The 282661-nt window shown below is 40.8% G+C and overlaps 23 protein-coding genes, 2 long non-coding RNA genes and 1 other non-coding gene across 41 annotated transcripts in view; 6 read left to right on the top strand and 20 right to left on the bottom strand.

Annotated features, from left to right (window-relative positions):
- Positions 1–2763, top strand: part of trib1 (tribbles pseudokinase 1) — a 7218-nt gene extending 4455 nt beyond the window's left edge. Inside the window, exon 3 of the mRNA XM_086280355.1 lies at positions 162–2763. Within this exon, the coding sequence (XP_086136481.1) occupies positions 162–636 (475 nt within the window). The 3' untranslated portion in view covers positions 637–2763. The remainder of the gene's footprint in view (positions 1–161) is intronic.
- A 34193-nt stretch (positions 2764–36956) lies between these two features.
- On the bottom strand, positions 36957–38914 carry lratd2a (LRAT domain containing 2a). The gene has a single exon (XM_086280031.1). It carries the CDS (start codon positions 38453–38455, stop codon positions 37631–37633), a length of 825 nt encoding a protein of 274 aa, XP_086136157.1. The 5' UTR covers positions 38456–38914; the 3' UTR covers positions 36957–37630.
- Positions 38915–41248: 2334 nt separating this feature from the next.
- fam91a1 (family with sequence similarity 91 member A1) lies at positions 41249–68300 on the bottom strand. Of its 2 annotated transcripts, none has more exons than XM_086280476.1 (24): positions 68003–68300; positions 66818–66902; positions 65846–65997; positions 64432–64489; positions 62197–62264; positions 61783–61896; positions 61133–61223; positions 60617–60679; positions 59201–59307; positions 59020–59058; positions 56769–56881; positions 56328–56437; positions 55760–55869; positions 55262–55348; positions 54936–55065; positions 51282–51430; positions 50494–50628; positions 48252–48365; positions 47960–48032; positions 46323–46469; positions 45719–45820; positions 45388–45511; positions 45208–45277; positions 41249–43650 (listed from the first exon to the last, which is right to left on the bottom strand). In XM_086280476.1, exons 1-24 carry the CDS (start codon positions 68072–68074, stop codon positions 43465–43467), a joined length of 2499 nt encoding a protein of 832 aa, XP_086136602.1. In that variant the 5' UTR covers positions 68075–68300; the 3' UTR covers positions 41249–43464. The 2 variants fall into 2 exon arrangements, with proteins under 2 accessions (XP_086136602.1, XP_086136601.1); XM_086280475.1 differs by having other exon boundaries at positions 55760–55872; positions 68003–68299.
- Positions 68301–72209: 3909 nt separating this feature from the next.
- On the top strand, positions 72210–77962 carry klhl38a (kelch-like family member 38a). Its single transcript, XM_086280055.1, has 4 exons — positions 72210–72330; positions 74732–76088; positions 76190–76295; positions 76491–77962. Exons 2-4 carry the CDS (start codon positions 74733–74735, stop codon positions 76778–76780), a joined length of 1752 nt encoding a protein of 583 aa, XP_086136181.1. The 5' UTR covers positions 72210–72330; position 74732; the 3' UTR covers positions 76781–77962.
- Positions 77963–81599: 3637 nt separating this feature from the next.
- spire1a (spire-type actin nucleation factor 1a) lies at positions 81600–112754 on the bottom strand. Of its 7 annotated transcripts, XM_086279722.1 has the most exons (20): positions 112204–112754; positions 107863–107894; positions 95779–96045; positions 93958–94083; positions 91217–91291; positions 90882–91046; positions 90660–90746; positions 89375–89504; positions 88530–88571; positions 87130–87177; positions 86661–86815; positions 86152–86233; positions 85922–86061; positions 84881–84904; positions 83856–83885; positions 83074–83211; positions 82891–82961; positions 82408–82435; positions 82146–82297; positions 81600–82056 (listed from the first exon to the last, which is right to left on the bottom strand). In XM_086279722.1, exons 1-20 carry the CDS (start codon positions 112547–112549, stop codon positions 81795–81797), a joined length of 2400 nt encoding a protein of 799 aa, XP_086135848.1. In that variant the 5' UTR covers positions 112550–112754; the 3' UTR covers positions 81600–81794. The 7 variants fall into 7 exon arrangements, with proteins under 7 accessions (XP_086135848.1, XP_086135849.1, XP_086135844.1 ...); XM_086279723.1 differs by lacking the exon at positions 84881–84904; XM_086279718.1 differs by lacking the exon at positions 83856–83885 and having other exon boundaries at positions 112204–112701.
- Positions 112755–114161: 1407 nt separating this feature from the next.
- Positions 114162–117857, bottom strand: LOC147304048 (uncharacterized). 2 transcript variants are annotated; one of them, XM_086280218.1, is made up of 4 exons: positions 117577–117857; positions 117220–117344; positions 115479–115632; positions 114162–115386 (listed from the first exon to the last, which is right to left on the bottom strand). In XM_086280218.1, exons 1-3 carry the CDS (start codon positions 117713–117715, stop codon positions 115507–115509), a joined length of 390 nt encoding a protein of 129 aa, XP_086136344.1. In that variant the 5' UTR covers positions 117716–117857; the 3' UTR covers positions 114162–115386; positions 115479–115506. The 2 variants fall into 2 exon arrangements, with proteins under 2 accessions (XP_086136344.1, XP_086136343.1); XM_086280217.1 differs by having other exon boundaries at positions 114162–115632.
- A 947-nt stretch (positions 117858–118804) lies between these two features.
- atp6v1c1b (ATPase H+ transporting V1 subunit C1b) lies at positions 118805–128773 on the bottom strand. The gene is made up of 13 exons (XM_086280559.1): positions 128615–128773; positions 125915–126095; positions 125724–125791; positions 125455–125540; positions 125234–125328; positions 124949–125040; positions 124198–124296; positions 122514–122582; positions 121363–121455; positions 120998–121091; positions 120667–120764; positions 120446–120569; positions 118805–119712 (listed from the first exon to the last, which is right to left on the bottom strand). Exons 2-13 carry the CDS (start codon positions 126044–126046, stop codon positions 119614–119616), a joined length of 1149 nt encoding a protein of 382 aa, XP_086136685.1. The 5' UTR covers positions 126047–126095; positions 128615–128773; the 3' UTR covers positions 118805–119613.
- A 1011-nt stretch (positions 128774–129784) lies between these two features.
- On the top strand, positions 129785–130744 carry LOC147304046 (uncharacterized). The gene is made up of 5 exons (XR_015127022.1): positions 129785–130035; positions 130157–130228; positions 130314–130434; positions 130540–130600; positions 130708–130744. It is a non-coding gene; the product is annotated as an uncharacterized LOC147304046 (long non-coding RNA).
- Positions 129953–135444, bottom strand: LOC147304045 (uncharacterized). The gene is made up of 3 exons (XR_015127023.1): positions 135207–135444; positions 131004–131171; positions 129953–130394 (listed from the first exon to the last, which is right to left on the bottom strand). It is a non-coding gene; the product is annotated as an uncharacterized LOC147304045 (long non-coding RNA).
- Positions 135207–140635, top strand: azin1b (antizyme inhibitor 1b). 2 transcript variants are annotated; one of them, XM_086281340.1, is made up of 11 exons: positions 135207–135414; positions 136203–136325; positions 136547–136744; positions 136890–137063; positions 137318–137490; positions 137594–137807; positions 137935–138009; positions 138193–138358; positions 138478–138587; positions 138700–138917; positions 138999–140635. In XM_086281340.1, the coding sequence occupies exons 3-11, from the start codon at positions 136643–136645 to the stop codon at positions 139072–139074; spliced, it is 1308 nt and encodes a 435-aa protein (XP_086137466.1). In that variant the 5' UTR covers positions 135207–135414; positions 136203–136325; positions 136547–136642; the 3' UTR covers positions 139075–140635. The 2 variants fall into 2 exon arrangements, with proteins under 2 accessions (XP_086137466.1, XP_086137465.1); XM_086281339.1 differs by having other exon boundaries at positions 136182–136325.
- Positions 140636–144324: 3689 nt separating this feature from the next.
- On the top strand, positions 144325–157003 carry adnp2b (ADNP homeobox 2b). The gene is made up of 4 exons (XM_086281338.1): positions 144325–144746; positions 145555–145677; positions 152755–152859; positions 152973–157003. Exons 2-4 carry the CDS (start codon positions 145570–145572, stop codon positions 155742–155744), a joined length of 2985 nt encoding a protein of 994 aa, XP_086137464.1. The 5' UTR covers positions 144325–144746; positions 145555–145569; the 3' UTR covers positions 155745–157003.
- ggcta (gamma-glutamylcyclotransferase a) lies at positions 156847–161057 on the bottom strand. Of its 2 annotated transcripts, XM_086281342.1 has the most exons (5): positions 160829–161057; positions 158887–159032; positions 158653–158785; positions 157437–157606; positions 156847–157340 (listed from the first exon to the last, which is right to left on the bottom strand). In XM_086281342.1, the coding sequence occupies exons 1-4, from the start codon at positions 160946–160948 to the stop codon at positions 157451–157453; spliced, it is 555 nt and encodes a 184-aa protein (XP_086137468.1). In that variant the 5' UTR covers positions 160949–161057; the 3' UTR covers positions 156847–157340; positions 157437–157450. The 2 variants fall into 2 exon arrangements, with proteins under 2 accessions (XP_086137468.1, XP_086137467.1); XM_086281341.1 differs by having other exon boundaries at positions 156855–157606.
- Positions 161058–167101: 6044 nt separating this feature from the next.
- snrpd1 (small nuclear ribonucleoprotein D1 polypeptide) lies at positions 167102–172022 on the bottom strand. The gene is made up of 4 exons (XM_086280458.1): positions 171886–172022; positions 171251–171327; positions 169146–169337; positions 167102–167340 (listed from the first exon to the last, which is right to left on the bottom strand). Exons 1-4 carry the CDS (start codon positions 171897–171899, stop codon positions 167264–167266), a joined length of 360 nt encoding a protein of 119 aa, XP_086136584.1. The 5' UTR covers positions 171900–172022; the 3' UTR covers positions 167102–167263.
- Positions 172023–175070: 3048 nt separating this feature from the next.
- On the bottom strand, positions 175071–195019 carry LOC147304040 (ankyrin repeat and IBR domain-containing protein 1-like). Of its 4 annotated transcripts, none has more exons than XM_086280153.1 (21): positions 194835–195019; positions 190993–191322; positions 186762–186933; positions 186509–186640; positions 185470–185661; positions 183560–183677; positions 183230–183450; positions 182544–182632; positions 182303–182447; positions 181997–182157; positions 181429–181517; positions 181053–181183; positions 180784–180918; positions 179633–179719; positions 179413–179479; positions 179036–179181; positions 178432–178610; positions 178178–178229; positions 177933–177986; positions 177646–177769; positions 175071–177415 (listed from the first exon to the last, which is right to left on the bottom strand). In XM_086280153.1, the coding sequence occupies exons 2-21, from the start codon at positions 191178–191180 to the stop codon at positions 175872–175874; spliced, it is 4026 nt and encodes a 1341-aa protein (XP_086136279.1). In that variant the 5' UTR covers positions 191181–191322; positions 194835–195019; the 3' UTR covers positions 175071–175871. The 4 variants fall into 4 exon arrangements, with proteins under 4 accessions (XP_086136279.1, XP_086136281.1, XP_086136280.1 ...); XM_086280155.1 differs by having other exon boundaries at positions 175071–177313; XM_086280154.1 differs by lacking the exon at positions 177933–177986.
- Positions 195020–196251: 1232 nt separating this feature from the next.
- LOC147304039 (receptor-transporting protein 3-like) lies at positions 196252–198681 on the bottom strand. Its single transcript, XM_086280022.1, has 3 exons — positions 198595–198681; positions 198230–198401; positions 196252–197751 (listed from the first exon to the last, which is right to left on the bottom strand). Exons 1-3 carry the CDS (start codon positions 198668–198670, stop codon positions 197403–197405), a joined length of 597 nt encoding a protein of 198 aa, XP_086136148.1. The 5' UTR covers positions 198671–198681; the 3' UTR covers positions 196252–197402.
- Positions 198682–200157: 1476 nt separating this feature from the next.
- Positions 200158–202210, bottom strand: LOC147304038 (receptor-transporting protein 4-like). The gene is made up of 3 exons (XM_086280125.1): positions 202067–202210; positions 201704–201875; positions 200158–201223 (listed from the first exon to the last, which is right to left on the bottom strand). Exons 1-3 carry the CDS (start codon positions 202080–202082, stop codon positions 200863–200865), a joined length of 549 nt encoding a protein of 182 aa, XP_086136251.1. The 5' UTR covers positions 202083–202210; the 3' UTR covers positions 200158–200862.
- Positions 202211–202728: 518 nt separating this feature from the next.
- On the bottom strand, positions 202729–203722 carry LOC147304037 (receptor-transporting protein 4-like). Its single transcript, XM_086280124.1, has 3 exons — positions 203597–203722; positions 203304–203475; positions 202729–203112 (listed from the first exon to the last, which is right to left on the bottom strand). The coding sequence occupies exons 1-3, from the start codon at positions 203604–203606 to the stop codon at positions 202758–202760; spliced, it is 537 nt and encodes a 178-aa protein (XP_086136250.1). The 5' UTR covers positions 203607–203722; the 3' UTR covers positions 202729–202757.
- A 3269-nt stretch (positions 203723–206991) lies between these two features.
- On the bottom strand, positions 206992–211448 carry LOC147304036 (receptor-transporting protein 3-like). The gene is made up of 3 exons (XM_086280574.1): positions 208900–211448; positions 208404–208575; positions 206992–207611 (listed from the first exon to the last, which is right to left on the bottom strand). The coding sequence occupies exons 1-3, from the start codon at positions 208913–208915 to the stop codon at positions 207269–207271; spliced, it is 531 nt and encodes a 176-aa protein (XP_086136700.1). The 5' UTR covers positions 208916–211448; the 3' UTR covers positions 206992–207268.
- A 5836-nt stretch (positions 211449–217284) lies between these two features.
- Positions 217285–230363, top strand: sack1hb (scaffolding CK1 anchoring protein Hb). Of its 2 annotated transcripts, XM_086280569.1 has the most exons (8): positions 217286–217586; positions 223224–223415; positions 223497–223823; positions 224692–224856; positions 224992–225116; positions 225200–225757; positions 225891–228216; positions 228694–230363. In XM_086280569.1, exons 2-8 carry the CDS (start codon positions 223293–223295, stop codon positions 228712–228714), a joined length of 3645 nt encoding a protein of 1214 aa, XP_086136695.1. In that variant the 5' UTR covers positions 217286–217586; positions 223224–223292; the 3' UTR covers positions 228715–230363. The 2 variants fall into 2 exon arrangements, with proteins under 2 accessions (XP_086136694.1, XP_086136695.1); XM_086280568.1 differs by having other exon boundaries at positions 217285–217586; positions 225891–230363.
- LOC147304032 (synaptonemal complex central element protein 1) lies at positions 230223–237371 on the bottom strand. The gene is made up of 9 exons (XM_086280573.1): positions 237214–237371; positions 236587–236751; positions 232196–232270; positions 232074–232121; positions 231907–231961; positions 231339–231428; positions 231192–231255; positions 231035–231101; positions 230223–230924 (listed from the first exon to the last, which is right to left on the bottom strand). The coding sequence occupies exons 1-9, from the start codon at positions 237227–237229 to the stop codon at positions 230824–230826; spliced, it is 681 nt and encodes a 226-aa protein (XP_086136699.1). The 5' UTR covers positions 237230–237371; the 3' UTR covers positions 230223–230823.
- On the bottom strand, positions 232391–232523 carry LOC147304034 (U8 small nucleolar RNA). Its single transcript, XR_015127047.1, has one exon. It is a non-coding gene; the product is annotated as a U8 small nucleolar RNA (small nucleolar RNA).
- Positions 233609–236493, bottom strand: LOC147304033 (uncharacterized). The gene is made up of 2 exons (XM_086280571.1): positions 234751–236493; positions 233609–234569 (listed from the first exon to the last, which is right to left on the bottom strand). The coding sequence occupies exons 1-2, from the start codon at positions 235030–235032 to the stop codon at positions 233925–233927; spliced, it is 927 nt and encodes a 308-aa protein (XP_086136697.1). The 5' UTR covers positions 235033–236493; the 3' UTR covers positions 233609–233924.
- A 904-nt stretch (positions 237372–238275) lies between the features above and the next one.
- Positions 238276–251936, bottom strand: grinaa (glutamate receptor, ionotropic, N-methyl D-aspartate-associated protein 1a (glutamate binding)). Its single transcript, XM_086280570.1, has 7 exons — positions 251783–251936; positions 242908–243246; positions 242576–242694; positions 242264–242464; positions 241741–241869; positions 241338–241481; positions 238276–240041 (listed from the first exon to the last, which is right to left on the bottom strand). Exons 2-7 carry the CDS (start codon positions 243209–243211, stop codon positions 239892–239894), a joined length of 1047 nt encoding a protein of 348 aa, XP_086136696.1. The 5' UTR covers positions 243212–243246; positions 251783–251936; the 3' UTR covers positions 238276–239891.
- A 1293-nt stretch (positions 251937–253229) lies between these two features.
- On the bottom strand, positions 253230–261828 carry mapk15 (mitogen-activated protein kinase 15). Its single transcript, XM_086279775.1, has 15 exons — positions 261566–261828; positions 261301–261452; positions 259658–259756; positions 258989–259018; positions 258403–258493; positions 257863–257993; positions 257331–257494; positions 257080–257219; positions 256933–256990; positions 256394–256531; positions 256079–256184; positions 254382–254709; positions 254073–254203; positions 253804–253956; positions 253230–253603 (listed from the first exon to the last, which is right to left on the bottom strand). Exons 2-15 carry the CDS (start codon positions 261397–261399, stop codon positions 253409–253411), a joined length of 1863 nt encoding a protein of 620 aa, XP_086135901.1. The 5' UTR covers positions 261400–261452; positions 261566–261828; the 3' UTR covers positions 253230–253408.
- A 2220-nt stretch (positions 261829–264048) lies between these two features.
- On the bottom strand, positions 264049–265926 carry LOC147304029 (uncharacterized). 2 transcript variants are annotated; one of them, XM_086279817.1, is made up of 5 exons: positions 265607–265926; positions 265240–265416; positions 265047–265106; positions 264883–264951; positions 264049–264767 (listed from the first exon to the last, which is right to left on the bottom strand). In XM_086279817.1, the coding sequence occupies exons 1-5, from the start codon at positions 265683–265685 to the stop codon at positions 264664–264666; spliced, it is 489 nt and encodes a 162-aa protein (XP_086135943.1). In that variant the 5' UTR covers positions 265686–265926; the 3' UTR covers positions 264049–264663. The 2 variants fall into 2 exon arrangements, with proteins under 2 accessions (XP_086135943.1, XP_086135942.1); XM_086279816.1 differs by having other exon boundaries at positions 264056–264767; positions 265240–265419; positions 265607–265907.
- A 12415-nt stretch (positions 265927–278341) lies between these two features.
- LOC147304028 (uncharacterized) overlaps positions 278342–282661 on the bottom strand; it is a 9338-nt gene continuing 5018 nt past the window's right edge. Inside the window, exons 4-7 of the mRNA XM_086280356.1 lie at positions 281630–282631; positions 280097–280255; positions 279554–279649; positions 278342–279475 (exon numbers count right to left, since the gene is read on the bottom strand). Coding sequence (XP_086136482.1) covers positions 279155–279475; positions 279554–279649; positions 280097–280255; positions 281630–282631 — 1578 coding nt within the window. The 3' untranslated portion in view covers positions 278342–279154. The remainder of the gene's footprint in view (positions 279476–279553; positions 279650–280096; positions 280256–281629; positions 282632–282661) is intronic.

Here is a 282661-nt window from a genome sequence, read left to right as displayed (position 1 = left end):
GGAAACACACTGTACTTATGCTGCTTTACAGTAAAATTAAAGCCCTCTCTTGTGGTTATTTTTGTGCAATAGCGGTTTGGCTCAAACATACATATATTGACATTTTGTGCTATTGAAGTCCATTCCAGATATCTTGACCTTTGGTTTTACTTGCTTTACAGGACGCAGGTGAGACTAGAAAGCCTTGAGGACTGCCGCGTCCTGGAGGACCCCAAGGATGACTCTATGTCAGACACCCACGGCTGCCCTGCCTACGTCAGCCCAGAGATCCTCAGCGGTTCCACGCCTTATTCCGGCAAGATGGCCGACATGTGGAGCCTCGGGGTCATGCTGTACACCATGCTGGTCGGCCGCTACCCCTTCCACGACCCGGACCCGGCCACACTTTTTTCCAAAATTCGCAGAGGCCAGTGCTGTTTGCCTGAAGGTTTGTCTCCCAAGGCCAAGTGTCTGCTCCAGAGCCTGCTGAGGAAAGAACCCTCTGAGAGACTCACAGCAACTGAGCTGCTCGCTCACCCGTGGTTCCACGTGCCGCCATCGTCCCGGGAAGCGGCGCTGGGTGACCAGGAAGTAAGCTCGGCCGAACAAACGGTGCCATCCTTTGATGCGGAAGAGGACGACGACCTCTTCTGCTGACGGATTCGATTTGAGTCTGACTGAGGGACCAAAACAAACTATGAGGGATTCATTGTTGTTTTGTTTTTGTTGTTTTGTTGGTTTTTTTTTACATTGGCACTTTTTAGAAACCCATTTGTGTACTGTTGTGTGTACATACACCCTCAAGCTTTCTACAAAATCTTACTGTACTGTATTTTGTTGTCGTATACATGTTACTCGCTAAGGGCATTGTTCACAATGATCACTCATTGTGTTTCTGTATGTGTGATTTGGAAATTATTTGGTGCTAGAAGAATTAACCATGACAGAAATAAGCCAGATCGTGTATTTAAAAAAAAAAAAAAAATCTCCACAGGCTTCTCCGAGAGTGTCACGGGAATTTAATAACCAGTCGGAGAGAAGTCATTGATGTTTGTTCTCAGCGTGAACTCATGAGACTTCATAAAGCATTAGCTGAATCTTGAGCGGGAGGCGAGGAGACCAGGATGTTGTTCCTCTCACTCTCTAACCAGACTGCAGGCTTCACCAGCTGACTCACCGATCAGCTCGAGGACCGCCAAGCACGAGCTTGACGTCTTGAAGCAGACAGTGACATAAAGTGAGAAAGATGGATAGCAGAGGACTGATGTGTCATCCTCAGCGGGACACTACAAAGGTGTCTCACTGCCAATCTGGCACTGTCTCCGCGAATGGAGCGCATTTACAAATTTCACACCACGCACAGAAGGTTGAGACAGGCAGGGTGTTACTGGTGTAAGACTGGCAGAAAAATGGTAAGAGCTCGACACACACACACGATGCTGACACAAGTCCTTGTTAATGGCTAACAGAGAAAAGTACATCTCGGTCATTTTATCATTTAGAACTGTTAAGACTGTTTAACATTTATGGCACAAGCTCAAAGCTGAATATCTTGCCTAAAGGTTGAATCCGAACACAAATATGAGCATCAGTCCATCCAGCATGTCTGAAATCCTGCATATGTGCAATTGCCATCAGCTAAAACCCAACACTAATGCTTCTGGTTTAACTACCTAAATGCTGGGAGCAACCCTGGTTTTAAACACTTGGCCACATGAATCAGCAGCATCAGAGATTACTGAATAATTCCTGAACCCGATGGCATCAGGTTCAATCAATCAAAGAAAAAAAAGGGAAAACAAGCACCGATGCAATCAAAAAAAATCTGCATTTGTTCATGAAATGTGCCAAATATGCACTTAAATTGGAAACCGACGCATTGCAGAAAAATGAAGACTTTCCCAGCTGAGCAGTCGAGCCTGTTTTGTTCATTTCTGTCGGAACATTATGTGAACCTGTTTTGCTTTAACAAAAGCCGAGCTGTGTGCTGAGTGTTGTGCCCGTATCACTGTGTTTCATAAACTGAATGACTCTGAATCAGTCGCAGTCAGGCGATATTTGATGTTGGTTGTCTGTTGATGACTCAACACTTGGGCGTGTCTGCAGAGAATGGTGATGACCTTGGCTGGAAGAATCTGTTCAGACTGTTTCACCTCTTTAGTGGTACTTTTTATTTTTTATTTTTAAACTCCCCCCTTTCCTTTTTTCTTGTTTTGAAAGCTACGGATCCATGGAGACTAGTCTTCATAGTTGGTGACATTTTGTACCACGCTCTAAGATACACTGTTCGTTTGTGAAAAGCAAATAGAGAGTTTCAGCCACATTCAAGCTATTATAGCCAGCTGTTTTGCTCTGGTACAATTTATTGACAATGGTACTAAATCTGGCACATCAGAGAAGTGTTGCGCATTAATTTTTCTTTCTTTTTAGTCACGCAGTAGGCTAATAGAGCATCTCGCGGTTCTTTCTTTCTTTCATCTGCTCGAGAAGACCAGATGGAAGGAGACTCGTGACAATCGCAATTGTCCTTCACAGCGAAATTAATTTAAGAGGTTAACGATGTTGTTTCTGTTTCATACATGTAGAGTGAGTCACGCCTTCATGTGACATGTAAACTGACACGGGTGCACAATCTTCATAATGCACTGTGAATTATGTATTTGTGACACAACCTAGAGGCTATTTTTAGTCCGGATAGGTTACACACAAGAGTTATATTCATTGTATAAAATATGTAAATATGTATATTTGAAATATGTGTGGAGTTGTTGAATAAAGATCACATTTTTCATATTCTCACAGCATGTTATTATTTATCACTGCCACTTGTCTTTCGCACACACAGCCATACTAACGCCTGCCCGGCTCTGACGCACGCCTCAGAGGTTTTCCTGGAAGAATTCTCTCAGCGCCGCTCTTCATCACAGTGAGGGAGAACAATGCGATTTCCCTCAGCGCTTTCAATTTCATTTTTGCAAGAGAAAGGAACCGAGGAAAAGAAAACTGCCTCTCCCGCTTTCTCCATCTCTGCCTCTAGCCGTTTACTCTTCTCTGACCTTTGTGTAATGTAACATTTAACTCCTCAAACACACAAATGTCAATAGTGGGTCAGTGTTTCTTTCCTGGAACACACAAGGGGGAGCATAAGCGCTGCTCTCGTTCTCTTTTTCTCCAGCTTCAGCAGTAACCAGGGGAACTCGAGGTCATCCCATCAAACAGTGAACAACAGCACTATTTGAAGTCAAATACTTACATGCTTTCATATCCAATCCTTGTTTGCCTGTGAATCATTTGACCTATAAGAGCTTGGCATATCTCCACCCTCTGTGTGTTATGACTACCTTAGGCATGGCTGGCCGGGGCTTGCGTAAGCGTTGTTCGTGTGTGCGTGTTCATGTGCATACCTGCCTGCATGTGTGTGTGTGTGTGTGTGTGTGTCAACAGGGTAACTGGAGTGTCTCAGCTGCTGGGAAGCTGCCAAACGATTGCTTAACACATCAGAGCCGGGCTCCTCCAGGAATGACAACAGGGCCCCTGAAAAGTAGGCTAGTCGAAGGTCAAGTAATGAATATCTGGAGATGTGTGTTGGGGGACTGTGTGTTTGAGAGGAAATTTGATTGTGTGTAGCAAGCGACAACCTCTGGGGCTTAAAAATGAAGCCAACGCGGAAGTGCCGAGTGCACTTCCTGCAAAGGCCACCTCAGGTTAGCTCCAAAAGAGAGTACATCCCTGTAGACTGCCATGCTACAACATCCCTTTTACAGCATTAAAAGGCATGTTTATGGTCTGGAGCAAACACAGACGGTACAAAAGATGAACGTAGCTACCATGATGTCATCCTCTGCTGTCTAAACTTCCATTTTGAAGCCTTGACGTAAGCGTTTCTTTTGCATAGCCATTTGCAAAAAACAGACGTGACTGACAAGTAAACTAAACAATGAGTGTTTAGTTTACAGGTAATCCTTCAAGTATGACCAAGATGTACTAAATAGACTTAATTTTTTTGATTCAGTGTGACCTAAAACAGGTGTCTGAGCCCAAAAACCCATCAGCAAAGTGTTTACAGAGGTTAAAACTGAAAGCTGTTTTCCCTTAGACTTCTATGAAAGTGGAAGTCTTTTTGGAGCCACGGCTTTTGTTATCTGTTGGCCTTAAGATAGAATGCAGGTTTGAGGGAGTTCTAACTTAATTGTAATGACCCGTAAGATTCATTCTTGTTTTCTTCTGTCTATGAGTACAAAGGATTGCATACCGGTAAGGCTTAGAGCAATGCTGATTGACAGCTAGGGTTGAATGGCAGGATGTGCCAACATAGGGAGATGTAGCCAGTGGCTACAATGTCAATGTCAAGCATTGTCAAGAACATGTCAAAGTAACAAGTGACGATATAACCCCGATTATATAAAATATTGCTTAATCAGAAGCTCACATAGTCTGACGTCTAAAAGGAAAATAAAGGCATATGCCTTATAATGCATAACAAAAATCTTTGTTTTCTGTATGCACTTCCATACAAAGACAATGAATTTCTGAAAATCTCCACCCTGGAAAGAGTTTTAGAAAAGGTCAATTTTCAGTGACCTAACAAGCCGTTTGCATGTTGCCAAAACACTAAAATGCATAGAAAAAGCTACGTTTACCAAAATACCCATACAGGTGTGGACAGAGCTTGGATTTTCCTAAGGTTAAAAGTTAGGGTCATGGCTACTTTGACAGATGTGGCAATTGTCTGCAGGTCATCAGCGCCATTGATTCAAACTCCAGAACTGGATTGGTAACTCCAGTTCGGTTGTCAGTGTCTTTTGGAGCACTTTAATAGATTTCTCTGTTTAATATAGCTTCAATTATGGTGGGTGGAATTTTTATATTTTATTAGCATATTGTCTAATTAACAGCATCTGTGGCTGAACAACAGCGATTTCTCATGTCATGTTACGTGACCATCACGTGAGAGTTGTCCACTATATTGAAAGGGATACAACTAACAGTTGCCAGCGAAAAATTGGTTTTTCCTGACTGGTTACTAGAAGAAACTAGTGTCAATGAGAGTGTTCCACCAAAAACGACTTCTTTGGTTGCTAGCAGCCCGAAGCTGTTACTGGTAGTTTGTATGGAAGACACATCTTGTCTTCAAATGCTCGCTACTAGCTCCGAGCCGCGCGGTTCGAAATGTACAATGTTCACCTTCAAAATGAAAGTTGTGCCTCAACGCAGCAACCACCACATTTCAAAACATGTAACTTTGTGTTACACTTTTCATAAACTATACATAGTTTGTTCTGGTTGCTTGTTCTGGTTGCTAGTTCTGGTTGCTAGCTCTGGTTGCTAGCTCTGGTTGCTAGCTCTGATTACTAGCGAGCTGCTAGCAAACTATTTTAAAGCCAAGAATGTCATAACCACCTGTACCAGTCTCAGCAAAAAGCTCAGACTGTAAATTATTGGTGTATGTTAACTGTTCGGTTGGGACCCTGCTTATCTTACCCTAGTACCTTCGTGTCAGACAATCATTAGTTTCACTTTTAACAATGATTGTCTGATCTAAGAAGGCTATTTAGTGCATTTATTGAAATTAAAGTCATGGTTAACAAAAGTTTTTGTGGTAAATATTAACTTAAGGTGAGGTGTTTTGAAACGGACTAAGGCACACTGTGTGTCTGTGTGAGATCATCCTGCCACAAGTGTAAACTTTATCCTTCCTTTTATCCGGGATCATTAAAGTTTCCCAACCACCTAAATGTAAACAGCAGACTTCACAAACTTCCCCAAAGCATTACAGCTGTCCTTGTTGGATATTACACTCACCAGGGCATTATCAGATACTTCCTTGATTATCTATGATGTCATTTCATAAAATAAAAATGACAACAGGGTAATTTATAGTATTTCAGTGGATTTTTAGAAATGATTTTAAGGTTTGTAAAATACATAAATGACAGAATAGTCTTTTCCAACATTATCTTTCATTTAAAAACTATATGCTTTGTTTTTCCACGTAGCTCAAACGGGAAAAGGTGTAATTTAGGAGTCATTCTGATCTCCTTATTACCAAAATGCCACAGGAGGAAGTGAAACGGCATATCTGAAATATAACAGTAAAGCACCTGCTCTGATGATAAAAGTGTTATGCCTCTTCCTGGAACTTGTTGGCTCGGTTGACCACTCCGGTGATGCAATTGAAAATAGCCTCCTCTGTTTAAATGACATGTTGACCTGATTTATTTCATAATACGAATCCCCAGAGGAATGCGGGGCATTGTGTTGACGTCGTTCGGGAAGGAATGCTTTTAATAAGGCTGGTATTTTCGCCTTTTCATCTTAGATCACAAAGGCATACCTGCAATTTATGTGACAAGACAAAGCAGTGATCTCTGCTGCGATCTTGTGGAGAAACTGTAAACTGCAGCTTTGCGTCAGATCATCTCTGCTCAGTAGCCAGCTGAGTATTTCCTGCATTTTATGACACTGTTGGGCACAGAGGTATGTACTTACACAAAAACAATTGTATGCTAATTGTATGTGTTCCTGATTCGTGTTGTTACTTAGCAGACATACACATCTAAGGTTAATATTAATAATATTAATACAAATTAACATAATAAATAATAATGAATAATATTACTAAAAGATTAGTATTGATCATTTATTTATTTAAGGACACCTCGGATTATGTAAATCTTGCCTTTTAAATACAGAACTGACAAAAATGAATAAGAACTCTGTTCATAATAAGTATATTTTAAAGCATTAAACCCAATCATTCTCATTCGTTGTCTGCTTTTCTCTTGTTTATATTATAAGTGCATCGAAGCTGAAGGACCAAAAGTCTCAACCACAACAAGGCATCAATTTGTCCACAATTCACAACAATCACTACTCCCTCTACAGTGTTGCTTACAGTTAATAAATGAATAAATACATGAATAAATACAATTTACACCCAAAATGTTAACTTTAAGTAGCTTGATTACATGGAAATTTTCCATGTCATTTAGTTACAAAATGCAAAACACTACATTTAATGGAATCTGGTCAAATGACATTTACTGGATTGGTATACATTCAGTTTATACCAAGCATTTTTCCATAATGATTAATTGTTTAGATAAATAAACCTCTGATTTTATATATTTCTGTTGCATTTTATTCAAAATTATTGCTTCATATGTATTTTATCAGAGCAAAAGAACTGTTTTGGTGCAAAATCTAATTCAAATTCATTAAACACAGTGATCACCTAATGGGTCTTCTCTGTAAAATAATGGAAAGGTCAAGGGCACATTTAACATTGTTCTGAGCTAGGTTAGGGCCAGCCAAGATCTAGGGCCAAACCTTTGTTAGATTAAGATTCTTCATGTTGATTCCAACCTGTCTCCATATTTATCATGCACAGTATGAGAATTTTACCAAGTGATGTGATGGTTTAAAATGTCCCTTTGCTGCACAACTTGCACATGTTAGTTGCGTTACTGGAGGGAGTGGTCATATTAGCTGGTTCCCACATTAGGAGGGTATGTTTGGGGCCTTCCCGTCACCATTGCGCTAACATTACAGTCACTGCTATGGCATGCTGATGTGTTTCATGCTTTTTATGGACTTTGTTTACAACTGACCATGTACTCATAAAACTCCTGAACTCAAACACTTGTATTTGGTGTTGCAGGAGATTAATTTGTCCTTGATTTGATTGTGGTTTTCTGACAAGAAAACTTTCTTTCTGTGCCTTACACATTACAGTAACCTGTGTACTGTGATGGATCATGAGCTGAATGGGCTACTAAATCATTGATGTTGTGGTTTTATTGCTTTGTTTGAGCAAAACGAGACACTGTAAATCATCAAAACTGAAACTTGGGACTGTTTTCTGACCAGACCATAAATTTATAGATCCAATTTATGTTTATTGTTCATGTTTCTAGCATTGTTTTTCCCATCCTATGCATCTTATGCACTCTTCCTTGTACATATAAGCATGTTTACTTTACATGAATCTTATTTATTCCCGTTATTGGGGCATTGCTGTCTCATCCATGCATGCTACCATCACGAATGGTAAGAAATCAGCTGCAGAAATGTGGTTGTCACAAACAAAATGGCAACCACCTCTTAAAAACACTGCTCCATAGCTGCTGGTGGTCAAAAGTACAGCAGGGTAATCACAAGAATAATCAGCAAATTAATCAACAGCGACAAAACTCGTTATCCTTGGAAGTAAATTCATTTTTACAAGAAAACATGGAAAAGTGTAATTATCTTTTTCTGACAGCATGAATCTCCACTGGAGGTAAATGGAAGTGTTTGGGTGTTGTAAAACATGGAGGAGCAGGATCAGGGAACATCTTTCTGATGAGGTTATGCCCCCTGGAAGTGTGTGTTATGATCATGATTGTTTTCTATTCAGAATGAGACACATAAAAACATTATTAGGACATTAAAATATGCTGATGACATGGCAGTAGGAGGTCCGGTTTACACGATTGTTTTTATCGCGGCTGATCTACAAAAATAAATCAGTTCAAGTATCATGAATCTATCTCTCCTACTGATCAACAAGCTTGTTGTGAACTGTGTGAACCTGTTCTACTTTTCCTCATTATCTGTCATATATGCACTCCAGTGGCACATGCTCCTACTGAACATGGCCAAAGTTCAAAAAATGAAATCAGTGTATCTGCAAATAATAATAAAAGTTCAGGCTTCAGACAGCCAATCAGAAAAAAGTTGGCTTAAAGGGAGGGTGAGTTACAGTGTGCTGTTTGCACCAATTTCCAATATAAGACTTATATGCACCAAAATGAGTTTGATGTTAGTATGAAGTCATACAAAGTCAAACAAAAAAAGTTCTGATTCAGTGACGGGCAAGGTTAGGTGTTCCTGAACTGCCTGCAAATTAACATGATACATACACTCATCAGACTCATCATTAGGTACACTTGTTCAACTTCTTCCAGCTGCTCTCCTCCTGAGATTATTGCCTCTTTCTGGCAGCAAATTAGGAAATTTTAAGTGTTAAGCAAATATATAAACTGCAACACTATGGAGCCACTAACTGTTCAACTCCTCATTACGACAAATATATAATCAGCCAATCACATGGCAGCAGCTCAGCGCATTTAGGCATGTAGACCTGGTCAAGACAATCTAGCGAAGCTCAAACTGAGCATCAAAATGAAGAAGAAAGGTGATTTAAGTGACTTTGAACATGGCGCAGTTGTTGATGCCAGACAGGTTGGTCGGAGTATTTCAGAAACTGTTGCTCTGCTTGGATTTTCCTACACAAACATCTCTAGAATTCATAGAGATTGGTCAGAAAAAGAGAAAATATCCAGTGAGCTGCAGTACTCTGGACAAAAATACCTTCCCAGATAGATCGACTTTGGCATGTGGTGGAAAATGATAGATGTCCTGCCAACAAATCTGTGTGGTGCTCAGTACCTCTAAGATATCAATATTTGAGATATTTATATATAAAACATTATTGAATCTGAATAATTCAGGCAGTTTTGAAGGGAAAAGGTGTCCAACCCAATACTAATGAAATATAACTAATGAAGTGGCCGATGAGTACTACATATCAGGAGTCAGGTGTAAAGACAGATAAGAATGAAACTTGTTTTCATTGTAATCTTTTATTTCTATACAATGTTACAAATTATCTGCAGGTTAAGTGAGTATGGACTTTGGCTTAGCTGATATTGGGGTTATGTTGTTACTCGGAATGAAGCACTACACACTATGCAGTGCAAACAAACGTCAAGAATTTACAACGCAGATAACAGATTGAGCTTGATGATAACAGATCGTTCCACTGGGAACAATAGTTAATTACATTTTTCTTTATCTCCCTGTAGTTTGCATTCTTCAAAACCACAGTTTAGATAAACTGTTGATTGTTGTAGCACTAAGACCCTATATATGGGGAGTTGTTATTTAGCAGCAGAAAGTTTTAAAGAGATTATTAAGTTGTAGGTCTTGAGGCAGAAATATGTGTTTTAAAAAAAGAAAGAATGAAAGAACAAAAAGGAAAAGAAAAGAAAAAAGAGGGAGAGAGACATTTATTAACCAAAAATAACGAGAGCAATGAAAATTGCCCTAGGAAGCAAAACTAAATACAAGGAAACTTAAACAAAACTTCAGGGAAGCCTAGTCTCACTGCTCTCTCAGTGTCTATATGCATGCCCTAGATGTAAGAATATATATATATGCACTGTGCATCCATATGTTTGCAGAATGTCACATGGTTATGTGCACTTGCTCACTGCTCTGAACCAAATCATGGGGTTTTCCCATGATGCACTGAGTGTTTCTTCCTTTTTCATTCACCTCTTTTCACTCTCTGTGTTTATACACTGTGATTTAGTTATTATTAACCTCTGGCTCTCTTCCAGTGTTTCTTTTGTCTCTCCCACTCCTTTGTGGCAGATGGCTGCCCCTCCCTGAGTGTGGTTCTGCCAGAGGTTTCTTCTTGTGAAAAGGGAGTTTTTCCTTCCCACTGTTGCCAAGTGCTTGCTCATAGAGGGTAATTTGATTGTTGGGGGGGTCAGCATTTTTGTAGGCTCTTTACCTTACACTATAAAACACCTCGTGGTGACTGTTTACCTTGATGCTTTAGAAATAACATTTAATTGAAGTTATTTGAATTAATTAACAGCTGATATTCAGAATCACAGGTGATCCACAAATAACGGACAGAAGTTAAAATATTGAGCACAGTTTAATTAACAGATAAGCTCATACATCAGAATAACTATAAAAAGTCATTAAGTGCCCAGCGATCACTCACTCCACTGATAATATTTGGAAACAACATGTTGTGAGAAGAGGACAGTCAAAATCCTTTTATAATCTTAAAAACCAAATGTGAAACATTATTCACATTAATGCTGTGTCATTACAGTGAAAAGGCAAACATAACCTTAATGTTACATTAAGCATAGTTTACTAGGGATTAGAACCGGTTGGAACATTTCATATGTCAATTACAGTCAAATTCCAGAAGAGGGTGGTGTTTTCATGTATCTGCCACATTGTCCCCTTTGGCTGGAGGAGTGTCAGGTTAGGATTAAGGTAAACAGCAATGTTAATGTTATAAAGAAAAACATTTCATTATGAATGAACATGTAAGTGTGCTGAAATCTACCAAACAGATGCATTTCTAATTTCCCACCACGATCATGAAACATCATGAAACAAGATCCGATCTGTGTTTTAGGGGGTCTTAATGCACAGCAGACCAGAACTGTTTGGTTGCTAAAGTGATCAAGTCTGAATCAGTAACGTTCAATGTGTCATCACATTAGTCATAAGGATGAAAAAACTCTTAAATTATGTACAGTGGCACCTTAAAGGCTTCTTCTCCTGCAGTTTCATTAGCATTTGTTCCTCTTAGCCATAAAGAAGATTACTAAGTGTCACATGAACCCAATTTATGCTGCAAATACTGGCAGTGTGTGATGAGTTCTTTCCAATAATCTTCTTTGAGTTCACGCCAGAGAAGTGTGCTTGAATTAAAATGGTGGGCAGAGGGTTCAACTTCTAACAGCTGTGGAGTCATTTGGAGTCAGTTTCCATGTTTCATATAAAAGCGCAGCATTCTTTAGGTTCATACAGGCATATATGCTCTCATCCAAGAGGCTGTGAGGCAGTGCCCTTGGAGGTGGTCCTGACTCACATTTATCGTTTGAGTCATCATAAGCCAGGCCACGACAAGGTGTTAAATAGGCATGCCATAGCTGGGGTCAACGAGAGCTATTGAGGTCACCTGAGGCAAGGGCTGTATCCCAATTCAGGGTCTGCAGCCTTAAAGGCCGCATTTCAAGGCCGATTATGTCACAGCGGCGCGCCGAAGGCTGTCCCAATTCAAAGGCTGCTCGAAATGTGGCCCTGAAATGCGTCCTTCATTTCCCTGAATTTTAAGGCTGTGGCAGTGTAGACTTCGTGGCCCAACATATCCCAGAATGCATAGCGCGGCAATGGGTGTGGATAAATTTGCAGAAAAAAACGGCGGATGAGGGGCGGCCGAAGAGTAAACTTTAAGTACTGAATATTATGTCACTTATTTATGAGCAAATGTTTAATAACGAAGAAGATTAAACATTACTGTTGGCCACATGTCGGCAAAGTTATGTGACATTAGTGACGTTTGTACTAACTTGGTTTTAAAGCCTTTACTTTAAAATACACGCCGTTCAATAGCTGAGCTTAATCTTACAGAGAATGATCAAAGCTCATGTGGAAACAAACAAACAAATGAACAAAAGGTTTTCTCCTTAATTTCTGTCAAACAAAGCTGTATGACACGTTTCCAGTGGTTAGTATCATGGTTGCTAGGCAACCTGGGCAGCGCAACGGAGGCTAGACCGTCCCATTTCACAAGCCTCGCACTTCCGGCCTTAGCGGTCTTTGAGTACGCGGCCCTTGAGGATCGTTGAGGCTGCGTACTTTAAGGCTGCAGACCCTGAATTGGTATACAGCCAAGGTGTCAGTAGGGACTGCAACACCTGGGAAGGTCAGACTGCATTATATAGCTGGTGTCATAAGCCACCGCCTCTCTTCAGCTGTGGTCATTCACAGTGGATGTTGTTGCCTCATTTACTCCTCTCTCAAACCATCAGTCTTCTTAGGAGAAACCAAACAGTGGCCCCAGTGACAGTAATGACCCACGCCTCATGTAAAGACTGATTAATAATGGGACGAAGACCTTAAAGAACACCTCCAAGGCTCCCACTGTGGGTTTAAATACCTGGAACTCTGAGATTGGTTTTAGAACTACAGAAGAAACTTCTTCACAAACCCAAACAAGTCCAACTGCCTTCTTTCTAAGAACTCAAAAATAGCTGGTGTTGTTTGCCTTAATTAAAGCAACATTCTTCATCTACTGCTATTTTCCTCCAGTTGTGCTGCTCTTTGTCTTTCTTACATCGTGAGACACTGGTGAACCTCCCTTTTCCATTAGACCACATGTGTCTCTTGCAGTGCAGAAAACAGAAAGAAAGAAAGGTTTAATTCAAGCTGGCAAGCATACAGTGCATGTTCTACATCCCACAAACACTCATCATTGTATCCATTTATCTCTAAAAGCTGCAGCACAATAGGAAATAGGCTCTATGTCATTTCAGGCATGGAATCCACTGTATGTTTCCCGTGCAGTTTCCTAGAAATGTGTTATTCCACCGCCAGCTCTGTGCACTCAGGCTGTGGTGTTGACACTAACTCATGCCTGCTGCTAATGGAGACAACAAGGTGCACCTGAGCATTCGTGTCATTCATGAAACCCTGCTGACACAAAGCTCTGAATAATTGTTTGTTTTTAATGCTGACATGCTGGACTTACATTTACAATCCTGATTATTTCTGGTCAAAGTCACGATGGCCTCGGGTTCCCCCAGCGTGTACTGAGTTGAAGACTATTGTTATTTTATGCGCTCTAAAAGACGTTGGAGAAACACAGGTGCAAAACAAAAATCAAAGTGTGGAAAGCAAATTGTCCCTTTATTCTCTGACTCCCTTCGAGATGCATCGCGTTTTTCAAGAGTGACAGGAACTTCAGCAAGAGGCCTCGAAACCTCTACAAATAACAGACAGAAAAGAACAAAACAACAAAGTGAAACAAGATGTTCAGCTACCTCTTTACTCCTCGAGTACAGTGGTGTCTTTGTCTTGTTGGAGATACTGAAATGAAGGGGTGCGCCGCTGTCATCCTGCAGAGTGTTTTTACTCAGAATCGCCCTCTCATGCATGTCACTCATGCTTCAAAGGGCACGTGGTATCTTGTGCTTTCAGGGCTGCCTTGTTCAGAAGCCACAGTGTCGACCACCCAATACATGACTTTTTGTTTTCCCCCTGCAGAGCCGAGAGCTTGAACACGATCACCACCATAGACCCGCATCTGTGAGGAGAATAGAAATTAATCAACTTTGTGTTTTTCATCATTCATGGCATAAAATGTAATCTGGAAGGAGTCGATTATTTCTTATTGAAAGGCACAAAACAGCTTCCAAAATGTGAAAGAATATAAATGAGAAATTAAACACTGAACAGTAAGAAACTTCTCGAGGATTAAAATATGTCCATTAAAATACGTAAGCAGTTCTCCTTGAAGCCCTGATATGTTTTTTTGTGTGTTGCATGACGTTGGGTGTTGGACAAGCTGCTTCATTCCCACCCCCATGTAAAAAGAAAAATCGATAAATCAGCAGTTTCCCAACTAATGTGAGAGGAAAAAACATTGCACCGACCAAAGGAATTAGCTCAAAATGAAACAAAGAGCACAGTGTAGGGGGATTGGCCCGGGCCACACGGCCCCGTGTTAGCTGAATGAGTATACTGTGGCTGTAGCTGCAGCCTTTCAAGTCACTGGGCTTTGTAATAACTCTTGTTCTCTAAAAATGCCCATTAGCCAACTTGCTGCTCATTTCATTTCCAGGATTAGAAGTGGAGCACATAGGTCCCTTTGTACTTTGGAGGAAAAACACAGATCAGCTGTACACAGCAGCGGCATTAACCTCTCCCCTGCTCCTGTACTTACACCCTAAACTGCACGCTTGAGAGGACAGTAGCGAAATAAGAGGTCGGAAGTACATTTAGAGGAACTGGAGTATCTATCAACTTTATACTATTACACTAATAAGCAGCTACATTTCAGAGGATTGCACTGCTGTAATTCCAGAAATATAGAGTTAAATTACCTCTGTGTTGCCATATGGCTAATTGGAATCCAATTTAAATGTAAATGTAAATGTTAATGGGATGATGATCATCAGTTAAAAGAAAAATCCAGTAATAAAATAAATATATTTGTAATTTTTTTAAAAGAGAAAGGGATTCCGAGCATACTACTTTTTTTATAGAAAGTATAAATTACTTATATTTGCACACAATGACAGAATTATTTCAGAAATAAGTTTCAATATTATTAGCCCCATTTTATTGAGCCATAGCACAACCACTGCTGTGCAATGATACATTTTAACTTTGTGATGCCTTGTAAAACAAGTTAAAACGAAGGGTTATCTACCAGTTTACACACAGTATAAAACTTCAGCGAGGGTTTGAGCTGTCACTCAAGAAAGCATCGTGCCGAAAACAAAAGAAGTCAGTTTAGACTTAAGAAAAAGAATTATTGATGCACACAAAGCAGGAGATGGATATACAAAGTTATCGCTGCATTCCCAAGCGTCAACTGGAGTGAGGAGTATCATCAGAGAATACCACACAATAAACTGGTTAGAGATCCCAGAGACCCCAGAACCACTGCCAAGAATCTACTGGATAACTTGATAGCATCACTGGATCACTGAACAGGATTGGACTGCGAGGTTGCAGACTGAGGAAAACTGCTTCAATCTAGATGGATGTATGGTAAGGACAACCTGGAGAAAGTTTATGTATACTGTAACTGTTTCTGTTGCCTTTTGCTGTAATCTTGTGTGAAGCACTTTGATGGACACTGTCAAAGAAAACTTCAACCAGCCAGTTGAAAAACTGGGTCTGAGTCATCTCTTTGTCTTCCAGCACGACAGCGATCCAAAACATACGTCACTCCTGGTGAAAAACTACTTCCAGAAAACCAAAGTGAGCGTGAGTTCACATGACATGAGTGGGCTGCATAAGGCCCTGACATGAATACCAATTCAAACCTGTGGGATGAATGAAAACAAAGCTAAATGTCAGATGACCATCAAATCTGGAGAAGCTTGAGAGATCATCAAAGAAGAATAGACGGGGATCAGGAGACGTGTGTAAACGACTTGCATCAATAAATCTACCATGCCTAGAAAAGCTGAGCTAAAAATTCATTTGTCATATCCTTTTTGCGTTATTATGGCAAACAATTGCTTTTTCAATCAGCAGACACATAGCATTTATCATTTACTTGGATATCGATCAAATATTTACTCTCCTTTAGCTTTTTGTGTTTACCAAACCATGCACAACAATGCAGAAAATCTCTCTTCAGATGCTTCGCCAGCTTGTGGCCAGCTGTCTGCCTGTCGTTTGGTGCCAAACAGGTAAGGAACTGCAGGTTTTTAACACTTTTTTTGACTTTTTCACTGAAAACACGCTTCTTGCTGCGTATAAAAGCCGCAAGAGTCATGAAGGAAGTTGAACTGAGACTTGAGCAACTAAGAATGAAACTTGCAACACTTGAATTTACTGTGCAGAAATGTGGGGCATAAAATCGACCCTTAAAAACAATAATAATAATAAAAAAACAGTCAGCCATACAAGGATTGTGAAATTAAAAAAGGAGTGATATTTTGTTACACCATGAGTAGCTTTAGGGTTATTAAGCAGGAACTGAAAGCTTGTTGTATAGCAGTTGTAGGCTTTAGTGGTGTGTGAGTGGTGAAGATTACGTTTTTAAGCAGTATGTTAAATGTGAAAAACTGTGGAAAGCTGCATGATAACAGAGTTGTATTAAAAAAAAAGAAGGCATGCACTTTTTACTTCTAATGTTATTATTAATTTAACAAAAATGCAGAAGTGTGTAGCAGTAAGTGCACCTCGTGATTCAGCAGCTTGCAAAACCACCATTAGCAGCAATAACTTTAAGTAATCCTTTTCTGAATAACTTTATCAGTCTTTCAGAACATTGTGAAGAAATTCCTTCAAGCTCAGCTTTCTTAAGGTCCCGCTACAGCATTTCAATCAGGTTGAGGTCTGGACTTTGACTGGCTCGTTGCAATATTTTGAATCTTTTGTTTTTCAGTCATTCTGTAGTACGTTTTCTGCTGCGCTTGGGATTGTTTTTCTGTTTGGGCCAAGCTTTAGCTGTCAAAGAGATGTTATACAGAGGAGTTCTCTCAGTGATTCTAAGACTCTCAGGCCCTGCGTTTACACAGCAAGCCCAAGTATGCTGTGTTTAATTTTCACTAAACGTGGTGCTGTACATTATTACCAGACATATCCACTTTGGTCTTTCTGGCCTAAGGACATTATTCCAGAAGTCATGTGGTTTGTTCTGATGCTGTTCTGCCATTTTCTTCTGAAGACGCTGTCTCTTGGCAACCCTTCAGTCCTTTTTGCAGTTTCTCTGATGCACAGTCTGACTTTAGGGTAAATTTCCTGGGGCATTCAGTCCTGGAAAGAATGGAAACTATTTTCAGTGTTTTCCAATTGCGAATAATCGTTCTCACTGCAGAGTAATGGACTTCTAATTGTTTGGAAAAGGCAATATAACCCTTCCCAAACTTGATAGGCAGCAGCAATTACTTCATTTTACTAAAATCACTGCTGACGTCTTTCCTCCTTGGCATTGTGTTAACACACATTTGAATGCTCCAAACCAGCAAACTGGCAAAACTTCAAGATCCAAGTCTTGCCACTTGGCAGCCATCATGGCAACACTAATGTTTTTTTGGCTGAACCCCCCCCCCCCCCCTTTTTTTTTTTTTTTGTTGACTTTTCTCAGCATCATTAAGTATATTGGTTTGCCAACAGCACAAACAGGCCCAACAATACCGTAGCATGGGCATGCACTGCAGTAATGATTTGGTATGCCTGCCAGCACACAGCTGAAAGTGTTATCAGCCTCAAAGGTTCAATGCGCTTCATGTTTCCAGGTTTCAGTGTTGATGGGTAGAGCGGGGCAGGTGCTATCAAAAGCATTTAGGAATTCTCCTTTATTTTTCTGCTTGGCATTCTTTGAGTGCCACGGCTCTCTCATATAATTTGCCTGATGGGAATTTATTGGAAGGTTAAAATACACACATTTCTTGACCTTTATTCAGGATTGTCCTTTAATCCAGTAGTTGTTCCATAATCAGTGGGTGGATAGCTTGGAGAAAGTGAAAACATTTAATTGAGTAATAATATTATTCACATTCTGTGATTAGTTCCATTGCCGGGGGAGACTGCAGGCCACATACGGTGCCTGAACTGTGCCAAAAAAGGGGGGAGAAGGAGAAGGGATTAACCAATCCACATACTTGCTCGATGGCCTACATCTCCGTTTCTCCATTTATTCTGAGCTCCTCATCGGTGAGCCAGGGGGCTATGAACGGGGGAGCAGTACGCGAGGTAATCTTTCACTCCTTTGCATAGCACAAAGACTTAGCTGGAGATAAGCTGCACGCCACAGCATGAAAATAATATGAAACACTGCGTGCTTGACAAAAAAGTTTGAGAGATTTTAGAAGATGTAGAAGAGCTTATACACATTCAGGTATGCAGGATCGAACATAAAGAGAAAATATGTATGCATACATTACTTTTAAATGTAGCAGCACTACGACTTAGGCTGTAAAATAAAAGCTTAGGGTAAATTCAGCGTTGGAACATGTGGGTGGTACATGGTTGATGGGATCCTGTGGTTCATTTACTCACTTCTTTTTGCACATAACAGGTAGCTGCTACATTCATGAATCAGCAGGTGATGGATGGAGAGGCACTTTAAAGCACTCAAAGGAATGATGGACACATGAAGAGAAAAGCGAGACAGGAGTCGAGAGGAAGACGGCAGAGCGTTAGGAGGGAGACAAAGGGAAGGAATGGAGCGGCGGGATGTGAGAGAAAATAAAGCAAGACTGAAGATGGAAAAGGAGAGGGAGAATAATAGAACAGCAAGAAGTCAAGAAGGGGTGTTGCAGCAAGCTGGGAGCGCAGTTTGCATGGCTCCACTCTATGGGGGACTTTAATTACTTTTCAGCGTCACTGCTTCTCCTGGTCATGAGCTACATGCTCCGATCACCAGCCTCTGATTATCAAGCCTTTGTGAGGGCCTCCACCCGCTGTCAGGCTGTAATTACGTTTGCGCTGGAGAGCGTCTCAGCATGTCAGAAAGCTTACAAAGCCATTATCCAAGTGCTCTCTTTTTCTGCAGGCGTGAACTCCTCTGTGCCGAGGAACTCAAAGGTGAAGGCCTTTACATACATCGAGTGTGTTAAATGTTATTTGCAGATTTTTCTTTTTTTTTAAGGGGAATTACTTCAGTTTCCATTTGTTAGCACAGTGTTGAGGTTAAAGAAAGTACGTTTTCAAGGCTAACTTTGAAAGAGTAGAGTAAAAATGGGAACTGATTGCGAGAATAAGTGAGATGATTCATAATGAGACTGCATCGTTGTGAAACTCTTAACTATGCTCAGTCACTCTTCTAAAAAAAGGGAATTGCTGCCTCACACAACCACCTTTCTTCACTGTGTAGTTTAAAAAATGCCTTAAATATAAGCATAAAGTCATTTCAAACACACCTGTCCCCGTGGTCACGATGTGTGGATCCATTTGCAGAAGGCCTTGATCGGTCCAACACACTACACTGTGATTCACCAACTTTCCTCTCTTATCACCATTTACACATTTTTTAACTTTATTTTTATTTGCGCTCTTAGACTTTTCTCGTTTCTGTCCTCATTCAAGCATGCTGTTTTTCATCCTCCAGCTATACTCAATGAAGTGTAACACCTACTGCACTTAGTAGTGTCTTTAGAGTTTGAAAAAAGCTGTTTTCATTTTGTTGCACCTCTGCAATGCATTTAAAAAAGTCAGCCTTCCTCTACTCCAGGATCATCTGAAACATAAAGTGAGAATTCAGGAAGCGTTTTATGTTTCAATCAGTGAGTTAATGGCATTGTTTTGTTATGTGGCATACCCCAAGTATCAGCAGCAGGTCCTATTTAATTTGCTGTGAAAAGGCATCTAATGCACTGTGATATATTTTAGAACATGCATCTGTAATCTACACTGAAAACGCACAACTATGTTTCTCCTTAAACTGGGGCAGCACATAAACCTCTCTTTTCTTCTCTTTCGTGACCTCATTACTCAAATTGGGGTGTAACCACAGACTGTATATAAAAGATGGATGGGCTTCGGGCCACATCACCTCTTGCTTTGTGGACTCCTCAAACTGAAGTCTCAATGGTAGCGTTAAGGCCACCTAGATGTTGACTTTTTGTAGCCAAATTTTGCCATATTTGAATGTGAAAGTGTTACGTTGAGGTACGGTGAAAAACAAAGCACACGCCTCTTCAGGTCTAAGGTTTTTATATATCAGGACATAATAAAACAATGCATAGCAGGCCTGAAAATTGGGTAAATGCAACCTCAGATAAACAGCAGCATGACATATTATACCATGAAATCATTTTTTAAACAGCAATTAAGGTAAAACGCAGGGGAAGTAACAGCCAGGTGCTGAAACTCAAACCCACTTGGTTAATACATCATCACCAAGTGTGAGCACTTCTATAAAAACAGAAGTTTTGATCATTTGTTGGCCCGGAGCATTCAGGCATGTTAACACAAAGCCAATGAGAAAAGTCATCCACAGTGATCTTAGAGAATCATCTGGGAAAAAGGTCAGTTTAAATTCACTGTGTATCCCTGTCATTTAAACAAACACCATCCAGATGTATGAATATAAAAAACTAAATCCACCCACACACATCCATTTTCTTGACTGATTATCCAATGCAGAGTCATGGGGGTGGCACTGGAGCTGCTCCAGTGGTCACTGGGCTAGTGCTGTGGTAGACCCTGGACAGGTCACCACTCTACAGTAGACATAATATACTCCAATATAAGTTAGAGGTCCTAACTTATTTTGTACCAAGCTGCCTTGAAATGCTATGAAGTTGGGCGAATTCACATGCAAGTCTACTGAGTCTGACTCACTTAAGTAGCGACTGGAGGAACTGCAGGAGGTTTCATTTTTCAACCTAAGAGGTTGATACTTGACTGTAACCCATGGGCCTTCTTCTAATTTCCGACAAAGAGATAAACCTTGCTCGACACCTCACAAGTGTGCTGTTACCTGCACTTGTCTGAAGGGCACACCTCTCAGCCATGTCATAAATCTGCACAGGGTCTCTGAGCCCCGTCCTTACCTTACAGTCCAGGGTCTGCATGCAGAGGAAAATTAAAAGTGCCGGACACTGCGCTCCATCCCACCAGAGTCAAAACGTTTAAGCTTGTTGCTCTTCTCAAGATTAGACAGATATGCATTATTTAAAGTAAAGTTACATCACGTGACTCACTGAACTTACTGTGAAAGGAAAGCACAATGCCACAGTTCACTTTTAATACTTTTATGCCAGTTGTATTCACTTGAGGTCAGATTAAACCAGTTCAGAAACTGATAGACAAATGATGACAGCATCTACATTTAATTCTAAAGGCCGAAAGCCCTTCCTATGTGACAAAGTTGTGACATACCTTTAATTAAACAAGTTATGACACTGGCATGGTTTAGGACAGCGTGTCTTTTAAGGTCAGTCACTGGCACATTATAAATCCCAAATGCCAGTCTCTTTACAGGAGATTTAACGTGGAGAAATGAACTTAAGTCTCACAGCGGACCTTGAGGTAATTTTACCACTGAGCACACACTGCTGTGAGGATTAAAAGGTGCAGGTCTGAGAGCCATACAAGCTAGGCTGTATGCGGAGAACAAAACCTGGCAACCCAGACAAAAACTGTGTCAGTGTTCAAGACGAAACAAAACAATGCAGTAAAACAGCCCACGTCACAAAACTGCAAAACACATTATGACCCTAGAGAATTATTTTAAATAAAATATTTATTTGACGCGTTAGAAATGTCACAGTTGTAGTTACGGCATCCTGCGATGGGGATTACAGCACAGGGTGGGTTCACATTGTTAAGCTGCACATTTTTTATGGATTACATGTGGAAAAAGAAATTAAAGAATTTCTGCAGCAGGTGCTTTGTTTCCGCAATTGCATATTTGAACAGCGATTCACTAAAACAGACCAGTCTGTAACACATTACATGATGATATTCATCTGAGATTATGTCTACCTAATTTTAATACCTCCTAAGGGCTTGATGATTTTTATTAGGTCCTGACACCTTAGAATTGATAACACGTTGGATACTGACAGAACCTTACTCAGACATTAGACATGGATCTATGCTCTCGCACAGTACACTGACATTAAACTTCTCACATTTGCTTCTTGCCTTATGGTTGGTGAGCTGTATTATCTGCACTTAACAGTTTTTAACCCAGTAACATGTGCGGTGCCTCACCGACAAAGCTTAGTCTGCTTTGCTGACTCACTGTTTTGTTCAAAACGAGCATACAAAATAATACAAATAAGGAAATGACGAAAAACTTCTCTTGTTACCAAGTGTTTCACCATCACTGTCATATTAGACCAAGACCATAATCTAAAAGTTCCTAAAATGCTTAGTAAAAATTAAATAAAGAGGTAGTAGGGGTTACAATTTTCTCTCATTTTGAACCAAGAGATAAAGTAACTGTCTTCGTTAATGCCAGTGTCATCGCCAAGTTTCAGCTCACCACTTATCAAATCTCCTTTGGCCAGTAGTCCAACTTTCAGCTGAGTGTCACTGTCTTCTAAAATATCCTGCTAATCGTGAAGGAAACAGACAAAGGGGGCAGGAACATAGCTTCCTTGGCACAGTTAACACAGGAGATTTAGAAGGAAGACGGTTAACTAGCTCCCTGATTTCCACTACTTGGCTCAGCTGTCTGTTCGTAAAGCCTGACTGGAACTACTGCTTATGTGAAGCTCTGTATCCTGGCAACCATAGAAATGGCCAGGAGATGTGATTGGGACTTATCTCTGGCCTGAAGCTAAAACATCTCCGGGGGTGATTTCTAAGGCACAAATATGTCACATTTCAAACCACCTCTTCGGTCAAACACTTCCATTGTTAAGAGCAGTAAAACTCCAGGCCTGGAGTTCCTTTAAATACGCTTCATTACACCCACAATTTACATAGATAGTAATATCTTCTCTGGGTGGCAGATATACTAAAGACTCCTCGTATGAACTGTTTTCTGGTTTGTTTTTTCTTTTTCCATCAAGAGCGAAGTGTTTCAGCCACCTTTGGTTGCTCTCATGCGTGATAGTGGCCACGTGCCTCTTTGTCGCGTTCAGCTTGTGTGCTTGCGTCTCAGCAAAGGCAACCATCAGAGGAGGCTGCGCTCCCCGATCAAACCTCCCTGACACATGGCAAGATTTTTGTCAAGCTTCTCTTATAAGGCGGCAATGCTACCAATTACCTTCGTCCAGCCAGCCAGCCAGCCAGCCAGCCAGCCATCTCGACAGTCTGACAGATGACTTTGACCTCAGCAAACACAGAAGGCTTCTTGTGGTTGACACATGCAGAGGTTGATGGGTTGCAGCGCGGTTATGGAGGACGTGAAACTTATTCTCACACCGAATCCAGTACAGTACAAGCCTCCAGGCAGGCAGGCAAGGACAGGTGACTTACCTTGATGCCGGTTCCGTTCGACCCCCTAGAACAAATGCACCCCCTATGTAGTCTTTTCACAAACACGCACAAATACACACACAGTGACATATTCCCTCTAATGATAGGGTTCATAACCTTCTTCCTGCTGAGACTTGAGAGCTCAGCCATACTGTTACAGAGCCGTGAGCCATGAAGTCTCCTGTGGGAACAAGTGTTGAATGTGACGACTGCCTCGAGGTAGAAATGTCAATGTGAGGGCAATATTAAAAAAGTTCATTCATAGAGCTACCCTTAGCAAAAACACACTGCAAACCACCTCACATAAAGCTGAAATAAAAACCAAATTGCATCAATAAAATGCTCAGCACCAACAAAGAAAACAATAGCAGGACGTTTCCTTCTGACGGACCCAAATCCTGACTCCAAACATTGTTATTAACACTTCCTCCCATGGCACATGCTGTTAAAACACCCTCGTGTTAATCAGAATAAGGCTCTCCAGCGTTACGCTCCCCATGCAAAGACTTTATCCTTTGTTTTTTGTTGCTGATGTTATTATCATAATCAACCCTCTTGCAGCAGTGGAATTTCCTCTCCTTTGGCTGACCCACCACCGGGCAGAGTGATGAAAATGCACCTCATGAGGGTGAGCTCATTATTCTGAGCTTTAACCACATTGTGAATACAAAAACAGAGTGAACTTACCTGGGTAGGAAACTCAATAAATGCTCAATAAAAAACAAAAGAGAATTATTTATGAAGAGGAGGGGTGGTTTGGTTTTGTTCTAGCTCTTTCCAGTTAATGACTATGTGTTCACTGCCACACTTCTTAAAATCTGCATCAGACTGGATGCTTAAACATCTAAAATTAGCTAAATATTTTCCTTCAGCAATTAGCAGGATTACTATGTGTTAAATATTTGGCTCTAATTTTCTTTTTTCTTGAGCTGCACAGATTAATAAAGAAAACAATGAAGTCATCGCTCACTAACATTTTACAATGATTGTCTTTAAATACTTCTCACTTGAAGTTGTAGCTCATAAAATATTTTCATAAAATATGTTATATCAGCAGGGACCTGTGGATATCAATTAAAGCCTGATGCTCACTAGTGTTCTCCATCATGCCGGCCTTGGGTTAGTATTGTGTTTCAAGGTTAGAATTTGAAAGTGGCTCTTGCATTTGCCTGGCAACACCTGCAGCACAGGAGGTGGACCACATGGTGAGTACCTGACACACACCTTTTCACTAATATGCTTCAGGAGGCAGAGCAGGTCAGCCATAAATTGGAAGGTCAGCGGTTCAATTCTGCCTCCTCCAGTCAGCATCTCAACGTGTTTTGGGGCAAAATACTGGAGTCCGAAAAGGGATTAAAGTGGTCAAAGAGATACAAAAGCATGCTGTAAATTTTCATTTACCATCTCTTGACTCAGTTTAGATTAGGTTAGGGAAAGTATATACATATTATATTTTGGTGTTTTCCCTGCCGTAGGTTATCGTAAACCTCATGTTTTTAGTTTTTGTGTGCACATTGCTCTCACAGAGCTAGCCGCCATATTTAACGTGATACAACCTCCTCTGAAACTGGATTAAAAGAAAGCACTGCACCAAAAGCAAAAGTCTCCTTCTGCTTTGCCTATAGTTTTTCATGTTTGTCTACAAATACTGGCCAAGCGGTGGCACAACTTGCGACGCAAACAGGAAATGAAGAGAGTTCACTTTCAAAGTTAAAGTTGTGTCTCAGAACTGCAGCCAACGTGTTTCGAAAAGTGAAGCTTTTGTTTTGAAAGCAAATCCCACTTTAACCCTTCAGAGCCAGGCGTATCGTACATGATACATGTTTTTGTGAGTTTTTGAGACGTCTACATCATCGGCGTGACTTTTTTACCCTCAAAAAAATGATATAAATTGCATTTTTAATGACTAAATTGCAAAAATATGGCAAATGTAGAAAATGTGATACAAATTAAAACTCATATATGCAGATTAAAATTTGATATATTTTTTATATATTTTGTCTAAAGGTTCAACAAACACTCCATTGTCAAAAAAATGGCAGTCATGTTAATGACATATGGTTTGTGGTCATGTGTCCGCAAAACGTCAGTAGTGTTTACTTGCATTTCTGTATGCAGCAATAAACAGTTTTCACTTGAGCTCATTCAAGCTCATTCAAGCAAATTCAACATACCAGGATATTTTTGCTTTGCCTGCAATCCAGCTGAGCTGTTACACAGAGGCAGTTATTATCTCAATAAGTGATACAAAGGTTTTCCAACATAACACTAAGTGTGTTCACATGAAAGGGGTCACATTGGTCCATATGGCTAATCACAAAGTTGTACAGACCCACTGGCAACAGAAAAGCTGATTTTGTAATAATAAAACTGTTTTACTAGGAAAACATGAAGAGGGTTAAACAGAAAACCCAGACTGAATGCAACACAGCTGCTGCAGACACATCAGTATAAATATGATCACCCTATAAAAAAAACACTGAATTATTTAAAAATTGCTTGCAGCCTGGAAAAAGCAGGAACAAAGTTGCTTATAATAATTTACATTTGGCACCAAATTATGCTGTTTAGTGGAAGACATAAACTTTAGACCCTCTAAAACTTTAGCTCATCCTATTTCCATGTATTGAGGTCTAGAGATCTTCCAGGAGAGCTGACACTCTGCTCAAGAGTATTGATTAGTTGGTGATTGGTTTCATACATGTTGAGCTCTAAACTTGAATATAGTCTGTTCTAATGAAAGGATTTTACCTTATAATATAAAGTGCCTTCAAGTGATTGTTGTTGTGGCACAATATAAATAAATTGAACTGAACTGAATTGTTAAATGTTTAACATAAGTTACAGTGATGATGTATCTCAGTTAGAATCCAACCACCTTCGTAATACTGTAAAGTGTAGAAGTGAATTCATATGTCATTTGATAAATAGAGATGTGTTATGATGTAATCATATGTACATTTCTATTTATATTTACATCAGGGGTCTCCAACTCCAGGCCTCGACGATCACACCTGATCCAAAGTAAAAAAAAATGGTTCTAGAGACCCAGAATGTAACAACGGACAATAACACAAACTGAACTGTAGTGATTCTTAAAGCCCTTTGATAGAGTTATTATCAACAATAATCTTGATTCAGAGAGCTGATGTAGCTCTGTGGTTTTCAAACAAGAACAACAACTAATTTTGAAGCAACTTTTATAACAGCAGAGGTCAGCTGTGGGTTTGACAGCCTGTTGTTAAAAAAAAAAAAATTCAACATTCAAAACATATTAGTAGGTTATGGCCTGGAAATGGAATACGTACAATTATTTAGACTTACATGATTTGCCACCTGCCAGTTATCCAGATTGTTTTTGCTGATGGAGATTAAAAAAAAAAAAAAAAAGGAAACACTGAAGCACCCTTCTTTAGTATTTAGAGAATCTGACCAGCTCTTATTACGGTCGCTTCACTCAGTTAGGAAGCTTTCTAAACAAATCTGACGACACTAACACAGCCTTACTCCAGTCGTGTTATTCACCTGTTTGCAGATGAAACTAATTAGTTGTGAGCTGTTCCAACAGGTGTTTATTATTTATTTTTATTCATTTATTTGCCCTTGTTGTGCTTTTCTGAAATATTTAGTTGGAGTTAAAATCCATATAAACATATTTCAGTTGTTGTCCTTTAATAATTCATTTTTCTTTCCTTTTTTTTCATACCACTGTATCCTGTATTTATTTCCACTTTACATGCTGTCACAAGATTGTAATTTGAAGTATATAAATAAAGTAATAAATATATCCACCTGAAGTAAAATTACTTTCCAAAGTGACATTTCTGAAAAGAGTGACGCAGAATTAGAGCCATGATAAAGGTCAGAGTTCACCCTCACATGTTGGGGAGGTGACTCAGCCAGCTGTTATCCTTGCATTTGACACTCTTGGCATCTGGAAGCTACAAATTTATGCAAATGAGCAGCAATTAGTTTGTGGATGCTCATTTGGCCTAACGTACTCCCCAGACACGACTAGAGATCAAAGACGAGATAGCCGAGGGGTTTCCAGGATAGGCTAAAATTTCATGAATACTGATATGTCGTGTAACATCCTGGCTGACCTCCCTGCAGTCAGAATTCTGCAGAATTATGTACCATACCAGAGGAGTCAATTTTCTCTTTTGGCAAAGCTGTTAGTGACAGCACCTCAACCGCGTGTGGAATCATTAGCAGAGGAAGCTCACCATACTGACACTATCTGAACAAATAGCCTCTCAGAAGAGACAGGTAAGCCAAAGCCTCAGACCCTGTGGAGAGAAATGTGAGTGGCTACCTCCTGAATACTGATTAAGTCACAGGGGAGGGCATCCAAGTCCCAGCTGAATATCAACGATAAAATTAAAATGTCCCTACTTTCTTCAGTTTTCTCCTCGGTTTCCCTGAACCCCTGCCCTCAGCTGTTGAAGTGAAAAATGAACAACAACCTAAGATCAGATTCTGAGAGTGATCGATTGCTATTCCGCTCCCATTTCACAATGAAAATGATAATGACACGCACTTGGAGCAACACCTTGGTCCCCAGATCTCCAGACAGATGGCATGTGGCAGTTAGAGCATGTCCTCAGCTGCGTGCAGCTGCCCAGCAGAGAGAGGCTGTCGCTCAACCATCTACTCGTCCCCTACACTCCGTCGGCCATCAAAATTATATGACCAATATGCTCCCTTTCAGCGGAGGCTCAGGAGAACATGCCATTATGGCCCGTTTACATGATGTGCTCCATCCAATATAACAAAGTGTGAATGTTTTGAGTTTATTTAGGCCATAAACCTTAAAAAAAACACCAGATCGAAGTGGAACAGACTCATTAAGAGCGTGTATTTTCCTTCATATTCATAATTTAATCCTTTCATGCAAACTTGCATCTCTGAGAAGGGCCGAAAATCAGCTGATGGAACCGAAAAGATTGAGCAAAGTCGGAAAATTACTTTTTTTTTTCTTTTTGCTTGAAAATAAGTGCAAGCAGATGACAGTCAAGACGCCCATACATTCATAATTAATGTGAAAATTGGCATTTTGGTGCAGTGCAATTTTCTGTGCTTTCAAGAGCATCGCACTTTGAACAAGTAATTACTCAGCCAGCTTCGTGAAAGTTGCTGTTAATTTGTTTGTTGAGCGAAAGCTGCAGACACACGAGGAGGAAAGACAGAATTCAAACCAGTTTTGGAGTACCGCTTTACTGCCTTCTTGTGCTTTAAACAGCCTCTCAAGACTTTAAAACAGACTAATTATTTTAGACAGTGGCACTCCTGTGGCCTGGAGGGATCCAGCCCGATGCGGTCTGCATGGAGACTGTCACATAATGAGGGCGCAAATGTCGGGATGCAGGCAGGGGAGCAGACCTGTTAGACACATGCACACCGATGGCAACACAATCTTTTCAGTGTTTGCAGAGCACTTCATGATAACACCTAATCTTTGATTCTATGTAACGTGCTCATCTTTGTTTAGCATTTGTTGAAAATGCATTAGACCCTTACATTAGTTTATCTAATGTTGTGTTTCTCTTGTTTTGCTGGTGCTGGGGGAGCGTCTGTCAACTGCTGAAGTTTCATCATTTCATGGTGTGATGACAGGAAATATTTACTCTGAATTTGAGTTGTTATTTCAGTTTGATTCATTTGATTTGAGTTATTTTGGATGGTGTGACAGCTCAGACAGGCTCCATCCCTCCAACAACCCTGAGCTGGGTGGTTGGATGATGTTAAGTTCAAGCAAGTGTTAAATAAAATGCTTTGTTTCTGCATAGTTAGTTATTTTGTCTGTTTGCTGGTCCCGTGTTCCAGTTCCTCTTTGTGCTCTGTTTGTTTATTCCATTTTCTGGCACTTTAATTTGGTCTTGTTTAAAGATTTGCTGTGTTGCGTTTGTGCGTTACTTTATCATCCAGCGTGATGCAGCTTCTGTTTATTTCACGTCTTATAATCTGCCATTTTTGTACAGTGCCTGTCTTCCTCGCGCCTGATCAGCACACATTCCATGTTCGTATTAGATCTTTGATAAATATAGTCCACTCTCTGGGCTGTTTAAAGCAATGTGGAGTTTGAATCTTCTCTTCATGCTTCCTCCAGTTTCTTTCCACATGCATGCATGTTAGCTGTTTGGTTATCTGCCTTGTTAGCCCTGTGATGGATCAATGATCTGCCCCGTGTCCACTGGGATAGGCTCCAGTACCCACTACTCCCACAGCCCCATTTGGATAGTTGGAAAAAGCAAGACGGAAAATGAATACATGTTTAACTATGAAAAAAAAAACTGCTAGCTAATGGCAGAATTATTTTTAATGACTTGATTTTTCTAGTTAATGGATACTGAATGGTGACAACAGCAACTGCAAAGCAGTTAAACCTTAAATATGGAACTAGTGCCAGATTAAATAAAGTTAGCATCCAGATGTTTAGATATGCCTTCTAATTAAACTTTGTCATCATTCGTAGATGAAATAAAAGCATAAAGTATTCATTTGTGTAATTTGTTGAGGTATGTTTGTTCCTCCCTTTGAAAGCTGCCTGTATATGCAGCTGTTTAAACAGATAAAGGAGCAATAAAGAAGAAATGTTAGGCTACCACGTCCTTTGACTCACAGAGCCCGCCCTTGTGTCCTCCAATTTAGCGGCTTAATGGTGCGTTAACACCACAGAGAAAGGACTGTTTGGTTACAGTGTGCAAATTTGCGTTTGGATTTCCAAACCTCACATCTCACAGTGAAGTGACTTTGAGAACAAAGTATTGTTCTGCAAGGTGAGCTAGTCTTCTGGTGTACAGTAAACTGTAGTGAGACACGACATGCGACACGTCAGGCTGTTAAACACCACGGATCGTTTTACTCAAAGGAGTCAAGCTTTAACGAACCTGTTCGCTGAAAGCTTTCTGTGAACAAGAGTTTAATAATTGTGTTTACTTAGCTGATGCAAATTGTCCTGGCTCCAGTTGGGGGACATTAAAAACAACACAATTAATTTGACTTCAGTACCCCCAGTAAACACAAGGCCCTCTCCTCCCAAAATGACCAGTTCAAAGAGCCACTGCCAGCAAGCGTTGCCATGGGAAAGACCAGTATAACGGCGGCTATAAACAAAGCACACACAGACAATGAAGCCACCTGTCTCTTCTGCATCTTAGCCCGCTCGGCTGAGCCTCTCATGTGTGGATCTCAAGCAAAAGACTTCCGCTTCAGGCAACGCTTTGGGAGAAATGCTCTGGCAGCCTTCCCGGTAAAGGGATGCGTGCAAACTTAGTGAGATAAGCACAAAGTGAGTCCAACAAAGCGTATTCTGTCATGCCATGATTGCAAGACTTTAAATTTTAAACAGAACAATTCTTGGAATGAAATCATGATCCATGAAAAATACAGAACTCTGTGTAGTTTTGCTGCTTCTACGTGACTTTCTTGGTCTCATCCGACCATAAACTGTCTAGATAACAGACGCTGTCATTGTTATGTCATGTGCTGATTAGTTTGCTTAGCCCTCTAGAAGTCTCACGACTCAGCAGTAATCTTGAAAGGCCAGTAGGAAATTATTGTGGCTGGGTGGTTAAGGCTAGAAAAGTTAGCTGACTTTAGCAGTTACACTTGCTGTTGTGAAAATTTCCCATAAATTCCACTTTAAGGTGATGTGAGAGCCAGCCTCTGTTTTATGCCCCCTGTCAGTCATTGCAGACAGGCAGCTGTCTGCTAATTAGTCTGGCCATGCCCTAAATAATGCATAATTTGCAATTAAGTTCTGGAAAAATGGACCTAAATGTTTTTTATACCATTCTATAAGCATATTTCTTTCTTCTTTGCTGTGAAAATTGGTATTTTAACAACTGGAAAGAGCCCCATCCCATGGCAGACTGAGTCTACTCTGCCTCTCGCCACGCGACAGAAACAGTCCAACGGATCTTTTGGGAAAACAAGAAAAACCACATGATAGTGGTTCAAAGACAGCCTAGCAATGGGCAGGCACAAAACAGGAGACTTCAAATCTGATTGGCTAACGGGAACAGGTATAACAGTTTAAACACAGGTGATACTAATAAGTGCAGGGCAGACGTTTAAAAGCAGACAGGTGGACAGGAATAAGGAACAAATTAAAACAGGAAAGTAAGCAAAAAGTATCCTAAAACCCTTTCAAAATAAAATACACCAAATATCGCTGATAAATAGGAACGCATCAGGCTAGACAACACAACAAGTCAAACCACTGATGCTCACCCTGCTTTCTTCTACATTTATGCTACTGTCACTCTCTATGTTAGCTTTTGCTATTATCCACTAATTGCTGCTCCATATTGGCTGCTCTTCAGCAAAGGTCACACAGTCTTGCTTTCAAATGAACGTTGGATCCATCTCAGAATGACCGCCTCATAAAATCCTCATTATTCAACACACCAGTAATCAGTCATTGTGATTTGCTGCATTGCGTTCTAGTTGATTTTACCCTGATTAGTCATTTCTCATTTCGGCCGTCTTTCAACTATGACATCACGGTGTAATCCTTGTCCTGGAGGCACTGGGAAATTTTCCTGGAATGACTCAAAAGACACAGAGAGTGGTGGCTGCGTTGCACCCGTGGCTGTGTTATTCACTATCAAAAAAAGGGCAGGCGTAATGAACAAAAGCCTTTCCCAGCATCCCCTCCCGTTTGTCTAGACAGGTCACGCCACAAAAACAACAGGGCTCGAATATTAAAACGTTCACATTCCTTTAGTGCTCACAAACTTTTTAATCAACTTTTTGGGGGGGAAATGAAACCGTGGCGGCCCTCAGTGTGGGGGCAGTTTGTTGATCTTTTTAGTTTATTTTCTCATTTCTAGTAAAAGCTGTGTGTTCGTGCGCCCTTGTAAATCTGTATGTTGCTGTCCTGAAGTGGATTAAACAAGGTTGTTTATTTGAGGGCACTGATCTGCAGATATTTTCACTGCTGTAAAAAGATAAATTTTAATGGAATCAAGTGGACTTGTTACTTTTTTGTTGCTTGATATGAACAAAAAAACACAGGAATTCAAAAAGCTATTATGTGCTGTAGATTATAATTTTGTTATTGTACTCTAGTGTTATCATCATAGAAGTAGTTGAGCGTCACTTTCTTATAAAGACTTGGATGAAAAGATTCTTACTTATGCTACATTAAGCTACATTAAAAAAAGACACGGGGGTGTGGATGGGGGGTTAGATTGGTTCTTCCCAGACCCCAGATGTCAGTCTACTCCTTTAAATGAGATGTTTTGCCTGAAAACAGTGAGCGTAATGAATATTTGCCCTCGGGCCTTTGGTTATAGACTTTAAAGGAGTACATTGCAGTGCCTCATAATCCAAAACCAAGGACAATGATCTTACCAGCCATAACATTAAACAAGTGCTGCGAGTGTCTAACATCGCCATAAAAGTAACGAGCAGCAGTTGCATTGCAAAATGAGATATTTTTTGTGGGAAATGTGAAATATTTTACGATGAGCATTTTACTGATAGATGCTTTTTCAGTATCCAGGTGGTAATTCATGCTTTCCGAAGCATATATGTTGTTGCACAGTGGTCATCCTTGAGTTCAAAGCTTTCTTGGTCTATTTATGAGGAAAATAATCTTGTTAGTAACTCTTTAAGTGTCTTTAAATCAAAGTTAACCATCCCCTGTGACTCATGCAAAGCAACTCTAAAAGAGTTCAAGAATAACATATGGAGCTGGGAATAAGTATAAGATTTGTCTTTTGGGCTGTTAACGTGTTTATGTGAGTTCAACTAATCTCGACAACTCATCAGCATCCTGTGGAAACAAAGCCTACACAGCAGTGGAAGCAGGCAGAGCTGCTAGCGCTGACAGTTCTAATTGGGTTGCCTTGGCAATATCCGAACTTTCACATCCCATCAGGTGAAAGGACGGAGGAGACCGTTAACTCTGGATGACTTCTGCCTCCCAGTAAGAGCAGTCAGACTGTCCTTTCATCTACCATAAGAAGAAGAAGCCAGATGAAAATAACGCACACTTGGTGATAAAAGTAAAGGTTCCACATTGGCTACCAGGAACATCACAGGAACACCGGAGTAACTAGTTTACAATATACTGGCTCACATGTTGCTTAAGAACAGAATTTTTTGAAAATGGAATCTTTATATAACTTTTTGACAATTTTTTTATTAATTAGATATTCATTTGCATATCTGAGTTTGTGTTCTGCTATTTATTTAGGTTTTTCAGGATTTTTCGTGTCCACAGTGAGGCCACAATCTAGGAATTTTCTCCTTTTCAGGGGTCACGAGCTAAAAACCTCAGCCGACTCTAAACGAACCATCTTCAAACCTCAGTGAGGAAACAAGCTAAAAGTACAGATAGATAAAAACAGGGTCTCAACTGTCTCTCAGTCATTTTTGAGTTCATGCCCTGTAATATTGACCTAATCTGTCTGCAGTGCCACTCACATGGAGGCTGTTCCATCATTTTCACATGAGAGGATATTAGCTCTTTGCAGCCACGGCAGTAACATCTGCGCAGATGCACTCCTGTCTTTTTAAACGACTCCTGGCTCACTACAAAAGTGTCTAATATACTCTGGAAAGACTGAGCTCAACGAGACTCCAAGGATGGTTTACCGTGTCATAATTTGATTAGAGTGCTGCAAAGAATGTGAAAGCAACCTCTGGGAAAAGGAAACACAAAGTAGCTTTAAGAGCCCAGATATCTCTCACAGTGGTGAACCACGTGAACCAAACTATTTTAGCATGTTAGTTCCTCTGATAGGTTTGACAGGATGTCACATTTAAGTACAAGTTAAAAACATCAGAAAGCCGTGGTTTCAGTTTTACTGTATACTTGACATGTCAATGCAACCTGCAGTCATTTTGCATTTCAGTTGAAATAAATGAAATGTGAAGGACATGAGGTGTAGGTATTTGTTAGAAGTCCCCCAGTATTCTTAATTTTTGTGGGTGAAGTAAAAATCTATTTATGCGACGCCTTTCTTTTTAGTGCTCAGATTGCAACCTATATATAAGACACTCTGATGAATATTTGCCTTGCAGCAACATCTGAGTTCTTTCACGAATAATAAACTGCACAAATAAATTAATATGTTCAAAATAGTTTGGAGTAATTGTTTGTTATGCACGGGCTTCAAGAGAAAACTGCACAATGCAGACTACTAAAATTCTAACTACTTACGCTTATCACTGCCATCAGTGAGGAACAATGTGCAGTCTTTCTGCCGATGTAAAGCTGTATCATCCCACTGGGGCCTTTAAAAACTCAATAACCATGTTCCATCGTGTTCTTAAGAGCTTCAGTGGAAACGGTTTACTGTCTGGAACACTGCAAAACTGAAAAGTGGGTTTATATGCAAAAACCAATGCAGCTTTTTGTATGATGGTCCTTTTGCCACCTGCTATTTGTTTGGAGTGCTAGTTAAATAGCAAAGTGGACAGATGGTCTAAAAAACACTGTAAACACTCGTTGTAGTTTGAGGAGGAGGGATTCTTCATTCTGTGAGAAGTTTTTCATCCAAACTTTCTCCAGTTTGTTCACTGGGCCAAATCTTCACCTTATGACCTGTTGCTTCTGGCTGAATACAGTGCATATCTCACTTCTGCAAGCAGGAACACGGGCATGACGTTAGGGTCCCCAGAACAAATATTGCTTAAGGCGCTTTTTGTTAATTATTAATTCTGATCTACTTCCGGCTCCCTTTCTCTGGCTCCTGGAATCATCTCAGATTGTGGCTCTGTGTTTTTTCAGAGTTCATTAATGCAGGCATTTTACTTTCTGATAGTCTAAACCAGGAGAGAGCAGATTATCCAAGCAGCTTAGGTTACTATGGTGACAGCTCTAATAAAGGTGAGCCCAGATGAAATGCAAAGCTACCTCATAATAACCGGTAAATCATGCACATTTCCACTAAAGAGCACAGATTTCAGCTTGTGCCTTTAAAACCGTGTGGTCAAATCAAAGTTGGAACTTCATGTTGTACTGAATGCCACTTTAAACCAGCAATTTGACCTATAAACCCATCAGGGAACTGTTTCCCAAAATCACAAATCAAGTAGGCAGTACATTTGTTTTCCCCTTCGACTTCTATATAGCTGGGTTTATTTTTACAGTCAGACCATAGACCATCAGTGTAAAAGATGAACATAGCATCCAGGTCTGAAAAATGAAGCCAAAAGTGCCAAAAACCTTCATCAATTTTAGTCAACAGGGATGTTTCATCTGTTTTTTTGTTTGTTTTTTTAAAAAACTTCTGTTCCTGTAGGAAAACGTTGTCCGGCTGAGCCCTCCTGCAATTGAGTCACTCATTTTGAGACATACAAAATAGAACTTTGAGTCCATTAATGGGTTGCAAGATATGTTTTTTACTGGCCAAAACCCAACCTGGTCACTGGTGGTGTGACAGTGATATTGGACAAAAAGGCCTGGCTTACAGTCTCTGGTCTAATTCATCCCAAAGGTGTTCTGTGGGGTTGAGGTCAGGACTCTGTGCAGGCCAGACAGGTTCTTCTATATCAAATTCAATCATCCATGTCTTTATGGACATTGCTTTGTGCACTGGGGTACAGTTATGCTGGAACAGGAACCCCACACCAACAGGATGCCCCCTCCACCAAACTTTACACTTGGCAGAATGCCATCAGACAAATATCGTTCTCATGGCAACTGTCAAACTCAGACTGGTCCATCAGATTGCCAGGAGGAGAAGCATGATTCATCACTCCAGAGAACACGTCTCCACCGCTCTAGAGTCCAGTAGCAATGTGCTTTATACCACTGCACTGGCTTTGCGTCACGCTTGGTAACGTAAGGCTTGGATGCAGCGGCTCGGTCATAGAAACACATTCCATGAAGCTCTCTACACACTGTTGTTGAGCTAATCTGAAAACCACATGGATTTTGGAGGCCTGTAGTAAATGATTCTGCAGAAGGTTGGTGACCTCTGCCCGCTATGCACCTTAGCATCCACTGACCCCAGTCTGTAATTTTACATTAACTACCACTTGTGGCTGAGTTGCTGTCGTTTCCAATTGCTTCGCCTTTGTTGTAATACCACTTATTGTAGTAGCAAGTGTGTAGTTAAAACTGCACTTGTTGCACAGGTGGTATCCTGTTATATTTTTGTCATGCAGCACTAATAAAAGTAATCAACTTCATTTTAAACATATATTTCCACTCTGTGTGCTAGATCACTAGATTGATGTGGCTTTAGTTTCCTGTATTTTTTGCAGCAGTGTTGCATTCCCCTTTTTATGTGATCACAGCGTCACAGCCTGAAACCGAAAGCCTAACTTAAGAGAGAAAGTTAAGAACCACAGATTTTGTCAAACCAGCTAAGGTAAAGAAAGCCTGGCTGTGTACAACTTCCTTTATCTTATACCTCTGGTGATTCTGAGAACAAGAAGAGAGGATTAGCCAGAATATGCTCATTGGTTAATGACTTGTAATTGACAAGTGATTAGCCAGTAAGTGTTCATACTCAGACCTGTCCCTCGCTCTTAACATCAACCTTCAGAACACAAAAGGTGTTGATGACAAAACTCTTCTCCAATGCTTCACAGCAGGACCTCATTAACCAGTGAAGTCCTTCTGGGGTATGTGCATCCATGTTTGTTTTTTAATACTGTCTATGAGCCAGAGTAATCACCCCCTGCTGGCCTTTTTTTTTTTTTTTTTTTAAAAACCCACAAGTTTCAGGCACTTCTACGTGGACTTTACTTTTGAGACCCAGCATCTACATCCATCTTTTATGGACAGTCAACAATTAAGAAAATGTATCATATGCAATGATGCACTGAATCCATATTGTGTTTTTCTTACTCTAATAATCAAACATAAGAGCACAGACAACAAGACTCATTTCAAAAAGAGACAAAGATTCATGGTTTACTTAAACTTCAGGTACAGATAACAAAGACGAAACACTGCTTGTATTCAGCGAGCAGCTCTGACACTGCTGTCTGGGTGAAATGAGATGAAGTTGAACCACACAAGGATCGAGTAACAAGACACGCTATAAATAGAGAAAAAAAAATCTGCTCTACTTACAGAGTCATGACAGTTTAAGTCAGATGTGTAAAGCTTTTTATAAAACTATACATTCTGTGATTGGAGAGGCTTTTGGGAGGGGATGAAAATCAGGCTATTCAATTTATCTTAGATAGCTGAATTCATGTTTGCTAAGGCCATATGGCAACAGAGGATGTTGAAGATTGTGGCGTTAAGGCAGTAGCGTCGATGTAACTAATAAAAACATGATGGACCAAAAATCCACAGCTGGACTGACAATATTCAGGTAGGAATTATGACATCTGTGCTTAACAGAAAACAAAGATATGGATGTTTGCTACAGGCTGGAGGAGGACAGTGTAACAGATTGTGTTCGGTAAAGGCTACTCTACACTTAAGTTGCAACGCAATTAGCCTATTTTGAAGAGCACGAAAAAGCGGACATCATTCAGCTCCCGGCTCGCTTTTGATCTCCTCCATCCTGCTGTAATGAGCGGCCAGCTCCCGAAGCACGGCTGTCCTGCCCAGGTGATCGTTCCTCCTCTTCTCCATGATCATGTCCTCCAAACTCTGAAACTCCAGCACGTGCGGCTGTTTGCCCGTCATGAATATTTTCAACCTGTAGGGCTGCTTGCCTATGCGTATCTCCCCACCCATTTTGAACTCCCTCTTGCCGAACCTGCACCAGGCTGCAAAACACTCAGAGTTTCTCCAGCTCAGCTCCCGGTCCTTTAATCCCACCTGCTCCATCGCGTTCTGCACCACCATGTCCTGACCCAGAGCTTTGAATTTGTACAGCTCGTTAACAATCCGACACCTCCTCCCTTGACTCGCATCGGTCAGAAAGCGGTTCTTTACCTCGGCTCTGTGCAGGTGCACCACCTGGAAGTCTCCCACATACACCGCCCAGTGCGGGTACTGACCCGTAGCCACAAACTCCACCAGATCACCTGGTTTGCATTTGTTTAGCAGATTCTCTGGGGAGTAAACTTCCAGGTTCACCGACTTTGCGCTCTTCTCGTAAATGCATTCGTCTCTGTTGTAGACGGCGCATTCCACCTCGTCGCGCTGGTCGTACTGTTTCTCTTCCTGATTCGGGTCTTTATCGGAGCCGTCTACCGCGCAGCCGTCCTCCAGCTCGTCGTCGTCGTTGGAAAATATGTAAGAGACGCCGATCCGCGGACCGTCCTCGGCGTCCACGCCGTTGGGGTCCACTGTGGGAACTTCTGCGTAACTTAAATGCGACAGCCTGTCCATCTGGTTCCCCATGCCGCTGCTCACCTGGTAGCAGCTTGTGTAATGTGATCTGATGCCGAAGGCTGTTACCGGTCGCCAAACATCCCAACCATCTGCCACAAAAAGGCTAAAAAAACTTCCTTCGCCCTGCCCTCAGACAGGGTTTTGTCCAAATTACGCATAAGAGTAACTCCGTTTACCGAATGCGCCGATAACCACTCGGTGCCCCATCAACAAGTGGAGTTGGGAGGAAAAGACAAACTGCTTACAGATTCGGCGAGGACAAATATCCCTCAGGTGTAGCCTCACCTCCTGTTTCCCTGCGTAAAGTTACGTCCGCCCTCTGTCGGAAAAGAAACGATGAAAGCAAAATCCTCCACAGACACAACGACAGAGCGACGTGTTTGCCTACATACGCAGATATAAGCAGCTCAGGAACTGAGCAGCGTGCCACACCGGGTGACTCGGCATCAGCAGGGACTCTCTCCAGCCACACGCAGCGCCGCTTTTAAAGCGGAAGTGCGCGTAATTTTCTCCACCGCATCTTTAATATCCGCTCCTGCTCTCTAATGAGCCGTTTCGTTCACTCGGATTCTCAGTTCATGCTCAGACTGACTCATTAAACTGTAAAACAATATACACAAACATTTTATTGTGTTAGTTGTTTGCAGTCAGATGGATCTACTTTGAGTCTGTTGGTTATTTTAATTGTAAATATAGTTTTGGAACTGAGGATATATGTATATTTGTGAGAACAAACAGACTAATTTTATGATTACTTTTTAGTGCTCTGGTAATTACTGCAGGCACACTGTCATGGTCTTAACATGTATGTAAGTGTTTGTGATGTTCTTTGATTTGTGGTGTGTATTGGAAAGAAAATCAGTTAGTCAATCAAACTAGATCCTGGAATGATGAATCTATAGATAAGTGACTGATGCCTTGGTACAAATTACCACTGTCCTATAAGGGGACAGTGGAGTGGGGTGTGGGGGCGGGGTTCTAACATCTGGAGATATTTTTACAGTTTTGACCACCTCTCTGTCCTTGAATGAGCTGAAGCTGCCAAGTACTTTGCCTGCTATCTCCTGGAGGGACCATAATATTTCCATTATGTTTGTACTGGCTCGTAGAATGCCTGGAGGTGCTCGGTTATGGACTATTTTCTCACCACTGTATCCCTCCGTCAAAGGGAATATGCTCCCCGAAATGGCACACACTGCTACTGCTGCTGCAGCAACCTCTGTGTGACAGCACCTGTATGTGAAACGGCTTGAGGAACAGGACAGGTGCTGAGGGCTCCGAGCAAACTTGCAGTTTAAAGGAAACAAATGTTACATTATGAAGACGAGAGAGAGAGACAAACTTTGCAGGGTGAATGACCCTGAGTGTGACCTCAGTATAGTTTCAGTGTCATTCTGTCCTTGGTGAAATGCAGAGTCACCTATTACAGATTTCTGCAGTTTAAGCAGGTAGAAAGGTCTCATTTAAGAACTCAACAGATTAGGAAGGAGACCTTTTGGCAGCACTCCTCCAGACTGACCTGTCGTAGAGCTGCAGAGGATCACATTAAGTTATTTCCCCATAACCCCCGAGTAGTCCAGGATGAATGTTTTTCCAGGTTAGTAAGACTGTGGCAGGGTCACAAAGTGCATCTGTAATGCAGATTTCCAGGTCACAACAGTGCCACTGAGCGTTAGCACTCCAGATATGGATACAGCACTGTATGTAACTGTAATTCCACTTTTAGAGTTACATCAGCACATTTTTTCCTAGTTGAACGAATGTAATTAATCTAATCAGGCACAAGAGTTTGTAGACTTGTGACATTTGTGGCCCCCAGATGCTCTACTGGAGTATGAGGGTGTGCATGTGTGTCATTGTTTGACCCGATACTGATGCAGCTTCATTCAAAGATCATCTACTTCTGATTTCTCTTGAAATGACATAAAAATGACAAAGCAGCAGACTGTGTGTAAGAGGCTGGTGTAATTTCACCATTCACAAGCGTTTCATCCACTTCGGCTCAAGTTTGTGCTCATTGTGTGAATAAGCACAATTTTTTTCTGTGTGCTGTGTGCGCGCGTGTTTTACTTTCCTCTTATTTCACTCTGATGCCCTGCAGCAGCCTCAGTCTGACGCTGCATATGATAGGAGTCAAAAATAACATGCAGAATGAATTCAGCAGATGTATTACACCTTTAGAGGATGAGGTTTTATATCAACGCAGGCTGAAGGTGTTGGGAAAGAAATAGACTGTTAGAGTGGTGACATGCAGCCTATTTGACCGCTTCTTGGTGCTTCTTATCCTCCGGTGGCATGACCCAGTTTACGCCCCCGGTGCCCCCTGGTAACACTCTGTAATTTGTGGTGCTGGGAAATTACTGGAGCAGGGAGGCCTGGGAGACACACTCAATTAGACAGGGCTCCACCTGTCCGATGGGGACACAGCCAGCCTCAGACTGACACCTTAATCTCCCCCCACCCCCCATCCCAAAATTGCAGGCTTTTCATAGCTTTTTCAAAGGCTGCACAAGCAGGTATTCAACAATGCGTTTTTCAGCTCAGTGTCCGTTAAAATCTATGAGGATAGTTGAATATGTGTATACTTGAGGCAGATGGACAGAGCATCCGGACCGCTGCGTCTTGCACACCATCTGTTCCACCTGGCTTGGAAAACATCTAATGGCCTACTATGGTGTAATGTGATTGGCCACAAGTCAGAGGCTGTGGGCGGTGGAATCAGTGATTCAAAACCTTCAAAAGTGTACAAGAAATAAAATACACCACTGCAGGATATTATAATGGAGAGGGGGGAGGAGAGAGTTTGATCTTATTACATATTTATTTATATTTTCATATACTTTTTACATATTTATCTGTAATAGTATGTAACCGGAGACGAGGCAAGATGGAGAAAAGGATAAAGGAAGGGCATGGTGAAAGAATGTCACTTTCTTCTTCTTTTTTTGTAACCAATGTAATTACAAGATCATGTTTAAATCTGTCAAATATCCACAGTCCCATTAAACAAGCTACAACAAAGAGTTCCTAAAATACCTGCTGACATATAAAACTAGCATTTTAAACACTGCGGTGGATGTATATCTAGGGGAGGAAGGGGGTAGGGGGGTGTATCTGGGACGACTGAGTAACTGCAAGTAGATAACAAACAGGCAGGACTGGGAGGAGACTCTTACTGTGAAAGGTAGGCGTGTATTAAAACACACCCGTGACGTGTACAATACTCACGCAACATACTCACAATGGTTTCTACAGTCATCATGCTTCAAAAGGTCCTTGTGACAGTTGTTTTTTCCCCTATTTTAGCATCACGTATCAGAAACTACCACAAGTGGGTCAAAAACAGAATGTAGATTCCTTTAAAAAAAAAAAAAAAATGGAGAGAGAGCTCAACAAACTGGGTTTCCATTTAAACGCAATAAAAAAAAAGTACTCTATATTCTCAGAGCAACACTGAAAAAATTCACGATAGGCTTCAGACACTTTTTGGGCCATCACATCTCTGAGATGCTGGGCAAAGCATTAGCATTTCCATCCCCTGGGTCTGCAACAGCCTTCACAACAAAGTTGCCTTCTCTCTAGACTACTAACCCCCTTATTTCTTTTCAAAACATGGTGTAAACAGAATCCCCTGGAGAGTGAGCAAGGCTGGCCAAGAGTGCACCGCACAAAAGCTGATCCACAGAGAGGCAGAGAGAGATAGCTGGCAAGCGACAGTGGCAACAGCCCTGGGTCAAACACGCAGAGCTAACTGTTCCCATTCTTTTCAGTTTGGTTCAGTTTGATTCATTTTGTCAAATTCTTGATAATGGCTGGCAGGTTTTTTGATCCGACGTTGGTAATTTTTATTAGTTAGACACACTACATCGAATGCATATTAACAATTTTAAGAAAAGAAAGAAACTTGTGAGATTTAAAAAAAACAACCCCCCAAAAAAGGAAATAAAAAAAATCAGGAGATATGATCCCAGACCTGGTAGTTTTTGATTGGCTGAAAATAATAAGGCAACACCAAAATAAAAGAACAGAGAAAGGAGTAAAAAGAAAATAAATCATTATAAAGAAATAAGGTCTTTGGTGTTCTCTAATGGATTAAAAAAAAAAAAAAAAACGCAGTTTCTCAGATGCCTCGTATGACACTTTCCTTTTGGTGAGCTCTAAAATCACGTGCACACTACAAATGAGCCAACATTTTAAAAAAAAAATAATAATTACATGATGTTACTTCATCCACAGGGTTGAAGAAATCCTGCACAGTGCAAATAATAAATGCCCCAAATATTGATTACAAGTAAAGAGGAAAGATTTTTTTGTGCAATAGTATCATGCATTAGATCACTTAACATGAGACAATACAGGGAGGCAGCGGGGTCTTATCAACCTGGTTAAAGTCCAAAGAATTGGTCCTAGAATATGCATATTGTCAAATGATTCCTGAAGAAGTCTGTTCAACACTTTAATGTTTATTTTATAGGTCTTTTTTTCTTTTTTTTTTTAGAACATCTATGCAATATTAACCATTTTACACTCTGCTCTCAAGGGTCACAAAACATCCATCGACTGAAGGGGTGGGGGTGGGGTGAAGTCAGTGGGAAAACAGCGCATTTGTTTCCAGTTAGATGGTCTTCCAGGTTAAATGATGTTTACCTGCATCGCTGTGATATAGTGTGATAATAGCACCACTCCAACAGATAACACTGCCTTGCTACGAATACGAGGAATCACAGAGGGGAGGGAAGGAGGACAGCAAAGAGGGTTGGTACTAGTGTCGATGATTCCTCATACAGTAGGTGAATGACAAAGTTCTGATGGGGCCAATTATCCTATGACTGGATACTGATGGACAAGAAGGCGGGGCTTACGAATAAGGGAGTTTCCTTGTGACTGGATTTAAAGATGCAGGGCTGGAACCACGAACAGGAATTTCCACAGTGAGACGTGACGCTGCGAAAAGACATTAGCCCCCTTTGTTGGGACGCTGCTTCCTCGTTCCTAAATCTGGAAGTTTTGCTGATGCTTTATGTCAGTTGGTCTTTCTGCAGGGCTGAGATGTCTAGAGGAGGAGGGGCGCGCCCGCTCCATTCCTTCAGCTGCCCGTCCTTGAAGAGGAGGTTGAGGGCGGGCAGGGGGACACCGGACTCTGGCGGGGGCTGGCTGAGAGGGTTGGACACGCCGCTGTCCAGGTCAGAGGGCTGGCTGCCATCCTGCCAACACGGGGTCAAAGGTGACAGATCAGAACACCAGGCAGCGATATGAAGGGCAGGGATATATTTTTATAGGAGGAAAAGCCAGCAGAAGGGTTCCTGTGTGATTCATGAAACAGCCCACCATTTCAACCAGTAAATACTGCTGCCACGTCCTTTCGCTTAATCATGTTACCTTCGTGCTGCAACACCCTGATTCAGCTCTGATTACTTCACTTATTTTTTCCTTTGTCTCCAATTTCTGTCTTTTCTTTCTTTCTTGCACTAAATGTTCACCCAGCTCCACTTCCTGTTTTGCATTGTAATGTTCATGTCTTTAATTGATCACTAAAATTAAATAAACACCAACTTAAAGTGGACCCATTATGCAGTTCCTTATTTTCTGTCACATATGTACTATTACGATGTTGGATGCTCCTATTACACTTGGCAAAAGCTTCAACTAATGAGGTCAGCGCATGTGTAAGTAATCGCAGAAGGCTGAAAGCCGAGCTTAGAGACTGCTTAAAACACTCTGATTGAGACCATTTTTTTCTACTTTTGTCTCTTTATGATTACAAAGAGAACAGATGCCATTAATATAGTCATCCAAGGGCAACCAATCAGAAGAAAGATGCCTTAATGAGACTAAGGGGCCATATCAAGGCCAAATAGAAATAAATAGAGATTGCTATTAAAATGTGAATGAAAATCAGCACAACAGGTCTGTTTGAAGGTTTTTCCCTAAACTAGCTGTGGGTCACAACAGTGTTCATGAAGAGTGTGAACGTGTGTTTAAAGTGGTGAATAAGAATCACTTTAAAGCACTGAGGTTAAAAGTAATAACAGTTGTTAATTATGCATAAAACTGAACCCTTCCTTAGTTGCACTGCAATCAGTCTGCATTCAGTTTCTTCTTCACTCCCTGTGCATTTGGATGCCATTTTTATATGTCATTAACTTTTATCTCCTCTTTTATCGTGTTTGTTTTGTCCTCCTCTCTAAGCTCTGTTCTTTCTCTTTTCTTTCCCCTCTGACCCTCCAACCAATCACAGAAGATGATTGCCACTCCCGGAGCTTGGTTATGCTGGAGGTCTCTTCCTGTTAAAGAGAGTACTTCCTTTCTACTGCTGCCAAGTGCTGCCCATCACCTGATTGTTTGGGGTTTAATGTTGTAGGGTCTTACCACACAATTTAAAGCAACTTGAGGAGGCTGTTCTGAATTGACGATATATAAATAAATTGAAAATGAACAATGCTTAAATAGTAACATTAATTATGCTAAAACAACATATTTATATTTTTACCACATTGTACTTTCCTGTTATTACTATGATATTTCTTTCTGTCTCATAAGGCCCACGTGGCTCGTGTCTTGACTGGACATTTGAATGGATTATCAGTCTGGGACGCTTTTTAGATACAAATTGTGGCGATCTGAATTAGTTTAAACAGTTTATCAAAATAAATGGATAAATTATTGTCAACCTGACATTTGCTCTTTTCACTGGCCAAGACTTTTACTTTTGAGCAGGATTTCTTAAGCGGACACCTGAAGAAACTGCAAAGTGATTTTACCTGGAATGACTGAACGAAGCTCAACACCTTGAGTGACAGTTTTCGGCTCGAGTGGAGTAGCTCTTGAAGGCTGAAACAACAACAAATCTTTAGTCAAGCATCAACACACGTCAAAGCTCCTGTCACAGTTTTTATGTAAAAGTTAAGCTTTAGAGGATGCTGCCTGATTTTGGTTTTTACCTCTCGTTGCTGCAGAGCTTGTGTGAAGCAATCTTTCGACACACTTTGCGGTTGAGCTCAGAGCTGAAGAGGGGCATGCCAAAGCACAGTTCAAGAGGGACCCACTCGTTTTCAGATGAAAGGGCTGAGGGGGGGGAAAGAGATTGGCAAGGGAAAGATGGACACAAATTACAACATAAGACACTGACAAGAGCATTTTGGTGTTGAATTTAGCATGGAGCCTCTGTCACACTTTAGCTTTAGCTCTTAGATTCTTCCCAAACACTTTCAACTAACAAACATCTGATTAAATACTACTGGAGATATCCTAATTAAATTAACACACACTTACTGTCTGTCTTTCCTTTGCCTTCACCGTTGTTCTCCTCTGTCACAAGCTCAAAGGACTCAGTGCTGCCATTAGTGTCCAAGCCTCCACCTAGATGGGTGTCTCCTGGAAGAGAAGTGACAAAATCTAAGTCACAGTTAAGGCTTTTGAGTGTTGTTTGTGGGTAAATGGTGAGAGCTAGAATAAAGCCTATAAGACCTTCAACTGAGAAGCTTTTTTAAAATAATTTCTTGCCATTTGCGGGATTTACATTGGAAATTCATCTGTTAAAAATCAGACCTGCAGTGTTGTATCTTTCACTTGGCGCGTTAAATGAGATTTGTGATCATTTACATCAAGATTCAATCAGCTGATCTGAAGGTAAAGGCTAAAAGTGTTCGATCCGTATGCATTAGCAAAGGCAATCACAATAAAAGAAACTATTCTGCAGACAAACGGCATAATTAAATTGGACTGTGAGCGATATTTATCCAATCTGCACCATTAGTGCTATTATGGCCATCGCAGGTAAATGCACCACTGCTAGTTCAACCCGGCATGCTTTCCATCCAGCACCCTCACATGCACAGCCGTAAAAAAAAAAAGTGCACGTGCGAGCTCTTGTTACCTCTGCACTCAGTGCTGTCGCTGGGCCTGCGGCGGTGCCTGTTGTTGGAGTTGAGCATGGTGATGTAGCCACACTGGTGCTCCAGATCCACATGCTCCTTCAGCTTCTGCAGTGCCTTGTGCACGCACATGTTGGAGTAGGAGAACTCTGCACAGGAGGCACACAACACACACAGTGGGATCATGTTAAACACCAAACGGGGCAAAGCTAACACTCAAAATGACACGATGCAAAGATATAGCCACAATTTATCTGCTGCATGAGGCTGTTATGGACTGTGTTTATTCATTTGGCCTGTTACATTTGTTCAGTAAGCACATTAGGAAGATGAGACTTAAATGGTACTTTTAAGCAAATGCACAAAGAGAGGGATTTTACAGGATTCAAAATCTAACAGTGTTTGATGAGTTAAAACCCTCAAAGCTGAAAACAGTGAATGTTTGAGTCAGCAGAGAAAAGATCACAGTTTGAAGGTATGCTTGTAATTTATGCACACCCTGCCAGTGAAAGTATACCAATGCTGATATATCATTAGTGTATAATACAGTATAACAGTATTATCAGTTAGCAATTTAAGGCTGTAAATCAAGGACACATTGCTACACTTTACCTAATCTCTCTGTAATGTTAGGAAGTACGAACATGCAAATAGAAAGACGTGAATCCGTTTTATTTTTATATAATAATTTAATGTTCATTGACAGCCCTTTTAAGCTACATTCAGAGTCACCTTTAAAGAGGACATCAGTAGTAGAGAGACCATCCTTTACATTTAAGAGTAGCCTTTCAGGGTTGTTCTGATATCTGATTCAGATTCCCTCTATGCATCTTACACCACAGGTTTTCTGGCTATGATTCACCGAGTCCACCAAAAGCAAACTGAAGACTTTGTACATTTCCTCTTCCTTTGGAACACATGAACCCAAGGTCAGATTAGGAGCACGAAAAATGAGCAGATGGAAAAAGCCATATTTCACAACATCAATAAAAACTTAAAATGGCCTGATATCTGAGGTTTTTATTGTGTTAAAATCTATTTTTGAAATGTTTATATCTTATTGAAATATGCTGAATTGTAGGACGGGGTTCTATTCTGCACCATGAATAGCCATAGGAAATCAAATAAAGAGTCTGCGAGGCCTCCTAATCTCCAATCTGTGGGTTTGAGTTTTCCGTTTCTGGAGAGAACAGTAGCGTGTCAAGAATACTATTGTGAAGCAAATTCATGGTTTCATATTTTCTTATGAGAAAAACCCCTTTCTCCTGTTATTTCACTATCACCTCTCATTCTTTGACAGCCACAGCTTTCTCTGCATAGGTACACTTATGGTTCGCCGATGTTTAGCAGTGTTTTTAAAACAGTTTGATTTATTCAAAAACTTTAAATCTTTAAATCAAAAATAGAAAAGAAAATGCTTTGATTTCTGTAAAATAAGACAACACAGATTCAGCATGTGAGACAGTCGCGCCTCTGTGCAAAGTCAGTCTCCAAAGGTCCATTTTGAGCCAAGAAAATGTCATTTTTTAACATTTTGTCTGACTCAGTAAAACAGGACTCTTCATTATGGTTAAATGCAGGTTGGCTATTTGAAAGCTGCTATATCAAAACAATAGTTTATGCACAGACAGGTTCTTACCTCCCTTCAGATCCTCCTCATCAAAAGGGAATGGGATGTGCACCGTTTCTCCATGCCCATGCATACCATGACCCTGTGGATTACATGCACATGTAGTTTAAATTACAATCAGTGCACATTTATACACAAACACAGCAAGAGTTGGTAGAAAACGTACAAAAATGTCATCAGACAGCATTAAATTAATATTACGTTAAATAATCTGGTATTAAAGGCAATATTTTATCCTCTCAACTTAAATGAGGTTTAAGACAATGACATAGAAAAATCAGCCTCATCTGAGTGAGTTTACCTGGATGAGAACAGCAGAGTGTGTAAGGGCATCGTTAAGCATTGTCAGCACGTTGGATGTAGGGACCACTCCAGGGTCGTGACCCCAGGAAGTTATCAATAACCTGTCATAGACCTGAAGAGAGAGAATAGGTTCAAGGGATTCAGAAATGAATAACTTCACTCATCATCAGATCTTTCCAAAGCAGCTTTCAACAAACTGGACAAAAAATAATAATATGAAGAAAAACACATTTTATTTAACATAAAGCTTTATAAATCATAATAAATTCTAATAAATGATAGTAGATGTGTAAAAGTGGAGATAGGTTTGCAATTTTACACTTCTTTTTGCCCCAAAATAGCTTTATTGTTTATGTAAATGTAAATACAGGTTTCTACATGTAGGACAGCATCTCAGTTGAACCATCTACCAGTTTTTGTTTAATTTAGAAGATCGAAAAACAAAAAAGAATAAGAGGAAACACGATTTTCTTCTAGTTCAACTGTCATGCCATCTTGTCAACCTCCCACTAGGTCAATATTAGCCGGTTAAATTAATCAAGGTTCCACCCTGCTGCTGATTTCACATGCCAAGGATTTTGTTTGGCTCTCTCAAACTGAGAGAGAGCTTTTAGATTAAATTAAGGTGTTATTCTCATGTCTCTGGTTAATTATTTTCAGTCCATAAGTGACTTATGGACAGGAAGTTACACATTTAAAATTGTTTAAATGTGTAACTTCCTGCACTGCCATGAGAAGGCAGAGCAAACAACCAACCAACTCAGTTCCTCCACCCTTCGCTCTTCAGTGACAATCTCAAGCTGGCCCAGTCTCTCCTTTGATCAACAGACTCACACACAGGGCTCAACACCAAACGGCACTTCAGACTTTGCAGTCTGTGTCACTTCATCAGCTTCTCTTTTCATTACGGAGGAATTTTGCCCGACTCTTCTTTACAACGTTGTTTCAGTTCATTGAGATTTATGGATATTTATTTATGCACAGCTCTTTTAAGGTCCTAAATTTCAATCAGCTTGAGGTCTGGACTTTGACTGGGTCATTGCAGCACATTGGTTATTTTCTTTTTCAGTCATTTTGTTGTAGATTTCCTGCTGCGCTTTGGAACATTGTCCTGTTACATGACCCAATTTCAGCCAAGCTTTAGCTGTCAGACAGATAGTCTCGCATCTGACTCTGGAATAGTTTGCTACAGAGGAGTTTAAATACTGTACTCTCCCCGAAGGGCTGTGGCACTGGAGGATTCAGGTTAACGCACTCCAGAATGCTTCAGACCAGCAAGCTGCCAAAACTTCAGCTTTTATGAATACACTCACACTTGCTGATGATCAGTTAATCAAGTGCATTTGATTAGAAGCACCTGGCTACAACTTACACTCTTATCACCTGTGAAAGCAGTAAGAGTGTACTCAGTTTTTAACAGGACTGTGAGATCGTTTTAAGGCAAAAATCCCTTAAAAAGTTTTCTTATTTACCCCCGCAAGCCTCTACTCCATATGTTATCCCAGCGTGAGATAACCTGGTTCTCCTATGGAAACTCTCTGTCCTTCCACAGTCAATTTGAAATTCCCAAAAAATCAAAAATTGCTTTCACATGATTCTTACTACATGTTAAGTGTTAGCCCTGCAACAGACTGTCAACCTGCTGGCTGGCTGGCTGGCTGGATGGATGAAGCTGCAGCATTTCTACTTTCTTACCTTTCCTAGTTAGCATTTGCCTTAAAACTAGGTCATTAGTGTTACAATGACCCATTAAAAATATTTTGCATGTTTTCTGAACCTATTGAAACACCAACAAAGTAAGAGACATGTAGATAAAAGGTGCAAAAATACATGCATGCAAGCTATGGTCTAATAGGTCCATTTGCATGACATTACACATCTTCCCCTGAGAATCTACTGTATCAAGTCATCATTAGGTCCTTGTCTCACAATCCCAGAGCTATTAAAACAAATCCCACAACCAGTAGGAAGCCTTTGAAGAGAAAAATGCAGGTTTACAGTGAGATATGACCAAGGTCCACGAGAGCCTTTGTTTAGAAAAGAGCTAGCCAGCGCTCTGATTACCCGTCCTTCCGACTCACTGAAGGTCAAAGATTTGAGAGGGTAGGTTTTAAAAGATGAGTGAAAATGTGACTCAGCCAACTGCTGGTCCAACACAGTACTGCTGTTTTTTAATCTGACTAGACCGTGTCTCTACGCCTCTGACTTACACAGCTGATTAATCATTAGTTTGGACAAACCTGGAAAATGTCCGGCAGCTTGCGGAGCCTGGAGCCTTTGGAGAGCAGCAAAGACGGCGGGCCTTGGCCAGTCACATGATACAGGTACAGCTTGAACCAGATGGAGCTCACCTCAGGGATGGCTGGGCCAATGTGCTACAAGGAGAAACAAAAACACACACGCAATCATACATAAGTTTACAGAAGCAGAACTAACGCATGCACACTGGGCAGTTTTCCCATCTCATTCCTTGTATAAACTCACACTTCACATCAACCTAAAAAAATAACACAGGCGCATGACAATAATTGCGTCCGTGTTGTTCTTCTGTCTGAGGGGAAACTGAAGCTGCTATTAGAGACATGAGAAGAAAACAAAGACAAGAATTTGGTAAATTCCACTTCACTGAGTCGCAGCAGTGTTAGAATAAGCAGCAGCGTGAACGGCACAACAAGAGTTTAACTTCTTTCCCTCTGTCTCTCTGAGCTCAGCTAGAAAGCTGGAGTGTGGCCAGGCAGAGGAATTACTGGTGAGCCTCGCCTCCTTTCCTTCCCTTTTCTCTATGTGTAGCCTTGTTGTTGGGGCAACTGCAGGCTGAGCACTCGGAGCACACACACAATCACAAATCAATCCCGAGCGCATGAGTGTGTACACTACAAGAGAAGGCAAACACAACCAAACGGACAAACTCATTAACTGTCAGCTAGAACACAAACACACACACACATAAACGCACTCGACATGTACCCAAACATCCCAGCATGCCAAATAGCAGCCCTTCTGCTCTCCTTCCTTCCAGGCATCATACCTGAGGGGTGCAGCTGCTGATGGGTCTGATCTCGTTGCTGAGCGGTGCCATCGAGACCAGCAGCTTGTAGTTCTTGTTGAGGACGCGGCTGCAGGTGGCCTGGTCTAGACCCAGCAGGCTCTCACAGCGCAACATGTCCAAGGGGAAACCTAGTGAGAGGAAAAACATGAGAAAATCCTGACTTACTTCCTAAACAGGCTAATGCAAATGTTTATGCGCATTAAATTTGTAGTGTTGTCTCAGGATAGAGAGACTTAACGCCACAGCAAAAAATTTGCACTCCACCGGACTGTTATGATGAACTGGGAGCTTTGTTCCAACCATGCTCTGTCATCATGCACTGTGGGTAGTGACTAAAATAATGGGATTACAGATATAAATGAGCAAAATAAGAGTTGGCCTTGTAGGGTAGCTGGGCTCAGCTGTATAGATAGGGTGATGAGCTTGGAAAGCATGGAGCAGAGGCCATCTGATTAGGATGCCTCCTGACTGTTCTTCTTTGGAGATTTTCCAGGTGCATCCAGCTGGGCTGAGATCTGGAGTTTTTCAGAACTTCCTCGAGGGATTATATCTCTCATCTGGCCCAGGAATACCTTAGAAACCATAGGCTGAAGGATCTTTTTAGCTAATCTTCAGTGAAAAAACTGGTAATCATGTGTCCTAAAATGTTAACTATTCCTTTGAAAAAAAAAAAAAAAAGGGCTTGAATAGTTATTTCTAAGTGTGGATGCTTTAGGCAATAATGTGATGATTGAACAGAGCAAAGTTTTTTTTCTTGCTTAAGTTTTCAAAGGATATTTTTGGCATCCTTGGATTTAAAATCCTTGTATCTTGCAGTGGAACCTATTGAATCTAAGAGATGTCTATGATATTAAAGGGTGAAAGACAGGAGGGCTGGTTTAGCTGACTAGGTGAGCAGACGATCCATGTGCCATAAGACCAATGCACAAGCCCAGGTTTGCATCCGTCCAAACACCATTTACTGCCGTGCCTTCCCCCTGGTCTTTATCCAAGCTTTACTGCATTCTCTCTACTGTCTGATCAAAAAAAAAGGCTAGAAATCCCCCAAAATAGATTTTAAAAAGGGGTGAAAGATAAATAATTTCAAAGATACATAAAGTGACTTATATTTAATTGACAAAACGGGGATTAATAATCTACAAGATTTGCAAATGTTCGTTCTGACAGTATCAATTGTTTCTGAGTGTTTTGTTGTAAAAAGTGATTTACCGCCATAATAACTCATCATTAACTACACCTGTAACATGGAAAATGGCACGCACACTTCAACTTTCTATTCTCTTCATTCTAATACAGTTATGAATGGCTGGTCCAATAATTAAAAAAAAAAAAAAATCTCCTCTGACTTTACCAAATGTGTTTTTTTTCTTTGCTTGACAAATTTCCTTCACTTCCCAAATTAACAATGATCATTAGACTCTTTGGGGGATTAGTTTAGCTTCAGCCAGCAGGCTCTTACTGCTCTCACTCCTCAGCTGAGCAGCAGCAGCATGAGGAGCACACAAAGATAAGACAATCAGAAAGGAGGCACACGGCCAAACCAAACAAACAGCATCTGGTGGCGCAATGGAAGCTACGCAGAAACTCAGAGGCTTGCTTTGTCGATGCTGGAGGACATACTCTCTTCTGCTCCCTCTAGAGACACAAGCTGAACAATAAAGGTTTACTCTGTGTACATAGTATGCCGTTGTCTTCAGTATTTTCTGTGAGCATATTTAAGAGACAGCAGTGAGGGCCAAAAGAGACAATAGTGAGAGATGCCAGCCAAAAGCAGCACAACCAGCAAAAAAGTAATCATGTATTGATTTCCTGAGATCACAGAACAAGTTGCTGAATGGAAGACATTTACCATTTTCTATAACTGCAGTCAGAGCAGCTCAGAGTACTTTCTTAGGTAACAGAGTCAGGATAAAAACATGAACTCCTGATCAGCTGAAAACAGACCACCAGAACCACTGATGCACTTCAAAGTTACACTGTGTCACATTAAAAGGGAGCTTATTACTTCAAGCTCAGTGCTTTTGTTTTTAGACCCTATTATGACAGCGTAACTTTAATATTTGATATTAAAAATAATCATTGTTTATTTTATAACCGACTTCGGTGCAGCTCAGCTCATTTTATCTGAAAAAAGCTGCTTAGCTCTTCTTCCTGTAAACCATCTTTGTGGCTGACACTTGTAAACAGAAGGTTTGAGAGGATTAGCCAATTACAGCCAGAGCTGTGAGACCTGATCCCTGAGATGACCACATTAGGGCCATCTCGCCCTTCTATCCCATTATTATGATTTAAGAGTAAAGAAAAAAACAAAAGCTGTGTGAAACCAAATATTTAAAGCAGGCTGAATCCTGAGATTCTGGCTCACAATGATAATGAGCATCCACCACTATAATTATAACAGTAATTATATGGATGTAACTGTAGCTGTAGATAAGGTCATCTAATAATCAGAGTTTTGGTGTTTCAGTTCATGCATGCCAAAAGCAAAGATACTGAACAGGTTTCTCTCCATGATACTGAAACAACAAAATCAATATATTACAGTAGGGCTGGGCCATATCATACCGCTCACGGTAATACCGGTGTAATGTTGGGCAATGAGGAGAGCGAAAGTGGATCGTTGAATGAAACGGATGGACCAGAACTGGTTTGTAAAAATGCTGCAACTTCAGTGGTGTGGAACTGGTTTGGCTTTCGTCCGTCAGATACACAACAAAGCACTATTTTTGGTAGAGCATGCTAGCGGGCCGTCGTTACTACCGTGTTTTTTGGAAAATACGGCACACTTAAAATCAATCCTTTGATTTTTCTGAAAATCGGCAGTGCCCCTTATAATCCCGTGTGCCTTATGTATGAATTGTGGTTGTGTTTACTGACCTCGAAACGACTTTATGTGGTACACGGCGCTCGAAAATCTGTCAAATGTATCAGTACGACTTTGCTAAGCTACGAAGCCGCACCGCTTGATGGATTGTCGGAGCTTTACAGCTATCGTAGGCAGGAGTCTCGCGGAGTGATACGTACTGTGCTTCAACATAATATTACCGTATTGTGTGTGTATAACCTCTTTTTAAGTTTTGTGGATATTATACATGGTTATGCTGAGGATATGTCGGCCAATTTCCACTGGAAATGCCTTTTGGTTAAACTGTCAGCGAGGAGTCAGTTAATTTTTTATATAACTTTAATGCACTTAAAAAACAGCAGCTTGTTTAAGTGAAAATACATTGATGGGGTTTTTTGCACTAATAAAGTTGAGGAGTTGTAAAGTAAAGCGTCAATTATATCGTCAGTTATATCGTTATCGCAAATTTTCAAATGTATATCGTGATAAATATTTTTGGTCATATCGCCCTGCTCTATATTATAGATAGTAACTCATTTAGCTCACAATCGACCACAGTTCATAGGTAATTGTCCTTAAAATAACAAAAGTGACCTTGCCTTTGAGCACACTTCTGGATGAAGACCCATTGGATGATCACTGTATACAATTTTTACTAAAATCTGACCAACACTGTAAGAAGGGTAGCCAGTCTTGTAAACTGGGGATGGACGGGTGACTGGTAACAGACCCCGTGTCCTCGTCAAAGTGCTCATTTGAAAATAAAGGCGGTGTAACTGCATAATTACCTATGTTTGGAATATCAGGTCCCTGGTCCTGAGTGAGTTCTTTGTTGTAGCGCAAGAAGAGAATGGTGTTTTTCAGGGTCAGAGCGTGGTCAAAGTAACGCTGAGCCTCGCCCTCTGCTGTGCTCTCCACCTGAGAGAAACAGAAACGAGTGGAGAAGTTCCAACTCAGAGTTTGTGTGACTGTATTCAGATGTCTGCATGTAGTGTTTGATGTCTGTACATACATGTGTATTTGTTGCACCTAGTTAGCATCCTCTCAATTTAAGCTAAGCTTTTGATGAGAGATTTTCTGCAAACAAGAAAGAAATTCTGATTTCTGGTCTCACCTTCTCCAGCTCAGCCAGGAAGCTGTCGAGAGTCTCATCCGACAGTTTGCCCACTTCAAACATGGTCACAGCATGACTCTTCAGGTTCTGATAGCATGACAACAGAAAACAATTAGATCAACAGTAAACATCCAATTTTTTACAAGATAAGTTTTGTTTTTTGTGTTTTTATATGATTAACAGCAGTGATAATGATACAAACATAGTTTGAGGTACCTAATTGCTCCAGATTTTGCTACTCAGAAATTTAGACACAGAGATTTTACTTTTCCAAAATAAAAAAAAAAGTACACTCATATTATAGTTCAGACTGAGGCAAACATCCCTCTGCACCATTCAGCGAGCAGCAGAACTCACATGCATGAGCAACACTGCATTGATGAATATTTTCCCTCTGAGAGATCACAGCACAGCCACTATCTTTATCTTATGCTTGTTACCCCACCCTACCCCACTTTCACTGACGCGAAGCCTTCACGTCCACACTCTTTCACTTACCGGCGATAAGTTGCCCATCATCAGGAAGGCTGTAAGGGTCGAGTCAAAAAGGAAGGCGATCCTCTTGGTGGGTGCAGCTGGGATGCTCAGGCTGCTAACGCTACCTGTGTCTGCTACAGAGACATAAAAATATGCTGTACCACTCATGCATACTGCAGCAAGTCTAACAGCACAGCTACATGCGAGTTATTCTTTTAAAACTAGTGTTTTTATGATTAACTGCATTTAGAAGACGAAAACTAAAGCCTCTCTCTATCAAACAGGCCTGATTTACATGGAGATGTGATTGATCAACAGTCACTTATATGACAATATCCACTAACGCAAATTTAACAGTGCCACCTTAACATGTAAAACAAAGTTAAACTCAGTTTAAATATGAGAATGTTTTAGAGAAACACCTATTAATGTGAGAATGAGTTTCAGAAACATGACTGAGCTTTCTTAGGGATTAATTAACACTGCTGCTTCAAACTCAAATCATAAAGTGCTCCATGTGCGCACATCAGCATTTGCATACATTGCAGAATATGCCTGTGTGTGTGTGCATGTGTGTGTGTATACAGACCTTGGTCTTCCAGGCTAGTGGTGTCTGTATCTGTGGCTGAGGAGCCTCCTTCCATTACAGGACTGCCCTGCTCCCAGGACAGCAGCATCTTCTGGGGGTCCATAGTGCTCCTACAACAGTACATAACAGTACACAGTACATAAAGGACACTGTCACCACATCACACACTGTCACCACATCACACACTGTCACCACACCCTAGTAGTTCATCATGTCCTAAAGCTGGGGAAATTAAAACTCATTAAACATTGATGGCATGGAATTTTTATAAGAATAACGTTGGTGTGTGGCGGTTTCTGGAGTCTCAAACGCTCGAAGCTTCCATTAAAATGTTGGTTTTTTGTGTGCTCAACTGTGTAAATGTAAAAATGTATTTCAACAAATTGCACTACACTGAGGTTTCAGATGGTGTTTCGCTGACTGACCGATGACAACACATACTTGAGCCTGTTAACAGATGGGGCGTTCTTCCAGGTGGGGTGGAGCTGGTCTGAGCTGAACACCTGACCTTTCTTCACGGCGAAGCCGAGGCGACAGTACATGGACACTGCGTTCTGATAAAACACAGGAGAAGCACACGCAAATGATGCTTGATCCCACAAATAACATATCTGAAACCATATGTACACTTATCAGCCACTTTATTAGGTACACCTGTTTAACTGCTCCCAGTCACATGGCAGACACGTAACGCATGTATGGAAAAACGTTTCCTGGTTTAATGAGCCTCGATTTCTGCTGTGACATTCAGATGGTAGGGTGAGAATTTGGTGTAAACAACATGAAAGCATGGATCCATCCTGCTTTGTAAGGGTTCAGGCTGGTGGCGATGATGTAATTGTGTAGGGGAGACTTTGTGGCTTACTTTGGATGCTTTAGACCCACTAAGCCTTATTTAAACACCACACATCTGATTATTGCTGCTAACCATGCAAAACCCTTTACTGCCATTAAGGCTGTTCTGAAAGCAAAAGAAGTCCAACCAAGTGCTGGGAAAGTGTATCTAAAGAAGTGGTTGTTGAGTGTGATAGTGATACAACAGAGAGATGCAATAATAAGGTAAGGAAAGAAGAAAAGTGGGTTACAGATTTTGCTCTAAAATGTCTTGAGACCGTCACCAGAAAATTTGGTATTTTTATCTCTCTCTTCTGGGAAACATTTCTTCCCGCATTGTGCGATGGTGCAATCTCTGATGACAACATCGCCCTTAGCTTTACCGCTGACATTTTTCTGACTAAATTTTCTTTTCTAGTACAGAAATCCACCCTGCAGTAGTAAGAGTAACTCAAAACTACGCTGTCTAGGTTCAGGCAGTTATATCCATACAAATTACAAACTTTTAAAGAGTTTATTAGCAAGATATTTTAATTCAGACCTCATTTAACATTTTAATCTAAATATCAACAGTAAATTAAAAATCCTGAAAAAAACAAATGTATTGTCAAAAAAAGTCAACCGTTTCAGTGCAAAGATGGACAAATGTCATACAAACGTGTAGCCCAAGAAAACCAACCCCCTCAGTTTGAATGGCTTTAAGAGGATTTGAAATTACATTGTCAAATTATACTGTAAACAGAGATACCTTGTGAGAGTCTCAAAGTGACTAAAAGCAATCTGAATAGTCTTTTGGATGATGCTCTTAGGGAGAAAAGAAAGCAATTACTGGCTGCTGACTCAACTGGTCTCAAAAACTGGAGAAAAAAGAAAGGTAGTACAGCTGTACTGTACAGCTGTCTGGCCTTTTCATTATTTCCTCCACTTCTACAGTCATCAACTCGCCATGCTGTTAAGTCTTTTACTCAGACATGAACACAGTGAGCTTGATTGCTTTTCACACCTTTACACCCGAGAGGTGCAGGCTGAGGTCAACTAGTCATCCTCTTATCATATCAAAAGGGGCCCTGGGAGGAAGTTTCTTTCAAATGACTTAGGCCATGAAGTGGTTATTGCACAGGAGGAAAGTTCAAACTCAAGTCAGGATGGGAAAAGTTTCTGCACAATGGAGACCTCTCAGACATCTCAATCATCTCAGAAGCTACAGGCCTTCTGCTGGAGACTCGCTTTAAATCGCTGCCTTCAACCACTTCTCCTAAGTGCTGCTTTTCAGTTGCACCAATGAGATGGGACCAAGTGATGATGGAGTGCATCTGGAGCAGCAATTCAACAGGAATGATGCCGCTCAGCCCCTCTGGTGGAGTTATGGGTCATGATGGATCTAATCGTGGTACTCAGATACACGTCTGCGTGAGGGTGTATCCAAACCGAAACGGCCAAATTGTGCTGAAATGTCTCCTCACTTGGCTACATATTATCAAAAGCTTTTCCCCCCCTCAGAGTTAGTCTCTGAAATTCCAAGACAACAAAGATCCGATGTGATAGCTGCTTATCAGACAAAATGCCACAACGTCACATCCTTGAAAAGCAAATTCCTATTCCTATGCAGCAAAACATATTTTTCAAAACAAGCTGCTCCCTTTCTTTCATTTAATCTAAACGCTGCTCTGCCATGTGTCTTTGCAGACAAAGAGAAGCAAGAAGTACGTTTAACAAATCTCTTCTAAAGCAACAGTGGAAGCGCAGAAAATCACTTCTGTATTTTTCTGTGAAAATTTTGGAAGACATATTTCTCAGATCTACCATTTCCCTTCTGAAAAACTGCACTTCAGTTACAGTAGGATGAACAGATGCCTACCTTCACTAAGTCCAAGTCGATCTCCAACACATTTGCCAGCTGGGAAGCACAGAGGGAGGCAGGATCAGGAGACACAAAAAAAGTGTTTGGTTGAAATGTTGATCGATAAACAAACACACACACTCTCTCTTACTATGATTGCAGCAGCCAGAGGATAATGAAACACATTTCTAAAGCCTACCTCTGCTACGTTTGTTTGCTCATCGATGGACACAAAGATTTTGTACAGAAGTGTTTCAAAGTAATCACCCTGGACCCGGTTCATGACAAACCCTTCCAGTGGGGGCACTGAAAGACACAAACAGTAACCAACAACTGTTCAGCAACTCTTCAAACACAGAACTGTTTCCGTTCCCTTCTTTTTAAATACACTACAGTACTGTGCAAACGTGTGGACTGACCTCTTCATTTCCCACATTGATCCCACACTGCTTCAACAATGTTGAGATCCGAGCTCTGGGGAGGCCAATCCATGCCTGATTGTGTTTCCCAATGTGTGTTTTTCTATGCAGCTATGAATTTACTTGACTGACAGTGTGTTTGGGGTCACTGTCATACTGAAAAATGAAGCTTTTGTCAATCAGATGTTTTCTAGATGGAATTGCGTGGTGGATCAAAATCTGATTTATAATTCCATCAATTTACCACGACAGAGCCTCCACCGTGTTTTAAGCCCTCGCTGATTTGAGCATCACAGACCTGTTGCCACTGATTTTCAGTCCAGTTCTTGTGTAATTTGGCAAACCTCAGCCTTTCCTCCTATTTGACAGCTATCCTTCCACTGAGACCATTTCTGATGAGGCTTCAGTGAGCAGTAGATTTATCAACTGAAATGCCAACTATCAGGTCCTGTGTCAGGTCTTTGCTGGATTTTTGCTATTTCTTAAAGACATGGCTTGAAGATATTGTTCGTCTCATGCTGGGATATGCCAGGTTTTCAGCTAATAGTTGTTTGGGAATCATCTTGTTGGTGCAAAAACACTATTATGTCTGTCAAACTGTGTCATGTTTGACATTTTTCATTTTTCGACTATAGAAATGGGAACAAAAGAAGTGTTTTTGAGACAGGCTGACAGTAGCAAAATAACAAAAGATACAATTTAAAATTAGCTCTTCGCTCAGCAGCCTGGTACGTGTAGACACATATTTCAGTAAGATGCTTTTTTTGTGCTTGAATGATTCACAGATCAGGTGTTAAGTGGCTTAACAAACAAATGCATTCTGCTGAAAATGGTCAGTTACAAGGACTGGAGTAAAAATAAGTGAAAAAGCTGCCAATGTCCAAAAGAAAAACTTTTGCCAGAGAGCCTCGAGAATTGTTTCTTAAAAATCACTTGAAAAATTATAAGAAAATCTGGTTTCTTTAAGAAAAACATAAAGAAACTCAGGTTAGCTTGAAACGTTTGCACACTACTGTGTCTGTAATACTCTTATAACACGTGATTTCAGATCAGTGCAAATTCATTCCCATAATACTTTTTTAGCTTTTAGCATTTCATTTATGTTCAATATTTCAACAGCAAACTTTCTTAGCCAAAAAAAATAGAATAGGGATGTTTAAACACACACACACACATACACACGCACACACACGTACCTGAGATGCAGCTGTCATCAGATATGGGAACATCTAAGTAGATGAATCCCCGGTTGTACAAGCCTACAGCAGAGAAAAAACAGTATAAAATACTCTCTTTGTATATTTGCTGTTGCTATTTCCATGTGGAAACTAATATTATGACAGAACCTGTGCAGTTACTGCTTCATCAGAGTAGAATAATAGTATGCTGGAAAAACCTCAACCCAATAAAAATCTCATCAGAATATCTACACATATTCAGATTGCAAAGCGTCTCAGTGCATTTTATTCTATTTGTTGCCACTCAGTTACCAGCACTCCTGTGTAGAGGTTCATCACACTCAAACTGATCTCTAATTAACATCTAAGTTGCAAGAACACAACCTTCATCCCTGTGTTTCACCTCCGAAAATCAGTCCAACACACTGAGGTAAGACTGAATCTGTTCTTACTATAAACAACTAACAAGATTTAAATATTTGCCACCTAATTTATGGTTGAGCACGAGCAAATAGAACTGAGTATTTTGCTCACTTAAGACCACGTTGTACTCCATGGATCCTGCCAGCTGAGGACCAGAATCTATCATCTTATCAATGGCTTTCTTCTCAGCGGGAGAACAGATCTGCAAGTTGATCCAGTAAACAGATGACATTAGCACACACCTGTACCACAGAAATATGCTTCAAAAAAGGGTTTTAAAAAAAAGGACCCGTGATAATCCAACTTTATATTATGTGTTGCTTTCTGTTTCTTTATTTTTCTTGTGGAAAAAAAGAATAGTTAGAAGAATTTGCTCATTTATGTTTTAGGTTGAAAACAAAAACATTACACCAGTAATTCTTCACCGTCTTCACTACACTCATTTCATGTTGTTCCTTCTTCTCTTCATGTGTATGTTATCCTTCCTATGGCACATAAACATCTAAACAGACAGAATTACGCTAAACTTCCAACATGAGGATCCAAGCTTTCTCATCCTCCCTACCTATGTTCACCCAGGTTTCTTTGGCCTGTCTGTACCTTAAACCACATCGCTGTATGTATTCTGTACGGCTGTAAAGAGCTTGAGACAAATATGTGATTTTTGACACTGAGCTTTCTATAAAAAAAATGACAGGGTCTTATTGTACATTATTTAACTGAAACAAATCAAGAAGAAAAGAGTCAAATTTCTGTCGCACCCTTATGTCATCCTCGGTGATGTAGCCTGTCTGTGCCACCCACCACGGCTCAACGGAGATCTCGACTGGTTTGGCCGGCAGTAGGTCCCGTGCTGTTTTCCTGCGGAAAAATTTCTAAAGGTGGAGACAAAGATTATTAAAGAGGGCTCAGCAATTAGCAGGTGAAGTGAGAAAAGTTAAAGATATTAATATTCTAACTACAAAGATGGACAAACTAATGGACAAGCAATCAAAGTAAATAAAGGAGAATTTACTTTAATTCAAGTTGCTAGTCCGTACTGACTTTACTAACCATCTATGGTACACTGTTGGGCCCCAGATTGCAAAGTATACCTGGCTTCGTTCAGCTTAAACAGACTAAAAAGAGCACAGGTGTAATAAAACAGATTAAAATACATATTAATGACATCTTACTTTGGAGGACCTGCACTGGTTCATCAGGTCGATGTACTGGTTTCTCCCAATGCCAAGTAGCCTTAGACCTGTGGGATGGTTGGAAACATGAGCCAGTCAACTTATCACAGGTGTATAAAATCAAGTCTGCCTTTACCAAAAATTATGAAGGAATGAGTTTCCCAAAAGAGTTCACTAAATTTAAATGTGGTACTTTTATTATTGGATTTGCAACAAGTCACTTTCTGAAATTTATTCCCCCCTAAATGTTCAACAGTCAGTTATAAGTGGTATTATTGCAACGTGGACGTTTTTAGGAACAAGAGTGCAGAGGCACATGGTGCATAAAAGTCACCAACGCTCTCCTGAATCAGTAACTGCAGTTTTAAACCTCCTCTGACATTAAAATCAGCACAATAACCGTGCACCAGGAGCTTCCTGGCATGGATCTCCATGGCTGAGCAGCTCCTGTCAGTGTAATGTGTAGGAGGCTCAGTACTTTTGTCCAGTCTAACCTGGCTGCAATGATCCTGCAATATTCAGTCTGGCTTCTTGTAATTACAGACGTAAGACCTAAGACGTTCGTCAAGAAGGAAAGTTTGAGAATCAGTTCCTTTTTAGTGTTTTTCCAACTTCTTTCAATAAAAGTTATTTCAGTAAAAAACCCTCATGAGGTTTGTTCAAAGTTTGTGCAAGTCCAAACAAATCCCAAACAAGTCCCACACACCTTCTCCAATACAATTGCCTGACACACACACACACAAACACACACACAGGCACACACACACACACACACAATCCATCCCCCAACCGGCAGACAGAGATAACAAGAGTAAGCGTGTGCATGCATATTTATTTCTAATCAAACGAACACATTTTTTCTGAATCTGAGGAAATTCTGGGCCATGTAGCAAAAAGTTTCATGTTACACTAAAATATTCAAATTTGTCTAAAACTCCCACCTCGTCCCCTCCCCTGTGCTGCGCTGGGTTGCAGGGGGGCAGAGTAAAACGTGCTGGGACAGGTGCCAACGCAAACAGGAACGAGTAAGATCGCAGAATCCTACACTTGCACCCTGCTGCTACACTGAGACACAGACACAACACACAAACATCCACCCACGTAAAACTCTCTCTCACACACTCTCACTGCCTCTCCATCCTCCCACTTCTGCATGACACACTTCCAGACTTCCTCCAGAGAGATTAGTGGAGTGAGGCCCCTCCGAGTACGGCTACGATCGCCTGCTGGCGGCCTTCTGCTTCCACGGCATGAAGGTCCTGCACTGCCAGGACTCAGCCACTCACTAGTCAACACCAAAGCCCATTTCAGCTGACAACTAAAAATCAAAGATCACAACCAGTGCCCGTGACTTTTAACTAATTTTAATCAGGCTCCACAGTCATTTCCCAGAAACGCGGGTCCTCAGAAATGAGGCCATTTTTTAGGGGGAAAAGCAATTTTCATTATAATTAAATGGCATTTACACCAGCCAATTAAAACCCATGGCAATGCTCTGGTTTGGTTATGGAAACACAAAGCAATTATTTAGGTTTGTTATTGAATTTAATAAGCCGGTTACAAAAGCATTCCTGTAATAAAATAACAAAACCACAGCAGGGTTTGGGCTTTGAGAGAACTAACAGCAGTTTTACTAAGAAGCCTTAAACCTCCAATATTCAAGAACCAAAAAACACTAAAACCACTTAGAAAAATGACTCGAGAAAACTGTACAGAGACAAACAACATGTGCTACTCATGCCTAAAAGCCAGGGTGCCAATCTTCATCTTTATCATCAGCTTTTCAAAAGCCAGATTTTCTGAGAAACATTTTTGACACGTTGCTTTAATTTATCTTTCAAATCTGATGTGTTACACAAGCTGTCTCCCCTAAATAGAAAAAAAGAAGTAGAAATTAAGTAAAATAAACTGCCAATTATTTCTCTTGATTAACTGCTTGGTGTGAAAAATGATAGAAAATAAAAATGTATTCAGTTTTTAATTAATAAAAATGGGGGGGGGGGGATCAGGACATGCTGAAATGCCGAAACAAATGAATGTTTGCCAGAAGAAATTACTTAGGGCTCCTGACTCTTGTTCTCACACCTAATCTTCCTAAACTCTGGATCCTTTAACCATTCAATAACAAAAATAAACGATCAGGAAGAAAAAAAATTAAACAAGAACTGGGATAGTTGGGGAGCCAGAGACAGTCAAGCCATTTTATAAGCGTAGAAGAGAAGAAAAATAACTCACAGTCAGCTGCAGTGAAGTTGGGCAAAGAGTCGTAACTCTTCTCACTGTTCATAATATCCTGGAGGTGGAAAGAAAAAAAGAGGAGAAAGGAGAAAAAAGAAGAATTAAACTAATTTTGTTCTCCCCTTTCTATGTCCCCTGTCTCTGATTAATAACAGGATTAGCAGATCTGAGCAGCCGTGCTAATTTCGACTCCAAGTTTTCATTAAGTGCTTAAGACGGATTATCAGAATATGACATAGCCTTTGGCAATTTAGTGGTCACAATTAAAGCTCAGTCAAGTTTGGTTTAGCGTGCAGCAGAAAGTGGGTGAAACCCCTCTCAGTGAGCTGAAAAATAAATGCTGTTCCTTTATGTGTATTTATAGGTTAGGTAAAAGAACATTAGCCACATCTGTCCTATGAAATGGGAAGTACACTAAATGTGGAACAATCGAATGTGACAGTTGGTATCTGCACACAGAGTTGTGGTAATGGAAATACATCTGAGAGCAGGCTGTATAAAGGAATTACACCAACTATGTAGTCAGCCACAAAATTGAAGTAATTCAATTACAAATGCATTATTTTCCATCTCCAGTCCCGTGAACACAAGAGCTCAGTCTTTGCAATCTAAATGAAAATGCCAAAAGTCAAGGAGAACCCTTCTCCCTGACAGACCGGTTCTCTCTGCTTTATCAGTGAGTTTGAGCTGTCGTGCAGGCAAAGCTCAGACTGACTGCAGAGCAAACAGCAAAGATTTTTCCCGGGTGTGTTTGCCCTGAGCTGGTAGATGAGGCTTTACTAGACGCTGACTGACACCTAGTGCCTGACTGATGACAGATCTGGGGAACATAGGAAACATAGCATATTCCTCCCTAAAGCTACACAATGTCTTATGACGTCCTTAATCTTACCTTTTAGGTTAAAAATGAACCAACACACAATCATTCTAACCAATGACAATACACCCATTTATCCTTTATGCAGGGTGACCATAATAATCCAGCACATCTACTCAGGTGTACCAAACAATGCCGTATACTCGTACTATTCATGCAACAAAAGCACACTGAACTAAACAGCTGGGAGCTGTGAAAAGCTCAGATCCCTCTACTTGTATTGGTCTTTTGGAGTCCTTGTTTTGTCCCTGCAGTTCCTGCATTCATTCCCAGGGATGCCAAAAACTGAAGACATTGTTCATTTTAAATGAACAGACTGCATGTTTCCAGTCAATTAGAAAACCTTTGCCGTTGAACAATAAGTATGTCTGCTCTGTTCCTCTGGGTTTACCTGCCCCATCGTTCTAAAACCAACGGGAACTGACAGAACGACAGATGTTCAGGTATACGAGAGGCTGTTCACAGAGATTATGATAATGGGAGCAAAGTTAATGCTCTGGTATTGCACTCTTCAACGCAGCATGAGTTGCTTACCTCCATGATTCCTATGTAATACGAGAACGGGGTGACTCGTAGCCCTTTGACCATGATGTCAGACAGGTGGTAGGGGTACAGCATCAGGTGGTCCCGGCTGTACTTCAGAAGCTCCTCATAATATTTGCGCTCATCCTTCCTCACGTGGCGCACTGCTCAGAAAACAAACAGTAGTCAGAGTGTACATACAGAAACGATCTCTCTACATCAACATCACATCTAAAGTGATTCGATGTAATACATAATGCACTTTATTATACAGGTACATACACATGTTTAGCCACTGTATGATTATTAACAGTACAAGTATTTTCAGTTGTATATTACCTTTTCGGGTCAAATATGAAGGATAATCCTATGATCAACACCAAAAGCAGAACAAAACATGGACAGAGCTAATAAGACATCACCCACAGGTGAGTGGAGTCCCATTTTTAACCCGTGTGCTTCCTGTTTTTGCTGTAACTTTTTTGAAACCTGACATAATGAGTGAAAGTTAGTTCTAAATGGGAACCAGAGGACACAGCATTCTCACTCGCTAACTGACAAGCAGGATCCAATAGCCGTGTCCTGGTTTATCCTCCTAATTATCACCATAATTTACAAAATAAACTTTGTGTTTTGCTGAATTTGCTTTGAAAGCAGAGAGTGGGATTACAGTTCCATCAGAGAAGTGTTTACTGAGGTCACAGAGCCATGAACCTTAGTGCTGTTTTCCCATAGACTTTTATAAAATCAGAAGTCTTACTGCAATGATAAAATAGCACTGGGGTATGTTTCTCTGCAAGGTGATATAGTGAGAAAGTTTTTGCCCATCATCAAGCACTCTCTGGTGGGGTTATATTTATCCTGCTACAAACCACTGTCTGTCTATTAATCTAACACTCAAACATCATGTAGCTCACCCTGTATGTTTACCCCTGCTGTGTGTGTGTGTGTGTGGGGGGGGGGGGGGGGGATAATATTGCTCACCTAGGTTATTGCGGAATCGCAGCTGGTTGCGGATGCTGTACAGGAGCACTTGCTTCTCATACTCGCGCTGAGAGTTCCCCAAACTCTGCAGAGAAAGGAAGATGCCCAGGTCAACCACATTAATGTGTCAGGGGATGAAACCAAACAGGGCCTCTTTTAAACCTCCTGTTCTCCAGCTGTCTGTGAAATATTTTTCCATACTGGAATATTTCCTGCTATTAGATGTGATGTCATATGTGTTGAGAAACGTGTGAAACCATATTAACTGCAAAGATGCAATGAGGGATTTGAATTTGACACAGGCTAAGAGGTAGGTAATAAAGCAAGAAGCATCGTCTTGTGCTTGATTTTGGTAGCACATACCTACAGCATACTTCTAGTTACTTACAAGGCCAATACACCAGTTGGTATTGGACCAATAATGACCTTAAGCAGATCAGATATCAGCAATGACCTGTCTGATCCTCAATGGACAGTTTATGTGTCATGATGTAATCCACAGGTTTTAGAGCCACAGTAGCCCCTGGATTCATGATAACTCACACAAAAAATGAGAAGAGATATTTTAAATTAAAGGAAAATTAACAATGGAATTGGGGCATAAGCTTAATATTGTATCTAAAGCTGTTTTGAGCGAGAGAAAACTTGTTATATTGTGCACATCAGGCCAGATGTGTACACCAGGGGCCCCTGGAGTCTCACTGTTTCTGATGAGTAATCCAACTTTTCAGAGGGTGTATGAGGATGCAGCAGCTCAAACTGCTCATCCACCCACCTCCTCTTCACCGAGACATGTTGGCGTAGTGGCACAAGAAGAGAAGGGGGGATCGTGCATTTGACTGACTAACTGTAACAGCACATTTCAATAGCATTAAATGCACCAGGCACAAATACGTAAAAGCCGTATCTGCAGGTGACATACACGCTCTAAAATCATGTGGTGCCCCCACCCCCACCCAATCAAACAAACTGTCATGTGATGCCAGTGTGGCTTCAGTAGCTGGAGTGTAATGATGGTCAGTTATGGCTCCGGCTGGATGGTGAAGCCCTGCAGAGGACGGGGAGCGAGCAGTGCGACACTGACAGCTGCCAGTATGACAGAGAGCAGCCCCGGTGACATTGACAGGTTCCCCTTGCGGTGTCCCCCCTCTCTCCGTGCCCACAGGAAACGTTAAAAGTCGGTACCTGTTTGACGTTAGCTGGGAGCTTGTTCCACGGGTAATTCTGCCTGATGTGAAATTCCACGTCCGTGTTCATCGCTAGCTAGCTAGCTGGCTACAAGTAGAATTCCTCGAGATGATCGGAAACGGGCTCTCGGGAAAGTCCACGGTGACCTCGCCCCCCCCGGACACCCAGCAACCGAGCGAAGGGACCCCCGGTTTGAGGAGAATTTTTTTCTCCAGCGGTTATTTTCCTTCACAATAAACCGTAACTTCCTTGTTGTATTTTCGAAAGAGCCGTTCGTCACGCTCGTGGCTACTTTCGTCACTTCCTGTTGAGGAGTGACCGTGGACCTGAATGGAGCAGGAGAGAGCGGAGTTTCAAATGAGAGATGATGTTAGCGCCGTCCAAATCAATGGTTTATCTTAAAGTGCGATTATTACTGCATTATTTTTAGTATTTTTAGCACATGTGGAGCATTTTCCACCCCCACGGCAGCCTGTTTTAATCCTAATGAAGACGTGAAGCCAGAAAGTCAGGGCCGGTCTGACTGACTGGATGGGCCACTTTGACTGGGGGGGGCATCCCAATGACATTTTGGGATGGGCCTCCATCTCCCAAAGCCTGTCCATATCACTGATGATGCAGAAAAGATATTCTTTTGTTTGAGGGAAAAGTCTAAGGAATAGTCTAAACCTGCAGGGCTCTGCATGTTTTTGGAATCCTGCTCAAACTGGAGTAAATATTATATATGTCTGTAGGCTATGAGCATATTTTTCACACTCATACTGTGAGTATTTGCATTTAGTGTGGGTCAAAATATTGATACAGCAGTATCTTATTATTGCTTCCACTTTATTAGCTGGGGGGGGGGGGGGGGTCAAAGGAGGTTATTATTTAACTGAGACATTACTGAAATATAAAATTTATGATAATACACACAAACTTAGATATTTTGATGTAGCATATAATGATACTATTGGTGTTGATAAGTGGTCCAGTACATGTATGTTTATATTATTTCTAACCAATTTCAGTACTCATAACACTTTTTTCTACAAGTCTCCCCTGTGTATCTAACATTCAGATTCACAAACCGTCGGCAAAATGTTGTCATAGTATCATTGTCCCACTTATGAGCAACTCTAGCTTCACAGAAAGACAATACAATAAAACACAGTGCAATACTTGCAGATAAATTTGGTTAAAAACATAAATTATCGCCTCTAATCTCTTGTTCTACATGATTGTCAGGTTTGCATCTGCACAACTCTGGATTGATGTGGATTTAACTACACAGTCATTTTTAACACAGGGCATTATAATTAGCTTAAGTAGCTGGAAATGCTGCCATCGTTTTCCTGTCAGACATAAAAGTGCAAAGCCAAAGTGATCTGTTAAAACACTTCTATCACCTGAGATAATTTTTGGAAAAGAAATTCCTTCATTATTTAGGTCCCCCAATCTGTCTTTCTCTCATTTTCACACCATAAAAAAATCCTTTAGTGTGATAATATATCTTCTGTCCCAGTAGGTCTGTTATCATGTCTTTATTCTGGTCAGAAAATATATACAGTATATTTTAATATTTCAGTGAGTGGTTAATGTGATCATTGTTCAGCAGTGGAAACAAAAGCAAAATTCAAGTTTGAAGCCGGTATGATTAACTAAAAATAGAAAATCATAAATCTGTCCCTGCACCCTGACCTGGAGCTTTTATGAGTTGTTTTTTGTTTGATTTGCAGTTTTGTTCTTACAGGAATCCGACGTGTAAGCATGAAACTATCACTTAGTGACTGGTGACTCAGTGTAAGATTTCACTGCAACACCAAAGTGGCTTCTGCTCTTGGGTCATGATATCTGGCTTGCTGACAGCTCACTTTCTTGCAGCTATGTCATTCAATCTGCCTGCATGTAACTTCAGTTCCCTGTCATATGCCGCTAAGCAAACATGACAGTAATTCATCTGCCTGGCAGACAACCGGCATAACTCCATGGAGTGCAGAAAGGGGCTGCAGATTGAGAATCCTCATGACATTATAGCTCACAGATAATATAAGGAAAAGAAGGTTTAAATGTCTCTGTAAAGTCACACAAGACTGATTTGAAAAAATATCACAAGAGGCTCAATCTGATCTCTGAAGGAAAGGAAATCTTTGCACCCTATTTCTGTAACAGTGTTCCCCAGCCTTCTCTGGCGTGTGATCTCTTAAAATAAAGCGTTGTCTACTTGTGAAACACCTCATCTAAGGCTACAGTATGATATAAAAGCTGTGAAAACACACATTGTTTCTAAACTAGAAGCATAGAGGTGGAAGAATAGTGTTTCTTTTTTTGAATTAAATATACATTTTTTAAAATATACTATTAAAGTTCTTCATAGTCTCAAGGCTTTAATGTGCAGGGGCTAAAGTGGGATTTAACAGCAAGGGGAAGCCTAAGTATGATCTGCTGTAGCCATGCAACAGCAAACAATGACTCACCTTAAAATAAATACCAAACCTGATTACTACTGTGAGCTGCAGAGGACATTTTTGCTTTGTGAACAGCGATCAGACCTTCTGTAACCCTGAGCTTTTCTCCTCTGCTTGTGTTTAATGTAAATAATAAAAAGGAAAGGAAACAAACTGTCAACTTTATTTACATTTCAAACCATCTCACATGATGTCTTCTCACAGCAGCAGCAGCTTGTTTTATTAAGTAATGTCTAATAATCAATTTTTTAAAATTTCTTACAACAGCTATTCTTTATGTACTGATCATGTAATTCCTCTAGAGACAGTACTTATTATTGTAAGACTCATTCACACTCTGAGTACACACAGGGGAGTCACAAAAAGTGATTAACTAATAAACTGCTTGTAATTTTATGAGCCTCACAGTTAACTCTCCACCTGCTAATGCACTGAGGTCCAGGCCTCAACTTTCAGAGTCACCGATCGCTATCAACAAAACATTTCTCTGTAATGTATTCTGTGCTTTTAAATTTGCATGTATTTTTGAAACTAGTACATGCTCATGCTAGTAGGTTTTGGTCCGTTTGTGTTGTTTTTAAAGTGATGTACTTAATCACAAAGAGAGAAGTTTTTTTTAAAAATAGACTGGCAGATGTTTATGTACTAAAAATGAGTGACTGTAGCCCGTTGCTAGGTGATTGCCAGGCATGTAGTTTAGCTTTTGTGGATGTAAGTGATGTACTGTCGTGAAATAAAAAAGAAAAAAGAATGGTTTCATAAGGTGCTACAGGTGCACAAATGCTACAAAACAGGTAGCCTGCATTTTGTATGCATCATTTTATACATAATTAAACTTTGGGAATAGAAATTAGATGTTACTGATGCAAAATAAAAAATTATATGACACTTTTATAAGCTCTTAGAGATGCATAACTGCTAATAATAGGTCATTTTGGCCAGTTGCTATGTGGTTGTCAGGCAACATAATGACATCATTACACATAATTCAGCCTTTTTGGATAGAAATTAGATGTTACTGATGCAAAATAAAAATTATATGACACTTTTATAAGGTGTTATAGGTGCATAAATGCCAGTAATGGGTCATTTTAGCCATCATGTTGCCAAGCTAAGTGGTTGCTTGGCAACATGATGACCTCATGATATCTGATATAAATGTGGACCTCCACGTTTGGTTGCTCAACTCTTAAAGGTATGGCAAATACTTCTTGATGATTTGACACACACAGTGCAACGAGTTAACTGTCAAACGGGTGATTAATAGCAACAGTGGTCACGTCCAGTTGTGCACGTTCATGGACACTAACAGAAACACCACCACACCTTGAAAACTGAGCCCAGTTCTTACAGCTGTTTCTCCTGATCAAAGTGGCCCATCAGCACCGTTCTATATTTGACTACATCCTGGGTTACACACATGAGGAAGGGGGAAGAGGAGGAGGAGGGATGAACTTGGACGGCACTAGAAGACAGACAAGGGTTAGCAGCTCGGGGACACTTTGATGAAAGACCAGCCTGGGTGGGAACAATGCCTGAGTCAGGACCCTGTGATGGTTCCCCTTCCTGCGGCTATTGTAAACACTCCCTCCACTGGACCCTGGCTGAGTTGTTAAGCTGGCAGCTGGGTACCAAACAGCGCTGTGTCACATGAGAGGCCCGGCTGGAGTCACAGTGGCCCAGGATACTATTCTTAGCTGTAGGAATGTACACAGTGGCCTCATGGCAATCTCCACAGCGCCTAACTGGAAACCCTTCCCTGAGTCACTACCCATTTTCTCTCTGAGTAATGCTTAAACTGTCTTTCATTTGGAATTAATCCTTTTTTTCTGTCAAGACTGACGACTTTGGATAATATTGGTCCTCCGAGGACAGGAGGTAAGGGCTGAGCTAACCACAGATACTGCTGATGAACTGGAATCATCTTGTTCACACAGATGTTTGTCTCAAACTCCTCAGTTTAACTCCAGTTTTATTATTAAATCTTCAAATGTGAAATTTCTTTTGTATTAGCATAACTCTTAGTTAAGAATCTATATTTTCTGGTTAAAACGTTTCCTCTTGTTTATTGGGCATTTAAAGGAGTGAGTCATTGCATTTTATGACATTTCTTTATTTAGACTGGAAATGTTTCTCAAAAATATGATGCCATGCTATAAACTGTCTGTTAAAAGTGTAATAATTTAAGCTGCGTACATGATCAATTCATCACCATCACCACTGTTGACTAAGTGATTAAGGTGCAGATGGATTATTTTTAAATTCAGATGCAGTTTATCATGAGAGGTTCTGCAGCTCCACCAGCAGCTCTTGTTTGAAGTCTGAGTTAAAACTCCCAGTCGTGAAATGCCACTCACAGCTATTGGCATTTAATAATATACAATAATGATTAGTGGTCTAAATATATCAGACAGGCTGGACCATGTAAGTGGGAGTAAATCGGTAGCTGGCACGGAGATGATTTGAAGACTTAATGTTGCTAATAGCCCAATGAAATTCATGCTCTTTAAACAATAGGATCACCACAAACCCTCCAGCCAGAGAGAGACACACTGGGACTAAGAGAGAAAACATGACATATAGAAAAAAATAACAAGAGAGACTGTGAGGCCAGTCCAGAGAGAGATGGGTTGCAGAGACAAACACAGATGGTCCGCTGATACAGTTCTGTTTATGTTAGTGATGATGGGCAGCTTGATTACTGAAATAAGCCCTAATGGCACACGAATCCTGTGAGATCATTTAGACAGGATTTGGAACAGAAATCTGTGTCAGTCATTCACATTAAAGACAGCTGCTACGTGGGAGGTTTAAGAGTTTGAGAGGAGACGAATAAGTGAAAGGCTTTGTTATGAACCAGATCACACGGTTTTCGAAGCATGCATGATTAAGTTGTTGCAAATACAAATTTATTAAAATCACACTTGTGAATCTAATTGGTGCACTTTGTGGAGCTCATGAATAAAGAATATTAGAGAGGAGGATGGATGGAGAACGGTTAGTAAATCAGGAAGGAGAGGATTAGAAAGGAGGAAATGAGGGCAGCTATCACGGTCCTGGAGAGTGAGAGGATGACTGAGCAATGGAGAAGAAGTGTACTGGTACTGATTTTCAAGAACAAGGGTTACAGAGGGATGAAGCTGATGAGACGGACTATGAAGATCGAGGAAAGACTTGTTGGAGCTAGGATAAGAAGAGATGTGAGGATCAGTGAGCAGCAGTATGGCTTCATGCTGAGAAAGAGCTCTACAGATGTGAAGCAGAGGTGTAGAGGTCGGAAGGAGTTGCACCGCGTCTTTGTGGAGCTAAAGAAAGCATATGAAAGGAGCAGCAGACATGTATGAGGTCACCGGTGACATGTATGGTAGGAGTGAATGATGGTTTCAAGGTGGGGTGGGATGAGGGGTTGGTTTTGTGTCCCTTCTCGCTTGCAGTGGTGTTGGACAGGTTGACAGATGAGGTCAGTTCATGAGCTATGATGTTTCCAGATGACATTGTGATGTGTAGTGAGAGGAGGGAGCAGGTGGAAAAGAGCCTGGAGAGGTGGAGGTATGCACTGGAGAGAAGAGGAATGAAAGTCAGGAGGAGCAAAACAGAATAATGTGTGTGGCCTCATGACCTTTTACACAGTGAAGCTGTGTAAAAGGTCATGAATGTGGATGAGTTTAAAAACCCGGGGTCAGCCATCCAAAGCAACAGACAGTGCTCAAGAGAGGTGAAGAAGAGTGTGAAGGCGGGGTGGAGTGGGTGGAGACGAGTGTCAGGTGTGATTTGTGACAGAAGAGTGAAGTGAAGGTTTACAAGATGGTAGTGAGACCTGCTGTGATGTTTAGTGTGGAAATGGTGGCACAAACAAAGAGACAGGAGGCTGGGCTGAAGGTGGCAGGGTAAAGATGTCAATATTTTCACTGGGACTGACCAGAAATCAGAGGGACAGCTCAGGTAGAGCAGTTTAGAGACAAAGCTAGAGGTGCAAGGCTGAGATGGTTTGGACACGTGCAGAGGAGGGACATTGGATATATTAGGAATACATGAGGAAAAGAGGAAAAACAAAAATGTTTGATGGATGTAGTGAAGGACATGGTTAGTGTGACAGAGGAGGATGGTACACAGAGAGTAAGATGCAAGCAAATTTTAAAAACTGTGGTCGTCACTAATATTTATGTAGATCATCACATCACACATCATCAGCATAGCCGGTCATCCACTTTCTCCCATTGGAAAACAAAAATACGACATCAGTCACAAAATGATTCCTGCTTTGTCATCCCTTGTGCAGAATGGCCACCAGACCACAAGATGTTTTCTCTTTCAAAGATGCTGAACTTCCCTCTCACCTACTCGCAAAGCTCAACGTCCTCCGGCAGGAGCGCATCCTGACGGACGTCCTGCTCTGCACTGAACACCAGGAGATCCCCTGCCACAGGAACGTCCTGGTGTCCAGCAGCCCGTACTTCCGCGCCATGTTCTGCAGTAACTTTCTGGAGAGCAGCCAGGCCCGCGTGAATCTGAAGGGAATCTCTTCAAATGTGCTCATTGGCATTGTGGACTATGTTTATACGGGCTGCATCACCATCACCATGGACATTGTGCTCCCACTCATGCAGGCAGCTTCCATGCTTCATTACGGAAGCCTCTTTGAAGCCTGCTCTGTGTTCCTCCAGGAGCAGCTGAGCCCGGAAAACTGCCTGAGCATGATCCGACTGTCTGAGATACTTCACTGTGAGAGCTTGAAGGAGAGGGCCAAGGAGATGGCTGTGAGGTCCTTCTCTGACGTGGCCGCTACAGAAGATTTCTGTGAGTTGTCTCTCCCGGAGCTCATGTGTTACCTAGAAGACGACCGACTTTGTGCTGAGGAGGAACAAGTGTTTGAGACCCTGCTGGCGTGGATCCACCATGACCCGTTCTCACGAAGGGGCGCAATCCACGATCTCTTCAAGAAAGTCCGTCTGCGCTACATCCACCCAACTTACCTCTTCCAGTTCATTGCCAATGATCCACTGGTGCAGAGCTCCAGCCTTTGCACTGAGATAATCGAGTCAGTCCGTCGCCTTATGCTTACAGTCAGCGCCAAGTGCAGCCGTGAGCTGAAGCCTCTGTGGACCACACCGAGACGTTATACCTGCAGAGAAACGCTGGTGGTAGTTGGAGGACGCAAAAACAACGAACAGACTTCAAGGGAAGCGTTACTCTATGACGAAAGGACTCAGCGTTGGCAGTGGTTGGCCAAGCTCCCCTTGCGCCTCTACAAAGCTGCTTATGTGTGCATTCACAGTATCCTCTACGTCCTCGGCGGGCTCAGCCTCTGCATGGCATCAGGCGACAGCTCGGTCAGCGCTACAGTTTACACACTCTCCCTCAAAACCAACCAGTGGAGGACTGCCGAGCCCATGCTGGAGCCACGATATGCCCACCAAAGCGTCTCATACCTGCACTTTATTTTTGTGTTAGGAGGCATCGGTGTAGATAAGCGCATCTCTCAGTCAGTAGAGAGGTATAACAGTATGTTTAACCAGTGGGAGGCCATGGCACCCATGCCCACAGCCGTGCTTCATCCAGCTGTTGCAGCCAGTGATCAGAAGATCTATGTTTTTGGAGGGGAGGACGCCATGCAGAACCCAGTCAGGCTGATTCAGGTAAGGAAGGCTTCAGTCAAAGTTAGCATTCAGTGAAGAACAGCCTGCGATGCTCAGGAAATCCAAAAAGGCTGATTGATGGTGTTTGTGCTGTTACACAGGTGTATCACATCGCTCGCAATCTGTGGTCCAAATTAGAGACAAGGACTGTGAAAAATGTTTGTGCTCCCGCCGCCGTCATCGACGACAAGATCTATATCATAGGAGGTAAGGACGCATTTTTACTTTTAAGAAACTGAGAAAAAAATGTTGTTCTCAGCAGCTGTTTTACGCTAAAATATGGACTATATATAATATATTGCCTATAATATAGTTTGACTCATATTTCGACCTGCTTGGTCGACTTTGGGATTTGTTTACTATATGTAATTTACTATGACTTACCAACCATCTAATCTCCAGGGTACACCACGCGAATGATTGCCTACGACACCAAAGCCAACAAATTCTTCAAGTGTGAGAACCTGAAGGAGCGACGAATGCATCACAGTGCTACAGTGATCAACGGCAAGATCTACGTCACAGGTGGACGCATCCTGAATGGCCACGACGTCATCGAGGACTCGGACTGCTTCGAGTGCTACGACCCAAAAACAGACGTTTGGACCTCTAAAGGTTCTCTGCCATACAAGCTGTTCGACCACGGCTCTCTCCCACTAGTCTGCGTTTCCAACAGACCAAACCCACCATGACCCACCATCTAATCACGGCTTGCTCCTTTTTATTGTAATCTCCACCTGCCCTTTGCCATTATTTATTGGCTTCTAACAGAAATGGGAAACCATGTCAGAGTGACACCATTCTTTCACGCAGCTCAGTAAAGCGGCATTTAAGGTCGGGCTGACTTTCATCTGCATCAGAGAAGAAGAGCTCAGCTGGCATGCAGAGGTGTCATTTCTAAGCATCTGGGGCGGAAGTGAACCGAGAACCCCAGAAATGATGAGAGGCAGCTACTCGGACACGTATGTAATCCAAACAGCTCTTTAAAAGCTGTTTCCGCAGATGGATACACTTGTATAAAGCAAACTAAATTGTGTTAATACTGTATTTTCCAAGATATTTGAACACAGCCTGTCACTCTGCAGGGCAGCTGCACTTAACTCTTGACAAAACTGAAACTGGTTAAATAATTTGCACTTTATAGGTCAAAAAATAATACATTCCTTCTTGACCCTGATGTGTATCAGAGGGAACTGATTAATGAGAATAAGGGCTACTGCAAAGTTGTACTTGCTCTGATGTTTGGTGAAGTTTTGCAAAGAAGAACTTTTTTTTCTTTATTCCAGTCTTGGGGGGTTGATTTTCAGTTAAAACCCAACAAAGCTTGTTCTGTTTTTAAGATGTCTGCTTAAAACATGGCAGAACCAGTATGCAAAGATGTGACGTTTTGGATCAGTCCAAGATCTGTGAGCAAATATTTCAGTGGTGGTTTACATTCATATTTCACTGTGCATGCAAATGTCGTTAGATAAAGACAACCTGTGGCCTGCTGTGAGCGGCCATGAGTAAAAAATGTTGTTAGAGATACTTTTTGTGTGTTTACAGGCTACATCAGACTGCAGGGGCAACCTAAAGGTGATCTGGCACAATCACACCAACTGATCTGGAATTCATTTTTTTATTCATTTGGGAAATCATAGTCATACAAAGAAATCCTTACCTGTCAAGACTTTGATTGCCATTACATCCCTCTGTGTCCTGCAGCCCTCTTGTCCCTCATGGAGCATGCATTCAGTGTTTTGCTCCAGCCCTTGGTAGCTCCATTATTGGACAATTTGTGGTATACATCTTAATGTTTGAGACTTTCTCACGAATCAACTGAACAATGCATTGCTGCTACTTGCACATTAAGAGACTTCCTCTTTATTTTTGTATGCGGTATTACTTGTACGATGTGCATAAATGTTGTGTTTATGTACTAAAGAGAGAGTCAAACTTCTTATTTGTTGCATTGATTCTTTCTGCGCATAAAAACAGATCAGCTGTGGCAAAATCGCATCTTAGTTCAGCTTCTCGGTCTTCATTTTGAGCAGGCTCGTAATTTGCCTGCAGACTAGCTGAGTCACGACCCCCTCGTGCATGAGGGAACACCATCAATGCAGAAACATGTTCCGGTTGTCAGGTGACACATTTTCTCTCCGTACATCATTAAACACCAGTGCAAAACCCATTAAAATATTGGGATGTTCCTGGAATGTAGTGAATGCATTTCTTTATGTGAGTGTCAACCTCTTGACCCTTCAGGGCACATTCTCCTCATGCAGAGCGTCTGGTATGAAGGCTTCATATCCGGTTACCACTGCCCCCCTGAGAGGCTCACTGTTTGCAAGGTATATGGCCTACTTAAAACTAGCCCTCCAGCAAAGCTGACCTTAGGGGAAGAGATTTGGGATCAGATTTCACTCTTACGCTTTAATGCTTGTCCATTAGTGTTAGTGGAAATGCTGAAACTTGCCTACAAGCACTAACCAAATGGAAATTTCATCACTGTCTCTGAGTTAAATGGCTCCTTGTTAGCCTGGTCCCTCTAAATGCCTCTCTGTAACCCTGTGTGAATGCATTCAACAACTCGTGCTTGCAAAATGAGCTTAATGTCTAAACTCAAAATGCTGAATCCACCAACGCAGTGACTTTTCTGATTATGTCACCGGCAGTCACGTGCTCGGCTCAGTCAAACAGAGCAGAATGTAAGAAAGCCCAGTGAAACCTTCCACTGAGCTGCTGCTCACACAGTCTTCTCAGATTGTTTACAGACTCTGTGTTTGCTCAATACCTTTCCATAGATACCAGTGTGTGAGGGTCACCCTTAAGGGAGGCTGTGGCCTGGGCAGGTTATTTTCAGTATCTGTTACTAACCCATTAAGGGGTAGCATATCATTGCCTATTCTGTGTGTCTCCATAAACACACACAGTGACTGCAGCAAGAAGAATTATATACATTTATATATATGACTGACATGCTTCATAAAATCCATCATTGAAGTCACTGAAGTGCAGACTTTCAGCTTTAGTTTATTGGGTTTAACAAATGTATTGTATTAACATTTTCAGAGTCTCAGAATTAATAGATTAAACTAACATAATTTTAATTATAAGGATTGTTTTAAATATTTAGTATCCGTAAACTCCACCAGATGTGCTGCATTTCTTGCCTTGACATCCTCTGCCTCTTTACTTTAGCATTCAGTCACTAAAAAGCTGCTTTCCTGAGAGGAGCATTGAGTGATTTGGCCATTGAAGAACATGTTGTGGTTTGCCATTTACTTTGGGTTGCTATTAATTTGTGAAGCTTTGTCCAGTTAGTTTTGCGGCATTTGTCTAAATCTGTACACTTCATAATTCGTCCAGCTGCTTCAATCAGCAGTCATATTATTATGTATACACAGTGGCGGTCGCAGCGGTAGCCCATGCCATAAAATTACCTCGACCAGGTGTAGTATGCATGAGCGGTTTCTCTCCTTCTCCATACTTTTCTCTTCCCATTATCCAGCTTCATCTTGGTGTCACCGGAACAAAGAATGTTTCTTGGACTGTGCAGGATGTTTTCTAGCAAATCTGGACTTCCTGTTCTTGAGTGTAATCAGTGGTTTGCTCCTCAAGAGTGTTCTTGACTCGGTCAGAGGTTATTTGCGTTTCTTAACCATGAAAATAATTCTGTCATCATCTACTTCAGTGTTCTTACATGGTCTTTTAATATTGAATGCATTCCTTTTTTATTTGGCCAATTCAGAAATTTTGCCATCACTTTGATGCGTCCCAGCATCTCATTAGACTTCATTTTTCAGTTAAATATTCAAAGTGAGTTCAACATTTGTTATCGGTCAATTGTTCAATTAATTTTAAGCTTCTGAAAATGGATGATGATACAAATGGTACAGAAAAACTTGTGGATCTGTCTGCAATACAGATCCTTTACCACCTGATGTCCTGGTGTCTGCAGGCTGATGGAGAGGAAACCAGTTTCATTTTTATTTTGTCTCTATCGCCCTCTGCTGCCTAACACAGGTTTGCACAGTGCTCTGTAAGCCTGCAGGCATATAAGGCTGAATTCTGTAACAGGGCAACAGAGTCAGACTTAAGAATCATGATGATTTTATTAGAATTTCCTTGATAAACAAAAAAAAAACAAAAAAAAAAAAAAAAAAAAAAAAAAACACAGTACAGCATGCACACGTTCCTTTACAGATCTCTAAAATAAAACTTATCAGATGGACTATTTCATTGGAACATGGCATCATCGTCGAACAGCCTGGTTAAGATTTGTGTTCATTTTGTAACAACTTTTTTTACCCCCAAAACACACACTTTGAACACGTGTGAGACTGTGTGATTTGAAAAGGCTAAAATATTGGTAAAGGATGACAGTCCTATACTTAAAGTGCCTACATTCAATTCAGTGGTGTGTTTCTAGTGGATTCAGTAATTAGTCCTTCCTGTGAAGCAGCCAGAAGTCGCTCAAACACATTTTCATTCATGAACTGTGGGGAAAATGGCACTATGAACCCCCAAGAGGTGAAACAAAACATTATAAATCATAATCATTTAAGACAAATGAACAAAAATAAACAATAAATTGATCCAGTAAAAGTGCTATTTGTGATTTAGAAGGGTATAACACTGAGAAGTTTATAAACTATACAAGAACAGAAATAAAACTTTATTATATTGACAGAAACATAATAACATTAATAATAATAGTAATAATAATAATAAACAACTTTTTCCAATAAAGAAACTCTTGAGGCAGAAATCCTAAAACGTGGTAAAATTATACTTTGTTACAGATTTATATTAAATCAAATTTTGGAACAGTTAAGATATACAACATGTACACACTCACGAACCCAACACGTCTGTGCTTCTATTGCCAGCCTGAATGGTGAGAAACCAAACCTTATGCACAGTAGGTCCGTAACTACAAAAGGCATTCAGAGAAAGAAATTACATTTTGGCACCAGGCACAGAATTGATTATACATTTAATTAAATACTAAAACCCACCCAGAAAAATAACCAGGCTATTTTTTAACCCCTCAACGTGCTGTATCAGCCACATGAGATCATAGCAAATATACATTTAAACTGGCTTTTAAAAAAAAAAAAAGAAAAAAAAAAAAAGAAGAGATGTAACTTTTGGCATAAGTGTTGCTGGAAGAATCAGAGGGGCAGGGGACTGGCAGACATCTACCCCAGCAGACCTGACGGGAAGATCTACAGTGCATTTCTGTCAAAAGACAATCGTTTGTTCTTCCTGAGTGCTAGACGTAAACAGGAACTGGAAAACCTACTATGATTGGGCCTTTGAACTATTTACACGATACCACTGCACCTTTTGGCTTTCTGTGTCATTCGCTCCCACTCATCCTTACCCCGGTTCATGATGGTGACATCAGCAGCTCGATAACGTCACCCACATGCAGAAGCTCGGCTGCTCTCTGTGACCCACATTGCATCCCTCCTCTCAGCCAATCTGAGAGGAGGATGAAGTATCAGAAACTTCACTAGCTTTAGCTTGGAATGGACCGGCCACATGGTCACTTCTTACTTCTTTGCGAAACTCCACTTTATGTACACACATCACTGTGGGGGGGGTTTTTTTTGTTTGTTTTGGAGTTTTTTGTTGGTTTTTTTGTTGTTGTTTTATTTGTTTGTTTGTTTTAATTGAATGACAAAGCTTAACTTAAAGTGCACCGACCAGTCCGATGTTCTACAACTCATTGATGGTTCGCTCCGAAGGCCTGAAGTTGACAGAGCTGGACGACGACATGTAGAACGACTGGGTTCTGCGATTGAGGCGGGCCCGCTTGGTGGCCACGCACAGGCTGCGCCTGCTGGAGGTGATGATCTCTGTGATGAACTTCTTGCAGTCCACACAGACCTCCATGGTGACCCAGTCCTCAGTGAGCTCCTTGGGCAGCTCTAGCTCATCCTGCGACCGCCCGTCTTTGCTGATGCTGTGCTTGGACAACCTAAACAGAGACAACTGAGTGAATATCTGTGCACACACAGGAAAGCAGTCGCAGCCACAACACGATGATGCTGCCGATTATTAAGTCACCTTCTGCGCAGACTGTGCCGGGTGTGCGCAGACCCAAACGGCTGCTTGTCTGGCTCAGCTGGGGCAGATGTGCCTGTGTCTTCTTTAACCACAGCACTGGGACCCAGAGAGTAGATAGGCAGTGTGGAATAGGGCTTAGACGGCAGCCGCATCTGAGGCAAAGAGATACAAAACAACTGAACTAAAAAGGCTCATGTAGGTCTTAAAGAATGAGTGTCAAATACTAAACTGATGTTTCAAGTAGCAGTTGACAGTCTCGTACCTTTTTCGAGCACTGGGAACACACAGGTCTGAAAAAAATTAAAAAAACTGATAAGCTGGAAATTCGTGAAAACCACTTCACTGATTTTGTACTGCACTCCTGTCAAACTGTCACTTAAAGCTTAAAACAGAAACTAATGCAGCAGAGCCAGAGAGATGAGCTCCTACAGTAGATAGTTTGGTTTCTTTAGTCTCGACTCAGACTTCTGCAGTGCAGAAAGCACTTTAAATAACGTACGCGTTTGAAGAAAAACAATGAAAAATGTAGAACTACTCATATGCATCCAGTAGATTTATCGACTAATGAAATACCAGCCAGGATGTGCTGGGCATGTGGCTGTTTGATATGAGGCCAATTGGGTATGTTTGGTACGTAAACAGGAAAACTATAAATTTGGGAATCAGTGTCAAATACAGACTTTGTTTAAATGTTGGAGTCTCCCTCTTTAAGTCGAGCTGTCCTTTTAACAGCGATTCAAATTACCTTTTACAGAACTGGCAGGTGTAGGACCAGGTGAAGATGGAGAACCTTTTAATCCTGCAAGAAAAGCAAAGCTGGACAGGGGAGGACAAAAATTGAGGTGAGGAAGGTGCACTAGCGTTTCAAAATCAATGTGACAAATTATCAGTTTAAGAGAAAACCATAAGTTTACAGGTGGTTTTGTACCTTTCCTTTCTTGAGAGCGTTGTAGACTTCTTTGTATTGCTGAAACTTCTCCAGCTCGGCCTTGACGAGGACCTGCCTGATGTGCATCACCTCTTCCACCGTCAGAGCCAAACACTCCGCCGGATAACAGAACTCCTCCTGCGGGGGAAACATGCATCACATCATCAAACCATGCTCACAAACACACAGACAGTGATGTGTTTGACAAACCCAAACAAAAATGCCCCACTGCACACCACATCACCTAAACATGCAACGAGATGTGAGAATGGCAGTTTCACACCGCCGCTGTGAAAATAAATGCAGAACCTCCATGTGATGCAACACAACACCTCCCATGCTGGAACCACAACTCTAGGATTTCTTTACTTTAATCCAGATTTGCTTTATTCTCTGTCAAAAACACGTTTTGAGCTCCTGTTATTCACCAGATGTTTCCAAGGAAACAATCTGTAAGAGAATCCCCCATCATGGTGCCAGCTGAGCTCTCATCTGGAGTTTTACAAAAGAAGTCCACAGGGGGGAAAATGTCTCAGGGAGCACATCTACTGATCATCATCATTTACTGGGATTGAGTGCTTGTATAAGATCTGGCCTCATATATAATCTTCCCTGAGTTATTTTCAGTACGCCACAGATGTTGCATTCACTCAAGCAGTTACAACACAAGGTCCCATTCATCTAAAAAACAAGCCGATTGAATTAGACGCCATTCAGGATGGTTCCCCCACACAGTGCTTGGAGGTGATACAATTAGATATTTTGCAGTAGTGGCGACATACCGAGCCCTGAGCACCACTGCCGGCATCCACCTGACCAGCAGACAGAGGGAACAGGATATTTAAACAGAAGCAAGACCTTATATTCCAACGAGCTAATCACACACAGTACGCTCAGTAAAATTTAATACAAGAACTGCATGAACCCATTAGGTGGTCTGTCATCAGCTTACAGCCAACGTTGTAACCAAGCATAAAATCGAATAAAAAGATATACAAAAAAAACTTCTGGATTACATCATCACATTCAAACATGCATGAGCACATAGGATTACTTAATTTTTAACAAATATATCTGGCTTGACATTTCATTTTTGATCTCAATGTACCCCTCAAAAGGAAGGCTGTTCACTGACATTGCAGCTTTCCTTTCAGTCCATTAAAATCCTTTCACACATCCGCTCCCCACCTGAACTTCACCCAATCAGGTGTCCTCACATAGACCTCGGTCTCTGCCAAATCCTAGTACAAAGCTTGTGTGCTGCCTCTTGCGCACACTATACGGCCAGCTCCCTCAACTAAACCACACAGAGTACATCTAGCAATAAAAAACAGCTTTGAAGAAGCCGGATACAGTGATAGGCTTTAGGCTGCATCTTCCAACCTTGATAAGATAAGATAACCTTTATTAGTCCCACACGTGGGAAATTTGTTTTGTCACAGCAGGAAGTGGACAGTGCAAAAGTTATGAGGCAAAAATTAGAATACAATAAGAATAAATACAGTACACAGCTGTACAGAATAGAATAAAATAAAATACTATATACAGTAGAATAAAATAAAATAAATATACAATAAGATAAAAATAGAATACAAATACTATATACAACTGAGTAAAAATACAACGATGACAGAAAGGATTATTGCACTTAGTATTATGGCATTCCTGCCATAATACTTGGCATGGCATTCCTTTAAATCACTTTCTCCCTTGCGTGCATGCATGCATTCCTTAGTACTAATTGTTAGGATTAGTGGACATTGCAAATAAATAAATAAATCGATAAACAGGAAATTGACCTAGTTACCTTGCCACTGGGATCCGTCATTAGCTGTAGCATTTGAAAATAAGAAATAATTTAAAGTGAGTCTTTGGAAGAAGATGGCTAATCAGAGTAAACATGTAAATGAGATATAACAGGAGTACGAGAAAGGGAGGGGATGCAACAAAGACCTGACTGTTCTACATTAACTAAAGAGCTTCAGCTTCTTATATGAATGAAGTTTGAGAGGGTGTTTTAAACCAGGGAAAAGCTGCACAGGCAGAAATCCCTCCCACCAACTTCTGATGCACACTCAATCATTTTGTTCTGGAAACAGGTCTGAAATAAGACAAACTGCTTAACTCAGAAAGAGAAACGAGGGTTACCCGTAGCAGGAATCTGAGGGAGAAAGAGTTAACATCCTAGTATTAATGAACAGTAACTTTTTATTCCAACTTTTAAAAGTGACTCATCAAAGATGTCTTAGATTAATCTCGTCACTGTTTGTTGTTTCTACTGTCAACTGGACAGATTTTAATGGAAACAACAGAATCAGCAACATTTGTCACTAATTATGAAAGATTCTGGAAAGGATTAGGGATCAAAGATTTAAAATATGAAGTTCTCTCTGTGAAAGCCTTCTAATTCTTGACATGCATCACTACAGACTTTTAAAAGTTGAGTCTGGCTTAATTAGGTGGGGGGGGGGGAGGAGGAAAAGGAAAAGAAATACATAAATAGTGAGAATAAACCAACTTGACCTAAATCCTTTTCGTACAGCGCTGTCCTGTGCTTTCAATTAGATCCATCAACTTCACTAGAATCATAGGACCACGCTCAGAGTCAGAGAAAACCAGTGACCTCACTGCAAACCAATGGCCGGTCACAGGACAGGAGTAAATTCAACAGACGTACTGTACGTCTGGTGCTGTTAATCGATGTAACTGGTGGGTCATGAACTGCATTCAGAAATGCTTCCGAGTATCTGCTTTTATATTTACTTTTTTTAAAAAAAAAAATCATTTAGATGATAAAGATCTGTCATAAACAGAGTCCAATAGAAATAGCCTCCACAAGGTAACGTACCAAAGACTTTGAGCTCTGTCTGGATGGTGGTAAGAAAGGCCTGACGCTGGTAGGGGACTCCTTGTCGATAGAGTGCCGCCTCTGTGAAGATTGTCGCTTGTCTGGCTGTGGAGTGGCGGAGACAGGCAGGAACTTTGGAGCTGGAGACATGGGACACAAATATGCATGAAAAAGTCTGCCAGAGAGGGAACATTTAATTTGTGTAATACACTATGTTCAAAAGTTAATACCCTTCGTGGCTGCGACGGAGTCAGGAGACGTGTCTTCTATCAAAGACGTGGACATGCTGGAGCTGCTCCGTGTGGTTTCCTCCTGTCATCCAGAAAACGACATATTAGCAATTCATCGAAAATTCATAACTACCACAATCAAGTTTGTGTGCCTATTATTAACGTGTCATTAATAATTGTGAGAGCTTAGCTACTAAATCAGAACATCACTTTAACCATATTATAGCAATGTTGTGGAATAAGATTCTTTTAGACATAATGATGCTCTGAGCTCAAGAAGCCATCACATACATATCTATTTTTTTAAAATATTTGTTTTATACTGCTTATTAGAAATTCTCCTTTTTAATTTTGTGCATGAAAAAGTTAAGATGGTTTGTTTTCTTTCTTTGCACCAAATAGGACTGTGTATAATTTTGTTGCTCTTTTGGCATAATAACCAAGATTCTGATGAAGTCACATGACACGCATGATCATTTGCAATCAATCATACGAGTCAGACATCTTACATCGGAATCTGAGCCGTCCAGTTCCGCCAGCGTGGGCGCTTTGAGCACCCTCTTTCTCTGGCTAAGCGCCTGCCCGCCGCCCTGATTTGGTCCTGCTGTGCTGCTGGACAGTGAATGGGTGCTGCAGGTCAACTTCCTCCGAGCATCAGGAGTGTCTGTGGGTCAAACACAGTCAATTAAAGCGGGAAGATACAGCGTCCAACATAATAAACAGAGACACTGTTACAGATGTCACATGTACACATGAACCACACATCACGAGTCAACTCCTTCAGTAGCTGGTATTAAAGACTTCTTTACAGTGTTATGACAGGACACCACAGAGGCAGAATTGAGGAAGATAAACCTCAGCCACATGCCAACGGTTCAGATTTTCTCATCAATTTCCCCTCACTCATTTTCACGACACTCCTGCTTTGTCACACAGACTCCAAAGTTGCCACGACACGCCGGTCCGTGTGTGCTTTACCTGAGCTGCGGAACAAGTCCTGAGGAGTGCTGATGCTTTTCCCTGCACCTGCAGATGAATTAAGGGAATATAACCTTCAGTCGAAGCTCACACAGACGTTAACAAACACCAGACTAGAACCACGGGGAGGACTCGACAGCGACAAGCATCTGTCAGAGCAGAGGGCCTGTACAATGAAGCAGCATTTGCGGGCTTAGCGAGGTAACTCGGGGGGGGGGGGGGGGGGGGGGGGGGGGGGTCCGAGAAGATCTGGAAGGCTGCCCTGTAGTTTTAATAAATATGTATTCTTTACTTGAGCCTTTAACACCACCTGGGTTGCAGTTGGAAAAATAAACTTAAGACAGCCTTACCCAAGAGTAAATCTCAGGGACACATTAATCCAGTGGGTCTCAGAGTGTGGGCCATAAAGAATAAGGAGGTTGAGATTCACAATTTATATATATCCACATGTATGTGTCTATCTATCTATCCATCCTTGCGAGAAGTATGCAGCTCTATGTAAATTAAACCACCTCTAGCTGGAATCAGAAAACCTGGGTTGACTTGGAGATGTGAAAACCTGCGACTGACAGCGCTTTGCGCAATCACAATTGTAGCCCGCTTCATAGTACAGACCCCGGGTGTGAATTAACAGGACGCTGTGCGATAGTGGTCTATATTAAAGCTTAAACACATTGTGCGTAAACTAGAAAGCACAGAGGGAGAGGCGTACGAAGGGAAGTGCGGGGGAGGAAGCAGGGAAAGACAATGAGTGCAGCCACAGTGCTAAAAGTTATTCTCGTACATAATTTGGATTGTGGTCACCTCGTGAACTGTAACGCTACATTCGAACAGTCATCTCCCATTCCCAACCATTTATCTAAGGGGTTAGGCTGCTGACAGCAGCGTTACATAATTCTTTCACTTTTCACATTGAGAGGGAGGATTAGGATGACCAGCACGGGAGGCAAGCTGTAGAGAGAGTGATGATTTGTAATCTCACTTTACTGGCTCTGGCCCAATTGCCATCTCATAACAGCTATACCACAGACAGCCTCTGTGACTAGCATCTCCCCTAAAATATATCCCCTCCCTCTCTGGAGTTTGTACGTTTATTGTGTCCACAGGCTGCCCCAAAAATCACCCCAGCAACAGAACATTACCAACACAGTTTCACGCATCCTAAGATTAAGGTGCACTGTGCTGACCCATCTTTCCTCTCACCTTCAGAAAGTGTCTTTATAATAAACAGCCAGTAAGTGACAGTAGTGTGTCATAAATGCACTTGTACAACACAAGCGTGAAGTATGTGGGGTGTGTTTAAATCAGGGAGAAGCAAGAATCTAAATCCTAAAAAATAGCCTAGAATAAAACACGGGCACAACAATAGGATAGAACATAACAGGTGACATGAACTTTACCTGATGAGTCAAAGCTGTGAGACATGCTAAGGGGTCGCATGACTGACAGATATGCCCATATTTGGGAGGAAAAAAAGGAAAGAAAGGAAGCAAAATAGAAAACAAAGAAAATGTTATGTTATAATGGACGATGATGTCAGAATCATCCCAGTTTAACACGTCCATGTGTTCACAACGGCTCCATAATCTCAGATTTTCATAAACAGTTTAACAGAATTGCCCCATATGTACGATTATGCAACAACTGAACATTAGTTTACTGAAGTCACTTACAAAGGGATTGGTCTATGAACTGCACAGAACACTGGATGGTAAAGACTGCTGCTTTTTTAGCTTTAATTGAAACCATGTTCAGTCCATGTATAACCATTATATACTAAAAGAGGATTACGACCTATGTACTGCTCACTTCAAAAGGCACTGCATTACATAATGAGTAATGTCACTTAAGGTCACACGCAGAGACCTGGGCATCTTTGGGCAACTGCAGTAACAGCTATACTAAAGACATGAAGGCTCACAGCTGCAGTCAGCATGATCCTTGTTTAAACACTGACACCTTTAATAAAGCGAGGAGATCGATGCAGGAAGCAGGCTGTTCGAGTACTCGTGATGGCTGCAGTTAAGAATGATTAATTCATGGATAATGTTTTATGTCCTGAGTGGATGGGTTAGGTTCACTGAAAGCTGTCATGCAGAAAGTTAAGAACAACGCTCCCCCAGAGAGATTTCTTCTAAAGATCAATACATTTGCATGTGAGTCAGAGCAGTGCGAGTTCGTGCTTATATGTCAGGCCATAAGTAGAATCATTTCTGAGCGTGGGTTTGTGTAATCGTCATCTCACCCAGGCGGTTTCTGCGGATCATGTCGGGTGAAACCGGCCTCAGCTTCCTTTCTGCTTTTATGTCCTCCAGCAGTCGCTCGTGAAGGCTCCGGGGACGCGGAGGGTGTGGTTTGAGTTTGCGAGCAGAGACCTGTCGTGACAATCAGGAGTGCGTACTTGATTACCAAGATTTTCCTCTCACACCTCTGCTCTGAAAGAGTGCGTGATGACGTCGTTCAGCTATTTTCTCAGTCAAAATTAATCATTTAGCTAAAAGCAATGATAGACTTGCATGTGTCAACATTCACACTCAGCCATCTGGCATCTGCAGCATCGTGTATGGCAGGGTACTGGTATCATAAGTGACAACTAAATATTGATGTCACGGACTTCAGTGTTTTCACAGCTGTGCTGAATATAGACGACAATTGTCACGTCACTGTCCAAGTTCAATTTTACTGTACTGAAAGTGGAGTACATGAGGTATACTTAAATACTATACCAATTACATACATGACACATGCTACAAAGGACCAAGCTTTTTTTTTAAAGTAAATTTAGGATTCAATAATTAAACTGATGTCATTAAAATGTCAAATCTAGTGTATAACAGAAGATTTGTTTGCTTTTTTTTTTTTTTTTTTATAAATGCAATATTATATGTCTGCTTTATTTTGCTTCTATATCTGTCATTTTATTTATTTACTTGTTTATTTTGCTCACAAAAGTTTTTTTTCCCTAAACAAAGCTATATATCCATTAAAAAAAAAAAAATTTCTTTATCACGGATGCAGCTTAAACGAGCTATAATTTAAAGTGTGTTTTGAGCATACTACAATTGGTACTATTGTACTATTGGTTGACTGGCTAATGGCTAAAGCCCATTAAGGGTTCACTAGAGAACTAAGATCAAATCCAACTTAAGAGACAGGCAGTGGGCGCCCTGGCAACCAGGACCACTAAAATGGGAAAACTGCAGAAAAATGAGCTTTATGGCTTTGCAACCAATTTTCCCTAGCGACCGTGAACAACCACTCACCAACTGCTTTCCTGTTGACCAGTGGTTGCCTGGTTACTGACTGGTTTCAAGTTTTGTGTGACCGAGAGCTAATCAAGCAACAAATAAACAGGACATATTTTTAGATTAATGCCAAAATTTGTTTGAGATAATACATTTAAAAGTGTGTATATATATATTTATCAAATACAATATTATTGTGTGTAATTGCAAATTAATAAATTCATGTATTTTTATTGATTTTGAGCCTCCATACTAATTACTGACACCGTGTTCTGCACAACTCACAGGGTTGAGAGGAGGTCGTGACCTGATGAACTCCAGAATGACCTCATGTGCGCTCTTCTTTAACCGTGGAGGAATGTCCCCATTCACCTGGGAGAAGACATTAAAAGTAACATGAAGACGTGATAAAAAAAAAAAAATGGAAGGTCACGCTACAGAACAAAACCATCGCTTGTCTTTGAACTACACAGAGGACGAAAACAAAAAAACTCCAAACACCCTCACCATGACTTTCCGCAGCTTGTAACGTTTTGAACGGATGTCGTCCATCAACATCTCGTAGGGTGTGAGCTGGTACTCTATGGGTAGTGGGTTGTACTGGCGCTCCTGGACCTTCTTCAACTTTACACCGTGTCTTAGATCTCTCATCACCTGTACCCAGAACCGTGCCTGATTGGAATACAAGCGGCACGGTTAGTGATGCACTTATGCATTTGCAATGCCTTTCACTGGTCTGGCCCACTCAAGATCAAAGTAGACTGCATGTGGCTCATGATGTACAATGAGTTTGACATTCCTGCCTTAAAGTGATAATTGATGTACCAAGTAGATCTTCTTACCCAGTCTGCATTTTGCAGCTCATTGAGGTCTTTAACAGGTTCTTCCTGAGTCTCCCCTTCCATCTTCCGAAGGTTCTAGGCAAGATAGCAAAATGGGATAACATGGAATGTTAGCAAGGAAAAAATGAGACAGAAAATGAGCAAAGTGATGGTAGTGAACTTGTGCCCAACTCTCTCCCAGACAAATATTAGGTTAAGGTCCCAGGCATATTGCCCATAATGTCATGGCAGCCTGTTTAAACAAATGTGGATTCACATGACCAGGTGGATCCTTCTCATCTTGAAATCGAATTTATGCCAGAGGGGAAAACAAAAAAAAAACAAAAAACAAAAAAAAAAAAACAATGACCCAAAAAATAAAAAATAAAAAATAAAAGAAATAAAAAAAAATTTAAAAAAAAAGGTCAATGAACAACTAATGACTGCCATTAATATGTGACTGCTGAATCTGTTATGCAGAACTGTTCTGGGTGACCTACTTCAGTTGTGATACTGCTCAAGATCAACCTCATTCCTGACATGTCCAATACTTTCAATCTTTTTTCTGTGCTGGTTAATCTCAATTTTAAAATGACAAATTACCATAACACCAGGGTTTTAGATCAAAGAAAGAAGTCCCTAAGGGGGAAAAATAAATAAATAAATAAATAAATAAAAATTGTTATGTAATATTTTAACTTCCGACTCCCACTGTTCCAACCTCTGTCTTTCAGTGAAAGTGATATGAAAGTTGCATATGCATCTCCCACCTTCACTTCCCTGGGGTCATTCCTGTTTTGAACGATGATAACAGAGTCAGTGACGCCGTTTTCAATACATTTACATTGGTTTCTAGTCTGGCTGGCTCCCAAGAGAAGAATGCTGTTCACAATCTTGTTAGAGAAAAGTCCGAAACGGTGAGAGAAACTAAGAAAAACTGATCATTTCCTAATTTGGAAGCATGTGTGATGTGTGAGGTACAGTGTATGGTTGCTTATTAGCAATCATCCAGAGGCCTTTAAGGCTACAGCCAGTCCCCTATACAGCAGTGGTCTGATGCAATCCTGTGAGCTCTTTAAATTGCTGTAATAAAGTTAAACTTGATTCTATAACCACACCGTCTTACATAAGACTGTTTGCATGAATCATGCCTGCTACAGAAGCTAGTGTTTACAGTACATATTGTACAGCAAACCTACCATTTCTGGCTTTGCTACATGGTCTCCTTAAACTTATTTCTCTCTTAAGATCCCACCACGGCCTTTCAATCTGGTCTGTGCCACTGCAGCATCTTGACTCTTTTTCAGCCATTTTTTTTTTTTTTTTTAGATTTGCTGATTTTCTTGGGATCACTGTCCAGTTTCAGCAAAGCTTTAGCTGCCAGGCAGATGGCCTCACATTTGACTCCAGAATACTTTGGTACACAGAGGAGTTCATGGTCAACTCAATCTCTGCAAAGTGCCCAGGTGGCTGCAAAACAAGCCCAAACTGTCACCCTTCCACTTCAGTGCTTTATCGTTGGTATTAGTCGTTTGCGCTCATATGCTGTTTTATATTTATAAAGCTGCATCTAAACAAAACACAAGACTTTTTGAACAACATACTTTCGGACAGATGAGACAAAGTGGGTAAGTTTGTCTACATTTGGAGAAAAGCTGTGCAGACATGATCTTTTTAGAGCGCAGAGGCTTTCTGTGACAACCCTTCCAAACAGGCCATACTTGTTCAGTCTTTTTCTAATTGCACTGCACTAAGGTTTAAGGTTGAACATACCACCTGAGGCCTGTAAACTGAGACATAGCTCTTGGGTCTTTTGCATTTTTTCTGAGCAATGCACTCTGAACTTGGAGTGAATTTGTTGAGACATCCACTCCTGGGAAGATCATGCCATTGTATTAACACTCATACCAGAAACTGGCAAAACCTCTTTTTCCCACCCACTTTTCTTTTTTTTTAATATATAGGGCTGCTAAGACTTGCTGATGATCAGTTAATCAAAAGCATTTGATTAGCAGCACCTGCCTCCTGCTACTTAACCTCTTAATATGGAAGCAGTAAGGGCATATTTAGTTATTCAACTGAGAATCGTTTTTCCCCTCATGACTGTAAAAAATAATTTATATTGCTCTAAATAAAATAAATAAAATTTAAAAAAAGGAAAAACAGCACAAGTGGGTATTCCACCCTAATAACTCTCAGCTACTCCAGTAAAAACATCCCGCTTACACAACCGTTCCTGTTAGGTTGAGCACAGCTACTTGAGAGAGGATGCCAGAACATGCCCATTCAGAATTAAGTTATGCCAAGCACTCGAGCTCATGGCTGGCCTAACAAGAGGGTCATCCAGGGACACCCACCGTCTCAGTCAATCTGTACTATAATCACTTCGTGGACTGTTGTTTCTGCTTCTGGGCACCACTCTGGGATTTTCTTTCCCCAGCAATAAGTCCGTTGGCCGAATAGATCCCTATTCCAGCAGTTTAAGCAAACATATGTACCAAACCAGAGTGGTAAAACCGTTAGAAAAGAGTTTGGTCCTTTCTCACAGTCTGTTCTGTCCATCAGTTTTTCTTAGCACTCATGTTTATAATATGAGAAATTTGTGACGTGCCCTCTTAGTTCTTGAGTGACTTACATAAAAGTTCACCCAACTTTGGAAATGTAGCGATAACATTTAAAATAGGTAAGTGCAGAAGACTGTCGCACTCATCTGCACTTCAATTAGCAATAACGTCATAATGTCACACATCAAAAGTTCATACCTCCTTGGCACTCCTGATCTTCTCCAAGAAAGTGCGCAGTTCTCTGCTCTCGGCGTACAGAGCCCGGCACACAGCCTGGTAATGGTTGGGGGCATCTGATGGACTGGGTAGGTGGGAAGAACATAGCTGTAGAGGCAAAGAATGCAATGTATTACATATACTGGTGCTTATGGAATAAACAATCAATAAAGCTGCTTTATATCTGTGTGTGGATTGAAGCACACATTTGTCAGTACTCCAAATTACACACAAACCTTTATGTACATTTGTAAATCGTCTTTATGCTTGTGGATCATACACTTTGTACACTTTTGTAACCCTATTGAGACTAATTTAACTCCAATCTGGACCAAAGTGGGCATTTTAATTCTCAGTCATGCCTCATGCGTGGCTAAAGGCTCGTGTGATGTTGGGGAACTTGACAAAAATAACACTAAACCTGCTTGTCCAGCTGGAACAACACTGCTTGACAATCACTGGTTGCGCACCATTTAAAGCTCCGACCTGCGTGGTATCCGAGTCCAATTGTTGTGACAATAAGAGTTACCTGAAGGAGTTATGCATGCGCTGTCAAATAATCTCCAAAAAAAACAATACCGAACCAGATGGATGGCATATTTTCATTTTCAGGTAAAGGGCTTGGCAAGCTGAAAAAATGTCTGACTCTGCAAACAGACGCCTTCTTGTCACGATGGGAAAATAACAGGTGATATGACACCTGAGAAGTGAGAGTTAAAACATTCTTAAAATATCACAGCAGCTGTCGTTTCCATTGTTTCTACTGATAACAATTCTCTGTGGAAACATGCAAAAAAAGTGTTTATATGGAAAAACCAAGTGAAACTGCAAAATAACAGCACGACTTCTGGAAATCAAGTGTGCAAACATAAGAATATGGAGTTAAATTTGATGTTAAACTCAGGGCTTCATTTGATGAGCCATAATTGGCATAAATGTGGCTGGATCCAAACCCCTAACTCACTTTCAGTAGAACAATACCAGCTCATGTAGCCTCCGTTCACTCCATTGTACAAGAGCAATGAGCAAACCCATTCGGCACTTTAACATTTAAATATTCCTGTCTAAGTAGGATGCCAGCTAGCAGGTCCTGTCATACTGTACCAGCTTCACGTTTCGCTGGAACTTCAAAGTGACATACCTCTGTTTGTCAGAAGAGAATAAGACTGGATGTAGATGTGCCAGATCTGTCCGCAGCCATGCCATAATGACTTTACACTGAACAGAGTGATTGCTGGAGGAGTAAGAGCTTAGGGAAGATGCACACAGGCAGCAAACAGACCTGAAATTTGTGTTCCACATCAGTTTTATAAGGCTTTATAACACAGGCTGTGAAACCTTCTAACCCCATTCCCTTAATACCAGTGTGTTTACAGGGCTATAATTACCCGTCTTATTCAGAAGCTACTTGGGGAATTTACAGTGTGACAGCTTCTATCAGGGGAAAACGTTTGTGCTGGGGTGATTACATGCGGCTGCACTGCTTTCTTAATAAGCCAGCTGTAAAAATGTGGCAAGCACACAAACTATACGGCAGTTTATTCCACACAAAACAGAAAGCCACACATTTCATATGCCTGCGATAGCTTTGCTTTATTTCAATTTGCTCTGCCATTTCAATCCATTATGGACCAAGTGATCAGACTGATGAAGCTCTACAGCAGGAACACTGTAGTTAATTATTAGAGTTAATAGAAGCAGCACGTGTTGAGAACAGATTTATGTACTCAAGGAATCTGGCAGACAAACTAAGCTCTCATTGCAAACCGATTACATGTGTATCTTAATAAAATTAAACCCTACCATGATGATGTCTCGATAGCTCCGGATGCTACTGATTGTACTGCTGGAGCCATCAGACACGAGGTCCCCTTCCTCCTCCTCTTCGCATTCATCCTCTTCTTCTGTGGCCTCGTAGCCCTCGTCGGGACAGGGGTCACTCTCCGTTTCCTCCGTGTTGGTCATCATGTCGATGAGGCGCTCCAGCGGCGGGCTGAGCTCGCGCTCTTCGTTTTCTTTGAGGCCATAGTCTAGAGCTTTGTAGATCATGACACCCAGTGAGTCAATAACCTAAAAAGAAGAGGTTGTAGGTTATTATTTTGTACAGGCCACCAAGTTGATTTTACATTTTGTAGCTTTAGGCACTCAGGGGCTTGAACAACAGATAAATTCTGAAACAAACAGTTGTACTTGCAAGTGTTGACTTTAATTATTGTGAGGATCACTTCTAAAGGTGCACACACTGACAACTTTCATCATCTCCTAAACTGGAACACCAAACAGAATATCAGTCTTTAGCACATAGGTTTGCTTACTTTTTCTAGCACGCAATGTGAGTGATTACTCATTGTGTTAAAGGCATGAACAGTACAACGTTTATGCATTCGATAAGTCGAATTGTGTTTTGAATAGTTATGATGAAAAGGATTTCCACACATGAATGCTTCATAATGTCACGCGAGTCTCAGTCGGACATGTTTCCTGACAATAGAAAATGTTCTGCAGAGCATCAAGGAGGCAACAACCATGACTTCTGCTCACTGTGCGAATTCTCTGGATAAACACCTCCTTTATTCTTACATGGCTCAATCGGATGTTACGCCGCCGTGAGTGAATAGCAGCTCATGCGTCTCACAATCATCACAATTCACATGTAATGTGTGAACTACAGAAAGAAAACGTATCCTTTTCTTGTCACTAGTTAGCGGGATTGTGCACACTAATAATTAAAATCCACTGAGACCAACAACAATGACCTTGACTGTGACTATGATCACAATTTGGGTGATCATTGCAAGTTTGGTTAAATTCTGACCAATACTGCAGAAGCAGGAGCGAACTATGGCCAGACAACTTCAGCTTGATGAAATCAGACCACGTTTAATGAGTAATCACGTCGGTCACTCCACAAACTTCCTTTATACTGTATTCAATGTCATATGTCCTCAGTATCGTATTTGCAGAAAGCAAATGCAGTAATACTCTGCTGTAAGTCTTCACTGTATTGGTTCAAATCGGTGGCTCTTCTTAGCTCGAGGGGTAAAAACATTTCTTTCCCATCTGCTGAAATCTGTTTACTCCAAGTTAACTATGCCAATATTATGTTCTTTCCAGCTGACAGACGACATTCAGCTTTTTGTCTCCTCCTGCTCCGCTATAATTAAAAGCACACCAGCACATCCTCATGGAACAAGCCTCATTTCATAGTACCCTTGCCTTACTCAGATAAACAACCGTATCTACAACAAACCTCAGTTCACCTGAACGGAGGACAGTTCACGTCTTCAAAGTGAATGAGTAAAAAGGCCAGTGTATCCGACTGAAACTTAATAATTACCATAATCCAGGAGATGATTTCATTTCATCACTGCCTTCTCTCATTAATTAGTAGGACATGACCTTCATTTTTTTTTTTCTTTCCTGATGTTTCAAACAACTATCAGATCACACAAAACTGCTAGTTTTACCTCAGCGCACTTAGTTCACTGATCTAACCCTCGGTCTGAGGTCAACAAGTGTCGGAAGTATTGGCCAGTCGACCTGAAACAACCTTGGAAACGTCAGATATCGTTATGACCGGGCCAAATGATTTCAATCAGAGCGCGGTGGGAGTGAAGACATTTAGCAAAGTACCCACAAAAATTAAAATACTATTCCGCACGTGGACATCCTTTGATACTCAAAGGCTAAGGATACAGAGCACTTCACCTGAAGTTTCAGCAGCAAACACAAAAATTGACTTCAGTAAATTTTGCCATAACTTCTGTGTTTATTTTGTTTGCCACTTGTCACCAGAGCCATTAAATAAATGCTCTGTCATTACTGCACTGCATATTCTATTTCCAGATGTGTATTGTTGAAAGAGGGAGGTGTCCCAAACAAACCAGACTGTTGCTGTGAGTGAAGCTAGTTCTGATGGGCATGGCTGGATATGCGCTGGTTTGGTGCCAAAAACAGCACTGCACTCGTCTTTGGAGTCTGGGAGTGTACTGCATGGAAGAGAAGGGTGTGGAGTGCACACGTTTAGGTATGTTAAGGTCAACAAGGCGAAAAGAAACTCATTTAATCAGACTGACTACTAAAATAACTGACACAAACCACGCAGTTCTAGAGTGTGGGATTTTACTTGGATACTGTACGATCCATTTTCACAGTTGTGACAATGTACTTGATGTCCTGGTACATCAAGGTGCAGCACATTGTAGCTTAAATGGGTTGTTTTTTGGTTGTTTTTTTTGTGTTGTTTGTTTTGTTTGTATAGTCCAAAAGCCAAAACGGGTCTGGTAACATATCTGAGGAATCACAGGGTCAGACAAAAAATTCTGAACTCATGATCATGGTGAAAGATAGAGTTCTGAATGGGCATCAGTTTCAGTTAATTCAACACATTGGGATTTTAAAAACTGTATATAATTAATTTCCAATTTTATTAAACAAAAACTAACCTCTGCCCAACAATGCCCGGCCCAGCCATCTTATCTTCACAGCCAGCTATGCGTGCCGTTGCAGCACCCAGAGGAGCAGCAGCATGGCTCTGACCTGCTTTTATTAGCGACAGCCAGGTAACGACCGTGTTTGCACTAGCTTCGTCCACGTTTGTCAGCATTATGAAGTTGAGATACGATTACAGCCGGACGAACATAAGCAGTAACAGCCCACTTATAAAAAGCAAGCTATTCTGCTTTAAAATCACCTGAGCTCTGTTGGACCCCATGTGTGACAACAGAAAGAACCATGTGATCATAATGTCATGAGCATTAGTCCTCAACATATCTTTGTGGAGTCACAACACATCACTGTAAATTTTATCGATTTTTCATCATTTTCATTACTTAAGTGTATGATATTTTGGAACATTATGAAATTGAATAAGATCACCGACTCTTTATGAAAATATTTTCATAGATATAAATAAATCGGTAAGTACGCAAGCAAGGAAAGCGTCTGCTACTGTGTGCAACTCAATATTTTCTTATTATTTTATAATGGCTTTTTCTGACGTGAGCACCTGCTCTTCAAAGTCTGTGCACAGATATGCATATTGGATTATAACCAATAATACAATTTGTTTGCCTATTAAACATCAAAAGATTTAAAAAAAATGCCCCCCAGAAAGAAAAAAAAAAAAAAAAAAAAAAAAAAAAAAAAAAAAAAAAAAAAAAAAGCAGGAATAGATTCTCTCAATTTCCAAAAATCAACCCACCTATTCTCACTGGGAAAAGATTGCTTTCATAGTGTTACATCGTTATCATTCCTCAATCATCTCTGTGTGCAGTTGATAATCCTGTTCCCAGGCTAAAACAAATATCCTATTCCTTAGTGTCTTATTATGCAACCTTTTAATCCATCTGTAGTACAACATGCACTGTAGTGGGCAGGGAAACTAGGAAATTCAGGAGTGACCGTCTGCACATGGGGATCTCATTCACAGGCAAAAAGGATCATCAGCTTTATACTGCACCACGTATACATAAGAAACCTCGTGTTTTCATGTCCAGGCTAAGCAGTCTCACTATACTACATGTCCAGTTAAGGACATTTTCTGTAGTGGTGGGTCAAGAGTACGTTTAGCCAACAGTTACTGTTTGAATCAAATTTTCTAATCAAACACAAAATTAGTTTCAGTGATTGTCCAGTGGTTCAACAGCAACTAGCACAGTAAGGATCACTGTTTAATACAATAATTAAGCACCAAGTACAATATTCCCGATAATTTGGATGAATTTTGCCACATATGGTCCATAGGGTTAGGTGAACAGGATTTATCTCGCCTCTCACCCTATGACGGCTCACAGACTCCGACTGGAGTTAAGGTTACCAGACCCCAACTGGTAACCTTAACTCAAAGGGAGCTGAAGGATGGAAGAATCAGTGTTTAGTGGGAACGGGCCACAGGTCAACCAACACAGCAGCTAAATAATTCTGTTCAGCGACATATGGAGAAAGTTCCTTTGAGTTCAAGTCAGAAGGAATGGGGAAGAGGCATCTTAAGTATCAAAAGCCAGACTTATTGAAAAGAAAACAGGAGAGGAAATAAGGAAAATATAGATTGTGGTGAGTAACTGAAAACAGTCACATCTGAAGACTTGTGATTCAGAGGATTGAGGCAGTGAGGTGGAGGAAGAGGAAGCATGTGGGTAAACAGCTGTGAAAGGCAGCCAGGAAAACCACTGCTGGGGTTTAAGCTACGGGATAAGTGTGGTAGCAAACTATTAGGTGAATAAGGCTCCAAGTAAATTCCCCAGGCAGCCACAGCAGGTAACACGGGATATGACCAGTGTTTAAAAATGCCTAGTAGGAAATGCAGCAGGATGAGTCATCTGGGTGCCAAAGAAAAAGAAAATCGTAACACAGAATGAATTCAGCTTGAGCTCCGTGACAGGCTTTCTCAGAAAGTTTACAAGCATCCTCAAGATTGTGAATCACCAATCCACTCAAAATAGAGTGCACTTTCCCTCAACCTCCACAAAGAAAGATAATAACCAGCTGCATTACATCACTGCATGGGGAAAGTTTTTAACAATGAGGGATTTTACATAGAGAATCTACTTCCCTGTGCCAGAGGCATTATCTTAAGAATCTGTGACAAAATACAAAAAGAATTCCTCATTCATGAATAACCTTTGTCCACCTCACAGATTTCATGTTCACTCTTGAACCAAAAAGGCAGATCACAATTCACAATAATTGGAACATATATTTTTAGTGTATGAAACTATTAAAAAAAAAAAAAAAAAAAAGAAAAAAAAAAGTTAGATTTAGATGCAGCTTTCCTTTTCCCTTCCAAAGAAGCAGATCAGCAAATTTGGGAGTATTTCCACAGTTAATTAGTTAAAACAGGTCTGTACTAGGTGCACACTCAGACAGTAGTTGTCTGACAATAAAATAAAGAACTCATAAGTAAGCACATTTTTTTGTCTCAACAGCTAGGGAGGAGTGTGTGCGTGCATGTATTTGCTTGGAAAAGTCATTAATCTGTCATACAACTAACCTTGGTTGTCTGATGGTTAAATAAACCACAGAGCAAATATAAATATAAGCATTTTTGGTGAGGTTTTGTCATTTTTACTTACTCAAATTCACCAAAATTAGCCTGGAAAATACACAGCCTATTGTTAGGCAAGCAAATACAGACTTTTTGTTTAACTTTATGTGGACCAATAGAGTTTATGCATATAATGAGTCTCCAAAGGACTATTTTAAGCCAGGAAACACCATGACTATGTAACCAGCTTTGCCATATTTTCATTGAACCAGCTAAGCAGACTAGGTTTAGGATGTTAAAGAAGGAGTTTTAAACAAAGGGTGAGAAAATGTGCTCCAGCAGTCTACAGCGTGAGGAAAAACAGTGTTTTACCAACATTAAAGCACAGAAACCTATTCTGCAAAGTGCAGTTCAATGTGGGTTTTTGAGCGAAACAGAACTCTTCCTACTACAGTATGTTTTATGTGTAGCCAATTCAAATTTTCACTATTTTAAATAGATCGCAAAAAACTCAACTGTTTACATTCTCTTGTATAGTTGTAGTTCTTGTAGTTGTATAAGCTGAAAAGCAGTACAAGGAGCAACCAAGATGGAGGGAAAACCATCGGTGAGTCAGCGCTTACGCAGATGTGCAAAGAATGAGTCGTTTGTGCTGAAGAGCAGCACATCCTCACACGAGCAAAGCAGAAAGAAGTCAGGCTCCTGTGCTGCTGAGACCTCTACCCAATTTATGCAGAATTTACAACTAGTCTGATCATTAAACATAGTACTAGTCAAATAATCCTCAAGGTAAGGTTCAAGGTACAGGTGAGTAAACTCAAAGTTTCACTAGTGATTAAGAGGGTGCTGAGCTTGCTGAGCTTAAAAACATTTCAACTATAGCAAAAGCTCAAGTCTAATATTGTCGTCATCATTTCCACATCACACAAGAGGAAATGTCCAAGTCACAGAGGCCAATTTGAGGTTTTTGGTTCATCTTTAAACTGAAAATGTAGATTTTATCATGGCTAATTTCAGCACCAGGCTCTGATGCACGTGAACTACATGATCTTTTTGACACAGCCATAAGTTCGGATCTATGAAACGTGTTAGGTGATACTTGTAGAAGCATGTGCGAGAACAGCTTTCTGTGGACAGAACTGCCTGTACGAAGCCTCTATGTGACCTCCAACATTTCTTTTTATAAGAAAATTAAAGCATATCAATAAACTGCATATCTGGCCCTTGATGTGGCCATTAATGAAATGAAATTTGCTTATTGAGGTTTTTGCAGACACGTAACCACATGATGTTAACTTGTCCACCATCTCGGACAAATGACAATCACAATGACAATGTAAGATCGGGCAAATAAAGTCCCATCTGGCAGCCACTGGGCTTGAGGAGAGAAATTAGGATTTCCTGACCAGTTGAAAGCAGTTGCATGATTTTTAATGACCAGTCACGCAGTCCTATGAAGGTCAGTTCATGACCATCTGTCAGCCACCTGTCGTGAGGGAAGAACATGCATTACTGATTTGGAGAAAAGAAAAATCCCTCCTTGTGATTGCTTAGGTCACTACTATAGTCAGTAATGCAGTTGGAATTTGCATGAAAGTGATGGACGTGTCTACAAACACTGTCCAGCTACTCTCCAAGCTGTAGTGGAACCGGAAATGGAGACAGTTTCCCTTTTGCAGACTACACCAACTACCAGAACAGATTCCTGGAGCAGAGGTAACACAATCGCACAGCCCTGGGTATCACTGCGGCCTGTAGATTTCACAAAGACATCAGATAAGCCGCCTTCAGCATTTGCTGCAGCAGTAGAGTGAAGCCACCGCAACACAGACAGTTACATAACCAAAGTTAAACCGTGAGGTCTTCCACTGCAGGAGCGGATGCTCAGCCTCCTCCGGTCTGAAGCATCACCTTCCCACTTCAGAGTGGGACAGAAGACGGAGCTTCTTTACGTCTTCAGGTCAAACTCAGCTGAGTTTGCATTCATCAGTGAAGTCAACTGGAAAACGCTGAGCCCTGAGAACAGTCAGCTCTGATGTTACATATGATCATTTCCACTTCAATAGGAAACTGGCATAAAAGCAGACACTGAAAATGCAGGATAACATTTTTGAAAGAAAAAAAGGCACATACAGATAAAAACTACACATGAGCTGAGACTGAATACATCACACAAAGAATCAGCTTTTAATCAAACAGCTTCAAGCCAATGGCAGTGTGTGGATTTAAAAAAAAAAAAAAAAAAAAAAAAAAAAAAAACAACATGCTCTGAAAAGCACAAACCTACAGAGTTTAAAGGCTGCAGTGAAATACACTAATCACCAGCTGGAAAAGTCCTCCCACTGAGTTTGACCTAAATGCTGTCAGAATCCCTAAAGTAGCTCTAAACACCACAAATCTGACAGACAGCTTCTATGGCACAGCAGAAAAACAGCTCCTCTTGTTCCAAAAACCACAAAGAGCTAAAGATCTGATAACTTTATAGACTTGACAGACCAAGCAGGAGAAAAATATTAATCTCTCAAGCCTGGCTGGACCACATAAAAAAAGAAACAATAAAAATAAATACTGAGCAAGAGCTTCTTCAGTGTTAGATATAAATAGAAAACCTTGACCAGAATAGCACTAAATGCTAAACAGATCCCTGCGGTTTAGTTTCTGTGTGAATTTTCTTGTACAGGCAGAAATGTAACCTCAGGGACTGTAATGCCAGCCGCTTTAAAAGAAAAGCAGTCAGCATCCCCCCAAAAAAATCAATTGATCAATTTGAATAAAAGCAGGGTGCAACATAATGGGCGATTGTGGCTCAAGAGTTGGGAGTTCGCCTTGTAATCGGAAGGTTGCCGGTTCGAGCCCCGGCTCGGACAGTCTCGGTTGTGTCCTTGGGCAAGACACTTCACCCGTTGCCTACTGGTGGTGGTCAGAGGGCCCGGTGGCGCCAGTGTCCGGCAGCCTCGCCTCTGTCAGTGCGCCCCAGGGTGGCTGTGGCTACAATGTAGCTTGCCATCACCAGTGTGTGAATGTGTGTGTGAATGGGTGGATGACTGGATATGTAAAGCGCTTTGGGGTCCTTAGGGACTAGTAAAGTGCTATATAAATACAGGCCATAATGAGGTCACTGGTACATGTTGGGCATACAGGGATCCAACTGAGACTCACCCCGGGGGACTGCGACTGAATTCAAAAGCTGCGTCTACAAACAAGCATGCAGAAAACAGATCAGAACAATCCTCGGCCGTGCCTGAGATCTACATAAAGAAAACCCTGTTTCTTCCACAAATGTGCACTCTTTCGTCAAAGCTGACACAACTGAAGGGCAGTCTCTGCAGGGACAAGGCTTATAACCTCCAGTGAAATACATAAGGGTGAAGGGAGAAACATCCAGCCCCTGCGCTTACAGAACCCTCATAGCAGCACCTGCTTAACCCGCTACAGAGCGGAAGTCACAACTGCACGATGCTGAAATGCAAATATATGCAATTTCTACCCAATCTGAGAAGCTTAATCTACAAAACACAACATGATGGTCCCCACATGGACTTTAAACTGATCTTTAAGGGTATAATGTTTTAAGCAGTAGAAAAACAGACCTAAAGACAGGTTGCATTAACTCCAATTTTCTGAGAATCCCTAAAGCTAAACCTCAGCCCACTACAATCTATATTAATTCCAAGGGTTTACTTCAAACATTATACTGGAAAACTAATCATTTTGGCCCCAAAGTGCAGATCTGGCAACCTCTGGACCTTGTAATAGGATACTAGCAGTAATCTCACCTTAATCTTCAGATGAGGACAAACTAGGTTAAGCTTGTCCTGTAGGCTACAACAGAAGGTGCACAGTACAACTCAAACATTTTTTCCTAAAAGATGACCGAGCACTAGAAGAGAAAGCCAAATATGCCACCGTTTTTAATGTCAGGAAAAGTTTTTTTTTTTCTCTAGCATTACTGATTACCCATTACACCCATTTTTACTGGTTGTAAAGCAGGTGTTAACAAGCTAGTGATTTGCTCCAAAAACTAGAAGCAGAGGTAAGAGAGAGGGGTAGTGGCTGACTCACTTCCACAAGCGACTAAGACACAACAAAAACATGTAAAGTCAAGAATTAGGAGCACAGGAATTGGGCCATAAACACCTTTGCACCTTTTGTGTGCAAGGGATATAAATCAATTTTCCCAAATTATCCGAAGGCAGATTGGTCAGGAGAAAACAATGGGATGAATTTACAGTTCTAATTAATGTCAGAAGACTTTACATTATTAAATTAAGCTGAAACGCAGTTACCAGCTCTTAGAGGCAGGCAGTTACAGCAGTGATCGGATCACTAGTTGAGCATGCCAGCCCGTCCAGACAGACAATGCTAACATGCTTATGCTCAGCAGGTTTAATTTAAAGCATTTTACATGTATTGGCTATACTGAGGTATTGGCTATACTGAGGTATTGGCTATACTGAGGTATTGGCTATACTGAGGTATTGGCTATACTGAGGTATTGGCTATACTGAGGTATTGGCTATACTGAGGTATTGGCTATACTGAGGTATTGGCTATACTGAGGTATTGGCTATACTGAGGTATTGGCTATACTGAGGTATTGGCTATACTGAGGTATTGGCTATACTGAGGTATTGGCTATACTGAGGTATTGGCTATACTGAGGTATTGGCTATACTGAGGTATTGGCTATACTGAGGTATTGGCTATACTGAGGTATTGGCTATACTGAGGTATTGGCTATACTGAAATTAAATGTCTTTATAAAGTTTTCTGACAACACTTATCATTCCCAGTTAAAATGAAATTCAATTCACTTTAACTCTATTTTACTTTTGTGTTTTCACCCTTTTAGTGTCTGGCATTGGCTATTTCTGCAAGAGCTAGGTTCTCATGCAAATCGCCAATTAAAAAGAAATTACAAAAATACAATTTCTAAACTTAGATTTGAAAATATTTAAACTTCAGAGTGCTTCTAAAGGAAAAGTCAGATGATTGGTCCATATAAAAGCAGTGATTTTAAAAAATAAATTCCAGCTCTAATAAAACACATCAACGCTGTCACCATCACGTGGGAAAACTGCTCTGCCCAGGTGACAGGTAATTCCTCCAAAGCGCAAAACCCAGGGTGGAGACATGTTTTCAGTCTGTCAGCAGGATTACACAAAAACCAACAACTGGAGTTTCATGAAACCTGGTGGGGAAGTGGAGCATATCCACAGACACAACAAACGAAACTTGGGCGTCAATTTCCTTGATGGGTTGGATAGAAGAATTAATTTCCACTTGCAAGATGCAGACGGGAATTTTTTTAAAGAGCAAAACCAATTTGCGTGATACCAGAGCTGAAATCTTTCCCTCCTTTTTCCCCCCTAAAGAGATCGCTATCACTCTTTAAAAAATAAATAAATAAATAAAATTTAAAAAAAAATTAAAAAAAATCAGACAAGAGCCTTTGGGATTTGCAGAAGATTCTCTCCGAGTGCTCTTTTGGTTACATTTGTGCATAAGCTGATAAATACAGTTTTTAAAGCCTTAAACCACACTTCCCTCAGTGGAACTTTCACGCTTTGAAAAACTTGATAACAATAACCATTATGAAAGATATTATCACCACCAAAAAAAAACAAAAGACAAAAAAAACAAAAAACAAAAAAAAAAAAACAAACACACCCTCTTCCCAGCTTATTTGTAGAAACCAATCATGCAATGGCAGATGCATGAACTTGCAAAGAAAACCAACCCAAGTTAAGCATTTTCACTTCTAACCAAGCTGCCACAGGTCGGCTTCAGCCCTGAGATAATCAGTGTTGACCATCAGCTGACGAAGAGAAATTCTATTTCAAACTTAGCCATGCAGGGACAGCTGCATACTGTGCATGCCTGAGATCACGTGAACAAAGACAAACATAAACTGCTCAGACCTGATGGACCAATTACACAAAGTATCCTCTCTGTACACATAATGAAGACTTCTCCTCCCAACATTATACAGCACATAGTGCTGGACAAACACACACTGGGCACATGTCCTTTTAACGTGGTTTTGGCGATGAGGTTTGACGCGATGAGAGCTAAAAATAAACCGATGAACAACAACATTCGGTGAACAACAACAGAGCTGCTCTTTTTAAGTGCAGCACAAACAATAACTGCAGAACAAACTGAAGAGCGCTACTTGTATTGCGCTCTTACCCACTTGCTCAGGTTTAAGCGCATCACAGGTCTGGCTGGGATGTGCTCCCCACCCCATATTTCTCCTAGTCTGTAAAGTGAAAATGGGCTAATGCTTAATATCTGCTTGCACTCACAAGACATGAGGGAATGTTTTTTGCAGGGCCAGAGTGAACAACGCTGCACCACAGCTGCCACGCCACCCCATTTGTAGCGTTCCTTCTAGGCAATGGGAGCAGTGACGGTCAGACTAATGGCAACAGATTGTGAAATTGTTTTGTCTGCGTTGAAGCAAATTAGTCTTCCTGTGAAATGAAAAGACTGTAAACATTTAATTCAAACGTTTAAGTAACGTCCACATGTTCTACTGGGATCACTGAAAGGAAAAAAAAAAAAAAAAAAAAAAAAAAAATGTGTTCAAAACTGATTACTGGCTTTCTCTACCACAGTGTGTCTTTTGTCCCATCTTCCCCTCCTCACCCCACCAACTGGTCAAAGCAGATGACTGACCCTCCCTGAGCCTGGCTCAGCTGGAGGTTTCGTCCTGCTAAAAGGGAGTTTTTCCTTCCCACTGTTGCCAAGTCCTTGCTTACTGGGGGTCGTGTGATTGTTGGGGTTTACCGTAGGGTCTTTACCTTTCAGTATAAAGTGCCTTAAAGTGATTGCTGTTATGAGTCGGTGCTGCTGCTTTACCCATAAATTGAATTAAATTGAATTGAATGTGAACTCACCTCTAATGACGTAGGGGCCGACTGGTATTTATCTGTAATGACAGCAGAAAGGAGAGTTATTCACTCATACAATGAGGATGTCACTTATTGTGCAAGTAGCTGCCTGTAACAATCACCAAGTCAAACACACCCTCTTAATCATTAATGGGAACGCACTGTACAAATCATCCAAAGGCGCCTCGAAGCGAGGAAAACTTCACACGGTGTTACAAACCAAAATGGAGGTTAGAAGACGCGAGCAAAATTACTCAACGGCACTGAAGATGATTGTAAAAAGAGCAAGTTAATAAATTATTATGTTTTCCTCTCAAGTCACGGCACACTGCTCGCACATCGCCTGAGGCAGACAGAGATGTCAAAACCAGCCACTGGGGGCTGCTTGTAGTAGTATTTTCATTCAAACATCGAAATGTTGCTCTCATTCTCTCGCTCTTGTTTCCATGGATACATTGCTTAAAATGGAAAGAAAAATAAAAGAAATCAATACCTAAAGTTTATGACCTTTCAATAAATACCTGCATAAAAGGTGAAATGTTACCAATTATTGTTTTTTGTTTTTTTTAATAAATTTTTAAAAAAAATGACTACACATTATCTTTCATGTTTTGGGGGAAAAAAAGAAAAAAAAAAAAAAAGACTAAGCAAATCAGGGTCTCCACATCTCTTCAGGCAATTATTTTTCCACCCAGCACTGCTGCAAGATGTCCACAAAGCATCCTAAAAATCAATAGAAATAAGCAGTTCCTTTGTATCCAGAAGAAAAATATAACAATAAATCCGATTTTTAATGCCAACAGCATAAAAATTACTTTAAGTTTAGAAAAAGACTGCAGTTTGTGTTCAAACACGTCTGTTCATAATATCCATCTTACATGATGGAAAAATAATGCTCGAAATATCCAGTGTATTAAAATATATCTCCAAAACATCCTGACCCAACATCTAAATTTTTCCTTTTCAATACAATTTCATATATTTCATATTCCCATAGCTTTGCGATGTGGAAAATAACAGCCAATGTGGGAGAGTTCGGGATTAGGATGTGGTTTGGGTTACAGTTATGGGGTCAGGGTTCGGTGTGTGTCGGGATGGTGTTTCTACATCGCAAAACTATGACATCACGATAATGTGACATTAATTATGATGATCTGGGAACAACACCAACACAGGGATGTTGATACAGGGGTTATTTTCAGCCTGTGCAACAACTCTGTTGAGGGTACTACTGCTCCAAATGACTTCAAATCATTACAAAGTTTTTTCACCCATAAACAACATGAAAGAAAGAAAACGAGGAACTTTTAAAATTCCAGGTGCTGGGAGGACTAGGAATTTTTAACTATTGGTTAAAGTTAAAATTATGAACTTCAGCCCTAATTAAGTTACCTGAGGCAGCGAGTTGAGCTACCTATAACCACCGGTAAGAATGAGGCAACAGTTTAAAGTACAGAATGAAAGAGCAACAGTCCAGACTGTAAAATTAGGTCATCGCATATAAATGAGAAACTTTGGCCAGAGATGCAATCATTCTGCGTACTAACACTGGTGCCATTTAGGCTTCAACTCATAAACTATTCAAATAAAATTAGACTTCCTGCTCAAGGACACATCCATGAAAAACATTTGTTTCATAGTGTGCAACAACTCTGTTGCAGGCCACTAAATAACAGCCAACAATTACTCATGAATACTCATTCGGGAAACACTGGATCCTCTGTTTGTCCCAGCAGAGGAGCGGTGGCTCAGCCAGGACCCTTGCAGGCCAAGTAAATCTCAGCGGACATATTTAGAGGAGTGTAGTGTCAGCCTGACTATTCTGTCCATTCAAATAGCCTCTGTGCTGCTGAAAGGCATTCGTGGCTTTCACAGAGAGACACGATAATTAAGTCTTTAACCATCACTACCCGCAAGTCAAATAAATTTAGAAGGAAAAGAAGCTCCTGCTGGTATGGATCACTGAAATCAGGGTAAACGTCTCGTCTGATGCAGCATTCAGGAGAGGAGGCAAAGGTATTCTTTCCCATGCTCCATGTGAACCGATCTGACTGCAGCATGTTCATCACGCCTCGATTCACCGCAAAATAAGCCAAGACTTGGTGCTGCTTATTAGTCCGATTCTGTTTGCTGTGCGTCACGAAAATAAACACTTCTTCGCTTGCTGAGATTTCTTGATAACCACCCACAGCAGCAGTCAAAATCTTAATATAGGCCAATATCACTAGAGGGGTTGAGGAGCTTATTGTTGGTGGTCTGGGAGCTGGCCAAATCATGCCACCTTGTCACTGACTCATGCAGGCCATATGCAGGTTGCATAAGCCCTGATTTTATGCCGGTGTGGTACACTAGCCACTCAGCTGCTGGATGCTTAATAGGTCTCACATCTCTCTCATCACCAGGCCTAATAGGAATCAGGACAGGGCCAAGCTGTCCCAAAAATACTCCAGCCACCAGCGAGGAGCAGCAGCAGAGGACTCTCCCCATAATCTCGAACTGATGTGCACTCTGAAAATCAGTGCATCTAATCAACACATTTGTTCTATTTTTGGTGGTGCAAAGATGCTAAGCAGCACCAAGTGAATCTGTTTATTCTGAGAGCCGGAGTCACAGGAAGACAATATTACTGGTTAGTCTAGACAAGGCAGAGCTGGACAGAGGGGTCAACTCAAGACAGGGGGACGGAAAAAATAAGAAAGGTTCAAATAGGTTCCCCACATAATGTGGCTGCGCAGAAAGACACACCCAATCTCATCTCTGAAATATTAATGGAATGCAGTTACACACCTTTCTCCACACCTGAGCTGTTGTACAAGACTAAGCCTTTCTCCTGTGTATAGAGATACACTACAGTTTCATCTGTAGTTTCAGTACACAGAGACCTGCTGGCTTCTAATACGTTTTTCTGGTGTGGGTCTTATAGAAGTCGAGCGTTTTCATCTTAGACATCTACTCTCACTTTAGATCCAGCTTATCTTAAAGACATCATTGTACCGTATCAACCAAACAGGTCGTGTCACTCCCAGACTGCTGGTTTACTTATTATTCCTAGGATATTTAAAAGTACAATTTTGACGATCCTCCCTTAGTTACACTGCAATAGGCCTAGATTGCTGGGGGCTTCCCATGATGCACTGAGTGTTTCTTTTTTTACCATGTTTATACACCTCTCTGCATTACTTATTATTAACCTCTGACTCTCTTACAGTGTCTTCCTCCCTTCACCCCAAACCAGTCGTGGCAGATATCTGCCATCCCGCCTGGTTCTCGCAAAGGTTTCTTCCTGTTAAACGTTTGGGTGTTTCCCCCCCCCCCCCCCCACTTTTGCCAAGCACTTGCTCATAGTGGGGGGTCATCTGACTGGTGGGGTTTTCTCTGTATTATTTTAAGGTCTTCACCCTACAATGTGAAGCATCTTGAGGCGATTACTGCTGTGATTTGGTGCCATATAAAAAAATCTGAATTGAATTAAACATAACTTGCTTTCCTATCTGTACAGCCAAGCACAGAACAAAAGTCTATTTACTACCCAAAAATATCTGTATAGAAAATGAGCCTGTATTAAAGAGTTCAAGGATCCTCTAAATCGCATGACGGAAACAAAAACAGAGTGGATATAGAGGATGTATACAGTCAACGTGCGTACACAAACTTCCATCCAGCTAGATTTAAATTGCGTGGAACCTCTCAGCCTACACCTGGCACCTTGCTGTTGAATGGATTCTGCCTCCTGGCCCCAAATTTGTCCCCAATTCACCCCAAAATGTCACAACAAAGAGCAGCTATGACTCATCTGTCTCCGGCCTCGTGCTTGTAGGGAGTGTTTTGTTTCACCGCAGTCTGGCACCCAAAAAGGTGCTCTGCAATTTGAACAGGTCACGTGATTTGTGTTTGCTGACTAACTGACCGCTGTACTCCAGGGGAGAGTGGCTGTGAGGCAGCCCTGTTCACAAACCAGTCTAAACAGAGCTTTAATATGAATCATGTTTGTGATGTAAATATCAGCCGCTGTTATGAGAACAAACCCGCAACGTAAATAATTCATCACACAAGCTTTCGTGGTCTCCCCCCCCAGCAGCTATGCGGTGATCTATGATGTATTATTAATAGGCGCCTGTAAACAAAATCGCCACATGGCTAAAAGCAGGCAGCTACAACAACATGGCCTCTTCGTAGGGATGCTCCATTCGTTTGGCCTGTCAGGGATGTGGAGGAAAATGCTTTTTGTTGTCGTTGTTGACGGCTGCCTGTTCAAAGCCAGTCTCCCTCGTTTAACCTGTGCAGTTACTCATAGCACACAAAGCTAAAGCGGACACCTGCCCGGTCTTGGTTGGTTGGTTTAGTTACCTGCGTTGTCTTCAAAGTGCAGTTTGACAGTCCCGTCTCTCCCGAGCCTCACATTCCCGGGTCCCTCAATCCTTCTCGGGTGCTCGGCTGATGAGACAACAGCAGACTTGGAGCTTCTCCTCCGGTGTTTCTGCGCTAAAGTCCGACAACACTGGTAACACACTGCCCATGCCTGCTCTTCGTTTATCGGCTGGCTGTACAAAGCCAGGATTTCTTCTAAAGAGAGCTCCTCGGCTCCGTCGCTGCAGTCCATGTTCACGTCTCCGATGCTCAAATCGGCGGCGAAATTCCGGAGAACGGTGGGCGAAGTCACCATCCCATCCTCAGTCCCCGGTCGTTTGGCCATCCTCAAATCATTTTTGTCCGCATAACGTAAAGGGGAAAACGAACAGGTTTGTCGGGTAACGTCCCAGAGCTGCCCAGCTACATGATAAGATGTAGCCTCGTCCGTCAGCCAAGTGTTATCTGTACCGTGGCCGTGGAGCACCAACGGTTCACACCGAGCCACAGCCAACCGAGAACGTGATCCGCGCGGTCCTAAAGCCTGAACGTTTAATTACCAATCAACATCAGCAACATGCCAAAACTCCTGTCTTTTATAACTCACAGAACTTCCGGTGTGTAATCAAGGGTCATATTTTTTTGATCAAAAATATAAATCAATAAATTATCATTTTAAATTATATAAAATAAAACTATCAAATATATTTTATTAAAAAAATACTAAGCATACAGTATGAGTCGACACACCTGATTTGGGCTTTTGTTTTAAAAAGGTGTGTCACAAAGGTCAACAAATCATGTGGTGGACTGTACCGTACTTACTCCTATAACTATTTTTCAAGGAAATGGGAATTGGGCGCAGATATTTCTTGAAACATTTGCAAACATACTTGGAAGTACAGGATTTCAGTCAAAAACAGAGTTTGTGCAATTCTAACCAGCTTCAAAGTCAATATTCAGTATGGCTGCCTTTAGTCTTCAACACAGCTTGAACTTGACTGATGGTGTGCTATTGTGTGTTTTTCTATCCATGTGTTTGGGGTCATTGTCATGCAGAAAAATGAAGCCACTGTCAATTAGATTCTTTCTAGCTGGTACTGCAAAGTAGATCAAAATCTCAGTGTTTTACCCCTGTCCTGACCTCCTCCATATATACTGACAATCTTAACCAAAATTTCAAATTTGGATTCATCACTCCACAAGACCTTTTGTCACTGATTTTGAGTTCAGTTCTTATGTAGTTTGGCATGCCTCAGCCTTCCGTTCCTGTTTCCCTTCCTTATGAAGAACTTATTTCTTTACCATTACCAATGATGGACCAGCTGACACAGGACCTGACAAGTGGCCTTAGTGGCCTAACAGACTGCTTAACAGGCACAAAAAGGCCACCAAAAAAAAGAAGAAAAAAAAAGAAACAACAGCAAAAAAACCCCACATTCCTCTGAAAATGGTCAAGTACAAGGACTGGATTAAAAATAATCGAATAAGCACCCAATGTCAAAAGAAAACATTTGAAAGACCTTCAGATCACCTAGAGAAGAACTATTGCTCATGACCACTTTAAAAATAAAATTAAAATGAAGTCTGTTTTCTTGGAAGCAAAGTACAAAGAAACTCATGACAGAAAACTGTTTTATAAAATGATTTGCTCACTCATCAGAGATTGTCAGAGTTGGCTACATAATGCTTGGGCAAAACTAATGAATTACTCTCTTAAAGGTAAAGAGACCATTACACATAATTACAATTAAGCCAATTTTACATTGGGAAATGTAGTCAGTAACGCTTTTGAAACTTTATCTTATAATTGAAACAGTTTATAGCTCAGTGCAAAACGGATGCTTTTCCAGTCTAATCACAATAGGAAACAGAAAAGGTTGATTTCTTTTAATTCGTGTAATGAGAAATAAATGCTCAGATCACTTGTTTTCCCCCTGGATTTCATACATTACAAAGCCAGCAAATATTTTAATGCAAAGAAGAAAAAAGTAATTTTGAAACATACACGTTGAGGTTTGTTTTGCCATCACAAATATGGCACGGTCTGTACACATTTCATCACATCATCTAAGTAAAGTCATTAAAAACTCTTGACAAGCGATCATTATCACATGCACACCATTTTAATTCAGATTCTTAAATGTATTTATATGACCAACAGATTGTCCTTCATACAATCATGTAAAGCCGACAGCCTCCGGTAAGTCAGAGCTTTTCTTAATGTGGTTGTTACCACTTTCAAACCTCTTTGTGTTTAGATATTAAGACCTCAGCTGGTCAACTACGCCATCTGCTGGTCATATGATCTAATTTGCCAGATGCCCCATCCTGAAAATCCTCCTGAGTATGCTTGTATTTACATATGTTGGATAGGCTTTTTTTAATTGATTTTTTAATGGCTTGCTATTGATCAAGTTTGGGCAGAGACTTTGATTAAATTAACATAGCACCGATCTATACATGCAGACCGGTATTAAGCCAAAAAAATTTACATGTTACAATACTAAATATAAAGTGTGCATTTTACAACGTAACAGAGAGTAAAGTAGAAGTATTGAACACAACAGTATAAAGCAAACTTTAAAAATCAAACTCTGAAAGAGAACACAACAGCACTTTGAATCAAGATTAATTGTAGGCACATGCGGATGTGTTTGTATGTCTTGCGAAAGGCTGGAAAAGGCAGTCTTTAGCCTTCGAGCTTCACGCCTCCAAGTCTCAGCTTCTAAACAGCACTTCTGGTTCTTTTAAATTAAAATTACTTACAGAATTGACTGAGGTTAAACAGCATCGGTATTAGTTCCCATACTACTGATAATCATTCACAACAAAAGGAGTATACTTGCACAAAGAACTGAAGCAAATTCTTAGGAAGGCCTCACACAGAACACACTGCTTGTAATTATCATGTGCATATGGGACAATCTGCTCTTTTTTCTTTTCTTCTTTTTTGTTTTGTTTTTTTTCTTCACACTGGCTGAAAACAGTGACACATTCCCTGACTGGCACCATAAGCATGGGAGAGAAGCATGGTGTAAAGTGTGAACATTGCTCGCTACCCACTCTCTTCTTTGCACATGCATTTGCAATGGCACAACGAAGATGCAGCATCCACAGGTCTTTGGATGGAGACGTTTGCAGGTGCTTGTGTCGTAAATCACTGCAAACAACAGCCAGGATCTTGCAAAAAAATAGAAAATAAAAATAAATAAATAAAATCAGCCACGCACGTCTTCAAATCTCCATCTTGTTCTCTGGAGAGGCACTCGCACCTACAGCCGTCTTCCTCCTCGTGGAGGTTCATCTTTCGTCAGAGGCGTTTTCAGGTTCTGGATCGTCACTGCTGTTGGCGCTTACCGGCTGCCCATCCTTAGACAAAGCGCTGGCCTCCTTTGATGACCTCCTTTTGGAGTCACGAGTAGATTGCTGTGAAAAGATTTGGAATCCCACTTCATTTAAATGTCACCGCACTAGACAAACAGCGAGTGGGCAAAGATGGCCAATTGAGAGGTGAGTCACTGAGGTTCTTCCATGTGTGGAAGGTTAAATTATTAATACATATTTTTAACTGTCATTTAGAAAAACTGAAATATAATTGGTAAGATAAAATAATTTTTCAGATCTTTTTTTAAAGCTTATTTCAGTTTTGAGAACAACAAAAATATTTTCAATTTAAACCTCACAAAAAAGAGAGTTTCTGTTATTACTTTTCCTTTTTAAAAAGATAAACTCACCAATCACTTTATTAGGTACACTTTGCTAGTGCCCCGTTCAGAACTGTCGTAATTCTTCAAGGCACAGATTCAACAAGGTGCTGAAAACATTCCTCGGAGGATTTTGGTCGATACTGACACGACAGCATCACGCAGCTGCTGCAGATTTGTCTGTTTCACATCCATGATGTGAATATCTAGTTCCACCACATCCCAAAGGTGCTCTATTGGATTAAAATCTGCTGACTCTGGAGGTCATTTGAATACACTGAACTCATTGTCTTCTTCAAGAAACCAGTTTGAGATCATCTGAGCTTTGTGACGTGATATGTTATAAGAAGCCATCAGAAGATGGGTAAACTGTGGTCATAAAAAGATGGGCATGGTCAGCAACAATACTTGGGTGGGCTATGACATTTAAACAATGGTCTGTTGGTACTGTGGGTTCACAGTGTGCCAAGAAAATATCCCCCACACCATGGTGCCTAAACTTTTGATACAAGGCAAGATGGATCCATACCTTCATGTTGACAACAATGACGTCACAATCGATGTCGCCTATATCACCTTGCTTCTCCATTCTGGTGCTCAGTTTGAACTTTAGCAGGCTGTCTACATGTCTGAATTCATTAAGTTACTGCCATGTGATTGGCTGATTGCATTAATGAGCAGCTGAACAGGTGTGCTTAATAAAGTGGCCAGTGAGTGTACAAATGATAATGGAGGGATGTTAATTTTATACCTGACGAAGGTCAGATGAACTGACATTTTGTAATATAATGAATGAGCAGTAAGTGAGACAGTATGTGTGAACTATATTTAAGTGTCTTTACAAAATTTCCCACAGCAAAAACAAAACAATTAGCTCAAAGAGTTTCTGGTATGTACGATAAACTAATGCAAAAAATCTCACTAGAATAAGTTAAATCAGAAATATTAGGAATATCTTACATTTTTGTATTACTGTTTAATTATTTTCTTATAGCTGTCTTGTAAATCATCTATGAACATTATTGTTATGTAAAATTGCAAACAAAGCTTTTATGACATTTTAAATGCTGTGAGGCCCTTGCACAAATGGCATGTGGATGGCTCGAGCTGATTAAGCTTCTCTAGCTGCACTCTATGTAAACATGTTAAAAGCTAATGATGAATATAGTTACACTTTAATGACGATGACGGTGATTTTGCAGGTTTGGTGTGTGGCATTACTGGTGGTGCTCAAATCCTGCTCATGACCATGTGTGCAAAGATGTTTTAGGACTCACACATGCCAGTACCTGCTACCAGTGACACCTACATCACTAAAAGAGCGTCTGGGTCTCCTCTGGTGGTTGGAGCTGCTGGTGGTGAGGGCCTGCTTCCCACACTGGGTGCCCGTGTTCACCATCCTCTTCTCCCTTATGTTGGCTTCCAGAGGTTTACCTACAGGACAGTGGTTAGTGTTTGAAATGTGGCACTCTTTCAAACGTGAAAACAAGATAGTAGAGATGGCTGCGATGGCTGTGTCAGCTCGGTCAAGTTGTGGTGTGAGTGGTTTGTTTAGCTTGTGGCTGCACCCTGTCAGCATATATGGCACCTAAAGAGAATGCATTTGGATTTGCATCTTAATGGAAGATCTTTCTCTTCATTATTTTAGAGATGACGAGGCTCTTACTGTTTGCTACTGGAAGAGGGGTCTCTACATCCGTGTTAGTAAGCCATGTCGATTCTGTTTCTCTTGTCCAGCTTTCATGGTACCTCGGCTCGATGATCGCGTCCGCCCGACTCCCTCCACAACCCATCGAGATAATCATCCACGGCAGGTGTAGCTGAGGCTGACGCGGGCTTAAACACGGCTCGCTTTGTCTCACAGCATCCGCAGCATCTCCTCCCTGGCTCTCTACTAAAGCTCCATCCGTGTTTCCATCATCAGTCGGCGGCTCTGAAGCTGCTGCTCTCCTCAAACAGCAGAGCCAGCTGACCAGCACGAGCTACCTGCGTCACCCGGAGAGGGCGGAGCTTAAAGTGGCTGCTGATTGGCCACAAGGGAAATCAACAGCTGCTATTGTCAGCATCATCACTACGGCCAGCATCCTCATCATCAACATGGAAACGTGTGTGCCAAACGAAACTGCTCTTTCTGTGTTTAATGAAATTTATCGAGTTAAATCTTCACAATCAACAACAAAACGTGGATGCCAGTTTTCATATTTAATAAGGCGCCAATAAATAACTTTTTATAGGGGATCTGCATTTGATAATAATGAAGCTTTAAATGGCTTAAAATACTTTATGATCAGAGTAAACATGCCCACAAATGCGTGTGTGGATGGATAGCTGTGTTTGGTAACAGAAAATGAATAATATGCTCCTTCTTATTAAGAAACACTGAATATGTAGAGTAGGTATTTTGTAAAAGACACAAAAAGCCAAATAATGAGAAAAAACAAACATGTGAATCATTATGAGCTTGATGTGCATCTTTGTGTAAAAAGACATGCATATACATGGACAAAGAGAAAAATAAGATGAACTTTGGAATAAGATATAAGACAAAACCTCACACCCTCCTGATATCCCTCAGCATTGTCACTGGAATCAATTTGCATTCATTTATCTTTGTTTTGCATCTCTTTGAAGAGTCTGGTCATTTTGCACATGGTTGTTTTTGTCTAACTGATTAGTGTATGTTTTATCTTTAAGATACGCTTTTTGTTAGTGTATCTTGTATCAACCGTAACCTTAAAATGGTCATTGTAGTACCTAAAACCACACCTTTATTTCAGAGAGATGTTATTTCCTCATAAATCGTCACACCCCTTAACAACTTAGCCTTTATCTTTTTTTCCCCCATTACTTTATTGAGCAGGTTTACACAGCATAAAAAGCCAAAGTCAAGGATCTTTCATAGAGTATTTAATTTCACATTTATTTAAATATGTGTTTTAATTTATAGATATACTGACAATACAGTATTTGCACATATACACATTATTCATTGTTCTCAAACGGCTTGATATACAGAAATCACAGGAGCATAAGATCAGCGAACATATTGCTTCTTTGTACCGTAAAATGACCAGTTTCAGTGTTTCACAGGTTTTAGCTTGAGAAGCAGAAACAACTGTCAACATCTACTTACAAACAGGCATTCCTTACAGGGAGCTATAAACACGTCACTTTTAAAAAACTGAACAAACATATTCACTGATTTTGGAGGCTTGAAATAAATACTGTAGTTAACACGCACACTGATTTATTTATTTATTTTTATTCCCACTTACCCCACATATACCTTTCATGTTAATTTTAACAAGTAGGGTATGGAAGTAGTGACAGTAAAAACACTGTATTTTACATAGCATTTGAAGCAATGAGGGAATACCAACTATTGAGATGGAGGAAGCTGTTTACTTAAGTAGTGTGGCACAAACAGAAAAAGACAACAAAAAAGTTAGCTCTCATTTAAGTATGTTGGAACAGAAGTTGTGATTAGAGACCAGTTTACCTCTAAAACAGATCCTAAGTACAGTCGCTAATCAGCACTCTGATTCCTAACAACTTATAAGGGAGGAGACCCAGGAATGTACTAGGAACATAAAACACAGGAAAAGAAGGAAGAACACAAAAAAAGTCTAGAGTAAAAATAATTTAAGGTTTGTGGATGTGAAAGTGTCACATCAGAACACTCCTGCACGTGATGATAATGTATCTAGACCTTGAAATCCAGCAGGTTGCAGTCGATCTTGTAGTAAACATAGGGGTAGTACTCTTGCTGGCTCAAGTTCAGCCCCGGGATGTCCATGGAGGCCTGAAGGCAGAGAACAGTAATTATACAAGAGAATATGACAATACATTATCGTTCTCTTTGGAAAAATATTTTTTCCTCACTTAAATAAAGACCAATCAGCAACTCTTTGTCCCTTGGCCAGTTGTTGCTGGCATTTACTTTGAAACCAGTTAACTAGTACTAATGAATGCATCATGCAGGCCTAGAAACCGGTCAGTGATCAGTCAGTTATCTCTCCTCCACCACGCAACCGAAGGCCGCTGGGAAAAATGTGCATTCCCCAACCAGTTGGCAAGTGGTTGCTGCAGTCACCTGCAGCTAGCATGGAAGCATGGATGCTCTTTTCTACTCTACGTGAGCACTCAAAAGTGCTTTACGCAACACATCTCATTTACCTACTCACACACACATTCACTCTGGGATGAATGAATTGAGTTTTAGTACCTTACCCAATGTTATTTTGGCATGTAGACTGGAGTAGCCCGGGATCAAACTACCAACCTTAAGATTAGTAGCTGACCTGCTCTACCTCCTGTAGCCACTCCAAAAACAACTGTGACGCAAACTGGAAACCAGCATTCATCCTTTATCCAGTTTGTGTTTTTAGTATAAAGGTCATTTAGACTCGAGGTCATAATCTGTGGTGGATTCTTACTTTACTGTATAACACAGTCCTCAGATTACTTCATTTAACACTGCCAAAAAAAAACAAACAAACAGGTAAGTAATGAACAAATGTGCTGCTGAGACTCACGTCAATGATTGCAGCACTGCTGTCCAGGTGCTTGTACAGGTCGTACAGCACCTCTCTGAGTTTCTTCATGTTCTTCTTGTTGGGCTGAAGCAGCATAGCCTGGAAGTTGACTGGCAGCCCATATCTATGAAATACAAGGTAACCATGAATTCGAGAGCCTGATGGTAAAGGATGCACATCTGTACATTAATAAATTCATAATCTCCTGCAAGACAACTCACCTGAGCACCGACTCCACAAACACGCGTAGAGCTTTTATGTGAATCCACGCGATGAAGGCCTCACTGAAATTCACCTTCAGCCATCGTACCAAAGGGCCCTAGATTAAATGCAACAACATATCATCAATTTTTACCATTCTTAAAAGTAAGGGTGATAAATACCACAGCAATATGAAAATGAAACGGCATGCTTACTTTCTGATTACTAGTTAACTATAAACAGCAGCTGCAAAAGGATGTACAGATGTACTACAAAAAAAAACAATTCTTTCTGTACAGCGCGAGCTCCACTAACTACACACATTGTTACTGAAGTAAGCAGCAGGCATACAAACTGTTTCTTCTTGTCGGTGGACAAGCGTGTCATCTCTTCTTTGTCTGCCTTCATCTCCTCCTCATTGTACTGGAAGTCCCGCACTGTAAACCTGAGCCAGGACACACAGCAGAGAGATGGCTATCAGCTTTCACAGAGATGAGTATAATCAAGCACCTACCCCCCCCCCCCCACACACACACACACACACACCCTACTTAAATCCTCATGAGCCACTTATCTATTTATGGAGCATTTATAACTAAAGGAAACATTTGTCATTCAGAGAAAACACAAAGCTGGATTGGCTGGAGTGTATCAAGTTAGACATTAACTCTGAAAAGCTCATATTCTTTTGAGTAAACAGAAGTGGAAGAGTTTACTTGTTTTCTCTAGCCTTGTGTTTGAAGTCATCTACAGCTTTCCTGAAGAGGGTGACACTGAACAGACCGCTGTCGCTGTCTTCAAACAGCAGCCTGGAGATGAGGACAGAATGCACAAGAGGTGTGGGAAAATATATCAATACAGCAGAGTATTTGTATTTGTGGAGCAACAATGCAACCACACAGAGATGCAATACATTTATATTTAAATGTAAATTTAATGTTTAAAATAAACATTATGTAATATAATAAAAATACATTTCAAATGCAAATCAAACTTTTTAGTATAAAAATAATAAATTTCAATAAAACAAAATTTTTACGTTTATTTTATTTAACAGTAATTTACTTTCTTCAGCTGCTGACCTTTGCAACGTTGCAAATTGGACTGTTTAAAATAGTAATAGTAATAGTAGAACAGTCCACACATGTTTGCACTCACTTAAGTTGGACTACACTTTAATAAAAACAGTTCAGTTTGTCAGAAAATAAAAATGACTGAAGTGAGAAAAATACAGAAATTCATGTTAAACCAGACGCTGAGAAGGTTGGAAAAACTGATACACTTTGGCTTGTCTTACCACCATGCCAGTTTAGAGGAGTTTAAAAAAAAGGAAAAGAACTGTTGATACCTGTTAAGTTGGATTTACTATAACTATAATTATACTATAAAGTGAAACATCCCTCACTGGTGACCATAGAAATCAACACTGGAGAATATTTTCAGCTAAGAATAAACTCTGTTTAATCAAACTATGCAAACTGTCTTCCTGCTGAGACAGCTCCAGATTTGGATCATCAGGATGTTGAGGTCACATTTGCCCAGAAAGTCTAAACACAATGTCCTAAATCACCTGGCCATGTTGACACAGGGTCAATTGCCTTCTACAGGTCAACCACGTAACGTCTTCTATTCTAATACGGGTCAAATAATTGTTTACAGTTCACACGTGAGATGGTTCCAGTTTTAATCAGAGTCAAGCGCAAAGTTAAACTCAGAAGAAGACACAGGAAGTAAAAATTCTGGTCTACCTCAACTGTTATCATAATAACATGGAACAGCCATGTGCAATTCATGACATGCACAAATATATTTAAAAGCAGACCTTTCTTGTACCTTTTGTATTTAGCAGCGTCTAGGGAGGACTTACTTGGTGGAGCGTGGTACGACCATTTCAGCCAGCGTTTCGTATGTCTTCTGCCAGTCAGCGTAGCTCGTCCTGATGAGGGTGGAAATTAGAAAATAACATCTTTGACTTTTATTTTATTTTGATAAAAACCATTCTCAGACCAAAATTAAAAATTTAACCTTTACCACAGCCAAATTCTGTACAGTTATGAAATTACTTGCTCATAAATTAATGATCACAAAACGTCTTCGCACTGTCTACAACTCAGATTCCAAAAACATTGGAGCCCTGTGTAAAATATTAAAAACCTTATGCAATTATTATGCAAATCTCATAAACCCCACAATTTACAGTAGGACATGCAAAACATCAAATGTTTACAATGACAAAATGGACAATTTAATTAAAATCTGAGCTAATTTTCAGGTTGATGGCATCAAAGCATCTCAAAAAAAAAAAAAAAAAGGCAACAAACGGCTGGAAAATTAAATGTAAGTGGTGGTTAAAAGAAACTGTTTTCTCAACATACAATTGTGAGGACTTTCTTTAAACATATCACCTGCAATACATAATATCAACAGTGACTGAAAGAAGATAAATCTCTGTGCGCAAAAAGGTTGAAAATCATTATTGGATGCACGTGATCTTCAGTGTCTCAGGCAGCACTGCATTAAAAACATGCGATTCTGTCATTAAAATCACTGCGTGGGCTCAGGAACACTTCCAGAAATCACCATCTGTGAAAACAGTTTATTGCGCCATCTACAAATGCAAAGACTCCACACGTGAACGTGGTTAGTGTTGTTTCTCGGCACTGCTTTATATATAGGAGAGTGACCTCTCAACCTCTGAGGATCTTTGAGCCTCTCTATGCAGGTTTCCGCCTGATTGGCTGAATCCATGGCTGGGCCAGGTGACATGCCAGCTGCTGATTGGTCCCTATCAACATCTGGTATTTGAAAAAATTAAATAACATAAAAATCCTACTCCCAGCAGCACTTTCCTAACAGAAATGACAGCAGCAGCGTTCTGGTCCTGCCCTCGGCCTCCAAACCTTTGATAGTTTTATGCATGTTTTTTGTGGAGACACATTAGTTCTGCTAGACCCTGTGACTGTTAGCTGGTGTTTATATTTTGTACATACCTTAACTCACTCACTGTGTGAGTGTATCACTAAAGCAGAAGGGCTGAACTCCCTCTTCGTTTCTGGCTTGTGAGTTTAGCACACTTTTTGTTTGGTTTTGCTTCACGTAAGGATTAGGTAGCAGTGTTCCTTAAAAGTTTTTATTTGTTGTTTTGGCCTCAGTTCACCTTGAACTTTTTTTGCTCTGAGTTATGGGTATATTGGCCTTGCAAAACATGGACGCAATATCCTTTGACATGCCTCCTTGTCAAGGTCATGCGACACAGTAGTTTTTTTAGACATGGCCTTGTTTTTGACACTTGTTAGCATCAAATTCAAAATGACTTATTTTATATTAAAATGGTACATTTTCATAATTTAAACATTTGATATTTTCTGTGTTCTACTGTGAATAAAATGTGGGAATTATGAGATTTACAAATCATTGCATTCTGTTTTTATTCACATTTTACACAGCGTCCCAACATTTTCGGAACTGGGATTGCACCATGAATAGAAGCGCTCAAAAAATAAGTATTCACAAGACACACACACTGCATACAATGATGCTGGTGCACTTACTTTGGGACGACCACCAGCATGGTAATCAGGTACTCTGAGTCCAGCACAAAGTCCTCTTTCTTCACTATGTCAGCCAGACTTCTGGTCATCAAGCTCCCCCTAGAAGAAAGACACATGCATATACACAGAGCACAAGAAAACAGACATTGAATAAAGTTACATACTAACAGTATTGTTAACATTATTAAAGCTAAGATGTTTTCACATTATGCTCAGGCAACAACCTAAAATATTGTTTTACTCTACAGTGATGAGAAAAACATCCTATACATGTGACAAAAATGCACATAACATACAAATTTTCAGTGCAACTCTAAATCCAGCTTTTTTTTAAAAAATTAAAAAATAAATATATAGTGTCCATGTGTGAAAGCTTGTAATGCAGAGCACCCAATTCCACAATATCAATGAAACACAATGAATGGAAAAAAAAGCATGGTTTTTGTTTTTGTTGTTAACTTTCACTTAACCAAAAGTAACTCTTGTGAGATGAATAATTTCTTTTGCATGAGCGCTCTGGGCCAACATAGGCCCATATTTATGCAAGGGTGCGCTGTAGTCTGAGGGACACACATTTCATTACGAGGCTCAGCACAGATGACTATGTGCCCTTTAAATTCCTTGTAATCACACACAACTCTTCAACCATGCACAGATGGACTCCAAGCAGACTTGAAACAAGTACAACAACAACAGCTACTCGTCCACTGTGTCCACAAACGTCTGTGCTAGTGACGGCTGTTTTACTCACGCATTCTTCCTCTCCAGATTCTGCAGGTTTCCCTTTAGATTGTTGTAAGCCGAAGCTCTGGCCTTCAGGTCGTTGTCTATCTGAGTCACTTGCTAGAAAACCAAGCAGGTATGGGTGAATACATCATCGCTGATCAGTGCAGCTGGAAAAATCTGATATAGTCAGTGTACTCTGGGACAATTTATGTCTTAATACAATAGATGAAATCTCAACTCATCAACCAGGACTTCAGCAATATACAACACAATGCATTAATAATTAATTTACAAAGAGAGTTGATTTTACCTTGGAAATGATCTCCGAGATGTTTTTCAGAGACTGTTTGATCGGATATTTCGCCATATCCCACTGAAATCTGGTGACATAGGTGACCAGGTCAACTGTATCAAGTAGAAACAAGATCAAAGACATCAGCATCAATCTCCATTTCCATATACTTTAATAGCTGTAAAGCAAATAGACTTGTTTTTTCTAAGAAGCTGCCTGATTACGTAAGCAGAGGTTACCTCCATTGGCCAACAGGTTCTCCTGGACTTTGTCTCGGCTGTCCTCCAGAACATCGGCCATGTACTGAGCAACCTTCTTTACCACACTGCATCCGATTTCAGGATGAGTAGTGAATAGAAAACGAGCAGAGAGAACAGAAAAACGAAACAGCAATTAGCATGATTCTATCTAAAGGTTTCTTTCACTCTTTATAAAACTGAGCTCACAACTCTTCCGCTGCCTGACAAACACATTACACAAAACTCTGTCATGTTTCAGTAAACTTTACCTTTCCACAAAAGTGTCTAGTTTAGCCAGCTCATCTGACAGGCCAACTAAGACATCCAGAGTCCCAACCTGTTAGAGGTAGACCAGAAAACATAAGCAAAAAGGCAAATAATGGCCACGCTGGTGTCCACCTATGCATTCATCACTGAGGCCTTAGCCACAGAAGACTGCTGTGTTTTGGGGTTTTTTCACCTTGAGGTCAGGGATGTTGAACTTGTTGTTAGTGGAGAGGTTGTTGGTGCGTGTAGTGGCCACCATCAGCTTGTCCCAGGTCTGCTGGCAGGTCTTCTCCCCGGGAGCCGAGATCAACCAGAATTCTGTCATGGCTGCTGGCAGGAATTTTGTCCCCCGTGCCGCTGATGTAAGGAAGTTACTGAAGGTGAAAAAACAAGATTTAATTTTTTCATGTTATGTTTTCGATTTAGTGAATGGGCAGCACTACCTGAAATGCTACAGTAAAATCCTAATCTGATAATATAATAATACTTATCTAATGCTTTGGAGGCAGGTTATTCATTTTGCATCTTTACTTAATTAACATATGAATGCATGGCTTTTACCTTTTACTTTTACCTTTAGACCAGACCTGGGCCCAATGTACGGCCATATCCAAGCCATTGGTTTTTCCTGATTGGCCCATTTTAGGTTGGTGGGAAATTGGAATTAAAATGTAAATAAGTATACATCATGCAGCTTGTCCTGTTTTCAGTCTCAAAACATTCTTTGATAAATTCCTCACCATAAGCTGTAATGAGATAATAGCTTACAATTTTTTCTGATTTTGTGGAGATACGCAATACAAATTTGCTGTCTTTATTTTCTTTTTTAATGTACATAGGTATGTTTATGCAAGCATGACTGTAAATGTTCCTTTGGAACCAACATTTATGAGAAATGTGAGTTTGCTAGTCCTGAAAGATGAGTGTAGAGTTTTTAATAAGACATGGACTGAAGTCAGAGGTAAAGCTGTGTGTTTGTTTGTGGAGAGCAAATTGTTGTTTAAGGATTACAGTCTAAATCGCAATTATGAGACTAAACACACTGAAAAATACAAGAACTTGACTGATGCATAGCAGGGACGGACGTCTGACATTTAGCCAACAAAGCTGCAAAAGCAACAAGGACTTTCTTAACCAAGCTCATCCAGGAAGTGAAGACCAGCTGTGTGATTTCCCACAAAAATCGCAAAAACACAAGTTATCCAGCTTCTGATGGAGTTTACTAGAGCAGCGGTCCCCAACCTTTTTTGCGCCACGGACCGGTTTATGCCCGACAATATTTTCAAGGACCGGCCTTTAAGGTGTCGCGGATAAATACAACAAAATAAAACTAGTACCGGTAATGAAAAAAAGAAAATTTATTCATAACACACGTGAAGAGACCAAGGAAAACAGAGTAAACGATAAAAACGATAACAAAATAACGCTGAAAACCAATAAAAACCCTGAAAACTATACATTTCACACCTGAGCCTCAACTCTCGTGGCCCGGTACCAAACGACTCACGGACCGGTACCAGTCCGAGGCTCGGGGGTTGGGGACCGCTGTACTAGAGTGTGTGGAAGACAGCTGAACTAATGTGCCTTGAGAAAAAGAAAGATTTGAGAATATAACCCTCTCCAGGTGAACCAGACCAAGATAATTCGAGCATATTGCTGGAAATCTGGAGCCTCAGTTAAAAATACGAAGCGGACAATTTTAACTTTTTGTCCACAACACAGGATAGCCAAAGGGTTTGAGATTACAAAGGAGTTAGCAGCTATGTGCTCAATGAAAAGTAAATGTATTGGCTTTTATATAGTGCTTTCCTACTTTACTTGAGCGCTCTATACATGCCTCATTCACACAAGCCCTTTTTCCAACCTAAATGGTTCCTATCTGACATTCACACTCTGATGGATGCATCAGAGAGAAGCTTGGGGTTCAGTATCTTGCTAAGGCATGCAGACTGGAGCAGTCAGAGCTCAAACATCCAGCTTTCTGATTATTAGAACACCTGGTCTACCTCCTGAGCTACAGCCACCTAGTGTTGTGCAGTCTTTGCTAAAAATGAACCATGTTGTTGATGTTGTAACTAAGATTGTTAAAATGCATTCTCAATAATCCAGATAAGAAAATCCCAAAAAGTTGATTCTGTTTCTCTGGACGTACAGTTAGCTTCTTGATTCATTACAGGCAGAGAACTTTAAGTCAGTATCACTGCTAGATTTGTATTCTTCTCTAAAAGTTAAGGAGGCACGCTCAGAAGATGTGAGCAAACATTATCGGTACAAAGTTTAAGAAATACAGATCAAATACAAAAGATCAAATTAATATTGAACAGAACTGAGTTCAGTTCAATGGTGTGGCTATCCACAACAGACCCTGCTTTAAACTGTGTTCTCACATCTTTTGATTAAGAAAAATCTCAGTGCTTTCCGATCACTTTGCATTAGACAGACACACACGTCAAACTAACACTGAATGAGTCATGTAAAAATCCTCTTTCTTCCTCTTTTGATTCTTATTTGGTTCTGAATCTTGAACTTCCTCATTATTTCCCACTGGTTTTAAAGAGTCCCACAGACATACAGAAGTGGCTGATTTCATCACAGCTACACAGGAGAGACAGACAAGTCTCCATGTCTGCTGACTGACTGTCATATGATCAACTTCTTGTTGATGCAGACCGCTAAATAGCGACCCTCCTCTTGATTAAACACACAGAATGCCACATGAATAGAAACCGCCGCTCTTTGATTCGGTATCAGGGAAAGGAAAGAAGAAAAAATCAGTGACAGCAGAATAAACCCGTTTCATGCAGTGTTAGCTTACTGCTGCTACCAGCAGCTTGTTTATCAATGTAGCCTCACGGTGTCACGACGTCACTAACCGAAGCACCGCGGTACTCACCGACGCGTTTAACGGCTTCAGCGCGCAGTCCACTCGGTATATTTCAGCCAAACACACGCAGTTTCCTGCACATAGCGCAGACAACAGCGGGTTTTAGACACACGGGGCTCCTTCAACAGAGCATCTCACTCAAAGTCAGCTGATCAGAGGAGGAAATCTGCGCGTGCGCAAACGGCTTTCACGTGATCAACTCCTCGTGAGATTGAGTGGAACATGTCTTAAGCAGGTTGTACTAGGAACAAAGAGACTTAAGCATAAAGTATAGTTCATTAAAAGTAAAATTTACCTTATATTTAAAAAATACTTATCAAACTAACACTGAGCAAATAGTTGATGGTAATAAATAAATAGTAAAAGAGATCAACCTAATGGGGAAGTGGGAGAAAATTGCTAAAGTAACAGATACATTATACTAAGCTACTTAAAATAATAAGAGGTGAGAGTGCGAGTCATAAATGTTTTTCGTGTGTGTGCGTGTGTGTGTGTGTGTGTGTGTGTGTGTGTGTGTGTGTGTGTGTGTGTGTGTGTGTGTGTGTGTAAGATATTAAAAACAAAAACGGAAAGAAAACAGCTGAAGGTCAAAAACTCTACTGGGAACTTTTGGTTGGAAAAGAGGGTAAAGCTTATATTTATTTTTATTCACATATTACACAAACTGTGTACTCACCTAGCAACCGTGCGCCTGGGCTATTTTCAACTATCATTAAAGTTACAGTATGTAAAATCTCACCATTAGATGTCAGTAAATTGGAGTCAGTTGAATTCACTTTTCTTGTCCCTCCTAATTCAAGTCCATGAACTGAGCTACAGTGGGTAAGTAGCTCTGCTAAATCAGGTAATTCCAAAATGCCTTCAAAATATCTTTGTTTAATCTCTTTAATTGCTTTTTGGAAAAGTTTTTATGTTGGTCAACAGAAAAGAAACCCATTGTACACCGTTTGGGCTAACTTTTCATAATGTGGGACATCAGTACTGAATTTTGAAAACGGAATTTTATGCTTTTAGTTGTTTTTAGCAACCCAAAATATTCTGACAATATAATTATTATGATACTGAGAAGACAAATCGTCAAAGATGTGTTGTCAGATAAAGGTGGAGGTGTTGCTGTCCTTGTTTCCTTTCTGTAGCAGAACTTCAGAAAGCTGACTCAATTCATCTGACCAGCTCTTGTCTGAGGTTTAGACCAGAAAGAATATAATTATGATCATGAACCTGAAGTAAGATCCTCCAAGACACCATGGAACCACTCCCAGCTGTGGGTTCACCTCCTCCTGCTGAAGTCAAAGAGCAGCAAACAACCAGTCCGGAGACATTTTACATTACACAATTTTTGGAGTGTATTTGACAGTTTTTATTCCCGACTGTGATACAACAACAACATTTCAATGGAAGCAAGTAGAAGAATCTACAAACCCATCAGGGTATATGACAGTTTTTGCTTGTTCTGCATTTCAACAAATTGAAGAATTTGATGTGGTTTTTAAGCTGACAAACTGAGAATCGACTTAAGTAGCAATAAGGAACTTCTTATTTCTTTGACAGGTGTTGTTCAATACACCCATTTACAACATGGCTGTGAAGATCTGCTGGCATCTTCCACACTACAGGGCTCAGGTAAGACCCACAGTTGACATAAAATATCAGGTAATATCTGAGGACCTGAGAGTGGTGTTGATGAAATGGCTCCTTTTATTTTTAGATTCCAACGATGATGGTGTTCCTTAGACTTCAGCAGGGGAATCAAATCCCATCACACATCACTATTGAAAATCTGAGAGATCTGTTGGTGGAGAAGAGCAAAGAGAGCAGAGCAGAGAGCAGTGAGTTACACTGATACCTACAGACCATCCCCGTCACACCTGACAGTCTGTTTGTGTTAAAGTGTAAATGCAGAGAGAAAACCTCTGTTTTGTTTTCTTTTTAAGGCTTTGGGAGTTTGAACTTGAGGGGTTTGACTAAAAAGAAGCCAAAACTCTACTGAAACTGGTGAGAGAAAACTCACAAGACTTGTAGTAATTTGGAGATTTGTTTTTTTCATTATGTTCACATAATATCTAAACAAAACTGCACTGTTAATGTGTTTCCTGTTTCAGGGTAGTGAGCATTATTAATAAAATGAGGGACATAGAGTTTCAAGCCTGGATGCTCCTTAAATTTCCAGAGGCCATACCTCCTAAATTTCAGTGAGTTACATCTGACATACGTTTGTTAACGGTCCAGCTACAGTGTTTCAATATTTCTGTGATGCTTTAAATATGTTGAAAAGATCATTCTTTTAACTTTTTAACTTGAACTTATTCTACAGAACACCTAAACTCCTCAACATGGTCAGAAATTACATTGAAATCCTTAAAGGGAAGAAGCAGGAGCATTGCTCCAAACTGCTCACCGCACAGGAAGTGGTAATAGGGGTAGTTCCCTGCATCCTGCACGGCTTCTGGGAGCGTCCTCCTCCCCCTCCTTGATCCCTTTGGATCGAGTCTCCAAAACTATCACATCAATAGAAACCCAGGCCATCTTCTCCCGTGGCATCAGAGATGACATGGTCCAGACAATCCTGACAGAAATCAAAAAGAAAAATCCTTTAAAAGTTCTACTCAACAACATTGCAAACTTTGTACCAGTTCTGCTCACTACAACTGCTAATGTAGCGAAGAACCACATCATCATCATCACCTTTATTTATAAAGTACTTTTAAAAAAACACAGCTGACACAAAGTGCTGTACATAGGAACTATATAATAAAATGCATAAGATATAAATAAAAGCCAAATAAAAGAAAAAGTAAAATAATTAATTAAATAACTAATTTCATTACAAGAGAAACTAAGTCTCGCTGAGGTTAAAAGGCAAAGAATAAAAGTGGGTTTTAAGACGCGATTTAAAAGTGGACAGTGAAGGGGCCTCGCTAACGTGCACTTGCAAATTATTCCAGCACAGATCTAGAGCGAGAGAGTGGGCTGGAAAGCCTGCAGTGAAATGCTGTATAAAGTGCTTGTACAAATAAACGTTGTGCAGGAAACTGTCTGCTAGAACAAAGCTGTTGCACGGGGATATACTAACAAAACAACAGCTTTGTTCTAGTCTCTCTAAATCAAGCATAACTATGTCTTATTTATTCTTTACACCTGTACACTTGATCTTTAGTCTGTACAGCTGAGCTATGACATACTGCCACAGATCTCTTTTAAAGCCATTTTGATAAGAAATTGTGTTTGAATAAAAGTGTTTCCTGTAGCCTTATGATGGCACTGTACCTGAATAAAAGTAACAGTTTTCTCATAGGGTTAATAACATGTCTACCAACTATTTCATGTCCAAATAACTGCTGAGAGTTACTTCAAAAGGGTTATTTAGTAGCAGGTTATTTAGATTTTCATGTAAACAAACAATTTTTTTTTGTTTACATAAAAATCAGTCACTGTGTATATTTAACACTTAAAATTCGATGTGATGCCATTATCCTGCCTATATGCCTAGCAACATAAAAAGGTCCAAAAAGGTTAAGTATGCAGTGTACTGTATAGAGATAGAGGTTGCTGACACATTACCAATACCTGAAGATTGCTGTCTCATAGACATTCAGTGCCACCTAAAGGCAGTAACTGACAAGTAAGGCAGCACAGCAGTTCCATGATTACATCTTACCACAAGAGGTCGGTACAGAAAGGAAGAAACTGAACTTTTGAATCACAAATACATTAATGTAGTGGACACAAATTATGCAGGTTAAGGCATAAAAAGGTACCGCGTAAAAAGGTAAGCGAGGTAAACAGGTTGAAATTTGTTTTTTCTTTTTCTGCACACAGTCCAGTAAAGACTCAATACTTTTCCTCTGCTCTAAATGTGTGTTTTTCAGGCTTGATGCTTCTTTTTTTGTTCTGCACTTACAGAGATTGTTGCATTGGAAAATCCCAGTAGAGTTTCTGAAATACTCAGATCAGCCCATTTTACACCCGCAGCAATGCCACGTTCAAAGTCACTTAAATCACCTTTTCTTCCCACCATTGTGATGCTCAATTTAAACTTCGGTGGGTCATCTTGACCTAAATGCACTGATTTCCAGCCATGTGACTGGCTGATTAGATATTTGTTTTAATGAGCAGTTGAGCAAGTGTACCTAACACAGTGGCCAGTGAGTGCATTTTAGTCATCGGGCCCTTTAAAATGTGATACTGCCATTTCTGTCTTAATATTTCTAGTAACACTACTTAAACTGCAGTGAGCACATGAAACATCCCTGCAGATTTCTTACTGCAGTCTTCACACAATGGAAAGTGTGTTAACTTTGAAAATATTTGTTAGTTATGGTGGCAAATTGAATTTATTTGCTACAAACAGTGACTAAATCTAATTTACTCCTGACCCCATGGGCCCCGATATGAAACTTGAAGCACATACTTTTATACTTCAGTTGATGGTTTTCTTGTCCAAATTGCCCAAATAGACTTTGAAGTTTTAGAGTAAGCTTTAGAGTAATTTTTCAGAAGTACAGTCATTTGTTTAGCTGTTTCTGCAATATGTGCAAAACAGTTTCCATGTTGTTTGGTTAAGCATTTCTGGGTCATGCTGTTTTGTGAACATTGTGTCTACTGCAGTGTCATAAAGCAAAGATAAGCGCTCTAGGACCTCTACGCTGTTTACAAACACACGGGTGAAGACGTGCAACACGTTGGTTGGGTGCAACAGAAAGTCATACGACTAAAGTGCCTGCAGGCTGTGTTTCCGCACTTATCTTTGCAGTGTTCCAGTGCTTTAGCGTCATACTGAACTGTGTGTTTGTTGAAATTAATTTTACATCCCTTTTAAGCTGAAATTATCGCAGCTAAAATAAGGCTATGATGACCGTGACAGATCTTGAGGATCAAAGAACAGAACATTCTGAAGAACTCTCACATCTTATTTCATCACGTGACGAAAGCACCAATACCAAAACGTGTACAACTGAAACGGGGAGCGTGTTTTGTTTGCATGTTTTGTGTTCTCAGTGTCATAAAAGTGTGAGTGACCAAGCAAAGCTTTAGGAAAAGACTCAGGTGGCTACCTAAAGACAGGGCAGGTTGAGTGGGTATGACTTAATTAGATACCCTTTTAATCAAGTTTAACAAGTACGGGCCTTATTCCCATGCATACATTCTCTGATGTTTGGCCTCAGGTTCACGTTCAGCTTCAGGTAACCCATAGTTAGATTTATTCTGAAGTGGGGATGCATCCATCTTTACATGCACACTATCAATACAGCCACAACAGACAACAATTAATACAAAATAATACAAAATACTGAAAAAAACTGACTAAACATAACTTGGACTTGATAATATATTATTCAGCTGTGGTTCACCATTCAGCCTGTTAGTTTCTTTTCTTTACAGTATTTAAACCACTACACCAAAGAAAAAGATCAAACAAATTGAAATTGGTTACAGGCAGAAATGCTGCAATTAACAGAAATCCAAAGCACACTATTTTACTATTATACTATTGTAAATTTAATGTGCTTTGTTTTGTCACCATTGACTTTCATAAAGATAGCAAATAATCTGAAGGTATTTGCCAACAGGTGCAAAGAATCCACAGTGATGGCATATTTATTGCATATTGTTTTTTAATGTACTTTGGAAATTGACCAGCATGGCTATAAGTATAATTTATATTTGCATTAATATGTTTAGAAATAATTCCATTTTGGAATTCTATAACTAATAGTCGGACATCTCCTGCCTTGTCCATGTGATTTTTATATGCAAAGACGGTTGCTTACATTTTACAGCGCATTTGTGTTTAGTCGTAATGCTAATAAGACCAGAAGTTTTCTCTTTGGCTAAACAGAATACTGGAAGATAATCAGTAAATGAAAACCATAGATATAAAAGTATACACTCCGCACAGATAGCTATTTTCATCTGGTCTGTGTGTTTTTTCCACTAATGTGATAAAAACTTGCTGTGGTAATGTTCAGGTATTTTCTTCCTTTTTCCCACAAGTTTGATGCAGACAGCAGACCCTTACTGGCACACTCACAGAGCGTTTAAATACTGCATTCAACAGAAATCAAGAAAATATGTTATTTTAATCTGTTGTGTTCGTTGTTCATTCACAGCGAACTGCTGAACTAAACACAAAGCAGGTGCAAAGTTTCAGCCACGCCTGAGCAATACTATTTATCTCTGGAAATTAGACAGATGCTGATTGCTGATATCTTTTGACAAATGTGACATTTAAAAACAATTACTGCTTTCTAGAAAATATTGTTTTGACATTCTGTTTATTATTTTACATAGCGTTTATGCCCTATACATAGTATTTTCCTATACATATTTTCCTAAATATAAAATATAGCAGCTATAGCTCTGTAGCAACCACAAAAGTGCGTGTGAGCTGTTCCCTGACAAACGGAGCAGTTGTATTCTTGAGCTCATTTACTGGGTGGCCTTGTTTGGAAAGTTTATGGTTATGCAACCTGAAAAAACATCACAGATGTACTGCAGCCTGTATAATTTTCGGAAATGCGTATTTGGTATGCGCTCACGAATGCAGAGCGTTAATTGGTCAAACTGAACGTTCAAGCCACGCCCACGAGCCGTTGATTACCTTTTCCTCTTCCCCAGCCTCCTTTTCCAGTCCATCTCCACCCCACTCTCAGGCAGAGAAGACACTACTCGAGCGACGCGCGTTCTTCGCCTAGACATATGGCAAAAACAGCCGTCTTTCTTTCTTATATCATTGTGCCCACTACTCTTTAAAAATTCCGCCGAAAAAGAGAAGACGGTTTTCCAAAACCTTCTGGCCGTTATCTCACGTAAGTACAGCGAAGTACTTCGATTGAGTTCTTTGGGTTCAGCGGGCGGACGTAACATGGCGGGCTCGTCTTTCTGCCTTCTTGCTGCACATGACCGAGCCACATATTGAAATATGTGTTTTCCGGGTGTTTTCGTGTTCAACTCAATGTATTAAGAAATTGTGACGCAGTCACGGCACCACTATGTAGCTTTTATTCGTTTATTGTGTCATTTAGCGGCTTGTTATTGAAATTTTAAGGACACCCAGCTCTAACGTAAGCTCCTTCCGTCGTCAGTTAGCGGTTCTGTCGTTTCCATGAACCTTTCAGCAGTGTGTTTTGTCACAATGGCGTTTCCTTTGAGCAATACAAATATCTTTTAACTAGTCAAATGTAACGTATTACATCAGTTTGCTCTAGTTAGGGGTTATGCTTTGTCTGCGCATTGAAATAATACTCAATTTGTCAAGTTGTGACACTGTTGTGAGTACTACAGCGCATGCGCGTGTTTTATTTGGACGTCTATCGCGTAAGGAGTACCAGCAGCCATAAAAACACTAACGACAGGGGTAGTAGTTCAGTTACAGGCATTAAGTCGGGTGTAACTGAACCGATAGGGGTGTTGTGTCATTCAGGTTTTGACCCATGACAAATATTCAATAGATAAGACCTAAACATCAAAAGCAACAATCAGGATTGTTGAGCCTCCTTAAGAACGCTGTGCTACATGTTTCCTGAAAGTGTCTTTCCTCTGGATCTATATCTAATACTGAGTGCTTGTACTTCAGGGCTCCCCTGTCTCTGCACAGGTGTATGAACGCTACCCAGAGGGCCTAGGGGCGGCTCTTTACCGGGAGCACTTTAACTTCAACGCTGAGCCACCTTGGGATCCTAGCTGATAAAGGGACAGGTCCATCTCCTGACTTGTCCATGTGAGTAGCTATGTGTGTCTTATACACAAAGATGCATGCATTTTTATAGTGAAGGTGTGTGTGGGAGAAGGACTCAATTCTGCACACAAAGCTGTTTTGTTTGGGTTTTTTTAAAGGCCATAGTCATATATTCCTTTCTTCTTCTGTGTGTGTGTGTTTTTTTTTTTTGTTTGTTTGTTTGTTTGTTTGGTTTTTTTTGGTCTCTTCCCTCTTCTCTCCAGTTTGTTGCATACCGGCAGGACCCATTGGCTCAGTCGTGACCCCCTGACTTGTTTATCTGCTCTTTATGATTGTCGGATTAACGGAATACGGTTGAGATGAAAGGACTCACTGACCAACCCAGCTACATCATTGAACTACTGGAGGGAGGAGTGACTCTGGAAGATGTCATTGATGCACACATCTGTGAACAGGCTCTGGTCAGTTCAGCTTCTATAACACTCTCTTGAGGCTATCCCTGAATTCTATTTTGCATCAGTGAGTTACTTAATCTGATGGGATTTGTAGTTATACATGTTTGATAAATTTGTTTACCTGCACCCTACCTTCTTTCTGATTTCTCAGGTGGAGAAAAGTGCTTTTGTGGTGGGTGATCTCGGTGCACTGATGCGACAGCATTTGTGCTGGCAGAGCCTGGTGCCACATGTGCAGCCCTACTACCCAGTCAAGTGCAACAGCAGCCCTGCAGTCATTGAATTGCTGGCATCCTTGGGCCTGGGCTTCATTTGCGCCAACAAGGTAAGCTTTTTCATGTAGTTTTGACTCAGTCAGTAATTATTTTTAAGCTGCAAAGTGCTTCATCCTCTTATGTAAGCACTTCATTTTTTTTTAAGGGAAATTACATTACAAGCATCATTGATTGGTAGTCAGCTGATGACTGTTATCCTTTCAACTTATGCAACGCATTTAGTACTGCTTTTGATTGTTTTAATGAGTGTGTGGTTTTATTTATTTATTTTATTTATTATTTTTGTGCATCCTATTACCTGCAGGCTGAAATGAGCCTGGTGCTGGATCATGGTGTACCACCGGAAAGCATCATCCTCTCAAGTGTGTTCAAGCAACTGGCACACATCAAGTATGCTGCCAAGAACAACATCCAGCATCTTGTGTGTGAAAATGAGGCAGAGTTGTCCAAGATTGCCCGTCTGCATCCTAATGCAAAGTAAATGAGCAAACTTTTTTTTTTTTTAATAAACGCGAAGTCCAAAAGAAGATCCATGGTCTAATTTAAAATGCATCTGACCCCCCCCTCCCACCCCTTCCAGGTTGCTGCTGCAGTTGACCACAGAGGCCCACGCGGCTGAGACCAGCATGACCTTCGGCTCCTCTCTCAAGAGCTGCCGGCACCTGCTGGAAGCAGCCAAGGAGCTGGGAGTCGAGGTGGTGGGGGTAACCTTCCACATCCCCAGCTCCTGCCAGGACCTGCAACAGGCCTACACCCATGCACTGTCAGATGCCCGCTGTGTGTTTGACATGGGGGTGAGTGCTGTCCTAATTATGAAATCATAACTCTAGTAGTAGACACATATTAACTTGATTCCCCACCCCCCAGTATTCTGTCTTGAAATGACTTTATCTGATATGACAACTGTCTGTATCTACTCAGGTGGAAGTGGGGTTTAACATGAACATCCTTGACATTGGTGGTGGATTTACTGGCTCGGAGTTTCAGCTGAAACAGGCAAGTAGTGAACTGAAGTGACTCATTTAGAAATGCTTCAATCTTCTTTTTAACTGCTTTATTAGCAAGAAGCTTATTATTAGCTAATAAGCAAAAGCATTTATTCCTATGATCCAGTCCTTTATTTTTGTCTTTTTGTTTTTTAATCTGAAAATATCTGATCTGTCTGTTCACTGTATGCAGGTTGAAACTGCAGTCAGGCCACTGCTGGATGCCTACTTCCCCCAGCTTTCTGGTGTGCAGGTCTTGGCCCAGCCGGGCAGCTTCTACGTGGCCTCCGCCTTCAGCCTGGCTGTCAACATTATGGGCAAGAAGGTGGTGACTCGCCACTGGGACAGCCTAGCTCAAGGTGAGTTACTTTACTCTCTGAGGTTGTGATTATTTAACTTTTCATACAATCAGAACCAAACTAGTTGAAGTAACTCTTGTTTTAGATTTCTAAAATGGTTATCTAATGTATTCACTCAGGTGAGAACAATGAGGATACTGAGTTCCTGTACTACATGAATGAGGGTGTTTATGGTCCATTTGGCCGCAAGCTGCTGGGAAACTCCATCCCTGCCCCGTCAGTACACAAGGTTAGTAGAGGAGACTAAACTCAATTCATGACTGAATAGATCATGTGATAGCACGCACATGGTTACTGTTGTCTGTTTTTTGCCTGTTTTGATGGGTTTTGTTGCCCCCCAGCGTGCGTTGTGTGCTGAGGAGGCAATGTATGCCAGCAGCCTTTGGGGGCCCTCACTGGACCCCTTAGACCAGGTGGTGGAGCGCTGCCTACTACCAGAGCTCAGTGTGGGAGACTGGCTTCTGTTCTCCAACATGGGGGTGTGCGGCCTAGAGGACCTAAGCTGCCTCTCCACTGCCCCCCCACTGCCAATCTACTACACAGTCTCCACCTCTGACTGGTGAGTGCGTTGGTGTCTGCCACTCATGAAAATGTAGCAACAAGACATTAAGAGAATTGATCGTCACACTGTTGTCCTCAGGTACGAAATGCAGGAGGCCGGCGTGACACTGGGTGGCGCCATGAAGAACTTCTCGTTTCTCCCGTACAGTCCCTAAGTACCCTCGGCCTCTGTCCCATATTTTATTGCACAGATCTGCCTTACCTCTGCTTTCACTGTGTGAGAGGAGAGGTCAGTGTGGTGTTTGGGATGAGGGGTTAAATGTGGTCAACATTCCAGCCGCTTTGGAAAACAGCAGTGTCCTGTAATTTCTTCCAGAATTTCACTTTTGTACCTCCAGCAATGACACACGGTTGGTTATTTGATACCTCAGTTCAAATTTTTTCCTGGAAGATGACCCTAGTTTTGACTCTTTGCGACTTTAATCTGTTTGCTAAAAGAACTCTTGCCCAAGCTTTTATGACATTATGCAACAAAATGGATGACTCTTTGGAGATGGGACCCCCTCCCCCCCCCATATGTTTGGGGTGGTTTTGTTTCCTAATTAAAATTCAGTTTACAAAATGTACAATTGATTTAGATCCATTGAATCACATGCTTTGTATTGATTACCTATCAATAGTTGTGTAGCTCCTGTGTCTGAGAACAGTACATTTGGTCTGTAGGCAATTTTTGAAGTGTTTAAAAGAATCACTGCCACGTGAGGACTCTGCACCTCGGACTCCGCACCTCGGACTCCTCACTTGGCGCTGCTTAAATGAAATAATGACAATGATGTATTTTTCTGTATTGCAATTCACTCAATGCATCTTGTTTTTGTTTTTAATATTTATTGGATTCAGATATAATTTGGGCAAATTTAAAGCTCCATCCTTGTGTGTTTATTGCCCAGGTATTATTGCAATGGCCCATTTAAGTGTTTTTGTGATAAGTTATTGGGTTTTTGTTTGTTTTTTTGTTTTCTAAATGATACATGGATTACGTGTGCTGTGATTTCCATTTGTGACCTCAGTGGTTTCCTTTTACTCGAAAGCCCTGATGGAATTACTGTAGGAGATTCCCTCTGTGCTGAGCTGTAGCTTGGATACAGGGACACTGTATTCAGTGCACTCCTTTCTCTCAGAGGTTAATCTGGTTTAAAAGGCACAAAATCTTATGTGGGTTAAAGGAAAAATACTGTGACACTTGTCGAGGGGATTTGGACCTTGTTCACTAGCTCCTTTGCTGGCTCTGAAAACCAACAAAGGAAGGAGGGGGGTTTCTCTCTCTCTCTCAATTTTTATTTTTTATTTTTTTCTTCTTTTGACACATGCTCAAACACAAATGATTTGTATGTGTCAGATATGGATGTACATGTCTGTATCTTTAAAGTGAGAGATGCTAGTTGTACACAGACCTCTCTGGGGCAGTGCAAATGCTAAATAACATGGACAGACCTTTCATGCCTCTGAAGTCGAGGGACTTCCTGCACAGTCTCCTCTACAGCTACATGTTCACTCATGTTAAAGATGACCTGAAGCATCAGGTTGTGTTGTTTTTTTTTTTTTTTTTTTTGTTTTGTTTTTTTAAATCAACTCTCGCCCCTGTGTGTCATGAGTGACTAATGTATTAATTTGCTTGTCTAAGTCACTAATGGACCATAGCCTGTTCTTTGACTGTACATTGTGCTCGTTAAAGTAATAAGTGATTAATTTAATATACATTTCTGACTGAAATCATTTCATCTGGTGTTTGTGTGGTTTTTGGCATTGGTGGGTGGAGGGACTGGAAATACAACATTGTTCCTGTAAGCCAGCATAATTTGGAGCTTTAGCAATTTGCTGCATCCCACAGCTAGGGTTATTTTGAAGACAATAACTTTACTTGGATATACAGACTCTTTAAATCTGAAGAAAACTACTACAACAGCCTAGTTATAGAGAAACCCGGCCTTTAAGTGATTCACAGATCTAGTGACATCACCTCATTTTTACTCTGTAAAAACTACAAACACCTAACACGAATCTTGTGGTTAATAAAGTTAACAAAAATTGAATGCTAGTTAACAAAAGTAGACTTGAACTAAAAACTGAAATAAGTTGATGTGTTAAACGGCCAAGAATGTGCTGCACCAACCAGTATTATTCTTACATTTATTTTTTTAGTTATTGGTGTTTTAAAAAAAAAAAAAAAGTTTGTGGGTTTTTTTTTTTTTTTTTTTTTTTTTGGTTTTTTTAAGCTAAAATAATATGTGGACTATTTGTCCAGTGCAAGATGTGGGAAGTTGCAAATATTCCTACGTCGTCACCTGGGTCTCAGTCCAAGCCTTCCCTTGCTCATGTTGATCAAATACTTTATTACTTTTTTGGTTAGTTTTTTTTTTTTCCCTGGTGTTACTTCAGTTTGTTTGCTTGTTAATTAAAATTTAGGCTAAAATGGCATTAGTTTTGCAGTATTTACCAAATTAAAATGGGGTGATGTCATTGGACCTCCGCATCAATTAAAAGGCTCTCAAAAAGGAAAAAAGCTAAAATTTTGGCTGTTAATACTCATGGACCATGCCTAGTTAGATTTTGTCCAACTAGAATTAACAGTTTTATTCATATTTTTTAGTGGTCTGCGTATCCTAATAGTATGCTGGTAAAGTAATTTAGGTCTATTGAAGTTAGTTATGGATCCTAGCTTTCCCATTGGAGAAATGCTATCTTTTCAGCACTAAACTGACAGTGCAAATATATTTGAGGGGAAGGGTAATAACCATTTGCTGGCTGTCCACTAGAAGCACTCCAGCAGTTTATCACACTGCATTGCATCTTTAGACAGAAAGGAGCTTTTAATCACTTGCTGCTGTGGGTCCTGTTATAATGAAAACTGACCCGCTTGCGGGATTTCATCCTAAACATTACAAAAATTACAGTTGAGTTCAACCTGTACAGTGTTGTGTTTCCACCATACATTGCAACATTTGCGTATGTGTTCAAGCAGTGTGGTTCATTTTCAGCACTTAGATCAAATTAAGAGCTGATCCTTCAGATCAGAATGCCAGTGCGGCCACAGCTGCGCTGAGAGTACACTGGATAAAATGGATAAACCCCTGCCCTCACTGTTTGTAAATTACCTTGCATGCCCTGTCAGTGAATGAGACACCCAGCTCGGACCTCTTAGTGTTCTCTGAAGCTTCCAGTAAGATCCATGACAATATACAAAACAGGGTGTAATTTTGATAATTACATATTTATAAGAAAGATGTTTTAAGTGCAGACCATAAGAAGCACTGGGGCACGAAGGAAATATTGATGTGTTTTGTGCAAAGTTATTTCCTCAGAATAAATACACTTCAGAGTGAATTAAAGATGCTGAATTATTTCCTCGATGTTGCACGTCAGAATCGAGTTAATCTGAGGGATGTATTTGTCTAACGGGGATCATTACAGCTCCTATCAAGTGTCTCATGTGCCTCAAGTGTTCATTAGAGAAGTGTTGCTTGCATTTTAATTGGTTTAAAAGATGAATAGATCAGCAGATGGATCATGCACAGTGCTTTCCATTGTGTTTGGAGTGTGTATTGATGAATTGGGCATTGTGCTTGACAGCAGTGGATCTGATTGTAATAAAAAATAAATGAATAAAATCTTGCACCTAAATGGTCTGCAAGGGGAAAATACACACAGAGAAAATAGCTTAAATTCAAGGTTACCACAGACTCGATCGATCTGAAATTATATGCTTGAGCGATTCACATCATCCACTCTTTGACTGCACAAATAGAGCAACTCTGATTGGACCATTGCTAATTGGTCTAAAGTGAACACCCTTTTGTTGGTATGAGCAAAGGAAATCGCAAAGAAAAAGAATGGAAATCTTTGTCTTCGCTAACTTTGGGTTGGAGACAATGCTAATCTAACTTAGCTGTTAGCCTTAGAGATACATATTGGAGTACAGTCATTATATGTGTAAGTATGGCACTTCGTGTGTCCATTCTGTTTGCAGTATCTGACTTGGGTGTGAGCCTACATCAGGCAATGCAAGTGTTGGTTATCAGGCCATTACAAAGAAGAGACTGTTGAAGAGATTCAAAGGAGCTTGCAAAGAAAAGCGTCTGGACTTCTTTTCTTGGCTGTACAGTGCAGCGAGGAATGCCCAGACCTCTACATCGGAGAGACCAAACAGCCACTTCACAAGCGCATGGCACAACACAGAAGAGCCACCTCCACAGGACAAGACTCAGCAGTCCATCTGCATCTTAAGGATAAAGGACACTCTTTCGAGGATGCCAGTGTTCACATTTTGGAAAGAGAGGACAGATGGTTTGAAAGAGGAGTGAAAGAAGCCATCTATGTCCACTGTGAGCGACCATCTTTGAACAGAGGCGGTGGTTTACGACACCAACTGTCTGCCATCTATAATCCAGTTTTGAGATCCCTTCCCAGACGCCTTAACGCCCACTCACATCCTGGGCCATCTGATCTCAGGAATTCGCATGATAAGGTGGGGCCAGGTTTCACAATGAACTCACCCGAAACTCTGGCTGATTGGGACCCACACCCAGTTTCACACCTTGGCTCAGGCGATTAGAGGATCATCAGGGAGTCCTTTTGTCCCTCTGTGGGGGGTTACTCCCACTAGGTTTATATCTGGGACTCTCCACCATTTGACCTTAGAACTGAAGAAGCTTCTCGGATGAGAGGTGAAACGTCTTCAAGTAACTTAAAGAAGTCCAGATGCTTTTCTTTGTAAGCTCCTTTGACTACGATGACCTGGATGACTGAGAACCTTCACAGACATGTTGAAGAGATTATTGATTTGTTTATATTTCATCCAGTTTTTGCCTAAACTAACCTTGGTTGTTAAGGTTAGCATGCAGGCGACAGTCAGATAGGTGGTTAACGCAGCGCTCAAGCTGTGCTTGAATTACCTGTAGGCGGGAAAAGCTGAAGGTAAAATTGTTAACCTGGAAATTGCTCTAATCAACTTTTACAGTTAGCTACAACTATCTATAAAATATATGTAACAAGATTTCGCAGTTGGTATAAATTACCACATGATGGTAACTAGCCATTTTGTCAAGTTGTAACTGTAAAACACAATAAAAAATCCTAACACTTAATCTTTTGCTAGCCTAAAGACATCTAACCTACTCATTTCGCTTTCTCCCTCAATCAAAATGGTGGCTCAAAGTAATTGGGTACGGAAAGTAGCATGATATGACATCACACGCCAAAGACCACCCATTTAGCTCATTTTCTCGACACCTCATTGGTTGGGCTTGAGCATGTATCACGTGACTTGCTGCTGTGGGGGGGGGGGTCGCAGGAGCCACGCCCCCTACCTAGCTATTAGATGGGAATGGTAAATGTGGGCTCACCAGGTCAGATGTGGCATGAAATTCAGAAAGTGAACCACAGAGTGCGTCACCTGGGCAACCTGGAGCCGGGCTGAGGGTTCCAGTGAGAGAATAAAAAGTTATTCGGGTTTTAGCAGGCGAGCGCTCCCATTGGTCAGTTTGTGCTGTATGCAAATGAGGCAGCTACGTCAGATCCTGAACTTAAGCGCCATTTTTTCCTCAATAGGGGGGAAGAAAGGGACAAAAGCTGGACCAAAAAAGAAAAAAGATAACTTGTCTCCGGAGTGGTTTCGCAAACATCACGTTTCATATTTAAGCAGGGTGTTCGTAGAGCGGTGTGCACGGACAGCGAATGCCGCTCGGGGGAGCGTCTGCGCGCAGCACCGCCAGTAGACGCAGCTCACTGACACACACAGTTGCGGGCCGGTGGAAGTGGGAAAACCCTTAGCTCTGTCGGTGGTGGCACAGCGACAACTAACGTTAATCTACGCTGAAAATTGGACGAGGTAAATATGTGCGAGGAGGCTGTGGGCATCCTCGTGTAGGCGGATGCGCCCTCGCCGTCTTAGTCACCGGCTTGTTGTCAGCGTGCCTCCCCGGGCTTTTTTAGGACTTCAGTACGGCCAGCAGACACATTGTAGTGTTAGCATGGATGGCATGTGTGAGGGGGACAGGCTTTTAGTTTACAGGTGATCTAAATCTCGCACTTTTAACTGACTGAAAATAACTTTTTTTGTAGTGCTCACTGGCGAACGGCTGGTGTTTTTGCACAGATGCTGAGAGTGATATCAGCTGATGCACACTAACTGTTACGGCTTTTATTTGTGTTGCCACAGAGCCTGTGCAGACATTATACCCATATTCAGCCATGCTGTGATTCTCATCAATCAGTACTAAATACAGGCAGGTTGTCACTATGCTGCAGTGGATTATTTAACTACATCATTATTACCCCGTCCGTTATTCCATCTTCATTTACTGTTTATGTGTTTTATTTATTGGCATAATAGGGTTATAAATTATTGATGTAATACTGCATACATTACCTGACCTCAGCTAACCTTTGTTATTCTGCCCAGTGTGTGCCATGTTCACCTTTTCACCATACTATTCACTTGTTTTGGGGCTACAGAAAATATTTTTACTAATTTAATGATGCTACAATTAAAAAACAATGGTAATTTTGTAGGCTGAGAAATATGATGTATGTTTGCACTATAAATGCAATAAAAGCATATTTTGATAATTATTTTATAATTAATAGAAGAGCGCGAATGCTTTGTAACCAGTTGAAAACTTATTTTCCTTTATAAGGGCTTGTGAGGAATCATGTATCAGGTCCCAGTTGGAAATATCGAAAAGATCCGCAAAGCGAGGAAGGCAGTGAAGAGCATCTTGAGTGAGATCGGCCTGGAAGACTGTCAGAACCTGCTGAAGGTAGGTTTCTGTCGTGGAGAATAATCTGACAGATCTCTGGGCTTGAGTGTTGTTTACTCTGTTGTGCTCTAGTAACAGCAACTCAAGTAGAAAGAAAGCAGAACATGCTGATTTTCAGAAATGCGTTAGCCCATGTTTGTTTGAAAATAACATAAAAGCATAACATACCTAATTAGTTTAATTGGTGACCGTTCAGCAACATGGCTGGGTATAAGAAGAAGTCTCTTCAAAAAGAATAGTGGCCCTCAGTGTAAAAACCGCAGCATTTGGGTGTTTTCATCATCTACATTGTCGTAAAAATGTGGCGTCTTAAGGGTTTTGCGCTGGTTGTGGCTGCTGTGTGAAGCTGGTCACCTCTGAATGTTGAGAGCTGAATCTTGCATTTTTCTGTTGTCGATATTTTAATGGAAGTTAAGGTGGAGTGTTGGTGGGACAGGCTCGGTTGTTGCTTATTACATGACACACACACAGGACACACACACAGGACACAAACTGATAATAAACAGTAGTTTGTGCACAGAGATTGGTGCACACAGCTGTCAAATTCCGCTTTCACATATTTTGTTTATTTTCATTCTCTGTCAGTGATGGATAATACTTACATAATATACTGACGTCTCTGAAACAATACAGCTGTTAAAGTCGAGTAGATCTACGATGTGTCTGAATCTCAGTCTTATGTTGTCCTGATGTCTCTGAACTAGGGCTGCCACGATTAGTCGACTAGTCACGATTACGTCGACTATCAAAATCGTCGATGACTGATTTAATAGTCGACGCGTCGTTTGAAGCTTTGTAAGATCCCAAAAGCAGGAATAAGTAGCAGGATTTAAGAGTGTAATAACGGACTGAAACAGAAGATGGCAGCACTGCATGTACAAGGATGCCAGCTGCCGTTAAACCCCGAAGAAGAAGAAACTGTGTCCCAGAATTCATAGCGCGGCCCAGCGCAGTTGTCAACAATGGCGGCAGCTAGTTAGTTTTAATATTACTCTTATTATTCTTTCTGGGTCACAAAATAAACGTTTAACATATTTTCAGGCGAGAATGTAGCTGTGTAAACCTCAAATATCTGCTCAGTTTATCAAGACACCACATATTTTCAAAAGCGCTCCGACGTTTTCGGAGGCGTCTGTTACCCACTAGCTCGATAGCTAGCCGGGGGCCATGAGAGCACCGGACTCCCGGCAGATCGTTTTCAAACCCACCGCCCTACTCAGGTTAAACATATACAAGTCACTTAGATAACTTAAAAATGTTATTGTTTGGCTTTTTTCAGTATTTTATTTGTTCCTGAGTAAATCGGCTGAGTTTATTAAACTCCACCGAAACAATCTGCACATTTAATTAGAATTCAATTAACTATCATCTTGTCTTTATTTTTAGTTAGCACAGACCTTAAACACTTAAAGCTGTAAGCTAATGATAGTTATATAAGAGCAGATGCTGCTGGTGCAATAAGCTGTATTTTTACGTTCAATGGATGATGATCTGATTAGTCGACTAATCGCAAAAATAATCGGTGACTAGTCGACTATCAAAATAATCGTTTGTGGCAGCCCTAGTTCAGAGTAGGGCTGCCACAAACGATTATTTTGATAGTCGACTAGTCACCGATTATTTTTGCGATTAGTCGACTAATCAGATCATCATCCATTGAACGTAAAACGGATGCTTATTGCACCAGCATGCATCTGCTCTTATATAACTATCATTAGCCTACAGCTTTAAGTGTTTAAGGTATGTGCTAACTAAAAATAAGATGGTAGTTTATTAAATTTTAATGAATTGTGCAGATTGTTTTGGTGAAGTTTAATAAACTCAGCCGATTTACTCAGGAACAAATAAAATACTGAAAAAAGCCAAAGAATAATATTTTTAAGTTATCTAAGTGACTCATATATGTTTAACCTGAGTAGCGAAAGACGGCGGTGGGTTTGAAAACGATTTGCCGGGAGTCCGGTGTTCTCACTGGCTCTAGTGATCCTTGTCCCCGGCTCGCTATCGAGCTAGTGGGTAACAGACGTCTCCGAAAACGTCGGAGCGCTTTTGAAAATATGTGGTGTCTTGATAAACTGAGCAGATATTTGAGGTTTACACAGCTACATTCTCGCCTGAAAACACGTCAAACGTTTATTTTGTGACCCAGAAAGAATAATAAGAGTAGTATTAAAACTAACTAGCTGCCGCCATTGTTGGAAACTGAGCTGGGCTGTGCAATGAATTCTGGGACACAGCTTCTTCTTCTTCTTCTTCTTCGGGGTTTAACGGCGGCTGGCATCCTTGTAGATGCAGTGCTGCCATCTTCTGTTTCAGTCCGTTTTTACACTCTTAAATCCTACTACTTATTCCTGCGTCTTTTGGGATCTTACAAAGCTTCAAACGACGTGTCGACTATTAAATCAGTCATCGACGATTTTGATAGTCGACGTAATCGTGACTAGTCGACTAATCGTGGCAGCCCTACTCTGAACGTGACTTGGGATTTTTCAGACCAAAAGAAGTCTAAGCATCTGCCTACTGCTGATTGTGTGTCATAGCACCTCCTTCACTTGTTATAAATTCTTGCAGCATCACATCAGCAGAGTTTGTGAGAGTTTCTTTAAACTGAGACTGATGTGCACATTTTTACGTGTGATACAGCTTCGATAAACAATGATTTGTGGGTTTAATCAGACATCAGATTTGCAGCTAGTTTGGCGAGCATGCGTAGTTCGTGCATTTCAATGTAAATTCAGTGAGGTTACAGAAAACGGCCAGGTGTGCAGTCATCCACTCGGACCCTCACACTAAATTTACATCATTGGGACCCGAGCGGACTTACAGTTGCAGAAAATATAGTCCCAGCTTTAGCTAGTACGCCCAGCTTGTTGTCTCGAATGTGCCCACATTGGTATTGCAGTTCTACTTTGGAAAATCTGAATGTACCATATTCAAGTCTGTATACTTCACAAAAATGTGCAGAAAACCAACATGTTTGCAAGTGATCAAGAATATGAACAGTTGTTATTTTGTTTCCAGTGTTGTGGAAATTTGTCTGAATTAATAATATGTTAAAATATAGATTTATCAATGACAGAGCATCACTTTAGTGGGGACACGTACGTTACAGCTATAGTTTCATATCCTCTTCACATAAGGAAGTACTGTCAACACGCAACTAGGCTGACCTTGTTGCTTATCAGAGAGCCAAAACAAACAGCAGACAGTACAGAAGGTTTGGGTTACAGCATTTTTCAGAGAAGTTCTTGCTTATTTCACTAAGATGATGCCAACCTACATTAGGTATATATTCCAACAGCATGACTCTGCAGTATGAGTTCAGGAGCTAAAATGGCCTGCCTGCGCTCCAGAAATGTCACCCACTGCAGAGATCTTGTACTCGTCGTTGAAAAAGAGGTGGTAATATTGCATCAAGCAAGAATGAGGAAAATATGAAGCTGTTTGCCTCCTAAGTTCTCACATGTTTACAGGGTGTTGTTTAGTCCCAACTTCTCAAAATATTTTGCAAATGGGGTTTTTAATCCCAAACACTCATCCCATTCTGCTGCATCCACACAAACTCATCACTGATTCTGCTTTACAGCTTTACACTGTAAAGTAGGGCTGGGCCATGTTATACCGTTCACGGTAATACCGGTATAATGTTAGGCAACGATAGGAAAATGAAATATCGCGATAGAATATGAGTAAACGCGCATGCGCAGTGCCTTTGTTTTCATACGCACATGGCCGATTGTTGAGTGAAACAGATGAACCAGAATTGGTTTGTAAAAATGGTGCAACTTCCGTGATGTGGAACTGGTTTGGTGTTTGTCCGTCAGATACACAACAAAGCACATTTTTTTGCAGAACATGCAAGCGGCCGTCGTTATTGTCGTATTTGTCGGACTAAGATGCTCTTAAATCTGGGAGTAATCTGGGTCCTAAACTCCGTATGCTTCAGGTCAAATGAACACTGCAGCATCACTTAGAGTTAAAAACTGTCTAAATTCTTTCATCTTTAATAAAACGATCAGCATTGCTGCTTTACCAGGTGTAACTATGAAGTTTAACTTCCAGGCATCCATGAAAACAAAAGTTATTACATTTAACGGAGTTAGAAGCTAGCAGGAAGCTAGCGGAAGTTAGCTCGCTAGTTTCGCTAGTTACCTAAGCATGATATAGCATGTTCTGACTGAGAGATTTCTGAAAAAAATCAAACGTACAGCTCTGCTATCACTTCCAACATAAATGAAGACAGGAAACTAAACAGCAGTGACGTTTGTAGGGTTACTGAAGTTGGGCTAGCTGGTATATAATGATGTGCTACGTGACCGCTAGCGACAAAGCTATGTTAGCATAACATAAACAGTGAAGCTGGAGGACGAACACTAACACTTTTCCACTTATAAAAGTTAACGTTAAAGTTCCTGATAGTTAGAGACAAATGCAATCACATGGTAGGATGCTGTAAACGGACCAAACTTCAGTCAGGAGAACAACTGAGATAATCCATCCACAATACAAGGTTAGTCATTAATATACTGCAACGACATGGGAATAGAGCAGCTGCCAGAGAATTCAACATTAATGAATCAATGGTACAGAAGTGGAGGAAGCAAGAAGAATGAGTTTAATAAAGTTTGATTTATCTGACTGCTTTGTTTCGCTTAATGTCCCTTATAATCCCGTGCACCTTATGGTCCGAAAAATACGTACTGCACACTGCAGTTTAATGTTGCAAAGCACCTCTTTTTAACCATATAACCATATTATACGTGGTTATGCTCATGATATGTCAGCCCATTTCTACTGGAAATGCCTTTTGGTTAAACTTTCAGCAAGGAATTTGCATTTGCACTGTTACATTTTTCTAAAGCTTTAATGTACATAAAAACCAGCTTCCTGTTTAAGTGAAAATAAATGGAAGGTTGTCTTTTTGCGCTAGTAATGTTGTGGAGTTGTATTTTGTCTCGCATCAATTATATCGTCAATTATATCGTTATCGCAAATTTTCAAATATATATCGTGATAAATATTTTTGGCCATATCACCCTGCTCTACTGTAAAGTGCAAATGGATCCAATCATCATGATCTCACATTTACATAAGAGTAGCACTCACAGGGAGACTGTATGATGCTTTGTTAAATACTAAACAAGTTGGGCATTTTTCACTGACTAGGCTAGACAGTTAAAAATCAAGATACTGTATTAACTATTAATTGCATCCATTATTGCAGTAACAGTTTACAAAACTAGCTTCAGCTGCTCCCTTGACACAAGGAATCACTTGTAGCTCAGTAGCTCTGCTTGTCTCTGCTCTGACGATGCAATGCACTGCAACTTTATAAAAAAAACAGCAAATGGGGAAAAAACTGCAAAAGCACAAAAAATAGAACGGGATTAGATAAAACAAAATCTCAAAAAACACAAAAGAAGTGCTTTACTTTGGCAGAGCATCTACGGAAGTGAAAAGGTGCAGGTAATGTGTGTTTTAATTGGATGATTCATATAATCATGTTTGCTATTAGCCGTTTACTGGTGGTGCCTGGGCGTGACACGGTGGGACCACCTCATGAACATTAGCATCCGAAAGCGGCTGGGCATCGCACCAATCACGGAGAAGAGCAAGTAGCACGACTGCGATGGTATGGACGCGTGGTCAGAAGTGACAAAAACTTGTTGACAAGAACAGCACTAAGACTCAGCGACCAAGGGGCAGACCAAAAAGGTGATGGATGGACCGAATTAAAGACTATGTGAAGAAGATGGAGGTGGCTTTGCAGAAAAGCGGACCTCGCAGAGCGGGAATAATGCTAGGAGGAATAAAAAGAAGCTATTAGCCGTTTACTGTTAGCTTGCCAAGTCTGCAGCTTTTCCATCTTTTTTTTTTTTTTTTGGCTCCACAGAAACACTTCTGTTATGTTTTGTGTTCTTTTGCAGCGTTTTTTCTATTTGCTGGGTTTTTGTTTTTTTTTGTTTTTTTTTTTTAAGTTGCAGTGTGTTTGGCACCTCAGGGCCACCGTATTTTCTGACACAAACTCTGATATAATTTTTGGTTCCTGGTGTAATTCTATAAATTAGGTTTTAACTATTAAAAAGTAATGACAGCTGCTTTAGGACAGAGAAGCTCTTAAAGAGTTTTTAGGCCTCAGAAACTGCTGCAGCTGGTGGCAGTGGCCTGGCTGGAGGTGTCATGTTTTCAGGTTTCCGTCTGCCCATCGGTCCTATTCTTGTGAACACGATACCTCAGACATGTCTTGAGGGAACTGCCTCTAAAATGACTTGAAAGGATTCGCTTGAACTCGAGAACAAACTTTGTAAAAAAAGGTCTTTGAGGATGCAAATGAGCATGATTGGTCTGCTTGTAGATGAGGAAAAAGAGTTTGAGTTTTAACCTTAAAACCAAATCCGTTAATTTTGGTGGTTTTTTTTTTTTTTTTTTAGCAATTTGATGAGTAAAATATTTAAGTAATAAAAGCCTGCTTTAAAAAATTTTAAAAAGTCAGTTGAAAAAATATTTATATGACCGTTCTTGTGGTTTTCCACTGGAGGGAAGGCCAAAACCCTCTCAGTGAGAGGCCCTGAACCTACATTTCCCACTTCAGATGCTCAGTTTGTGACAATGATCTTTATCACCTTAAAACCTCGAGTGACTGTAAAGATTGTCTTTGTTGCTGGGAGGAAGATGTGTAGAACATGAGGCTTACAATCTGTCATAGCTGTGTTCTGTCTGCTTTATTTTTATTTATTTATTTATTTTTTAAATAAATACAGTTAAATTTCTTTAAAGTCTGTATTACTTTGTTTTACATGAGATGCAGGCTGAAGTGAAGGGTTGGTGGTTGGGGACACCATATCTAGGTTATTCTGTTGTTGTCATGGCAACAGGTGGGGTTGGGTGATGTGATGTGGCCTGATAACTGTCAAGAGATGTCTGTGGTGTTGGGTAAGTGAGCAGGGTAATAATGAATTGGCATAAGTGCATTAGACTGAATTAACCTTCGCTAAACACAGCTGTAAATGGAAGTTGATAAGTTGGAGTTTCACACAGTGTTTTTACTTTTATTTGAAATATGTGTGTTCTGTGCAGGAAATAAATGAAAACTCTGAGAAAAACTCGGATGAAGATGATGCTTTTCAGGAAACTGAGTGGATGGATTTTGCGGAAGGATACTACAGCAGAATGCAAAAGAAGGTAAACCTGATATTTAAAAAAAAAAAAAAAAAAAATTTCTCATGCTGTGGATTCTTTAAAAGCACTTTTTTTTGCCTCCTCTTACGCTTTCATTGTCTTTTCTCCGTCCTCAGTGGCCGTATCGGTCTCGATCTCTGTGCTGCAGCCTGTGCAAGTACTCTTCACAAAACATCTACAACTTCAGGAGCCATGTCTCCCGCTGCCACGGTTACGTCCAGTCCTTCTGTGCGCTGACACCCTGCTCACAGTGCGTCTTCATCGGCCACCCCAAGGTTGTGAAGAAGCACATGCTGTTCTTCCATGCCAAACTCCCTGTGTCAAACACCCAGATACCGCTGCAGAGGGAAACATCTTTACCCACCCATCGTGGAAACGAGAGGTATCAGTGTCGAAGATGTGCGTTTCCCACATCTTCTATCTTTGCAATGAAGAAGCACATTATTCTGAAGCACATGGAGAGTTTGGCAGAGCAGTACATCGGTTACAGGTTGCACCTTCAGGGGAATTCATCTGTCAAAGTGTATTGCTGCAAGATGTGCAAGGTGAACACTGGAACTCTAGACCAAATGTTGCATCACATGCTCATCGAGCCATCACATTATACAGTAAGCACACAAGTGCAGGTTCTGATTTATGAGAATAAGAACTACATTGTTAAACCGACTCCTAATGGGAATGGTGTGTTTGTGACATTCCCAAGTATTGCTCCCAAACCACAGCAACCTCAAATGCTCAATAGTAAATCTTTGGTCTTGCCAAGTAACGGCCAACCTGCTGGGACTGTAGTGACATTACAGCAAGTACAAGGGACTGCAAACAGTACCACTCTGATCTGTGGCCCTGGAACAAACCAAGCTTTCCTGCCACCTCAGGCCTCAGCGCTAGTGCAGCTAGCTAGTGCTGAGGCTAAAGGTTTGCTTCAGCCCGGTGCCACGATAGCCCTCCGAAGTGCTTTGCCCCAAGGACCGCCTATGGTCCACCTTCCCACAGTTTCGAATCTTGCTCTAAAACAGGCGCCAGTGACCTTAACTCCCGCTTCAGCGCCTCCTTCAGCTCCTGCTCCTGCACAACAGACCCCACAAGCGCAGCAGATCCTCCTTCAGTCGGGACTGCAGGCGAACGTAGCAGCTGGACCTGGGACTGTACCCAAGCCTGCTGCAGTTACACACAGTTTAGCAACAAACCAAATCGGCCTACAAGGTACTATGTTGACTTCACAGTCTCTGCTGAGTCACCTGATCCCGACTGGCAACAAGGTGAACGGAATGCCCACGTACACTTTTGCTCCCCTGCAAGTAGCAGTGCCAGTCTCTCACAGCACAAGTACTGCCCTCAAGTCAGTTGAACAAATAAATTCCACGCCACAAACTAAGAAATGGATAACCTGTCCCCTCTGCAATGAACTCTTCCCTTCCAATGTCTTTGACATGCACACCGAGGTCGCCCACCAGACAAAATCTTCCTCGTCCAAGTCAGAAAGTGTAGCTGCGCGAGCTGCATTCCTGAAAAAAATGCCTGACAAAACTGTGAAATGTCTAACCTGCAAAATTCTACTATCAGAAAAGAGCGTCTTCCAGCACCTGCTGCATGGCTTGAATTGCTTGTACTGCTCAGCCTTGTTCTTCTCAATCAAACAGCTCATCGAACATGTAAAGCAGCACAATCCTACAAGCAAGGCATACTGTGATTTCCTGAGGCAGAAGTACAGAGTCTACTCAAAGGGTGCTGGAGGGATCCTGTTCCCTTATTTTGACGTTCACACCTCTGCGCCAAGAGAGATCCTTGGTGACGCAGAGGTCAAGCTCGCCTTGGTCACAAGTTCCCTAGATCTGATTTTCTTTAAGTTGCAGCCCAGCAACCACCCGGAAATCTGCTCCGTACCCGTCAAAGTCAACAGCTCCTACTGTCCCTTTTGTGATGAAAAGTTTCAGCAGGAGTCAGACTACTTGCAGCACCTGAAACAGAAGCACTTTGTAGCACCCACTATCCACGCTATTCTCAAGACGGAGGCTTTCAAGTGCATATACTGCAACGGCGTGTACACAGGAAAGGTCACCCAGCAGGCTGTGATGCTCCACATTCAGCGATGTCGTTGTTCACCCAAGCCACAACAACCACCCACACCTGCTGCAGCACCCCAGCCGCCACCAAAACCAGCTCAGCAGGTCAATCAGGCTTCCGGTCTCTACTTCCTTCAAGTACCACAAGGGCTGACTATGAAACAGACATTGACTCCAGCTCGCATGACTCCAGCTCGTGTGGCTCCAGCTCGGGTTGCTCCAGCTCGCTTGATTCCTATCGTGCGCCCCACAGAGCCTCCGGAAACCGAAGCAGAGCTGCAGTCGAAGAGGAGACTGGAAGCTGCGTGGCGGGAGGTCCTCGAGGCCAACAAACGAGAGCGAGAACACAGGGCAGCCATGCGCAAGAAGCGAGAGCAGGAGAAGTTGTTGCCTCCGCCAGAGCCCGAAGTTCAGAGCGACACGGCGGTCAAGCTGCTGCTGGATCCCACCCCAACGGAGCGCCGCTGCAGCGAGGAGCGTAGAGACTTCATATCCAAATACTTCAACGTGAACCCGTACGCGACCAAAGCAGAGACCGAAGAGCTGTGCAAGAGGCTGTCTCTTACCAAGGCGGAGCTGGCGGCGCTCTTCAGCAAGAAACGCAGCAAGTGCATGAAGAGTCTCAAGAGGAACACTGCAGGCATCCTCCTCGGCTTCAACATGGCCGAACTGAGCAAACTCAAGCACAACCTGGTCATCCCGGAGCAGCAGCCTGCCGAATCAGCAGCTGACACGACAGAGGAGATGGAAAGCGGCGAAGACGCACCAGAACCGATGGACGAAAGTGGAAATGAAAAAGTCACAGGTGGGGAGCAGATGGAATGAGCTCAGAAGTGCGTGAAAGTGGAACCTGAAAAAGTGCAAAAAAATAAATAAAAATAAAATAATGCATTTAAAAGAAGAAAATAAGCTCATTAATAATGACCACGTTTGTGTTAACAGTCATCTGAGAGGTTGATCAAGCATTGTAAATGAATGATGTATAATCTTACATAGAAGCTTACCTGTAACAGAGGGTGGTTTATTAATGTAGCCTTCATTATTAGTGCTTCGTTTGACTTCAGTACTTCGTCAGTGGTCCATATTTTTCCACAGAAATGCAAAGCCTTGTGGGAAAGCAGGTCCAAGTGTATTGTCTGATACATTGCATTTAGCTAGATACGATATCTCTTTCCACAATGGTTTCGACTTAAGTGCTTCTGCCTCTTTTTGCTGCTTTTTGCAATCATTATTTTTGTTCATTTGAATTTGGTGCACACCGCAACACAAACAAGCTGATCAAACCAAGTTTTCCCTTTCCATGTTTGTTTGTTTGTTTGTTTTAACCGGTTCTCACCTTTGCCTTTTGATTTCTGCCACTGGATCTTTTAAGATTACTCACTCCACTTGTCCCTCAACATTTATACAGTTTAAGGAGATTACTATCTTTTTTATTTTCAATTTTTTTTCTCGCCCAGCTCACCAGCTCATGTGGACCTACTGAGATGAATGCTCATCTCACAGTGTGGAAGTTAATCTTTTAAAGAATGTATAAGTGTTTTGAGTTCTGAACTTGCTGTTGGCCATGTTCCCCGCATGAGCCTTTGTTTTACTTTCAGATTAGATTATAATTTGTGCCATTGTGAAGTCTGCGCATTTCCTCAGATTTGAGGAAATTGTTCGGGAGATTCAGCAGAACCTAGAACGTGTTATTGGGTGTTCCCCGCATCGGTTTTCTGTTTTGTTTTCTATATACTTGTATTTTCTATAAGTCCAAGAGTATAAATATATTGAAATATTGGGAGGCGTTAAAATAAATACACTGTCCAAAGCCACTGTGGTGTAAACAAAATAACATGGTTTCCTTTTACACGAATGGTCCATTTTTATTTTCATTTTGTAATAAAAATGTAATTTTTAATTAAGCTGTGTTAAAGCATCCCAAGGTATGTTTTTATTTTCCTTTTTTTCCCCCCTGTGTGTAATTACAAACTGCAGGCCCCTCTTTCTTTTCCTTTTTTCACAGAAGTGAACAAACTGGTTTAAAGTCATAATACAGGCAGTGCATTATGTGTAATAAAAGGCGGACAAGTTTAGAGTCTTAAGGGTGTGTCATCAGTGTTTAATATACCCCAGAGGAACACTGTGGTAACAAGTGTCTGCGCTGCATATTTTTAGTCTTTGAAATGAAACACATTTTTCAACACAATCTATTTGCTCAGCGGTGATTAAGACGTGGTTTGTGCTGGGCTCAGCCAAACGTCTCGTTATTAAATTGCATGCATTATTAAGTTCTGTCCACACAGTGGTGCCACTTTCATAACAGAGTTATTTGTGAAACAAAAAACATTTTTCCCTGTCCTGTTAATTATATCTCAGTCTCAATCTTGTTATATAATGGTAATCATTTATAATCATGTTTGAGGTTAAAAGGTCCATAATCTGCAAAAAAAGAAAACAAAAAAGCGATAACTTCCTCACCACAGTTCCTCCACCAATTAGCTGCTTTATATCTCATTCTGGTGCATTTCTGCTCACTTTCATTTCCAAGTTCAGGAACCTGAATTTGAACTGTTTAATCTCAGGTTCGTGATCGTTGGGATTTGGTCCAGGATCGAGGGGCCGCTGTAGTTGTTGGTTTGAACGGCCTCCAGGCTCTTCTTGTACTCTACGGGGAGTCCGTGCTGCTCCGCGCCCAGACACACCACCTTACGTGAGGCACAGCGTGATGCATACATGAGCAGATATTATGTTAAATATTACATTTTGTTTTTTGTTTTTTGTTTTAAAAAAAGAGAGATTTGTGTTGCAATGTACAGTAACACTCCCTGGCCACTTTATTAGGTACACATGTTCAGCTGCTAGTTAGTGCAATCTCTAATCGCCCACCAATCTCATGGAAGCAACTCTGTGCTTTTACAGATGTAGACATGGTTGAAGATCAGAACAGGAAATATAGGTGATTTAAGTGACTCTGAACGTGTCGTGTTGGTGACAGATGGTCTGCTGATCTGCGATTTTCCCACACAAGCATCTCTAGAGTTTACAGAGCATATTCTGCAAAAGAAGAAATTGAGACTCTCTGTGTGAAAATATCTTGTAGAGGTCAGAGGAGAATGAGGAAAATTAAACTTAATGAGTTGAACAACAGAAGGCTGGGAAAACTGTGGCTTGGTCTGATCAGTCTGGAGTTCTGCTGCAGTGTTCAGATGGTAGGATGAAAAATTAATGTAAACAACATGAAAGCATGGATCCATCCAGCCTTGTTTCAACAGTTCACGCTGGTACTAAGGGAGTGGGGGCTATTTTCTTTGCACACTTTGGCCTCTACTGAGCATTGTGTAATGCTACAGCCTACCTGAATATTGCTGCCTGAGTATGTCGCCTTTATAACCACACTGCAGCCATCTTCTGATGGCAGCTTCCAGTAGGATAAGACACCACGTCACAAAGCTCAAATCATGTCCACTCAAATGACATCCACAGTCACCAGATCTCAGTCCAGTAATGCACCTTTTGGATGTGCAGCTGACAAATGTGCAGCAACTGTGTGATGCTGTCCTGTCAATATAGAGTAAAATCTCTGATGAATGTTTCCAGCACCTTGTTGAATCTGTGCTATGAATAATTAAAGCAGCTCTGAAGAAAAAAAGGATGGTCCAACCTGGCGCTAGTAAGGTGTACCTAATAAAGTGGTGGGTGAGTGTATCTTATTTCATTGCATACTCGAAGAATCAGGGTGTTTTCCTTGCACCTGTTTGTATTGTGGCGAGGGAGGACAGGCGTGGAAGTTGTTCATCTGATACGTCCTGCAGAGCACGGTCCCGTTATCAGTCTCCACTGAGACCTCCAGTGGAGAGTATACACCAGCCTTCACTGCTTCCTGGCTAAAGAAGAACAAAAATTTAAAAAACAAAACAGTTGGTTAAAAGTACACAAATTAACTCAGAAATGGACCAATAGCTGCGTGTTCATGTGTGGCTCTCACTCATCAAGGCTTGAGAGGTGTTCGTTGTTCAAAGTCCAGATGACCCCCCACACTTCTGCGCCTGGATACGACTCAATGGTTGCCACACCACCGTGCCAAGCATTGTCTATGTGTTCTTTCCACAGGCCAAAGTTCAGTTTGTAGTCCTATACACACACACACACACACACACACACACACACACACACACACACACACACACACACACACAGAACAATGCCAGTCATTATGTGGAGATTTGCTACTTCTAATGCTCTTCATCTGAGTGGGAAACACTTTTCTTACCTTTAACATTATCTGCAGCTGGATACAAAGTAACAGCATTTCAACCAAGTCTCTTTGTTTTACTGTTATAATGTAAGAAGGGTGTTGTTTGTGATTTCAGCAGTGCCCCCCCCCCCCTCCCGTGAGCTTGTTTTGCTGTTATACCAGAGTCAAACTGCAGTACACCCGAGTCCTGTTATTACAGCTGGCACATCAGAGGAGGTAGAGCAGCAACCTTTATTTGGCCAATCTAAGATGCTAATGCAGGAGGGGGCTGACTCAGTTGTTTTCCATATCCTTCATTCCTTCAAGACTTTTGAGAAATAATAAATTGTCATTTAAACCACTCGTTGACAAAGGAGGGTTGAAAATAACTAGTAAATATCTCCCTCTTGGTACAAACGTGGTTAATGTTTAAATTTGTTTTTGCTAGCTAATGATCTGACACAAACAGGGGAGGTGCAACTCTCAGATGAACTCAGCTTCATCGGCAACCAGTCAAATCAATTATATAAACCACATTTAAAATTTTGGTATGATTTACGATAACTGTACTGTTTAATTTTCCATATAAACAAAAAGGAAGAAGGACTGCTACTGTTTACAGCTAGTGTATATAGTTTTTGATTTTATTATGAGCTCATCAATTTCCTATAGTTTTGAATTTTCTAATTCATTTGAATTTTTATTCAGTTTATTATTATTATTTTTTATTAGTTTCAGTGTCAGTTTTAGTCCTCCAGCATATGAAGGGCATGTGCTGGATAAACAGAATAAAAACAACTTTTTCAAAGCAGTTGGCTCACAGTCTTGTTGACATCCGAAGTCTCATCGGGCAAGGTGTGAATATAGATTTTTACCAAACTACAAACTACTCAAACTAGGGATATTTTCCACTATGCTTTCTGTATTATTACTTATTATTATTTAGTTAGTTTTCCAAGTTAAGCTTAAGTTTATTAATTTTTTCTACTTTTTATTATTGCTGAGCCAAAAAGTGATTTCCAATGTTTTTGTCTTTATTACATGTAATATTTTTGCTTATGTTGATAAATGCCCTTATGACTCAGCATTATTGTACCTACTCTGCGTCCTACATTATAATCAATCTAGTTCTTTTTTTATACACACATATACTACAATTATTGCAATTTCCGATTCCCTTGTGTCCATATCTCTTTAAAAAATAATGTAAAAAAGACAGATTAAATTGATAAATTGAGGCTATATTAACCTCACACTGGAAAAACACCTGATTGTACCTTCTACCTAATACTGATTTGATATCATTCGTGAAACATTTTGGACAGGTTATAGACGCACAAATCACTTTTTGGACGACACCTCTGGCTAAAATACCCGAGGTCCAGCTGCGTTCACGTTGCCAGGGAACGAAGGTGATGTCAAAATCACTACACTGTGAACTTGGAGGTGTTCGTATTAACCACTAGAACAGTTAAGACAGAGATTAATACGTTAACAATTTAACACACCGCACAACCAAGCTAAAAATATGTTTATATTTAATGCAACCAAACAAGCCGTTTCATGGTCCCCGAATCTCTCATAATATCTAAATGTCACAAACTCGATAGCACATCATTGCCAATAGGTGGTTTACAGAAGCAATAATAAAGACTAAATACAATAATAATAAAGCTGTTTTTATTGTACACACCTTCAGGCGACCGGTCTTATAAAATGTCGCCGACGGGTTAGCCAGCTGTAGCCTTTCTTTCAATAAGTTGCTTCCGAAGGCGAAATACAGGAAGAAACCAGCGGCTCCCGACATCTCCATCTTACTTCGTGTGGCTCGAGACCAAACGGGCACGAGGAACCTCTATGCTTCTTGCAACCAATGTTGGTGTGCCGGAGGTGTCGGTTGCACCTGCTTGCCCGGTGGACTCGCGCAGAGCGCGCAGAATACGTAATTACGTAATATATATTTTAAATTTAATCTCATTCCAAGTTTAACAATCTCATACATAAACTCTATATGCTTATGTTATATTATGAATGCATTATTATATTATTATATATTATTTATATTTTAGAGTCCTTTTATTACTTCCGGTTCAAGTAACCCCTCTCAGACACACAAACAACCACGCCACTATATTTAATGTTAATTAATTGCATTAATTATTTTGTTAATAGGACATCGCCATGTTTGTGTAACCTCTTACGTACAATTAGGTGTCTGGAAAACCGGTTTATCCTGAAATGGGTCAAAGGTCAACTATTATCAAATTTATTTATTTATTTTCACAGAAATGTACAACAATTATGGCAATCTCTACAAAGATTCTATTTTCCCAACACGAAATAGTATCAGAACAGGCTGAATTCCAACATATAGAAGATAGATAATGAACAGGAAGTACAAACAACAACAAATAAATAAATAAATAAAAACAGAATAAAAAAACAAAAAAAACAAATAAACAAAAAAACAAAAAACGTTATACCTTAGGGGATTTCTAGCAGATCTAGTTCAATAATCACATGATTCAGAACCAGAGCTTGTTGTCCATAAATTTAACAGATGAGAGGAAGAGGCAGAGTTCTTTGTGAAAAGTAAAAAAGGACGGCTTTATTTTCAGAAAACGACATTTGTGAATGAAGAATTTTCCCATAATAATTATTACATTTAGAACATTTTCAAGCTTCTTTTCTTTTCTTAGAGAACCAAAGATAATATCATTTTTAGAAAATTCAAGTAAGTTTGGAATCTTTGGAAAGAGCCAGTAGTGCACATCGTTCCACAGGGCTTTACAGAAAATACAATTATAAAATAAATGTTCTGTTGATTCAATATCCCCATCACAAAAAGAGCAAGAATTATTATCAATAGCAAAGCGACATCTGAGAAATTCTTTGGAAGGGTAAATACCAGAAGGGATTTTGTATTGGACCTCCTTAGCTTTGGGAGGAATGGGAAGTTTTAGGTAATTTTTTCTGATCTCTTTCTTTTGATCACCGGAGAACAGATGTGAGATGGAATTTGGATTGGATCTATAAGGGAAAAAAACATTAGTAAATAATTCCCTAATTTGGGAGGTTTTTAGACTGTTAGCTGTAATGTTATGCCCATTTACCAAGAGTTCAGAGAGGTCAGGGGATCTATAGTCAGGGTTTTGAAAAAGATTATATGCTGTACATAGAATGTTTTGAGGGATAGCCTTAGTAATGTTTTGAAATTCTTTGTTATTTATTTGCAGATTATAATTGGCTCAACTATTATCAAATCCAGACAGAAACACCTGGTTTAAGGAGTGTCAAGAGCATCTGGCTGCAGCCACTGTGGAGCTCCACAGTAACCGGATACACGTGACCTCCACAGTAGCCGGAAGCACGTGACCTCCACAGAACAGATGAAGTATACAAAACAACAGAACATGAACACAAAAAGCCAAGAGTAAAAGAAAAAGGTAACAATTATAAGAATACACACAAAAATTCACATACATATATTGTTTTGAGAGCCTTTTTGTTGGTGGAGTCTGATATTGATTGTATGTACATTTCCACATCCTTAAAATAATGACAGAAATATGGTGTTTTGTTAGTAAACTTACATTTATGGATAAAAAATGTAGCTAAAAGTATTAACAACTTTATCATAAAAAACATTTATCATACTTCTTGGGGAACTTAAAGAAACAGAATAAAACATTTTCCCATCGTAAAGAAAACTCCCTTAAAATATGGACAATAACAAACCTGCTAAATTCCTTCCAGAATCTCTGTGTAAAAGAACAGTACCAAAAAAGATGTGTCACAGTTTCTGGATGATCCCCACAGAAAGTACAATTAGTATTTATGTCCCTTTTAAATTTTACCATGTAGTGACTGGCTGGATAACATTTATGTAGAATTTTAAATGAGACTTCTTTCACCTTATTTACAATCAAATATTTATGGGGGACCATCCAGACTGTCTTCCACTTGATATCTGGAACAAATCGGTTCCAATAAGATATTATATATGGGAGAGAGACTATCTTCTTGGAATAAACTACGTATTCTCTTATTGCTGTTACCAAGTTCCTGTGAAAAGCAGATTTTTCCTATTGGTGACTCAGCTGGATCAGGGAGAGTGACTGAGGTAGAGATCAAGCTGTCAGTGTTTTTATATAACATTAAAGTCCCTGAGGGTATGGCACCAAGCACCATTGAGAATTCCTGAACACTAATTGGAAAATTATATAGTGCAATAAAGTCGTTGTAAGTAAGTAGTTGTCCCTCTTTACTAACCAGCTGAGCCACCAATAGGATCCCATTTTGGACCCAAGTTTCCAGGAAAAGTGATTTATTTTTATATAAAATATCTCTGTTGTTCCAGATAAGGTATTTGTGAGGTGAGAAGTTGTGTTTATAAATGAGGGTCCACGCTAAGAGGACCTGCTTATGGAAGGATGAAAGCTTTACAGGGAGTTTCTCAACATTGTAATTACAATTTAAAATAAAATTAAAGCCACCAAAACGAGAGAAAATATAATATGGTATAAAGTTCCAGATAGAGGTAGGGTTTTTAAGAAAATGTTTAGCCCAATTAATCTTGAAAGTGTTATTTAAAGTAGAAAGGTCTAAGACGTTAAGCCCACCTGATTCGTACTTATTCATCACAACAGTTTTTCTAATATAATGCGTACGGTTTTTCCATATAAAATTAAAGAGCATACGGTCAATATCTTTACTAATTTTCTTATCCAGATGTAAGGAGAGTAATATTAGTTGCAAGAATTTGTGTGCAAAGTAAAAATAAATATGGTGAAATAGGACATCCTTGGCGAATAGCACGTTTCAGGTCAAATCTCGGGGTGGAGCCATTAATCATTTTAATAGAACTATTGCCATTTGTGTATAAGGTTTTGACAGCTTTACAGAAAAACTTGCCAAAGCCAAATTTTTCCAAACAGTGGAAGATAAATTGATGTTCAATTGTATCAAAAGCCTTATAAAAATCCAGGAAGAGAATGAAGCTATTGTCAGGTACCAGATCAGAGTAATCAAGTAAATCCAAAACCAGTCTAATGTTATTAGAAATGTGTCTGTTTCTCATAAAGCCTGATTGTGTCTCATCAATAATTGTTTCCAAGACCTCTTTAATTCTGTTAGCAAGTATTGAAGCCATAACCTTATAGTCATTATTGAGCAGGGAGATGGGTCTCCAATTATCAATAAAAAGTAAGTCTTTGTTTGGTTTTGGAATAAGTGTTATGAGACCTTGAGTAAGAGAAGGAGGGAGGGTGTTATTCTCTATACTTTCTGTAAAAACCTGCAGTAAAAACAGAGCCAGGAGATTAGAAAATGATTTATAAAACTCTGCAGTCTGTGCAGAGATTTATTGGCCTTAAGTGCAGAAATGGAATTACAAACTTCCTCCACAGTCAGAGGGCTGTCACAATAACTTCTGTCTTCCACAACAATAGATTTTAGGTTTTTAATATTATTGAAAAATCCTGTTGAGACAGCCTCATTATATTTTGAGTTGTATAGTTTAGTATAGAATTCGGCACAGAAATGTGAAATTTCTCTAGGATTGTCAGAGACAATGCTATTAATATTTAGTTGATGAATAGAGTTTGTTTTTGATCTGTATTTTTCAAGTCTGAAAAAGTAAGCAGAATTTTGTTCGCCCTCCTCCAGCCACCTCTTTCTGGATCTTATAAAAGCACCCTCAGCCTTGCGTCGATATAAATCGTCCAATTTATTTTGAAGTTCTAGTAAACTTAATTTATCTTCCTCTGAGATTTCTTCTGGGGACTTCTGGTAATAAGAGGCAATTCTGCTTATTACTACTTGTTCTTCAGCTTTCCTTAATTTAGCAATTTGACTCCCGTATCTTCTCAAGAATTTGCATGCTTCAAATTTAAAAAGTTCCCAATTGGTACAAAAGGACTTCTGTCTGTTAGCTTTGTTCCAATAATAAACAATTAATTTATTAATCTGCATGTTAACCATTTTATCTTTTAGTAAAGAATTATTTAACTTCCAATAAGAGAATTTATGAGGTATATTATCCAGTGTAAACATTTGGACGTTAATGTGAATTGCTCTATGATCAGTGAGGGGGGTGGCAAGTACATTAATGGTAATATTATCTTTATCAATACAGTCAGAAACAAGCCAAAAGTCAATACGTGATTGCCTGGATCCTGTCTTATTGCTCCAAGTAAAGAGTCTATCATCTGGAAATTTTTCTCTCCAAATATCCACAAGATTAAATTTTCCCATAAAATTTTTTAAGTTTGCACTGTATGAAGACTGCTGCCCTGGAGGCCACCTATCAACCGTATTGTCTAAAGCAATGTTAAAGTCTCCACCAATTAAGAGGACTGAATTTGGGTATTTGGAGAGCCAGAAATGAATTCTTTCTTCTAAGGAGTCAAGTAATTTATCATTTTCAGTTTTATTATTGTAACCATATATATTTACTGCAATGAAAGTACTGTTATTGTGTCTGATTATTGAGCAGAGGTAGTGTCCTAAGGTGTCACAGTCAGAGTGTAACACATCCCCAGAAAAATAATTTTTAAGCGTGGCAACTCCAGCAGAACGCTCAGAGCCATGGGACAGACTTCATTACCCCATTGTGATTTCCAAAAATTTGTATCAGCAGGTGTGGAATGACTCTCTTGGAAAAAGCAAAAATCTGTTTTAAATTGTTTGGCAAACAAAAACAAAGCTTTGCGTTTACAGGTTTGTCCTAAACTCCTGGTATTAAGAGAAACAAGTGAAAAAGACAAAGTTATTAGAAAAAAGAAAGAGAAAAAGTAAGTTCTAAACCTCTACAGCTAAGAATATATCTATAGAATAAGGGGACCGGGTGCTGCACAATTTAGGTAGTAGAACAGTAAAAACCCTGAGTGACTAAGCTTATAAAAATACAGTATTTAACTATCTGCTATGGTTTAAATATAGCTTTTTTGGCTGCAGCCAGGTGCTCTTGGAAATATGCTTCCCTTAAATTTTATGCTTTTCCGGTGGAACCGACCCTAGCGCCCAACAGCAGTATTGCACCTTCAGGTACTTTGGAATTTGGTTTCAGTTTTTTATTTCTAAAACTAAATAAAATTCACTTCCATTTTATTCATAATTGCGGACACCAACCCAAAATGTTTGCTGATATTACTTAATGTTAAGAGCTTAGCCTCCATATGTGTACCTAAATGTATTTTTACTTTCATTATTATTACCACCTACACACACAATGAACTGTACCCGCATACACACAATAACATGGACTGAACCACCACTCACAACCACTAGCACTTTATATAGCCTCTGTAGAAATTATCCACATATCTCACTTATCTTAACTGCACTACTGTATAAATAATCTTTCTGTACAATACGATAATTTTTAAATTACAACTTTATAACCTGCACAGTTCACACTTCTGTATATCTCATATTTCTGTAGTTTTCCATATTTATATCCTGTTCATAGCCTGTACATACTTATAGCATATTCATAACATACATCATACCGTGTACATTATAACATACCATAATAGACCCATTTCTGTAATATACTCACATATCTATGTTATTGCTAATATATATTGTAATATATCTATATCATGGCTAAAGCACTTCTGGATGGATGCAAACTGCATTTCGTTGCCTTGTACCTGTGACATGTGCAATGACAATAAAGTCGAATTCTATTCTATTCTAGTATTGGCAGCTGAAGATCAAAGTTTTAGATCCTTTTTTATTTAACATAAATTAGACAAAGTGTAAGACTGTGTGCTATTTTATAATAACATTCTTCAGATTTTGACCCCTCTCACAACATAACCTGTTGCGTTTTGAGCGCTTCAAATTCATTTTCTGTTAAAATCATGATCATTAACAAAGAAACTTTATTCAACCTTGTAAATAAAGAACAAAAGTTTAACCTGAACCCCTGTCACACAGGTATTGTAATAATGCACTGGAGTCAAGTTTATCCTCTTAATGAGGAACATTTTTAATGTACAAAATAATGAAAAACACACTGAAATTCACAAACGGTTTCCTTTGAGCAAATTGTGGGGAAAAAAAAAAAAAAGAATTCCTGTACAAACAGTGGATGGTGAGATGCAGCTTTAAGGCCTTTGGATCATCTCCTTGGTCCACCCCGTCCTCTTCCTCTTCCTCTGCCACGTCCTCGTCCTCTGCCTCGCCCCCGTCCAGCCACTGAGAGGAGAGCAACAGATTTGTCACAAACATTCACCTACATGTGTTGAGTTGCTATGTTACTATAAACATAAGGCAGGCTGTTCTATGCGCAGTTTAAAAATCGAATCTGTGCTACCCTATTCAATTTAAATCTGAGCATTTATCCTGATTTACTTCTGGTTTTAGTAATGTTTAATATATTTAAAAGAAAGTGTAAACACATTGCTTTGAACAGGAGTAACATTTCTTTGAGCAGCAGCATCATTTCAGGGTCTCACATTGCGACTAAACACTGTTGCATGGCTCGAAAGTACAGTACGAGGAGTAAATATGAAGAACAAAACCAGGAGAACCAGTTTTCTGTCACATGTTTAAAGATGCACATGTATGTTGTTTAGTAGGGGTGGGGGGAAAAAATCGATACTGTGTAGCATCGTGATATTTTGTTTTCTAATAATGTATCGATACAGGGACAGCAGAAATCGATATTTTGTTACAAAAAAAGTTTTTGTGGACTCTGACTTCAGAGCATGTTGATCCTTTTTCTGAGCAAGAATAATATCGTATCGTGAGTTAAATATTGTGATAATATCATATCGTGGGATGTATGGTGATTCCCACCTCTATTGTTTAGTGTGGTAAATGGAAGATATTAGAGACTGAATAAAGGCCACATGTCTGTGGTGAGTATAAACTCAGCCATACTGACCGGTGTTTGGTGTTTAACCCCCAATAAATCAATCATCCTTATATCTCCAATCTAATTTTATAAGTTTATCAGTATCAACTTTGTGTCTGGTCATCTCATGCTGTGAAGACAAACTCACACAAACCCTGCTGAAACGCACACCAGCGATAACTCAGCACGAATCAATTTCCATTTCTTAAGGTGACCGTATAACAGCCTGTATCTGACATTTTCTGGGCTTCATGCTCCCGTAACTACAGCAGGACAGAGTGTACAACAGGCCCGAGTACAAACAGCCCTATTAAAGATCACTTAGATACCACAATTTAAAACTGCATCAACTCTGAAAAACTTCCTATATACAAATTTAAAAAACACAGGCCCTGAAAATATAATTTTAATACTGCAGAAGTGAACAAATGTGATCACTGAAACAACCCTGAGCACCCAAGTGATTTCTAAGTGGGCTGTTTAACCACATGTTGATGTGGAAGAGACCAGGCAGAGGGACTAAAAAAAATCTGATAGTACAATTTGCACTAAACAGATTTTAAAAAGACGCAGAAAGAGCTGCGAGCAATTAAAAACCTGCTGGAAACAGGTTGTGGGTGAGTGAGAGCTTCAGACGTGACAGAGGACATCAGTGGAAATGCTTCTGAGGCATTTTATGTTATTGTTACGATAGACGCACCAGTCATTGCTCGCACCAACTGTGACGTCAGCGCAGCACTGTTTTCATTTATGCTCACACTTTAGATGCGCATGAATAGCTACAATGTGTTCCTATATGCTTACACAACTCAGGGGAAAAAAAACACAAAAACAAACAAAACACACCACAGCTTCAGCAGCGGTATGGAAGAACTGTAAACATCAAACACAGCGATCGTGCATAAGGCCGCTACGCTCCCACACCCACAGCCCTCGTTTGCTTTTCTGCACAAAGCTTCCAGATTTAACTTTTCCAAAGGACATGAAAAGCTGCCGTACGGATACTGGTTCACGTGCCTGACCCTTTGTCCACATTCATGTAAAAAGTGTTGGGAAGTGACATTTATAAACCAGCCTGTGGGTACAAAAAACAAGCCTTTAAAGACAACAAAAAGAGCCAGGTGCACAGCAAACACTTCCTCACCTGCTTCTCGCTTCTTGGACTTGATCTTTGGCTCGATGTCGACCAACAAGGTGTCCAACGGGAGGCTGTCCGGCAGGATAAAATAGCGGATGTTGTTGCCACGGATACTCAGCGACTCCAGCTGAGTGGGTTCCCGGTTTTTCAGGGTCATTTTCACCGCCTTCAGGTGGGTGTTCATGCTCACGTCGACACCTACGGAAAGGAAAGGAAAGAAAAATCTGAAAACTGAATACAGTAGATGGAAGTAAGACTCTGAGTGAGTCCAAATGAGTGTAAAAACATCTGTTCCCGACTGTTCTGACTTCCATCCTCCACCTGTGTGCTCCAGTGTGGACAACTACAACTAAACTCTACTATATGAACATTATTATTATTTTACCTGCAATGTAACTGCTGCCTTATGTTTTTGGCTCAGTTGGTCTGACAAGCAGATAAAGAAAAAAAAATGCAGTTTTAAGTCTTTCGGCTCAGATGCCCACTTTCTGTGTTCTGCACTGCATTTTTTGTCAGCCCTTCTCACGTCCCTCATCATTGTACATCATACAAGCACTTGTCTAAAGTCTGTCTTTTATCCAGTGGCTGTGAAGGTAGAAGCGAAGACTGTCATCACTGACACGGTTTAGACTAATGCTGAAATTATGGTTCAGACGTGGTGTGTTGGTTTTCCGTGGACAGCTCATATACCTGCAGAGTGTCTTGTCAGATGGGGGATGTGTCAAAGAAGGGTGTCTGTGGGCCACATGTGCTGATGATCAACCAGCCGACCGTGGAGAAGGGCGAAGTTATGACATAAACACCTGAAGTGTCAAAACTGTGGAAAGTATAATCTCACACCCTACCATCCCAGCACACACTGAGCTTCGCAGAGCACGCCTTCTTCCAACTATTAGATACGTTTACAGAATCAACTGACTGCCTTTGCAAAATTGTATTTATATCATTCACACAAACCCTCCTTACAATCAGCACGATTATCAACACATTGTTTTGCTGACTCCTATTCCACCACTAGATGTCACTGAAATAAAGCTGTGAATGAATGAACCCACTTTCAAGTGGGTCAGTACTGGTTCTCTGCTTCATTTGCACATCACTACTTTGTTGTGTTTCTCCCATTCCTGGTGAACGCCGCTGTTACTTCCTTCCCTGTTGGAACCCACACAGCATCAGCTATGTTGACCACTGTGCAGTTTGGATTATGGAGGGCTGCACTGGAGCACATTTAATAGACATGTCACACAGTACACTGAGTAACCAAAAGCTAACCGTTTTATCTGAGAGTTCTGCGGGAAATCTTTCTAGGTCCTACAACATTTATGCTGTGTGTGGTGCAGTATGTGTTAATTACAGTGCAGTCATGTCCCAACGTTTCATACGCAGTGCCAGCTGATAGAAACAAATAAAATATCTTCGGTTACATCTCTTTACTGAGGTTAGATTTATTTTTTTTTTTTTTAAACTGTGTTTTTCCACTTCCTCCTTTGACCATTCCCCCTCTTCCATTTTGATAATTTCTACAATCTCCCTCCAGGAATTCACTGACATTTGTAAATCCTTATACTGATGCTATGATTATTCTTTTATTAAGAAATTAAAAAAACAGCAGTGAAAAAGTACAATGCACAGGAGGACTTGATAGTGTTTTCTCACTGAAGTATCACTGGGACATTAAAGGGAATACACAAGCATATGAAGACTATGGAACAAACTTCACTTTTTATGATGCTCACTGTATTTACCAACAGAGGGAGCTGGGAAAGTTGCATTCAGCTAAAAGGAGTTTATTGATCTTTAAAATTATTAATTGCAAACCTGGGACCTGCATACTTCGTTTATATTTATATTTAAGTGAGCTATATATAAACATTTCCCAGCATTTCCACAGGACTCTAGCTTTAGGAAGAATTGGGTGCTGGCTTGAAAATGAGCCTTACTGGCCACCGTTACATTAAAATTCTGAGCATTACTTTGAAACGCCTGAACTACAGCATTCTTAGCGGAATGAATTGGCTTAGAGTGGCAGCACAACTAATGAAAGCGGTAAGGAGGTGAGCCCAACACCTGTTTAATACCTGTTTAATAAATCACCTCCAGCTGAGTCTTACCTGTGATGGTGCCGTGGACCTGAGTGCCGTTCTTCAGCTCGATGGTAACAGTCTCATGGCTGAGCTTCATCAAAAACCTGTGGGCATCGTGGAAGAAGATGAACATCTATGTTTGAGTTCAGCCTGGAAATGAACCAAAAACTAGCCTCAAGCTAGCTACTAGCTGCATAGCTTTCACCTGCAAAACAAAACCACCCCTGGAGTGAGACGACCTTATGAAAACCCGCTGAAACCCTCCAGAGTTAACCGCCATAACTAAAATAAATACTGGACTAGCTTTATGCTCCTGCTACTACACATTTAGGCTACGTTTATTTCGTTCGCTGAGTAGCAGCTTAACCGAGGCCGGACCTACGAGTCTGCTAACGTCCACGAACCAAAGTACGTTTAAAAATCGTCGATGCATGCAGCTAATTCCAACTACCGAGCATGAGTTAACACTACAGGTGTAGTTTAACTGTGAATGCGATCACTCTAACTCCGGACAGCCTCCATTCATTCGGCCCGACGCTTCCCGCTCATATCTTATCCTCCTCTTCTCCGCTTTCTATCTAAACCCATCCAGCCGCAACGCCTTCACTTCATCATCCCACGTTCACTCGTTCGTTAAATGGCGCATTCCAGACTCCGCTTACCTGACTAGTTTCATGATGGTGATGGACTGTAGAGACAAATCCTCCACCAAAGAGAAAAATTGCAGCGATCGGGTGAAAACACACACAGGCCGCTGTGGTAACAATTACGTTTGACTCGCGCACTTACGACGTCATTAAAGGAGCGACGGCGATGAAGAAGAAGACACGCTGCACGACAATACTGCCGCCTACTGGTGGAAGAATAAACAGCGTTTTGAACTTATGCTCCGAATCTAACAAATATTTGGATTTATTGAACTTTAAAGAAAATATTTAATAGAAGGAATGCGTATATACATTTTATTATAATATATGTTGTCAAAGTGTCAACATTAGTAAACTATAACGACAGTAAAAACTTACTGTGTGTAAACTAAATAACAAATAATCAGAAAACGCTACAATATAGTGCAAACGTCTTGAGATATCCTTTCTACTTTGCTAGGAAAATGGATCTTCTTGACAGACATCCTTCCAGTGAAAAAGATTTCTGATAAGACTGACCAGTAGGTGTATGAACTGAAGAGCCAGATGCATTCCTGAGCTGTAAATAAAAACTGAAAGACCTTCAGAAAGCCTCAAGAACAGAGATCAAGAAGTTTGGCTGCTTAAAAGCAAAATATAAAGACAGCAAGGGGTGACTCAAGTCTTTTGCACAGTGCTGTGTCTTGTTTAAGTCTTTGGCAGTTTGGTCGTACTTAGTGAGGCTGAGATGCCGCATTGGATTTGTGCTGTAATAGCTGCATATCTAAAAATTTTCCTCCTGACAGATTACAGAAATAAATCGTGAAACTAATCAAACTGAACATTTTACACAATGAAAACAAATTAAAATAAGGAAAGCCTTCCCAAACCCCAAATCAATTTAAAAAAAAAGTAATAAAAACAAAAATCTAACACTTCTGTTCTCCTGATGTGCAGCTGTGTTAAGTTTTTTAAATAAATGCAGTCTAAACCTAAAGATAATGGGTTTACTTATCATTTCCATGTACATGCTAAGAGCTGTTGTGGACTTGACAGCAACATGAAGTGAAAAGACGTCAGTCTACCATGTACATTACGATAAATAGGAGACTAATCAGGGAACATGTTCCCTTTTCTTGCTGATGGAAGCTCAGAAATCAAAGCACTAAAACAAAAAAATAAAAATGTCACTGCAGTGCACTTTCAGTTCTTTTTATTGAGAGTAAACTTTGCACTGACACTTTCATTTTTAGTTTTGGCCACACATCAAACCCTTTCTTTTGACCAGCTGGGAATGTATCAAGTATAATCTGTGAGAGTGCAATTTCAATCTCTTAAACTCTGAAGATGTCAGATGAGGGAGCATTAAATCATAAACACTAATGCAACCGCTTGCGTGACGCCATCGATGCCACACACACACACACACACAAAAAAAAAAAAAAAAAAAAAAAAAAAAAGGGAATATTTAGCCGCTGTCCCTCCGCAGCCCCACCAAACATCCGACATTCGGCAGCATGTTTCTGCAAAACAAAGACGCAGCGTGTGCCCAAACACTGACGTGAATCCCCTCCATCCTCAGGGAGCGGAGCCTGAAATGTCACAACTGCCCTCACATCTCAGCGGGCTTCGTGCAATGCTATGAGCCAGCTACCTTCACAGTTCTCACTTTATCACTTCAGGTTTCAGAAAATGCTTAAAAATCAGTTTTAAGTGAGTCAGTTTGAGTTTTACAAAGGGTGTCTTTGTATTTGTTTGGCATGCCATCAAAGGACATTTAAAATCCCCACATTTATTCTCATTTCACTCCCCAGAGCACCAAATCAGTCCTCATCACAGCAGGCAGTGTTTAGTTCCCTTGTAAACATTGTATTTGGGCAATAAAGTTTAAAGATTTGAGGCTTGATGACATCCCAGCAGTTACATTTCCAAGGCGGCGTCAAATCAAAGTTCAACATTCACATAAAGTGTTTTTTGATCATCGTGGAAAAGCAGCGGATTCCTTCAGAGAGGCTCAAAGAGGTTTTTCATTCAGGGCTGAAAATGTGGGCGCTGCGACTCACCCGTGGGGGTGGGGGGGTGGGGGGGGGGGGGGGGGACTAAACAAAATCAGTGTATTAAAGTGTTATCATCATCATCATCATCATCATCATCATCATCATCATCATCATCATCTTTCATTAAGAAGCATGTTTAAAAAGCAATGACACTAATAAATAGCAACAGATAAATACAATCAGAACAAAACAAAACAAAGAAAAAGGCACACAGATCCAACAACTCTGGTCTCAACAGAAAGAAACATCTTCTCTATAATTAAAGGAATAAAAAGAATCAAATACAGCAGAAACCCAAACCCACGTCCCATCGATTAGAGCACACTGCAGGGTGCTATAAGTAGTGGAAAAGATATGATAAAAAGTTACATAAAACCATAAAATGTGCTCACATTTACAGTATTTGTTATGCCTGCTTTGGCTCAGAAACCGCACGACTCAAAGAACCAGCTCACACGAGCACCAAACAATAAACAGATTCATGAATCAGTGCAGCAGCGTTTTAACAATATATTCTCATTTATTTTACAGTCGTATAAACACCGTTTACAACAGCTTCTGTGAAGACAAAACTTGTGAAAGTGGCTGAAATCTCGCTTTTTATGAAAAATCAGCTTGTTTAAATGTGCTGCAGGGTAAAGTCAAACTTTAAAACACATTGTGTATAATCCAAAGTGATAAAGCATATCTTAGTTTACCATCTGCTAACTGTTTACTCTTTTAATTGGTTTAACATTTAATAATTTTGATTGGACGACTTGTTTGAAGCACTTTAAACCTTTTGACTGTATTTTATTTATCAGGTTTAATAAAGTAAAGGATCATTCTGAAGTCAGTCTTCAGCTTAAAATGCCAAATTATTTCCTCCGTGATATTTGTAGTTTTTTTAAAATCAAAGCAAGTATGAATGATCTGAGGAGGTTAAATACTGGATATCATTATTCTCAGATTAATTTGATTGGTTGATGCATTACCTCATTTAATACCCACTGTATTTTGTGTGCTACGTGAGATCTGGTGCACTAGCCAAAGTGGCAGAAAAACACTGTAAATCTCTGCAGATTAAACATGAAGATGCATCTTTGATACAAAACATTTGAAATGTGCAGCGAGTAGCAAAAAAACAAACAAAAACAACCCCCCCCCCCCCCCAGAACAAAAAAACAAAAAACAAACAAAAAAAAACAGAACTCAATCTGCTCTGCAAACAAGCACCCACTGAACTTCCAGCTTTATGGGCGCTGCTCTGGCCTCTGACCTTCACGTGCAGAGAGGTGCTGTAATAGTGTGACGTTTACGCAGCAGACTGTGCCAGTCTGCTGAAAAGAAAGATCAGGACTGTATTGGCACTAACACAAACAGGCACAGTGTGCATGAAGGTCCAGAAATCAGAATTAGGCCCTCTGATTGTACAGCACGCTATAAACAGGCTCCAAAGTTACAGTTATCTTCATATATTTGGCTCTTGGAGCTCTGAACTGGCTTGTGGTTGGGTTAGTGTGAGAATCAAGTGTAGTTAAATGAGGCAAGTTTGGATTTCAGCATGAACAGCACCAAAACTTCACCCTGAACAAACTTAGGAGACAAACAGAAGAGGTGGGGAATTAAATTAAAATAAGAAAAAAACTAAACTAAACTAAAACACGGAGCATTTTGTTGTGTTATGATATCAGTAGCTCTCCGTTCATGGTTTAAACACTTCAAAGAATAATTTGTCTGTTTTTAGAGCAGACAAAAAGCACTTAAAAATAATCAAAACGTGTATGACATCATCTTTCCTGGACAGAGTCTGCAGGTCTTTAAGTCCTCTCTAAATACAGTATAATACATACAGTAAACACTCCACCCCCCAAACACAGGCACCACCATCACACATCTTGCATCATCCATCAGTGCTTCTCTCTGATTGGTTTTCTTTCTCTTTATCTCGGCTCTACCTTCTCTTTCTCTCTACATCTGTCACTTTCACACTAGGTGTTCCTGCTCCGTCCACTCTTCAGGTGACCGGTCCTCCTCTAACTGAAGGACGAGGTCTGAGTCTCTCTCCATTGCCGGGGCAGTGTGTGCGGGACTGTTTCCATGTTGGGAGTGTGAATGCGGGTGTGTGTGCGCTTCGTCCAGCGACAGGTCAGCCACACACCCTGCATCCACACCCTCTTCTCCAGCGTCTCTTTTTTCCAGCTCCAGAGTGCTCGGCCTCGACGTCTTCACGCCCTCGGCTCCCGGTGGGCCGGTCGCCGACCCTCTGCCTACTTCCGACTCGCCCTCCAGGGGCTGCCGGATGGGGGCGGAGGTCTGGCTCTCAGTCTCGGTGTGTGTGTCGGGAGAGGAGTCTGTCTCTGTGGTGGGCGGGGAGGGGATGAGAGCCAGGCTCTGCGGGTTATTCTGGGGGTTTATGTTGTTGTTAAACCAGGCCATGATGTTATCCAGCAGCTGAGCGCTGGCTGTGGGGTCCAAGGGCTCCAGGCTCTGAGGGTCACTGGGGGTGAAAGGGCCCCCTGGGGGAATCACTGGTGAGAGCAGCAGCTCTGGCTCAAGCTCTGGAGATGGGAGGCACAACTGGGTAGGGGGCTGGGGGTCTGATTTAGGGGGACGTTCGACGGCGTAGGCAGCAGGGCGCTCTGCAGTGTAAGAGCTGCTGTGTTCGGGGCAGGGGTTGTAGGAGCTGTCTGGTTTAGGGTTGCTGTTGTACGTGGCTGCATGTTCCCGGCTATAGGAACTAGGATGTGCAGGGTTTGGAGCGGGGAGGCAGGAGGCGGCGTGCTCAGCCTTGGCTAAATATGCACTCAAATGGCAGGAAGTCTGCTCTTTGCTGTCATAACGAGGGTCTGTGATGGTGATATGATCGAGCACATATGGGGCAGTCAGTGCACTCTGATCCTGTCTGTGGCTGCTGGGGTTGCTGCAGGCAGGTTCAGTGGTGTAAGGAGCAGCATGTGTACTGTGTATGTATGTGTGGTGTGAGCTGAGCTGCTCCTGCGTGTTTGTGTCCAGGTCGTAAGGAGTGGTTATGCTCCCCAGTTTCATAAGGCTGTCTCCCAGCTCCAGCAGCTCTGCGCTGAGGGAGGGAGGAGGCGGAGGGAGGGGGAGGGAGCTGGATACACAAGGCTGGGAGGTGGAGTCTGTCCTGTTAGGCGGGTGAGGAGGATCCAGGATGGACGCGGGGAAGGATGAGCCTCTGGCTCCTGGAGGACCCTCTGTGTTGAGAGAGTGTAAAACAGCATCGACCAGGTCTCCCGCTGGAGCCGCTCTTCTCTCCTGATCCACCCTCCCCTCCATCCCTCCCTCCAGTCCTCGTTCTCGGCGCGACTCCTGCAGCGACAGCTGGATGGCCAGAAGGATGTTGGGATCGTCTTCGTCGAGCGAGCCGAGCGCTCTCCTGCGACCCTCGCCCCTCTCCGTGCCTTCTGAAACACGAAATGTCACATTAAAGCACAGACTGCTGTGCGTGGCTTGATTACAAATTGATCCCAGTGATCGATGGCTCTGGGTGCTTCGACTGGAACAGACTGATGGAGCAATAAAGTAAAATCCCATTTACTGGTTGTCTTGTGCACTGACAAGACAATTTATTAATATAGGCAGGATCCAGAACAGAGTGTTTGCCAATATACTGCCTGTACCGGCTGTATACAGAACAATAAATTAATGAACACTACACTGTATTAATCTGAAAATTTTTTTTTGTTAAATACTTGATATAAGCCAGTTATACGGTGCATTAAAATGCTTGCCACACCTGTGTTGTCACTCCTCCTGCTGGTCTCTGGTGTGTTACTGCTGCTTCTAAGGCTGTGCAAACTCAGCATGTCTCCTCTGCGCCGTGGTCTGTGTCTGCGACGGTACTGGATGTCAGCATAATCCTGCAAAGAGTTATTCGAGTTCTATTATAAGAAAAAGACAACTTGAGGGAGCTATTTTGTGTCAGGCAGCATCAAAATCTCAAGCACAGAAAACAACATTCAGCCCATCATGCTTGTCCCTAAATATGCCAAAAAAAAAAACAAAAAAAAACTGGTGAATTACCTGCGACTGTCTCTCTCTTTGATCTGCTCCCAGTACGGAGTGCCGACTTCCCATCTTAACACACATAAGCAAACTATGTCAGCTGCTGCCGCCGCAGTCATGCATTAATACGACCTCATACACAAGTAGGTCACTAAAGCGGAGGTTTAGGAAGTAGCATTAGCGAGGCATGAGCCAAGATATTAGCAGAACGAAGAGAAGTTAGTGTTTGTGAGTGTGGTGTGACAGAAGGCGTTTGTGTTTACCTCAGGAGAAGCAAAGCCAAGGTACTCCCAATCCCACGATCCTCCAGGGTAACTGAAATGAATGTTAGCACACAATTACTTTTTTTAAAAACACATTTGAAGCAAACTAAACAACACTCAGCTTCAGTTTAAGTTCTTATGCCACTTCTTTATCCCCTGAATCCCTCTAAGTGGCTCTATGTAGTGAATTTGTTAACTTGAGCCAAAATTAGAACCATATTGTCTCTCTGTGCGTTGTGTGTGTGCTTTCTTACTTCCTGCGAGGAGGCTCTGGAGAGTCATTGGGAGCGACGCCACGGGCCACTGATGCCAAGAACTCCTGCCTCTTCTGCTGCACCAGGCGGGCCGCGCTGATGATCTTATGGCACGGCGTCCTCAGGTACGGACGGTTGACCTTCTGGGCCAGATCCTCTACGACCATCTCTAAGTCAGTCTGGGAGGACAAACAGAAGAAAGTGTTGAACACCGTCTTCCCCCCGTCAGACCGTGTAATCGTCTTGCAATCAACAGTGGTAGGTTGATCATGCTGCTCAACTTCTGCATGACCACTTGGTTGCATCAAGTACTTACACTTGCAAAAATAGCGCAATCACTGATTTTTCCTAATAAGAGGTTTCCATCCCATTTATAATCTAGTGTGACTGAAATGCGAAAAAACCCATTAAACCAACTCTTTTGCGTGTATATTTTAACAGATGTACCCAGTCCTCTGTCCACCAAGGCCATAATACACCCCAAAATTTGTTTATGTTCTACACAGTTTACCCCTACAGAGTCCAGGAATCCCTGTAGGCACTTCAGGGGTGTTAGTCCTGTTCATGCAGAGGATGCACACTTGTTGGATATATATTAAAATACCTGCATGAGCTCAAATATTTCTTTCTGGGTGCTGCCTTGCTGGAGGAAGAAGCCGTATGGGTAAGAGCACTTCAGCACGCGCCGCGTCTTCAGCAGCTCAGTCACGCCGTCCTCAATGAAGCGTGTGTCTGGGGGAGTGCCTTCACCTGCAGAAGAAAAGACACGTGTTTTATAGCTAGCCATGACTTTAATGAGCACAGGATTAATGTCTTATGACCCGGACGCACCAAAGCTTGGGTGTGAGTCTGAAAGGCATGACCTATTTGCGCTTTGGCAAAAACAAATATGCTATTCTCGGGCAAACGGCTTGCAGCTGACAAGCAGTTTACTCAGACTTCTTTTGAATCCTTTTCATGAGATCAGTGCAGGACACTTACGGCTAATGAAGGCCCTGCTCAGCTGCTCCATCTTCTCTTTAGCCGTTTTTAGCAGCTTTTGTTCCAACTAACACACACACAGACACACACAGACACACACAGACACACACAGAAGAGAGAATACACACACACCAAATGATCACGAGATGTTTCTCTGGAAGCATTTTAGATTTTTGGGCGAGGTTTGCATCGTTATGAACGTATCTGTCGAGTGTATTACCTTGTAACTGTGTTCATGGTTCTTGAAGCGAGTGTAGTAGTGCATGAAACGGTCCAGCTCCTGGAAACTTTTGTGCTTCTTTTCTGCCTGTAAAAAAGAAAAACTCTTACTTCATTTAAACTCCTCTGTGTGTGTGTGTTTACTCACTGTACTCAGTGAAAGAGACTGAACAACTTCTATATTTGTGTGAATACAGACTCACTCAGCTATACCTATTTAGCTGCTCATTAATACATATATCTAATCAGCCAATCACATGGCAACAACTCACTGCATGTAGACAGGGTCCAGACAACCATTTGAAGTTCAAATTGAACATAAGAGCGAGGAAGAAAGGTGATTAAAGTGATTTGGAACGTGGTGTTGTTGTTGGTCTGAGTATTTAAGAAACTGCTGATCTACTCTAAGGTTTACAGAGAGTAAGAAGAGAAAATATCCAGTGAGCAGCAGTTCTCTATGTGAAAATGCCCTGTAGATGCCAGAGGTCAGAGGAAAAAGGGCACACTGCCATGAGCTGATAGGAACACAACAGTAACTCAAACAACAACATTACAACTACGATATGCAGAAGAGCTAAGAACAGGAAACATACATGCTCAGTGAAATTTGACAGAGGATTGAAAAAAATGTTGCCTGGTCTGATGTGTTCCAATTTCTGCTGCCAATGACAAAGTCAAAAATAACATGATAGCATGGATCCATCCTGGCTTGTATCAACAATTCAGGCTGGTGTTGGTCATTTAATGGTGTGGAGGCCCCCTAGTACCAAATAACCATCGTCGAAACACCACAGCTGCTCCATCCCTATATGGCCACAATGTAAGAGTCTTCTGATTGCCACTTCCAGCAGGATTATGCACCTTGTGACCTCTGTGGCCTCCAGTCACCAGATCTCAATCCAATAGAGCATCTTTGGGATGCAGTAAAACACGAGATTCACATCACTGCTGGGCAGGCAACTGTGTGACCCTATTATGTCAATATGGACCAAAATCTAAGAGCAATGTTTTCAGGGGGAAAGGGGGTCCAACCAGGTACTAACAAACTGGACCAAAAAATAGTGTCCAGCAAGTGTTTTTACATCAGTGGAAGCTTATATGGGATAAAGTGTGTGTGTATTCTCCATTTTATGAGTGAGTAAGTGTTTATACCTCTACAGTCATCTCTTTGGACTGCTCTTCAAGTTGCTGGATGACCTCATAGCGAGTACAGCGATAGTAGCCACCTGTTGATGAGCTGTGTTTCTTCCACTCCTCCAGACAGATCCAACAGAAGTCATACTTACACTACACAGAGAGAAAAACACCAAGGTTAATTTATTAGGAATAAAATTAAATACAGAAAAAAATTTTAATACACCGAGCAATCAACATTCATGCCTTTAAACGAAGACACACAGCAGACAGAGTTTAGTGTTTACCTTAGCACACTGCATGTGGTTGCAGCCCTCATTCTTCTGAATGGGAGACTTGCAGTTGGCACACGGTTTGGAGTTGGTCAGCAGCCACAGGCAGTTAGCAGCATCCTCATAGGCCTCGCTCACACCTGCCACTGTGGGAAAGCACACACAAACACACAGGTGGACGCACACACATTAGCAACATCTCTGCAGTCTAACACCTGGCCTGCAGACACATTCCGGCACATTACGCAAATATTAGTGACTTAAACACCTGCCAGCATCACATAAAATACAGCAGGCACATCCAGATAAGACGTCCTGACAGCTGCTCTTAGCTACCATATTGCTGGGCAGTTAAAGTTACAGTAAAACAAACAAAACAGCACAGGCATACACTCTTCAGGCTTCATCTCTGTGACTTTCTGGAGCCAGTTCCTCCACATCTGACAATCACATGGCTCGTGGGCCTCGCCAAGGCACTCCCTGCAGACACCGGGAGATAAAGAGAGAAGTTAATAAAGTCAAATCCAGCTAACCAAGACTACATAAGCATAAGAGCAAACACAGAATCCTAAGAGTTTCTGGGAATAAAGAAAACAGAAGGGAACACAAAAGAAGTAAAAGTTTCTGATAAAACAGATTTGGCTGGCGTGGTTTCAGATTAAGCAGTAATAACTCTTTTTTGCGTAGTAAGTTAGAACATGTGTATGCACATTTCATAAAACAATATTTATTCATGCCATTATGATCTGTGTGCACAATGCTGACGTTACTGCTCACACAGCAGCCTTTGTCCAGCTGCATGAACATAAAATGACTATAATATTTAGGTGTTCGGGTTAAATAACACACTAGCCTGTAATGTAACAGATCCAGACTTGTGTCCGACTTTGCTAAATTACATGTCAGTGACAGTGTCAATAAAACATGGCCATGTCTGAATCATAAATCCTGCAGCTTACCAGCAGAAGAGGTGACCCTTTCCACAATCAACAGCAGGTGAGGGCAGAAGGGGGAAGCTTGATGGGTCAGTGTCCCCCGGGCCCGGTCGGGTCAGCCTCACCGCCCGCTCGCAACGAGCTGCAGGACACCAACGGATGGATGGATTGTTCTCCACAAATGCCTGCAAACGGGGATGTTGGAAACAATGTCAGAGAACAGACAGGGAATGTGACGAAACAAAGAAAATGTCACTAAATAGTGCAACAAGAAACAGAACAAAGGCCCAGTCTTGAAGAGAAGGTGCAAACAATTATTTTGATTTCTACCTTGATGTCAAACTGCAGATAGCGCTGGTCCATCTCTCTGGAAACCACACTCTCTATCACATGCACAGGCACAAGCTGGTAGCACTCATATGCTGGACAGAAGATATTATGAGCATCTCCCTCCTGAATTTTTACATTGAGGAACCTGAGAAAGACACACACACAGAACTGAGCTAAAACACATCTGCTTCAATAAAAAAAAAAACACACACGCTTACACACTGAATGTTCATGCGCGTACCCTTCCCAGCAGGCTCTGCAGAACTCGTGGCCACAGGACATGTCCACTGGGTCCTCAAAGACTGAGATGGAGCAGAGACAGATTCCACACTGCAGGGGGGACGGAGCAAATCAGTCACATGATTTCAAATTTTTATTTTTATTTTTTTATTTCTGTTGATAAGATTACTTCTCTTTGACATGTCATTTGACATCCTCATACACAGAGGAGAAATGCAATAGCAGAACCAGTTCAGGATGTTCTGTCTTTGATTAACTCTGTACTTTTGAGGCCACAGATTGCTGGACTGTTGTACTTTAGCCATATCAGACACTCTGGCATTTCTTCTACGGCCCAAACAGCTTTTATCTTATTCTGCAAATGTTCCACCTCACAGGTCAAACATTCTGAAAACCTAACAGAAAACCTCAATGTTGATTTTCAGGCAGACTTCCTTAAGACTGACAGTAAACCAGAGGCTAATGTTTATATGGAATGACAAAGAATTACTGCTGATGGCCTTGATCCCCTTTTTAGTAGGATTAGACATTAACCTGCAACCACTAGATAAATGAGACATCGTTTTCTGCCTTCAAAAAGAAAGCGCACAAAGAGTCTACCCTGTACTAAATATGCCTTCATACATGATCTATTTTTCATCATGAATGACTGATGTTCTTATATTAACATATATCACCACTGCTCACCATGGCCAGGCCCTCCTCTCCAGGCGTGAGGCAGCTGTCGGTGGTAGAAGTGAGAGTGAGAGTGAGGGGAGAGCGTGGGGTCCTAGGAGTGCGGGGGGAGGGCAGGGTGTCCCAGGCGTTGTACCCGCTAGGCGGTGGGGTCGGCATGGTGACACCAGAGCGCTGGCAGCAGCCCTCAGCGTCGGACATCCAGGCTTCCAGAAGCTTTTCTCTGTCCCAGTCTGAGCAAGTCAAACGTTATTAGAAAGACTGAGACAAACGCATGCATCGTGACAACAGCGCTGCGAGGGTTACTTAAGGTCACATATGAACGTCAACTTTATGACAAACCATGTGCTCGAAGCAGGGCCTCTGCAGTGAAGAGGGGGGCTTGCAGCATGTCGGCTGTCTCTACAATCAACATGTCCTTCAGCCTGCGCAGATCCTGAATCTTCAACCCCTCGTAAGGCTGAGAGGATACAGAGGGGGAGAAATGTTAGGAAGAGAGAAAAACCCGCAGTCAGAGAGAAGGTAAAAGATGGAAACAAAAACAGAATATAAAATATAAGACTGAAAAATGCTAAAAGAAGTGAAAAAGATAATGTGGAAACGATAAAAAGGACTGGGATGTGGGGCAGTCGGGGTTGGGGGTGGAGGTGGGTGAGACAGATTAAGCATTAGCATGGATTTGGCTGCAGGAAGGAAGATCAAAATGCTATCAGCTGGCAGCAGCCGCAGCTATACAGCGGTGCTGGTGACCTCGGTTTAATTGGGACTCTGAGAGACGTGGTGTGTGTATCTGTGGATCTGTGGATCTGTGTATTACTATATACGTGTAAGAACCACTGTAAGTTGTGGATTGTGAAGAGAGAACATCAACAAGGGACAATCTGGCCAAGAAGCTGGAGACCCAAGTAGAAATATTCTAAAAATCTATAAACAGTGTCTGCACAAATGCAGAACACAAAACACTAAGTACAGTTCAGGTTGGACACAGTGTTGAAACAAAATCACATACATGACCTTCAAAATACAGACAGCACATTTCGCCCCCAGATTGTTTTAATCTACACAGATTAGCAATGGTGACCTCACTGTCCTAAGATATATAGTCTTGAATCTGAAAAATAAACACACTGTACAAGTTCATGAGGGCAACCATCTACCTCTTTATCTTCACATGATTTAAATTTGACCTGCTATGCTTACGCTTATTTTCTGTCATATTCATGTTACAATGATAAACGCTTATGTTGATGTCCAAAGTTTCAAATAATGAGGTCAACGTGTGAATTAAGCAAAGCTATCCTTGATTAGTGCTGTGCCATATCATATAATGGCAATAATACTGGGCTTGTCTCATTGTGCAACAACACAGACAAGCAGACACGTCTGAGAGCGAAAGCTACGTGTCATTCTCTGATAACAATTCAGTATCTAAAAAAAGGAGCCACTACAGTACTTTGCAAAATATGCAAGAAACATTAAATTTGTTTCACCAATTGAGGCAAAACAAACCATTGAGTACAACCAGGCTATGAAGAAATGTGAGGAGCAGATACTAGCAATCAAAACTTAAATGACTGCACCGAGTCCCGCTGGAGCGCTCACTAGCTGCACTCTATATGACAAGAAGACCAAGCTGTGGGTGGAAATTACTGATGCATTTATATGGTGGTAAATGAGGGCTTTAAGCAACTGGTTAAAAAGCTTGACCCAAGATATTTTTGTGCTTATGCCATGTCACTGCTATTGTACGTTCATGCTGCTGCTGCTGCTCTGAATCAATGGCAGTAACTTAATGAAAAAGAAGAATGGAAATGCTATTCATTTCATTTGCACTAATAAATGCTGCTACCTGCAATCACAGATAATCTGCTATTCAGTATTTTGTTTTCTCCATTATCACCAAACCCTAGCATAGATATAGTCCACAAGTGAAAATAGGGAGCTGGAAATGCTCCACCTAAAGAGTAATCTGGTGTAATCACATTATTGCCATACATTTACCAGTCCTCATTATCTTCATAAAACAAAAAGTCGAACCTTAAATCTGATAAATATTTCAATTCTTGTTTGAATTTTTACACAAGAGTTGTTTTCTATGCAAAAATATAATCATAAGATCTAAATGAACATGCTTGTGCACAGTAAGGATACTCCTTGTCAAGCAAATGTTTTAAAGACTCAACAGTGACTAAAAAGCTTAAAAATAACTTAGGCCAGCAGGGAAACCCTACATCGGGTAACCACGGTCTCACCTCCTTGTACTGCAGCAGGTTGGTTTCACCGTGTGCGTCTGTGTGTGACTGCTGAGCTGAAGAGGAGGAGAAAACCATCTGCGACTCCAGGCTGAGGGCCAGCTCGGTGTGGTGGTGCCGCTCGGCGTGATCGCATGGCGTCAGCTTGTCTTCGTCCTCCACAAAAAGGTCCGCCTCACTCTGGATCAGCAGCTAGAGGAGGGACGAGGCAACAAAAGGAAGGGGAGAAAGAGATAATAGAGAGAAACAAGAAATTAAGGCACTTTCAACAAATGACGCAGAGGAAGGAAGAGGCAAAGACAATGGGAGCAAACAGCAGGAACACAAAGGGGAAGATGAGAAAACAACAGGACAGGAAACCAAAAATATGGGAAAGGGGAAGAGATGAAAAAAATTACAAAAGGAGCAAAGGCAGACAGTGAAAGAGATTTAAATCAACAGGAGTCAAAAGACAGTTTTTGGTAAGTATAGATCAAGAAGGTTGAAGGAAGGATGCAGAAGCCAACGGAAAAGTCTTTAAAGTTTTTATCTTAAAAAAATCGAATTTCTGATTTTCACAGGGTCGTACATTTGAGATTTATGAAAACTTTTATTCCAGAAGGTTAATTTTCTGCCGAAGTGCTCGTTTGAGCTGGTAAAATACAAAGCAGATATACGAGGAGTTGGCATAATTCAAAATCATTGGATTGTAGATTATTTGACTGTTCCAGTTACATAAAATACAGATCACCTGCAGAGAAAATAGGTGACCTTTGGGTAGTGACTACACATGCAAGCATTCATACAAGGTTAAAAGAGTCTGTTACTTAACAGACGTATCTGTATTTTACTGTCATTACAACCACTTCATATTCAAAAAGTGTATTTTAACTTTGAATCAACTAAACCACATTTTAAAAAAGGGTTAAATTATTGTTTTTTAAGCACTGCCCTGCTTTTTGACCTTTGGTTGAAGGTCAAACCTCTTTGTTGGACTCCAAACATTTTCATATGCATGAAAAACCCTGGAGTTTGAATAGCGTCCAAGACTTTGTCTCACCTCCACACAGCTCTTCATGCCTGCAGCGGCAGCATAGTGCAGACAGGTGCTGTGGTGGTTGTCGGTGGCGTTAACATTAGCTTTCTCGTACTGGCCTCCCTCTAGCCTGGCCCCAGTCCAGTTCAGGATCATCTGGTAATGGAAAGACACACCACATGTGTCAGCTGTGGCTTCATAGAATGCAGTTTATTCCCACTACCATGCAAGCGTAGACACTAATCTATATTTGCCCCCCCCCCCCGTGCGTCTGTACCTGCAGGCAGTCTGCACGGCGCTGCTCGTCCCTCTGTGGTCTGGCCAGTCGTGGTGACAGCGCTCCCTCTGGCAGCAGCAGGATCTGTGGGCCTTGGCACAGCACATGCAGGCAAGTCTCATTGTGCACATTGCGCTTGTTGGGGTTTCCTTCTTTGCTGAACAGGAAGGACCTAAATGATGCAGACAAGAATGAAGAGATTAGATAAAAGAGGGTAAAACCGGTTCAGAGGTATTCACATGTGAGGTGGAAAGAGAGGAAAGGCCTGACAGTAACAGGAGGAAGGCTTGAAACAGAGTCAAAGAGAAGAGGAAGATGAATTATGGAAGTAAAATGGACAGTGAAATGAAGAGACAAGGTAAAGATGGCATAATATCGACTATTTCTGTTTAACATCTTTGAGATAATGGACATGCTGGCTGACGGGTGTGAGCGCAAACACATGCACACAAACACACACACTTAGCGGGTGATGGATGTGCCAGTTGCTCTGGGAGTAAGACTGTAGCTGCAGTTCTGTTTAGTAAAATAGTTTCCCCTGCTTTATGTCTGTGGAAACCTCCATTTACTGATTACCTCTCCACTCTTTTATATGCCTCAGCACCTTTCCCTTTTCAAGTTTCTTTTTACATTTTAAAAACCAAAGTCTCTTTTTGTTTTTCCCCCCACACTTTCCTATTTGCGATAAAGCCAGCGAGGAAAAACAGATTCTTTTTCATCAGCGGCACAGCACAAATAGTGTTGCACATAAAATGATTCTCTCTAATGCAAATCCAATAAAAGGAGAAGAAAAAAATAGGATGTCACAGGATTGACAATTGTAAGGACACCAGCTGAAAAGATTTTGTAAAGCCTCGCCCTCTCTTGCACAATTTGGACACGGCAGTCGATGCTTCTGAATTTGAAGTTTCTCAGTGTGTAGTCCTTCAGTCTATTCCTCCACTGCTGCCCTGCTTTTCCACTTTTGACCCTCTTATCCTGTCAGCCACAAGCCCCTGCAGCTTCTCTCTAATGACAGTGCACTGCCAATTCATCCGCACAGCAATAATCACTAATTATTCCCTCCCAACCCCAACCCAATACCCCCTCCACCACCACCTCGACACACATATGCATGCACAAATCCCGATGTTCAGGATGGATGGCCCTAATATAAGCAGGCTGTGGGGAGGTCACATGTTTTGTGTTGTTGCTGTGAAGTTATTAGTGGAGGGCAGGAAACCTCAGCGGAGCGTTAAAACTAACTACTTTGTCGTACACATGGCTGAAAAGCAAATCAGCTTGAGGAGACTCAATGCGTCCAAGATATAAATAAAAAAATAAATAAATGAAGTCGGCAGTTGAAATGTACTCTTTTGATTCTTTCAACAAAAGAAAAACAAACTGTTCACAATGACGTCCGAGTTGTTATTTACATATTTTTTCCTGTGACTTGTCGTGGAGGAAGGGTTACACTTCCTGAACTACACCCAGTTTTCCAGTAATAGGTCTACTTGAGATTTTCCAGTTTGCACTTCTCACGGGATTACTTGCCAATTCGACCCACAGAGACGACTAGCAGAGAGCGAATAAACACGAAGCAGATACGTGTTAAAAATAATCTGAAACAGACTCTCCATCCACCAGCCCACGCTCGTCCTCTGTGAGTCTTTATTTTGTCTGAGATTTCTCGGTTGTCTCTCTATTGCCACTGTCCAACTGAACTGCTGGAACAAAGAAGCCTTTCCTCTGATGCTTATCAGGAGCAGAGCGCTGCGTTCAGCACGCCTCTCTGGCCCATTATAGGTTAGTAGGAAGGAACACAAATAGCACATGGATTGATTCACTGTGTTATATTCTCAGACGCATTAAGCAGTTGCCGAGTCTCAGTTTTTTTCCACCTCCTTTAAACACAAACGGCCGTGTGCACACATGCAGATAGACAGATAATGAACCCCCCGCCCCCCGACCCCCCGTAATCATGGTAAGAAAGGCTAAGAGAGAGGACAAATGGGAGGAGGAGGAGAGGAGGAAGACTACTGAGTCACTGAATCAGCTGTCATGGTCAAGGCCAGCAGCTTGATTATCTCTGCAGGAGGTAACAAAGGCCCACTGGTGTGCTGCTTGCTATATTTTTCTATAGTTTGACCCCTTTTCTTAAGGCTGTGTTTGACTTAGTGACTCTGTGGTTTTTGTCAGTCTGTTGACTTGATTGCTGTTGATGGTGCTGTCTGTCTATTTCTGCGAACTCTTGTTTTGAGAAAGTGTGCAGGCGGTGAAACTCCTCACAGCACAATAGCCATGCAATGAATTCAAATCTTTTAATACTCTTAAAGAGGAACTGTAGTGATTTAGCACCGCACTTCATTAAGCAGAGAGACTCACAAGAAAGAGCTTTAAAGGAATGTACACAAAAGCGGATGGAATTTCCCAGTAAGACTTGCATAGTACTGGAAACACACAAGCCTTAGATCAGATCTGCCTCTCCAGCATCCTTATCAACTTCTCAAAATTGTAATACAAGCTTAGTCCACATACTCTGTGAAGTCTATGAAGCTTTACATGAGATGACCTGAACAGCTGTATTTTCAGACATTAGGAAGCTTCGTGCTGATGCAAAAATATTCTAACAAGAAGCAAGAAATGTGCCAGTGAAGCTAAAAATACTGAAATGTTTTAGTTACTTTATTTACCAGGATGTTGCGTTTGTCTTTGACTTCACTACAGTGTGAATGTCTCGCTAGTTTCTCTGTAATTTCTCTCACCAGATTTCAGTTTGTGGCTATTACTGCGTGTGTGCGAGAGAGCAAGCAGGCGGGGCACAGTAGAGCAAGCAGCATGGTAGCAGAGCAGGAGTGCTACTTGAGTTTATGACAACTCGTTAGCCTGCAGCAAACATCCAAGAGGTGTTAATTTGTCGAACAACCAAAGGCGGACAGATGCTGGAAGCTACTTAGACCACAAGTAGCTCAGTGTCTGATTTATAGAGGAACCACCTAAGGCCTCAATCACACAGGCCTAGAGATTGGTCAGTGACCATCCGGTCAACCACCGTTCACAAAGGAAAAATTTGTTGGCAAGAGGTAGTTTGAAGCTGCTGCTTTTTGATAGGTGAAATTTGTCGCAAAGAGGATACTGCACTGACAGCCACTTTTCAACTGCTTTGGTTGCTAGCAGGTTCGTGCGATTGCTTGTAGTTTGTATGAAAGATGCCGACTTGTCTGCAAATGCTTGCAAAGTGACAGTGAAACTGTGAGATGTGCGATGCAAAGTGAGACTGACAGATGGAGACCAGAGACTCTCCCATCCCCGCCATCCACTGTTCTTTCTGTATATTTAGGGCTGTGCAGTTTCTATGTCTGGAATGGTGATTGTACAACTTTTACACAGAAGGCTACATTCTCCACTTCTGGTTTGTGAAGCATTCTCAAGTGTCACTAGAGCTCTTAAGAGTAAATACCAAGTGTTTACAGACAAGTCGGCATCTTCCATGCAAACTACAGGCAATCTGCTATCAACCAGAGTAATCACAAAGAAGTTTTCAATGCAGCACTCTCTTTGCGATCAATTTCCAGCAACCATTCGCCAACCAGTCAGGGAATAACATTTTTCCCTAGCGACCAGCAGGGAGCAGCAATCAGTCTCGAGGTCTGCGTGACTGAGGCCTAACAAATCCAGCAGGACCAGCTCGTTTCAAAGACAGCAGGGGAGCAATACTTAAGCCAAGTTTTCTTCTGTGCTGAATAACACAAAACAAAACAGAATGACAGAAAACAGCTGTTGTGTGCACGGTCAGCCTAGAAATAGCAGTTCTGATAACAGGTCCCGTGAACTCATCGCGTATTAAAACAACAACAAAAAAAATAAAAATCAGAACCTTTAACGAGACTCTCAGAAGTGCTCATTCAAGCCATTGGTCATTTTTGAGATGGTGGCTTGCAGTTTTATATCTTACAAAGTAAGTGCCTTTAAGGGTCTAACTACATTTTATTTCCACAGCTCCTCATGGCTAATGCACTTTCCCCGCTCCCTGTAACATCATTTACATAATCTTACAGTATATATGCGACTGGCGTCTTTGGGCCTCCGCACATTAAGTGGCCTTTCTTGCCATCAAAGGCAATTACAGATATGGTGATTCTCAGAAATGTCTTAAATCTGACATGCTGCTAATTGTTATTCAATTTAACATGACTCACTGCCCTCCTAACTGCACTGGATAACTGCTGCATTGCATGAGACTGACTTTTACCTGAGCAGACGTGTCATGGCGTGGCGGCACACATAGTGCATGGGTGTGTTGTGCTGGTACTGCTCTCCATACGATGCGTTTGGGTCCAGACCATCCCTGAACTGAGGGTTGCCCTCGTACAGCTGCCAGGCCAGGGCCTCGTCACCGTTCACAAGGGACTTGCGGAACTTGGTGGCTGTGTTTCCCATCGCTTCGGGCTCGCAAACGGCCACCTAAAACGAAGCTGTGGCCAATGCCTCACTACTCCTCTCTTCCTCCTCCTCCTCTTTCTCCACCCCCCCGTACTCCACAGGTCACGACTTAGAGCAACATGGTTCAGCGTTTCCTTCCCTGCAAAGAAGAGAAAGGTGGGAATTGGTTAGAGAGAAAATGAAGTTGGAAAGAAGGAATAAGAGCAGATGAAAAAAAGGCAAACAATCGATTGAGTCCATTCATTGATTAGCTGTGTGTTAGATGGACAGATGCCATTTTATAGAAAATAGAAAAGAAAACAGAGAGACAGAAAAAAAAGACAGTTGTAAAGAAGCCAGGCCAGAGGGGAAGGTTGATGATATCCAAGCCATTGATTTGTTAGTTGGTTGATGAAAGACACAGTCGATATTACCACAACTGACCATTCTGGACCATTGTGTGTCCAGTTAGGTCACTGTTGTAAGATAAAAAAAAAAAATCTGCATGTCTTCGACTGTTTACATGCTCTTCTGCTACTGAGACTCTGAGAGTGTGTTAAACCATGCAGCACTAACATGCTGGACCCAAACCAGTTTTACTTTGGCCCTCAGCCGCTAAACGAAAGAATCACAAGCGTCATAGCTATGGCTGCCCCAGCAGAGCTTACTCTCCCAGCAACAGCTTATAAACCTACTGCAGATTCACAGGTTATCAAAATATAACCGTTGGATTCCCACCATTTCCTTAAAAAGAAAAACTGGCCTGGAAAGCTTCCCCCCCCCCCCATATCTATCTATATATATATATATATCTATATATATCTATCTATCTAATCTATCTATATCTATCTATCTAATCTATATATATCTATCTATCTCTATATCTATATATATATATATGTATATATATATCTCAAGCAATATAAGAGATGAGAGATATGGGACACAAACAAACACTTCTGTCCTTTCACATATTGTACATTATCTCTGCTTGATGTACACGTCTTCTCCACCTCTCCTTCTTTCTCTCTCTTACTCACAAACACTTACACAGTTTGGTGTGCCTTTAACACACGGTATTACATGCTGTAATGAGTGGACTGTGTAATGAGTGCATGGGCCTCTGTGTGTATTGCGCTGTTGAGGGTATCATTACAGTCTTCATTCTATAGCCATCTGTCTGGCCTTCACAAAGAGCCTCTTTTTAGCCCGGCTACAGTTGGCCGCTGGCTGGCCGGGCTCTGGAACATTTGAATAACATGGCTGACTGCCTCCCTTTTCTTTGCTGTGACAGAAAGGGACACAGACAGGAAAAATACACACTGACAGACCGGTGAATAATAGCCACTGCAAGTTCTCTTGTGATGCACACAGCAGACCGGATCTTGTGTGTGTTTGTGTATATCTGGAGGGAGGTCGTGGAGGGGGTCGTGGGGGGGTGGTGGTGGTGGTGGGGACTGTAGTTAATAGGTCAGTCTGTCTGTTTGGCTCTGTTTTGTGCATACTGGTTTACTTCCAGTTCACTTCACATCTCCACGTACCTCCCTCTCTGTCTCTCATACTAAATAAGGACAGGAAGTTTGGACATGAAGGAATTTTGGAATTCCAGCGATCACAAGTGCCGCTGTTCACAGTGGAGTGCAGCTATTGACTTTATTACACATCATTCGATGGTGGGGTGGAACTGAGGCACAGTAAGTGTTCCACTGCTTGTTAACTTGGCACTCATCTGCTAGGCTGAATTTCAGAGGCATGTTTTATGAATCACGCTTGAAAGTCAACAATATTTAGTTAGCCTCATAACACAGAGCTACTCAGAACAGGCCTCTGATACATATGGTCTTCCCCATTTTAGGCAATGCAATAGTTGTGACGTAATGACTCATGAGCTCAAGAATCCTAAACACATGAATCCCGTCAGATGACTCCCACTAACAAGGACTCAGTCATGGTGCTCGAGCTTCTCGGAAACCCAGTCAGCAACACACCCCCATTTAGACCAAATCACGCAAAAAAAGCAATTTATGGTGAAAGTTTGGAAAGAGTCTGCAACTATTGCAACAAAACAAGTAATGGATTGCTCTTTGCTTTCTTTTTTTTTTTTTTTTTATAGACAAATGAATCACTTAATATCAAACAAGATTCAATGTCATTAGGATTTTGACTAGCAGTTATTTTTTACTTATTTATTAGCAGTCTAGTCTCATCCTTAGTCAATAAAATGACAGAAAACAGTTGTTTCAGTGTCATAAATTGTAAGATGACACAAAAAAGACTGTCCTTACTGACCAGTGATTTATAATAGCATTCATACCAGCAAATCTGAATTTTAGAGAAGACAGAATATGGCAGTGTGTGGCTGAGGGACCGGGTTGTGGATTATTTTTCTGCTGATCCAATAACTGACTAATGATTTGAGATCTAATTACAAAACAGGCATTCAATGCTGGGTTTCAGTCAGTCCTGTTAGGCAACAGCTTAAAAGGAAAAACCATACCCTCTTTCCCCTATAGTGTGGGGATCAAGTTGCTCGGTTATGTTGGTGGTGGGTTGGATGACAATGCAACCATTTGTAGGGCACACTGGGTCACTGAACAGTTTAATACGCATGAAAATGATAATAATATTATTTAAGTCCAACTGAAACACCTATTAGGAGAAATTTTGGACTGATGCAACAAATTTAGCATTATCGTGTTTATCAAAGCTGGAGGGATGGAGGGCCTTCCCGAGCATTTTACAGCCAACCCCAAAGAGTCCTGAAGCTGTTCTGAAAACACACACACACTTTGTTTGAGGGTTTCCTTGAATTTACCAATCTTACGTTCCTCTGATTTTTAGGTTTTACCAGTTATGATGTGCTGCAAACTATTGTGAAAGTAAATTCAAAGAGGATCAAAGCATTTACGTTCAACCTGTCACAAGCCTAATTTAAAGCGATCGCTTTAAATGAAAAACAAAAAACAATCAAACACACATAAAACATGACAGCCACTGGAGTGTTGCTGCTGTTATCAAAAGTTGCTGTCAGCTGTAACACGTCAGTGGTAAAACCTACCCAAACTCTGGGCAATCAAGCCACTCTATAACTGCTGCGGGACAATGTATGGTCGTTAAAAGGGGCATAAAACTTATGAGTCAAAGGCAGAAGCTGCGTTACAACATTAATAATAATAAAAATAATACGATAATACAGCGCGACTGACTTCACTAGCAGCTGGGCATTTTACCAAAATTAGCTGGGTCGCCGTATATCGGCTAAATATTCAGGTCAGACCTCGTGTGGGTGTCTCCGAAGTGTGTCAGCATGAAATGGAGCACAAAACAAACAGTGGCCGACTTCTCTCTTCATGTTTGTGTCCATGCGGCCCCTTGGTTAAAGCTCCTTTGTTCAGCAACCGTACAGTCTGCTTGAATTACTACCCCAACTGGGAAGCGAGTAGTAGGTGTGTAGTTTCTGTAATGCTGCCGAACAAAACCCTTTGCCGGTAGTTTTAACGTTTTCGCAGGTTGTGGCGGCGCCGCTGGGAAGCGTTAACACCCAGTGCAGCTTACCTTTCTGCCGTTACCGACGCTAGCAAAGCGTCTATTTTCCTGTCTCAGGTTAACGTTAGCGAGATATGTTAGCCTCAACTACCTACAGCCGGGCAGCATCTCCGTCGCTCTACTTACACGGTCGTCTCACTTGGTCACTTCATTCGGAAACTTGCATACATCCAGGGACATTATCCTGTGGCTGTCATTCGCATCCCCGGCTGCGGTTCCGCTGGACCATCCTCTCTGCCACCGGACCCGGTGGGGACAATGATGCTGTTGCCGACAGCGGAGGGGCGAGACTGACTTCGTTCTCTGTGTTGTTGTTGCTGCCAAAGGGAAAAGCGTGTTGCGCATGCGCAGCACTACCTGTCACGCAGAGAGCTTTCACCGGATTGGTCGGCTATCTGCGCTCGCTGGTTGGTTGGTTAAGGTCAATATCAGTTAAGAAAATAATAATAATAATAATAATAATAATAATAATAATAATAATAATAATAATAATAATAATAATAATTTTAAAATGTAATTAAACTTTAAAAATCCGAGAAGAAAATTGAAAAAGAAAAAAGAGAAACAATAACAACATTTATGATGACGTATATGAAGGCATGAGAAATACTTTATTTGTCCCATATTTGGGAAATTCTTTTTGTTTTAGCAGTAACGAAAACAGGAGACCTAGCTGGAGGTGCCAGAGCTGGAAATCCTAAGCCCAAAAGAACATTCTTTTTTTTTTTTTTTTTTTTTTTAGTTACATTCATGGGTGTAGTGAAAGAGGACGTGCGAAGGAGTGGTATGAAGGCAGATGATGCTACAGTGACCCCTACAGGAAGCAGCTGAAATGATGATGATCATCATCATCATCGTCATCATTTGTGTATGTTATTGGTTGCATGTAAATGCCTTTTATCTCTCTGATTTTGTTTATTGACCTACACCACAACTCCAAATGTCTTTTAGTCACTCAGTCTTTTGGTGTCACCAGCTCCAACAGTGCTCTACCAGCAGACCAACAAACTACACTGCATTCTCAGCAACTGAGTGAAAGCCAAGCGCCATCATTTTGCTGCACGTGAGTTTTGGATACAGCCTCTGCATTTGGCCTTCCAGTACAACCTGTAGATGTGAATGCCTAGGTATTGGACTGCTCCATCAAGTCAACATCTTGTCCCAGGACAGAAACGGGGAATATAGCCATCCTCTTTCAGAAGCAGATGATTACTTCCAGACCACCCCACAAAATCACCCACCAGTGCGCTGTACTAGTAAAAACAACTGAACTGTTATGTTATTTGCCACAAACACTTTGGGGTTAATTCCTTGTGTGAGTTTGACAAATTACCAGTGTGATATATATGAACATAAATGATCATAGGCCAGGAAAGCATTTTTATATCTTTGTCCCCTTACCCTGCAACCTGAGACAATGCACCACATTTTGATTGGCTCAACTTTACAAGTCATCACATGTGAGAAGTGCATCTAACCCTAGTAACACCTCAAAAAGGAACAGGAAATGCACAAGTGTATAAAGAGTTTAATATAAGAGCATAAAATGAAATCTCAACTTCAGTTTTGATATTGAGATACATGATCACACAGTCAAACCTTCAGCCTTTACAGCTTGTGCACATTTATCTATTTAGTTACAAAATGAATATCAAAGATTCCCCCAAAGATTTTGGTGGGATGTGATAACCACAGTTGCAATTTGGGAAATGAACAAGGCGAAACTTATTTATTTGCTTGTTTAATAAAACCTCTCCATAAACATCATAACTTCAGTGTGATACAATATAGAATTATATGCATAGATTGTAACACAAAGTGCAACTAACAAGAAAAAAAACTAGATCAAAGTACTGTTTGATGTACCCACTCTGTGTTTTTGAGCATGCAATGTAGGTACACATGCAGACATATAGTTTGCACACCTCTGTAATTAGTTTGTTATGTTGTGAGAATTTGGGGCCAATCAGAAATCTGCTTGTACGTGTCTGAGTCATTCAGCAGTGAAACGGTATCACGGCATCGTTAAAACTCCTGTTTTAATATATCAGCATCACATGTTTCACGTTTTTCATGTGAAACCTTTGTCTGCTAAACATAACAAATACATGTGGTGAGAAAAAAAAGCATCAGATGAGTGGAATGATGACGCAAACCACCCATCCATACATCCATACATCTTCTTTCGCTTATCCGGGGCTGGGTGGCAGCAGCAGCCAAAGCAAGAAGCCCACCTCCTCCAGCTTATCCGGGGGAACACCAAGGCGTTCCCAGGCCAGCCGAGAGATATAATCTCTCCAGCGTGTCCTGGGTTTGCCCCCAGCCTCCTCCCTCCTGATAAACCAATTCAAGTAAAAGTACAGTAACTACAATTTTTGGATTATACCTCAAGACATCACACCAAACAAACCAAGAAAATAATCAGGACACACCTTCAGGTTGCACAAAGTCCAAAATAAACACACAACAGTGATGAAATCTTATTATTGCTAATGAAGGTTTTCATATTATTTATTATTATCAATAACTTAGATAATTATGAATAAACCAGCTCATTAAGGAAACTTTTGTGTGTAAACTAGAAAAGAAAGATCTCAAGAAAACAGCAAACAACCAGACTGCCACTCTCTTTACACCTCGCTGTTGCGCGCGCACACACACACACACACACACACACACACACACACACACACACTACTTAACATTTTGATCATCCTGACAGCACAAGCCAAAACAACAGGCCTCACACAGGGTTTTTTCGTGGGGTTTGGACCTCCGTCTCGTAGCGCCTGAGTCACCTTCTTCATTCTTATCCTCCTCTCCATAGCAGTTCTTCCGGATTTCAGAAAACAATCTGAGCAGAGCCTCTTTCGCCTCTTCCTTGTAAAAACCAGGGAGATGAAAATTATCGTCTTGGCATCGCCGGCAGGCTTGTCCAAAAGGCCGCATGGTCACCGCCCCCTTACCGCCTCTCAGCCGATAACGGAACAAAAGCACCACACGCACCGAAGGCCAGATCCTCCTGCAGGATGCACACTGAAAACTGTGGGAGAAATTATGACTATAGACTCTGGTCAATGGTGATTTTTCAGGTTAGTAACTCTGTCTGTGTCCCATCAATGCTTTGAACTGATGTTTTTCAGTTTCAGATTGCCACGTCAGCGGAAAGCTTTAGTAATGATTCGCTGGGTCAATCATACCATGCGAATCGTCAGAGTCTTAATAAAGCAAGATAACTGTTCAATTATCGCTGTAACTAAACTGCAGAACCTGTTTTCCCCACAGAATAGCATTGTTTTAATACCGTCCACTGCTGCTCCCTGTCACACAATAACCTCGACAGGTGACCCACCTGCTCCCGTGAACATGAATAAGGTGGAGACGGAAAAAGCACAAGACAATCTTTCAATTTATACCCACTACCTGAAACATGATTGATGCCTTTTTCTTTCCAGCATAGTTTCTACTATTATTATTACATACAGTGTAAGGTAAATATGATTTCATTAAATTAAACATACTTTCCATAAGCGCAGTGGGAGAAGACCTTCCAGCCTCTCCTATTTTCCTTCTTGGATAATTTGTCTGTCTGTTTGTAGCTGAAGGTGAGCGACCATGGCTCTCCATAGTCCAGCGCATTATCCCCACAGAAGAGCTCCTCAAAGGTGTGTGTCCACAAGGAAGGAGCCCAAGCTGGACAAAGAGGAGAGGGAAGGACGTTAGGCTTATGCTATAGCCTACAGGCAAATCACTCTTATATTTGTCATTACAAGAACACAGGAAACGCTTTTAAACGCCTTGATCAAAACAAATATGCAATGCATTAATTACAAATCAATCACCCATATACGCGTTTAAAGAAACAAATAGTAGCCTGGTGTGTTACCTGTATATCTCGATGGTCTGATACATAAAGTCTGATATTTGGAGACCTTCTGGGAGACGAAATGAAACGTTGACATGAGACAGAGTTTGACTTGTGAATGCTGCTCTGCAGGCAGCCTCTGTTTATTTATGCGTGATGTGTGGAAAACGAAACTTAGAATTCACGTTCCGTCTAGCGACTTGTGCTGCTAGTGTGAGATAGTGCACATCTTGAACTCATACCAACTAAATACACGGCCAGTATTGCAGATACCAAACTTATAAAGGTTTATGTAGGGAGAGCAGTGTGATCGTGATCTATGAGATGAATCATCAGCGGTTTTCCAAATTCTGAACACATTTTAATGATCTCTAAATCACCGTAACTTTTACCTTCATACTATATGAGATTATTTCTTGAGTCTATGAAAGGGCTGTGACAGTGGGCTCTGTCTCTGTGCCGAGAGTCTGGGCCATGTCTGGGGGATTTCCTTCCTCCTCTCTGCATTTATTTTTGCTGCTTGTTCCGGGTGAAAAGTCTCTTTTTCGTGCTCTTTGTTAAAAGTCCGCTTGTTCATTGTAACTGTTTATACTACGTTACCCATGACGCACCTCGGTATCTGTACTTCGGTTGGGAACGTGTTCAGCGCAGTTCTGCACAGATGAGAGGTGTGTCGGAGGATAACGTATTTACTTGCATTCCTGTGTGAGTTAATACTGTGTGCGTGCTTACCATATGACCACACACACCCAGATACACACTCACACCCCCTTTACCTGCATGTGAATACTGTAATGCCTCCCTACCAACGCTGTACATCCTGTTGATGTCATCTGCCACCTCCTTAGTAAAGTTATTTGAACTACATCACTGTGGAGTACCATTCCTTCTGACCGAGGACGACTCAGTTGAAGCGTGATCGGCAATCAGTGCAAACATACATTACACTCTTTCATATCTTTATATAAGTTGGTGTTTTTGCCACGGTAGAGAATTTCCTTCCAACACCCATTATTGTTTGCAGTGTTTTAATCTACAGCTATAAACCAGCTCAACGCGTCACTATGGCTCTGCTCAGTGCCACTGAGTGACCGCAGGGCAACAACAACAGTAGGGAGTATGAGAGTGCGCCTGCATGAGAGGAGAGGGGTCTCCTCCGATGAATGGGAGCAATGTACTGAAATTAAAGAAGGGAAACAAACTAAAGTATCACTCCTATCACCTTAGTATCGATTCGATATCAGTGTTGTATCGATATTATATCAGGATATATTTACCCACAGCCACCAGCGATGATAAGGAACAGCTTGTGTTTTTTGTTTTATTTAATTTTTAATTTAATTTTTTTTTCTTTACAATAGTCAACACCTATAAGTCGTAAAAGAACCCGATTATGCGCTGAACTGCATGCGTCCCTGCTGAAACCCAAAGATGTTTAGTAGCGAGAAATAAAAGTTTTAACAGTCTTTTTAAAAGCAACAGGAAATAAACAAGTGTCACACAAGATGATCAAGATAAACTGTAGCTTCCCTTTATTCTTATAAGGCATTCAGATGTGACAGGCCTCAAACCAACACCATGTTACATTCATGTAAAGCAGGAAAAAAACTAGATCAAATACTGTCTGATGCAGTCACTCCTTGTTTAAACATGTAGGTACACTGTTGCACACGTTTTTGAGGTACTTTGCATGCAGTTACTTTATCTGGGAGAATTTGCAAGACTGACTCTATAGCCTGCAGTTTAGTATGACTCCGGCTGTACCTTGATTTGCCATGCTGTTAGAATTTGGGAGCATTCATAAGCTTCCCTGACAGCTAAAACTGACCATTGTTACTTCTATGGCATGTACGTTTTAGTATAATACCAGCATTTCTGGTTTCATGTTTTTACTTGTATCTGGTATGACTATCAAATAAATGGGGTGGAAAAAAGATCTGATCTATAGATGAATGTGAAGTACAGCAATTTCTAGCACGTCTGCCACACAAAACAAATCCATAACAAACCAAACACCATAAACAAGACTTGATCAGACTTTATTAATAGCCACAAAATACAATGAACACACACAAAAGTGATATGATCATATACTGCACCATGAATGTGGATCGTACTCTTAAAACTGTTAACTTCAAGTGCAAAACAGATAGAGTATCCCAGGAACCAGTAAACAAGAAAAGAGTTTCTCTGAGCACTTTTAGCACACACACACACACACACACACACACACACACACACACACACACACACACACACACACACACACACACACACACACACACACCACTAGTTAGCATCCTTGTCATCCACACAGCAATGGCCCACACGGCATGCCTGGCACAGGTGGTTTTTGTGGGGTTTGGTCTTCGCTTCAGACTCTGATGATGGTCTTCCATTGTCTTCAGCCTTCTCCTCATCCTCCTCATGGTAGCAGTTTTTCCGAATTTTGTAAAACTGCCTGAGGAGGGCTTGTTCCACCTCTTTCTTGTCAAAACCAGGGAGATTGAACTTGTCACCTCTACAGCAAAGACAGGCCTGACCAAAAGGACGCATAATCACTGTCCCTTGGCCCCCCAGCAGCCGGTACCGGAACACCAACCTCACCTGCGCTGAATCCCAGGTCTTTTTGCAGGATACACACTGAAATCTGTGGAGAAATGATTACATGCTGTGAGGTACACATTTATTTTTATGTACTTACATTTATAGCTTGCTTTTTCCACATGCAGTAACTGAGCCTCCCTATGAGTCTGTGGCTCAAACAGTATTGTGTGGTTCTCTGAGTCACCATAAAGAAATTACATTTAGCAGCAGAACCAGTTTTTTAATCACAGAATGACATTGTTTTGATTCTGTGTGCAACCTCCTCCCAGTCACACGATCATTTGTCAGAGAACCTGCACACTCATGTGATCAGAGAGAAGGTGGAGATGGAAAACTACAACTACACCCACAGTCTGAAACATGTTGCCTCCTTTTTTTCTTCTGGTTTTGCTATGCTGTTGCTATGGATTTATATATTTTTATATATTTTTAATATTTTTATGTTGTCTTGCTGTTGTTTCACATTTTCAGTAACTATTACTTTACATATGTTTACGTTTTTATTGTTTATAAGTTAACATACTTTCCGTTTGCTTGGTGAGTGGAGACCTTCCAGCCTTTCTTCCTCTCCTCATAAGTGATTTCATCTGTCTTGTTGTAGTTAACCTTAAGAGTCCACCGGTCTCCATAGTCCAGCTCACTGTCATCATCCAGCAGTTCATTGAAGGTGTCATACCACAAAGAAGGAGTCCATTCTGGACAGGAGAGGGAAATAAGTTAGGCTGATGATCTCAGTGAATCATACACTTTTACAGAGATCAGTGTTATTTAATGTTGTGTAAAAGCAGAAGAAATTGTGTGGTGTGATGTGCAAGTGATGCACACCTAATCAAAAGAAACGTTTCACTGCCGCAAAATAAAAAAAAAAATACATTTAAAAAGTTACCTGTCGATGTGGCCATGTTTCTCGATGTTTTGTTCTGTAAACCGAAGAACTTCTGGCTGATGCGATAAGTCACTGATGCTTATCAAGTCGCGAATGTTGTTCTGCTGCACGAAGCGTCTCTATTTACATCCTGAGAGCAGCTGTGCGTTTGGAAAACGAAACTTAACATCGCTTTCATTTTCCATGCAGCCATGTCCGACCTAAACAAGCCGGTTACAACAGAGCATGCTGTTATTAAACTGGCTACAAGGCACATTTCATTATTTTAAAGATTAATTTTGGTGAGTGTGTGCTTTTCATGTTTAATCATGTGTACTAGTAGTCACTTATAAATCATGTGTAGTTTCAACGTTAACCACATTTGAACTTCATCTACAGTGTAGATGAGTGCGTCATGTAAAAGTGCAGTAATTTCTGCCTCACAAAACAAATCCAGAAAGTAATAAAATCCATAAAAGAAGACTTAATCAGACTTAAGACTTTATTAGTAGCCACAAATACAATGAAAATCACACAAAAGTAATAGAATCACATACAGTACAATTAATGTGTATCATATAAAGACTGGTAACTTTAAAATATGAAGGAAAGGTTTGTGTGCAAAATGCATTAAAAAATCCCAAAAGAACACCCCCCCGCCCCCCCCCCCCCCCCCCCCCCCCACACACACACACACACACACACACACACATTAATCATCATCTTCATCATCCACACAGCAAATGCCCATGCGGCATGCCTGGCACAGGTTCTTCTCGTGGGGTTTGGTCCTCGCTTCAGACTCTGATGATGATCTCCCACTATCTTCATCATCATCTTCCTCGCGGTAGCAGTTTTTCCGAATTTTGTAAAACTGCCTGAGGAGGGCTTGTTCCACCTCTTTTTTCACGAAACCAGGGAGATTGAATTTGTTGCCTCTGCAGCGAAGACAGGCCTGACCAAAAGGACGCATGATCACCGTCCCCTGGCCCCTCAGCAGCCGGTACCGGAACACCAACACTACCCGCGCTGAAGCCCAGGTTCTTGTGCAGGATGCACACTCAAAACTGTGGAGAAACGATTAGACTGTGTTAGGTCCAAATATATTTTACGCGCTTGCATCTTGCTCTTTCCACTTGAATAGCTACGACTCTGGTTGAAATAATACTGTGAGCGCCACATAAAGCGAACAAGCACTCATGTATTCATATGACCTGCATATTTGAAAGTTTATAAATGCAGGACGTGCGGCACATACTTTCCACGGGCGCAATATGTGGAGACCTTCCAGCCTCTCCTCCTCTCCTCCTCGGTGACTCTGTCTGTCTGATTGTAGTTGAAGTTGAGAGTCCACCGGTCTCCATAGTCCAGCTCATTGTCCTCATTCAGCAGTTCGTTAAATGTGTCCAACCATAAAGAAGCGGTCCATTCTGGACAAGAGAAGACGATAAGTTAAGCTGATGCTGTCACAAAGCAAAGCGGTCTGTTTTACAGTACACCAAAGATCCAAACAACCAGCACAGGTGCAAATTCTAAGCTAAACCATGTTACCTGTGTCCATGTTGATCGATTGTCTGTTAACTGAAGAGCTTCCAGCTGATGCGATGAGTCGCTGATGTTGTTCGAGTGGTGAATGTGGCTCTGCTGCTGGAGCGTCTCTGTTTATATCCTGAGAGCAGCTGTGCGTTTGGAAAACGAAACTTAACATCGCTTTCATTTTCCATGCAGCCATGTCCGACCTAAACAAGCCGGTTACAACACAGTGTGCTCTTATTTAACTGGCACATTTAATTATTTTGTAGATTTTTGGTGGCTGTGGGTGAAAACTGAATTGGCTAAGAGGGTATCAGTGTATGATCGCCGCCTAACATCACGGGCAAAAGTCAGTCGGTCACCTTCGTGCTTTAGTCAAGAACAGTCAAGAACTACACAACCTCATTTGCTTTTCATGTCTAATCATGTGTACTAATCACTTATAAATCATGTGTAGTTTCAACGTTAACCACATTTGAACTTCATCTAAAATGTAGATGAGTGCGATAAACAGATAAACTGAGATTATTCATGTAAAAGTGCAGTAATTTCTGTCTCACAAAACAAATCCAGAAAGTAATAAAAGCCATAAAAGAAGACTTGATCAGACTTAAGACTTTATTAGTAGCCACAAATCAAATACAAAGAAAACCACAAAAGTAATAGAATCACATACGCTACAATTAATGTGTATCATAAAAAGACTGGTAACTTTAAAATATGAAGGAAAGGCTTGTGTGCAAAATACATTAAAAGATCCCAAAAGAACCCCCCCCCCCCCCCCCCCTTCTATTACGCATGTGAGTGCGTGTGTAAAAGCAGCAGGATATATATTGTAGCGGGTCAGGGCTGTTCGGGGTTCTGTTTGTACAGTTATGTTTTGTTTGTGTTGCCATAGTGACGGGTGACGCCCTCTCGCTGCGACGGTGTGCCCTTCCGGGGTCAGAGGGCGCCCTGTGTGTTGTTGTTGTTGCTGTGCTGTTGCCGCGCTGAGCAGTTAGCTAGCGGCAGTGTTCTTCTGCAGATGTCAATAAACGGCTGTGCTCCCTGGCTAGCTCACGGGAAGCAAAAAGACTGGTAACGTTAAAATATGAAGGAAAGGTTTGTGTGCAAAATGCATTAAAAAATCCCAAAAGAACCCCCCCCCCACACACACACACACAAACACACACATTAGTCATCATTCTCATCATCCACACAGCAAATGCCCATGCGGCATGCCTGGTTCTTCTCGTGGGGTTTGGTCCTCGTTTCAGGCTCTGATGATGACCTCCCACTGTCACCCTCCTGGTGGTAGCAGTTTTTGTAAAACTGCCCGAGGAGGGCAGTTCCACCTTCTCAGGTGTGTGTTTGGAAAGCGAAACTTAACATTGCTTTCCTTTTCCATGCAGTCTCCACTATTGCATCATTTACTTGGACTTTTTCCTCTCGATTCAGTGTAGTTTCAGTTCATTTCCAGAGTGTTTGCTCTTTTCAGTTTAGTTTTTATTGTTTGCAAATGTTTCAGTTTTAGTTTTTATCGTTCATGCACGGAGGACATATGTCAGAGGCAAGAACATCTGTACAGGTACAACAATAAAAACAAGCAGCCACTCTTAGTCCTGTAGACAACCATAGTCTCAATAAATGCCTCACCAGGCAAGTTTTTATTATTAATATTACTCATTTATTTACGTCCATCCATCCATCCATTCGCTACCGCTTATCCTTTTCAGGGTCGCGGGGGGTGCAGGAGCCAATCCCAGCTGTCATAGGGCGAGAGGCGGGGTACACCCTGGACAGGTCGCCAGTCTGTCGCAGGGCTAACACACACTCATTTATTTACGTATTCTTTTATTTCAATAAACTAACAGATACTGAAACTCAGGATATTTCATGTTCCTATTCTGGGCTTCTCTGCTCGGGCTGCTGCCCCTGCAACCCGGCGGAAGTCTCAGCTGACTGCAGGTTGATCAGTGGTTGTTAATCAACGGTTATGAGAATTTGCATAATTATGATGAAGGAACTGACCTCACAGCCCTTTGTTCCTTCAGTGGGCTGGTTTCAGTCATTGTGCAAATGTACTGTTTATAAGGTTGGGGAAACCTGCAGTCAGCTGAGACTGAATAAGTCACTTGGATGAGTGACGAAGCGTTTCTCCCACTGAAAACGCTACGTCCAGATGAACAGAATCAACTTCTGGACAGATAGGATAAACTGAATCAAATGATAGTGCACTATCACTGCTGCTCATATCAGGAAGTGCATCCAGTGCAAAACCTGTGCCAGGTCAAAAGATGCAGATATGGGAAATAAAGGAGCTCCTGCAGGAGTCAGGAGAGTGTCCTGAAGTGTTACTTATTACCTGACATAAACAACTAAATATGAAGTTGAGTTTTCTCATGTGTTCTTGATTCTCCTGTGACTTTCCTCTGCGCTGTGGCATTCTTATCTGAAAGCACTTCACACCCGTGGGGAATTTTCTCCTGTGTATTTTGTAAAAACACCCCGGAGCACAGTCACCTTCAGCAAAACTGCTGCATGTCTGTCCTGATAAGCTCTGTGATAACTATAATCTTTGGCTCATTCCTGAATGTTTGGATGAAGAAGAAAGCTTATCAAACTTTTCTAATTGTTTTTACCCAGTTTTAGAGCTTCACAGGTGATTTTTACTGTTGTCTATTAATTTCTAGTAAATTAAGGGGAAATAATATATATTTAGTGTTATGTCTGTATTAATGATGCTTTGGATGCATTTTATACTTGTGCCTCTGTGTTCTGTGGTTACACAATATTTGTGCAAAAAATAATGAATGAAAATAATTGAAATGTTTGTAAATTATTCTTTGAAAGTGAAAATATGCTCTAAACTTTCGCTGTTAAATATTTTTCGCTGCTCTCCCTTTTTGACTTTACACAGTAACAACAATAGAAAATGAAAATAAATGAAAACAATGGGAGGTGCTCAGAATAGGAAGCCTGAAGTCATTGAACCAGTATTCGTGCACATGTATGTCAGTTTAGTAGTTCAGGCTTTAACATTCCTGTGGACTCGAGCTTCCTGTGGTGTTTTATATTTTTATGTGTAGTTTAAGTTTATTATCACGTTCCCATAAAAAAAAAAAAAAAATCAAGGCCAGCAGTTTTGTAGCTCAGCTCAACATAATGACAGTGCTGGATTTTTCCATATTTGACTCAGGTTACTCTAAATTTGTGTTATGTGCAAATAAATCCTTCCTGAACCAAATCTTTCCTCTCGTCAGACATCCTGAAACATCTGCAGGAACTTTTTTTGGGCAGTTCTTTTGAAGGATGATCTAAATTAATTTCAGCTTCTATAAAATCCCATCCCATAAATCCCATTTATTCTCATGTCTATTACAGTAAAAGATCAATTCAAGAAAAATAAAAAAAATAGATCGGAGAAACCCAACTTGATCACAATTTCACAAAATTTTATTACTTAATTAGTACGAATACAATACAATAAAAAAATATAGAAAATTTATCATATCTGGTGATTGGTCCTGTTTTTTTGTTGTTGTTTTTTTACCACACCAAGAACCTTCATAACAGTAAAAAGCCTTTAAACTTCAAATTGCTGAAGAAAATTTCATGTGCAAACTGGAAAAGGAGGCTGTCATGGCACTCACACTTTGATAGACACACACACGCGCACACACACACACACAAACACGCATGCACACACTTCTAGCTGTCATCCTGACAGCAAATGCCCATACAGCATGCCTCACACAGGGTGTCCTCGTGGGGTCTGGTCCGCACTACGGTGGACTCTGTGGATGACACATCGTCGTCATCATCATCATCCTCGCCGTAGCAGTTCTTCCTGATTTTGGCAAACACCCTCAGCAGAGCATGTTCCACCTCATTCTCGGAAAATCCACCAAGCTCAAAACCATCTTGGCACCGACGACAGGCCTGACCGAAGGGCCGCATGATCACCGTCCCGCGGCCCCTCTGAAGCCGGTACCGGAACAACACCACCACTCGTGCTGAGGGCCAGGTCTTTCTGCAGGACGCACACTGAAATCTGTGGAGAAGTGATTAGATACAGAGCACAGAGTTATTTTCAGCCTAGTAGTTATCACTAACCTTGCTATCTCAGTGCAGGCGTTCATTTTTCCCATATCGCAGCTGCTTTATCATATTGCTCTTCTAAACCGTATAACTTTCCAGCCAGATGACTTTATAGGGGAGGGTGGATGGGGCCAGTATGGTTGAGGTTGGATGGAAGGATGATGACAAATCACCACAGGCCAAATCAGTCCTTTTCCCCTTCTTTCTCACGCTTATCATTTGCTTATTGAGGTGTGACTGCCACGTAGAGATAAACCACGAGGAATAAGAAATGATAAGACTTTTTGTGCAATCCTCAGTTCTGTTTCTAGAAAATGAACTGCTTCTTTCCTCCCTTGTTCCTCATTAATTAAATGAACGTTGTGCTTCCTTTGAGTGGAAAACAGACTAGGAGACACACAAGGCTTTAGTGGGCAGTCTGGCACCTCGTGGGTCCAACTTTCTGATTTTAGGTTAGAAGAAGAAACTCGCTCAGGTAACTTATTTAACCAGGTGGCAGAACAAGTTTCTCTCCATTTGAGTAGACTGCTTTGTGAGACAGCTGTCACACAGACATGTCATCAGATCAGCTGTTTGCTCATGTGGACAGGAATGGGTGGAGATTGCGTAACCATAGCAAGGAAATATTTGTATCTATGTCTCCTTTGCAGCATATGTATTAATATTTTCAGTGACTGTTACCTCACACAGGCTCTATTTGAAGGAAATTAACGCAAGAAATGTTGAGAGTATTCAGGGAACGTACTTTCCACGGGCACAGTGGGCATAAACCTTCCAGCCTCTTTTCCTCTCGTCCTTGGTGACTGTGTCTGTCTGGCTGTAGCTAAAGTTGAGAGTCCACTGGTCTTCATAATCAAGCTGATTGTCCTCATACAGCAGGTCATTAAAGACGTCTAACCATAAAGCAGGAATCCATTCTGCACAAAGGAGTAAAAAAAGGAAAAGAAAAACTAAGAACACAAAAACAAACTAAACTACACAACATCACTGTCATTTGGATAGAAAAAAGCAAAAATTAAGAAAAAAGAGCAGACAGTGAAAAATAAATGTAAAAAAAATCATCAAGCTCATCAAAAAGCTGTTTTCCCCTCCTCGGTTTTAAATTAAGAAGTTTAACGCTGCTACTTAAATGCTGACGCAGCAGCCATGGTGATCAAAACAAACACTGCAAGAAATTAAAAAAAAATTTTTTTTCCCACCTCAAATTAATAAAATACTCAATGAAATAAATGATGTCTTACCTGTGGATCTGCCCATGCTGCTCGGCTGTGGATTAACTCTGTCCGCTGAGGTGAAACGTCGACGTGAAATAATCAGCGTTTGATTCGTGAATGTTGACCTGCAGGCAGCTTCTGTATATATGCTCTAATATCAGCTTTGGCGTGGAATCGAAACTTAACATCAGTTTCATTTTCCCTTCAGTCTGTGCGAAAATATGACGCAGAGCTCGCGAAACATCAACAACATAAACAAAGTGTTTGCGCCACAGTTTGATCCCAGTTTTCCTGACGTTTGAATATGCGTGCCCTATTTTAGAAGTGGATTTTATGAATAATCTACAGCACTGAATCATGCACAGAGTCGTCAAAACATTAAAAAAGGGCAGCACAATAATGTGAGACTCGGTTAAAAACATGATTTCATTTATAGCAATATCAGTGAAAGTGTAACAATAAACCTCAGAATTACAAGATGGGAGTTAACAACAGTTTATTTATTTATCATTTTCCACAATTGATCAATTATTTTACCCTCTTCAAGAGCTCCTTTTGTATTTTTTAATCTTATTGCTATCAAGTCTAAGGAAAAACACGTTTAGTCGCCTTCGTCAGTGGATTGCGTTTATTATTCGAGGTTTTTGTTATATTTTGAAGAGATTTGCAAACTATTTTAAACTTCCGCTAAGGACACTTTCAAGTTCCGCCCAGTAGAGGGCAGTATAACACAGAGAGCTAACACCATGCTCCACTGCTGATGATCCTCTGGAGCTCAGTGGAAACAAGGCTTTAAGGACTCTGGACTCCTGTCATAAGATGGTTTCTTCTAAGCAGGATCAGCTTTCCATTACGATACGTAAGTGTGGTTACATATAACATATTTAGTATGGCTGGAAAGCTGGGGAGAGGAACCACATAAGGTCGTACTGATGACTAAATGACCCCCACAAAAGTCACCTGCTAAAAACATCCACAGATATTTTCTGTCTTCAGTGATCAGGGTACATTTCTCTAAATTCAGTCATAGGTCGAACTGTCTCGTCAGCCTGTTTTGTGGCAGATAGCCATCATTACATCGCTGCATGTTTACACCTTTAACATTCTTAGTCACCTGCTGATCTGCAGTTTCATCCTGCAGCCCACATATGACACTTTGGCAGAGTTCAAGTCAGAGTTATTAGTACAAACAGAACCTCTTGAGATTTGCAGTCGTGGTCAGAAGTTTGTATCCACTCATTAGTGACTTAAATCTTAATGTGATCTTGAGCTTTTGATAAATTCTTTGAACTGTTCTTTTTCCAGGGTCGAATGACTGTATATCACATATCTTTAATAATAATTGAGTGCACAAGTATTAATTTATTTTGGATTTTCTCTAATCCCCACAGGATCAAAATTATATATACACTCACTTTGGTCTTTTAGTAAGTGGTGCTGAAGGCTCTATAGTGTACTTTAATTTAAAATAGCCAAGAGCTGTAAACATCACATGACTGACTACAACTGGCAGTTTCTCTTTGCAATCATAAAAAGGATTTGCGTAACTGCACTCACTGGATTGACTGATACTCAGAAGAACAGGAAAGTTCAAGATCCATTTCCAAACAAGTACTGACTCCAAGATCATCAGTTCATACATTTGCAAGTACAAGTTTATTCAGATATGTCGCTACTTTGCCAAGGTCTCTGGGAAGACCCAATCTGTCACCCTCAGTGACAGGAAATTGGTTTGGAAAAAAAGCTATTGTGCCAAGATTGACCATGAAGGAGAGGCCACGTGCCTGTCAAGCATGGTGGTGGTAGCATCATGCTGCAGGGCTGTTTTATTGCTAGTGGTACAGGTACAGTGCACAAAGTGGATGCACTTCTTCAGCTTCTTTTCAAATCTAAGGTAGGTGTTGGGTGTACCAACAAAACTGGTTTTGGATTGGATAAAGCAGATTAACCTTAAGCTTTTGGCTTTTCAAAACACCAACCTCAACCCTCCTGAAAATTTGTGGACTAGGCTGAACAGCATGTACGTGCCAGTAAACCAACCAATCTAAATGAACCCTCCTGCAAAGAAGAGAAGTCAAATATCAAGCCAGAATAGAACCAGAAGCTTGTTGTTGAAGTGCAACTTTCAAAGGTGCAGAGAAATGACAAAATATTAGTGGGGCTGTATGTATGGATACTTCTGACTCTGTATGGATTAGAGAAAATCCAAAAATAAATTCAAACTTGTGCACCCAATTCTTGTCTTTTAAAGTTATTAATATTGTTCGTGGTACAATCTTTCCACTTTGGAAAAAGAACAGCTCAAAGAAATTATTAAAAGCCCTAAAATTACCATGGCATTCAAGTTCAAGGTGAGTGTCTCTAAACTTCTGACCACAACTGTGAATCTGAAGCACGTTTCATGTCTAATAAGGTTCATCCAAAAACCACATTATAAAGGTCTGAACTTCACTTAGGAGTTAGCAGTGATCCGTGAGGTCCTGGAACAAATCTGTCTTGTCTGGTGACATTCATGTCCAAAGGTGGACCAAGCCCTCTAAAATATGTCATTTTACCTGATATAAAACTATATTTAAACCCCCCCCCCAAAAAAGTAGTTGTTAAAGGGAAGGCCTCGGGTGTTCTTGTTTTCCTTTCCTTTTTGATTGACTGAGCAGCAGCAGGTCACAGCAGGCTTTCAGTCGAAAGGCATCCAGCTTTGATAAATCAGCCCCTTGTTTGCTCAGACTTTGTGTCCGTCTGTGAAGTTATGCACATTGTTTCATAAATAATCATTACCATCACGTGTGACAGGTGGTAATAATAGCGTTAAAACGACAACACCTGCCCAAAGTATGTAGTGGCGCTGGTCTGTCATTTCTCTGCATCGCACCAGGAACACATACTTACTGTAAATGAAAACGCTGCACTCTCATTGGGGACTTTCCTTCTACCTGAGCTGTTTATAGTTCATAACAAGGGCCCGCCCAGTACTAAAAATGAACAGAGTCTTCTTGGAAGGCTTTAGGCGTCAGGCGTCAGGCTTCAGGCTCTGGATGAAGCAGAAACGCACACAGTCACACGCCAGTTTGTCAAGCTCATTAAATTAATTTTAGATCCAATTAGCAGGGATTATGCAGGTGTCATCTTTTGGAACAACATAAAAAATATAATCAGGTCATTAAACACTCGGATGTACCAATATTTATCAATATTTATCATCAGACCCTGGGTAGTAATGGTGCTCCCCCCCACACAGCCACCTACAGTACAGTGTACTGTACAGCGTTGAGCACCTTTCCTCTCGGCACAGTGGTGTAAAGATGACCTCAAAGCCTCTGGCTCCAGGGAGTCACCTTATACTCCGGTGTGACATTACATCGTGAGAAAAGCATGCTGGGAAAGCTCACAGAGAGCAGTGTGGAGACAGACAAAGAAGGGCACACTCAAAGAGCAACCTCCTCTTATTGTTGCTCCTAGAAAATGGTGATTAAGTCTGCACTGGAAGCTGCAGCAGACATGGACACACGCGGTGATAAGACATGAAGTCAGATACAGATACTCCAGATTTTGACTCATATCACTCTGTTCTGCACTCTGAGACTAAAGGAAAAAATGTGACTATGAAACGGTCACAAAGAGAAAAATGCCATGGTTTATTAGGGTCTCCTAGCAACACAACAGTACAGCCTTCATGTTTGTTTGACTGATCACATGACGTGAACTTTGCGGTGGTTTTGGGGCTTGTGGTGCTTTTGAATTGCTTCGTATTATACACGCAAGCACAGCACCATGAACATAAATGGGATGGACAAAAATGAGAAACGCCTCCTATAATATAAACAAAACTCTGACATTTCTTTACCTTTTGCTCTCAGGAGGGCCAGCCAGTCGTGAGCAATGGTTCTCTGTGCTTTGTGAAGGTTTTTCAAAGTTTTTCCTTGGACATTGGCTGCCTTTTCTCTTATTTTCAGTCCAGTCCTTGTAACTGGCCATTTTCAGAGAGTCTTGTTTGTGTTTTTACTTATTATATTTCTTAAAACCGACGTATGAATCAGCATCGGCGTAAAAAGGCATCCCTAACTCAAGGGATGAACCTGTGTTGTGTTTACACTTAACGGAGAATCAAGGAATCAATTCTACATTTTCTTTAGACATTTTATTTGGAGAGGTATTCTCAAAAACTAATTAACGGAAAAAAAGTTTATCTGGCAAATATTGACTTTCAAGATCCTTCAATAAGTCGCTGCACCTATTTTTCATTTTCCTGGCAAAGCATAAAGAAATGAGGAGTGTCTCAAAACTTTTGCTCTATCTATCTATCTATCTATCTATCTATCTATCTATCTATCTATCTATCTATCTATCTATCTATCTATCTATCTATCTATCTATCTATCTATCTATCTATCTATCTATATTAAAAAAAAGGTCACAGGATTTCTTCATCTTCATCTAATTCTACTGTCAATTTTGAAGAAGCCTTGTCAATAAAGGTTTTTTGAATTCAAATATACCTGACACAGCCTACTAAGCCAGCCCTGCTAAGGTGCAAGCTTGGATTTAGCTCCTGTCTGGACCTGCATACCTGTTCCAAGCCGGCTGGGTGACTCAAGAGAGGGAGGAGATCAGGGGGGAAGAGAGGGGTTGAGCAAGGAAGAGAGAGTGTGTAAAAAAGAGAGAGGGAGCGAGAAAGCGAGAGAGAGGTTGGGTGTGGTGAGATGCCTTGAGCACATTCCTGGCAGCTGCCGCGCCCTGTGTTTCAGCGTCTTTGTACCTGCTAGTGTTTGTTATCAGAAGCCGATCATACTTTCTCTCATGGCCCTCACTTTGATTTCACAAACATGCATATAGTATGGTTTCCCTTGTCTGCACTCACACAGCTGTATGCTGTATGCACTTCTTAAGTGCATTGTGCTTAAAGCGCGAGCTCAGGAATATGGCCACTGCAGTGTATGTGAGTACATGAGTACTTTACAGATTAGGACATGGATGAACAGGCAGACACTCAAACAGGAGACACACCCTCGGGAACAGGACTGAACATAAGCCATAACTCTGTGTGTAGGTGTGTGTGTGTGTGTGTGCGTGTGTGTGTGTGCGCGCGCTATCAGGGGCCTATCAAAGAAGGTGTGTTCTTTATGATAGATGATTTAGGACAAAGGACAGCCAAAGTGCGCACCAACACACACACACACATTTCTACCTGCACAGCAGTTTGTTTAATGTTATCACTACCGGTGCATTTGAGTACAGGTGGAGAGCCCAGAGAGAGTGAAAAGGCAAACAAAAACAGACAAAAGAAAAGTTAAACTGATAAAAGACTGAAACTGAATGCATTTACTTTATATCAGGAGGAAACACATCACAATAATAATTCATGTTTTCAAGTTTCAGAAAAATCCAAATCCAACCTCATCTCCAGATGATGGTTGGCAGAAATGACCCTGGATCCGTGTGGGATTTGAGGGGTACAAACTGTTGGTAGTGCCTGCACAAACGACTTTGTTACAGTGGACTCTTATAGAAATGAGAACTCTGGAAGTCTGCTGAGTCAGCACTGGTGTTTTGCCATGGAGAAAAACAGCACACTGACTCATTTACAAGGATTCAGACAGGAACACGTTCTCCAAAGAAACCACTTTTTCCTTTAAAGCAGCCAATGTAGCATTTGCAGAAGACAAACTTCTCCCTAACTGCCCATTTGGTGTATTTTTGTGAAATGAGGAATCCCCGATTTAAGGGGATGCTGTGGTTTTAGCAGTTACAGTAAAATGCATTAAAGGTAGCGAGGAAAGATCTTAAACACGGCAGCATAACATCTGATCGTGACAAAGCAAATGAAGCTGTACACAGCAGAATTGTCTTTACTTGAAAAATGCTTCACATTTAATATAAGTTAAAAGCACTTTACTTAATTTTATATATTAAAAAAAACGTCCATCCATTTTGTCTCCCTTCTGGAGCCTATCACTGCTATCACGGGGTGAGAGGTGGGGTACACTCTGAACATGTCTTCAATCTGTTGAGAGACAACTATCACACCTACAGCCAGTTATAGTCGCCACTTAACCTAATATGCACACTTGAGAAAGCCGGAGTACCTGGAGAGAACCCACACAGACACGGAGAGAACATGCAAACTCCACACACACCTCAGCCATCTGGTGGATTCATGCCCAGGACCTTTTTGCTGTGAGGCAACCAATGCCACACCACCCTAAGCACGGCCGATCTCGTATTATCTTGGAAGCTAAGCACCATCGGCGTAACTTTGTGTTGAACATTGGGTGGGTCAAGATCTCTGTCTAAATAAATAAATAAATCTGGGTAAATTCCCAGATGATTAAACATGCAGCTATTTTGCTTTTAATACCTGAAATGAGTAAAGAAAATCAACAGCCTATTTATGCAAGATAATTCCATCCATCCATCTTCATCCGCTTTATCCGGGGCCGGGTCGCGGGGGCAGCAGCCTAAGCAAAGAGGCCCAGACCTCCCTCTCCCCAGCCACCTCCTCCAGCTTATCCGGGGGAGCCAAGAGATATAATCTCTCCAGCGTGTCCTGGGTCTGCCCCGGGGCCCGGAGTGGGACATGCCAGGAACACCAACCCCAGGAGGCGCCCAGGAGCATCCTTGTCTGAACCACCTCAGCTGGCTCCTTTAGATGTGGAGGAGCAGCGGTTCTACTCTGAGCCCCTCCTGGATGGCCGAACTTCTCACCCTATCTCTAAGGGAGAGGCCAGCCACCCTTCGGAGGAAGCTCATTTCCACCGCTTGTATCTGCGATCTTAGCTGTTGACTAAGCAGACCTGGGTGGTTTTGAATTTTTGTTTTGTTTCTCTTTCTTCTTCCTTTCTCTCTGACATTTTCTCAGGTGAAGTTGCGGGTCTAGTTCTGGTCTCTCTGCCTGAGGCTGGTGTCTGTCAGTGTTAGGCTCCCTCCGTTTGTGTCATCTGGCTCAAGAATCAACTTACCTGCAATCTGGTAACAACTCAAGTTGTTGTGGTTCACGTTCGCACCTCCAAATGTCTGTGACCCACTCTCAGGATGTCTGCCCACTTCACAGTCTCAAGAAATGAGTTGATCTGGTTCTATTTACACATCATCCTGCTTTATTCACCTCCTGGACAGCCAATTAACTCTCATTTTCTCCCCTGACAGAGCTCAGTGATCCCATTTGCATTGAAGCCGTTCTTCTTTCCCAGCTACAGTCCTTCATCTGCTCAGTTTCTTTGCAATAAAGTTTACTTAATCAAAAGCCACTGCTTGTTGAGTCTGCTCTTTTACATTATGACTCCAGCAGAATGAAGCTTGGGGAGGGGCAGCCATCTGTCGCACCGTATGGGAGTGAGGGGAGGGAGACAGGACAAAGACACATTGTGGAAGAGAGCCAGAGTGAAAAGAGGTGAGTGAAGGAGACTCAGTGCATTATGGGAATCCCCCAGCAGCCTAGGCCTATTGCAGCATAAGTAAGAGAGGATTCAAGGTCACCTGATGTAGCCCTAACTATAAACTTTATCAAAAGTCAAGTTTTAGGTCTAATCTTAAAAGCAGAGAGGGTGTCTGTCTCTTGAATCCAAACTGGGAGCTGGTTCCACAGACAAGGGGCCTGAAAGCTGAAGGCTCTGCCTCCCATTCTACTTTTAAATACCACAAGTAAGCCACCGAGTTAGAGCGGAGTCCTTCACAGTGGTGATATGGCACTATCAGGTCTTTAAGATATGATGGAAAGAAGATTAAACAGGTGGTGATCTCATCTCTGTCATAGTCCTCTGATGTAGTACACGTTGCAATTACAGGTTCACTGGTTTTATTACCATTTAAACAGCAACAACCTGCAGTATGAAGTATATCTCTCCTCTGTAAAATTTAAAGACTAGACAACTGAAACATTGATTAAAATACTACTAATTACAGATTTGAGGTAAAATATTAACACTGATTCTTTGCACTTCTTTGGTGTATGTGCAAAAAGCATAGATAACTACATTCAGGGACATAATTTCTTTTTTAAAGGTTAGTGAGTTTAAGGTTGTAGTTTAAATTAAATAAAGTCTTGCTTGTGTTTATAATGTAGCACTAAAATCCCTGATATGATGCATTTTATTGATGGAGAGTTTCAAATTGGTTGTTTTACTGACAAAACATTTCGCAGTGCAAACAACACGAGAGCAAGCAAAAAGGAGCAAACATCGGACAAACATGTCAAAGAGTCAAGTGCAAGGATGAATAAAGCATTCATTGTACGGACCGCCAGTTGGGCCAAACTCCTGCACGGGCACGGAAAAAGTTTGCGAGTTTGGAGAAACTTCCTCTTTTGCTTGAATCTTTTGCAGCCATGACATAAAAGCTACTTTTGAAACGTGCCCGGGGCGATCAACTGGTCTGGGAGGAGTCTCACCGGTGGGAAAGCCCTGCCTCGCAGGAGTCGCCCCGACGCTTCCGTCTCCGTTTATTGTGACAGCGGCTGCTGCAGGGTCACACACCGCCGGGACGACACTGAACCCGGGCCTGGAGTCCGCGCAGAGTCCGCTCTGTTTGCCGATCGGCGGTGGAGGGTGCACGCAGCTGGAGACGGGGGGGAGGTTTGGGTGGAGTTTTTTTTGTCCGATCCGAGGAATGTGACGCGCGGACGGGAAGCAGACTCGCATCAACGGTTTCACCGGGAGGAGATAAAGCCGTCGGTGCACAGAGAAAAAGAGAGGAGGCGAGTTCAGCAGCAAAGTGAGGAGGTACGAAGTTAAAACGAGGGCAAGCTGAGGGACAAAAGAGCCATTGTCTCGTCCTGCTCTGTTGTGATCTGTCCAGTTTTATATTAACCTCTAACTTATTATCTCCTGTCTTCAAAAAGCGTCCTATTTATCTTCTCCCCTGTCCATAAGCGTGAAATGTGGACTCTGCGGATTAATAAAAAGTGAAATGCAGCCTACTTTCCTCATTTCCTCATAAGCCGCTGGAGGTTTACACAGAATTAAGTCATCCAGGTAGCTGCAGTGCAACAGCGATGTTATTACAGCCCGCGTACACAGAGGGCTCAGTGCTGGGAGACTGGACGAGACAAACTGTGCTGCTCTTTTTCCAGCCCTGTGAAGACTTTCATAAAAGACCAGAAAAAAAGCACGCTTACAACCTGTTTAGTGCTTTGTCTGCGTGGCTCTGTAGGAACTACAACTAATAAATAATGCTTGAGAGGGCAGGGACACTTTTACAAGTGTGCCTAATGCACTGGTTGCACAACAGCATGCACGCACTGCCAGTCACTGTCATTAAAACCAACTTGAAATCCTTCCAGTAACACAAAGGCATTAGCCTGTAACCGTAAAAACTTGTTTGTCGAAGAAAGAAACAAACACTTCAGGGAGAATAAAGGTTTTAACCTAAAAAAAAAAAGAAGCAAAATTAAATGTGATGCAAGAACAACTCACTTTATGTTCAAACTATTTAGTCCAAACATTCAGAGTGCATCTCTCTTTCACACCTACTCCCTACCTAAGGCTTTGGTTTAAGGGTTTTTTACTGTGTCTTTATTACAGGCACTTTGGCACTTTTGTTTTGACTTGAGTGTGTATTGATTTTAAACTTCACCATCGCATGCTTTTTCCCTCGCTTCGTTCAAAGTGAGTCACTGTTCAGAAATAGCACGACATGTGGTTATAATTTGAAGAGTAGTGGGAATGTTAGTGCCATTTTCCCCCTGCGCTGGGTCTGTGCATGTGCATGTGTGCTTCCCATTATAGGTTTAATCTTGTCACACACTGGCCTTAAGGCCAAGGCTGTGTGCCATTCATTAATTTGTTTGCACTGCTGTGTGTGGTATAGAAAACGGGGGTCTGGTTACAGAGGTGTTGTTATGTATGCGTGAGGTTTAGTGTGTATGAAGTGGAAATATTTTGATGCCATCGCTGCTGGGTTTTCCATACAGGATGACTGCAGGCCTTTAAGGCGGTTGGAAAGATGGCGGGGATCTCAGTGGACCAGTTTTTCTAGCAGTACTGCTGCATTAAAACCCCAGCTACACACACAACACAAAGGGGAGGATGCAAGCCGCCGTGTGTTCTCACATACTGTATGAATTCATTTAAACTGTCTTTTGTGCAGCGTTCAACAGCCACGCTGAGGTGTGATGATATACAGGGAGACAACCAGCGCCATGTGTGTGTGCACATATCTACATCTCTGTAGGTTCATCTGACAAAAAAATGTCACTGAAAGGTTCTGACGGGAGCATCTGGAGATTACTGGCTCATCTCTCCAAACCTGTTTTTAAGTATTGTTTTCTCAACCTGGGTTCACACACCGAATTATCACACAGCACGAACCGGCCAATGGTATGCCGGATCAATTGGAGTGTTTGTTTAGTGAGGTGTGTTCGGATGCGAACGAGAGAAAACAGAAAGAGGCGGCGAGGATGTAGTTTGTGTTTTTTTTTCTTGATAGTTTGTGTCCTCGGGCTCGCTTCTAACGCGTCTCATGATTCACATGTCAGGACAGATGTAATTTACACTCCCTCTGCTCTTCACCTTCCAGTTTCTCTCCTTCTTTTCAGCATTTGCGCAGGAATGCTGAGAATGGGCCGTTTGTACGCTTCGTGAGCAGACGCTGTGCACGTCTGAATATTTGGTTTATCGGCTCAGAGACGCCGAAGTCTTGCTGCTGCCTTCATGTCCTGTCTGCCAGGGTTTAGTGTTTCAGACCGGCCTTTGTTTATATGGTACATTTAGGGCAGCCTCGTCCTCCTGTGGGCCTCTGAAAGCTTCACAACAAAGGTAGTAAAGACAGGGATCCTGATCATCATGAGACACTTTCTGCAGTTTGATGCTTGCTGCAGTTGCTATAACAGCAAACAAAGCAGCAGTATTTGTTTGAATATCCTACCAGTAGGCCAGGTGAGGCGGGGAAAGTCTGTCATGCTTCTGACATTGTGTTATTCATCTGTTGCCCCACTCTACGGTGACACAGTGATGACGAGGATGCAAAGGAAACCCCCATCCCCCTCTACCCGCCTTGGCTCTTTTTAATGCCACCATGCTTCTGAATTAACCAATTAGGTCATTTCCTCCCCAGGCTGCCTTCCTTCAAGCTGCTGTCAATGCTTTTGATAATCACTTGATTACAAAAACAGTAACACTACCAAAAATACTTCTTGTTAGTTATTTTTGCTACATTTCTTTCTCAAACGTGACAGTGAACTTATTGCTTGTTCCTACAGATTAGGTTTGTTCAGCTTGCACTCTATAAAACAACTTTCCATTCACGAGGGAATTAACTCTGACTTTTGGACTGTTGTGTTGCTACATGTGAGTTTTTCTCTTATTTTGCGTCTGTCATCGGTTATGCACTTCATTTGCAGCTTCAGTGCAGTACACCTATGTACACAATGGGCACCGTGGTGCTGCAAATGACTTAGATACAAAGAGCAAAACTAGGCAAATCAAATGACTTGGAATTCAGGGGCAAAATAATTCCATGCAACAAGCATGTGTGCCCCGGCATTCCTCCCTGACCACCGTGGAGCATGGAAAGCCAACGGCTTGCCACAAAGCCCTAATTTCAATGGCTCCACATGAATAGGGAAACAGGATGTCAGCCATTTTGTCAGCAGATGAATCACCATCTCGGCAGTCTGTTGCAAGTTATCCCCAGGCCACGCCAACCAGGCTACTCGATGACTCACCAGGTCGCTGAGTAAACCGGGTTGTCCCACTGATTGTGGGTTAGGACTTTCAGCCCTTAGCTATCACCGTCATTAATCTCTCAAGTGTGCTTGGAAGTTTGCAGAGAACATGTCAAACACACACTTGTAAAGCAGGTACAGCCTCACTAAATACTTACCCACCCTACCTGTCAGACCCCGGGTTACACACACGCCCTAATTTGCTCAGACTGTAGGTGTATCCACTTCCTCTTTCGACCACATGCTACATAAGAAAATAAGCCACGTATGTTTCCTAACATTGCCAGCTTACTTTAAATACTTAAGCAGCGTGGTGGTTGTTCACTCTTTTCTCCACCAGAATGCAAACCCTCCAGCATGCAGCTGTCAGGACCACATCAAACATCGCTCAGTGGGTGCTCTGGTTGGCTCAGTGATGGTTCATAATATGCAAGTGTGCTGTGGGTTGGAATCAAGCCTGGGATTTTCATTGTTTCTTTATCTAATGCCAAAAAAACCCCTTCAAAAGCCAAATTAGGTTTTTAGTAAAGTATCTACTTTACCTTTCGAAAGCAGGTACATGGATGTACAAAAGTGGCCAACTAAACACTCCACTGTTTTATTTGGACATCATTTACAATCAGCAGTAATAGATGAAAAGTTAATGGGTTTGTTTGTTTGCTGGACGACACTGTGGTCGAGTGGCTGTCTCATTATTAGCTATTTACCAACATACAAGTATCATTAATTACAACAGCTGACAAGTGAAAAGTAAAGAAGAGATGGGAGAGACCATCAACCACAGTGTGAGTGTTGATGTTGCGTAGTTGGTCCATTCTCTTACTTCCCTGTTGGGAGCTCGTGTTTGGAGCTCCACAAGCAACCAGCTGATCCAAGCAGAGTTGGACGGAGCATAAACGACTATGACAATGAAACAAGATTATTTTTAAATTGCACACACACACACCCTTAATGGTGAGTTTTGACATCTTGGTATATATTAATAAGGATGGTTTGATGACCTATAGTTCGGTAGCGGCCACCATGACTAACTAATGCAAATCCAGTTATTTGTTTTATAAGCAGGCCTGAAATATGACAGAAACCACTCCGCTCAGACTTCAAAGAGCTTTAAGGGTTCAACGGCTTTTCTTAGTAAGCTGTCGTGTGTTAAAGAGTTTAACTGACAAATATCAGTATTGGTTGGGCTCCAGTTAGCATTGTTGACTCACTGCAAGAAGTTTCCTGGTTTCAGTCCCGTGGGGACCTTTCTGTGTGTAGTTTATGTTTTCCCTGTGCTTTTGGTAGGTTTCCTCCAGGAACTACAGCTTCCTCCAACAGTTCAAACACATCTATGTGATTCTAAACTGCTTGTGTGCAGGATGTCATGCAGAAAACGTGCCGTAAGAAAGGATGGTTTGCTTGATGAGATTAGAAAAGTGCTATATATTACATTTTACAGCTCAAATTATGTGAACATTTATGTTGGTTTTCGGTGCTTCTTTAGCCGATGTGGTTTAGCTGTTTTTAGCCTCTCACCAGCTGCTTTTCCTAACCGTGTTTTATCTGATGACTGTATTCATCCGCGTATGAAACTAGAAGGCCACACAGAGAAATAACACTGAGGCTAAACCTTTGTTTTATCTTGTTTTTTTTAGAAAGAGCTCGAGATCACCATCACGTCATTTTCACATTTTTGAAAGCTTCATGAGATTGTTTGTGTGTTTGTGTAGGTGTGTTACCCTTGCTGATAGATGAACAATCAAACCTGCGTCTTAGTCACGCCAAAGTCACCTCTTAAAGTTTGGCATGTGAATCAAAAATGTCACTATCTGGTTCTCGTTGAAACAGGCGTATATTCACACAGTGTTATGTAACAGCGGACCTGTGACTTCTTTAAGTCATGCCCATCTAAATAAGTTTGGTTGCCATGACCGGCAGATTTTTCAGGATAAGGTCTAAGCAGCAACATGAATTATGACACACCAGCGTGGCAAGTTTACTGTGATATGAAAGAACCTGTCTCTACAACTCCTCACGCCTCTCCCACCTCTCCTCTTGCTCTCTTTAATCTCGTCTCCTCCCTTTGCTTTTTCTGTATCCAGCTGTTCCACTTTGTTCTCACCTTTATATACAGTCTTTCAATAAGCCGCACTGAAGGTTGATTAATCGCTGGTATTATTAGAGTGAAGTCTTTTCATTTAATTCAATTAATCATACTTGAGAAATATGATACTTTTACCTGTTCTACGTTTAAGTTGAAGGAGTTGCTCTCTCATAGCACCATTCTTTTATGCATGCTTTCTTCAGTATTACTCATTACTACCTGCAATCCCACACAATGTCAAAAAGTATTGTTAGTTTCATAAAAGTATTCTAATTGTGTAGGCAAGCAATAAATATCTGTTACAGTTGTTAACATTGAGACAAATTTGCCTGTTAAACTGTTACTTGCTGCTAAGCCGCCGTTGACTCAGCGACAATAGTTGCTTTGTGTGCGTGGTTAAAGGTAACGTCTGTTTGTGTGTCCAGACACAAAGGTCTTTTCCTCTCAACACCCAAGGGGATATTTTGTTGAATCATAAGTATTGTGTCTCATGGATGGGGGAGTGGTGTGATATTTACAGTATGTGCAAATAGAGTACAAAACCAGCTGTGATGACGTTAATTATTAATTATTGTGGGACCTCATTTTATATTTTCCTTTTCCTTGCAGGTTTAAATTCCTCCTTCCTCACCTTTTCTTACTCCTGAGCCTTAAACTTTGACCTGACCCCCTCCAACCATGCCGCACCGGTCTCAGAGTTCATCGATAGGCGATAACCCTCTCGACCCAAATTACCTTCCTCCGCACTACCGTGAGGAGTATCGTCTAGCCATTGATGCTCTGATAGAAAATGACACTCAGGTAAGCGTTGCTCTAATGCATGAAAACACATACACACAGCTTTTACGATCTCCTAAACTTTTCTGTCTCTTTGCACACCAGGGCTACTATGAATTCCTCCAGAATGCAGATATGGCCGGTTTTCTGGCACAGCCAGAAATTGAACACATCAAGTCGACAATCCAGGGGCCTAGCCAGCCCACCGGCGTCCCGGAGCTGACGTACCACGAGGGAGGCGTCGAGGACGATGGGTCTTCGGACACCTACTGGCCAGTTCAGTCGGACCTGGCTGCCCCGGGGCTGGATCTGGGCTGGCCGCAGCACAGTTTCGTTGATCCCACAGAGGTCACAACTCTAGTCAACCCCTCTGATCCTGACATGCCGAGCATAAAGGAGCAGGCGAGGAGACTCATCAAGAACGCACGCCAAGTAAGCAGAAGAGGATAAGAATGTGTTAAAACATGCAGGAGTGGTTTTGTTTCACCTTACAGTAGAAAGAAAAATCAACCAAAAAATTCAGTGTTTATAAATTCATATATTTAAGGTGCCGACTCAGAACATGGCACATATCCAGTTTCACAGATAAAACACGAGGAGCTTTTATTTATTTATAGGTAATACTGCAGTACAAGTCTTATTACATCAGAGTGTTATTACCTTAGAAGATAGCGAGAAGAAGCGAGATAGAGAGCTGCCAGGGACATGGTGTGAGCGACGGTTATGTTATCTCGCTGCTGAGTTCATCTCACTTTTTATGCTCTCTGCCAAGTCTGCCACCACGCCCTTTCAGAAACATTTGTAACTGGCTTGCCTTTAGCTAAATAAAATACCTGATTAATGGAAGCGAGAATGCCAAATCCAGTGAGCAGTCAAACCTGTTGGTGTGGTGGGTTGTTTGTGTAACTGTCCTCCATTTCTTGCCCATGTGTTTATGGAATACATGTCTGTATCCTGCCAAAACTCAGAGTTAACTGTCAACAAGCACACAGAGGACACTCAACAACACCCTCTTACTGAAATTTATTCTTAAATCTTCTATAAGCCTTTTTTAATTCGTTAGTGTCATATCTGTTGCTTCCACTGGTCTGTGCTGAGTTCTTGTGGCTGATCTTCCCACCATGCTTTCCACATGTGGGTGTGAAAGGGCAAAGAGGTCCCAGGATAGCCGAATATAAATATTAATTACTACAGATCAAAATACCAGACTTCCTTTTGACTACAGTTGTCCTGACTGAACTGAAATAGACTTTTGTTGATGAAAAAGAAAAACTTTTTTGTGTGTTTGCTCCTGCTCCAGGTTATTGCTGTGGTGATGGACATGTTCACAGATATTGACATCTTCAGTGACCTCTTGGACGCAGCAGGACGACACGTTCCTGTTTATATTTTACTGGATCAGCTGGAGGCTCATCACTTTGTCTCTATGGTCCTCAACTGCAAAGTCAACCTGGAGTTTATTCCGGTCAGTTTGAATTTTATGATATTATCTGAAAACAACATTAAAAAGAAAAAGGCGCTAACAGCTGGGTCTTGTTATGTATTTGCTTATAATTATCAGATATGCATGTGTAACAGAGTTGAAATTCTGATTTTATAGATGATACGTGTCCGGACTGTGGCGGGAATACCTTATTACACCCGGACAGGGAAATCATTTAAGGGGCAGGTGAAAGATCGTTTCCTATTGGCTGACTGCAGAGCTGTACTCAGTGGGAACTACAGGTGACTAATTTAATAGTATTAATAACATCAGCACTCAGTTATTCTTTAAATAATCTTTGCCTCTACTGTTCTTTATGTTATAGTTTCATGTGGTCCTATGAGAAGATCCACCGCTGCATCGCCCACCTCTTCCTTGGGGAGCTTGTTGCCACCTTCGATGAAGAGTTTCGCATTCTGTACGCTCAGTCAGAGCCTCTGGTTATTGACCCAAACAATACAGCGCTTACTGTCTCTGATCCCAGCAGCACCGGCAACTATTTAGGCAGCCAGTTTGGATTAAAGAGGTCCCAGTCTTTGCGTAACACAGTAGGTTACCGAAGGCAGCCTGAGATTCCCCCTGCCTTCCCCTATGGTGACACTGATCGTAACCCCGTGCTTCCTTTCCGGAGAAATGACGCGTTTCGTCAAACCCTGGAGCCCGGGACAGGAATTACTATTGGAAAGTATTCACAGCAGCAGTTTCGTCTTCAGCAGTCATTCCTGGAACAGGGGCGGTCCATCGTGTCCAGGCAGATGGAGATGAGCGCCAGTGCCTTCAAGAGGCACAGCTATGCAGAAGGAACCCAGGAAACATACGCGTCTTCAAGACAGTTTATGCAGCAAAGAGTCATGAACAATCTGGACGAGACAGACTTCCACAGGTAGGAAAACCTTTAAAACCTCCTGCTGTGATCAGAATAATGCAGAATTATCACATGGACCATAAACATAAAATGTATGGTTTATTATTAAGTTATTAAACAATAAACAATATGTGCTGCACTTTCGTTACAGAGAACAGATTCAAAGCAGCCATTTTTACAGTGAAGGGCCCGGGCCAGGTTCTGGCCACGGACACTTCGACAGACTTCGAGGCCGTCCTCCGCACCTCTCCATTGACCAGTATTCAGACTCAAGTTATCGCTCAGACCAGGAGCCTCCACCTGGGCAGTATGGCAGAGACTACTTTTCATCTGAGGACCTGAGAGGACCCGAGGGCCACAACGCCCCTCCGTTAGCTGGGAGGTATGGGGGAGGATCCTCCCATAAGAGGCCAACCATAGGACAGGCGTATGCTTGTCAGAGCTCACCAACACACCCCCACCCACCTGAGAAGAAAAACTTTAACAAACAATTTGATCAAGAGTATGAGGAGGACTCAAGTGCAAAGCAAGGCCTGAGAAGCTGGAGAATCCACTCCTATCTAAATACTTATGAGGACACTGGAGAAGAAGGCCTGGCTCAGCCTATGGGTCCTGATGCTTTTGATGAACCTTCTCAAGCTGTGCAACCAACTGAAACTGAAAGTTCAGCTCCACGCTATGGAATAAAAGAGCCACCAAATGTTCCTCCCAAGCCCAGACCTGATATCCTGAGGCCACGTTTTGGAAAGCCTAAACTACCTGAGAGCAGCAATAAAGACTCTGGCCTACCAACGTCCAAGGATCTACTTCCTTCCCGCCTTGTACTGGACAGAAAAGAGAGGGAGGAGGAGAAGGAAAGAGAGCCAGAGAGGAGTAAAGCAAGGGAGGGGGGCACAGATGTGGAGGCGAAAGGTGCTCCAGAACTCCTTCTATCCAAACACGAGTCATTCCGGTCGCGTGTTAACCCGCTCCTTCAGCGCAGCTCTCGACTGCGCTCCTCACTTATATTCTCATCTTCTAAAGCAGAGATACACAGTGGTAGCTTAGGTCTAAAACCAGCGACGGAAGAGGATGAGGAGTTGGATTCAGTGCGCACTTCATCCATTGTGGCCCAGATCCTAGAAAAGAGGAGGTCATTAACTCGTGAGCCTTTTGATTGGCGAAGGAAGACCGAGGAGAAGAAGGAGAAAGAAGAAAAACAGGAGAAGCTACAGGAAAAGGAGATACGGTTAAAAGATGAGATTAAACCTAAAGAGGAACCTAAAGAAACTAATGAAAAAGTAAAGACAACATTTACGCTTGAAAAACCTAAAGTCACAGATTCATCATCTCTGAACATGAATGATCCGGCCAGCCGTTTGCAGTACTTCAAAGACCTAGCTGCCAAGACAAAAGTCTCGAAAACAGAGACAGAGCCATCGCTAAAAGCCTTAGAGCCCGCTGAAAAAAGGCAAGATCTTTCTGATAAACCTCCCAACATTACAACAACTTTGAAGACCCCAGCTGTCACACTCAGTACAGCAGAGCCTGAGCAGACAAAGCCAGACATCTCAGCAAAACTGGCTGAGATCAATAATCGCAGACCTTCAGTCAGTTCATCAAGGCCACCACTAATCTTTCCCAAGCCTTTTATAAGCTCACAGAAGCCTTCAGAGATAGTGCAGTCTCAGAAAGAGGAGAGTGCATCAGAAGGTCAAAAGAAAGATCTATTCAAGTCTCTAAAGCCTCTGCATTCACCTAAGATCTTCAAGAAGGAGCCGGTGAAACTTAAAGGGATAAATCCTCGTCGCATCTCCTGTGGGGAGGAAATTTTGACCACAGATGCTACAGACGCAGAGAAGACTGAAATGAAAAAGAGTCGCTCTCACAGTTCTTCAACTCTGTCACATGAAGACTCTAAGGAAGGGCTGCAAAAGGTTATGGGCTCTACCACGTCCATCAATACCATTGGTGAGGGAAAGGGTGAGGGTAAGACACTCGACTTCCTAAAGAAACAGACTCAGAGGCTAAAGGGATTCCTGGGACCCAAGGACAAAGAAAAGAAAACCTCAGGAGAGGATAGGGGCATGAGCACGGTCATAGAGGTCACTGACAATTCGAGCAAAAAACAGAGCTCATCGTCTAAAGATACAGCGTCTACGACTGCTGATCAATCCACCACCAATCATAAAACATCAACAACCGGAACATCTGTCATGTCCCGATACCAGCCCGCAGGCGGCTCTGTTCTGTACAGCAGCAACTTACGAGACGACACCAAAGTCATTCTGGAGCAAATCTCCGCCAACAGCCAAAAGAACCGCCAGGAGACGGGAGGGAACAAAGATGGAGATGCTGGAGATAAAGGAACGGAGAAACAGAGCTCCTTAAAAAGGAACCGATTTCTGCGACCGCAGGGCAACAACCAGGAGCGGGAGGGACTGCTGAGGAGGATAGAGAGCCTGAGGAAGGAGAAGAAGGTCTACAGCCGTTTTGAGGTAGTCTATCACAGTAAGGGAGATGTTTGCAGCGTAGATGGGAAAGCAATATGAGGAAAAACAACAACACAAAAATATGTTTAGGTGTAAACCACCAAGAGGGGAGGGAAAGAAATCCAAGAGGGAAACCAGGGTTTTAGCTTAAAAATGATATATTTTGAAATGTTTGAAAATAGTGTTTGTTCTCAAAAAGCAGCAGATGAATGTTATAAATTAGCTTCTGAGCAGTGACTGGCTAAATGTGATTGTCTTATATGTACAGTAAGAGACTGGCAAAACCACAGTTCATCACTGTTATGGATTTTTATACTACTTTAAAGAGAATCTGCTTTCAGAAAAAATAATTAACAGATTAAGCTGAACAAATGCAAGCGTGATTATGGCGCAAAGAGCACGGTACGTCCTGCTGAAGGCCAGCGAGGAGGAAAGGCAGGAGGTAAAGAGATTTCACTGTTATCCCTGTTGTTCTGTTAACAGATGGGGAATAACCTGGGATAACGAAAGATGGAGGAGCGACCTTTTACACGGAAACTTATTTAATGCAAGACTATCAAAAAACCTCCACTGTCCACCTTTGTGCCAACGACACTGTAAGAGTTCCTCTGGGCCTTAACACTACAGCGTTTTCTGGATTTTTCCACAAGAAGTAATAAAACTTGAAAGGACGACTTATAAAATGGTGAAAACAAACTCAAGTCATTGAGTCTGGAATGTGCCTTTTTGCCAAGACCTTGTTCTATTTTTTTGCCTTATATGGTGACTGAGAGAAACAAGACTCTACTTGGATACTGGCTTAATGGGCCGGTATGTGTCTCAAAAAAAAAAAAGAAAGGTAGCACAGGTTTACCTGTAAATGAGCTTTTGTGAACAGGACTAAAAGACGAAAAGGGAAGTGTTGCATCTGAGAATCAAAAACATATAATGTGCCAGTCACAAAACACGGCACACGTGTAGTACCAGTGTTGTGTGCAGGCCACTTTGTAGATGGAGCTTGCTTGAAACTGAATGGGAGAAAGTGTCTTTGTGGATTCACCATGTGCCAGTGGCCCATTGAGGGTTTTGCCAAGGTTCTGGTGGGGGGTCATTATTAGTAGTAGTATTAGTATTAACCTGGACAAATAACCAAAACATAGGAATAAAAAGACAGCTGATGAAGAGTAAAGGGTAGAGAAGAGTGAGATCAGAGGGTAGAGTCAGTTTGAAAAGTGTGGGAGGAAAAAACTGAATCAGAAGGTGAAAATGTTGGGGGACTACAGTTTGGATGGATGGTAGCGGCTGTGGTGAACGTAACACACTCGACTTCTTTCTAATAAGTCATATACCCACTTCTCAGGGTTGAAAATAAATAAATAACAATTCCTAGGAGACCTAGACGCTTCCATGGAAAGGGGAGTGGTGTTTATGTGTGTTAGTGTTCGCCTCATGTAGTGTAAATAAATATGCAAGATTTCCAGTTGGCCTGAATCAGAGTAAATAATAAAACAAAAAACTGACCTCCGTTTTCCTTCTTGAAAACCAAGAATTACCTCTACAAGGTATACAAGAAAGAACAGGTATATTACACAGTACTGGAGCAGCGCCACGCTTCCTTACATAACTCATTTAACTCCTGAGAGCTACGCCCTGCACAGGATTCCTAACTCCTTTGTTGGTCGGCACAAACTATTAAACCAAAGACTTACTGGCCTCGTGTTGCCTGATATCTCGACAGGGCATCAAACCACTTACGGTTCACTGTGTTTTTGCTGAGTACGTCAAAAAAGATTAAAGTATATGTTGTATGGCTGTAAAGACACTTCTGGGTGAGGGTGGGGTGACACTTGTTTTCTACACAGGATTATGCTGTAAATGTTTATGTTAAAAAAAGGGGGGATTGTTTATATTTTAAGTGATGAACTAGATTGTGATCGCCCTCACTGCGCTCTGAACGTGCCTTGTGTTTATTTTGGATTATTTGAATTGAAATGTGAGAATGTGGTTTGTCTGTAAAATAGAAAAAAGAAGTAAAAAGAAAAAGCAATTGGCATTAATTCGGGGAAGTCATTGTTGCACAGGTTTAATGTGTTCTTTTTTAAACCTCAGATAGTATTACATTTTGTTTGAAATACTGCAACAAACTCTTCCATTAAATCTCTTTTAAAATTGAACGCGACTGTGTCTCTGTGCATATGTATGTATGTATGTATTTGTATGTATGTATGTACACAGCAGGTGTGCATGTAAACTGCAGGGAAGGGTTGTGCTACTTTTAGGATTTCAGAGTGATGAAAACAATGTTACAACAATTCAAACAGGCTTTATAGTTTTTAAATATATGAACACAATAAATAACCTAGTATCAAACAGATGACAGTATATAGCATGTCTCTATGTGAAAAACACTAAGAGATCAACCAGAATTTATCCGTACAGCAAATATATTATATGATATGAGAAAAAACATCAGAAATACCCAGAATTCTGTGGTCAGATATCTCAGCTGGATGTCAGGGGTATAAATAATCACTTAGTTTGAACGATTCCGGCTGATAAAGTTGAACTTGGAACTTGGACAAGACAGATGTGTAATCACAGCATATACCTCTGATTCTTTAAATCAGAGCAAATTTACTCCTGAGTCTCTGCAGCTGCTTCCTGAGCCTGCTTCTGGTTCTTCATCTTTTCCAGCTCCTCATCGAGGTTGTGCAGCTGAGTGAGCTTTAGCTTTTCTGTCAAAACACAGAAGAAATTCAGTGACAGTGCTGGAAAGTGAAAACAAACGCTGTATTCACACACATACAACATTTGTGCTGAGAGAAGAGTGTGCGGAGATGCTTACCAGCTGCCAACAGCTGGCTCTTTGTATTCTCAACACTCTTTAATTCATCTGGGAGTCTCTCTGGAGTCTGAGTAAAGTCATAATAATAATATAATAATAAAGTCACATTTGAATCTTCTCACAAGAGTTGTGGAGAGAATTTAGCACAAACACTTACAAAGACATAGTGCAGATTCTTGTGCTGGTCTATCAGTTGATGAAGCTGGTTTTCAAATCTCATCCTGCAGAAACATGAGTTTCTAAATGTGTAACAACAGCCAGAGGTTTTTCACAGAAAACGAGTCTTTGCACTATTAAACAGTACCGCAGTTTTCGGTGTTTAAGCTTGACATCCTGGATTTCATATCTATACTGCTCCAGCAGCTCCTCACTTTTCTTATTCAGTTGTAAATGTCTGAAACACACACACAGATATAAACACAAAATACAATAAAACTTAAAAAGATTAAAACTAATAAAAGATTTTCAAACAATAAATGTAATAAAAAGCAGATTCTAATCTTAAATAAAAAACCATTATATCTCTGACTACCTGTTTACACTGACTGAATGTGGGAAGGTGCATCCTTTTCAGGTATTTAATTGAATAAATGGGCAGATTGTGGGCAATTAAACACAATTGAAAGAAGAAGCAAAAGCTAAGACAGCAGTATCGGGCTGTACAACATTATCTAACTATATAAAGATTCAACCCCAAATAAAATAAAAATAAAATAAAAAAAGTATCCAGGATGCTAAAAAAGACAGATTACTGCCATCTAGTGTTCAACATCAAAAAACACAAATGAAGCCCATTGATGGTTCAGCAAAGAATGCTCCTTATGACTGAGCAGATCCAGTAAATCTCTTCAAACTTTCAGCACGGAGCTCACCTGGCAGCGTCCTGCTCAGACTCTTCACACTGAAACTGCAGCTTATTGCACACCTCTGAAGAAACAGACGAGCAACTATGTTCATCAGTGGGCTCACATTTAATGCCTGTACACTTATAAATGATGAACTATACGTGTACAACTGTTTGCCACTAGCACTTGCATACCTTCCTTTTCTTTGTGGATTGCCTCCAGTTGGAAGACTTTAGTTTGTACTGTGAATCAAGGACAGTATCTCAGTTGCTGGTTTAGTAAAGACTGTGTGAAGATCATTAACTTCGTGTCTTACAGTTTTCCAGCTCCTTCTCCAGTGAGTCACTGACTGACTTTGTCTTCTCAATTTCTTCTTCCAGGGCTCTTTTACCTTAAATTGAGAACAATGCCTTAGACACAGCACAACAACATTACATAACATAGGTTTCCAACAAATAATACAAAGACAGGATAAACTTTGCAAAATATTACAATTACATTTCACAAGTTAATCAGAATGGCTCTTAAGGGGTGTTGCTGTTCCCCAAAAGAGGGAGATACTAATCATATCTCATAGCTCTCCATTCATCATTTTCTGCAACTCCATAAATGGAGTAACAGGTAAGGATATACCTCACTGACGATACCCAACCATAGTTCACAGAGACATTATCAACAACGCATATGCATGTTTTACTCACGGTTTTAAATTTCTGTGTAAATATTTAGCACTTACATTCTGCCTATAGTGCTATAAACAGCACGGATGTTATGTAAATTTGTAAAGAAATTGAGCTATATTCTATAATATTTCTGTTAAAGTAAACAGGGAGCGCGTGTTCATTAGCATATCGCTATATACTGCGCTCTCATTGGTGCGCATAAATAACGTTTCTATCCCTCCGTAAAAAAGTTGTTAACGTGTTTTTCACGTTGTACGCGTGTCTCATCACTTGAGAAAACATGAAAATGTCACAAATTCGCATGCTATCGCGATTTTTGTCTAATATAAGGAAAATTATACGGGGCTTGCTACCGGAAGCGGAACTTGTGACTACCTCCCATTTGGATAGAGACACATTATGAGCTGACAGACGGACTGGTTTGTACTAAACACATGTACTTAGTTACATGCTTAGTGCTCCTACAGATCAAGTGAATAAGCTCATTATTCGACAGATAAAAATGACGCCAACGGCGGATTTATTAGTTATCTACAGGCCTTTGTATAACGACACGCATGCGCGTCGCTATCGCAGGTCAACACGAGACGGAAAGACACGACAACGAGTTCGTTTGCTTTACACGAATCCTTCGATTAAGCCAAATTTACTGCAAACACAGCAAAACCAGGCCCACAGGGCTTCCGATAAAACCCAGAGTCGTTTATCATTTTTATTATTATTAGTAGTATCATCATTATTATTATAGGCGAAACATTGTTCGTCTCCCCAAAACTCGTCTGAAAAAACCGGGGAGAAAAGGATCACCGGCAGATGTCGCTATTGAGTCTGAACAGTCTTACCGTAAACGTTATATATCTGCCGTCCTGTTACAGTTTTTGCCCACTGCTTGAACACATTTTGCAAAACTCCGCTCTCTGTGCCAAAACTGTACACACAAGTACACATGACACAACACTGGGAAATATACCATTCACATCTGTGCCAAATTGAAACTCTACTCCCAAAACCTAAACTCTGCTGTCAAAACCTGACATTCCTTTGTCAAAATGTAACTCTGTTGACAAAATGACACATACTTGCATCATATGCAAACACTGACAGATCAGGGGGAACACACTAGTCTTCTTTATATAAAACACTGCAGTCCTTGATTTCCATTGTTTATTCAGAAGGCACATTTACAGGAGACACATTTTCAAACAACCAAAAACGCAAATAGACCTACTCAATATTGTACATTGCAGTACCATGAATTCAGATAAAGCAAAAAAAAACAACAACAACAACACAATAATACTGCAATAGAAAAAACACTATACTGTAAACACAAAAAACCATGACAATTGTGCATAAGTGGGCTCATGGATCCCGCCGTCTGTTGGGGTCTGGCCACAGGACCTCATCAACATCGCAAGCAATGTCCTCTCCCGCTAGGCACCGGGGAAAATATCCTCTTGCATGTCGAAACCATCCATGGATTGCTGTCACCTGAATGTCGCCGCAGGCCTGTTCCATTGCCTGCAGAAGAGGCATGCGGGCATGTGGTTGGCGGTCATATACTCGCCATCTCCAAGCCGAAAAAAATTCCTCTATAGGGTTCAAAAATGGTGAGTAAGGGGGCAAGTATACCACTTCAAATTGATTGTGGTTGGAGAACCAGGCCTGGACCAGAGCAGCCCGATGGAAACTGACATTATCCCATATCACCACAAACCTGGGCTGATCTGGTCTGTTCTGTACAACTATATCATGGAGAGCATCTAGAAATGTGAGTATGTGTTGGCTATTGTATGGACCTAGTATTGCATGATGGTGCAGAAGCCCTCGAAGGCATATGGCGGCACATAATGTGATGTTTCCCCCGCGCTGCCCTGGGACGTGCACAATTGCCCTTTGGCCAATTACATTACGACCCCGTCGTCTTGTTTTGCTCAGGTCGAATCCAGCTTCATCAATGAAAATGTATTCATGAGGCTGTGCAGCTCCATCCATGGCCAAGATTCTCTGAAAAAAAGGGGAACATATCACTGTACTACAGTGCTACACATTCAGCACCCTCACCCCATCACACAGGTACCTGTGTAGCTCTCAGAATAGATCCATGTGGTACTGATATGGTACATATTCAGCTGCTACTGGACTTCACCAATACTCTATTGTAAATGTAAGGGACAGTTACACGTACCCGTACATATTCAGCTCGAAGTCCTTTGACCCTGTCACTGTTCCTCTCGAATGGGACTCTGTAGAGCTGCTTCATGGTGATGCTGTGTTTACCCAAGATGCGTCTGATGGTGGTGATGCTCACATGGTCTATGTTGCTGAACACTCGCCTGTCTGCAAGTATTTTCCGTCGTAGCTGGTGGAGACGGATGGCATTGTCTGCCCTCACTAGGTCCACAACGGCAAGTTCCTGCTGTTGTGTGAACAGGCGTTGCCGTCCTCCCCCAGAAGGTCTTCGAGTCATTCTGGAGAAATATGCTAATTTGTTGAGAAACCATCCCAACAACAGACTGTTCTCTCTGTTGAGGTCAGGAAAGCGATTCCGCTCCCTGAAGACCAACACAGAGAGACTGAGGAGGAGCTTCTTCCCGCAGGCGATACGGTCTCTCAATCACACCACCACACAGTACTGACCCACACATATGGTTCTTACACACACACTGGACTTTCTGGACATTGTTTTTGCACAACACTGGTCACTATATTCTTCATTTCCAGTTAATACTTGTACAGCTGCTGTTATTGTGTATATATTTATTTATATTTAGATTTCTTCATACATTCTTATATAGTTCTATATTGTGTATTGTGTATTTTGTTGTACAGTTATTTTATTTTCAACTTTAATTTATATATTTTATCTTATTCTTCCCAGTTAAATTTACCCTTCATTCTAATTTGTGTTGTACAGTTATTTCATTTTTAACCTTAATTTATATTTTATTCCTTCCTAGTTAAATTTACCCTTTTTAATTTTTCATATTTATTTCCTATCTTATTCATAGCCTTTCCTTTTTTGTTTTCTTTAGGTCACGAGCAGTTGTCCAAGCATTTCACTACATATCGTACTGTGTATGACTGTGTACGTGACAAATAAAATTTGAATTTGAAATTTGAATTTGATATTGTCATCGGTTTGCTTATTTTTCTTACAGTACTTTACTGTATGTACTGTGTCATCCACTGTACAACACTGTACTTCAATATAAGGAATCAGCCACTTTGGCTGCAAAAGGAGCATTAGCACCCCGTACACTTGATATGGTAATGTGATATACTGTAGAACAGTGTTATAAAACCATCTGAGTAGAGCAGAAGGTATGGAGGTGAAGACATACCTGTTTTCTAGTCGGAATGTTCGTATTACAGATGCCACTGTGAAGCGGCTTAGATGTGGGTGGACTCTCTGCCCAGCTTCCCTCATAGTCAGGCCATGGTTGATGACATGGTCCACCAAAGTTGCTCTTATTTCATCAGAAATATGGGTCCGTGCATGGCCTCTTCGGCCTCCTCCTCCTCTTCCTCCTCTACCTCTTCCTCTTCCTCTTGCTCTCCCTCCATCCATGCTTGCAAAGTTCTTGAAATGGCTACGCTGAGGGCTTTTTGTAGTTGGCTAATTGGTGTTCGGTTTTGCAAGTAAGTGCCTTCAGGTGTGTATTTGAGTGGTTGCAATTACCCGATGTGTTTTGTATTTTGGATACATGTGTTTTCCGAATGGCACCCTGAAATTTCATTTTGTGAGCGAAGTGTCTTATGTATGAAATGGAGTGTAGCATGCAGGACCATGTGTGTTGCATAAAGGAGTAGGTGTGTTGCATAATTGGAACTGGGGTGCAAAGCAGCGCTTTTGTTTAAGGTAGGGGTACATGTGTTTGAGGTATGGTAACAAAAGCTTCAACTTGTGTTACTTTAGTCTAGGCATGGGTTCATGGTGTTCAAGCAACGGGCAAAAACTGTAAGTAATACATTTAGCAGCTATTCAAAAAACATCTGATAGAACAGATCAATCATACATTACCCTGTTTAAGCCTCCCGAGTTTTCCGATCAGCTGTTCAACCTTTGGCTCGTGCATTTGTCCACCTGAAGCGCACGGAACCGTATCAGGCTCGAGGTTTTGAAGTTTATCAGTGTGCAGTGAAACGTCAGCTGGTTTCACATTAATCATGTTCTCGATGCTGAACCCTGTCACGTAATAAAGTGAAACGTTAGAGTCATGTAAACTTGTAATAACTTTACCTTTCTATAATATTCTTACTTACTCTGGTTATAATCTGGTAATAAGTACAAAATAAATAAATAGTTACTTTTATAAATCATCTTTAACCTGAGGTTAAATTTAAGCAGGTAAGGTTTTCTGGCTAGCTTGAACACCTGCCCGATAGGTAGCCAAGTGGAAACGCTATCTTAGTTTTTTTGCTAACCTAAATAAAGACTTATTTAGGCTAATATGAGAGGCTTTAATGTTTAAATTAAGATGATGGTAGAATATTTCACAAAGAGGTTATACTTAAGGGGTAAAATACTGAACATTTACTTTAAAACCTTTGGCAAATATGAAACCAACGGTTGTTTAGCTTTTTTTTTCCAGGTTATTTTTTAGATCAGTGTAAATTTCTCTCTCCAGCTTAATGTACATCGCTTTACCTTCGAAATCACTCATCTCTATCCTGACACCACCTTGTTTTCTTTAACTGACCACAAGAGCAACTGACAGCTTAACTGACGCGCGAAGTTTCTCCTCCTTGCTACGCTCTCATAGGTGGGGCGGCAGCACGAGCCGCAGTACTGACGGGCGCGTGCACAGCACTGCATGATATTTAGCCCTTTTGCTTATTTATAGCGTAAAACAACTTAATATTACAATAAATAAATCATAGCTGAAAAACAGGGTGGTATGTGCTTTACCTGGTAATTACAGTTTCACTATAAATGTTTTTAATTAGCATAAAGCAGGAGCAAGACATGTTCGTGTCCGAGTGCATAATTCATGTTTAAAATAATGTATTCAATTATGACTGTTGGAATTTTTTCAATACCCCCCCAATGCAACTGTGTAAATAAACTGACCAAGAAGACCATTAAAAGGGTGATTATAATATGTTATCATTATTATGTACATAATACTTATTTTTTAAAAAAATTTTTATTATTTTAATTTTTGCTGAAATACTAAAAAAATGTCCTGAAATGTGATGTTTCTAGGATGTCAGGGTAGCACAAAGGTTTTTATTCATCAATTTTTTGAGTGAAGTTAACCAGAGCAATATGGAAGCTCCTTTCCACCACTGAAAAATGGATTTAATAAATTCACTGACTAAACGAAAGGGTAAAAAAAAAGAAAAAACAGAAAGAAAAAAAAGAAAGACCATTTCAGTAAAATTTGATTACTCAAAAATGTTTTCATTTTCTCACCATTTCCAGTACTAAGGCTCAGCTCTAATTTGTAAAGACTTTGTGATACCAACACTGAAATTTTAATATAACAAAATGTTTTTACTTCCAAAAGGCAAATCAAATTTGGTGTTTATATTTTCCTCCCTTTAGTGGCAGAACCAGTCTTCCACAGAGCCAACCTACTGCACTGGCTGTGCTTTGTTTTTTTATTTAAAACAGAAGTGTTATTAATAAGGCCCAGAATTTTGTATTTCCTTTACGTGATCATTTTATCACAACTGAAACACAAAAATCAACACACAGAGCTCAAACTTGTTAATCACTGTATCCATTTTAATGAAAAGCCAAACAGCTGTGTAGGGGGGTTTAGTTCAAGTTTGATTTGATGCAAATATACAATGCGAACAGACCTACAAAGCCCAAAACTTACTTTACCTATACACACCACTAAGGAGCTCTATATACAGACATGTTAGTTGAATACAAACACAGGAATTTTAAAAATAGTCTAATTGGGGTTCAATACACCAATGTGTCCCCAAAACAAGAACAGCTGTACTGTGTACATTTTTCACACATGCAGACGAGGAAAGGGTCATGCAAGGGGTGAAAAAAATCAAAACAAGTTAGAGAATAAAAATATTGTTTCATTCAACTTCAATGTCATTGCATGTATTTTGGCTTCCAGTGCGTTAAGATTTATTCTGTGAGTTTCACTTTAAAAAAAACAAAAACAAAAAAAAAAACCTGCAGTCAGTAAGTAATGGTTTCAAAATGCTATTGTGTGATGACGTTACAGTCTCCAAGTTTCCTCTAAACCTTGCACCAAATTCAAAGAAACCCCAGTATCTACCACAAGTTCAAAGTTTCATGTCTTTAAAGCCCAGTACCTGTCTACATTAGTTTTTAAACATGGACAAAAACTGCAAAACCAAAAATAATATTAGTTATGACAAAGAAACCCATACAAAGAGTAATTTTTAATTCACATTAATGACCCCCCCCCCCAAAAAAGGAGTAAATTAAAGAAACGGGAAAATTAAGAGAACATTTCAGGTTTTAGAACAACAAAAAAGAAAAATCCTCATTTTGAAAAGATATTCTGTAATAATACAATAATTTATGTTCATTTATGTTACACATCCAACAACAAGCTTCATTCTTATGCCATTCAAAACATTTACCATTTTCAAAACAGCTTTTACTCGTTGCTGGACACATCCATATAAATTACTCCAGCACATCTTTCAGAGGTAGGGGGGATACTGGCATCATATACAGTAAAACACATCAACTATTTACAGCTGTGACAAGCAAGCTAGAGGCATTCCTCTTATAGCTGTAGATAACCATACCACGTCTTTAGTTGTTTCCAGTTTGCCATGCAGAGTTACTTTACACCAGCAGGCTGAAAGGGAGAGACAAAGTTTGTGAAAACAGACAGTCGAAGGAAGATGGCATTCCTAACACTAACTTCTCTTTAGGCAAAGCTGGTTTCATCTGTGTGTCGGCATAATCATTCCTGCTCTTTTTCTATTCAACTTCTGCAGCAGAGCCTGCATGTTTAATTCTGCCATACGAGAAGTCGAGGTGTAGGTATAGACATAGCCTTCTGTGTTAATAGAAGCAGAGGACAGTTAGAGCAAGCACAATGGTCAAAGGTGAGGACAGATGACTATGCTCTGTCATTAATTGCAATATTTTTATTCCACTAAATAAATAGTGCCCCTCTCAGCTGACTGTCAAGACCAGCTGCATCATCTCCTCAGCACCTACTACCTCTTAAAAATAGAACTCTGTGTGATGGGAGAGGAAACAAAAGGGGATCAAATAAAGTAATGAAGTCAACGAGAAGGGGCATTTTAGCAACATTTCAAAATAAAGGGAGGCGTTCCCCATCTCCCAGCTGTTCTCCTCTAGGTGCTGCCTCACTCGCGGGAGCGTCCCACGATTGCCAGGATGTAGAGGAAAATGTTGATGATGTCAGTGTAGAGGTTAAGTGCGGCAAAAATGTATTCCTCTGGACTCAGGGCCAGCTTCTTGTTTCCCAGGAGAAGCTGAGTATCAACAGCCAAAAACTGCACAGACAAAAGATGGAATTAGTACACTTTGTATACCATACACTGATAAGGCATTGCATTGTGACCATCTGCCTAATATTATATTGAACCCCTTTGTGTGGTGATATCTGGCACCAAGATGTTAGCAACAGATCCTGTGAGGTGGGGCCTCACATCCCACACATGCTTGATTGGATTGAGATCTGGGCAATTTGGAAGTCAAGTCAAACTCGTTGTTGTTCTCCTCAAACTTTTGCTAAACCATTTTTGTTTTGTGGCAGGGTACATTATTGTGCCAAAAGAGGCCCCCACCATCAGGGAATACCGTTTCCATGAAAGGGTGTCAATGGTCTGCAACATTGCAGAGGAAGGTGTTATGTATCAAAGTAACATCCACATCGATGGCAGGACCCAAGGGTTCTCAGCAGAACATTGCCCAAGGCATCACATCGCCTCCACCTGCCAGGTAAGTAGCGCACATGCACCCGGCCATCCACACGATTCATCAGACCAGGGCCGTTCTGATGCATGTGCGCCCTGACTGATCAGTGGCTATGTAGCCCTATATGCAACAAACTGCGATGCTCTGTGTATTCTGACACCTTTCTGTCAGAACCAGCATCAACTTTTTCAGCTGTTTGAGTTACAGTAGCTCGTCTGTGGGATCGAACCACACGAGCCAAGCTTTGTTCCACATGTACAACAATGACCCTGTCACTGGATCAACACAGTTTCTTCATTGGACTGTTTTTAATACAGTGACCACTGTGGACCGGGAACACGTCACAAGAGCTGCAGCTTTGGAGATGCTGTGAAACAGCAGTCTAGCCATCACAATTTGTTCCTTGTCAAACTTGGTCAGATCCTTACAATTGCTGATTTTTCCTGCTTTTAATGCATCAACTTTGAAGAGATTAACATTCCCTTGTTCCCTAATATATCCCACCCAATAACAGGTGCCATGATGAAGAGTTAGTTGGTGTTACTCATTTCGCCTGTCTATGGTCATTATGTTATGCCTCAGTGTATGCTGCCTTAAACTGCCATTTGCACACTGAACATGATAATGTAAGGTATATCGTTTTGCTTTAGTTAATACTGTCATGTATATTTAAAAGTGACCTCAGTTTTGTAAAAGTTTACTTTGTAACCCTTGCAAGCCAAATATTTCTCACCATTTAGCAGGGCACTGTCAAGAAATGCAAAAAGCTGACAGATAAACCACTTGGATGCGTAACAATCCTTCAAACTCATAAGTATTTGTTTTTCTTTTTTTTTTGTACATAGAAGGCGAGATATATGTGCGGCACTTACGCAAGTGAAGAGTAGCGCTCCCAGTGAGGCATAGACGATGTGCAGGATCTTGTGGCGGATGAAGATGCACAGGATGGAGAAGAGCAACAGCACGATCAGACACACGAACAGCACGCCCCGACAGGAAGTAAAGTCATACTTGCTCTGTGAAAGAAAAAGAAAATAGAACAGAAGAAAATTAAAAGCAAGACGTTTAAAAATGGGAGACACGGCACTCTACGGTTAAAGAAATGTAATTCTGAAGGAGCTTTTATACACAGTCTGAGTATTTGCTTGTTATTGACTGGGTAAAACACCACAGTGCGAACAAAAACAAACAAATGATCTCTTAAGAGAATGATGTTTGGATGCTTTTATGGACACTCAAACGCATTTACAGAAGCAGCTGTCTGCGCGTGCTGACCTGTAGCGAGAAGAGGACGACGGTGAAACAGACCACCGCGGTGATGCCCACAGCCATGATGACGCTGTCTGTGTCATAGAAGCTAGCGATCATACCCACCATGTAGGAGAGACTCAACGTCAGGATGGACTGTACGAAAGAAAACAGACAAATTACTTATAAAACTGTTTACAAAGAAACATTCAGCTTTGTGTGTGAGATAGGTCACCTCTTATTATTACTATAAAATCAATCTTAACAGGACAACCTTGTGTGATTTCCATCTGGCCTGTTTTGATGTTTAATTCATCTAGATTAATTTGATGTGAGATGTCCAGTTTTGGCAGTATCAGCTATATGATGGCACTTACTTAATGGGTCTTAAAAATACATTTGAAAAGCTCAGCAGCAAGCAGTCCATTTCCAGAAATCAAGGCCTGCAGCTAGCCAAAAATACAGCTGCAGAATGGAATGTATACATAGCATTCCTTTCACAACTGTCTAAGCTGTTAAAGGAGTGGAAGGAGTTTGGAAAAGTTCTCACCAGAGCAACCAAATTCCAGGGGTGCTTGCGGCGGAAGTCACCACAGCAGCTGAGGACAATCAAAGACACGAAGAAGACTGCGTAGGACACGTAGTACGTCCACGTATTCTTACGCACAAATAACTTGGCTTCATCGACAAAGGTGAAGACAGCAACGAAGGAGAAAGTGATCAGCAGCTGCACAGTGAGAACCATGAAGACCTGGAAATAAGGAGGAATTAAATTACTTTGATTAGGGATCTTGTTTTGGTTGGATTGTGTGTTCACGTCAGTTATGTTCTATATTCATCTGGTAGAAACAGAGGAACCTACTTTTCTGATGAAGGCTTGTCGGATGTTCTTGTCCTCGAATCCGGAGTTGGTGAACTCATCGTTGTCGTAATAAGATGGAGGCCCGTCACCATGATAACCAGGGCTACCTACAGGTGGTGCTACGAAAACATTAGAGCATGATAATTTGGGATTAAAAAGGGAAGAACACATGATGTTTTAGCACATTTTGACTGTCATGTGTCATTTTGTTAGCAAAGTACGAGAAGAGTGAATATTTAGATCTGTGGACTTTTTGACTCTTATTGCTCATTAAGAGCTCTTTACACAGACACACTATTAGTTTTCTAATGATCTTTAGTATAACCACTCACCCATGGGGTCTCCAGGAAAGCCTGGCTGTGCAGGTCCTTGCTGATATGGCCCCTGAGGGTACGGTCCCTGTGGATAGGGCATCTGAGGGTAGGGACCGGGAGCGAAGCCTGGGCCTGCCTGGGGAAAGCCAGGCTGTCCGTATCCGGGCTGCCCATATCCGGCTGCAGGTGGGTAGGGCCCCCCTGGGGCTTGGCTGTAGTTTGGGGGGGGTACACCGAACCCTAGCTGAGGGGGTCCATAGACATCATTATGAAGTGGGTTGGTCTCACCCATTATGGGGTACCTACTCTTGTCCTGGGACATGATGTAGAGAAAAGCTCACTCTGCTTCAACAATCTCTGAAAAGCAGAAAAGCAAAAATATAATGTAGCTACTTACAAATATGTACAGAATAAAAGCACATAATGTAACACCAACATCTCAGCCAAACTGGCAAAGACACAAACACCGCATCTGCTTGATTAAAAGGAGAGAGGCGAGTAAACAAATTCAACAAAGGGAAAGGCAAAGGCACTAGGCAGACCAACAGGATGTTCAAGTTTTGTTTCACAAGCAAAAAGTCAGCTATTTTATCATTACCCGGAGCAAGAGCAGGCCTAGAATTAGTGTTAGCTTGCATCATTGAGGCAGCTGAATGTCTGCCTCTGGGTGCCATCACATGAAGATCTAGTTCTTGAGACAGTTACATCAGTGGTAAATACTACAAACATACTGTTTTATGTTGTTGTAACTAGGGCTGGGCTATATCATACCGTTCACAGTAATACCGGTGTAATGTTGGGCAACGATAAGAAAATGAAATATCGCGATAGAATATGGGTAAAACGCGCATGCGCAGTGCCTTTGTTTACATGCGCACATGGCGGCGACGCAGAATGAGAAGAGCGAAAGTGGATTGTTGAATGAAACGGATGAACGAGAACTGGTTTGTAAAAATGCTGCAACTTCAGTGGTGTGAAACTGGTTTGGCTTTCATCCGTCAGATACACAACAAAGCACTATTTTTGGTAGAGCATGCTAGCGGGCCGTCGTTATTACTGTGTTTTTTGGAAAATACGGCACACTTAAAATCAATTCTTTGATTTTTCTGAAAATCGACAGTGCCCCGTATAATCCCGTGTGCCTTATGTATGAATTCTGGTTGTGTTTACTGACCTCGAAACGACTTTATGTGGTACACGGCGCTCGAAAATCTGTCAAATGTTTCAGTACGACTTTGCTAAGCTACGAAGCCGCACCGCTTGATGGATTGTCGGAGCTTTACAGCTATCGTAGGCAGGAGCCTCGCGGAGTGATACGTACTGTGCTTCAACATAATATTACCGTATTGTGTGTGTATAACCTCTTTTTAAGTTTTGTGGATATTATACATGGTTATGCTGAGGATATGTCGGCCAATTTCCACTGGAAATGCCTTTTGGTTAAACTGTCAGCGAGGAATTTGCATTTGCACTTAATTTTTTATATAACTTTAATGCACTTAAAAAGCTGCTTGTTTAATTGAAAATACATTGATGTTTTTTGTTTTTTTGCACTAATAAAGTTGAGGAGTTGTAAAGTATTTTGTCTAGTGTCAATTATATCATCAGTTATATCGTTATCGCAAATTTTCAAATGTATATCGTGATAAATATTTTTGGTCATATCGCCCTGCTCTAGTTGTAACTGTGAAAGAGGCACTCACAGCTTCACAGGTGTGTAGCTGGTCTCTAAGTGAGCTGGGTGTGGTCCAACCACTAAGTACACAAGGGTGTTTGAAGCAGGTGTTGCACACTCAGTAACCTCATGTCTATAGGGTGAACTTCTTTTTCTTTCAGCTGTACATTTGTTTGAATTTAATGTTTCAGTCTGTTTAAATCTACTCTTTGCCTCTGTCAGAGCACTTTGTAAATCATAAAGGTAAATAAAATCACAGTATTAAAAGCCAGGCTAAGTTTATATATAGGTGTGGTGACAAGCACATGTCTTCTGTTAAGGCTGTTTGTGCCACTGAAGCAGAGCAGAGGTGGAAGAGACCAAAGGGTACGACCTCAGACTGTGGTATTTCAGTGTGAACCACTGTAGTGCAGTATGAGTTAATGTCAGGAAAAAAATGGCCAAAGGTTACTGTCTGAACACTAGACAAGACACTTGCAACACACTCCTCTGTGAAGAAAGATAAGGGGAGGAGTGTCTGATAGTCCTAAGTATACAGAAGTACAAACCAACATAGAGGAACAAAAACAGGAATATGTCACAATGTTACACAAGTTGGTGGCAAAGACCGCAGACCCTAGAAAGACAATTTGACAATACACATATTTAGCCAGATAATGACAGTACACTAACATTGTTTGAGTAGCCCCACTACTACTCTTAAAGGGATAGTGTATTATTGTTACCAAGACATCTGAAGTAGGTAAAATAAAGGAGTTTTTATTTTATTTTCTTTACACAAACAACAGATGAATCTTTGCTACTACAGATGTATGAGGTTTTGTCAATAAATCCGATCTGAGCGAAAACTTTCAGAAGAATGACCGGTTACCCTGATATCTACTTAAAGCTGTCATGGACGTGAGAGGAAAAAGGAAAAGAAACTACAGTACAAACATTGCTCACACACTGGTGCTGAAAGTGTTTCCATGGATGCAGGCGCCGCCTTGGTAACTGTATGTATTATTAATCTGCTTCAGGAGGCAACCTGACATATTGGCCATTACTGCAGTGACCCTCCTCCCACCTGGGCTCCCCGCACAACTTGGGTCAACAGGTTTATATCCTGTAATCTGTAATCTATAATGCTAACAAGGCATCTAAAAGCACAGAGCTCCACAACAGAAAACAAAATTGCTCCGCAGAGAGGTGCACAAGGCAAGCAGTCGCCATCTTCCAAATGTGCTGTGCAGGTTTCATAATAAGGCCTGAAGTCCCCAGAGGAGAACTTGCTCAAAGGGCAGGGAGCCAAAAAGCCACTGAGTCAATTGCTGACTTCAAAAGAACACCTGGGGTGCTATTCATTATGTTAACGTTTGCCTCATGTCCTCTCCTTAAATTGGGAAAACGTTCTCTCTTCCCCATAATAAATTACTTTCTAATCTGTTAATTTGACCTTAAGCAAACAAGGAGAGTGGAGGCTTCTAGAGGAGATTAGAGAGAGGAAACCTTTTTTTAAATCAAGTGCATGACATTTAAATGCCACTGCTTAGAAATGAATATTTCTTCCATCATTGGATCTTATCCTTGCATCACTTAAACCATTTTACACATCCAATCAATGAGAATCAAGATGAGATATCCTCCACATTTGCCTTCGGCCACACATGTAGTAAACAGCAGGAGATAGCCAGCTTCAGATACAATGTCCTTTTCTGGAAATACTGCATCGGGTTTATTTTTAGGGTGACACTGTGGTTGTGTATACAAGAGAAGAAAATCACCCTCTGTTAGGACTATAGCTCTATTCTTACAAAGCTACAACTGGGTTATGGAGGACCAGGAGTCATACACATTGACATAAATCTTTTCATGAATGAATGGATATCTAAATTGTGCAATAAAATATTAATTAGTAAATTAAGTAGCAAATTAACTGTTAATGTATTCTATTTATTTAGACATTCAAGTAATGCATTATTTGAATATTTAATGGACAATAAAAAGAGTATTTATAAATACATTTTTCAAACTACTAATCCATTAATAAATAGTTCAAATACAAAAGGGATTTACAAAAAAGTCAGTAAAAACATTTTCAGGTTCAAAAAAATAAAAAATTAAATAGTATTTTCAAAATCTTTTAACGTAAATGGATTAAAAAAAATCAAATTAGGAATACAGTTTTTCCAATTCTATTTCTTTTCCTGGGAGCTATTGGACTAGTTTCTCCACTTAGCATTTCCATGGCTCTTTTTCTCCTTTTGAAAGTCAGAAAAAAAAAAACAACATGTGGTGTGATGTAAGAAGCTCTTCAATAGGATGTGACCTCCTGGATGTTTAAATCGATGAATTTTACTCTGATAGCTTTGCACGGCTAAGGCATTTTTTAGAAGTGTTTAACATCAGCATAAGCATGCACAGACTGTGAAAATATTACATCCCAGCAGTAGTAGCTAGCTGACATTTTTTAATAAACTAATGTGCTTGTCACAAGAAGCTTAGAGCAGCAAAAACTGTTAGAACCAGGAAGGAGCCCTGTTACAATTCTACACAGAATTACAGCAATGACTGAAACCTACAACCTTAAAAATGAATAAAAAGCTGTCTCTAAACACTCATCAGTTCAGATGTTTTTACACTACTTTCTGACACTTAAGAGTTAAAAGAATTGAAATAATGATACAAGTCAGTCCAAGTAAGTCACTGAAAATAGATGATATGTACAGTTTTAGTTGTTACATGATGGCTGTTCAGGCCCACTTTTCAACTTTTAGTTTCACTTTTCAGTCAGCATACTACTGGCACGTAGAAGGTTGGGCTATGTGCTGCTACTTTATTGAAGGACTGCACACAGGCACTTCTGCGTGGGTTTCATATTCTTCACTGCTTACAGCCAAATATAAATGCATACAAAAATGCACAATGAGAAGCAATGGTGGAGCAGACTGCAGGTTACCTTTATAATAATAGAGAAGCCTGTGGTGTTTAGACTACACCTACTACGTGTACAAAACTGTAAACAGTACAAATACACTGAGTACTGAAAAAAAATACAGAGGTGGATGGAAGTATCCATTCATTTCCAGATCAATCTAGTAAAAGTTGTTTACTCTTTCCCCTTCCTCTCTTTTCAGGACACACCGAATTAATGGTGAGTGTTATGCAACACTGCTCCATTTCACTCTGGCAAATGCATCCGGACTCCAGTGTGCATCCTCATGATCCCTATCTGTCCATCAGTAGGACAGTGCAGTGAGACACTGCAGACAAACAAGCTGGCAGTGCTTCACAGTGACAGTCTGCATTAAGATCATAACAGATTACAATCATTACCTGAGGAGTCAAATCCCTCCCCGAACAACAATGGTTGCATAAGAGGGATGCAGTATACACCCAGTAGCATATTTTTGTTAGATTTCTTGAAGAATCCAATATGTGGTCAATGTTAGCTTACATAAAAAGATTACCCTCCCCTTGTATAGACAGAAATATTAGTCAATTAAAGTAGCCCTGGTGAAACTATAACCAAAGAGGCCTTAACTAATTACGTGAGTCACCCAAAGCATGTGATATCCACCCCGTCCAATGTTTACAAAAAGTGTGAGTGTGCAACTCACGGACACTTCATGTACACTTTTCAAAGCTATACACATCCCCATTTTATCAGTTACTGATTTTAACTAATCTGGGTTTTTTTGGTTTTTTGTTTAAAAGGGAGCTTGTTAGGCTTTGAAGTCCATCATTAAAGAGAACATTAAAAACTGAGAACATGAGAGAAAATTTTGAACTTCACAAAAAAAGCAGCTTCAAAGTCCTCGTAGCTGACTGCTCACTTGCTTGTCTTGAGTAAAGCTAAAACTTCAGGATCTTTTTCTATTAATTTGTAACAGCTTAATGTAAATGATTATCTATATAAAACTTCGGTAAAACTTATCTTTCCCAGTTGCATAAATTCAAAAAACATCAGCTGTTTTTATATTCATGTTACATTTAACAGCCGTGACTTCGCACTGTGTTTTTGATTCTGAATTTATCTGCACTGCTCTGTTTGTGGCTATGTAGAATGGATTACCTCCTATAATCCAAAGTAACAACACAGAGTTCAAAAAACACGACAATATTGTCAGAAATACACATTAACCCTCAAGTTCAAAAGTTCAATTCAGCAACCAGTAACCACAACAGTTTCACTTCACCGTCTGGGAAAGAGGTTGGTATAGTCACAGTTGTTTTTTTTTGAGTGAGTTTGAGGCATGGTTTGTACAGCTTTACAAGCATTACGTGAGAGATTTCAAATCCTCTTAGGACAGACGCTCCATCGCCGTGGATAAAGACAGTGCTGCTATCCCTGGCTTCTGCTGATAGCTATCGCTAGTGGAATTAGGTTGAACGGAGGAACTCAGTGGGCTAGACAGAGAGCCAAGTTAACACAATTAGGCTACCACAATACATCGACAAACCCACATTCAAAACATCATGTACATGCCTGAGCCACACAAGAAGACAAAGTGACAAAACAGGAACAGCTGCACAAAACAGTGGGGCCAGTATGGAGGTGAAATATCTGGCACTGCAACAACTTCAAATGAGAAGTGCTACACTTGAAAGTCCAACATATTTAAAAACAAAGCATACAACACTACAATAAAACTGTTCAACACTTCCTAAAATCAGAAAACCCAAAAGCTTTTCAGTTAAAGTTTGAGTTAGTTTTCAACTCAAAGATGTAACTGGCTGAGCAGGAACCCTTTGCTTTTCTTTTAGTCGCTGTAGCATGACTAAGTGATATCATCAAAATAAATGCTGTTTCACAGTCACACGGTGTTCATGTAACTCTGCTGCAAGCCTGTTTTGCAACATAAAAAGACCCCACATGCTTTAAAACCACTACAGAGATGGCTGTGCTTTAAACCAAACCCCTCAGCTGACACTGTTCATGTCCTATTAACGAACAGCTAACTGGACCACTTGGCTGAGAGAAGCCTACACTGAGTTGCTTCCTACCAGCCAGCCAGGGCAGCAGTATGATACTGTCATCGTGACATACCATGTCAGCAGCAGCTTTGACTTTGTCAAGCCTGCAGACACCTTGCCTTGTGGCAGATGGATACACTTTAGGTAGGTAGGTTAGCACAGAATAGCAACAGACTGCCACCACTGTGGCATAAAAAAAAAAATCTACTCAGTTTCTTCTGAAAGTAGAAAAATTACATCATTATAATGATATTTATTTTGTTCTCATAGTTCTATATTAAGAGTTACATATTTCAGCCGTTTTTCTCATTTGACGTAATACGCTCTCATTGCCGTGTGAAAGTTAATATTGTAACAACATAATAATGAGATACTGAGTTTTTAAGCTCACAAAATTAATGTAACTTAGACAATAGAGTGCTGTAGCAAAACTGCAACTACAAGAAAGCTATTTATTACTAGCTCAGAGTTAAAAATCAAATATTCACTCTCTGCGGGGTTGCCAGTTTCAGGAGGTGGTGCTGGCAAGAGAGATGAACTGTTAGTTGTGTGGCCAAATCTTATGCATCTCCAAATGTTTAATGCAACTCCTCTACAATATTTCATCATCATCAGTAAAACACTACAGCCATATAGAATTCAGTAATCAAGGTATAAGATAAGATAGATAAGACAGATAAGATAGATCTTTATTGTCACTGTTAGCAGAACAATGAAACGCAGTTTGGCATCTCTCCATTTGTGGCTGTAAGTTTTTACATTCAACATTCAAGCAAGTTAACTTACTAAGCAAGTTAACCTACAACTGTACAATATTTTTCTCCACATATCACAGGATCATGGTTTTGTCTTTCTCTGTACTTTATCAATACCCCTGTCAAATGAAGAATTGACAACTAAAACTGTCAATAATTTATTTGGAGGTTTGTAATTACAAAAACAACCGAAGATGTCGCTTCTTTACCAAACTGGGTATATTTTAAAGGTGTGTGAATTATTCATGGAGGTTAGAAACAGGACATGAGTAATATAACACAGTCATAGTTTCACAGTTTTAGAGCACATATCTCAAAGTCTAGGCCAAATCTAGCCGCCCATATCAGGATAACATAGTTTTTATTGTAGCCTCTCCTTTTTTCACATTGTATTTTTCATGCTCAGCCCTCTGAAATATTTTGTTCAACACCTGTTACATATATGTGCAAGAACAGTGGTTTACACATTCACATAACGAGCAAAAGAGCCTTGGTTCGTGTAAGGCGACTCTAGGATACAGCAGTATATCCCCACGGTTTAAGCTGGAGGGAGCCAGGAGTCAGAGTTTCTTTCTTCCAAAAAACATAAACAAAAAAACCCACCTTAATATTTGTCAAGGTGTGCACAACCAGTAAATACTAAACGCATAATTTTGTATATATATAACTATGATGACACAGAAAGATAGCGATTTCATGCGACTCAGTCCGGATTCTACCTTCTGAATCCTCGTGATTAAATAATAAAGCCACGGCTATGAATACTGCGATATCTGCTCAGTCACACACTGAGAAACACCACAAATACTCATAAATACGACGCAAACTCACTGATAAAAACACCGAAATGTCAGAAAGACTAAACTCAAACAGAAATCCGGACTAAAAGTGGAGCAACGCGACATGTTTAGATGAGGTGAGCGACTCTAAACCAAAAACGAAAGCATGCATCGAGCGGTCTCTTTTTCTTTTTTTTTTTTAATGCTGCACCTGTATTTAGGCGCATCCCCTGCAGGCCTCACCAGCGCTGATAAATGCGACACTGCTACCATCTACTACATGGCATTCACGAATGTTACGCCCAAGCTGCCGAGACCACCATTAATGTCGGAGCGTGGATAAACTACGAGCGTGTGGGCCACAGACACCCGACAGCACCGAGCTAGCCTCGCCATGATGAATCCAATCTGGGTTAGCTACGTTTTTCGGACGCTGACCACACGCCTCGCCCCCAAGCTGAGGACACCGAGAGCTCCTTTTAAAGCCAAATTGCAGTTACACAGACCTTTTGGTATCTGGGTACAAAATGATTAACTAATAACCCTAAATAACAGCATGTGTTTTTGGAATTTACTGCTTTCTATTCCTCTGACAGTTGGCGATAGGCAAGATGCTGACGATTGCTAACAAAAAAGAAAAAGGCGCTCATCATCCATACGTGTTTAATAAAGGGGAAAATTACTAATAAAACACAAAATACTCATTAAAAAACATTACAGCTTTTTACCTGAGGTAAGTTTACTCCGAAGTAACTGCCGAATTGTACTCTCGCCGTCTCCTCCTCCTCCTCTGTGCTCGCGCTGGGTTCTGGACAGCGGCCCCTGACGTTTTCGACACAGCGTGGTCACGTGTTGTGTGGGAATCACCAGTCATTACAGAAAACCGACACAAATGACTTCACAAACTGCCACATGACATGCTTTCCCCTCCCATAACATCATCGGGATAAAGACAAAACAGAGCCGCTCAATTAAATATGCAAACAAAATGCTTCTGTGGAAAGATCCAGATTAATCTGGAAATTACTGCAGGACTCATGCTGGTCTTAAGTCACGTGGTTTATTATCGGTCGCGTTTACGGGTTTTTCTCTTTAACCGAATATATTCACCTGCTTTTACTTTGTCATTTTCAGATAGAAATGTATAAAAACAAACACAGTTTCAAGATTAACTGCTTTGTAAGTTTGGCTTGTGCTCCCTTTGGGCTTTTTAATTAAGTGAAAAGAGCAAGGTTTTCCGACAGCGATTCACTGATAACTACATTATGTTTAATTTTGTCATTAATTTCAGTATGTGATGTAGTCTGAACCGTTAACATACAGCAGGACGAGTCCATGCTTTCATATTTATGTCAAATTCTGATCCTACAGTTTGAATGTTGGGGCAGAAATTGAGACTCATCAGACCCAGGCAACATTTTTCCACTCTTCTGTTGTCCAATGTTGGTGAGCCTATGTGAACTGTAGCTTCAGTTTCTAAGGACCTTGGAAAGAAAAGCGACTGGACTTCTTAGGTTTCTTGAAGATATTTCGCAGTCAGTTTTAGAAACAAAACTGTGGGAGGAGAAGAAATGTGTAAAAAACAATGTTTACTTTGTTTTTTCTTTACATGGCTGTTCTTTTACAGAGACACTGAGAGTCTGAGTTCTTCCACCTGAAATTGTTCATAGACATTTAAGTGATTCAGTGTTAAACATTATAAAATTCTGTACACATCAGAACAACAAGTAGAATTCTTGCTGGTATGTTCACAAATGAAAAATAATCACTTATTAGATATAATGAATTCACCAAACCATCTATTTGCATATTTTACATGTATCTGCAAGTATTCTGCACCCAAACCACTGGTTCAATGTTCCTAATGTAGTATTAAAACATTAAGCCTCTAGACCAGAGTCAACATGAGACACCAGGGCTTATTTTAAACCGACAGACGCTCCTGAGACAAATGCTCAAACTTACTATTTAGCATATGCACTTTAATACAGAGCCTCTCTACAGACAGACAGGCTAATCCAGCCTTCTAAGAAAAGGTTTCCAAGTTTTTTTTAAAAAAATACACACATTTACATATATTCATACATTGGTATTAACGCCTAGAATTTATATATATATATATATATATATATATATATATATATATATATATATATATATATATATATAGTCACAGACAGTGAATAAATTCATGTATCCATGGGTAAAATCTAAATGTAACATAAGAGATGTTTGTTTGATCTGCCTTTCAGAATCGTTTCTAGTCCTAGTCTGAAGGAGATCAAAGCAAACTTTGTTGTGTGTTTAAACACATGTGGCACCGGACCCCTATGTAACTGCAGGTATGACAGCAGTCACTGGTTGCAAGGGCGGCCCCGAAGAAGACTGTCCAGTCCAGTCTTGTTGATGGTGCCATAGGCCTGCGAATAGCTGCCTAGTTTGGCTCGTGGGTCGCCAGCTGCTGCCACGTTACAGTTAGTCTGAAACACTTTCTTGCTGAACCGCGGTGGTGGCCGGGCCTCATGCACCTGAGTGGTGGAGCGATGGTTCTGCATGAGAAGAAGAAAAAATTAAACCTGGTCAGACACACGTGACAGTGACCAAGTTTCTTTTCTTGCCCCTAAAGCCACCAAGTTTCAAAATAATCGCCATCTATTAAATCCTCAAAAATGTTTTAAAAGTCACTTCATTTTTTTAAAATTGCATCTGTTCTTTCATATAATATTTTACATGGATGTAGTGGACTGACCAGACGTGCTGATGTGATGTAAAGCCCAGAAGACAAGGATGTCTCATCTTTGCGTACTAACGGGTTATTCTGGGTGTGGTTTAGGGACGAGGAAAAGGAATGGTTATGGGCCACGGGGGCTGAGCGACCACGCTGCAGAATCTGGTCCATCGACTAGCAGAAGTAGGGTGAGGAGACAGAGAAAAGTACAAATGGTAAGTACAAAAAGAAACAAGGCTTACATCACTAAAGGAAAACAAAGCTGAAGTGGACTGAGGTCTGACGCTTACTACACCAGCGCTGGTGCCCTCTGTTGGTGATGCAACTGCATTACTGTAGCTGCTCTGTCCCACTGGTTTCCTGCTGGCTGTAGTGGATTGGTAGGAATGAGGAGGACCACCTGGACTCCGAACAAAGACATCTGAATGAAGAAAACAAGAGTTTGAGGCAGTATAAACACAGCTGTTGTACTGTGCTCATTAAACACCTGACTTTCTGATGGCTTAATAATTATGCTTTTCAGGAATTTTCAAACCCCACCATTTTTTAAACAAAAAGACAGGTTTCATATTTTACACCAAAAAAATAAACTCTCATACTTGGGGCATGTGTGATGGGGTTATATGTAAGTTTTCCTATGCCAGGGCCAGCTAGAGGGCTCGTCTTCTCTGCTGCAGGTGGGGTGGATGCATTCACCGCCTCGGTTTTGCCAACTCCTGTACATGGAGGCGCATGGGTCGTCTCGTCAGTTTTTTCAGGTTTTGGTTTTCTTTCATCATCACCATCTCTGATGCTGTTTGCAGCCACTTGGCTCTTCACTCCTTTATCACACTTCACACTGGGCTTCTCACTGCTGCTGACACAGCTTCCTTCCTTTGGCTGGATCAACCTCAACATCCCTTGGTTAGTTCTCCTCTCCAGTATCATCTGCAGGTTAAAAAAAGATACAGACTCTAGCATTTTTAACTAGTTTGATTAACTTCCAGTTGTCTCATTTGTATAGAAAATTCAGAGACCATGAATGTTCAAGCATGATCACACAGGTATTGTTTTAAAGCTACCTTGTGTGTCCAATGAAGCACTGAAAAGCCACCTTTTGTTTTTAAACTGTGGAACAGTCTGCCTTTTGTTATCAAATGATGACTTCTTGAAAGAGATAAGCACAGTGAACCCAATTCAACGCATTCTTTATAATGACCAGCAGAGACCGGAACATTGGAATAATTGTATAATTGCAGTAGATGTATTGAATTATACTGAAACTGAAGTAAAGCCAGATGTTTCAGAAGTTGCCTTGGAATCTTTCGGTTTTCAAAATCTCTTCAGCATTAAAGTAATGCAGTGAAAACAAATATGGATTAAAACAGCTCTTGTATTGCTGCCACAGTGTAACTCAGGTTAATGCAGTAACCTGAACCTGACCATCACAGAGGTTGAGGCAGCACTCCTTTGAAAGTGTTTTTCTGTGACGCGTTCAAAACTGTCAAAAGTCCGTTTATTAAAGTGAGCAGATTCGAGCTTTGAGAGCAGAGTTACCCCTGAGAGCATGAACCTGCTGCATCGCTCACACACCAGAAACTCTCCTGTGTGTGAAGGCTTCGTTGTGCTGTTGAATTTACATGTGAGTAAATTCATCTTGCAAGTGGCAATGAACACCTCCGCTCGCGAAAGTAAATTATTTCCTCCTGATTACATTTTTTTTACTGCACGCAGCTTTTGACATAAATATAATTCCATAGTTGTGTCTTAAGGCCTAACCATGAATAAGATCTCCAAATTCAATGTGCCACAAAGTCCTCTGTACATTTCATCAGCTGCATTTGTTTACATGCAGCAATGTTAATATGTATCATGCCTGCTTTATAAATAAATATAATACAACTCATGATCCGACTGAAAATGCTCAGCTTGAGGATTTCGCTTGGGACTAAATTCACTAATTGTGTGATGGCACAGTAACTATGTCCATCTTTTATATACAGTCTATGTCTTAATATTTAGAAAAGCAAGCTGAAAGCCCTAAATTCTTAATTTGGAACAACGTTACAGCACATTCTTATGCTGTGAGGGATTTCATTTGTTCTTGACTCATTTTTTGAAATGTATTTCTAAATTTTGAAACTGTATTGTTTTCTTACATTTGCTTCTTTCGGTCTTGCTATGTGAAGCAGGCAGAGTTGCATGTTTGTGTGAAGGGTCCTACAGCCTACAGAGCTTTTTCAGTAGTTTTTTGTAGTATACCTCAAAGTAATCTGATGTACTCAGTACTCAAACTCAGTTATAAGTCACACTGTACCTCATATAGTTTGTTGCGGTATTGAACCACAGATAGCTGGATGTCATCATCCACTGGCAGCACTACGTCGTAGTTCAGTGTTGGCTCTTTGGCTGGATTGTGAAATCTTCAGAAATGGATAGCACACTTATAAACATATGACAGCACACATGAACATATAATGACAGTAAAATCATAAAAACCATTTACAGATTACAGATTTACCACAAGGGGAATAACACACAAATCTATTCAATCTGACCAACTGAGCAACAAGAAAACAGAATAAAATTTGACCACAGCTCCTAATCCAGGGGCCAGTCTGATCCTTAATACCTGGCTAAGTATGGGTGTTGGAGGGCTTGCTCTGCAGTTAGCCGCTTGTCTGGGTTGAAAACCAAGAAACCCTTCAACAGGTCGAGAGCATCGGGAGGCACAGAAGGCTGAAGAAGATCCTCCAAAGGCACCTGTGGTCTGGTGAAGGATGAACAGATGAAGAAGAATAATTAACAGGGGTTTATTATAGTGATCTGTCTTTCAGTTTCTGTGGCCTATTTCACCTGCTGTTGCTCAGTTTACTGTTCTGCTGCATCAGTACTTCTGCTCCTTAAGTATTTAATCAGCCTTGCTTCCACTTGTAAGCTCTAATTCTAGTTTTTATGCTGAAGTGGAGGAAATTTGTTAACCTAGCTCTGTGTTAAGAGTGACAAGGTCAGCTGAGGCCACGCATTAACTGTACACACTGTGTACTCACATAAAAATAAAGGGCAAAAAACGCGGGGTTAGTATTTAAGATTACCAGATTCAAACAGACATTTGATGAATAATTTTATGATTTTCACAACATAAATTGCAAACATAAAATATTGTCTTACTTTAGTAACATTCTCTGTATGACAGAGGATCCATATTCTGACTTGATTGCGAGAATATCTGAAAATTAAGGCATATTTAATCAATCCAAAGTAAAAGTAAAATGTCAAGCAGTTAAATACATTTAATCTGGACTTTTGTGAAGCCACCTTCTGGGCTGGGATGTGGAATGGCACTCATGATCTTCTCTATTTGGTTGATGGTGGATGTCCCAGGGAACAGGGCTTTTCCCAGCAGCATCTCTCCCAGGATACAGCCGAGACTCCACATGTCCACGCCTTTAGTGTACCTTTGGAAAATACGCTGATTATTCAGAAGCACCGCCTAAATTTAACGTTTAGACTCATTTCTGTCAGTGAAAAACAAGCGTTAGCAGCAGACGCTCAACACAGTCGGGTACCTTGTGGATCCCAGCAGGATCTCGGGAGCTCGATACCACCGTGTGGCCACGTACTCCGTCAGTGTAGGATTCCCACTGTCCTCTTGGATCTGGTTGAGCGATCTGGCCAAGCCGAAGTCACACAGCTTGACAACACAGTCAGAGTCCAAGAGCACATTGGACGGCTGTGGGAAACAGACAAGAAAAAACATTCTTACCAAAGAGAATTTTCTCAGGTTTCCAGTGCTTGCTTAAAAGATGAAAATGTGAATATGAATGTTCAGTGAGCAGAAAATGTGGGATGAAAAACTATTTTGTGATGCCAAGGACCATTTTGTGAGGTCAACTCAGCAGAGTTTACTGCACAAACCTGCATAGGATAAGCAAATGCCACAGTTTTACACAGGCCACAAAGAAAAAATAATTAGAACATTAACATGTGACAAGAGCAAAAGTGCACTGTACATGCATGATACAGGCATTCATTTGGGATTTTTCTAATCCAAATAAGAGCATGCTTCTCACATTCTCACATCTGTTCCATCTGCTGTACCTTTTGGTCCCGGTGGATAACATTTCCTGAATGCAGGTATTTCGTGGCTTTGAGGAGCTGGTACATCACGTAACGTTTATGGATGTCTTTCAGTAGGGTGCCTTTCTTTATCACTGCATGCAGGTCAGTATCTGGTACAAAAGCAGAAACAGGAAAAAACCTGTTATGGGTGTTTATGTAATGATCCAATTCTAAATAATCATTAGTTATAAAGATAACCATCTACGGTGTTGTTGAACATACAAATCCTCTATGAAATCACACACGCTAATTTTAATGCAACGGCATGGCTGAAATCAAATGAAATGTAAGCAGTGGGAGTCTGCACTGTAATGCTGCAGTACTGTCAAGGATTAGACTGCATAGACAGGGAGGGCAGTCTGTGGACTCAGCAGTAAGACAGCACAGCCGGCCAAGAGAAGCAGAAGCCCACACACACACACACCTTTTCAGTGCCAGGTTAAGCTACTAAGAGCCCCCGGGGCCTTCCTCATGCTGCTGTGTTACAAGTTCAGATGATGAGCTGGGCTTTACACTCACCCATATATTCAAAGATGAGGTAAATGTCTTTATCGTTCTGTGCTCTGATGACATTTAGAAGCTTAACGATGTTGGGGTGGCCTCCAAACTCCTGCACACAAAAAGAAAAGGTAAACATGCTTACTCTCAAACACAAAACTCACACTCTGGCTACTGTTTGACCAGTAATAACTGGCAATGGTTTTGTGACAAGGTTGTGCAAACAGCAGGGGAAGGTCACATGAAGGTAGGTCAGCAGATAAGGAGGGAAACATTTATGTGATTTATAAAAACAACATGGAAAAACACATTCCCTGTTTACTTATTTTGATATTTCAAAAAGAATTCACAAGGATTCTTAAGAATATTATATATATGCAACAGTTTTGTGGAGTACTAACAGACTGAACATGTCACTGGTCGAGTTGTAGAATATTATTAAATTCAACTAAAGGTAATTTACATGTAGAGAGATCCAGTACAGTCGGTGAGACTGAGACTGACATTATCGTTGTTTCAGTCTTCATAAATGGAACTAAAAGACATGACAGTGATTTGGAAAAGTGTTAAGATTATTTGACAGGAACATAATAAATACTTTGGTTACCTGGAGGAACATGATTTCTCTGAACGTTCGCTGTAAAAAGAAAAAAGAAGACACTGAGGTCATGATCAGGAAATATGCAGCTGTAAATCAGGTGCACACAAGCCACCTGTCCTATGCAAACACTTACTAAACTTGTCTTTAAACAGATAAAGGAGGAAATTAATACCATGTAATACCCAGGATGAGATACAAGCAAAATGTAAGAAGTGGCATGACAATCGTGAAGCAAGTAGAGCTGCTTCTACTTTTGCTTTAACAATTTATTCAAATGATTGCTTTTCAGTCAAAATGAAGTGGACATTTGAAAGACTGCAAGCAGGAAATGCTTAATTTCAAGTACTTAAAAAGAAAATTATGGAAAAATAAGAAGCCGCTTTTAGGCCCAAGGGGTCATGCTGACAGAGTTCTTTCATTTGTTACAGCAGCATTTTTTTTTATTGTGTCCTGAAAACGAGATTATTGAAATTCCACTTCTTTTTCTTATATTAACATATCTCGGGGATTAAATGTGTAGCTACACTTCTTACACGCACAAAAAGGGGAGTCTCACTGTTTAGGCCACTCAGGATCAAAGTGAGCTGTATCTGGCCCATGGTGTAAAATGAACTTGACATCCCTGCTTTAGAACAACAGCATTGTTCCACTTACTGCAGATCACATGGTACACACCTGGGCATCTGTCCTGTTTCTGAAGGCATCAAAGATCTTTTTCACAGCCACAATCTCGCCAGTCTGTCTGTCAACTGCTTTCCAGACAATGCCGTAGGCCTGAGGCAAACACAAAACGCAAGTAACACGTCACCAGGATGCTTCTTGTACCTACAGGATTGGGCTTATATCCTGTGCAAGATTTTAACTATAAAAATCAAAATATGAGAATACTGGCATCTGAGTTCAGTTAGGACCACTGTAAGTCAAAATGATAACTTATTCCTGCAGATTTAAGTAACTATAAATTATTCCCATCTGCACTGTGGACTTGCTCTCCCCACAGCTCCATGTGCATACATGGAAAATAAAAGACGGAAAGAGCATCAGCAAGAACCCAGCAAAGAAGAAAGATTCTGAGTGGATGTGGTTTGGAAAGCAGTTTGCAGATGTGCAGCTATAGCGGGCAGGGTAATGCAGCTTTACTGCCCTTATGAGTCTTACCAGTAGGATACAGCGAACTAACCCTGCCTGACATCATACATTTAAGTAGTTCTTCTACCAGCAGCTAATCCTATATTCATTAATAATTTTGATTTTTGCATGTATTTAAAACCAGCTAATATGCTGTTTATGTAGAGTCACAAACTGTGTATTATTCCTGCTGGACTAATCTTCACTCCATCAAGAATACAAATCCACTATATGCACCATGTAAAAAAAACTCTTGATCTCTATATTGAATAAAACATGGATGACATGAGCTCTTTGACTTCAGTGATAGCAGGGTGTGAGCAGCGTAGTGAAGCCAAGCATAACAGAGGCAGCAGTGAGGCAGGAGATTATAATACACTCTAATGATACGTGGAGGAAAGAGCACTGGGGATGTGTTTTCTTTTTTCTTCTTCTTCTTCTTTTAATCAAACAGCTGCAGAAAAACAGACCTATATAATACACTGACATTTTTTAAACCTGGTATTTGAAGCTATATTTAAAATAAAATAAAATACATCCACATTATGATTTTTGAATGCATCTGAAGTCATCTGATCAGAGCTGTTCAGCATCACAGTGCAGGTGTAGGATGCTGCCTAGGTGCAACAGGTTGAACAGCTGTGGGTAACATGAGTCAAAGCCACCCTCAGCATGTCCAGCCAGTTATGTGGTTTCTACGTGGCAGCTATCAGCTGGCTATTTAGAAGCAGAGCAACAACTTGATAATCTCCTGGGGCAAACGGTGGAAAGAAACCGGGCTGTTTTTAGAACTGTGGAAACTACTGGAGACAAAGAAAAACAAAAACAAAAGGGATCTGGACTCTAAAGAGAACAAGTGTCCTCACACACCAGCTGATCTGCAAAGAAAGAGTTTATTTTCTTGCTGCCAAAGTAAATAAACCTCTTGCTTAAAACACTGGTATCCACTGAGAACTGTAAGTCTGGAGAATTTCAGGAATTTAAAGGCTTAAGTGCAGAGGAAACTTTAACTGAATTACTGCACATGAAGGCAGAAGAGTTAGAGACTGCAAAAGAAAAAGAAGACTGCAGTGAAACTGGTTTTTTTTCCGGTTTGCTCAAACAGCAACTTGGAGTTTCGTTAGTAACTGTACAGCCTGAGCAAACAAGTTCATTTCCACTAAATTAAAAAGAGAGAAAAAGTTGCTCACCCCTTTTCCAAGTCTCTTCTTGATGTCATACTTCAGAGAAATGTGCTCTTCCACATCGGAGATGTTTGCTGATTCATATTTTTTGCTCATTTTTTCCATTCACTTCGTGCTCGTGCTCATTCAGTAATCATCACCAGGCTCTTTGATCACTCCTGGAAGAGATCAGGAGACTCTGAAAGCTGGCAGTCTGGTGGCGATGGCCGAATGAATCAGGAGTGCATCGTGCAATATTTCCATAACAATCAATAATTGGAAAGAATCTTACGTTAACAGGCGGATCTCTCTGCAGTGCAGGATCTTGGATCTCACCTGGCAACCCTCATGCGACCATATGAGTCATACCCCGCGTCACTTATCAGTCGAGAGGCGGAACAGTTTTTACCTCCATTTAGCGCCTGAAAATTACACCTGATTCAGCCTGTGCTGTGCAGTATCTCTTGTTATTTATCAAGGTGAGCTCCCACTGCTCTCTGCCTCTACTCTCAAAGGTCCTGCAGGAAACACACGGGCCAGTTTTGTCTTTATTTGTTGTCCTGACAACGAATACGCTACTGCTCGCAGGTCTTAAAGTGACCGCCGCACATGCGCCGCCCGCATCGCTGCTGTAAATGTGCTGTGAGATAATCAAATTGTGCAATAGATTACCAATTACCAAAACCAATAGCGATACTTTTAACGGCAGCTTATGTAGGGGAGAACAGGGCCTCACAATTTATGAGATGACTGAGTCATTTATTGCCATTGAGTTCCCCGACCAGGCCGATGCGGTGAAAGAGCTGAACCACCAGACACTGTAAAAGCATGGTTCTCACTTTGCAGGATGATTAGTTAACACAACAAAGCACACCTTTAGGCTTTTCATGTATTTTGACCTTAAATGTGTCTTTCTCTAAGGCACTTTGGTTCCACTTCTGTTTTTTAAATGTGCAGGTGACCCTGAATCCACCCTCATTATGATGGAATCAGGCATCACCAACGTGTTTATATACCACTCTTCATTTAATTCTGGGTTATTATTCATCTCTGGCTCTGCATGTCTTTGCCTGTCTCCCGCCCCTCACCCCCAACCCGTGACGGTAGATCGTTGCCCTTCCCTTAGCCTGGTTCTGCCACAAGGTTCTTCTTGATGGAAGGGAGTTTTTCCTTCCCATTGTTGCTAAAGAGCTTGCTCATCGGGGTCGTATATTATTGGAGCTTTATATTATTGAAAGGTCTTTATCTTACGATATTAAGCACCTTGAGGCAACCGTTGTTGTGATTTGGTGCAATATAAATAACATTTAATTGAAAAAAAAAAAAAACATCAGCAGAACCCGGCACAGAATATAACAGATTAAATGAGAGACAGGATGTGGAGAGGAGTTTGCAGATGTGCATCTACAGTGGCAGGCTAAAATAGCAACTTAAATAGCACTGCCTATATTATTCTCACCTGTTGGATACAGAGAAGCTGATCTGCAGTTGAGCCTGACTTCATGGCCTGTCTGAACTACACTGCCTGGCTGCCTACCCCTCCCTGAGTCTTGTTCTGTCAGAGGTTTCTTCGTGTTAAAAGGGAGTTTTTCCTTGGTGACAAGGACAGTATACTGGTCATTTAGATCTGAAATGACCAGCGGTAGCTGTAGCAATCACTCATTTCTATGCTGCCACCCTTTATAGTTAGGACCTGGAGCTCCTAAACAGCTGATAATTCTGGAACACAAATTGGACAAAGATTCTCACATCATGGAGGTGGAGCAGGAGTTCCAGGCTTTTCTGTCTGACCACGATACCACTGTGGTCCTCACAAACAAGGCCAGACTTCAAAAAGAGACGGGCAGCTCCAGCTCTCCACAGTTAGGTAGAGTGCATTAGACTCTACTGCCACCTGTGGTCTTTACCAAGTGGCGTTTCGTTGCAACTGATGTTGACTTGTTTGAATTTTCTATTTATTTATTTATTTATTTATTGTTTAGATTAAACGTCCTTGAAATTTTTTCATGATCAAAACAAAGTCAGACCACATTAGTTTTGATATTTTTGCACAATAGAGTTCTATTCCTGCACAAATTGGATTCGAGCATTTAAGGTATTCATGAAAATATGTATACACACACACACACACACACACACACACACACACACATATATATATATATATATATATATATATATATATATATACACACACACACACACACACACACACAAATTATAGGTATTATTGTCCCTTTAAAAGTTATTCAGCAGTTCTAAGGGACTGGTGGAGATATAATATTTGACATATGACCCATCTGAATGACTTCCAGCAAGTCTGAAGCAGAAATATTGTTTCAGTGACAAGATATAGTCCACAATCACTTTTTGGCAGGTCGAAAATGGCATATTATGGGTATTAATGTTCTTTTAAAAGTTATTCAGCAGTTCTTGGAGAGTGTTTGGGATATAATATGTCACATGTAACCCTTCTGGATGATATCCAACAATTTTGAAGCAGAAACATTGTTTCAGTGACAAGATATAGGTGGCAATCACTTTTTGGCAGGCTGAAAATTGCATATTGTCAGTTTTATTGTTCCCTTAATGGTAATTTAGCCGTTCTGAGGGATTGTTTGAGATGTAATATTTGACATATAACCCTTCTGAATGACTTCCAGCAAGTCTGAAGCAGAAATAGTATCTCAGTGACGAGTTATGCCACAATCACTTTTTGGTAGCGCTAAAATGCCATGTTCTCAGTCGTTATTCTGAACAAACAAGAAAGAGTCATGGTGATACTGGCACAAACGGTCTTTATTGTTTTAACTACTATTCGACAGTCTTATAACAAATATGAACAACGAGAGTAGACATACTAAACCTGTAGGCATTAATTATTCCATCGTGATGCGTGTAGTCATTCGTGACTGCGCTACACACCGAAAGCAACGTTCTGAAAAGCGTCATAATTCAGTTACAAGAAACGTTGAAGTTTCATAAATGCATACCTTTGCCTAATAACAAAGGCATAAATGTGTTTGTTTGCCCCCCCGCCCGTTATATCAGTTGCACAGAAGTAGCTGGCAACGCAAGTAATCCGGGCGCTACAGCTTTAAGCAGCTGCGCGCGCTCCCGCGGACGGCAATCAGTTTCTGGCAGACAATCACTTTTTGGCACAACACCGGCACGCCGTTCGTTTTCAATGTTTTGAAGCAGGGCTTGCAAAGCGTTTTCTAAAGGCTGTAGGGGGTCGATCGGTGGGGCTATATGATCAACGTCTCTGTTCAATTCTGCCACGGCTTCCAACAAAGCGTCAGGAATGCTGCGTTCTTCCGACATGATTTTCTTTATTTCTTAATTCACAGACTTTTACATGTGTATGCTTTTACTTTGCATCCCTTTACTTTACAGATCATTGTGTCGATATATTGATGCATATGCACAGACTGTTATGGCGTACATGAAAGCGAGGTCATCCAGGATTCTCTTCTTATGACGTAGCCGTCGACCTGTAAGAAAAGACAGACAGAATGTATTTTTAAAACATACATTTTTTATAGAGCGGAGAAGTTTATTAATACAACATAATTATTTATTAGGGTCGATTCATCCCCCGTCAATTACCTCTCAGTCTCCTGAGAGTTGGAGGAGCTCTGGACGGTTCCTCCTCCGCCTGATTTTCTGTATCGGTCTCTGTCGAGAAATAAAACAGAAGAGAGAAAAGTTTTAAGAAAACAAATTGTGTCTCTCCTCCTTCCTATTTTTGAGAATGAAAAACTTTTATTTACCTCGCTCCTCCATCCGATTGTCTGTAGCGGGGGTTTGAATAGGTATATTCTCAATCTCGGCTGTCGAGAAATAAAACAAAAAGAAAAAGAAAAAAAACAACTTTCTAGCACACTTTATACCACTCCAAGTCGGGAGGGGCGGTATAGCATACTCGGCTTTTCGAATACGTTATTTTGTAGAAAAATTGATTACCTTCGGTTTTAAAACTTATTTCTCCGCAGTTCTCCTGGTATGCGGAGACGAAAATAACGTCGTCTTCTTGTTCTTCTTTTCGCTGCGGCGGCGGCGGAGGTTCTGCGGGGAGGATGGCGTCTAAATCGCCTCGGAAAACGGCCGGATTTATGCTGCTACTCACCGCGCTATCGATAGCTTCTGTAAGTAACAGAGTTTCGTTAAAAAAAGTCTATCTAAACTTATTTAAAAAATGATATATACTTATTTAATCGCACCGTAGTCCACTTGCGTGAAATCATTGATGTAGAAATCAAAAAGAAAGTAATCAAATTATTGACATCTCTGTTGATATATAATTTAAAGTCGTAAAGAAAAAAAGACTTACCGGGGTGAGGTACGAATACTTCTGGCGAGATGGCCCTGGCGCTCTGATCGGCGGTGTTGTTTGAACGGAATGCTGACATAATATTCTCGGATGCTTCCTCGCGATTGGTAGAACTGTCACAGTAGGGTTTGAGCAGATAACGGCTCTTTTAACTCCCCTCTCTCATTTTATCCTCGTCTAGCGAGGCATCTGTTTTTTCGCTGCATCTGTATTGTCAGTTAGAGAGGGGGTTTTTTTCTTCTCATCCTTCGGGTCTCTGTTTTGTGTGTGTGTGTGTGTGTGCAGTCGGGAGAGTTGGGGTGTCCAATTTCCTTTTTTGGGAGGGCTGTCTGTTTTCCACATTCTGCAACGGTAAAATACGACTTAGAGGCGGATATTTGTTTTACTTTATGGGCAACAGTTGTTCTTGCTCGCCTCCTGTTGACAAAACTGACCTCATGGTTTAAACTCGACTCTGAGAAAAAAAAACTCTTTCCCACAGAGGGGGGTGCTTTAATAAACTTATTCGAATATGAGCTTTTTTTTCCCACTAAGGCTTATTTTATGGGGAGATGTACGAAATTATTTACCGGGTTACAAGCAATGATAATATCGGCTGTTGACTCCTCAGCGTCATCATTTTCATTTTCTGTCTATTGAGAAAACCCATTGTAAAAGTAATGAAGAAAAAAGCTCTACCGCTGTCTCATTCCTCCTTGACCCGCGGTGTGTGTGTGTGTGTGTGTGTGTGTGTGAGAAACAAGATCGCCTGTCACGGCAATTATGGTTTGTTTTTCAGTCCCTTGTAAAAGGGACTCTCAAAAGGAAAAGTAGTATTCAAAGAAAAGTATTCACTAAGGGATATTTATTCATTTTTACACGGGAGAGAGATAATCCCATACAGTTTATGACAAAATTTAATCCGAAGTGATTGATGGCCCTAATCACGACCTTTTGACCTCCCCCCCCCCTCCCCCCCGGAAGTGTGTAATGAGCGTGACGAATCGCATCCGGAGAAGGGGGGGGGGGGGGGGTGAATCCCGGAAGCGCGCCATCTGTTGTTGGGAAAAAAAAGTTTTTAGAGGGAGGGTCTGCAGCAGGGGAGGAGAATAAAAAGCAGAGAGGAGGAGTCCGTCACAATTTCTAAGTCACAGACACACAGGATGGATTTCCTTCTGCAGCCCAGCAGCGCTCCTGTGTCCGATGAGATCTGCTCTCCCAAAGAAGAAGGCTTTGAATATGACATATTCAAATACAGCATATTTACTATGGAAGGCCTCGATCCTACCGGAAATACTCCGGAAGTGTCTAGTCATTTTCAGACCTGATGCGTCATGTTCCCTAAGCACAGCGGTGATGCAGCAGATGATTCTGTGATGTATAGAGAGACAGAGCGGCAGTTAGTTTTCCGCAAACTCAAAGTCTGAATTCTGTTTCAATATTATGACAATTTTCTCTGTTTTTTTTTACAATAGCGGGTGTAATTTTACTTTCTTAAGCTGCACCGGCGTTTGTAATGGAAATAAAGAGTGACTTCCTGTAGAGATTTCAATAGTATTTTATTTTCCTATAATACAGACGCTGTAAAAAACCTTTAAGATACACCATAGCTTGTGATGAAAAGAAGAACTTTCTATCCGCTTGTAACCTACAGGCTGCCTATGTGTAAAAAACGAATAAATATCCCTTAGTGAATACTACTTTTCCTTTTGAGAGACTGAAAAACAAACCATAATTGCAGCGACAGGCGATCTTGTTTCACACACACACACACACACACACACACACACACACACACACACACACACACCCACACCCACACCCACCGCGGGTACTTTTACAATGGGTTTTCTCAATAGATAGAAAATGATGACGTTGAGGAGTCAACAGCCGATATTATCATTGCTTGTAACCCGGTAAATAATTTCGTACATCTCCTCCCCTAAAATAAGCCTTAGCGGAAAAAAAAGCTCATATTCGAATAAGTTTATTAAAGCACCCCCCTCTGTGGGAAAGAGTCAACCATGAGGCGAGTTTTGTCAACAGCAATTGTCCATTTGGTAAAACAAATATCCGCCTCTAAGTCGTATTTTACCGTTGCAGAATGTGGAAAACAGACGGCCCTCACAGGAGGCACCCAGGGGCCCACCTCACACACCATAGTTAAAATATTTAAATTTCAACTAAATTTGTAGTAATGATCGGATTTCCTCACTTATCTACACCACACTCCTTGTCCTTGATTTCTTATCGTTTCTTATCGTTCCTCTGTCCCTTAATAGAAACCACATATATAGAAACTATCCTCCCTTTCAGTTGTCTTTTGCACTTCCATATCGCAAAGCAGTTACTGTAGGTTATTTTCTGCTTATGCATTAATGTAATTAATTAACTTATTTATCCTTAAGTAAGGTAATGACTTGAGTTCTAATGCTTTTTGTCTCTTGAGTTAGCTGTCAATGTGGGATTTTTTTCCCCTTTTGTCCAGTTAAAGCTGCCTTTCATTCTTCAACACAGCTTAAACTCTAATAGGTAAGCTTTCTTGTAATTTCTTAGTTCTGCAGTCTTCTTGAAAGACATCCGAGACTCTTCTTTGGATGCTGGCTGCCTTTTGTTTTGTTTTCTGTCAAGATGATCCCACACTGCTTCGATTATCTTGAGGTTCGAACCCTGGAGAGATCAATCCATGACTGATGCGTTGTTTCATCCAGGCATACTTTGACTACATTGGCAGTATGTTTGCGATCATTGTCGTACTGAAAAATGAAGTTGAAGCCAATCAGACACTACGTGGTATTACATGGTCGATCAAAATCTGGTGGAACTTTTCTACATCCATAATTTGGATAAGAGCTCCAACAACACTGGCTGAAATCCAGCCTCAAAGCACGGTAGAGTATCCACGCTGTGTTAAAGACGGCTATAGACATTCACTGTTGTATCTCTCTTCAGACCTCTTCCATGCATATTTCAAATTTGGATTCATTACTCCATAAGACATATTACAGCTGATTTCTTTTTCCAGTCAATTTCTTGTGTAATTTGGCACACCTCAGCCTTATTTTTCTCTGTTCTCCTTCCTTAAGAATGGCTTATTAACAGCCACCCTTCCAACTCAGATAACTTTTGATGAGGTTTCATGAAATGTTTACAGCACTTGAGTTACTCGCCACGGCCATCCTAAATGCTAAAAACACTAAACTTTAATTCTAAATTACGTAATTAACGTTAACCAGAAAAAACAAGCCAAAGTCGAAATGTTGCTGAGCTGACCTGTGGTATGCTATGTCTTCTAAAGCACGTATAATGTAAACAGAACTGGTCTTTGCACAGAAGCCTGTGGAGCTTCATAATTAACCTCAGTGTGTGAAGAGGACTCTCCATTTAATAATAGCTGTAATAAAATGTTCTGGCCGACGGTGTTAAACGCTGCACTTGGGTCTAGCAGGGAAGATTTCAACTTTTCAATACGAATGAAGGCTGAAAACTGATTAGATTAATGTCTGATGATCTTTTCTGTGCTTCTTCAAGTTTGTAACACCAAACATATTAAAGGATGATGTAAGGCTCACAGGAAGAGTTTAATTAGACACACATTTACTATTTTTCTTTATACTCTTTCTTTCTTGACATGTTTAATATGATTACTATCAGAGGAAAAAATGAACCTTGTGTAGTCTAAAAACTTTTTTATTTAATCAAACTGTAATGTTGTTGAACTCTGACGGACGTGTCTTTTAATCTTGTCAACAAATCCTTAATCATCTAAATCTGCCATTTATCATCTTGTAAAATGTTCCCTCTGCTTCTGTTGCACATCTCCCCGGACACTCTCTGCTTCACCAGCCCTGTGCAGGTGGTCCAACCCCTGCCTGCCTCCTTAAACTGGGGTGTTTAAATCTCTTTACCTCTGTTGTGAACTTCACACAAAGTTTGTGGTAACAAAATCAAACTGACGAGGATCTCGTTTGAAAAACACACACACTCACGAGACAAAATAAAAACAGACTGCTCAAAGCAAAAGCAGAGCCCTCACAGCTGGTAGTACAAACACAGTGACAACATGCGTATTAGATACCCTCAGTGCCAAAAGCATAAATATGAAAAAATGTGATCACCAAGAATATCCTAAAAATGGCGTTGAGGTGGGTGTTACAGTAAAGAAAAAAAAAAGTAGCCAAATTTTCATTGGAAAATGTTGAATTTTAGTAAAAACAATGCTCTGTAGTTTGATACTGTCGTTACAGACAAAGCAGATGTTTAAAGCCTTTGGACGCACATTTGAAATGCACTCATTCTCCTTATCAGCTGGAAACATTAAAGCCGTAAAATGACTTTTTCAAACGGATAAAAACTATTGAACAGCAGCAATGTTGAGCCTGTTCCAAAATTTGAATGTACATGTGTTGAAGGTGCGGGTCTTGTTGAATTATTAAACATACTTTCTTTAATTTTTCGAGCCACAAAAACAACAACTTTTAATTTTCTTCTGCTTGAGTCTCGGCCTCGGGTAGCTCTACTTATCATTGCTCAGTCAGTCGTCTGTTTGTGCTACTTTTTTTCAAGGAGCAGTGGATTATTGGTAAGGGTGACTTTATGTGTTTAGCTACTTAAGTGGAAGTACTGTGGAAAGTTTTACCTTACATACATAGATCTACCAGTACAGCTTCTGAGGTAACTGTTTACAAAATTTTATAATCTATTCAAAGGTTCTTTGCAATTTTACATTGATAAACATTATCCTTAACACATTTGGCCCACATAAAGTACTATGGCCATCACACTGTCATTTAGAATTGTTTAAATAACTCGTGTCTTAAGTCCTTCCATCAAACAGAAAATTAAAAAAAAAAAAAACATGGTTCACTTTTACATCACAAAATGTTAGAAATATAAGCCGTTCATAACAACCTGAAAGGTTGGGAGTTTAAAATGCAAACCGATGGAAGCAGAAGTAGAAGACTATAATGTCTCAGAGCACACGGTGTCTATTAATGTGTAGACATGTATAAATAAGAGCTTAATAAAGATGCTTAATTTCTTAAGAAATAAACAGGTGGAGTGATCTTTATCAAAAGTGGATGTTGCATCTGTGGCTAAACCCCTGTACCCAAAAAAACTTTAAAAATCTACTGTGTGTGAGGCTGTGTAAGTAAAGCTTGCCTTTCACACCTGCGTGTAATAAACCATTTGTTGGGGGTTGTGGATTTGGCACCTCAGCATTGTGAAAGTGGGGAAACATGTTTCTGGCTGTGCATAAGATTCCTCCTTACAACTTAGAATCTCAGTTCTAAATGAAATTCAGATGTTTTTTTTTAAGTATGGCTAATGTATTAATTGACTTCTAAGGCGCACACACACACACACACACACACACACACACACACACACACACACACACTCACTCAACTCCACTCACTCACCTGGAGGATCAACACTCAGGCTAATGATGCTGATGTGGTTATTGCTCTGGGGAGTTAGCAGGTGAGCTAAATCATGTGTAACATGTGAATTTCCTGAGTGTGGCATTAATAAAGTCTGTGTCTATGTCAAAGCTGACGTTTAAATTCCTTTTTAAATTTACCAACATTTCTGATTTGCGGTTAAGACTGTGACATGTTTTCACCATTTGAAAGCCAGAAGAGTGATCACTCTTGAAGCCTGGTTGCTGCAGAATACTAGGACTACTAGTACTAGTTCTAGTACTACTGCTACTCCACAAAGCACATTGTTCAGGAATTTCACAAATTTGCTTACGTCTAATGTGTTGGCTTACAGGTAAACTTGTTTTGCAGATGGATAGGTTGAAAACTTCCAGCATCACATAATGTTTTCCGATCAGTAGGTTTGGAGTAAAAAAGAACTGGACATATATTTGTCTTCTTTGGGCTACTTTTATGTCAAGAAAGTTAACTTATTTAGAACTGTGATCAAGGATAACACATAAACCCTTGCAAATGTGATGGTAAAAGAGTCTAACATCTAGGTGTTACATGGTGTTGCAGGTGATAAAGATCCATAAACTACTTCCATTTGTTTAGAGGTGATTGCCAGTTTTGTTGGGATTTTTAGAGATACAGAGATCCTGTTCTGCTTTACTTAAAAAAAAAAAAAAGGATTTTCAGAGCTGTTGATATATTAATCAGTGTTCATAGAAACATGGATCAACCCTGTTTTGACAGTGAGAGTGTTACATTGTGACAGTTTCCATAAAAGTCTGCAAATTCTCTGAACAGGTAGCCATGAAGCAGCCATTTTTTTAAAAGATTAATTAAACTTAATATTATTTGTATGGCCATATCACAACAACAGCATAGCCTTAAACCAGGTTTGGAGTAAAGAGAACTGGACATATAGTTTCTTTTTTGGGTTACTTTGAAGTGAAGAAAGTTAACTTGTTTAGAACTGTGATCAAGGATAACACGTAAAACGTTGAACGTTTCAATATAAAAAGTGTACAAACTCCAGAAAAGTGGCAACTGAGGTGGCAAAATTGCAGGCAATTTTCACTTAAGTAGAAGTACAGCTGCTAGTGTCAAAAACACTCGAGTAAAAGCTTGATAAAGTATCGGGTCAGAAATGTGCTCAAATTGAGGAAGTCAAAGTAGTAACCTAACTGAAACTTGTGCTATAATAAAAAAATAAAATAATATTAGTAGATAGGACTACAAACTTAGTCTGGTGGTAAAAGGCACAAAGGCCTCAGGGGGACATTTGGCAGCCAGGGTTAGAGCTCAGACAGCTGGAGCCTGGGGGTTGGGGCTAACAACACTGACTGGTAAAAGAATCTAACATCCAAGTGTTACATGGTGTTGCAGGTGACAAAAAGCCATAAACCCCTGTTTAGAGGTTGTTGTGGAAGTTTTCCGTTTAATAAAGCCTGCAGACAAGCGATGAGCGGTAGCTACCATTCTTTAATCAAGACAAAGAACAGAAATCAAGCTTGGTGAGGGACTGCCATCGCTGGGGCAGAGGGTGAGCAGAGTCTCTCACTGAGCCTAGCATGGCTCTCAGTTTTGTCTTTCCCGCAAAGAAAGTTTCACACTGCCTTGCTATCTTTTACAGTGGAGAAAAGACAAAAAGACTCTTCCTGTGGAGTTGTCTGCTTCCCCCCAACTTCCTTACCAGACCCCACTATCTGTTAAACTGTTTAAATGGAGTGTGAGGCAGACATGCTAAAACAGTGACCTAAAAGCATTACCAATAAACAATGGGATCAATACATAAATGAAAGAAATGCAGCTGATAAAAAAGCCATAAACTACTTTCATTTGTTTAGTGGTGATTGCCAGTTTAGTTGGGTTTTTTTGAGACACAGAGAGTGAGAGATCCTGTCCTACATTACTTTAAAAAAGAAGATATTTTCAGAGCTGTTGATATATGAAGCTCTGAGCATTGAGTGTTGCATTGTGAGAGTTTCAGTAAAAAGCCTGCAAATTATTGCATTTATACTGGAGAGCAAAGAAAAATTAAATTCTACTTGTACTATGGAAAATCAGTTTCATAAAAGCTACATAAACAGAGCTGAAGAAGACTGCGTTTGTAAAACTAGCGGTAACGTGTGAGAATTATAAGTTATAAGACTGTTTCTGCTATCGATACAATTTGTGTTGTTAATCCTAAATGATTCACGGTGACAACATCATAAGAACAAGGTCATTTTACTCCACACACACACACATTTGGAAAATCACATAGTTTGACCATAAAAATTCCCAGAATAATTAGTATTTGAGATTGCTGAAGCAACATCACTAAAGAAAAATATCCTTGCATGTCACTTTCGTTTAAAAATATAAAAAATGTGAAGTTTTTTTTTTGTAAAACATAAAAACAACAAAACTTAAGACCTTAAGAATCTCCTTATGAATGTTGTGAATATCTAGATCATTGGTGTTTGGATTTGAGGGTCAACAGGGCGAACACTGAGGCTGGGTATTAGAAATACAACATGGCAACATGAGACATGTTAACTCTGAGAACACTAACATCTAGATTAAGGTGTGAGAGGTAAATACATAACAGAAGCTAAAAAGGAGTTGCTTGTCTCTAGATTAGTTAAAATAAATTGAAAATAAACTGATTTGAACACGTTTGATGCATTATACAAAAAAAGGTTCATGATATAGTTCACATGATCTAAGCAAGAGTGACTCGGAATCTCAAATGTTAAAGTACACTTACTGATTGTACTTTTACTACATGAGCTAATGTAGATGCTCTAAAAGCACGCTGGCTGAAAAAGAACCACACGTTTGGAGAAACTGTGCTGTAACTTCTCATACTGTGAAGTTTTCTGACAAAAGTGAATTGAAAACTTATGCTGTACAGTTTACTAAGGGGTCCTTTGCTGGGCCATGTGCAATTACACAAAAGAACCAGTTAAATTTCACCATAACACTGACTGGAGAAAAGCCAAATTGGGATTCTAATTGAGATTACAACTGAAATCAGTGCTGTGATAGTTAGTTTAAGATCACAACCTGATTTAAAACACAGTCTAACATCAACATTCTTGCCCCTGAAAATAGGTCAGGATGGCCGAAAAATGTACTTTAAAAATGAGATTTTCTTTTTGTTTCATTGGAACAGTAAAGTACCATTACAAAGAAATGAGTACACCTTTGTAGATATCACTGATATGGAGTTTTTCATGTTTTACATACAGACTTTCTCATTTAAACCATGGTGACTTAAAAGTTTAGCAGCAAGACACTTGTTTCCTTTGTTCCATCAAACATTTCTTTCAGCCATCTGTGTTTATCAGAGCGATATGTGACTAATTTTTTATTGAATCACCAGAAAGTACACAAATACAAGATTAAATATTTTATTTATTTATCAAAAGATACATAATTACACATTGATACAATGAATAAGGTGTCTATAAAAATTACACATGGTGTAAGAAAAACATTATAACATACAAATAAGTGTTTTAAGATAATCTGACATACTTTAAAAGCATAAGAATAAAAGTTTTTTTTTTTAAAAATCATGTTCTTTGATGATCACATTACATGTATCACATTTTTTAAAGCATAACGTAGGGTGTTCACAAAAACAGTTTTATGATTACTTTTTCCACAGTGCTTGTATGCCTCTTGCAAAACTATGTACTTATCACCATATGACATAATAACTCACGATTATGCAAGACCAGCCATGAAATGTCCGTCGCTTCATTACAATCATTTGTCCCCGCTGCTGCCCTCAGACCCAGTCTTCTGTACTGTGGGGTAAAATTGCTTTTTTGGTGGTTCATAAAAAATATCTCAAAAAGCGATGTTAGTGAGGGGACCAGAAACACTGGGTTGCAGAGCAGTTGGTAAGGACTTGTATATTTCTGGAGAGTCTGCAAAAGCTGTCTTGCTCGTGCTCCTGATTGGATATGTGGAGCCCGGCTCTGATATCTCACTGGTGGCAGCTAAAGGTAGGCATGCCTTGGAGGCGGAGTTGGTCTCGGGCGCAATCTTTCAAACGAGCCTCACGGCATTTCAGGCAACCTCAGGCCGGAAACAACATCCGGTCACTCGCGGTCAAAATCCACGCAGAGCTGGTGTTTCGCAGGGATCAGGTTAACACATCTGGGTCTAAAAATATAAAGAAAAACAAAAAGAGTTTTAAAACACGCAAACTAGCAAAATATCAAATAACATAACAATAACAAGATGATATGAGATACCTGATGAGCCCATGATAGGTGATGTAGACATGTAATGTATAAACTTTTACGGGAGTTAAAAGTGGAGCTTATATATATTTTAAAGTGTATTGTACGTGGGATAGGCTCCAGCGCACCGCGCGAGCCTAAGAAAAGGATAAGTGGAGGCGAATGGATGGATGGATGGTGTATTGTACCTGTTACAAACCATTGTGATATTTATTTATTTTTTTAAATGAAAGGATTGACAGAATGGTAAAAAGGAAAATGCAAAAATGTAGTTAGAGAGGAAGATTAACACTTACCGAATGATATGCGGATAAGGAAAGAGACGCAAGTTGCTGTTGAAATCGGCCGCTCCCTATGCGAACTCGCAAGCAGTCTGAGCGGCGCCAGTTGTTGATACGTCTGAAGTCAGATGTCTTCTGGGGGTTCGAAGATAGTCTTAACCTCAGCGGGAGATCGTAAAATCAGACCTGGAGCGGATTGGCTAACCGGGGTGCGAAGGGAGCGGTGCAAGGGTTATGTGATTGGCAGCGGGGCGCAGTGAGGCGGAGTTGGTCTAAGGGGGGAATTTTCAAACGAGGTAAGCAGCGCATTAGGGAGCAGAGCGGGGAGCGAACAAGCAGGAAAAAATTGTGCTCTGCAAGAAGTTGTGGATCGGAGATTAAGAGCGAGGTAGAACTTAGAGTGTGCGTTGAATTTTAGAGCTTGCTAGTAAGAGGGAAGTTTTTGAAGGAAAAAAGAATAAGGATTTTCCCTGTTATCGAATATAAGGTTTTTGGGAATAGAGGGGTAGCTAACAAGTTATTCTAGGGGTTTTGGAGAAATCGCGGAGAAATTTTTAAAAGGAGTTTTGGCTTTGTTTGGCTGAGCATGAAGGGAGCCGCGGGGCGCTGAATTTGAGAAAAAAGACTAAGGATTTTTTCAGGATTTCCCCTGTTATCGAATATAAGGTTTTGGGAATAGAGGGGGTACCCTAACAAGTTATTGTAGGGTTTTGGAGAAATCGCGGAGGGTTTTTTAAGGAGTTTTCCCTGCTTATGTATCTAAGGAGGGTTAGGGGATCGCGAGTATGAGTTTTATTCTAAATCTACAAATGCATATAAATCGAAATAAAGTTTTCCCCCAAGGCATGCAGCATGTGTTTGTGGCCATACTGAACGTTACAAAAGCACAAGTTTAACTAAACAATTTTAATATGGTTTAATACATTTTTAAACACATGAGCACGGAGCCCGAGAGAGCACGGTCCGGAGACACGGGCGCGCCCCCGCGCGCCCAGACACACAGCCTCGGGCGCGCGCGGGCGCGCGCACACACACTGACCCGCCACCAGATGGCGTTTTTTGAGCATAAAAAAATTAAAATAAAAATTTAATTGCTTAAAGAAATAAAAGAATGCTATTTTTTGATATATAAGAAACTTTCTAAATAATCAATTATATTTTTATGAATATCATATTTTTATGAATATCATATTTTTATGAATATCATATTTTTATTACTTAATTACTTCCTACTTCCGGAGCTCATGAATAATTTAATTACTTCCGGACTTCCGGAGCTCATGAATAATTAATGAGCTCCGGAAGTAACCTGTCACTTTTTTTGACGAAAGGGGTATAATATCACTCTCTTATGTTTGTCATGCAATTAAAAATTCAAAAATATAATTTTTAAATCAGTAACTTTGCAAATTTAGCGCGGACCCTCACCCCTCCCTCCGGCTCCCACGGCCCCGCTGTCACCGTAAGACTCATACTCTTCCCCCACGTATGCTGCTATTTCCCCGCGCCCCAATAATTCTTGTCCTTTTTCTGTTGCAGCCTCCCACAGTCCCGTTTTCGGCGTTCCTGCGCGACTCATCTCCCGGTCCCTTGGTTTCTCGAGTTTCACGCGTGTTTTCCTTCTACCCTCCCGGGACACCTTCAGTTAAAAATAAAGTTTATTTTCTCGTACTCCTGTGTGTGTTGGCTCTGCTTCTGGGTCCAGCTTGTGCGCTGAACTTTGGTTCATGACACTAATTGTTATGATATTTTGATACCATAGTAGCATTTACAGGATATTGTTTTATACAGGAAAACTGTTACTCAATATGGCCCATCTACTAGTTGTTTTTCTCTTTCTCTGTGACCCAAGAATTAATGTGTAGGACTCACAAGCTGGTACCCCAAGGTCGAAAACACCACAGAGATGAGACCACTTCCTTACTCCCATCCTCCCTTTTTCTTTATCTCCTGGAAAAGGCTCGTTAAAGGCTAGGTGGTTTGTTTCAGAATTCACTAATGAAAGAACTCTGTATTCTGTGTATTTTGCTGGGATGATCATAAATTGTAGCTGAACTGATAAACTACACACAGGATACTTCTTTGCTCACAAGGCAGGAAGACGTTTCCTTATTTGGTCTGTACCGGTTTGAACTGGGAAAGCTGACACACGAACCTTTTTTTTCTCTATATAAGCTGTTATGTACTAAATAAACCTTTGAGTCGATTGGGAAGGCAACCTAAAGCAGTCTCTGTTTTCTTGTTCTCCCAAGCTGCTCCCGAGCTCGTACTAACACGCTGAATGGCATACCTGAGTGTTACTTTAAATAATTAGGAATCTTAGAAGGAAAGGACAGAACTCTGCTTATCGCTCACGCCACGGAGGAAACCCGGGAAGGCAATTTCCTTCACTAATAGTTTTAAATAGAGCACCACAAACAACAGGTACACTGTAAAAAAAAAAACGTTGCTAAAACTTAAAAACTCAAGGCAACCGACTGCATTTACGTTTTTAGGTTCTGATGGATAACTTATAATTTCAAGTTTAGGAGATAAGTTGCTTTAGCTAATGTTTTTGTGTTGACAAAATTAATAATTGTCCTTTTTCTCAACTCATATTTTATTGTTTTTGCAACGTATTTCCTAAAGTTTACACAAGGTATTAGTTTTAGTTTCGGCAACGTATTTCCTAAAGTTTACACAAGGTATTAGTTTTAGTTTCGGCAACGTATTTCGTAAAGTTTACAAAAGGTATTAGTTTTAGTTTCGGCAACGTATTTCGTAAAGTTTACAAAAGGTATTAGTTTTAGTTTCGGCAACGTATTTCCTAAAGTTTACACAACATATTTTTTTTTGTTTTGCCAATCAATTTCCTAAAGTTTAGAAAAAGTATCTTTCATAGTTTTCATGAGGTGCTCCCTGTTGTACCAATGAATGTTTACACAGTTGATTTTCAAATAACTTTGTGTTCAAACACAACTGCACCACTGACAATGTTGACTTTTGAGATCAGCCATTTTTAACATACTGACAACATTCAGCCACAAATAAAGTCCTTCCAAAAACACAAAAAAAGTCAAATTTTTGTAACAAATGTTACTCATCCAATTTTAAAGGTGGTGTTGTCAGACAGAATATCAAACCTATCTTGATAGATAGTCACTAACAAACGGATTCAAAACATCAGATGGCAGGATGTGAACAACTTCTATCTGGTTTCCATACAGCAAACAACTTTCAAACAAATTTTTCCACCACTTGTCTTTTAATAGTAATCAACACTCCAATTTCCTGTGAAGTTCAGTATCGCGCCACATTTGTTATAAAACTAATACAAATGTACCTAAAACCAGATTATAAAATTTTTTTAAAACAGCTCAAGTTAGAATAAAACCTTTCAACATTTTATAATAACATGTTATACATGAAATCTGCAATCAGTCATGCAAGCCACATTAAGTAAAGTTAGAACAGAAGACATTGATTCAGAACTTTCTGCACCTTAGTTTTCTTAAAGACAGAAATGAACTTTTTTCAGAGCAACTTGCCACAAAACCCAAAAACTGTAAATCAAAACAAATTGCTGCATTCTGTTTTACACAAGTTGTATTTGAGTTGAACATGTTGTCAAATAGGTTAGACTTTGGTTAAGAGCTTGGTTTTGAAGCTTCTTATCCTCTGGGAACAGGTAGATGTCAACTCCATAAAAATGTGTTGCACAGCTTCAAATGTGTACTTGAGTTCTTTGGGAAACTCCATGTTGAGCCCATAAAGTAGGCCAAACAAGTAGGCAAAGGCAGTGGGAAGGTCTGGCAGATCATCAAGAATAATGTCCTCTTCCAAAACAATGGCAGTGTTGACCACTGTGGACTGCGAGTTGGGTCCCACGTAGTCCTCCAGAACAGTGAGGATGCCCACCGTAACACCTCGGGTTGCCCTCTCAACTGGATCTGTATCCTATGCAAAATAAAAAACAACAGTACATATAAGTCTCTGAAAACCAAAACTGAAGATTGAGTAGATTTGCATACTCACCAGACATGTTAAGAAGAGTTTGGTCTCGTCGTCGCGAACAAATATCGGTAACCCTTCCAAACTGATGGTTCGTCGATGCTGGACTATGTTTGAGACCTAAAACAAGGAAATCAAATAAGACTCAGTCTCATTTATAAACCTACCATTTTGTTTTTAAAACACATTAAGTGTTGTTGCTCAAAATACAGCCTTAAGAAATAAGATGTTGAAATGAGTTATTACAGATAATTGGTCATGTTTTTGTCAGATTTTTTTTATTTATTTATTTTTTAAGTAATTTTGATGTGCAACAAATGTAGCACACTTATTACAACATTTATAACAAAAAGTGCCATGAGTGGGATGAGAGTTGAACTGTCTGTCATGACCTGCAATCTGCCAAACACAGCGCTGCTTGTTAGCTTATAATCCCATTCAGGACACACTTTTTGAAAACTAACAATTTTTACATCAATTTAGTAAATATTTAATAAAGTATCTTTCGTTACAGTGGGAACTTCAGGTTCCTCATAAACCAGACACAAATACATTTTTATATATTACCTGTTCATCAAACTTCTGCAACAGGGAATCCATGTCATTGCGGAAAGCAGCTTTTCTAATTCGATACAGCTTAATCAGCCGAAGTGAGTAAGTGTCGAGGGCAGTCAAGAAGGTCCCCATGAGATCCTTGGTGGTAATGCGTGAGAATTCCGCACAAATCTACAAAGCAACAAAAAAAAATATAGAAGAAAACTTTTAAAGGTACATTATATAAAAATCACATTGTTTTCAAATTTGGTTAAAAGAGCTTAATTTCAAAACATTTAGTCTCGGTTGATCTATTGGTCAGGCCTTGATTGGATTTTTTTTTTTTTCCTTTAGTGGTAGTGGTGGTACAAATTATAACTGACGTATTAAAAAAAACCAAAAAAAAAAAACCCAAGAAAAATCTGATCGGCAGATCTTACAGTAAGTCTATAGAATACCTAATCAAATGTTGATAAGACAAAATAATGGTTTCAATTGTTACAGGATTCATTGCAGAAAAGAAATAAATCAATAAATTGTATTTTAAATTCATTGAAAAAATTCCATTAATTTTATAGTTATGTAGGAATGAAGTAAGAATAACATCCTGTGGTCAAATTTGTATACTTTCATAACACGTAAGTGACTTTCTCAATCCTGTTCTGTGAGTTTCATGGCTGTTGCCTGCTAAGGGTCAGCACCAAAAGATTCTAGATGCCCAGTGAAGACACGTCATTGCGGCGACCGTGGTTCAGGGGGTTGGGAAGCTCATCTGTAACCGGAAGGATGCTGGTTCTATCCCCAGCTCTCTCTGTCCTGGTCGTTGTGTCCTTGGGCAAGACCCTTTACCCTACCGCTTACTGGTGTTGGCCAGAGGCGCGATATGGCAGCGTCACTTCTGTCAGTCTACCCCAGGGCAGCTGTGGCTACAACTGTGGTTTCCCTGCACCGATGTGTGAATGTGAGAGTGAGTGAGTAGTGGAATTGTAAAGCGCTTTGGGTGCCCAGAGAAGAGCGAAATAAAAGCAATCCGTTATTATACACAGCAAGTTGACAAGTAAATAGATTTCACTTCAATAGTTGTTGGTAATACCAAAATTAGCTTCATATTTTTAGAGCCAAGTATTTTTTTTATATTTTACCACTAGCATTGTTAGCTCATCGCGAGCCTTCAACCTTTTCTACAAGATATTGGAGTGATACAAACAGATGCTTTTAAAGGTCCTATATCATGTAAAATCAACTTTTTGGAGCTTTTAAACACATTTTAATGTTATTTCCTTAGATTAAAAACCCTCCAGAGTGGTTTTTGGCTTAATTCAGGCATTTCTTAGTTGTCTCAGTGAATCCTTTCCCCATAACCGTGGCTCAGCTCTCTCTTGCAAAACGACTGACTCGTAACATTGGGATTAAAATTTCTTTCTAACAACTCCAAATGCCTTGAAATTTTTCTGGGTGAATAAATGAACGTTTTCCATTTTAGAAATAAGACCACACTGGGGAAAAAGGGAAGAAGAAAAAAAAAAAACGGAAGTTTTCCTTTAAATATTTAAGAGATTATCTTACCTGTTCTTTCAAGAAGAGAGCTGGCCATCTGAGCTGCATTTCCTTGACCAAGGGCTGCATCTCCACAACTTCTTTCCTCCTGAGAGAGAATGTGATGTCCATCTTTTGGGTGATGAGTGCCATGTTCTTATCCCTCTTCTTCATTTCATCTTCCAAAATGCATCTTTCATTTTCAAGAGACTCATCATTGTAGTTTTCTGGGCCATCAGGGATAAAGTTGACTTCACCTCGCTTTGGTTTCTTTAAGGAAAATCTATTTGAGCCACTGTCATCTTCTTCCCCTCTTCTTTTTCGATTGACTGCAACTTCACTACATCCAGCTTTACTTAGCTTGGAACGGTAGTTGCCAAGCTTGAACTTAATGCTTGTTGCCCAACCATCATATCCTGTGCCATTGCCAGGCTCTTTGAGGCAGGGATGTTTGGAAACTAGCTCCTGTGCAACAGATGTTATTTCATTCTTGTCAGGGTACGCTTTGATTGCAAACATTTCTTGTGCCAACTTGTCTAGAATTTCCATCTTGATGTCTCTTGTTACACTTAAATTTGCCCCTGCTTTCTCATATACCTCATTGCCCTTGCGAAGTTTTAACGCTACATCATAGGAAAAGGTTGGGATAGGAAATGGATTTGGCCACTGTGAAGTGCTACGCATGTAGGTCTTTGTGGATGAGGATGGGCTGAAAGAAGATGCTGAACTCACACTGGCTGTATCAATAGATGAGATAGCGCTATGATCAGATGGAGTCTGTGGTGGCGAGGCTGATGCATTTTCCTCCCAAATGAGGTGCAACACTGCCCGTCCAGCAGGTAGCTCCTTAATATCCATCAGGTTGCAAAGTGCGTTCCCAAAATCTGGGTCTTCATATTGTATTGCAAAGTCACCTTCAAGTCCAAGCTTTGCTTGTAGTTCATCTTGAAGCTGCTTCACAGATTCTGGAACAGTGGACAGTTGGATTTTTCTGATAAGTTTTGGACTGACGTGGACTCGCAGTAACAGGGCCTGTGAAGACAAACCAAAAAAAAAGGGCGC

This window comes from Aulonocara sp. 'chitande type north' Nkhata Bay, linkage group LG22, assembly GCF_057382095.1.
Source record: "Aulonocara sp. 'chitande type north' Nkhata Bay isolate Kocher_YH1m ecotype deep benthic linkage group LG22, A_spYH_male_GT1.1, whole genome shotgun sequence".
NCBI classification, from domain to species: domain Eukaryota; kingdom Metazoa; phylum Chordata; class Actinopteri; order Cichliformes; family Cichlidae; genus Aulonocara; species Aulonocara sp. 'chitande type north' Nkhata Bay.
The sequence above is the reverse complement of the archived record's forward strand: the minus strand, read 5'-3'. Positions and strand labels throughout refer to the sequence as shown.

Excerpts from the sequence above, each read along its gene's own strand:
- LOC147304029 (XM_086279816.1), bottom strand. The coding sequence starts at position 265,685 with ATGTCAGCATTCCGTTCAAACAACACCGCCGATCAGAGCGCCAGGGCC. Across the intron at positions 265,107-265,239 it reads AATAAGTTTTAAAACCGAAG|CCGAGATTGAGAATATACCT; the intron begins GTAATCAATTTT and ends ATTTCTCGACAG. Across the intron at positions 264,952-265,046 it reads CAATCGGATGGAGGAGCGAG|AGACCGATACAGAAAATCAG; the intron begins GTAAATAAAAGT and ends ATTTCTCGACAG.
- LOC147304039 (XM_086280022.1), bottom strand. The coding sequence starts at position 198,670 with ATGTCAACGTTTCATTTCGTCTCCCAGAAGGTCTCCAAATATCAGACT. Across the intron at positions 198,402-198,594 it reads CAGACCATCGAGATATACAG|CTTGGGCTCCTTCCTTGTGG; the intron begins GTAACACACCAG and ends CTCTTTGTCCAG. Across the intron at positions 197,752-198,229 it reads TCCCACTGCGCTTATGGAAA|TTTTCAGTGTGCATCCTGCA; the intron begins GTATGTTTAATT and ends TTTCTCCCACAG.
- LOC147304033 (XM_086280571.1), bottom strand. The coding sequence starts at position 235,032 with ATGACTCGAAGACCTTCTGGGGGAGGACGGCAACGCCTGTTCACACAA. Across the intron at positions 234,570-234,750 it reads TTCGAGCTGAATATGTACGG|AGAATCTTGGCCATGGATGG; the intron begins GTACGTGTAACT and ends CCTTTTTTTCAG.
- grinaa (XM_086280570.1), bottom strand. The coding sequence starts at position 243,211 with ATGTCCCAGGACAAGAGTAGGTACCCCATAATGGGTGAGACCAACCCA. Across the intron at positions 242,695-242,907 it reads CTTTCCTGGAGACCCCATGG|CACCACCTGTAGGTAGCCCT; the intron begins GTGAGTGGTTAT and ends ATGTTTTCGTAG. Across the intron at positions 242,465-242,575 it reads GACAAGCCTTCATCAGAAAA|GTCTTCATGGTTCTCACTGT; the intron begins GTAGGTTCCTCT and ends CCTTATTTCCAG.
- azin1b (XM_086281340.1), top strand. The coding sequence starts at position 136,643 with ATGAAAGGACTCACTGACCAACCCAGCTACATCATTGAACTACTGGAG. Across the intron at positions 137,491-137,593 it reads CGTCTGCATCCTAATGCAAA|GTTGCTGCTGCAGTTGACCA; the intron begins GTAAATGAGCAA and ends CACCCCTTCCAG. Across the intron at positions 138,359-138,477 it reads CTGGGACAGCCTAGCTCAAG|GTGAGAACAATGAGGATACT; the intron begins GTGAGTTACTTT and ends GTATTCACTCAG.
- lratd2a (XM_086280031.1), bottom strand. The coding sequence starts at position 38,455 with ATGGGGAACCAGATGGACAGGCTGTCGCATTTAAGTTACGCAGAAGTT.
- LOC147304038 (XM_086280125.1), bottom strand. Across the intron at positions 201,224-201,703 it reads ACTCACCAAGCAAACGGAAA|ATTTCAGTGTGTATCCTGCA; the intron begins GTATGTTAACTT and ends ATTTCTCCACAG.
- snrpd1 (XM_086280458.1), bottom strand. Across the intron at positions 169,338-171,250 it reads GGTCCACGGCACCATCACAG|GTGTCGACGTGAGCATGAAC; the intron begins GTAAGACTCAGC and ends TCCTTTCCGTAG. Across the intron at positions 167,341-169,145 it reads GTCCAAGAAGCGAGAAGCAG|TGGCTGGACGGGGGCGAGGC; the intron begins GTGAGGAAGTGT and ends CTCTCCTCTCAG.
- mapk15 (XM_086279775.1), bottom strand. The coding sequence starts at position 261,399 with ATGGAAAAAATGAGCAAAAAATATGAATCAGCAAACATCTCCGATGTG. Across the intron at positions 258,494-258,988 it reads GAGAAATCATGTTCCTCCAG|GAGTTTGGAGGCCACCCCAA; the intron begins GTAACCAAAGTA and ends TTTTGTGTGCAG. Across the intron at positions 256,991-257,079 it reads TCCACATCCCAGCCCAGAAG|ATATTCTCGCAATCAAGTCA; the intron begins GTGGCTTCACAA and ends CTTAATTTTCAG.
- LOC147304036 (XM_086280574.1), bottom strand. Across the intron at positions 207,612-208,403 it reads GCCCACTGTGCCCGTGGAAA|ATTTCAGTGTGCGTCCTGCA; the intron begins GTACGTTCCCTG and ends ACTTCTCCACAG.
- LOC147304048 (XM_086280217.1), bottom strand. The coding sequence starts at position 117,715 with ATGATTATCTCGATGGGTTGTGGAGGGAGTCGGGCGGACGCGATCATC. Across the intron at positions 117,345-117,576 it reads CCCTCTTCCAGTAGCAAACA|GTAAACCTCTGGAAGCCAAC; the intron begins GTAAGAGCCTCG and ends ACTGTCCTGTAG. Across the intron at positions 115,633-117,219 it reads CCAGACGCTCTTTTAGTGAT|CAATCTACTCGTGACTCCAA; the intron begins GTAGGTGTCACT and ends ATCTTTTCACAG.
- sack1hb (XM_086280568.1), top strand. The coding sequence starts at position 223,293 with ATGCCGCACCGGTCTCAGAGTTCATCGATAGGCGATAACCCTCTCGAC. Across the intron at positions 224,857-224,991 it reads TCAACCTGGAGTTTATTCCG|ATGATACGTGTCCGGACTGT; the intron begins GTCAGTTTGAAT and ends CTGATTTTATAG. Across the intron at positions 225,758-225,890 it reads GACGAGACAGACTTCCACAG|AGAACAGATTCAAAGCAGCC; the intron begins GTAGGAAAACCT and ends CTTTCGTTACAG.
- LOC147304037 (XM_086280124.1), bottom strand. Across the intron at positions 203,113-203,303 it reads ACATATTGCGCCCGTGGAAA|TTTTGAGTGTGCATCCTGCA; the intron begins GTATGTGCCGCA and ends GTTTCTCCACAG.
- ggcta (XM_086281342.1), bottom strand. The coding sequence starts at position 160,948 with ATGGAGATGTCGGGAGCCGCTGGTTTCTTCCTGTATTTCGCCTTCGGA. Across the intron at positions 159,033-160,828 it reads ATAAGACCGGTCGCCTGAAG|GACTACAAACTGAACTTTGG; the intron begins GTGTGTACAATA and ends GTGTGTGTATAG. Across the intron at positions 157,607-158,652 it reads CCTCGCCACAATACAAACAG|GTGGTGTGTCTGGGCGCGGA; the intron begins GTGCAAGGAAAA and ends GCCTCACGTAAG.
- adnp2b (XM_086281338.1), top strand. The coding sequence starts at position 145,570 with ATGTATCAGGTCCCAGTTGGAAATATCGAAAAGATCCGCAAAGCGAGG. Across the intron at positions 145,678-152,754 it reads ACTGTCAGAACCTGCTGAAG|GAAATAAATGAAAACTCTGA; the intron begins GTAGGTTTCTGT and ends TGTTCTGTGCAG. Across the intron at positions 152,860-152,972 it reads ACAGCAGAATGCAAAAGAAG|TGGCCGTATCGGTCTCGATC; the intron begins GTAAACCTGATA and ends CTCCGTCCTCAG.
- LOC147304040 (XM_086280153.1), bottom strand. The coding sequence starts at position 191,180 with ATGGGAAACACAGCCACCAAGTTCCGCAAGTCCCTTGTGAACGGTGAC. Across the intron at positions 179,720-180,783 it reads CCAAAGAGATGACTGTAGAG|GCAGAAAAGAAGCACAAAAG; the intron begins GTATAAACACTT and ends TCTTTTTTACAG. Across the intron at positions 177,987-178,177 it reads TTGGCTTTGCTTCTCCTGAG|ATGGGAAGTCGGCACTCCGT; the intron begins GTAAACACAAAC and ends ATGTGTGTTAAG.
- spire1a (XM_086279722.1), bottom strand. The coding sequence starts at position 112,549 with ATGGCCAAACGACCGGGGACTGAGGATGGGATGGTGACTTCGCCCACC. Across the intron at positions 90,747-90,881 it reads ACAAGCTGCGGAAAGTCATG|GTGAATGGGGACATTCCTCC; the intron begins GTGAGGGTGTTT and ends GTCTTCTCCCAG. Across the intron at positions 89,505-90,659 it reads CACGACCTCCTCTCAACCCT|GTCTCTGCTCGCAAACTCAA; the intron begins GTGAGTTGTGCA and ends TTGTCACGACAG.
- fam91a1 (XM_086280475.1), bottom strand. The coding sequence starts at position 68,074 with ATGAACACGGACGTGGAATTTCACATCAGGCAGAATTACCCGTGGAAC. Across the intron at positions 61,897-62,196 it reads ACCAGTGCAGGTCCTCCAAA|AAATTTTTCCGCAGGAAAAC; the intron begins GTAAGATGTCAT and ends CTCCACCTTTAG. Across the intron at positions 60,680-61,132 it reads GGAGTACAACGTGGTCTTAA|GCTTGTACAACCGGGGATTC; the intron begins GTGAGCAAAATA and ends TCTCTGCTGTAG.
- LOC147304032 (XM_086280573.1), bottom strand. Across the intron at positions 231,429-231,906 it reads TCTGAGCAGGACGCTGCCAG|ACATTTACAACTGAATAAGA; the intron begins GTGAGCTCCGTG and ends TGTGTGTTTCAG. Across the intron at positions 230,925-231,034 it reads GAGCCAGCTGTTGGCAGCTG|AAAAGCTAAAGCTCACTCAG; the intron begins GTAAGCATCTCC and ends GTGTTTTGACAG.
- atp6v1c1b (XM_086280559.1), bottom strand. The coding sequence starts at position 126,046 with ATGACAGAATTCTGGTTGATCTCGGCTCCCGGGGAGAAGACCTGCCAG. Across the intron at positions 124,297-124,948 it reads AATCTGGAGAGGAAGAATGC|GGGGAGCTTGATGACCAGAA; the intron begins GTGAGTAAAACA and ends TCTTTCTTCTAG. Across the intron at positions 122,583-124,197 it reads ATGCTGGTGGTCGTCCCAAA|GACGAGCTACGCTGACTGGC; the intron begins GTAAGTGCACCA and ends CACCCTCATCAG.
- klhl38a (XM_086280055.1), top strand. The coding sequence starts at position 74,733 with ATGGCCACCAGACCACAAGATGTTTTCTCTTTCAAAGATGCTGAACTT. Across the intron at positions 76,089-76,189 it reads ACCCAGTCAGGCTGATTCAG|GTGTATCACATCGCTCGCAA; the intron begins GTAAGGAAGGCT and ends GCTGTTACACAG. Across the intron at positions 76,296-76,490 it reads CAAGATCTATATCATAGGAG|GGTACACCACGCGAATGATT; the intron begins GTAAGGACGCAT and ends TCTAATCTCCAG.